This window comes from Oppia nitens, unplaced genomic scaffold (genome assembly GCF_028296485.1).
Source record: "Oppia nitens isolate AA-2021 unplaced genomic scaffold, nextdenovo-longstitch-racon4-pilon3 scaffold1_pilon_pilon_pilon, whole genome shotgun sequence".
Lineage (NCBI taxonomy): Eukaryota > Metazoa > Arthropoda > Arachnida > Sarcoptiformes > Oppiidae > Oppia > Oppia nitens.
Window position 1 is genome coordinate 10,854,778 of NW_026533199.1, and position 288,358 is coordinate 11,143,135.

Genomic DNA, 288,358 nt, shown 5'->3' on the forward strand with positions numbered 1-288,358 from the left:
ATCTCTGTCGGCTATCATCACGAGTTCAAGTACTCGGAAATTGAGACACAATTGTTGAAATCACATGAAATGTGTCGCCGTTATGGAGAATCCGATAGGTATTCAAACATACAGTATTTACAGTAATATTATAATAAAAATAAAATATTTTTTAAAATTAATTTTTATTAAACAGTTGAATAAATATTTTTTAAAAATATGCAATATATCCAATATTAATCATAATAAACAGTAATTTCTTAATAAATAAAATATTTAACTATTTATATATATATATATATATTTGAAGCAAACTTAGTTTATTTAGTGTTTATGAGCATATTATTTGATTAATTGTATTTTTTAGTAAAAAAAAAGTGTACACAATGTGCCATTTTTATAATTATTATTTAATTTTTCATTATTAATATTATATTATATTTATTATCCCTATTATTTTTTAAACATTTTATCTTATTAATAATCTAGCTTAAAATATAAGATTATTAATTAAATAGATACTTAAATATTTGTTTTATACTTTCTAATTATTATTAAAATATAATAGTAACCAGGCTAAATGATATTTAATTAACTATTAATAAAATGATTTTTTTCTAATTTAATTTTTTGAAAAAAAAAATATTTTATTTAATATTATAATTATTTATGTTTTTTATTTAGTAAATACATGACTCGTAACGACTGTGTAATCGACTGTATATTCCAACGATTGCAACAATTATGCGGCAAATTATGCTTCAAATTTCCGTTCGAGTCGTCACTGTTTTCGCGTTTCTTTCGACGTCAACACTTGACACACGCGGCCATCACTGACGGCCAGTGCGGCGATTATCGGCCAGACTATAGCACGTGCATCACTGAAAATCAGACACGTGCTATAGTAGCCAACTGTCAACATGTTTACTGTGAAAAACATTGCAAAGATATTATCTATGTATTTAATTTGGAGAAAAAACAACAAATACCAACAAACGACATACGCATACATATCCGACACGGCATACAACCGGATGAGCTCATCGAACATATACCGAAAATGTCGTTCATGTCGTTAGTATCGAGTATTGGTGGCCTAATTGGTATGTGGTTAGGGGTGTCATTGTTGATGGTATTGGATCATATTGGCACGTGCGTACGTGCTGCCTATTTGAAACCGCGTGCAGCCATTAGTCGTATTGTTTAGTTTTTTTTATTAAAAAAAATAAAATTTAAATTAGTATTATATAATTTACTACTTTGTTACTTGTACTTATAGCTAATATTTTTTAACTGTTTAGGTTATCCAAACTTTTTTTTGAGTTATTTAATTAATTTTCAAACAAAATAATTTATACATTATAATAGTCAACTTAAAAGAAAGATTTAACACATATCTGCTGTTATTTAATTTGTAATAAAATGGAAAAAATAATTATTATATTATTAAAAAATTATAATTACAGTTTTTTACTACAATTATCATATATATTATATATGCATTAATTAATTAAAGAAAAATGTAAATTGTATCATGGTTAGTTGGACATTAGGGTTCGGACAAATTTACTTATTATTATTGTTTGTATAGGTATAGAGTTGAATTAACATTTCCAGGGAGGGAAGTTTCCTAAAAAATCCCTCATATTTTTGAGGAAATTATTTTATTTCTCTCCCTTCATCATTTAAAAAGTGAAAATATATTTTATATTATTACTATAAATTGTACCAAAATTTAAATATTTTGCAATTACTTATTAGGCATTTTATAAAACATATTATTTTAATTATTTTAATTTATACTAAGTTCATATAAAAAACTTAAAATACATGTAAATGTAAAATATTTCATATAATTTGTTTTATTAAAATATTTTTTGAATAATATATCAAAATGTACTTAAACTTGTTTTTATCAAAGTTATTATTTAAAAATATGCTTATTTATATTTATTATCATTTCATTATTTTATCACTAATTTAAAATACTTTTTTTTAAACAAATATTTTCATATTTTGATACTTAAAAATATTATATCATCTTTAGTACACTATAGCTATTTCAATTAAGTCTTTAATTATAAAATAGTATAATTGTTTAAAGATTTTTTTTAATTATGATAATATTGTATTATCATTGATAATTAATTTAATGTTATTATCAATATATTAATAGTTTTATCCATCAATACTATAAATAAATAAATAGTTTATTTTGATTATTGGGTAACATTTGGTTTTCTTTATGAACACTTTGCACTATTAATATAAACAATATTATTTAAAAGCTAATAATAACAGTTGATTTGCAATAAAAAATAATTTACTGTTAATTTACTTTAAAACTATTTACCAAATAAACATTCAGTACAATTAAAATAAAATCATCAAGGTCATAGACTGTATAAGTCCAATTATTTTTACTATATATACTAGTAACTGCTATAAATTAATTTTTTGTTATGTATACATAAAATTGTAACTGACAGTTTTATTTATTGTTGTTAAATCTAAATTGTAGTTGGTTATTTTGTTATTGTTATAATTTAAACAAAAATATTTTGAAAATAAATCAAATATGATTTTAGAAATAATTGATAACTTATGTCAGTTAACTGCTAATTGTTTGTTAATATTTTTGGTGATCTATATATCATTAAAATTATTTTATTATTTCAAACCAAAACAATTAATTAGCTCATATGGAAAAGCAGTCCTTATTACAGGTATTGAATTATATTACAATTATTTTATATTAATTTGTTATTATTATTATAGAATAATTTAATAAACTTAAATTAAAACAAAAATATTTAATTAAAATTTACATATATGTTAATTTTTAAAGAGTAAATTTTATCAAAATATACTAATAAAAAAAGTTTACTTATAATTTGTAATTTAAACATTTGTTTAGTTAAATATAAGTTTTTATGTATTAATTCAATAAATAGGTTGCGATTCGGGTTTCGGTAACCTATTGGCCTACAGTCTAAACGAACGAGGATTTCGTGTTTACGCCACATGTCTTGATCCGGACGGCGATGGCGGACAAGGATTGACCAAAAATAGTAGATTTACCGATCAAATGGTTGTCCTGAAAATGAATGTTACCGACGATGACAATGTACGCCAAGTGTACAATCAGGTTACCGATGATCTGATTGCAAACAAATGCCAGTTATGGTCAGTGGTCAACAATGCCGGTTATATGATTACCAGTCCTGTCGAGTGGGGACTACTTGCCGACTACGAGCGGCTGTTTGGTGTCAACGTGTTTGGTGTGGTTCGGGTCACTCGTATATTCCTGCCGTTACTTCGGGTATCAAAAGGTAAACAACAAAAGTTATAAAAAAATATATAAGAAATATTTGTTAACACAAAAAATAATGTTTAGGTCGTATAGTAAACATGTCGTCAACATTGGGTAAACTAACATTAGGCACATATAGTGCCTACTGTATGACCAAAGCATCGGTACTTAGGTTTTCCGATGCCCTCAGAGACGAAATGACAAGATTTGGTGTAAAGGTGTCCACTATAATGCCGGGAGGTTTTAAAAATACTGGACTGTTTGCTGGTATACTATCGGCGATGGATAACATTTGGCTAAATACCGACGAGTCTATCAAATCGGCGTACGGACACAAACACATTGAACAGTGGAAACAGGAGACCAGTAAAGGGCTGGACTCGGACTCACTTCAAGGAACTGATCCCTATATTGTGGTCAACGATATGATTGATGCCGTCATGAATACCGTTCCCCGTAATGATTACGAACCTATCGGTAGTTTTGGATTTCAAGTTTTTTACCGATTACACAATATTTTAGGCAAAAACTTATTGACTAAATTGTTATTGAGATAGAAAACAAAACATTGATTTTAATGATTGTTACTTAATTTTTGTCAACAATTTATAAATAATATAATTTTATTTTACAATTTAGATAAATAGTTACATTATAACAATAATTATAGTATAGATTTAGTTATTAAATATTTTGATAAGTTTTGTAATGAAATTTTTTTATATAAAAAATAATAGTTAATAGCATTATTAAATGCTATTAACTATTAATAACTAAACTATACATATCTAATGTTTTTCTCAATTAAAATGTAATGTATCTAAACCTATATTATTTTAAATACAGTAATAAACTAAAAAGATTTAAATAATATTAATATAATTTACTATTATAAAACATTTAAAAATTTACAGTATATACTGTAATGAAAATATATTAAAATATTTACATTATTATTTTAATAAATTAAATTTATAATTTATTAATAAAGTTACATTTATACAAACATAACTTGTTTGAGTCTCAACATTAACTTTTTAATAAATATAAAAAATTTTGTCATAATCTCTCTCTCTCTCTCTCTCTCTCTCTCTCTCTCTCTCTCTTTCTCTCAAAGTCATAGTTTTGTTTATTTAAACATAAAAATCAGGAACTTTTAATTTTAACCTTTTTACCTTTTTAACAAAATTTTTGTTATTGATAATTATCATAATATATATGAGATTCCTAGAAAATATACATGTAATATGTAACATGTATTATTAGTAGTAGTATTTAGAAAACTTGAAAAGTTAGTATACAGATTAAAAATTTTTTTAAAAATTATCAAAAATATATAGTAGTAAACATACCTTAAATAATATATATCTTAAGTATTTATTTATATGTATATATATATATTATAAAAATATAACCTAACTGTTCATTTTGATACAATACTTTGAACTGTATTGTCAGTTAAAAATACAATTTAATATTTGTTTGTTTTAAAAACTAACTAATAATATCTATAAATATGAATAATTTAATAAAAATTCTAGTATTTTTCATATATTTATTCAATACATTTGTATCGTCTCGGATAACAAGTGTAGGCCATGTCCTACAACGGGGCGATTGTCCACTTGTAGAGCCGATGGCCGACTTTGAGATCGACCAGTTTGTCGGCCAATGGTATGTCATACAAAAGTTTCAATCATACAGTGATTGTGTGCGCGAAAATTTTACCATGATACAACAAAATCAATATATTGTTACCCGACAGTTCAATGTACTGGGATCGCCTATTTTGACAACAGTAACTGGTATACACTAATTTATTTTTTTTAATGTTATTAATTAAGTTTATGTTTTATATGTATTAATATCATTAAAAAAAATTATAACATATTTTTCAATGTCAATATTTATAACAAAAAAATATGAAAATTAGATATTAATTGAATAATCATAAAATATTTTAGTTAATCAAAAAACTTATTAATTAAATAAAATAACTAAAATAACTAAAATAACTAAATATTCATTATTTATTATATATGCAATTTTATTATTATTAATTATTATTACTCTTAAATATTTAGGTAAAATAATTTTCCCAAAAAATGAGTCAAAATCGGAAATGTCTATCGACTATCCGCTATCGGCTTCGGGAGTGGTCAACATCAGACAGTATACAGTATTGGCCACCGATTACGACAACTATGCACTCGTATGGAACTGTAAGCCTCTGGTCATTCGGCACCGACAGTCGGCACAGATTATGTCTCGTCGGCCTAAACTCGATCCGAAAATTGTCGACGAGCTCAGGGAGTTGTTGCGCGAGTTCAACATCAACGACCACTATCTGACTAATGTTTCGCAATCGCACTGTCCATCATCGGTGGACACCAGCGACCAGTCTATGACAACAAATGATAACACTGTTAACAACAACAACATCGACGACAACAACAACAGCGACATAAGCACTGATAGTATTGTTAGTTTGAGTGACAAACCGGTTGTTTCAACTGATATTCATAGCAATAGCGAGAAAAATAAAGTTGGCGTCAAATGCTCCGATAAAATGAATAATAATAATAATAAATTATGTAATAATAATAATAATAATAATAACAAAAAATTATTCAATAATAACAGTCCTCCCGGTATAACACTTAAATTAGGACCGTTTCATTTTAGTGCACTTTTTCCATTTAGTAGATTATAAATCAACAATTATTAATAATTAAGCAAGCTAATTTATCTTAATTAATTAAACAAATAATAAAATAAAATTATTAATAATATTTTTTTTTTAATAATTATAAATTTGTTTTTTAGATTTGCTTAGATTGCTAACTTGTAATATTAATTTAAAAATTTACTATTACTTACAATATTTATTTGAGCCTAAATCATAAATATAATAAATAATTAATTATTATATTAAAACTATAGTAACTTAATTATATAATAAAAATTTTAAAGTAAATTAAGAATCAATGTTTATTATTATTATTATTAAATTCATAATAAATACAAATTTTTATCAAACTTACTAACAAAATAATAGACAATAATAGTTGTAATAATAATAATAATTTTATTATTGTTTGACAATAACAAAAATAACCCAAATGTGGTTTTTGTTGTTTTTGCAGTTTAATTGAAATAAAACTTTATAAATTATTTTTTTTAATGTTATTATAAATATCTAAATAAATAAAGTTATATATGTTAGTTATAAATGCATACTTTTCTAAAATATAAATTACATAAATTTAAATAATTGAAAATAATTATATTATTTACTTTATATATTAAAATGTATTAAATGAGTTACAAAAAAATATATATAACACACTGTATAAATAATATAAAAGTTTAAATTAAAATTATAATATAACATGTAATATCTTCAACAACAAAAAATACATTTTTATTACAAAATATTTAAAAAGCTGTTAATTTGTAAATATCATTATTATATTATAAACATTTTAGTTTAGCATAATATTATTGATTCAAAATATATTACTAATTTTATAATATAAATTAATAGAAATAAAAGTCAAAAAATAAACTGATTTAAAAAATGATTTGGATAACATTTATTATTTTAGCAAGCTTGATTAGTACTTTAGTCAATGCAAAAAGTCAGTAATTGATATAACTTTATATATATATATATATATTTAATTGTTATTAAAATAAAGTTATAATTATAAAATTATGTTTCATTTAAAAAAAAAATATTTATTTAATTCTAATAAATTTAATATTTAAATATTTTTTTTAAAACTTTTAGCTACTAATGATTGCAATGCTAATGAAGTGTATATGAAATGTGGCAGTAATTGTGAGAAGTCGTGTCAAAATCGTAACCAACAAACAATGTGTGTCCAGAGCTGCAAATCGGACTGTTTTTGCGATAGAGATCATATCAGAGACGAACAATCGGGGAAATGTATACTAGAAAAGGATTGTCACAAATAATGTTATAAAAGTTTTGTGTTAATAAAAAATAAATTTATTGATACAGTATTTTATTGTATCATATTATCCTAAATTATAGATCATTTAAGTATATTATAAGTACAGTATTATAATATACTGTATTATATTATAAATAAAATGATATAAAATAATTTTAAAAAATATTTATTTCAACAATTTTTTTATATATGTTATTCAACTATAGTAATTAAAGCAATAATATTTATAAAATTCTAGTTTATATTAATAAACATTTTAGAATAAAAAAAATGAAAATAAATTATTAATTATAAATTTTATAAATAAATATTATTTATTAATAATAATATAATGTTTTTTCTTTGATAAGTGTTAATCGTATTTTACCCTTTCATGTACTAACAATAATAATACAATACTATTATATATTAGTTTACATTAAGTAATTTATATATTTATTTTCTTAAATAAATATTGCTTGCTAAGTTTCCCATGAATTATTTGTTTTTAATTATTTAATAAGATATATTTTTGTTTATTAAACTGTTTGCGGAAATTATTTATTAATATAAAATAGCAAAATTATTTTTTAGGCTACAGTTTAAGTCATTAAAAAATCTTTCAAAAGTGTTAATTTTTTTAAAAAAAATTTATGAAAAAAATAAATAATGATATTTAATTTTAAAATAACTCACTTTATTATTACATTAATAATGTTGTATAATGCAGTAGTAATTAACGGTAAAATAATTATAATAAAAATATTTATTTTAGTGAAATAATTTTTATTATTATTATTATGTCTTTATTTCTAATAATGTTTTTTTTTAATTATAATTTATTTATATATAATGTTTTTCAATTTGTGCCAGGTCGATTTATAAACAGCACCTGTACAGAACTTCACGAACAATTTGACAACTGCGGACCCAACTGTCCCATAACATGTCGCAACCATCAGCGCCCACCTAATCCGTGTATGAATACAATGTGTAGTTCCGGTTGTTTTTGTGTCAATCCATATATACGATCGGAAACCACTGGCAAATGTGTGCTAATCAGCGATTGTCGCAAATAATTACTATTTATTTATTCAGAGAAATTAAATTAAATTGACTGAAAAATAAATTATTATTAAATTAAGATCATATTAAAATATAATTAAAATATAAAATTAATATTTTACCATGATAGAATTATTTTAACTCTTGTTAATAAATATAATAAAATAATAATAATATCAATGTTAATTTGATTTAAATATATCTAAATAATAATTTAAATAGAAATATTTATATAATTTTTAAAACTAATTCATAATTTATTTATTTAATTAAGTTGATTATAAATAGTAATTAATTTTCAAAAACATATGTAGTAAAAAAATATTTTCTCCATTAAATTACAATCAAAATTTATTGTAATATTTTTAATGATAATAACAGCCATAATGTATAAAAAAATTTTATCATTGCAATTATGTTTGTTTGTTTTATCAACATTGATAAGTGTCAATGGTATAGTATATTACTTATAAATAAATAATAATAATAAAAAATAAATACTAAAAAAACTCTAATTAAATAATCAAATAATTAATTTTAATTAATTAATTTTTTTACACTAAAAAAATTAATATCATTTTAGTCGTGAGAGTATCGGGTGGTAAATGTAAAGACCCGAACCAAGTGTACAGTGAATTGGCCACAACTTGTCCGATAAAATGCTCTAATCATAAATCAAATGGATCCATAAGCTGTATGGACACACCGGCTCCGGGATGTCAATGCAAACCGAGTTATGTTGTTAATGATAAAACTAATCGATGTGTTAAAGTCAAAGATTGTCCCAAAAAATAATTCATAAAAAATGCTATTATTCTTAATCGATAGCTATAAGTAATATTAAAACTTAAACATATTTAAAACATATTTATTTTAAATTATTTAATTTGTTATGTTTTTATTAAAAGTGTTTATAAAATAATTGACCTTTAAAAAAGAATATTTTAAATTTTAAATTATTATTAATGAAAATAAATTAATATTAATGTTAAAAATATTAATACAAAATAAAAATAATTCAATTTAATATTATTATTATTTTTAACTTTTTTATGTTGATTTTTTTATTTTAATATTTTAAGTTTGAAATTTCTATAAAATATAAGATATATTTATACTATTTTATCATAATAGTTAATATGCAATATATTAATGATATTGTTTTTTAAAAAATATTTTATAAATAATTTTTAGATTTATAATATTAGTTGTAAATAACAATATAAATCGAAAAATGTTTTGCAAAAGTTGTTTTTTAAAATTGTTAGATTAAACAGTATTTAATTATTGTTGAATTAAGAATTAGAAATTTTAACTTGATAAATAAAGTTATAATTTATAAATATAATTAATACATATTTTTCTTATTAATTTTGATATTATTATAATATTGTTATTTGACTTATCATGATTACAAAATTTACATATATTTCACATTTCAAAACAATAAGCAAGAGTATATATATATATATATATATATATATAATGGTATTATAAAGTATTCAAAAAAAAACTAGAGTAACCAAACTATATAATATTTAGAGTATAACAAAAATTACATATAAAATATGTAGAATTAGGACCAATTTTGAAAAAAATAAGTTATTAAAATATAAATTTATTATAACAATATGTAATATTAATATTCAGTTATTATTTATTATTTTTATATTATATGAAAATATACGGAAAAAATTATAACACTTTTATTTCCTTAATTTTTTAAATTTTTTTGTTGGCTACTATAAAATTTGTATTTCAATGTTATTGAGCAACCAGTGATAGACCCATATATGTAATACATTGTGTACTAATTGACTCCCCTTTTTCCCCTTTTTCCCCTTTTATCATATCCTCTATTGGATGAGTACCCAAATATATATACCCAAACTTGCAATACTGTTTCAACACAATTAGTAAACAAATATTAATTGTTATTAATTACAGTTGTATGATATTTATTTTTTTATAAATTATAAAAAATATATCGATAAACAAATTTATAGTTTATACAAAAAAGTATATAAATACTGTATATATATATTCTATTCAAAAGTTATAAAATTAATAACATTACTTTTTTTATATAGTTAACTCATAAAACAAGTAAGTTAATTATTTAATTAGTTATATAATTAATTAGTTATCGTAATTATTTTTAATATTAATACATAATACATAATACATTATTAATTTTGAAAGCTCTAACAAACACCGTGTTTGTTATTTTTTTTAAACTACTTTAATATTTTACAAAATCTAATTGTTATAATAATTTACTCTTTATATTAAATGTCATTTAGAAAAAGTATAAATATAATTTTTAACAATATATTTATAATTATCAGTATAATAATAATAATAATCATATAGATATTATTATTATTATTATTATTATTAAACTATTACATCTATACTACAAATTTTTGCTTTTGTTATTAATAATCAGTTTTAGTTAGATCTTTAACATAGGGTATGGATAATCATACAAATATTCATTGTAAAGTTATTACTAATTTTTTTTAAAGTAAATAAATAGCTAATTAAATATTACTTTTATTTTTTTGTTGTTGAAAAAATTGTGTTAAACATTGTTATTAAACCGACAGTAGTTTACTTAAAGTAAATGTAAGGCAAATGCTTTCAACAACAAAAACTTTTCGCTACTTATTTAAACCTACTTTACATTATAGACGTTACGACTAATTGTTTCGCAAAATAAATAAATAGAAAGTATTTTATGTTTACTTTTGTCAGACATTGATACTCTTGAAAGACAATTGTTTTACAGAAAAAATTGCAAAAAAAATATAGAAAAATAATTCAAACAGTTTAACAAAATTATTGTTCAACTATTGAGAAAATTTAGACAATAATACTGTAATAGTTTATAATTAATTTAAATAACATTTATTAAATAGCGATTAGTCTAATAGTAATTATTAAAAAATAAAACTTATTATTTTTGTGTGTGTAATACTTATCTTATAATATAATAGTACTTATATTATAAAATTGGATAAGAAATTTGTACTAGTTTAAAATTATAATTAGCAGTAAATCCTGCTTGAAACATTAATGACAATAAAAATAAAACACTTAAAAAATAATCTAGATAAGATAATAATTTTTAATAGAATATGATAAGATACTCTAGGTTCATTTTCAATATAATTTTTGTATATAAATACAGTAAAAAAATAGTAACAAGTGTTACAAACAATAAAATAAAACACAAATATGAAGTGGTTTTCACTAGTATTAGTCAGTGTGCTGTCGGCAGCACCGGCACTGGCCTACAATTATAGTAGCCGTGCGTTGGACCAGTGCACTAGCGTACCGGTCAAACAGCGACGCGATTGCGGAGATAAGACCACAACACCGGACAGTTGCCGATCAAAGGGTTGTTGTTGGGAAGTAGAGCCCGACCCGACTGAACCCAATTGCTATCATCCGGGAGATGTGGACCCGACCTGTTCGGCCATACCGGTTACGTCGCGTACTGACTGCGGCGATTCGCACACCACTCCGGACAGTTGTGTAGCTAAAGGATGTTGTTGGGAAGTGGAAACAGATCCGACTCGTCCTAATTGTTATAATAAAAAATCTGGACCACCCGGACCTACAACAGGACCGACTAGTGGTCCCACTCCGACGGGTAAGAAAGTCTATATACATATGATGCCGTGGTTTGAAACCAAATCGACATCTGGTACCGGCAGTTGGGGCATACACTGGTCAATGGCCAACTTCAATCCGGATCAGATGATTGGTGACAAACGGTCAATAGCGTCGCGATACTATCCGCTAATTGAACCGTACGCTTCGGGTGATCCGAAAGTAGTCGACTGGCAGTTGGGTCTAATGAAACTGTCCGGCATATCGGGTGTGTTAATTGATTGGCCCGGAACATCGGGACTGTTAGACTACGCAAAGAACTTACAGAACGCCGAAGCTATCATTGCGGGCACACAACGGGCTGGACTTGAGTTTGCCATTGTTTACGAAGACCACAATCTGGAATTGGCTAAAATACCCGATCACGTGGGACAGGCAAAAAAAGACATGCAATACATGCAGAGCAACTACTTTACAAAACCTAATTATATTAAGCTGAATGGACAGCCATTGGTACTGGACTTTGGACCTCAAACACTGACAGGCAATGAATGGGTTCAAGCGTTTAGTGTACTAAATCCAAAACCAGTATTTCTGTCGCTCTGGGATCATATGACACAGACAGGCGGTACAGCACAGGGCGAGTATGCCTGGGTGTTTAGCAACTACTTGGACGGCCTACGTAATTGGTACGGTCGACCTAGTGGTACAAAAATGGGTGTCGCCTATCCAGGTTTTGATGCCGTCTACAAAGAGGGCGGTTGGGGTGACATACCATGGAAGATACCGGTCAGTCTGAACACATTCCAGGCCACACTTGATCTGGCACTGGCCAACACAAACTGGGTACAAGTGGCCACTTGGAATGACTACGGCGAAGGTACCATCATTGAGCCGACCCGTGAGTTCCAGTACGGCTATCTGACAACATTGCAACGAAAAATGGGTGCCCCCTATACTGAGGAAGATCTTAAAAAAGTGACCGAAAACTATCATAAACGGGTCGCTCAGTCGGGCAATCAAACAATGGAAAAAATATTAGAGAGACAACACTTTGAACACATTTTTAGAGTTTAATAATAATAAAAAAATATATTTTATTTTATTTTGATTTTATTACACTTACATTAATTATTATAATTATAATACAGTATATTAGTAAATAAAAAATTATTTTTTTCATAAATAGTAACTTATAAATTTGTTACAGTCAGTTTTTTAAATTATTAAATAAAAAAGTTATAAATTTATATTATAAATAAATTTCATTTAATATTTATTTTATGTTTATCTACAGTTTGTAAATTATATTACTGGTTTTTAATAGTTGTTAATAATTATAGTAATAAATTTAGTATATTTTATAATTTTTTGAAAACATGCAATTATGATTACTTAATTGTTAATATTGTAAACATATATATATAAATATTTAATAAATTAATTAGAGTTAATTATTACTCTAAATATTTATACAAAAAAATAGTTATTTATTGACTAGATCAAAAACAGTATTAATTAAGTTAACAATATTATGACTTTTAATATTTTGAGTAAAATATTAATTTTACTAAAAACATTAATTTATTTAAATAAAAATTTTTATAAATATTTTATGTAAACATTAATTTTTAATTAATTAATTTTTTAAAAAAAGAAGTTATTGTTGTTATTATTATTATTACTGTATTATACATTTAATTTCTAAAAATGTGTTCAAAGTGTTGTCTCTCTAATATGTTTTCCATTGTTTGATTGCCCGACTGAGCGACCCGTTTATGATAGTTGTCGGTAACCTTTTTGAGATCGGTTTCCGTATACGGGACACCCATTTTACGTTGCAATGTTGTCAGAAAGCCGTACTGGAACTCACGGGTCGGCTCAATGATGGTACCTTCGCCGTAGTCATTCCAAGTGGCCACTTGTACCAAATCGGTCTTTTCCAGTGCCAGATCCAGTGTGGCCTGGAATGTATTGAGACTGACCGGTATCTTCCATGGTATGTCACCCCAACCGCCCTCTTTGTAGACGGCATCAAAACCTGGATAGGCGACACCCATTTTTGTACCACTAGGTCGACCGTACCAATTACGCAGACCGTCCAAGTAGTTACTAAACACCCAACCAAACTCTCCCTGTGCTGTACCGCCTGTCTGTGTCATATGATCCCAGAGCGACAGAAATACTGGTTTTGGATTTAGTACACTAAACGCTCGAACCCATTCATTGCCTGTCAGTGTTTGAGGTCCAAAGTCCAGTACCAATGGCTGTCCATTCAGCTTAATATAATTAGGTTTTGTAAAGTAGTTGCTCTGTGCGTATTGCATGTCTTTTTTTGCCTGTCCCACGTGATCGGGTATTTTAGCCAATTCCAGATTGTGGTCTTCGTAAACAATGGCAAACTCAAGACCAGCCCGTTGTGTGCCCGCAATAATAGCTTCGGCGTTCTGTAAGTTCTTGGCGTAGTCTAACAGTCCCGATGTTCCGGGCCAATCAATTAACACACCCGATATGCCGGACAGTTTCATTAGACCCAACTGCCAGTCGACGACTTTCGGATCACCCGAAGCGTACGGTTCGATAAGCGGATAATAACGCGACGCTATTGACCGTTTGTCACCAATCATCTGATCCGGGTTGAAGTTGGCCATTGACCAGTGTATGCCCCAACTGCCGGTACCAGATGTTGATTTGGTCTCAAACCACGGCATCATATGTGCGTACACTCGTTTGGTACCCGGTTTTATTGTCGGCGTCGGACCAGTTGTCGGCTGTGGTCCTGTCTTATGATAACAATATGGCGCTCCGGTTTCCACTACCCAACAGCACCCGTTGGCTACACACTGGGTCGGCGTAGTGGTTGCATTGCCGCAGTCCAAGCGTTGTTTAATCGGTACCTTCAGACACACCGGATCAATGGTATGGTTGCCATCGTTTTTGAAGTAACAGTTTGGCTCATTGGGAACGGTAGTAGTATTCCAACAACAACCACTGGCTACACAACTTTCGGGTGTTGTGGTAGCGTTACCGCAGTCTTGACGGGCGTGTACATCAAAATAACATTTTGGATCGTCGGGTCCGGGCGACGATGTTGGTCCAGTAGGTCCTGGTATAGTAGGATCAACAGTGGGTCCACCGATTTTCTGGTAACAGTACGGAGAGCCTGTTTCTACTTCCCAACAACAACCTTTGGCTACACATTGGGTGGGTGTAGTCGTAGCGTTACCACAGTCTTGACGTGTGGTAATTGGTATCTTAAGGCAGACCGGATCGATGGTATGGTTGCCGTCGTTTTTGAAGTAACAGTTCGGTTCATTTGGTTCAGTGGTTATGTTCCAACAACAACCACTGGCCACACAACTCTCGGGTGTTGTCGTAGCATTACCGCAGTCTTGACGGGCGTGTATCTCAAAATAACATTTCGGATCGTCGGGTCCGGGCGATGAAGTCGGTCCAGTTGGGTCGGGAGTGGGCTGATCAGTAGGCTTGACAGTCGGCTGTATAGTTGGCAGTACAGTGGGACTGACTGTTTTAAAATAGCAATTGGGAAGACCAGGTAATGGCTCTACTTCCCAACAACAACCATTGGCCAGACATTGGGTGGGTGTAGTGGTCGGGTCTCCACAATCTTTACGTGTAGTTACCGGTATTGTCAGACAAACCGGATCTATGGTATGGTTGCCATCGTTTTTAAAGTAACAGTTCGGCTCATTGGGAACAGTAGTTACGGCCCAACAACAACCTTTGGCTACACAACTATCAGGTGTAGTGGTCGGATCACCGCAATCTTGACGGGCGTGTACGTCAAACGTACACTTGTCGTCGACGGCCTGTCCATATAATACCTGTGCTGTGAACAGGTGTAGTAATAATGTTATTGATAAATACAATAACAGTTTCATTGTTTTTTTATATAAATAATATTATGTTTAATATATTAATGACTTGAATTTTGTTTGTCATTTATGGCACACTTATATAGTGATTGATAAAAAAACAAATTAATTTATTTGTTACCTCCCGGAGCGCTACTATCTATTAAATAGTTTATAGTAATTATATAGTGTTATGTGATTTAATATATTTATTATATTCAATACATTAGATATAATCCAATTATAATCCAAAATTTATATATCTATTGAGAAAATTTTTTGATATATTTGAGTATTATTTTTATAAAAAAAATATTTAACAATACATATTAATATATTTGATAGATATTTTTATCAAATTCAAGTTATCATAATATTAATATTAAATATAACTGTTTTAATTTCTCAATTATATAAACAACTTTTTTTAGTATATTAATAAATGTGCTAGTACATCTAACCTTAAATTGATAATTAAGTTTAAATTGTTTTTTATAATAATAATAAGTGTTTTTGTACTAATAGAAAGATTAATTTTTTAATCTAATAACTAATGATAAGTACTATTATTGTTTAATTGAAATTAATAAAAATTGATAATTTTGGTTAATTTGAACAAAATCCAATTTTAGTTCAATTGATTATTATTATTATTATTTTTCTATAATTTTAATTTTCTATAAGGCGTGGTTCACATATTACATTCGCACTTGAGGGGAGGGGGGGGGGTTGGCCAAAGCGAACTTTTACGAACGAGGGGGAGGGGAGTGATATAGTCTTTAAGAACGTTCGCATTTAGATAATATTTTATTTCTTGTGGTGGGGGGGGGGTAGCGTAGCGGTTAGGGACATGCAAACGTAATTTTTTAAATGACTACATGCGAACATAGGGGAGGGAGGGGTCTAGATTTCTTAAAAAGTGCGAACGTAATATGTGAACCACGCCTAATTAATATTTTTGAAAAGTGTCAAAAATATAGTAAACATATAAATAATATTTTATTTTGTATTAAACGAATAGACAAACAAATAGGTAGGTTTGTAAAAAATTTTTACTAAAAGTTTAATTTCGTGCAAATGTATAATAAAGCAAATTTAGTTAATTTTAATATATTTTATAAATACTTTATTATAAAAACTGTTAATTATATCATTTGAATTATAATGTTAATAAGTAAATGTGTAAACTAAAATAATTAATAACCTATCTAAAAGTGTCTAGTGCATTGCAAATCAATTTATATATTCAATAGTACATATATATATATACGAAGTTTATATCTAGTGTAAATGTACCTAGATTAATTTGCACCTTTATTTATTACAGATATTTGAATTACTAAAATTTATAATTAATAATTATATTTGTTTGTTGTTAAAATATAATCTATAAAACGTATTTTTTAAAAAAAATTATAATTTAAATATTTTATACTTAACTATTCATAATTTATATACAATTTTATTTACATTTAACAGATTTGTTTATAAAATAATTTTTTTCATATGTACTGATGATATATTATATTTACTATTTATAATAATATGTATTTAAAATATAAATAATTCTAAAATTTTATTTATTAAGAAAATAACTTTTATAGTAAATGAGCTTTATTTGTAAAAGTAGTAATTTATACAATATATCCATAAAATTAAAGTATAATTTCAATATTAATCAATTAGACAGCAGATTATCAATTTACACTTATATGATAATAAAAAATTTTATTACTATAATTATAAATTAAAATAATAAATTATATATTGTCAATATATTGTTTTTTTTAATTAAACTAAAATTTCCTAATATTGAGAACTACGTCAATCTATACTAATATATAATTTTGGAATTTTTTGTAATTTTTATATATGTTTGTAACGCAAACATTACTATTAATGTGTCGCAAGTAGTGTTGGCAAAAAAAGAGAAATTTATAATATAATAGAGAAATTTCTAGAAAGTTTCTAAAAGAAATTTCTATCTATGGGATCCCCATGTTAATTTTGTTATCTCGATATTTGCTATTATATAACAATACATTACAGTAAATATTATTATTAGTATTTTAATTATTAATTAAAATAAAAAATTAATTAAACTACAGTATGATATATATAAAATTATATATAATAAAATGATGAATACAATTTTACAATATAATATTATATCTATAATATTACAATAACTATAGATATGGGGATCCCATAGTATAACAATAAAGTTAAATATCTATAGAAATTTATCCATGAGAAATTTTCTAGAAACTACACATTTTTTAATTAATTTGTTTATTTAAAAAATTGATTTATTTATATATAACATGAATTAAATTTATCTAAATATTTATTGATTTTAATTTTGTGTTTTCGTTTGTCTTTCTTTTGTGTTTTTTTTGTGTGAATTTTTTTTCATTCTCTACTAGTTTTCATGTGTCCAAACAATTAATGTTTTAAAATAAAATTTTTCAAAATAAATAAATACTGTATTAAGTCATTTAGATTTGGGCAATGCTTACGTCAATAAAATAAATGCTTTAAATAGTTTTTTATTTTAAAAATCATTAATAATAAAGTTTTAATAATAAAGTAATAAAAAATCAATTTAGTCATTTAAAGACGCTTTTTATAATTACAAATAAAATACAACAATATATAAATATATCACTTATTATTGTCGTACTTATTGCAAAATTGTTAATAATAATAATTATTATTATTATTTTGATTAATTATAGCACAGTTTAATTACATTATTATACAAACTTAAATTAATATTTACTTAAAACATTATATTCAAGGTGTTTATTTGTCTATTTCATTGAATTATAATAAAATTTTATAAATGATTTTTAACCTTAAACTTTTAAACTTAATTACTTTTTTTTGTGTAAAAATATAAAAATTAATATTAATTGATTATATTATTAATAATGTAGCTATTATTTCATAAATTTTATTTAATACTATCTTAAATCAATACAAAAATCACTAAACTATCAAAATATAATATATTATATACAGTATTATTATTAATACACTATATTATCAAATGTATAAATGTTTTATATATAAATAATTTTTTATTTATCTGATAATTATTTTTAATTAGTCTAATATACTGTACATAATTTGCTTAATCATATAAAAAATTGATAATACTAAATTACATTAATAGATTCATAAATGTTTAATTAATAATACTGTATATATAGTTTTCTGACTAATCATAGTATTAAACTGTAATTTATACATTTATTAAAAATTATATATATATACGACGGACACAACTGGACACAACTGGACACAACTGGACACAACTGGACACAACTGGACACAACTGGATACAACTGGACACAACTGGACACAACTGGACACAACTGGACACAACTGGACACAACTGGACACAACTGGACACAACTGGACACAACTGGACACAACTGGACACAACTGGACACAACGGGACATAACGGGACACAACTGGACATAACGGGACACAACTGGACACAACTGGACACAACGGGATACAACGGGACATAACGGGACACAACATCAGCCCAACTTACACCTCTAATGTTATATATATATATATATATATTGGCTTCAATGGGGTTCATAATAATGCTAATTAGTCAATAAAATTATTATCATTTGTAATTAAATGCACAAAATATTAATCATAGATTTGATATAAATTTTACATAATATTAATAAAAAGTTAATTTGATAATTACAATAATTACCAAAACTCTAACGTATGTGAAATGTATTGTGAAATGTATTGAAAAAATAAAACAAAAATTGCACCAATTATATTAAACATATAATTTGTTGACATTGAAAATGTCATTATTTTTAATGTTTAAACTTGTATTTAAAGAATATTTATATTTAAAACAATACTTTTATTACTACTAACAACACATATAAAAATCAATTGTAAAATTTCTTTATTACTAAAATTCATGATTTTAGTTGAATTTAATTTTATATTTTGAAAAATTTATATTATCAAAAAAATTAATTAAATGCTAATTTTATTATCTACTGCTATCATATTTCTTATTATATTGTTATATATATTTGTTAGGTTAGATATATTATTATTATTATTAATTAATTAATTAATTAATTATCTTGAAATAATATTTAAAATAATGTTTTTTTTAAATAAAATATTTATGAAGATATAAAACATGTGAATTTAATTATTGGTCAAATCGTGGTATCTCTGGACCCAAACCGTGGCCTATATTTGGAAATTTGTTTCAATTATATTTTCTAAAGCCTTTACTAATCACTGAAATAGAATGGCTGAACAATTTTGGCAAAATTTATGGGCAAATATTTTACTTTAATAACTTTAATAAAATTTATAAAAAAAATTATAACTAAGTTTTTATTTTAAATAAAGTAATTTTGTTTTTTGTTGTTATTTTTAATTGTTATAACAGATATTATTTAATGGGTTGGCCTATACTAACCGTTGCCGAACCCAAACTCATCAAACAGATACTTATAAAAGATTTTCATATATTACCCAATCGTATGAACGCCGAGTTTTCCCATCCAATCATCAGTCAAAGTCTTATCTTAATTGATGGCAATCGCTGGAAACGGATCCGATCGATAACAACACCGATCTTTACTTCGGGTAAAATGAAACGCATGTATCCACTGATGAAACAATGTTTGGACGACTTAACCAATTATTTGAGTCCATTGGCCGACCAAAAGTCAATTATAGACGTTAAACATATATACAGTCGGTTATCATTGGATATAGTGTTTACCTGTTCATTTGCTAACAAATTGAATCCATATAATAATGATAATCAATTAATACGAATGATTATAGAATCGGTTCAATTTTTGATAATATCATTTGTTGCCCAAACACTTACACCCAAAATGTTTAGTAAATTACTATACAATTTGGGTTTCTTTAACACTATGTCTATTGAATTTGTAATCAAATATTTACGCCAATTGCTCGATAGTAGGCGTAAAAGTGATCAACAATTTAACGATTTAATTCAATTGTTTATTGAAGCCGAACACAGAGATACCGATAACAATGATTGTAAGTAAACTAATTGTATTTAAATTACTAATCTTCGGACAATTTACCCCTTCCATCGTTTTATTTTATCAAAAGTTCCCTATTTTCCATAATCCCTGGAAATTCCCAAGGAATCTATTTTCATGTGCTATTACATATTGAACACTTTTGTAAAATTGATTTGTTACTATTTATTGTAAAAGTATAAGATATATATATATATATATTCCGGAAACTTCGAGGGATTTTATTAGGGAGCTTCCCTTCCTATGAATGTCAACCAAACTCTAAACATCACACACACACACACACACACACACACACATATATATATATATATATATATATATATATAATTTATATATATATAATATAATATATATATCTATATAAGCTGTTTTATATTTAATTTATATACACCTAAATAAATAATATCAATTTATAAAAAATATTATATAAGCAAAATATTCAAAAATGCCACTAATATAATATTTTTAATCTTTGCAAAAATTGACTCATGGATTTTGATTAAACATTTTTTTTTAAAAATATAGACAAACATATTGTGTAATTTTATTCCCTCCTCAAATGTTCCTCAAAAATAATAAAACAAAAATAAATTTATCCCTTTCTTTAAAAAAATGTTAGCCCAGAAAATATTGAGAGACGCCGAACACTAATTAGTTAAATAATATTAAAAATTGTAAAATCAGTAGAACTTTAAATTAAAAGTCTAAAACCTTTATATATATATATATAATGTAAATATATATATATATATCAGGGTTGCGAAAGAGGCGATAAATTTAAACCATTTTATTTTAGCCGTCGAAGGATATTCTTATCTATGATTTTTTTATATAGATTTTATTTATAATTTATAATTATGAAGGGATAAAAACCTAAAATCAATGGTTAAAAAATATTTATTTAAAAAACTATTGGACAAGCGATCACATTATCATAGAAAACACAACAATGAATATATTTTAAAACAAAGTATAAGTGTAATAATTATTTTAGATATTTCTAGAAATTTAATTAATCTAAAAATACATATTATATTATATAAAATGATTAACAATGAATTACAGGAAATGATTAACGATTAATATTAGATATCTATATACAATAACATAAATATATTAAAAATCTTATTAAATATATTTTTATAAATATCTAAATAATTATTAATATTTAGAAAAATGTTTCTACAATTATATTAACTGATTTTTTCATAACAAGTATATGTATTAAGATTATTATTACTATTATTAATATATATATATTACATACGATAGCTAAAGAGGATATGGATCAAAACAAGAGAGCTATGGATATAAAATTAGATAACAATAATAATAAACTAAATGAAGACGAAATAATAGCCCAATTTATAACCATATTATTTGCCGCTTACGAGACAACTACCACAACATTTTCATTCCTGACCTATGAATTGGCCATCAATGAGGACTGTCAGCAGCGACTATACGACGAAGTTATGGCCGCCGTCGATGTCGACGATAATGGAGAAACAACTATAGATTACGATGTATTGTCGGGACTGACATATTTGGACGCCTGTATTAAGGAAGCGCTTCGACTGCATTCACCCGTTACTAGAATTGTACGCAAAGCCGCCGATGACTATAAACTGGGCGACACTGGTATTACAATACAAAAAGGCCAGAGAGTAGACATTCCTATATCTGCTATACACTATTCGGAAGAGTACTATCCAAATGCCAATAAGTTTATACCGGACCGGTTTTTACCAGAAAATATTAAAAATATTAAACCATTTACTTATCTACCGTTTGGTTGCGGTCCACGTGTTTGTATTGGACAACGGTTTGCATTATTGGAGATGAAGTTATGTTTGGCTCATATCATACAAAAATACCGATTCTTTCCGAGTAATAAAAAGTATTCTTCGCTAAAGTTTTCGGCAATAATTTGTACTAAAAATATTTATGTCGGTATTGAACAAAGAAATTAGAAAAAGTAAAGTAAAAATTTTCAAAAATTATTATTAATTTTATAATTAAAATTTGCTTTATTATAATATCAAATTTATTTATATTTAATAATTTATTAAATATTTTTTTAAGACAATAATAAATACAGTACAGTATTTTTTTTTTAATATAAAAACATTATAATTAACTAAATAAAAAGCAAATACAAGTAATTACATGATTTTTTTTAAATTTTTTATATATATATATAATTTGATACAAAACTTCATTTTTTAAAAATTTTTAAACTAAAATTTATTAGGAATTTACTCAAATTTGGCAACAATTGTTGTTTAAAAATACAATAAAAATTGTTCACCCCACCCTATACCCCCTCTAAAGCTTTTTCTAGATTTTTGTCAATTTACCCCCTATACCCACCCTCTGAAATTGAAAACCTTACTCAACCCCCTGTTTTTTATCTACTGTATCCAGTGATGGAAGTACAGCAAGTAGTGAATCCACAACTCCGGTAACCGATAGTCCGTTATGTCCGGGTGGCGGTTGGACAGCCTATGGCAATGAAAAATGTATCAAGCTAATCCAGTGTGCGATAGTCAACAATCAAAACACTTGATGGACAGTTAGCATTGGCCACTGATAATTTTTTTAATTTGTAGATATTTATGTAAATTATAATATTTTGATAACAAATTTTAAATATTTATTATTATTTTTTATAAATATAACTTATTTATTGAAAATTATTAATACATGTTTTAATTTATAACACTATCTATTAGTAATATTTCAAACAAATATGATAATAAAAACATTCAACTATTTATTATTACTATAATATGGAATAATTTTATTAATTATCAAAACACAAAAATAATAACTAATTAATAAATTAAATACTATCGTATAGTTAAATATGTACTTACATTGCTTATAATTAGACAAACTTATGTTTGAAAATTATTATTATTATTATTATTATTAATCAATTGATTAGACAAATATTTATGAAATTAGATTAAACTTTATTTAGTGTATATTTTATACAGTCATATACTTTATCTTACTGTATATAAATACTACCAAATTAATTATATTGCCTTAGTTTTGATTGTAATACTATAAAATGTAACCAAATTCCAGTTATTGATTATATTATAGATATATCAGATTTGAATAGGACTAGTAATCCGGTCAACTTGTTGCCCCCCCCCCATATGGCAAACTAGGTAAAGGGTGGCGGATTTAGTGGTATTAGAAACCAGGTGGCGGTTTGAGTGTTAAAATTATTTTTTAATGAGTTTTTATGATTGTCTAATATCCGTCACTTTTTTCTTTTTAAGGACCTTTTAAGGACTCCATTAATAATGACATTTATAATCAATTCTTACAGTTTTATTGAAATATAAATTACAGTTTAAATGATTATTCTAGTAATTATACTATAATTTAAGTAATTATATACTGTGTAGTATAACATTATATATATATATCAGGGTTGCTAAAGAGAGGGGTAAGACGTCTTACCCCCGCCCTGAGATCGAGAAATTTTGGCTTTTACCCCCCCTGGCCTGAATCCAAAAAGTTAGGGGGCCCCTACCAATTTTCGGCGCCGAAGGCGGCGAAAAATTTTTTAAACTATGTTATCTTAAATTTTATATTAAACAAAAAAATAAATATTAAATTAGTTTTAATATAAATTAATAGCTTATTTATAGAAAATAAATAGATAAAAATATTTAATTGCATCAATTTAACATCGTTTACATTAGTTGGGGTACTCCACAAGGGAAAAAAGTTCCCTAATAAATTCACACCAATTTTCAAGAAAAATTATTTTATTTTTTAGCTCTTTATAAAAGATAGTATATATTTTATTTCATATTAAAAGTCGAAAACTAAAATTTTTAGCAAAATATTTTAAAATAATTATATAATTAAAAAGTTTATATATTTATGCAGTTCTTTATTTTTTATATTTTTGTAAAAAATGAATATTTTAGAAAACATTTTGAGTATTGAGAAATTAAGTTGGGAATATTTTTATTTGTTAATTTATATATAATAATGGGAATTAGTGGGAATTAGTGGGAATTTAGTGGGAATTTAGAATCTTTATATTAAATTGTGTTAGTTATGGTACAATATAAAATATTATAAAAAGATATATTCTTAAACTAAATTAAATTATTTATTTAGAGCTAATTAATAATTATCTCTGACAATTTTATTATTATTATTAAAACATTATAATAAATACAGTACTATATCTTTAATTTTTTAATTAATAACTATTTTTTAAAAACTAAATAATTTTATTTTCATTTAATAATTATAATTATAATAGTTTCTTAATTAATTAATTCTTAATATTTAGAAAACATTTTGAGTATTGAGATATTAAGTTGATAATATTTTTATTAGTTAATTTATTGGGAATTTATTAAGAATTTAGTGGAAATTTAGTGGGAATTTAATGCGAATTTAGTGGGAATTTATTCAAATTTGGCAAAAATTGTCATTAAAAATGCAATAAAAATCGTTCACCCCCTATACCCCCTAGCTTTTTCGAAAATTTTGTCATTTTACCCCCCTATACCCTCCCTGAAATCGAAAACCTTTAGCAACCCTGATATATATATATATATATATATAGTATTGATATTAGACATTTCCCTATTACATGCATTTATATAATATCAATAATACTGTTATATAACAAATGATTACATTAGTAGCCAGTCTGTCATTTTAGGGGTGGCGACTATACTGGTCAGATACGGTACTTTAAATAACTTATAACATTAATGGAAAATAAAAACAAGTAATTAATAAATATACAGCATATTAATCATAGATTTGATATAAACATTACATAATATTAATAATTAGTTAATGTATATAAAAAAATAATTACAATAATTACCAAAACTCTGACGCAAGTAAAATCTATTTTTAAATGTATTTAATATTTATTTTTAAACAAAAATTATTAATAAATTTTATATTAATCATTACTAGGGTTTGAATAAATTTCATTCTTGTTTTATATTTTTAATATACCGTATATAAAACTAGAGGTTTTATTGTAATTATTATTATTAATAATAATCTTTTTTAGATTTTAAGTTGAGTGACCAGCACAGTAGATAAAATTAATTTACATTATTTTTTAGAAAAATAAAATTTATTAATAAATTTATTACCTAATTTTCATAACAACTCTAGTAGTTTTATAATTTTTATCTCGCATTCAATTATTAGAAATTTGAGATAAATTGGATATATTATGTTTATTGTATAATAAATATTATATATAAGTATAATATTATAACAATTGACTGTATATTATGTTAGGAAAACCTACAAGAATTAGCACAACTTTCAAGAGTTTTGCAGATCTTGCAAAAAGGGAAACAACGGGACATAACGGGAAAAAACGGGACATAACGGGACACGACGAGATTTTCAGATCAACTTACACCTCTAATATTATATATATATATATATAATTTTTCACTCATGAAATAATAGCGATTAGTCAATCAAATTATTATTATAAGATATCATATATTAAATAGTATTACTTGTAATAAATTATAAACATAAATAAAAATAAAAACAAATAATAATTAATAAATACTATTATAAGACCAACATATTAATCATAAATTTGATATAAATTTTTACATAATATTAATAAAAAGTTAATGAATATAATTTGATAATTACAATAATTACCAAAACTCTGACGCATTTAAAATGTATTATATTATAAAATATATTGTCAAATATTACGTCCATTATATAAACCATAGAATTATTTTGATATTGAAAAAGTCATTTAATAATAATTTATAAATTATTAAATATGTTTTTTTAATCCAAACAATATTATCAATTAATTCAGTACTTTTACTAACAATAAACAGAACATATAAAAAGAGTTTCTTTATTAATAAAATTATAGATTAATAGTTGAATTTAATTTTATATTTTGAAAAATTTATATTATCAAAAAAAATTATTAATAAAATGCTAATTTTATTTTTTACTGCTATTATACTGCTTATTATATTGTTATATATATTTATTAGGTTAGATATATTATTATTATTATTATTAATATTATTATTATTATTAATATTATTATTATTATTATTATTATTATTATTATTATTATTATTATTATTATTATTATTATTATTATTATTATTATTATTATTATTATTATTATTATTATTATTATTATTATTATTATTATTATTATTATTATTATTATTATTATTATTATTATTATTATTATTATTATTATTATTATTATTATTATTATTATTATTATTATTATTATTATTATTATTATTATTATTATTATTATTATTTTTATTTAATTAATTAATTAATTAATTAATTAATTATCTTGAAATAATATTTAAAATAATGTTTTTTTTTAAATAAAATATTTATGAAGATATAAAACATGTGAATTTAATTATTGGTCAAATCGTGGTATCTCTGGACCCAAACCGTGGCCTATATTTGGAAATTTGTTTCAATTATATTTTCTAAAGCCTTTACTAATCACTGAAATAGAATGGCTGAACAAATTTGGCAAAATTTATGGGCAAATACTTTAATAACTTTAATAAAATTTATAAAAAAAATTATAACTAAGTTTTTATTTTAAATAAATAATTTTTGTTTTATAATTGTTATAACAGATATCATTTAATGGGTTGGCCTATACTAACCGTTGCCGAACCGGAACTCATCAAACAGATACTGATAAAAGATTTTCATATATTACCCAATCGTATGAACGCCGAGTTCCCCCATCCAATCATCAGTCAAAGTCTTATCTTAATTGATGGCAATCGCTGGAAACGGATCCGATCGATAACAACACCGATCTTTACTTCGGGTAAAATGAAACGCATGTATCCACTGATGAAACAATGTTTGGACGACTTAACCAACTATTTGAGTCCATTGGCCGACCAAAAGTCAATTATAGAAGTTAAACATATATATAGTCGGTTATCATTGGATATAGTGTTTACCTGTTCATTTGCTAACAAATTGAATCCATATAATAATGATAATAATAATGATAATCAATTAATACGAATGATTATAGAATCGGTTCAATTTTTGATAATATCATTTGTTGCCCAAACACTTACACCCAAAATGTTTAGTAAATTACTATACAATTTGGGTTTGTTTAACACTATGTCCACTAAATATGTAATCAAATATTTACGCCATTTGCTCGATAGTAGGCGTAAAAGTGATAAACAATTTAACGATTTAATTCAATTGTTTATTGAAGCCGAACACAGAGATACCGATAACAATGATTGTAAGTAAACTAATTGTATTTAAATTACTAATCTTCGGACAATTTACCCCTTCCATCGTTTTATTGTCCAAAAAATTTCCTATTTTCCAAACTCTCTGGAAATTCCCAGTGAATCTAATTCCCTATGCTATCAAAATATTTTCCCAGAAAATTCTAGGGATTTAATTAGGAAAACTTCCCTCCCTATGATAGTTGACAAAACATCACACACACACACAAACACTGAATTCAAATATATTTTTAAATATTTCAATGAAATTTTATGCAAAAAAATAATTTGGCATTTTACTTTCTAACGATGAAAAATGTGACAAAAAAAATTTTCCCGAAACTTTATTTCCCCGGTATTTTATAAGGGAACTTTTCTCCCTATGAAAGTTGCCAAACATCACATAAATAATCTATCTAAACAGTTTTATTTTAAATTTTGTATATCATACTACTAAAAAATTATATAAAAATTTTTTTTATCCAAAAATGATAATAATACAGTATATAAATATTTTTTAATTTTTGCAAAATTTGTCTAATAGATTTTGATAATACATTTTTTTGAAAAATATAGACTAACATATTGTGTCATTTTACCCATTGAGTGATGACGACTGATTAAATAAGTTAAATAATCTTAAAAATTGTAAAATCAGTAAAACTTTAAATTAAAAGTCTAAAACCTTGATATACAATATATATATATATATCAGGGTTGTGAAGGCAGATAAATTTTTTTAAAGCCAAAAAGTTAGGGGACAACCAAACTATTTTCAGCGCCTAATGATAGTCTTATCTATGATTTTTAATTTTATTATCTGTTTTTTATAACAAGTATATAAATTAAGATTAATATTATGATTACTACTACTAATACTATGTTTGGTTATATATATTATACGATAGCTAAAGAGGAAATGGATCAAAACACGATGAATATAAAATTAGATAAAAATAATAATAAACTAAATGAAGACGAAATAATAGCCCAATTTATGACTACATTATTTGCCGCCTACGAGACAACTGCCTCGACATTGTCTTTCCTGACCTATGAATTGGCCATCAATGAGGACTGTCAGCAGCGGCTATACGATGAAGTTATGGCTGCCGTCGACGTCGATGACAATGGAGAGACTACTATAGATTACGATGTATTGTCGGGACTGACATATTTGGACGCCTGTGTTAAGGAAGCGCTTCGATTGCATTCACCTTTTACTAGACTTATACGCAAAGCCGCCGATGACTATAAACTGGGCGACACTGGGATTACAATACAAAAAGGCCAGAGAGTAGACATTCCCATCTATGCTATACACTATTCGGAAGAGTACTATCCAAATGCCAATAAGTTTATACCGGACCGGTTTTTACCCGAAAATATCAAAAATATTAAGCCATTTACTTATCTACCGTTTGGTTCCGGTCCGCGTATTTGTATTGGACAACGGTTTGCATTATTGGAGATGAAGTTATGTTTGGCTCATATCATACAAAAATACCGATTCTTTCCGCCAAACAAAACTAAATTTTCACTAAAGTATGTAAAGTCGGCAAAACTGGCCGCTAAACATGTTTTTGTCGGTATTGAACATAGAAATTAAAAGTAAAATAAAAAATTTCAAAATTTATTAATTATCAATTTTTAGAATTAAAGCTAGTATTATTATAATATTAATTTATTTATATGTAATTAATCAATAAATTTTTTACAATATATTGAGCGCGCTTAAATGTTTTTTCGGTTTCATTATACATTTTTAAAATTTATTTTATTAAAAAGCTATTCTATTTTAATAAATTATATAATCGTCGTTTGATTCTCTATCATATCTTCATTAGTCTAAAAAATTTTGAATACTGTGGTCTAACAACTTCATCTAGTTTTGAAGAGATAAACTCATTGACTCCGATTTTGACCACTTCCCGAATTTTAATTTTTTTGCCATCAAAGAAGTGTTTTATAAATAAAAACTAATAGTAATTCTACAAAGCAATATCTGTTTAATAAAATGATTAAACGACTATTTTAATTCATGGTATAAATCCATTGAAATTTTACATTAAAATAATTGTTGTCATATTTTCACGTGATTTTCCTATAGGTAATGAGTGAAATTATATAGAACCTAAATAAATGTCACAAAACTTTAGCCTATTACGACCGAATATTTTTTTAAACGTTAATAAAGCAAACTTTAATATATTTCCCTTTAATTTTCTTTAAAATCTTGAATTTAGCAAAATTATTTCTTTAATTTTTTAAATTTTAAGTTTTGATGGTTTTCCAGGTTTTCTTTGTCATTTGCAACTACATCTTTTACTTTTAATTTTTTTAATTATGCTTGATAAGAGATTACATTTAGGGCTTTAGAATTGGCATTATTAAAATTTTTGCCCGCCACCGTACCGTTTATTAACGATGATATTAATAATTTATGTCATATCTGATACAGATGTCATGTGATGTCAGGCCTTGTAACGGATACATTTAAACATATATAACAAATATTTAATAATACAATTTAAGACTAGATATCAAAGTTTATAATAGTCAAAAAATTATTTTTTAAATATAGCAAAAAGTCACAGAAAAACTTAGTAACTTTTAAGAATACCAAAAAACGAAAATAAATTTGCCCACTATCAATATATATATATTTTTAATTTTCTTATTATTAAAATGATATGTAATTCTTATTTATCTGAACTTTATATAAAATTATTAGTTAAATAATATATATATTTATTTATTTTTATAGTAAGCATATATTAATTTTTGTAAATTAAAAATTATTCAATAATATTTGTATGATGTGTTATAATAATAAATATACTATTAATTATAATATTTGACAAAATAAATTAATTAAATACATGTTTAATTTGAAAAAACATTGCAATATATATTTTCTAAATAAAAAGATTGTTATTAACTAATTAATAAAGATTTCTAGTAAAGTTATAAATTAAAAAATAACATTAAATTAAATATATGATATGTATTACTTATTTTGTAGAAATTTTCAAATAAAAAGTATTATTTTATGTCTTAATTATATTTGTTTAAACGATTAATATAATTTATAATTAGTAAAACTAATAATTTATCATATATATAATTACATGATTTATTAATATCAATTGCTAAACAATTAAATAAAACATTAGATTTATCAAGTTCAGTTATCAATTTCATTGAAGTAATAAACTAATAAAATTTAAACTATGCAATTTTATGATCTAGTTTTACCAAAAAATGAAAATTATTATTATTATACTATACATGAAATGTATTATAGTTTCTCAAATAAAAACTAAATGCCGCTGAAAAACAAATTAAATATTTATTACATTTACTGTAATTGTATTTAAAGTATAAATATAGATATATTATTATATAAAAGAAAGTAAAACCTATTAACTTAGATATTACGGCATTTATTTTTATTATTAAAAAACTTGTTTTTTAATAATATATATTTTTTTAAAAATGCATTTGAAAACTCTAATTGTTGCATTTTTACTAATTAATGGTAAAAATTAATTAATTATAAATATTAGTTTTTATTAAGTTATTTATTTTTATAAATAATTATTTTTTGTTTATTTGTTTGTTAGCTAGCACAAATTTAGCATGTAAACCATATGCTGATACTGATCCTCCAACTCCATCTACAGCTACTAGTGAACCCAAAACAACTCCGGTAACCGATAATCCGTTGTGTCCGGGTGACGGTTGGACAGCCTATGGCGATGAAAAATGCATTAAGCTAATCACCGAGTTTAAATCATACTCAGAGGCCGAATCAGTGTGCAATAGTCAACAATCAAAACTGTTAACAATCAAAACACTTGATGAACAGTTAGCTCTGGGCAAATGGTTGCCAAATGAACTGGAGGTTAACATTTGGATTGGTTTGAAAAGGTCAGAGTCAGACCCCAATCAATTTCTATGGAACGACAATACACTGTTAGATAATAGTTCGTATACTAATTGGGCACCGGGCAGGCCTAGAGATAATCCTAAAACCGCTTGTGTTGAACTGCAATCCGATTTGGCCAGATTTGCCAGATCAGCTGACAGTCTATGGAGTGATGTATCATGCAATTTGATGAACTGGCTAATTTGTGAGAAACCACCAAGCTGGGACGATGACTATATTAAACGATTGGTAATCAATTTAAGACGCAACCAGCAGCAAGCTAAATCTAGTTTGGACGATGCCCTGGTACAATTAGGCAATGTTAAAGATCAATTGGACAATGTATCTGGTTCAGCAAGTATGTTTTTAATATATATTAACTAGTTAATTTTATTAAATAATATTTTTAATTTGATATTTTTATTATTGTTAAAAATATTTATTTTTTAAAAAATATATAACTAGTTTATAATATTACATTTTTTAGATAATTAATTAATTTTTAATATACTGTATATGTATAATTGTAGTACCGCTGGGCTATATCTATGTCCAATTGCCCGATCAACCGGAACCGTCGGTTTTGTGGCCAAAAATCCTGTTCGAAGATATCAGTGCCAACTATTCGGGTCTGTTTTTCCGTGTTGTCGGCGGACAAGCGGCCGATTTTGGTCAGACACAATTGGCCAGCACTCGCGTACTGACTGTCAATAGTAAATCGCTTGAAGCGGCCAGCAAAAATACTACCGTAACTGTATTGCCGGCCACATCTGACCAGATATTTTTATTTACCGGCGACCGCTATAATAATAATGCCGAACACCGTCACATTGAATTTACTTTAACCGATGATGAGGTACGTCCTGAAAATAAGGCCATCAAAATTTGGAAACGAGTTTGAATTGATTTTTGAAATTAATTATTAATATATTAAAATAAAATTATAAATTATTTACAAAATATTTTCTTTTAAAAATTATAATTTAATAAGTTTTATTTGTACATAATTTAGAAATAATTTTTTTGTTGTTGAAAACTCAGAGTCATATTGTGATCAAAAATTAGTTTATAGTAAATTAAATTTATGATAAACTTATGTTTTATTATTATGAAAACATCATAAAATATTTTTTTTAATATAATAAAATTATATTATTATATATTTATAACTTGTAATTTATAATTTATAATTATTTACTGATACTGTAGTACTGTATATAAATTATAATAATTTATATATAATTTATACTCTATGATTATTACCAATAAAATAACATTATAATCTATAACTGTAATAAAATAATAATAAACAAATTTAATTGAATATTAATTTTTAAATTAAATCTTTCGATGATATTCATGATAATTTCTTATTAATAATTTATTTTTAATATTATAAGAAACTAAATTATTAACAGAGATATTTAAATAATAATCACTTATTATATATCTACAGTAACTTATATAGCAATATAACAATAATAAAAGTAGGAATTGTTTTTAAAAAAGTGTTCCTGTATAAAAAACCATATTTAGCATTATTATTTAGCAAAATAATATAAATTAATATTTAATTATATTAAATATTTATAAAATAAATATCATTAAATTGTCTAGAATCAAAAAGTAATTTATTATACTAAATATTCTAAATATAAAAATTACATTTTTTTTTTAATTTATGATATTTTTTGAATAAATATTGTTATGCTATTTATTAATAATATATAATTATATTTCATCCATAATACCGTAAACAAAAATTTACCAATAATAATAATAATAATAAACATAAAAGATAATATATACTTTAAAGTAATATCTATAAATTAATTCAAATATATATCAAATTACCGTAATATAAGAATAATAATACATATATCATAACATAACACAATATAATAATAATAATAATTGGCAGTAAATAGTAATACACATTAAAATTTTAAATCATATTTAATATGATAGTTAAATCTAATCTAAAAAGATACTATTATTATAGTATAGAGTAACCAAATGTTCCGAAAAAAAGAAAATTCATTAAACCTTAATATATATATATATATGTATAAATATATAAGATATATATATTGTTGTTATATATCAATTCAAAAGTCGATCGATGGATCAAACGGATGGTTAGGCAAATCGCGTGTTATCTCAAACAAATTGGACCTATAGTTTCGGTCCAACGATTCCAACTCCTGGAGCTCTTCATCCGTTAGTTTGAAGTCAAATATCTGGATATTTGATTTGATGCGATCCGGGTTCACACTTTTGGGCACAACTATAATGTTTCGGTCAGTCTATAAACAAAAATAAAAACAATTATAATTATAGGGTATGTATTCAGTGCATAGTATACATTGAAACAGCTTAGTTAGACACTACCGGTAAAAAGCTTACCTGAAACTTAAGCAATATCTGGCCGGCATTTTTGCCATACTTTTGGGCTAAACGTAAGATTACCGGATCTTTTAGTAGGCAACCCCTATCGGGTGGATTGCTATCGACAGAGCCAGGATTGCCCAGTGGCGAATAGGCGGTCAAAGTTATGCCCCGTTCCTCGCAAAACTTTCGCAACTTATTCTGATTCAAATAGGGATGAGCCTCGACCTACCGGTGCGCGTATCGTATAGTAAAAAAAATAACATTTTACAATTATTTTGTTGTTGTTGTTGATGATGATCGTACCTGATTAGTAACCGGAACAATGGTAACGGCTTTAACCAATCTATCTACCTGTGCCGACGTAAAGTTAGAAATACCAATACTACGTACGAGACCGGCTTTTACACAGTCTTCCAGTCCCTGATACGCCTCGATATAGTCAACATCGCCGCCAATAATCTTGCCATCGGCATCGGTAGGAAACAGTGTATCGTCTACCTGTGCAAAACACATTGGCCAATGAATAAGTGCCAGATCCAGGTATGGTGTCTGAAATTTTTCCAGTATTTTCTTCACACAATCCATCACACGATCCCGTTTCAGGTAAGTTATCCAAACTTTCGATACGATAAACAGTTCCTCGCGGGTAACCTAAAATAATCGGTGCATTAATTTAAATATATGTTAACTATTGATTTGTTTATGTATATATATAGCAGCAGCAGCACTGGTATATTAAAATCTAATGACAAACTAACCAAACCATCTTTGATGGCATCGTTGATTGCACGTCCAGTTTCCTCTTCATTACGATAGACCAGTGCACAGTCAAAGTGCCGATAGCCGCACTCGATAGCCGTACGCACCGATCGGTACAGTGAACCGTCGCGCGGTGCCTGCCAGGTGCCCAAACCGATAACCGGTACTTCTACACCATTATTAAACTTGACAGTCGGCACTTGTTTAGGATCAACCATATTGTTAATTGATTCGGTAGTATTTGTTAGACCTTTAGATTGTTGTCGTAAATGTCGTGTTGTTTGAACTAAAAAATTATTTTTTAAAAATTATATGAAAAATATGAATAAAATATTTATTTATTAATTTATTATTATTATTTTTTTAATAACATTGATTGGATTTAACTTAAAATAATTATTTTATTTTGGAATTTTTGGTATATTTAAGTTGATTATAATATTTTGATAATAAATTTTTAATATTTATATTATTTTTATAAAAAATATAACTTATTTACTGATAAATTACTAATAGATGTTTATTATAACACTATCTGTTAGTAATATTTCATACAAATATGATAGTAAAAAACATTTAATAATTTATTATTAAGCTGAAATAATTTTATTAATTATCAACACAAAAAAATAATAACTAATTAATAAATTAAATACTTTTCGTATAGTTAAATATGTACTTACATTGCTTATAGTTTATAGCAAACGTTTGTTTGAAAATATTAAAGTTAATATTATTATTAATAATCAATTGATGAGACAAATATTTATGAAATAAGATTAAACTTGATTTCCGACAAACAAATGTCATCTAATATATAGTATATAAATATACAGATATGTCAAACAAAATAACAAATAAATCATATTCAAGTCATATATACGGAAATATTAAATTTGAATACTAATGTATTTTGAAAAAAATAAAATTATAATATGATATGCTATGTGACTACAGTTTAGATTTCAAGTATTATACGCCCATTGAATATTTATTTATTTTTTAAAAAAATAAAAATACAAAATAAATAAAATTTAAAATAACTTATAAGTTCCTTGAAAATATCAAAATACATTAGAAATCTAATTGACTTGTTTTTAAACAAAAATAAAATTTTTTGATTATCAATAAAAATATTACAATTCAAATAAAATTAAAGCTGTATAAAAACAGTAGTCAACTAAATCTTTAATCTAAAACAAATTTAATTATTTAGACAAACAAAACAAAATTAATTATTTATTTTTTTAATTTCCTGAATCCTAATTACATGTCTAATATGATAGCATCTGCTTATTATGACTAATACATTGAAATATTTTTTAATTATAATATTTTACTATACAATGTACTGTACATATATAGTCATTGTTGTTATTTTTAAGATTTAAAAAAATCATATATTAAATATCAATTGTTTAAATTGTTTTTGTAAAAAATATCATTGTTTTAAATATCCATAATAATCATTATATTAGATAATGTTATGAATGCTTTACTGTATGATAATATTGTTTAACTTTTATACAATTATATCATATAATATTATAGTAACAGTGTTTTACTGTATATTTTTATTAAATATTATTATTATTTTTAATCTATAAGTAAATTATATATTTTATAAATAATATAATTTTCCTATTTGTACAGTTATTCAAGGATAGTCTAACTTAAAAATAACATAATAATAATATATTTATATAAATAAATGTGGGACATAATAAATAAAACAAATGTTACAATACATATACATTAAAATCATTAATATAATATTAGATAGTAAACTAACTTTTATATAAAATAATAATAATAAAAAATAAATAAATAATTAATTAATTATTTAATTATGGTATTTATTTTTTAAAGTAACTAATTATATATTTATTAATATTAAAAAAATTTTAAAACTATATAATTATTTAAATTTTATTTAGTGTTTATTTAGTCAGTTATATACTGTATCCTATTTACTATAATTAATTAAAACTACATATAGTAGTATTTAAATAACCTTGAACAGTTGAATATAAACTAATTTAAATATATTAATTTTTATAATCTATATTTACTATAAATTAACTTTATTGAATTTAATAATCATAGCAATATATATACTATGACAAATTGTCATTGACAATCTAATATATAAAAAAATAATACAGTATTATTATCATGTATAACTAATTTAGATATTATTAATATTTAATTAAAAGTTAATTATAATTAATCAACATTTTACATACTAAATACTATCGATAATTTAGATACAATAGTAACAAAAATTTTAAAAAACACATTTAAATAAAACACATTTTTAATTCAAACAAATTATAACTAACTAGTAATTAATCTATGATATATATAGTATATATTATATACAGTTAACATACTTACACCTAGATTATTTTGTCCACACAAAAATGTTATCTAGCTTGTTTTTTACCAATAAGACAAATAAGACAAACACACACTTCAATAATAAACTACTGTACAGTATATGTCTGAATAATGTCTATAATAATATTATCTACCGGTATATACTGTAATATGCAATGTTATATAAGACTAACAATATTTATCTACACTTTATGTATGTATAGTTAAAAATACCAGTTATAATCAGGGTTTTAAATGTGGCAGGCATAAACAATAGATGCCAATTTTGCCAAATGCCTGCCCTGCCTCTGCCATGCCCTGGGCATCTATTTTCAGGTGGTGACACCTATTACTATGATTTTATATTATTTATTTATTTACAAAACATTGTTTTATCTATATATTTGTTTTGTATACCGTTAATTAAAAGGTAATATCATTTGAAATACGTATATTAATTGTAAATTTAATTAACACGTTAAAAAATTTTTATAAATACAATTGCTTTTTATCAATTTAATGTGGCAGGCAAATAAAATAGATGCCCAAAATGCAGAGGCATTTATGGCATCTATTTGGGCATTGCCAGTGCAGGCATTTATTAACTTAAAACCCTGGTTATAATACCCCATACTGTTTATGTCTGTGCGCGCAATCATCACTGTCTGGTTACTATAGAGACAGACTTTTTAAAGGACTAGTATTTTTTCATACCGTTCCTCTCTCTCTCTCTCTCTCTCTCTCTCTTTCTGTGTGTTTGTGTAATAAAATACTGTATATACTGAATATGCGTCAAAAAAATTTTCCACAAAATTCAATTTATTATACAATATTATAAATTTTACCAACAAATCTATACCATAATTAATAAAAATTTGTTTTAACGCAAGTGTTTGAATCTATTGTTAATTTATCAAACATTAGTAATGTATGGTCTATTGCTATTGATAACCTATACACTAGTTTAGTAGTAATAATAAGTATACATAATATATTATATAAAATATACCCAGGTTATACCTATTTGTTAATAAATTACTGTTTTATGTATTAAAAAAAAGTAGGCGTAACTACTAAGTAAAGGATTGGTATGCTATAAGTTGGCCTTCAATTGTCATTTCAAAGATTTTCATAAGATATATATTTTTTCAATAGTTTTCAAATTGTTAATAATTTTTTATACCTTTTTATAAAAGTTTTATACCATCTTTCAGTGTTTTATTATTTAAAAAAAAAAAACATTAACATTATCTGCAAAATAAAAAAACAAAAAATAAAAAACAAAAATAATTAATTAAAAAAAATAATTAACAATTTTAATACCCTTATGTTTTATATCAATAAATTATCGAAAAAAAAACTTTATCAATATAATCTTATTACCGAATTTTTATATAAAATAAATAATTATTAAAAAAAACATAGGAAACTGTAATACGATTTAGTATATAAAAAATAAATAATATTTTGAATATTTATTATTTAACTTTTAGAAAATCTATATCAGTTGTCTATTTATTTTAATTGTTATAAAACAGTATATTATTTATTATTACTATTTAAATAATTTATAATTAAGTTTTCAAATTATAAACTAAAGTGATAATTATAGATATATTGACTAATAATATACTATAGAAATTTGTATTTGAATATATTAGATTAATTAAATAATTTAAATTTATCAATTTATACACATTAGTAATCATAATAATCATAGTTAATGTTATATTTTTAAAAAATAATAAATTATTATAAGTTTTCAATTGTTTTCAAATGATTGCGATAATCGTTAACATATCGGACATGATTTCTAGTAATATCCCCGACAGTGGGTGTGCCGGCAATTGTCATATAATTGTCTAATTCATTGTTCAAAATGTCCAATACTTGTTTGACACCATTAGAGCCCTAAATATATATGATTACAATAATAATATTATTATTACAAAAAAAGAATAATTATTTTTTTTATATAAAAAACTTATACAAACATTGCATACGAGTCCCCAACACACGGGTCGGCCGACAAACACAACTTTGGCGCCAATGGCTAATGCTTTGAACACATCGGCACCGGTACGGACACCGCCGTCCATATAGACGTCAACTTCACGGCCAACTGCTTCGACAATCTCGGGAAGTGCTTCCAACTATATATATATACCAAACAAAATATTTAGCAAAAAACAGTTAACTTATAATTAATATTATTGTTATTTATTATAACATTACAGTAGCCGGCGATCCATCCAACTGTCGGCCGCCGTGATTGGACACTAGTATAGCATCGGCACCGTTATCAACGGCCAGCCGGGCGTCTTCAGCGGTAACTATGCCTTTAATAACAACCGGCAGTCCAGTTGTCTCCTTTAACCATCGGATGTCCTGCCAATTGGTATCTTTGGCCACATCTTTGGAAATGTTATACGATTCATAATTTGCCATTTTATGCGCTGTTTTGTAACCGCTCTTTATATTGTGATACCTGAGTCCCCTAGCGTTGTAGTCAACAGTTAGTACCAGTGCCCGAAAACCCGACTGTTTTGCTCTCAGCGCCAAATCAATAGTCATATTACGATCACGATATATAAACATCTGTAACCACTTGATTAGGTCGGGTTCGGCGGCGGCCAACTCTTCGATAGCTACCGTCGATGCAATGCTGACAATCATAACTGTGCCCTTTTGACGAACAGCTATTGATAATAATATACAGTATTATTGTTGATATAAAGAAATAAATTCGGCTAACCTTTGCCGGTCGCGAACTCGCCGTCCGGATGAAAACGTTTGTGAAGACCAGACGGCGACACTGCTATTGGCATCGGTATGGTATCGCCGCCGATCACACTGACACTTAGGTTACGCTTCGACACATCAACCATATACCGGGGCCGTATGCGCAACCATTTAAATGCATCGACATTAGCTCTCAATGTCTCACCACTGAGTACACCATAATTCAGGTAACTCCTGATCGACGGTTCCATAAGCCGATTGGCTTCGGCTTCGATATCGGCAATACTAACCAATTTTGGTGATGGGTTTGATTGTGTCATTGAACTGGTAGTTGTAGTGGTACGTGGTAAATCAATTATATTGCATAATGCTTAATGAAAATATAAATTTTATAATTTTAATCAAAAATTAGAAATTTATAAATAAAATTTTAATAAAATAATAATTTTTAAAACTTCAATTTATACCTTGTTGATTACTAATTGTAAAACCAATTAATAAAAAACAAACAAAATTTGATAAAATTAACATAATTTTTTTATATTTAAATTTTTTTTCAAAAGTTTACAAATATAAAATTTTATTTTATATGTATAATAATATTAGTAATTTAAAATTTATGAATGTATTTAATATTTATAACTTTTATAATCACATTTACTTATGATGCCTTTAGTTTATGTTATATTATTTTATCTTATCATCTAAATTAAAAAATATTTTTCTAAAAAATTTATTTATAATACTTAATATATTAGTATAAATATTGAAATAATATTAAAAATCACACGAACCAGAAGCACTTAAAAAATTTACTAATAAATAATAATCAATAATATTATTAATAAAGTAAATAAAAATGTATAATGTATACAATAAAAGTTATATTGTATCAGTTATATAAACAATATTTATCATCATTTATTATAAATAATATGTTATTTTTTCAAAAATTTAAAATTACGTTTGTAATCTAATTTTTATTAAAAATTTTTATATAACATATTAATTATCAAGGTTATATTTATGACTTTAACTTGAAACTTAAATTAACTGTAACTTAAACTAAAAATTATTATAACTAATAATCAAATTATATTTAATAAATTTAAAGTTTTATTAATTTTTAAAAATATGCAAAACTATCTTGATTCAAAATAGTAAAATTATTTGAATTTCAAATATTTCTTAAAATAAAATCAATAAATAACTGATTAATATATAATGAAATAAAAAAAATATCATTTTAAATATTTTAGTTTTTTTATAAAACCAGTTGAGAATCCTAGAAAGCTATGACAACTGTAAGTTCTTTTAAGTCTCTTTTAACTATATTAAACATATTATTATAATGTATTTTAAAAATTTTAAAGTATTTTTTTATTTCAATTTATTAATGATAACAATAATAACAATAACAATTAAATCTAAAATAAATTTTACAAAACAACTAAAATAAAGGCAATCTATTATATTAATTAAATTATAATTGTTGTTAACTGAATATATTCAGAACTATTATTTATCGATAATATAAAAATAATAGTCTATTTTTTAAAAAATACTATTTGATACCTAAAATGTTAATTTAAAATTTTAATATATTATAAAATTGATTTTAAATGATTGCGATAATCGTTAACATATCGGACGTGATTTCTAGTAATATTCCTGACATTAGGTGTGCCGGCAATTGACATATAATTTTCTAATTCATTGTTCAAAATGTCCAACACTTGTTTGACACCATCGGAACCCTTAAGAAAAATATAAAAAAATTAAATTTTTTAGTTTAAAAAATATTTAATACAATAAAATGTACAAACATTGCATACGAGTGCCCAACACACGGCTCGTCCGACAAATACAACTTTGGCGCCAATGGCTAACGCTTTGAACACATCAGCGCCGGTACGGACACCCCCGTCCATATAGACGTCAACTTCATGACCGACCTCTTCCACTATCTCCGGAAGCGCTTCCAACTATATATACCAAACAAAATATTTAGTAAAAAACAGTTAACTTATAATTAATACTATTGTTATTTATTATAGCATTACAGTAGCCGGCGATCCGTCCAACTGTCGGCCGCCGTGATTGGACACTAGTATGGCATCGGCACCGTTATCAACGGCCAGTCTCGCATCCTCAGCGGTCAGTATGCCTTTGATAACAATCGGCAAACCCGTTGCCTTTTTTAACCACTGGATATTTTGCCAAATACCGTCTTTCGCCACATAACTGTTCAGTTCGTGATCGTTAGTCGGCTTATAGTTGACTATCGGATAGGGATAATAATATCCATTTCTGACATCATTATATCGTAGACCTCTTTTATTGTAGTCAACAGTGACTACCAGTGCCCGAAAACCCGATCGTTTTGCTCGCATAGCTAAATCAATATTCATTTGACGGTTACGACAAATATACATTTGAAACCATTTGATTAGTTCGGGTTCAGCGGCTGCCAAATCCTCGATAGTAACTGTAGAATAGCTGCTAACAATCATAACTGTCCTCTTTTGATGAATACCTTGAATTATAATCAACAAAATATTAATATATTTTTTAAAAAAAAACTATTGACTCAAAAAAAATTTTGAAACCTTTTGCAGTTGCGAACTCGCCGTCCGGATGAAACCGTTTGTGTTCAGCCGATGGCGACACTGCTATAGGCATCGGTATGATATCGCCGCCGACCACTCTAACTGTTAGGTTAAGCTTTGACACATCAACCATAAACCGTGGCCGTACCCGAAGCTGTTTGAATGCATCGATATTGGCCTCAAGTGTCACATTGTTGAGTACACCGCTATTTACATTATCCCTGAGTATAGGATCCATAAGTCGACTGGCCTCAGCTTCAAAATCTTCAATGTTTAGCAATTTTTGTCCAGTACTGGTATTTGTAGCATTGACACATGGTAAATCTTTAGTAAATATATTATTTATTATTTTTTTTTAAATAATAGTTTATATTTAATTGTAAATATACTGTACCTTGCTTAATTAAAATTGTATAAAAAATTAAAATTATAGAAATAAACTTTGAAAAATACTCAAACATTATGTATAATAAACTTATTTAATACTTTAATTAAAAAAAGAATAAATACAATAAATATTCAATAATTTTTATTAGAAATTAAAATAATATATAGAATAATAACTTTTAAAAATCATCAAGTTTGTTTTAAGATCGTATATAATAATAATAATGTGTTCAAAATAAAACATTTATATAGATTAATTTATTAAGGGTTAAGCAATGTTTTGAATTTTAGGAGGGGTTTAGGATAAAATTGAATAATAAAAACCTCAAAAAATTATTATGTAATATAAATTAGATTTTTAAACAGATTTTTTTTAATTGTAAAATCTAAAAAAAAATGTCTAGATTTTTTTTAATTTGCAAAATTCGTAAAATTACCATGTAGATATAAGGAAATTTATTTGAAAATACAAAAATATTATCAATAAATTCCATAATTTTTGTGGATATTTTTTTGACTTTTTAATTAACTAATCTTAACTAAAATTTAAAAAAATGAACAATAATTTTGCAATTAAAATGTAAAATTTATAAATAATTTATAATTGCTTTATAAAAATTACTATTAAAAAATTGTCTCTATTTTATAATTGAAAATTGTGTATTTTCCATTATGGCAATAATGTTTAATTAATAAAATTTTATTTTAAGTGAGGGTAGGCTGGGGTGGGGGGTAAATGGCCAAAATCTCCTCTGATTTCTTGCTAAACCTTTGATTAAATTATATATATTAATATATTTAAAATTATGAAATGTATTATTCAAATCAAATGAACTTTTAATTAATGTAAGTTCAATGGTATTAATAAAATTTTTATATTGCTATATAATAATATAATTTCTTAATAATAAAGTAAAATAAAAATGCTAATTCATTTCTGGTAATACTTAAGCGCATAATTTGTGATTCAAAAAACTTGAGTTTAAAAAAATAATTTACATTAATGAACTTGTTAACTTTATTATTTTTCTAATAATTTTGTAATATCATATTTGTAATAACTTTTTTACCATATAATATTATTATTTGATAATATAGTTTGAATAGTTTGTAAACAAGTAATTATTTATGTATTTTAAAATTAAATAAAAAAGCACATTATAATAAATAAATTAAATTAAAAATTATCATAATTAAATTGAGTTTTAAAAAATTATAAAGTCATAAAATGATTAGATATTTAAAATTTTAATAAATTTTCACATATATAGTTTATTATTATTTTTTAAACAATACTAAAAATCAGATAAATTTGATACTTAAAAGCTAATTTTTAATTATTATTATTATAAAATTGATTTTAAATGATTTCGATAATCATTAACATATCGGACATGATTTCTAGTAATATCCCCGACAGTAGGTGTGCCGGCAATTGTCATATAATTGTCTAATTCATTGTGCAAAATGTCCAACACTTGTTTGACACCATCGGAACCCTTAAAAAAATCATTAAATCAATAAATATTTTTTAATCAATAGAATCAGTAAATAACAAATCAATAAAATAGAAAATTATACAAACATTGCATACGAGTCCCCAACACACGGGTCGGCCAACAAATACAACTTTAGCTCCAATGGCTAACGCTTTGAACACATCGGCACCGGTACGGACACCGCCGTCCATATAGACATCAATTTCACGGCCAACCTCTTTCACTATCTCCGGAAGAGCCTCTAACTACACGTATAAACATAGAAATAGTTATCTTATATATCAATTAGTTTTTTTTGGAAAACATTATTACAGTAGCCGGCGATCCGTCCAATTGTCGTCCGCCGTGATTAGACACCAGTATAGCATCGGCACCGTTATCTACAGCCAGTCTTGCATCCTCAGCGGTCAGTATGCCTTTGATGACAATCGGTAGGCCTGTTGTCTCCTTTAACCACTGGATATCTTTCCAAATACAGTCTTTTGCAACAAAATTGTTGAGTTCGCTAACATTATAAGGATTATAGTTGACTATAGGATATACATAATTATATTGACTTTTGATATCATGATATTTAAGTGATGCTGTGGGATAGTCTACAGTTAGTACCAGTGCCCGAAAACCCGATCGTTTAGCTCTCAAAGCCAAATCAATAGTCATATTACGATCGCGACATAAAAACATTTGAAACCACATGATTAGGTCGGGTTCGGCGACCGCCAACTCCTCGATAGTAATTGACGAAAAACTACTGACAATCATAATTGTATTTTTTTGGCGAATACCTGTAAAATTAATTAAAAAAATACATTAATAAATATACAACAAATAAAACTAACAATTATCATTAAAAAAATGTTAAACCTTTGCCGGTCGCGAACTCGCCGTCCGGATGAAAACGTTTGTGTAAAGCTGATGGCGACACTGCTATCGGCATCGGTATGGTATCGCCGCCGACCACTTTGACACTTAGGTTACGGTCGGACACGTCTACCATAAACCGGGGTCGTATCCGCAGCTGTCTAAACGCATAGAGATTGGCCTCCAGTGTTACATTGTTAAGCACACCATTATTTACGTTACTCTTGACTCCCGGCTCCATAAGCCGATTGGCTTCGGCTTCAATATCCTCAATGTTAACCAATTTTTTAGATACTTGTGCTGATGTCATGATTTTTTTTATTGAATCATAGATACTAATAATAAATTTTTTCAATAATTTTTATTTTATTAATATCGCTATATATATATATATAAATTTATATATATTTTTATCTAAATATTTATTTTTATAAACAATTTGTCAATCATTTTATTCTAACATTTTAATTAAAGTTAGTAATAAAAATATAAATTTTTTATTTTTAAAAAATACATAAATATTTAAAATATAAATTTTTGCTGTAATTAATTAAACTGATTTTAATTTAGATTTATAATACTTTTATAGTTTAATTAAGAAATATGAGAGATAATGTTGAAACTTGTAATAACCTATTAACTGTATTTAATATATAAAATCATTTTTTAATAAAATTTATTATACTTTTTTTTAAGTTTAATTATAGTTAAATTTTATGTAAGATAATAAAATGTTTTAATTTATAATTAAAAACAAATTATTCTATTTTATTATATTATTATCTAATTTTAATGAATTAATTATATTAAATATTTTTAGTAAATAATTTGTTTACTTTATATTTAAAACTTATAACTGTAAGTGATTTATAATAAATAATTTATTTAATCATAAAATTAAATTTTACTTTTTTAATAATTGATTTTGTTTAGTTAAAGTTAGATTAGTATTATTAATATTTTGTCATAATTATGTCTTAATTATTGTCGTAATGATTATTAATTGATATAAGTATTTATTCAATTATATATATTTTTATATATTAAATTATTTTTTGTTAGATTATTAATTTATTTAATAAAAATAAGTAATTTCTAACTATTAATTTTACAAAATATTTATTACTATAAATATAAATTATTATCATTTTGTTAGTATTTTCAAATTATTGCGATAATCGTTAACATATCGGATATGATTTCTAGTAATATCCCCGACAGTGGGTGTGCCGGCAATTGTCATATAATTGTCTAATTCATTGTACAAAATGTCTAACACTTGTCTGACACCATCGGAACCCTAAATTAAAAATAACAAAAATTATTATAAAACAAAAAGTTTAAAAATTATTTATTATTCTAAATATTAAAATTAATAAATTAAAATTAAATTATACTAACGTTGCATATGAGTCCCCAACATACGGGTCGACCGACAAACACAACTTTAGCGCCAATGGCTAATGCTTTGAAAACATCGGCACCGGTACGGACACCGCCGTCCATATAGACGTCAACTTCACGGCCAACTGCTTCGACTATCTCGGGAAGCGCTTCCAACTACAAGTATTACATTAAAAATATGATTTAGTTTTTATAATAATATTATTACAGTAGCCGGTGATCCGTCCAATTGTCGTCCTCCGTGATTGGACACTAATATAGCATCGGCACCGTTATCTACAGCCAGTCTCGCATCTTCAGCAGTCAGTATGCCTTTGATGACAATCGGCAGTCCTGTCGTCTCCTTTAACCACCGGATATCTCGCCAAACGTTGTCTTTTGCTACAACTTTGCTTAGTTGGGAAACATTATACCTATTATAGTTGACTTTTGGGTAAATGTTTTTGAATTGATTTTTAATGTCATGATATCTGCGACCTCGTGTGGTATAGTCAACAGTTAGTACCAGTGCCCGATAACCCGATTGTTTTGCTCGCTGAGCCAAATCTATAGTCATATTACGATCACAATATATATACATTTGAAACCATTTGATTAGATCGGGTTCGGCAGCGGCCAACTCCTCGATAGTAATCGACGAATAACTGCTCAAAATCATAACTGTGCTCTTTTGACGAATACCTTTACAGATAATTTAATAAACAAAAAAATATATATTTGAAAACTAAAATGTTTTCACAAAAAAAAAATTTGGCTAACCTTTGCCGGTTGCGAACTCGCCGTCCGGATGAAAACGTTTGTGCAAAGCTGATGGCGAACCTGCTATCGGCATCGGTATAGTATCGCCGCCGACCACTTTGACACTTAGGTCACGCTGTGACACGTCCACCATATATCGGGGACGTATACGCAGCTGTTTGAAAGCATCGACGTTAGCCTCCAGTGTCTCATTGTTAAGCACCCCATCATTTACATTGCTTCTGAGTCCGGGCTCCATAAGTCGACTGGCCTCGGCCTCAATATCGGTAATGTTTAATAAATGTTTAGATAATTGTATTGGTGTCATTTTTTTAAAAATAGATATTGTTTATGTTTTTAAGTTAAATCATACATAATCTATATAATGTATGTACCGGTACATTGTATATCAAAAATATTAAATAAACAATTTGATTTATCATTTTATTGATTAATTGTTTAAATTAGAGTAAAAAGTCAATTAATATACTAAATATTTATTTTTTCAATTTACTTTTTAGTTTATTATTATTAAGTTTATTATATAAATTTTCAAAGTAAATAATTTATTATTTTTTCAATCACTTAATTAATTAAAATTTTTATAAAACCTTAATTAAATATTTTTAAATTGTCTTTTTAAACTAAAAAGTTTTATAATTAAATATAATAAAAATTTTTATACTAAAATTATTTATTTAACATGTAGTTACAATTATAGTTTGAACTTTAAAACTTTAACTAAATATTTTTTAATTAAATAAAATATTATATTTATTTTTTATTTTATTGTACTAATAAAGTTAAAATACTCAATATTATAATACATTATAATACAGTAGTTAATGTTTCAATTGGTTATATTTTGTAATATGTTTTAATCAAATAAACTTTAATAATAATTTTTATTAAACTAAACTTATAGTTTATTTGAGTTTAATAACATATTTGCAATTTCTAACTTATAAGTTATTAAATCATAAAACAAATATTTTTTTGTTACTCTTATACGTATATATGTATTATTTTGTTAATATCTTTAAATTATTGCGATAATGATTAACATATCGGACATGATTTCTAGTAATATCCCCGACAGTGGGTGTGCCGGCAATTGTCATATAATTGTCTAATTCATTGTGCAAAATGTCCAACACTTGTTTGACACCATCGGAGCCCTAAACACAATAAACACAAATAAATATTTTTTAATCAATAAAATCAGTAATTATATAAAATAAAAAATTATACAAACATTGCATACGAGTCCCCAACACACGGGTCGACCAACAAACACAACTTTGGCGCCAATGGCTAACGCTTTGAACACATCGGCACCGGTACGGACACCGCCGTCCATATAGACGTCTACCTCACGGCCAACCTCTTCCACAATCTCCGGAAGCGCTTCCAACTGCATGTATGACATTGAAAGCAAAGACACACAGACTGTTAACTTATAATAATAATATATTATAGCAATTCATTACAGTAGCCGGCGATCCGTCTAATTGTCGTCCGCCGTGATTTGACACTAGTATAGCATCGGCACCGTTATTGACGGCCAGCCGGGCGTCTTCAGCCGTAACTATGCCTTTGATAACAATGGGTAGTCCGATCTCGTTCTTTATCCATTGGATGTCCTTCCAAGTCGTATCTTTGGCCACATCTTTGGTCAGTCCGGGAACATTATACGGCTTATAGTTGGCTCTGCCGTAAGCGTCACTGTACTTATTCTTCTCATTGTGATACCTGAGCCCCATTTTGTTATGATCTACAGTCAGTACCAGTGCCCGAAAACCTGCTTGTTTTGCTCGCTGAGCCAAATCAATTGTCATATTACGGTCACGATATATAAACATCTGAAACCATTTGATTAGATCGGGTTCGGCAGTGGCCAACTCTTCAATTGATATTGTAGACCCACTGCTAACAATCATAACTGTGCCCTTTTGACGAATACCTATTGATAATATAAAGTATTATTTAAAAAAAATAATATATTTATATACAGTATATTCTGGTCAAAATATATTTGACTAAACAAAACAAAAATAGGCTAACCTTTGCCGGTTGCGAACTCGCCGTCCGGATGAAAACGTTTGTTCAGACCAAATGGCGACACTGCTATCGGCATCGGTATGGTATCGCCGCCGACCACTTTGACACTTAGGTTACGCTGTGATACGTCCACCATATACCGGGGCCGTATGCGCAACCATTTGAACGCATCAATGTTGGCCTCCAGTGTCTCATTGTTGAGCACACCTTCGTTGAGATAACTTCTGATCCCGGGCTCCATAAGCCGATTGGCTTCGGCTTCAATATCGGCAATGTTTAACAATGTTGTTGTTTTTGTTGTCGTTGTCGTCATATTTACTTTAGTGATAAAACAAATGCTAATTATAAAGATTTTTATAAATAACATCATATTTTTCAATATTATATTTAAAATAAATTAAACCTTGATGAATTTTTTAATTGCAAACTAATATTTGTAATCAATTTAAAAATAAAACTAAATTAAATAACTATTTGTTTTATTATATTATTGTCTACTATTTAATAAATATTTAAGTTACATACCGTTGTAGTAATAATTATTTTGTTTATATTTAACTAAATGATTTTTTATAAACTTAAAAAACATTAATACACACAAATAAATATAAAAAATTATATACACAACTTTTTTATTATTTTATTCATTTACAAAAAATATATATTATTACATCAGAAAAAATTATCACTAAATTTATTTGATTTTTATTTATAGAAATCAGTATTAGTAATCGATGATTTGATATATTGATGTTTAATTAAATAATCAAGGACAAATACAATATATTAAGTAACTGTAATTTAATAAAATCAATAATAAAATAATAAAAGCATATATGAACTTATAATGTACAGTAAATGTAAACTATAATTTAATTTAGTTTATACAATATGTTAATAAATCAATTAAAGTTTTGATTAAAACATATGAATTTTTATTAGCTAAAAATAAATTGTTTAACTAATAATTTAAAAGTTATAACAAAATTTAATCAGTAATTTTTATTTAAAAATGTTATTATTATTTTTATTATTAAGAAAAAATAATATAATTAAATACTTAAAATAATGATACAAACAAATCTATGCATATATTTAATAGATTATTGTTACTAATTTAAAATTATTTAATACTTTTATTAGAGTAAAAATATTATTTTAAAGCATAAACAATGACTCTGAAAATAATAAATATTAAAAAAAATAAATATTTTAGTTTTATTTTACTCAATTAAAAAACTGTAATTTTAATCATTAAAATATTGTTTATTTAATATAGATTATAACTGATTATATTTTAAGTATGTATATGTATGTGTAATCAAAATTTTAATTTATTGAAAATTAACAAAAATAAAGAAAATATATTGTCATATAATTGTTTAATTCATTGTAAAAAATGTCAAACAAAGTATATAACATATAAACAACAAAAAACACATTTAGTTTTTATTATTATAACTTATTACTGCTAATTATATAAAAGTTATTAGTTATTATAATTACAATAAATATAATTATAATTGTTATTATTTATTTCTTATTATATAAATTAAAATTTTTAATATCATTTTAATATTATAACTTAAATAAATTCTAATAATAAAATCATATTTAATTAAGTTTTTAATATATAGATTATATTTATTATATTTAGGAAGAGTCTAAAAAATGTAATTGATTAGTTTTTTTAATTAATGTAAAACTAGCCAGATAATTTGCGCCTCTGACTAATATTTTTTAATGTAATTTAAACAGTCGGATGTAATTAACTTTTTAACAGTTTTATATTAGCCTAACTTAACCCAAAACTAATTGGGTTTTCAAACTATTGCTTAGATTTATAATTTTTGGCATTGCCTTAACTGCGGTGAGACATGGGAAGCTTGCGGTCAGTAATTATCTCGAGAACCAGTGGTCAGATCTTGCGGTCAAACATATAAAAGTTGTTGAGAATAAAAAGTTAGGAACTTAGGTCCACTTCAAAAAAATTTAGGTCCACCAGGGGGCGCACAAAATAAATAAAACATGAAAATTTTGCATTAAAAAAGTTGCGGTCAGGTATTAACTCGAGAACCAGTGGTCAGATCTTGCGGTCAAACATATAAAAGTTGTTGAGAATAAAAAGTTAGGAAATATGGTCCACTTGAAAAAATTTTAGGACTACCAGGGGTCCCACAAAAAAAATAAATCCTAAATTTTATTAAAAAATAGTGGCGGTCAGGGTGTATCTCGAGAACCGTTGGTCAGATCTTACGGTCAAACATATAAATGTTTTTGAGAATAAAAAATTAGGAAATATTAGACCTAAATTTTTTTGAAGTGGACCTAAGTTCCTAACTTTTTATTCTCAACAACTTTTATATGTTTGACCGCAAGATCTGACCACTGGTTCTCGAGATAATTACTGACCGCAAGCTTCCCATGTCTCACCGCAGTTAAGGCAATGCCATAATTTTTATTTTTAAAAATAAACTGTAATAAAATATTTCTAAAGTAATTAAATTATAAAGTTTTATAATTTAATAAACTTAAAGCTTGTCTTTGAAGATTTCTTGATTTTGAATTTTATATTTAGAAATAAAAAAATTTTTAAATTATCAAATCTATAATTTATAAATCTTACTTAATTTTAATATTAATTATTATAATTTTCTATTATTGTTAACTTTCCATAGTTTTACAATCAAATTACTGTTTTAACAAAAAAACATTGTTTACAAATAAACTATTATTAATAATATATTAAACATAATTTTGGTATAAACTAGCTTAAATAATTAGCAACTAATACAATAATTTAATTTAATATACTGTGCAAATTAGATAAAATATTATATTTGTTAATTTTGTTATTTTTTGTTTTAATCAAATATTATGCAATTATATGTATTGATAGTTATAATTTCTTTTTATAATTATTTAGTATGTATTATATAATTATTTTTTATACAACAATATCCAGTGCCCACAAACCCCACCAAACTCTATATAGATGTAAATATTTCGTCCCATAATTGATCACTGAGCTGACACACTGTCACAATATGATAAAATACAGGGTATAACCAAAAAAAAAGACATAAACTGTGCACTAGTATACAGTGTATACTGTGTATACTATACACATTATAATAAAAATATATATGATATATAAATGATATTAAATATTATATTTATATTATATTAAAAATGTACAGTATTATACCGATAGACAATTGTATTATAAATTATAATGCGTGTTATAAATAATTTTTTACTATAAATAAAAACTGTAATAAAATAATTATAAATTTTTAAAACTCTATTTATATATTAATAAAATATTAATAATATGTATAGTGTATACAGTGGATTGTTATGATATTTCATTAAATATCATTTATAAATCGTTTATTGGTTTATAATTAGCTAAAATTAAATCAATTTACTATCATTATTATTTATGTGATTTATTTGTGATTGTGTTATATTATATAATAATATTGTAATTAAATAGATAGAAGACTTCAAAATGTAGATTAAAAACACTGTATACACTATTTTTGCATTTTTTTGTATACCGATATATACATTCAGCAATCCTCAGTCGGCTCAGGTATGCAAACGGTTTGCCTGGACGCCGGAGACAGTAGATAATGGCCGCACCGGTCAATGCAATGATAGTTGGGACGTCTATGTCGATGTTTTTGATATCAACTTATAATCTTATATTTATAATTATATTAAGTATAAAAAATAATAATTTAATAATTAATTATTATATCTAACAAGTTTGTAAATTGATAGAAAAATAATATTACTTAACTTTTTTTTGTAATAAATCTATAAACACAGTATATAATGTTATAGTAGTTAATATAATTATAAATTTTACAGTTATCTAAACTATTATTTTTTATAAACTTTCTTGTTAAATACTGATTTATTATAAAATGGTAAATAATATAATTAGAAATTATTATATTTTAAAGCAGTTATTAATATTAAATAACAAATAATTTTTTAAAATATGATAATACATGATAAAATACACGGTATAACCAAATTATACATATACTGTGCACTAGTATTAGACTGACCACCCATACAGGTGCCGCCTGTATTATACAGGAATCTAGGGTCTAATACAGGTGACAGGAAAGGGGCTAACCTGTATAATATAATATACAGTTTTAAAATATGTGAAACTAATTATTAAATAAAAGTATAAAATAACTATTTAGGTAAAATTTGTTAATAAAAATTGCTTGTATTTTTGATATAAAGTTTAAATATATAAAATAAATTTAAAAAAATTAAAATTTTATAAAAATAAAGTTCTACATGTTCAAAATAGAAAACTAAATTTCATCTTTTTATGTAATTATAATATTTAAATTTAATTTTTCCTAATTTATATAGTTATTTAAATACAAGTTAATATACAGGAATATAATATTTAATATAAAGGAAAATACAGGTGAAATTCATATATTTTATTATATTATACAGGTTTACTAATAAATTGGGTGGTCAGTCTAACTAGTATACCAATTATTATTAAATATATCTGAATTATATATTTTTTTAAAAATAAATAAAACTATATCTATAACATAAAATCTAGTTTTATACAAAAATACATAATATTTCCAAAAAAAACTGTAATTAATTAATTGAATATATTTAATAAACAATTTATACATTGATAAACTATTGTTAATACATATATAGTGTATATAGTAAGTTGTTATGATATTTTCGTTATGAATATCATTATAAATTATTTATTGTTTTATAATTAGCTAATAATACAGTAAATATCAATTTTGGAATTAGTTGACAATCTGTGTCAAAACGGCTTAAACTCGGATTAAAACACTGTATACACTATTTTTTATTTATTTATTTTTAATGTTAAATGATATAACAAAATTATTATACAAACTTATAAACTGATATAACAAAGTTATAAAAACAAATTAATAATTAATTATTATATTTAAAAAGTTTGTAAATTGATAGAAAAATAATATTACTTAACTTTTTTTTGTAAGAAATCTATGAATACAGTATATAATGTTATAGTAGTTAATATATTTATAAATTTTTACAGTTATCTAAACTATTATTTTTTATAAACTTTTTTAAAAAAATACTGATTTATTATAAAATGGTAAATGATATAATTAGAAATTATTATATATTTAAAACTGTTATTAATATTAAATAACAAATAAATAGCAAATAATTTTTTTAAAATATGATAATATATGATAAAATACACGGTATAACCAAATTATACATATACTGTGCACTAGTATACCCATTATTATTTAATATATCTGAATTATATATTTTTTAAAAATAAATAAAACTATATCAACAACAAAAATCTAGTTTAATACAAAAATACAAATTCAATTCAAAAACTGTAATCGATTAATTGAATATATTTAATACACAATTTATACATTGATAAACTATTGTTAATACATATATAGTGTATACAGTAAGTTGTTATGATATTTTCGTTATGAATATCATTATAAATTGTTTATTGGTTTATAATTGGCTTATAATATAATAAAATAATGTGTAAAAATATCATCAACTGGTCTACATTTAAAACAATGTTTATACGATTAGATTAAAAGAAAATTGCGATCATATAATCGGTTTCAAAACGGCTTAAACTCGGATTAAAACACTGTATACACTATTATTTTATTATTATTTTTTTTTGTTAAATGATATTATAATAAAATTTCTATATTTAATATTAGACAAATAGATAAACTAGTTGTTAAAAAAATATATTACAGTAAACAAAAATCTAACAAAACATATATACAATCAAATCAAAAAATTGGTGAATAAGATCTTTAGATTGAATATGAATTGACCAAAAAATATTTTATTCACAACTATTTGTCTAATTGAGCTCAGGTATGTAAGGACAGGGATGACGGTCCATATAAAAAACTATAGTAATTATTATATGTAAACGGTTTGTCTGGACGCCGGAGACAGTAGACAATGGGCGCACCGGTCAATGCAAACGACGAATCATGTGATGGTCTTTACCGATGTTTTCGATGTCCACTTCAGATAATAACGACAACACATGACTGATGATGTCTTTACTACCGGTGCTTATGTTAGACCTGGTATTGAGAAATACTTGACTGGCGTTTCTTTTAGAGTCCAAATCAATTGTTTATTATGAGTGAAATTATTATCATATCATGACATTAACATAAAAATAAAGTTAAATTTACTTTTATTAAAAATTTTAATAAATTAAAATACAATATATAAAAATTATTATATTTTATTTGAATGAATGTCATTTCATGAAATATCATTTATATGTGTGTTATTTAAAATGAATTATATGTATAACTGAAATATTTAATTATTAAAAAAACCTAATTTATATATCAATATTATTGGCTAAAATATGTGTAACATTTCTAATGTGTAGGTTATCCTCTTTGGCGACAAACATCAGTTCATTGAATAGTATGGCAATAGTGTAGAGAAAAACAACTGCCTGTGCCATAAAATCACGGTTCAGATTGACTAAACCAAACAGTGTTAGGTTAGCACTGTTTGATAGTAGACCCGATGCTATTAATTGCATCTAAAAAATATACAATCAATAAAAATAAAAATAATTATATAAATTTATATAATAATAATACCTCATTAGTATATAATTGACTTCTATCTGACGGATCGGTAGCCAAGACATACTCGAACAGGTATTTCCCGGTATTCATGGATTGATCGGTAACATCGGATGTCTGTTTGATTGTATAAAACATTGAAAACAACATCAATGTTATGACAATCAAAGTGGATATCACTTGACTTTTGTCAGTATTATTGGCATTATTATTAAACAATGCCAACAGATCCCCGATTTCAACAATTATACCGAAAAATAGAAATACAAAATATGCAAATATAAAACCATTAAATATTTGATCGATTTTGTCGACGTTATCAAGATTTTCTTTATACCTGTTTTTATGAAGATTTAATATTTGAATTATTTTTATAATATTATATAAAAGTAATTTTAATAAATGGTTTTATCAAAATCCTCCTAATATAAAAATTATTTAATTTTAATATATTTATTATAATCTATTTCCTAATAAAATTTACAATTTTATTATATTAATAGATTGCTTAACTTAATTAGTTATTAGTTATATCATGAAATAAACTTTACAGTTATCTAAAAAAATAACATAAAAAATTAACTTTTAATATTGACTAATTAATATCATATTTAAAAAAACGATAAATGCCATAATTAAAAAAAATATATATATTTATAAATCGTTAAAAATAATCTAAATAATTATAAATTAACAAATAAAACACATATTTAGGTTAATTATGTGCTAATCATTCATAACTAATAGTAAGATATTTTTTTTTAAAAATATCGCTTAAAAAATTTGCTTAAAAGATACAGTATTATTTAATAAAATAAATTTATTGCTAAAAAAACGTATTGATTGACTTACCATTGTTTGACAATCTCCAGGTGCTTGAGTTCAGGTTTAACCTGACGTTTGGTTAGTGTCTGTACATAAAAGTTCAAGTGTTCGAAACGGAACTTCATTATCCAACACAAGGCTATATAGAGGACCATAACAAACAATACTACATATAGTGAATACAGTGTTACAAATGTAAACATGGGATCGGTTAGTATAGGACGGGGTTTATGACGGGTATTGATTGCCATAAAAATTAGTACAACAATATAGACGACACACAATATGAGTAGTGATATAACAAAAAATGTCAAAAACGTCAGTTTCAACTGATATTTCCAATGAAAGTATTTGTAATGCATTAGTACTGTTTGGTCTAAATGTGGCGTCCGATCCAATCCACGGATCAATTGACGCAATTGTTTCCTATAGATCCAACCCATGTCCAGTGCCCACACACCCACCAGACTGTAGATAAATGTAAATATTTCGTCCCATAATTGATCACTGAGCTGACCCACTGCCACAATATGATAGAAAACACGGTATAACCAAAATAGACATATACTGTGCACTAGTATACCCATTATTATTGAATATATCTAAAAGATATTTACAAAAAATAAATAAATAAAAGTATATCAAATATATATATATATATATAGTATAATAAAATAATTATTGTATTTTTTAAATTTAAAAACTGGAATAAATTAATTGGATATATTTTATATTCATTATATACATTGATAAATAAATGTTTTAATATTATAGTGTATACAGTAATTTGTTATGATATACTCGTTATGTATATCATTATAAATCGTAAATCGATTTTAGCTATAATAAATCATATATTTATTTACTAATTCTGTGATCTATTTGATGGACATATATCTAACCTAACCTAACCTATTCCTAAACTTTGGTGGATTAAAATACTGTATACACTATAAATAATTTTGTTGTTGTTAAATATGTATAGTTTTATAATTTTTAAATAAAACATATATTTTTTTTGTTTGTTTTACATAAACAATATATACTAAACAACTAATAGAGTTTTTAGATAAATTTGCTAAAATAAATAATAGATTAAATCTAATAACACATATACGGTAAATATATTGTATAACTGTACATACATTTAGCAATCCGTGTCGACTGAGGTATGTAAACGGTTTGTCTGGACGCCGGAGACAGTAGACAATGGGCGCACCGGTCAATGCAAACGGATATAGTATGCGACGAATCATATGATAGTATGGACCGTCTTTACCGATGTTTTCGATGTCCACTTCAGACAATACCGACGCCACGTCATCGTCGTCCTCACCGATGGTGTCTTTACTACCGATGCTCGAGTTTGATCCGGTTTTCAGACACACTTTACTGGCGTTTCTGTGTATTGGCATAGAGTCCAACTCTTTCATGTCTATTATTATTGACATTATTATTGTTGTTATTATTATTTGTTTGTCTAACTATTAGTTGATATTATAAGTTTTATCGATCATTATTAACATTATAAATAAATATTAATTTATTTACAAAAATTATTTATTTTCTAAAATAAAATTGCGATAAATAATTTAAATAATATTATTTTTATTTATTATATAAAAAACATGTCTGCTTATTATTGTATTAAAATTCAATTTATAATTAATTATTGCTTAACACAATGTGAAAAAATTTATCTAATTTTATTGTTTGTTTGTATTTACTACTAGAAAACAATGATTAGATATTATTGTTATTTATACTAACGTTTACTGTACTCCAATTATATAAAAAATGATACTATATTATTATTTACTATACTATACTTAACAATACTATATTATTAAAATTTTTGATTAAACGTCTATATTTTTTCTGTACATAAATTAAATTATTCACTAATTTTTTTAAGTTTACTAAAATATATATATTGTTATATTTATAAATTTAATAAATAGTTAATAATTTATAAAAATTATTAACTACTTATACAATATTAAATCAAAGTGTAATTAAACAATTAAAATAACTTATTTATTTATGATTTAAATCTATTAATATAATTTACTAGTAATAATTTAGTTATTAATAAAAATCTAAAAATAACTTATAAATTATGTTTTAATGATTTATTAAGAAATATATATATATCCATTATGTTAAAAAAACTGTAATTAATTAAATGCTTATTTTTTATACTAAATATTTATGTAAATTAGCTTTTTATTTAATTGTATACTGTGTTCAAATTGATATTAATTTGGAAATATCATTATAAATCTTTAAGAGATTTATAAAAGCAATTAAAAAACTAAAATATCTGAACAAACACTTCAATTGCAAATATGATTAAACACAGTATATTTTTATTAAAATAATAATAAATTAAATAGTCATCAATAAAACTTGTTATAATAAATTACTTGATATATTTATTGTTAGTTTTTGGTGATTAATATTAATATGATTTACTAGTAATAATTTAGTTATTAATAATAATAAAAACATAAATAATATGACTTAATATAACTATAATTTTTAATAACAATAATATTAGTATTTTAAAATTAATTTAATTATTAGTTTGCATAATAAAAGCATAACTAAAAAAAATAATATATTTTATAAAAAATTAACAAAAATCCAAAATAAATTATAAAATTATGTTTAATAATTCATATAGAAATATATGCATAGTTTAAAAACTGTAATAAATTTAATGTATATTATTTATACTAAATTTATAAGTTAATTAATATTTTCATATTGTGTATACTGTGTTCAAATTAATGAATTATTAATTTGGAAATATAATTATAAAAATTAATTCTTATTAATTAATTATTTCCCACTAATTATATTATTTACAGATTTTAGATTTATAATAATATAAATAGGATTAAACACAGTATACTTTTTTTTTAAAATTAATATATATATAAAAAATTTAATAAAACTTGTTATAATAAATTACTTAATATATTTATTGTTAGTTTTCGTTGTTGGTGTTATTGTTGTAAATAAAAAATTAATTTTATATTTATCATATTATGTATATAAATATCAATATATATTAAAAATTATTTTTCAATAACCAATGGTCGATTAATACCAAGTGAATCAGCTATTTGAAACTATTATAGATTATTATTAAAGAAAAATTAATTAATAATCAATAAAATAATTAATAATAAAATATTATTTTAAGCTTAAAATTATTACCGCAAACTCTACTTGTTTAATATGATAGGGTATACCACCCAATGAGTCGCACAGTTGAATGTGTTGGCGCTCAGGATCTCCGGCAACCATTACGTCCAGCTGTCCGTCTACTGGTTCCTGATTGCGACACATGTCTAGCAAATTTTCTAGCCGTCCCTCAAATCCCGGTGCAAAATATGCTGGATTTATAGCTATAAAACAATGACTCTGAAAAAATTATAAAAGACATATAAATAACAAATTTTTTAATAATTATTTTTTTTCAATAGAAAAAATATTTTCTAATCTTAAAAAACTCTAATTTTATTAATTAAATTATTAATAATTATATTTTTTATTTAGTTAATTTTTATCATTAAACTTAGTGGGTGATATCGATTTATTTTTTTGAAAATTAAATTTTGAAAAAATTACCAAGTTCATCGGCTCCATACTAGTTGAATGTTCACGTATTGTCGGTCCGTACAGACCACCCGATAGTACTCCACACATGAGTTCAACCATCATTGACAGTCCATACCCTTTATAGCCACCTATACTCTCGTTAAAAAAAATAACAAATAATAACATTTATAATAATAGTATCCTATATTAACTTATTAGCATAAGTTTACAATAAAAATATTATTTTATTTTTAAAAAATATATATTACTTGACTTTTCGCTGCCGCCCAGCGGTAAGAGTGCATAAAAATTGTCCATTTTGTCCAATGGTTGCCCATTTCGGTCAATAGCCCAGCCCTCTGGTATGGGCTCTCCCTTACGGTCTTGTATTTCCAGTTTACCCTTGGCCACTGCCGTAGTGGCCATGTCCAGTACATAACTATCACCGTTAAGTGCCGGTGCGGCCACCGATATCGGATTTGTACCGATTGACGGATGTTTAGCACGAGTGGGTACTACTATTGGTGTTGCATTAGTAAATGACATACCCTATTGATAATTATTGATAATAATAATTAATTTATAACTTATGAGTTTATATTTATTTTAGAAATTAAGTTTTACCTAGATAAAATAATAATTGAAAATAATAAATAAAAATTACATACAAGTAAATCATGTTTCAATGCCATCATACTATAGTATCCAGCTATTCCAAAATGATTACTACCTATTTAGTAAAAAATTAAGTATTTTTTTATAGTATAAAATTTTAAGTTTATTACACTATAAATTTCACTAAACAACTAATATTTAGTTTATATGTATAGTATTATATATATACTTAATTTTGTTAATTATTAATGAATACAATAACTGTAATGTAGTTTTTTTTTTAAATATTTATATTGAAGTTTGTGCAAGATATTCAAATTCAAATTAAAACTAAACTAAATTCTAGTTTAATAATTTAAATTATAAATAAATAAATAGTAACTATCTATTTTTTGTGTATTAGGTTATAAAAAATTTACAAATGTAAATAAATGCACACATTTTTTATGTAATGTTAATCTACTATACCTTTAACTGATACCATACCGATGCCGCACTGTTTTGCTTTATTTATGGCCAAATCCATGCAAAACATACCGACTACTGGACCTAACAGGTTGTTCCCATCGACCCATGCCGTGGCTGTACTTTCTTTTAATATAATTGGATTGCCATGAGATCTGGCTATCTTTGACTTGATTTCATAAATATATAAATCTATAATATAAATACACAGTATAATATATAATATATAAAAAATAATTGTATATTATATAATTACCTAGTCTATTTAGTCCATGACTAAAATGACCACGATAATCAGCTGTAACCAGTAGTTCAGCTAACTGTGCCGCGTGTTGGGGGTCACTGCCTACTGATACCAGTGCTCGGGTCATAAATGATTTCATTTCATCAAGACTAATTATGTTTTTAGTATTATTCATGATTAATTTATTAAAAAATATACAAATAAAATTTGTTTAATAAATATAAAATTAAATATGTAATATAAATAATAAATAAATGTTAAAAATTTGTTAGAAACGCTTAATATTAAGTTTTATTTTAAATTTATTAATGAAATGTAATTTTTATTTTGTGTATAATCTATCAATAAATTATCAATAATTTTATTTTCTGTGGATAAATGATAACTATATTCTGATTAGTAAATTATATTAAATAATTATGATTTTATTTTTAATTAATATTAATAAATTAGCATGACAAATAAAATTTAATATTTAATAATTGTTTGTTTTAATTATTATGTTAATATGAGTTTTATTATTTAATTAAAATTTTATACTTTAGCCATTTATATAATAAAGCTTATTCATATTAAAAAATAATCAACAAATAAATGTTTATATTATAAGCATAACATATTTTTTGTTGTTGTAGTTTTTAGTAAAATTATAGATAAAATAATTATATATATAATATATCAAGTTTATCAAAATATAACCTTATTCAAGGTTATAAAATACGTTTGTATCAAATGTATAGATAATAATGATTATAAGGTAATAATAATAATAATAGTAACAATAATGTAATGTATAAATTGATATTGTATCATTATAATGTTTTTTTAACCTGACAAACATTGTAATTATAATTGCGAAACAAAATAAAAATTTTGTTTATTAAAAATAAACTATTAATACATTATAATGTAATTTTATTTTTATTTTTTATAACTTATTATATAAATAGATTTTGTAAATAAAATTTTTAAAAAAATATTTATCTGCATATTATTTATTACTTTAAACTAACTAGTAACTATGTGTAATAATATTTCAAATTAAATATAAAACATAGAAAATAATTAAAGATAATTGATTAATATTAAAACTTTTAACAATAAAATCAACAATAATTAACCCAATAAATAAATGTAATAAATTTATTTTAAAATATATATTTGACTTTAATACAAATATAAAAAAATAGATGACCTTGTATAAATATATATATATATATTAAATTTAATGTATTTAATACTACACGTTTTTTAGCAAATTATGATTATGTCAAAATGTTTATATCAAAAAGTTTAACTACATTTTGTTGTCATTTCATTGTAACTTTTTTTTAATAATAATAATAATAATAGACTAAAAGTAATATACAATTATATATATGTATATTTTTTTGTAAATATATCAAAGTTTCTTTTTCACACAATTATATATATATATATATTAGATTATATAGCACTAACTCAATAGCTTATAGTAAAAAGTTATTTTTATATTAAACTATTTAAATGGAAATTCCCTCTCAATATTTAATAAATGATAATTTTTTCTATGGAAATATGGCAATAAAAATACCATTTATAATACAATTTGTGTTTGCAATAAATATATGACAATAATATATACTGTAAATAGAAAATAGTGATGGATTTATTGTCTATAGTTTTTATGTTGAAAAATCTTGAAAATTATTGCTAAAACAAAAAATAATTAATTTTTATATTATAGTTAATAATAGTTTATTATTTACAGTAGCATAATATTAATATTTACACTAATTGTTAAATACTTATAAAAAGAAAAGTTATGTTTATATAATAATTATATTTAACTAATACTAAAATTTTATATAATTATAAAATTGTAAAAATGCATATATAAATGAATTTATTTTAATATCTATTCCAATTATATTTAAATATTTAATTACTTTAATAATCAAAAATATCACATGACCCTGGACAAACATATAAACTATTATCTTAAATTTAGTATAGCAATCTAAAAGTACATATACAGTACATAAATAACTAATTAATTAATATAATTAAACAAATATATTTTCAACTATCACACTAATAAAAAAATATTTTATTTTATGTATATTAGATTGATGATGGTACAATCTAAAGTATTTTTAAATATTAGTTTTTATTTAATTTTAATGTATTTTCCAAAATTTTTAATTAAATATTATAATTACTTATTTCGAAATTTCTTTTTTCTACTATTTATTTATACTTAATTTATGTGTTTATAATAGATATTTATGATAATAAAATTTTTGTATTAGCAATTAAATTTGTTTTTTAAAAAAATAATGATAATTAAATTGACTTTATTATGATTATTATTGTTGCTTCAAATAGTATTCGCAAACTTTACAATATTATTATACAAATATTATTGCATTGACTGAAATATATAAACTCAAAATTTTCAATGACAATCACAAAATTATTTGAAAAAATATAAGCAATAATAATATAATGTGAGAACAACTGTTGAACAAACTCCCCATAAAAAAATATTATTATTATTATTATTATTATTAGTTTTAGTATTTATAGTAGTAGTAGTAGTAGTTATAGTACAGTACTTTTATGTATAAATATTATTGAAACTTCAAATATTAGCTATATTTTTGTGGGGAATTTCAAGCTTTCTATCTATCTATTTATCTATCTCTCTCCCTCTCTCTCTCTTCCTCTCTCTCTCTCTCTCTTTCTCTATCTCTCTCTTATCTAAAAAAAATACAAAAACAGTATCTATTAAGACAACTATAAATAGAGACAGTCAGGTAAACTGGACACACCATAAGCAAGTGTATGATTCTAGTGTGTAGTACCACTTGAAAAATATTTGATAAATTATTTACTGAAATATATCCATTGAAAAAAACAACAACAAAAATGAACAAGCTAATATTTTCGGCTATTTTGATATGTTTTATTATTGGCATGTTTGCCGTATATAATGTTGATGCCCAATATGGTAAGTTTAACTAAAATAATAATAATAATAAATATTACTTTCCTATTATTATTTAAATTTACTTAATTATCAAAATTTGTTAATAATTTTTAAATTTGTTAATAATTTTTAAATTTGTTAATAATTTTTAAATTTGTTAATAATTTTTAAATTTGTTAATAATTTTTAAATTTGTTAATAATTTTTAAATTTGATAATAATTTTTAAATTTGTTAATAATAGGCTACGGTGGCCGCGGAGGCTATGGTTATGGCCGTAGAGGTTATGGCGGTTATGGAGGAGGATATGGCGGCGGTTACGGCGGTCGTAGATATGGCGGCTATGGATACGGTAGAAGAGGAGGTTATGGCAGATATTATGGCTAATGTTTTACTCACAAAAAAATGAACTAATAAGTTGATCATAATATTTAATAGATTGAGCTTGATTATAGTTATTTTTTTAAAAAAATATATGAACATGCTACTTTAATTATTGATTTTTTTTTAAAAAATTGTTTTGTTACAAAATATAACATTTTGTTTGTATAATATTTGTTAGTTTTTAATTATCAAAAAATTAGACAAACATTTATTTAATAATTCATATAATTCATAATTTTAATTTTCTCAAATTTAAATGTTGCAGATCAAATAAATTTTGTATACTTAAAAATTGTTTACTTAATTTTAATAATAAAAACAAAATTACTACTTATATTTTTGATTTTTTATTAAATTAATTTTACTAAAATAATCAATTAAAAAACACTAATATATTTTTATAACTAATTAAGTTAATATTTGAAATTTAAGTCATACTACAGTATAATAAGTTATTGCAATAAAAACATAAAATTTAATTTTAGTTTTAGTTTTATTAGTTTTTAATATTATAATTAATTCAGTAAAATAATAATATTTATTAAAAATTAATAATAACATGTATAAATACTTTTACTGTACAAAAAACACGATAAAAAGTAAAAATATTTAAATCAAAACAACTAAAACTTAAATATTGACTAATAATTATTATATTTTTAGATAGTAATTTATCATGTTAAAGTAAAACATTATTTTTATAAATATATAATACATTTTCTATTATATTAATTTATTATTTAAATATTCATCATTAGCAAAACATTTATTTTAATAAATTATATAACAATAATTTTGGATTAAATTTGGATTTTACTTAACAATGTTTTATTATTATTATTATTATTACTTGTTATTACATTTTGAAAGCATAAATTTGGCAAACAATACTAAAAGTTACAATAATTATGATTGATAATAAAAGATAAATTTAATGGCAAAATTAATAAATTAAAAACAATATTACCTTTTAAAACATTTACTATTGAAATAGTATTTTAAATTTTTTTTTTTTAAAATAAAATTTTAATAAATCGATTAGCAATCATGCATAAAGAAAAAATCATATAAAAATTTTTAAAGCATAATATTTATTAACATTGAACAATTTTATTTTTATATTATAATAATAGTATTTACTATTTATAATAATAATAATAAATGTAATAATCTTACATAGTAGTTGGGTAATAATAATAATAATAATAATAATAATAATAAACTGGTTATACATGTATAATCACCTAGTATAAATAGCCCAAACTTGAAACTAAACCAGTTTATTGATATTGTTATTACATTATATACAACTATTTGATCAGGAATTTATTTTATCAAGATAGTTTTTTTGTATTATTCATATATATATATATATTTGTTAAACAACAACAATAAACAACAACAAAATGAGCAAGATAATTTTTGCGGTCATTTTAATCTGTTTTATCATTGGTATGTTTGCCGTAATCAATGTTGATTGTCAATATGGTAAGTAATATATTAAGTATTTATTTTTTGTTTTGTTTATAAAAAAAATTAATTATTTAAAATAAATTATTTAATAGTTTTTTAATTAATAAAATATATTATTTATTTATTTTTTGTATAACTTTCAGGTCGTGGAGGTAATAGAGGTTACGGCGGTGGCAATCGTGGATATGGCGGCGGTGGAGGTGGAGGTGGACGTAGATATGGAGGAGGAGGCGGCGGCCGTTACGGCAATGGTGGTGGTGGTGGGGGTCGTTATGGAAATAGGGGTTAAATCAATAGAGGGAATGGTTATTGGAAAAAAAATTTTGGGCAATAAATTAACTTTGCTTTAAAAATTAATATATTATTAAAAATATATAATGTTTTAGACATTATATTAATAGTATATATTTTCTACTTAATAGTTCAAATATGTAAATCTCATTTACTTGAAACATGTTGTTGAGGATATCTATTATATTACTTTTAGCTATAATTTTGAATATCTATTTTTATATACCTTTTAATTGATACCTATTTTATAGTGCATTCCATATTATACTTAAGTACTTTTATTGCCGACAACTATCCATTTACACCTATTCCTGGTATGATCGGTCATTTAGGTCATCCTATTGGCACCATTAGACCGATCTAACCGTCCAACTGTCTTTTATTTGAACTAACCAATAGCTACCCATTTAATACCATTACATACCTGTACCTCACACACACTATAAAAACCCAATGTACTGCTACACTACTAGAGAGAGAGTGTATACCTAACCGCCAAACTGTACTGACATTTTATACAGTAATTCATACCATTACACTCAACTACATGTGCTTATAATACCTACAGTTAACAACCATTGTATTCATACATTTTTATCTTATTATTAAATAAAGTGAATTAATATTAATTGTGAGTAAAGTCATTGAAACGTCACATCACTAGTTCACCTACTGTTCCTCTGGTCAACTGAACTCTGAAGTCTAGAAGTCATTCAAGTATATTAGGATCTCCTCCCTGGCCTAACTCGGGTCACCACTACTGCAGATCTGTCTATTGTTTGAGTGACACACACCGTGGCATTCAAGCAATCCTATCATCAACTGTTAAGTCAATTACTGGCCGACCAGTTGATACTACAATCAGTTGTTGGTCTCAATCGGACCCACGCGAGACAACTGTTACTTTGATTAGTTGGAGTGTCGAGTACTGGTCTCATACCGACCCACGCAGTGTACTGACAATTACTGTCCTATTGACCGATCTAACTAATCATAACAAAACTATCTGTGGTTGGGAAGTCCCTTAAAGACAACACAACCGCAACAAATTGGCGCAGTCGGCACAGATCACAATATTGATCCCTATCTACGCTGAATGACTACTCTTAACGCTACAGGATTCACAAGACACGGAACACGCTATACCATCGAACCGAATCAAGAAATTATCAATACAGACAACATGGTTGACGATAATACGAGCAACGCAGCAGCGCCTGCAACTCAAAGCACATCTACTTCTACCGACAATACAATGGCGACGGCTATGCAAAACCTATCCGTCGATCCGACCGTCCAACACATGGCCACTAAAATTACTCTCAAAGTTCCTAAATTCAGTGGTGCTCAGGACTCAACTCTTAAAGTAGAAGCATTCCTCCAAATGTTTGAAAGGGCTTACCGTACATATACTGATGACCGTAAAGTTGACCACATTATGGAATTTCTCATCGACGACGCCGCGAACTATTTCGGGTCAGACATACTGATCGATCCCTGCATTAAGTGGGATAAAGTCAAGCAACTATTGACCGATCGGTACTCGCATTGCGATATACCTCCAGAAGTAGGAGCCACCCGCCGACGGCAACAGCGTAATGAACCGATGAAGACATATTACGACGAAAAAATGAAACTTCTTCGTCGTGTCACTGGATATACAGACTCTCAAAGAGCTAATCTGCTCACAGAAGGCCTACAACACGAATACAAAGAATACTTTTACGGCCGAAGATTTCAAAGTACTAATGCTTGGTTAGAGATGGCTCAGGACATCGAAGCCGATAAAACAAAACAATCGTACCATCAAAACAAACCTCGCTCTCACTTTTCACAGGACAAGTCCAACGATCGGTCAAAAAGGCCTAACCCTAACCATCGAAATGACCGATCAAATAAAAATCGACCGCCTTATTCATGTAGGATCTGCCGAGACCGTGGTCTAACATCATGGCATTTCCATAAGGATTGCCCTTATAAACCAACAGCACCTCAAAATGATAATGGATCAGCCATCGCTCCACAACCATCTCAAGCATCATCTAATCATTTTATCCGTCATCAAACTATGGCATCAGCATCTGATTCACGAGAAATTATCTTAATTCCTGGTCGAATAGGACGATTCGAACTCTCCGCATTTGCCGACCCTGGATCTACTGTAAATATTATGCCATTACATGTAGCGAATCATCTTAAACTTCACATCAATCGTAAACATTGGACATCGATCGATCTGGCGAGAGGATCGGTCCGCACCATCGGTGAAGTTTCATTCAGACTTACCATCAATCGAATGACAAAAACAATCCGATCGCAAGTACTCGATGGATTTGCTTATACATTACTTCTATCACTTGAATCTCTCGGACATTTTGGTATTATCATCGACACCCATGACAAGACAGTGTCATACAAATGGTCTAAAGATAGACATTACTTCACACAACGGACTTCAAACGGACATCACTGTCATCTTATAACAAACGCTATAACTGATCGATCAAATGACCGATCAGTTCGAACAATACCAACAAAAGCTGAACAACTCGTTAATGAGTATAAACATATTTTTGCCGCCGATTCTACTGATTTAGGCCTCATTAACATCGAACAGCATCGAATCATTTTGACAGACCAACAGCCAATCGCACAGCGACCATACCGTCAATCCCATCAAATGGCAGCTGAGACTGCACGTCAAGTAAAAGATCTCCTAGAAAAAGGTCTAATTCGGGAAAGCGTTAGCCCATACGCAGCACCGATTACTTTGGCGCCCAAAAAAGACGGCACCTTTCGTTTGTGTATTGACTACCGTCGACTCAATTCGGTAACCGTTGCTGATAAGACACCTCTACCAGTCATCGCAGACGTGATCGATCGACTACAAGGATCGGTCATCTTTTCTAAGCTTGACTTTGCTTCGGGTTACTGGCAGGTAGCCGTTGCTCCCGAAGATATTACCAAAACAGCATTCGTAACCCGCGACGGCCACTACGAGTGGACCGTTCTACCGTTTGGACTGAAGAACAGCCCTGCAACGTTCCACCGAGTCGTCCGTAAGATTTTAGGCGACTTACACAACAATGGCGTAATCTCATACCTCGACGACATAATAATCTACGCTAAAACTCAGGAGCATCACGACAACATATTGGCTGAAGTATTCAAACGCCTGGCTCTCAATAACGCTCGCCTCAAACAAGAAAAATGTGAGTTTGATAAACATAACATCGAATTTTTAGGACATCATATCGATGGTCAATCCGTTCGACCACCCGATTCTAAAATCAAAGCCATAATGGACTTCCCGACGCCGACCGATCAAAAGGGAGTTCAACGCTTTCATGGACTGGCCAACTATTTAAGAGAATATATTCCTGATTTTGCAACTATAACTGCTCCACTGACTCAACTAATGAAAAAATCTAAATCAAAGGACTTCCTGTGGACCGATCAACACCAACAATCGTTCGACAAACTCAAGGAATTGATGGCATCGGAACCGGTTCGGGCTATATATGATCCCAACCAACCTATCGAATTACATACCGATGCATCAACAATAGGAATCGCCGGAATACTTATCCAAAATGACCGACCGATCGGTTATTACTCACGTAAACTCGCTGACGCCGAATCACGCTACACAGTTACCGAACTGGAATGTCTAGCAGTGTTTGACTCTATACGATACTTCCGTATATACTTGGAAGGAGTCAACTTCAAACTATACACAGACCACAAGGCCCTCAAATGGCTTATTAATTTTCAATCTACTAAAAAACGACTCTTCAGATGGTCTGAAGAGCTTAGTCTGTATACCTTTGAGGTTATACATAAACCCGGATCTCAGATGGCTCACGTCGACGCCTTGTCCCGCGCACCTATCAATTATTTTATACGTGATCAAGTCATATTGCAACATCAAATACAGGACACCGAAGCTAACGCGGTATATGAAGAACCAGTTCGAGTGGTAACATCGACCGATCAAACACTACCGAAATCAACATCTGATAATCGATCGGTCTTCCATTCAACTAATTTGGATGAACTGTATACCATCCCCAAGTATGGCCGATCTCTATCCATCATACCTCCGAGTCTAGTACATCCATTATTAGAACAAGCGCACGACAGTAGTGGTCATCCAGGAATCCGTATCACCACTAAGCAAATCAAAAAACATTATTACTGGCCATCAATGATATACGATATTAAACAGTATGTCAAGTCATGTCATATCTGTCAACTGGCAAAACCAGCGAATCATACACCATATGGTGAACTACAGCCATTACCGACACCAGACCTTCCGCTCAAACTCATCGCTATGGATACCATAGTTATGGGCAGTGAAGCGGCCAACTCAAGACATAAATACATACAAGTCGTGATCGATCACCACTCGCGATATATTTGGACTAAAGCCACACCAACTAATTCGGCTCAAGCATGCATATCAGTGTTGACCGATCTAATTAAGACAACTGGCCGCGAACCTGACGCTATATTAACCGACAACTTTAAGACATTCAAGTCAAAAGAACTCAAGAGATTCCTGACTAATAGCAATATCCGACATCTATTTACGTCTACATATCATCCGCAGACAAATGGTACAAATGAGAGGGTCAACGGATCGGTCAAAAAGGGATTATCTATCGCTTTATTGGCTAACCCTCGCCGAAAATGGACAACATTATTGAAAGGAGTGACCGATAACTATAACAACACTATTCATACAGTCACTGAATTCACACCTTCGTACCTGATGTTTGGAACGGACACATTGAATACCCAAACCGACATACATGAAGCCCGAAGACTGGCCAAACATCGTACGGATCTCATCAAAGCAAGAACTAAAGCAGCGTATGACAAAAGTCACCACCCGATCGATCTAAAGGTTGGACAACTGGTTAAACGGCGCATACCATACAATCGTCCGGATTTCAAAAAGCTATCACCGAAATATGAAGGACCGTTCACCGTGACATCAATCCCTGGACCCGTCAACGCGCATATTAAACGATACAACGACTCATCCGAACCCTTCCTGATCCACGTCGGACAACTGGAACCATACTTCCTCCGGGATCAGTCTTAAAACGCGGGGGAGTGTTGAGGATATCTATTATATTACTTTTAGCTATAATTTTGAATATCTATTTTTATATACCTTTTAATTGATACCTATTTTATAGTGCATTCCATATTATACTTAAGTACTTTTATTGCCGACAACTATCCATTTACACCTATTCCTGGTATGATCGGTCATTTAGGTCATCCTATTGGCACCATTAGACCGATCTAACCGTCCAACTGTCTTTTATTTGAACTAACCAATAGCTACCCATTTAATACCATTACATACCTGTACCTCACACACACTATAAAAACCCAATGTACTGCTACACTACTAGAGAGAGAGTGTATACCTAACCGCCAAACTGTACTGACATTTTATACAGTAATTCATACCATTACACTCAACTACATGTGCTTATAATACCTACAGTTAACAACCATTGTATTCATACATTTTTATCTTATTATTAAATAAAGTGAATTAATATTAATTGTGAGTAAAGTCATTGAAACGTCACATCACTAGTTCACCTACTGTTCCTCTGGTCAACTGAACTCTGAAGTCTAGAAGTCATTCAAGTATATTAGGATCTCCTCCCTGGCCTAACTCGGGTCACCACTACTGCAGATCTGTCTATTGTTTGAGTGACACACACCGTGGCATTCAAGCAATCCTATCATCAACTGTTAAGTCAATTACTGGCCGACCAGTTGATACTACAATCAGTTGTTGGTCTCAATCGGACCCACGCGAGACAACTGTTACTTTGATTAGTTGGAGTGTCGAGTACTGGTCTCATACCGACCCACGCAGTGTACTGACAATTACTGTCCTATTGACCGATCTAACTAATCATAACAAAACTATCTGTGGTTGGGAAGTCCCTTAAAGACAACACAACCGCAACAATGTATTTTTAAAAATCCAATAAAAAACAATTTTTTGTTTATATAAATGTTTTTACAATATTTATTAATCTTTATATTAAACTTTTAAATCCTTTTTTAAATAATAATTGAGATAAACAATTAATACTTGAATTATAATTATTCTATACTTAATACAGTATGTATTTTGTATTAATTTAATTAAAATTATAATCTATATTATATTATATATATTAATATACCATATAAATACATGTTTTGTTAAGTAAATATTTTAAATAAAAAATTTACTTTAAAAATACAATGCCATTCAATTTTTATATATTTATTCTTTAAAGTTATTCAAATAGTTGAAACAATAAATAAATAGATCATAATTTTATAGAAAAAATAAAAATATTACAATTTAAAAAAAAAGATTTATTTAGCTATAAAATTATATTTTTTAGGTTTAATCAATAATATTACACTCACAGTAATATGACATTGATTACACCCGGAATACACATGCAATATGCAAATAAAATTAAATATTTATATGGATATTAAAAAATTAGTACATAATATAACATAAATAGTATACTAATTAATTATTTAAATTTAGAAATATTTCATATATTTTTTATTTAAATAATTTTTGTATTTAAACAGCCAATACATAATTATAAATTTAACATTGAAATTATTATCCAAAAAAATCTATATTCTATTATTGTAATAAAAATTTATATGTTTATCATCAAATTAGACAGATAAACAAAACAAAATTAAAAATAGATTATATGTAAAACTACTGTATTTGTATATATACTGAATTTTGATAATATAAAGTAAATATTTTTTAGCAATTTAGCTATTAAAAAATATGTAATAAAATTTTATTTTTAGTAATATTAATATTATTATTAAATTGCAACACTCGTATGTAAATAGGATTTAAGTTATTGTTTTAAATAGATTTTTCTCTATATATATCAGTAAATTTCTAAACATTTATCTAATAATTTAAATATTCAAAGTGATTACTTGTTTAATAAGTTTATAATAGTATACATTGAAAATATATAATATATATATATATATAACTACAATGAATAAATCATTATTACTATTGGCTATACTAGCATCATTAATGCTAGTTAATGTATATGCTCAATATGGTAAGTGTATTTATATGTATTAAAAAATGTTATCATGATGCTTTTTTATAAATAAAAAATAATAAAATATTTTATCATGCGATAAACCTAATTATTATATATCTTTTTTTAAAAAAATTATTGCCGATAAAAGTCATTGACGTTAACTTTCTCACTGAAATAAATAAAGTTTAATATTATTTATTTTTTTAGCTTTTTGTCGGCAATAAATATTTTTATATATTTATAAAAGCGCTTACTATATACTGTATTAATATTGCATATCTATATAATTTTTATGTATTTATTAACTTATATTTTATAAATTAATATTTTTAATTATTATTATTTACAGGCAATAACTATGGTTATCCATGGAGAAGGTATGGCTACCCCCGTGGTGGTGGTGGTCGGTATGGTTATCGGCCATATGGTATGTATGGCCGATGGTCTCCCTATTATCGATATAACAGAAACTATGGTAATGATGGAAACTATGGCTATGGAGTAAATAATGACTATCGTAATGGTGGTGACAATTGAAACAAACTAAACAACATTAAAAAAACAATATAAACTCATTTATATATTATATTATTAATATTATATATATATATATATATATATAATTATTACTTTAACATCTCAAACATATATGTAATCATATAATTTATTTCATGTTATATTTAATTTACAGAAATATTTATTTATTTTAATTCATTAGAAATTTTAAACAACCATTATATTTATTATTGAATATAAAACTGTCATTTAAACATTATATATTTCAAAGTTATTTAATAAAAAAATATTTGTATTAAAATTTTTAAAATGAAACTAGAAATTAATTTTTTAAAAACATGAAATTATTAAAAAAAATTCTTCAATTGCTATTATGTGGAAAATTATATGTTTATATATGACCCCAACCGCCTCCCCAACGGCGCCAACTACGCCACGGTTTATAATATCCGCCGCCATAACCACCACCGCCCCAACCGCCGCCATATCCTCTATAGCCATATCCGCCGCCACTAACATACCAAGCATTTACTATTAATTAATTAATTAATATTAGAGTATAAATAATTTTTAAAAAAATAATATACATATATATTTGTAAAAATAACTTTAATATCAAAAATAAATACCTGTTATTATTGTAGCAAACAATAGACAAACCATAAATACAAATAAAATTTTGTTTGACATTATTATTATTAGTAGTTTAACAAATTTATTACTTTTAATAAAATTTTCTATAATAATATTTTTATTTTGACTAGATCAATTGCAAATTGTTACTTATATATACTCGATAAAAAATACTAGTATACAAGTTCTAATAATTAAAAAAATTGTGTTATTTTTTGTACTTTATTTACTAATTTTTAAGATACTATTAATAATATTATAGTAGTATATTATAGCAATATTATATTGTATTGTATATGTATTATAAGTATTAATTTTTTAAAAAAGTTTTACATTTGTACTTTTAGTTCTAATATTTATTAGTATTATTATTATTATTTATAATTATTGTAAAAAAAATTAATTTATAATGTATAGTTTAATAACTTATTAAGTTATCATAATAAGTTAAGTAAATTTATTTTATAATATAATAAAAAAAAATATTTATTAGTTTATATTAGTTTATTATATTATAGACTATATGTACTTTCAAGGTTAAGGCTATTATTTAAAAGTTAAAGTTTTATTATATATCGCTAATAAATCATAAAATACTTAATCAATTTGAATGTCATTTATATAATTAAATAGATTCACAAAATATTTATTTCTTTGTTTAGTTAAAATTTTTATCAAAAATTAACATACATTGTAATTATATTCATAACAATAACAATTTTATTTGAGTTATTAATTAATTAATTAATTAATTGATTATAAGTATTATTTATGATTATTACATAATTAAAGTATTTTTAGCCCCACTTTTTAAACTTGCGATGATGTCCGCCACCATAACCTCCATATCCGCCTCTATGATGTCCACCAAATTTTTTATAACCTCCATAATGCCCGCCACCACCACCGTAGCAACATTTGCCATGACCTCCACCATACCCTCCACCGTAACCTCCATAACCTTAATATAAAATTTAAAAAAAATAATAATACTTTTTACTATACATATAATATTGTAATTAAATAATAATTTTATTTTTTTTAAAAAACTATATAATTGGTATTACTGTACCTCTCTTTCTAAATGCATCGTTAATATCCAGTACATTTAGTATCACAAATACTACTATGAAAATTACAATAACTGATTTCATTGTTAGTATTTATTTTGTTAAAATACAGTAATTTAGATTTTGTTAAACTAAATTTATTTTTAAATACAATTTTCAATACCAGCAATAAATGTCTAATGTTTTAATACAAAATCTTAAATACAATATCTAACGATATTTATCTTTTAAATTATAATTTATTAAATATTAACATTTGTTTTATGTAATTATGTTTTATATACTGTATAGTATATACACGGTTTATAGTGTATTGTTAAAATAATAATATTAATAATAATCATAAATAATATTTATCTAATGTAGGATTTTCCAATAATATGCTAATTTAGTAAATACAATATAATTGTTTCTATTTAAGTTGTCTAATCAATTATATTTACCGCTTTTTTAATTTATATTGATTTATGCAATTGTCTATATTTATTTGTTTTTATCTATTAATTTATTTTTATATTTGAGGGTATTTTTCTTATTTAACATTATATTTTACAGTAATATCATACAACTTAAAAATTTTAATATCCATTAATATTATCTAAATTTAAAAAAAAATCTTTAATAGTGAAATAATTAATGTACCATCATATTCATTGTATATTTCAATTAAATTAAAATTAATTAAGATAAATTAAATTATTTATTAACGTTAATAAACGTTGTCTATTAAATTATACAATATAAATATTTAAAATAAATTTATTATATAAGTATTTGTAATTATTATAAAAATCAAAATATTATAAATATTTTTTTATAAATATTTATATATTAAAATAATTATAATTTATAATAATTATGCATTCAATAACCGGATAAACTTATATATTGACAACTGTTTAAATAAATTAAAAAACTTTATTTTTGTTCAAGTATTGCAAAATTATCAGAAAATATGTACAAAAGATTTGATTTTATTAATAATTGTTAAATTTATTGCATATATAAGACCAATATTTCGCAAAACTTTAATAATGTATATTTGTACAAATGTTTGTTAAAAAATTTAACAATTATTAAAATATTAAACTAATTAATTTATTTAACTTAACTGAAAACATTAGTCTACTAATTTTTTTTTAAAAAAATCTTTATTTTTAAATATAAATATATATTAATAAAATTATTATAGTTTGTATTTTTTAGTTGAATTTTTTAATGTTATAATGCTAAATATATCAATTGTTATTATTTAGATTATTAATAAATAAAAAATAATAGTGTATACAGTTTTACATACAATTTTGTGTGGAAACAACATTACTGTATAAGACAATTGCAGTCAATATTTTATTATTGCTTATAATAAAGACTTATATATCAATGATATTTAATAATATCAATATAATTACTGTATACACTATGTAAATAATTAAAAGTTTATCAAAATATATATTGAGTATATATAATAAACAATTAATTTTACAGTTTTTAAATTGTATTTTATTTATCTACAAATTTTATTAATATCATAGTTCTTAAAATTAAATTATTAGTAATTTTTTAAAAAAATAATATAAAAGTTTTATATACATTTAGATTTTATGTATTCGTGTTATTATTTATTTATAAAACAATAGCAATTGTTTGTCAGTTGACTTATATACAGATAATTCATACAGTCATACAGTCAATAGATAGCAATGTATACTGTATATTGAGATATTTTGTGAATAATAAATAATTTTCAAAAATAAAATTTAACAATAATTCAAATATTTTAAAATTTTGTAAACTAATTAATTAATTAAATTTAAATTATCAATGTCTAGATTTATTAGTTTATTCAAATGAGTAATTAAAATGTTTATTATTATTTATAATATCAAAATTATACTAATTGTTGGCCATTTTTCATAGCCGCCCATTGATTTTGATAGGGATAATACATGCATTTTTTTTATAAATAATGTCCCAACAATTTTGCTACCAATTTATTGATATAGATTAAAATACAGTATTTTTTTGTATGCCATGCGGCATAAGTTATACAACAGTAACCGTACACTTTGTGGTCCCAGAGTTTTTATCGGCAATATCTATGACATAATTATATCGACTTTTGATTACATGACACCTACCCTCGACCGGCAAAAAATAATATTTAAATTTTTATTTTATTTAATAATAAAAATAATTACTTTAACTTTTTTTGTATGTATATTTAATAACATAGTCAATGCTTAAAGTTATAAAAGAAAAATTATACATTAATTTTATTTTTTTGAAAAATATTAATAAATTAAATTTTTCAGTTTATGTATAATGTTTTATAAAATACACTTTAGTATTAAAGTTTTTAATTTTTGTTTTAAATAGAATAATAATAATTATTATAATTATAATTACTTTATTATTATTATTATTATTATTGAAAATTTTAACAATAGATAGAAATATTATTAACTTTATTGATTTATTTTAAAAATTTGTTCAAACACTAGGGGTTTGTTTTAGGGGACACCCGGATTTGAACCGGGGACCTGTCGATCTGCAGTCGAATGCTCTACCACTGAGCTATATCCCCATATATATTATTATTTAATAATAATATAATTGAAAATAAAATTGTTGATGTTAATTTTTACAATATTATAATTATTATGAAATATGATATCAGCAAAAAAATACAATTATTATTTATTATATTACTGTAATTATAATTACAATAATACACATACATTTAAAACAATAATTTATTACAAAAGTTATTATTTTATTAATATATGATTATTAGTAGTAAACTTTAAATGTAGATTTTGTTTCTAAAAATATTTAATTTATATATATATATATATATATATAAATTTTATAATTGCAAATAATGCTTTTATAATAAAGTATAATTTATTAATATTTTCTCAAAAAATATATACATATAATATACAAGTGTAACACATAAAATATAGTAATCATATAATTATTACTGATACTAATTATAGTTAATATAAGTTAATAATAAATCATAATTGTAATTATTATCCATAATATGATCCATAGCCATAATAGTTTGGATAATAATAATTGTAATAATATGGATAATAATAGTTACCATAAGTGCCATAATAATAATTATATGGATAATAGTTGCTATAATATCGATTGCCATATCCTGTAAATAAAACTGTATTAATTACTTATTTAGTTTCAATTAAAAACAATATTTAAAAATTATAAACATTTAATTTTATTTTTTAAAAAATAATTATAATTACCCAAATATTGACTGTTAATTTCATAGACACTCAACATTAACATTAGCAACAAAATGTTTGATGACATTATTTTTGAATTTATAGTAAACATTGTTTATAATTTTTTATTTTAAGATTTTTTTTGTTTAATAAAAAATTAAAATATGAAAATGCTTTACTTAAAAATACATATTTTATTTTACACACACTTATATATATAAATTATTAATAATGTAGTCGTAGATATTACAATAATAATAATAATAATGTAAATGTCAATGATGTTTATTTAAATTTTAAAAAACCGGACACAATACCTTAGTACACCTGAATAAACAGTTTTTAGTTTATTTAGCTAAAATTAATTTTCATTATCAATTTTTAATAAGTTATATTATTAGAAAAAAATTATGCTTATTATTATGACTAATAATAATATAATGTGGAATTATTTTAATAAATAATATTTTTTTAAAAATGTTTACATAAGTAATACAATGTTTATGTTACTAAATAAAAAGTTTTACAAAAAAATATTATTTTATTTTTTTTGTATAAAATTAAATACATTTTTTTCCGTAACAATTGTTGAAATAAAGTTGTAAACATTGGCAACAAAGTTGTGTACCGTATTTCAAAAAAAATATTTCAAATTTACTTTAATTATATTTTAATGGGTAAATAACATTTATTAATAGATTTATTGAAAATATTTGAATAATATTGTTAAAAATAGATTAATATTTTTGACAAATTCAGACAATAATAGTTTTTTTTTTAAATACAAATATTGATACGATATATAATATATTTAGATAATATAATAATTATACAGTGCTTATACAATAATTATGTTTGTTTTAGTTATTATTATTATAAATAATAATGGCTGCTAAAAATATTTAAAAGTTAGTTAAATATTTTTGTTGTTATCTTTACATTAAGTATTTTTAATAATAATAATAATTTTAAAAAATTAAATATAAAAAGATTCTTAGGGGGCACCCGGGTTTGAACCGGGGACCTCTCGATCTGCAGTCGAATGCTCTACCACTGAGCTATATCCCCTTGGATTATTAATAATGCAATTGCATTTTATTGTACATCTATTATTGTATATAATAAAAATGATATCAACAAAATAAAATATATTTATTTATATATATATAATGTATTTATTTAAATAATTGGTTTAATATAAATATATATACAGTACATATGTTTTCATATTATCATAAACTGTACAATCTTTTTATGATTATAACTTATTTCTATATTATTATTATTATTTAACTTAACTGAAAACATTAAATCCTTATTTTTAAATATAAATATATATTAATAAAACTATTATAGTGTGTATTTTTTAGTTGAGTTTTTTTTAATAAATGTTATAATGCTAAATAAATCAATTGTTATTATTTAGATTATTAATAAATGAAAAAAATAATAGTGTATACAGTTTTACATTCAATTTTCAATAAACAACATAAGATTCTATTAGTTTATTTTTATTATTGCTTATAATAAAGATTTGTATATCAAATGATTTTTAATAATATCAATATAATTACTGTATACACTATATTAATACTTAAAAGTTTATAAAAACATATATTGATTATATATAATAAACAATTAATTTAATACAGTTTTTAAATATATATATATAGTAAAATAATTATAATTTATGAAATATATATATATATATATATATTCAATAACCGGATAAACTTATATTGACAGCTGTTTAAGTAAATTAAAAAAAACTTTATTATTTTTTTTTGTTCAAGTATTTCAAAATTTGTAAAATTATCAGATATTTACAAAAGAGTTGATTGTATTAATAATTGTTAAATTTATTGCATATATAATATATAAGACCAATATTTCGCAAAACTTTAATAATTTATATTTTTGTACAATTGTTTGTCAATAAAAAAATTAAATTAAACAATTATTAAAATATTTTAAAATTTTTCAAACTAATTAATTTATTAAAATAAAATTATCAAAATGTCTAGATTAATTAGCTAAATCTGAAATATTAGTAATTAAAATGTTTATTATTATTATTATTATTGTTTATAATAATATCAAAACCATACTAATTGTCGGCTATTTTTCCTACCCGTTCATTGACTAGTGATTTCGATTGGGATAATACCTAAAGTTTTTTTTATAGATACTGTCTCAACAATTTTGCTACCAATTTGTTGATATTTGTTATTATTATTAACATATTATTAAATATAAACTAAAATACAGCATAAGTTATTGTAACCGTAAAAATATATAGTGTTTTTATATTATCATATACTGTACAATCTTTTTATATTATAACTTATTTCTATAATATTATTATTTAACTTAACTGAAAACATTAGTCTACTATTTTTTTTAAAAAAATCCTTACTTTAAAATATAAATATATATTAATAAAATTATTATAGTGTGTATTTTTTAGTTGAGTTTTTTATAAATGTTATAATGCTAAATAAATCAATTGTTATTATTTAGACTATTAATAAATAAAAAAAATAGTGTATACAGTTTTACAATCAATTTTTTGTGTGGAAACCACATTATATATGAATATCTATGAACAATTTATTATTGCTTATAATAAAGATTTGTATATCAATGATATTTAATAATATCATTATAATTACTGTATACACTATATTAATACTTAAATGTTTATTAAAACATATATTGATTATATATAATAAACAATTAATTTAATACAGTTTTTAAATTGTATTTTATTTATCTACAAATTTTATTAATATTGTAGTTTTTAAAATTAAATTATTAGTAATTTTTCTAAATAAAATAATATAAAAGTTTTATATACATTTAGATTCTATGTATTCGTGTTATTATTTATTTATAATATTAAAAAACAATAGCAATTGTTTGTTAGTTGTCTTATATACAGATAATTGGATGATTTCAATGGATAGCAATGTATATATTGAGATATTTTATGAATAATAAATAATTTTTATTTCTATTAGTAAGTGAAAACCATTGACCATTACTTAGCAATGTTTACAGCTATCCTAATGACAAGTGATTTCGGTTTTAAAAAAATAATTAATTTTATAATAAATAAATTTACTTTTTTGATGATATACTGTTTCCAACAACACTACCAGTCAGTTGTCTAATATTCAAATTATTTCTATTTTAATGTTTCAATAAATTTATATTAAATATATTGTATTTAATAATATTAGTATATAATTAAATATTTTTTTGATATAATATTGATTTCCATATCCATAGCTAACTGTTTGGGGTTTTCAAATTGGATACATAAGCTTAATATGAATAAAATATATAAAGGGTTGTTCACATATTACTTTCGGACTTTTCAATAATTATAGACCCCCTTCCTCCCCTATGTTTGCATGTAGTCATTTTAAAAAATACGTTCTCATGTCCCTAACTGTTACCCCCCCCCACTACAAGAAATATATATTATCTAAATGCGAACGTTCTTAAAGTCTCTATCACTCCCCTTCCCATCGTTCGCATAAGTTCGTTTTGACTAACCCCCCACTCCCCTCAAGTGTGAACGTAATATGTGAACCACGCCTAATAACTAATTTATTAGTTTATTTATATATTTATAATCCAAAAATAGCATAAGTTTTTTCATTTGTCTACTAAATTTTATAAAACTATTACTTTAAAAAATATTAACAACACTTTTATAGTTTGCATAAAACTAATTAATTATTTAATTTTTATAACATTATTAAATAAATATAATTAAATATTATTTGGTTTATAAATTACAAAAAATTAGTGTATAAAATATTAAATAAGATTTTTTTGTGGTCAATCAATAGTTTAATTAATGTGCTTATAATAAACATTTGTTATTTATGATATTAACTAATATCAATGTATAATTACTGTATACACTATATGATATGTAAAATTGTTTATCAAAATATATATTAATTATAAATAATAAAAAATTATTTTGTTACAGTTTTAAAATTTTTAAAATTATTCATTTATATTTTATATTATTAATAAGTATTAGATTAAAATATAATTATGTAATTTTTTTTATTAAAAATATTATTATTATTTTAATATTAAAAACAATACCGATTATCAATCAGTGGTCTTCAATATACAAATTATTTCTAATTTAATGTTTTAATAAAATTATATTAAATATAGTAATTAGTAATTAATTAAATATTTTTGAATAATTAATAAATTTAATTTTTTGTTGACTTTTTATAAATGTGAAAACCATTGGCAGTCACTTAACATACGGTCGATACAAGTCATACAATACCAACCAAACGTATAGTTGTGTCCAACAGTTTTCATCATCACATGACCCGTGAGATCGACACACAAATAAATAAAACTACATTTTCTATTAATATAACTATTTATTTTTAAAAAATTTGATTTAATTGATTACAAATAATAGTAAATAATTATTTCTATTAGTATTTAATTTAACTGAAAAAAACTTGTATACTAAATTTTGCTCTTGAAAAATACAATTAAAACTATTATAGTGTGTAATGTTATGTTATGTTATGTTATGTTATTTTATTAAATTAAATTAATTAATTAAACAATTTATTTTAGTAGAAATTTGTTTATAATATTTTTATAATAAGAATATATTTTTATTTAAAAAAAATAATAATATTACTATAAAAAAAATTATTATTTATTTTATAATTTACAAAAATTAATAGTGTATTACAGTATTAAACAATCTTTAGATTTAAATTCTACGATAAGAATCTTTGTATTGATTATAATTTTTGCTTATAATAAATATTTATTATTATTTTATTATATAATATAACTATTTATTATATAATTAATAATTACTGTATACACTATTTTTATTATTAAAATATATCAATTTATTTATTGATTATAATTTGTAAACAATTAATTTATTACAGTTTTTAAAATTGTATTTTATAAAAATCTATTTTATTAATTATTCAAAATTAAATAGTTAATATTTTATAATTATTATTTAAAAATTATTATATACAATAGATTCAACAATTTATCAAGTAGACTTTTATTATAATTTATAATAGTTATTATTATTTGAATTATATAAGTATAACTAATTAATTTGAACAATTAAAACTATTACAGTATAGTGTGTAATTTTATTAGTAGAGATTTGTTTATAATATTTTTATAATATGAATATAATTTTACTTTTAAAAAAATTAATATTAATATAAAAAAATTATTGTTTATTTTTAAGTTACAAAAATTAATAATGTATAACAGTATTAAATAGTCTTTAGATATAAAATCTTTAATATGAGTCTAATTTTTGCTTATAATAAATATTTATTTTTATTATATTAGATAATATCATTAATAATTACTGTATACATTATATTAATTATTAAAATATATCAATTTATTTATTGATTATAATTTGTAAACAATTAATTTATTACAGTTTCTAAAATTATATTTTATTTATTTATTTTATTAATTATTCAATATTAAATAGTTAATATTTTATAATTACAGTTTTATTTGAAATTATTATATACAATAGATTCAACAATTTATCAAATAGATTTTTATTGTTTTGATAAATTTATAATTGTTATTGTTATTTAAATTATATAATTCTAACTAATTAATTTGAACTAGTATATTTATATACCGTATATGTATTATCCAAAAACAGCATAACCTCTGGGTCTATAATAACCGGCTCCATAAACATTGCGAGATTGGCCAAAGTTTCTATTAAGTTATGCATAAGTAAATAATAAAATTATTATTTAAATTAATATTAATTTTTTTTAAAGTATACATTAATATTTGAAAACATGTAAACATATATATATATATATATATATATATATAGTAGTGAAATATTTATATATTTAATTAATTTTTGTAAGTTACCTGCGATATCTAACTAGATATGGATTATAATAAATGGGATAATTATTGCCATAATTATAATATTGATTTCCATATCTATAGCCAATTCCTTGGTTTCTCAAATAAGGTCCATAACCTCTATTTATGTAACCATTAGTTAAATATAATGGCGAAACTTATAAATAATTAAAATAATTAATTATTATAATACTATTATATTTTTAAAATAATTTTTAAACTAATTTATTAAATATAATTATTTAAATAGATTTATCTTTAGTAAATAAAACTTACAAAATATTGCGTTTGAATAAATTATTAAACAAAATATTAATAGTGTAAAAGTGAAAATAAAATTAATTATATAACACATTGTTTTTTTAATAATTATGACACATAATAATTAAATTAATTAAAAATTATAATCTAGCAAAATTTTAAACATTATTTTTAATTTAAAATGTTTACTAACTAATGCACACACAAAAATCAATATATAAATGTAAATACAGCTGTTTATTAATAAAATAATTATTTTTTTAAATACTGTATGATATGTATATATATATATATATAAATAGTTTTTAAATAGATAAAAATTCAATGTTAATTAAAAAAAATTCATAGGTATTTATAGTATAAATATTTAATAAGCTGTAAATTACACAAAATATAATTATTTACTATTTTAATTAGAAATTACTCAATTATCTTGTAACTATTAATATTTAAAAATGTTAAAATTTACATATTTTTTTAATTATAATTTCCATTTATAATATTACTATTGTATCATATAAAAATAACATTATAAATATATAAATGTAGCATGATAAATTTATGGACCCCTAAAACCGGCACCTCTACAATACCGACCGCCAAAACATATGTAATTTTGTTGACAACATCCGGTTTGATTGTTAACATCTAATTAAAAACAATAAATTGATATTTAATTAAATCTAATTATTATTATTTAGGTATTATTATTGTATCAAAAAATATTAACTTACTTTCTTTAGCATTAAGACATTGTATACAATCAGTCCAAATTAGATTAACTAAAAAATAATATATAAATTACAATTACTATAATTATTAAATAATTTTTTTCAAAAAATAAATAACTAAATTATTTACCATAAATGCATATGGTTATTATAAAAGATAAAATTATAAAACGTAGCATTATGGTTAAATTTATTTTATAAATGTATTAATTAAAAAATAAACAACAAAATTATTTTTTTAATAATTTAAATGCATACGTGTAATTCAACATAACATGAAATGTATATAATATATATAATGATAATATTTATGATATTAGAGTATTTTGTTTTCATTATGCTTTAGCTAAAATATGCTTGCTCATTTTTAATACAATTTATAAAATAAATAATTTAATTTTCAGTAATTGTAAATAAAAAAATATAGAAAATTTCATGTGATATGTATTTTCTATTAAATAATAATAGAAATAATTAAATAAAAATTAAATATATTTTGATATAAATAAATTATTTATTATATAAGATTAAATAAGATATTATCAGATTATATAAAATTAAATTACTAGTCAAACAAATAATACAAATTATTGTAAAGTTTAATTAATTAGCATTTATTGTTTATATTTATAAATAAAACTAATTGATATACAGTATATAAAGGAAATAATTATTTAATTAAAAAATATAATTTTAAATAATAGTATCTCATTAATTAATGTCAAGAATTTTACTTAATATTTAATTTAACAAAATTATATTAAGTAACTGTTATTAGTAATCAGCTATTAGTAATAATTAAATACAAACAAAACTATTTTTAATTAAATAAATACATTATATTAATATGTATATTAATTAATAAGTTTTTAAAAAACAAAAATCCTGTATTTAACATATAAATTATTTTATAAATAAAGTTATAGATGACGTAAGTTTGAACTTAAGTTAAATTTTTGTATTTTTTCTTAAATTTTATCAACACTTTGAAACACTTAAATTTTGTAAAATATTTTACATTTTAGTAATAAATTATTCAAAAAATAACTGAATATTACTTTATTAATATTAATTTAAGTACATTTATATTCATAGATAATATATTAAAATTTTTGTATAAATTATATACACTTTTATTAATAATTATATCAAAACATTTTTTTAAAAGATTTAAATTTCCATTTAATTAATAATGTTTATATTAAGAGAAAATTTTAATGTAATAAATTTAAATAATTTCTTATACATTATGTATAATTATTAAAATAACATTAATATAAACTAATTGACATAGGTTATTTTAACAATTCAAATTATTTTTTTTATCTAATATACAGTATTAATAATAACTTAAGTATTATAATGCTATAAAAAATGATTAATTTTTAAGCAAAAATTATTGAAAAATTAAACAAACAATCATTTTTTAAATGATTTTTTACATTAAAAATCTAACATTTTTATAATAATAATACACAATAATGTATAGTTTAATATTAAGACATTCAACAATAGACGATAAAATTGTCGGTAAACCAAAAATTTTTCATCCAATCGACGTATGGCTCAAATCGATGGTCAATAATAATCATGTCCTGACCGGTGGCCGCCTTGAAGGCCACAATTGAAAATACCGGCCAAAGAGAGACCAGTATACCGACTATCCAATCGACTAAACCTAACACTAGTCGTGTGCAAACATGTCGCCGACGGATTGGACCGAAATACTCGGGTATACCTTTACGGTCGACAACTTTGGCCACCAGTTCACTGGTCGGCCGTTTCAAATCGTAGGCCATACCCAACCATTGCATTGATTTGATGAAAAAAGTTGACGGATTGTAAAATTCCCAACAGTTTTGTTCGGATGAACTATAATCCCAGGGAAACGTATGATGATAGTTATGATTGCCTTCACCCAGGGACAGGTAGATAACCAAACGATTTTCAGTGGGCAATATATGTCTATCATAGGGACGCCAACCGACATAGTGGGCAATAGAGTTAACAGTAAACAAGTGATTCAGTATAACACATGTACGCAAAACACCGCACAACAGGAATGCCGTCAACGGGTTTTCCGACCATATGAGCCACGGTATGAGTGTTGGGATTATAAAACCGAAAACTATGGCCAACGGTGTATAGTATCGGTGCTGTAGGACCAACATTGGATCGGCGTACAGGTCGTCATAGTTTAGTTTACGGCCCCATTGTTTGACAATCGGCTGTTTTTTCAACAGCCACCAGCCATAGTGCGAGTAGAATAGACCGCGACTCGGATTTTTCGGGTCCTGTTCCCGATCGGTCCACTTGTGATGTGTCCGATGATCGCGTGCATAGGACAGTGCCGACCCATTCAGTGTTGTAGTCTGTAGGATAAGCAACAGTACTTTCAATGGCAATCTGGCTTTAAACGAACGGTGCGCCCATAGCCGGTGACCACCTAATTATAAATTTAATATAAAACTCATAATTAATTTTAATATACAGATATATCATATATTGTTGACTAATATACTATAGTTTTAGAGTTAAGTTTTTATTGTTTTAAATAATTTATCAATTAGTACATTAAAATTTATTTTAATACAAAAAACTGTAAATAATTGCTTAATTTTACAATACTATTTATACAATATATTTGATTAATTTAAAAAAAAAATAAAATTACTGTAATTATTTAGTTAGTTAAATACTAATTATCTATTGGTAAAAATTATTATTTATGACAAAAAAATTATTTACTAAATTAAATTTTATAAAATGCAAACTTAATTAATAAGATTAATGGTCTTTTGAATATTTTCAGATAACACACAGTGTGTTATGACATAAATATTTTTTTATTTCAGAAAATTTTTTTTTTTAATAATTAACATATAAAGAAAAAATAAGTTTTTAATTGTTTTAAACTGTAAATTATTTTGTATTAATATAACTTTTTGAATTTTTATTAATATATAATTACTAGAAATGTTTTATAAAAAAAATATTTTGCTAATTTTTATAAATATTATATATTTATTATATTAATATAATATATTTAAATTAATAAAATAATACTTTACCCACTGACATCCCTAAGCCAGAAAATATAGACAATACACTGACAAATATGACGGTAAAAAAACGAACCGGGTTAATCAAGGCATGTATATATCCATATAAAGCACCCAGATGCAAACAACTTAAAAATATAACATTGCTCCATTTGATTTCGCTAAATTGATAACCAAAAATTATTTTAAAGCAACTAGTTGATTTATTTTGACTTATTGTATCATTACTATTATTATTTAAATCTTTGTTGATTTTAGTGTTATTATTATTATTTGTATTACTATTATCACAGTCAATTGAAATTTTTACATCACTTATAAGTTTATTTAATAATTTATTATCTGAATTATAAATATTATTATTATTTAATTTACACTGATCATTTTTAATTATCAAATCACTAATCAATTCATTAGTATTACTATTAATATTATCAATATCTATTTTTTCATTATTTTCTAACATTTTTTAAATAATAATAATAAAGAATCACAACATTTATTAATAACTTATTGTATTTTATTTAAATAATTTTTAAAGATTATAATATTGTTTTCATCTCTCAAATAGAAATTTATTTTCACAATAAGATATAGTATATATATATTTATTTTTTTTTGGAAAAATGCTTTGATATTTAAAAAAAATTATTGAAAATTAATTTTTTGAGAGCTCCGGGCGATTGCGCTCATGATTTTATATGAGTCAATAAGTGTGTAAACGAGTTTGTTGTGTGTGTGTGTGTGTGTGTGTGTGTGTGTGTGTGTGTGTGTGTGTGTGTATGTATGTATGTATGGTTGTGTTTGTATACTATGTTATGTAAGATCTTTACAAACTTAAAAAATAAATATATATATATATATTGTGTAAAATATCGACAAAAATATGTAATTAGCTATCAATTAAAAAAAATAAAAGTATACCGTTTTTTAAGTTAATTATAAATTATGTCTTTAAAATGGAAAACTTTATTAATTAAATTGATAATAAAAATAATAGGGATTTTTCACATTTATAAAAATTGTATTCAAAATAAATATTATAACTGTCAGAAATAATTGATTTTTTATGTCAATTATATTTTTTTATTTTATCTAATTAATTACGACAATTACATATTTTTTTGTATAAATAATTATAAATTGTATTATAGATAATATTTATACTTATTTTACTTAAATTATTATTTGGTTTTAACAAAAAACTAAATAATAACTTTATTTTTTAATTTATATTAATTAAGTTTTTTTAAATAAATAAATCATTGTTTATAATAATTTAAATAAATTTTGAAACTAAGTTTTAGCATAATAATAAATATTAAAAAAAATAAAATGTAAGAAATATTAAATTACTTTATTTATTTGCTAATTAAATATTATAATTATTATTAATTGTATTGTATTTCAATAATAACATTTAATATAAACGATAAGCATATATAATAAAGGCTTACAATAATTATTAACTTTAAATTGTGTCACTACAACAAAAATGACACAAAAAAGATTGTATTTAAATTGAAAATATTGTTATTTTAATTAATAATTATTGATATATTATTTGATAACTTAAGTAATATTTCTCACATATAGTTATAATTTAAATTTACTTTTACTCTACTTTTAATGTTTGAAAAAGAAAAAAACAAATTAATCTTTTGAATAAAATTAATTGCTTTTAAACGTTTTAATTGCTTAATACACTTAAAAAGTAGATTCAGATATTATAGTTATAGTATAACTGTTATACAATATGATACATAAATTATTTATGAGTAAACATATAAAGTTATATTTTTTAAAGTTTATACGTTACAAATGTTTATATACTTATATCTATACAGTATATACTGTATATTGAAAAATAAGGGTTTCTAATAAAATAATATCATATACTGTATTACAACCAATGTTGAATAATAATGAAATTTTCTGTATAAATATTCACATTACACGTTACAAATAAACTAATAAATTAAATGTATTTAATTAATCAAACACATAAAGTAAGTGAATTATTGAGAGAGAGAGAGAGAGAGAGAGAGAGAGAGAGAGAGAATATTATACATATTCAGAAAATTAAAACATTTTTGAAAACTTATTTGATAAATCATTTACAAAATATATATTTTTTTGCATGAATTTAGGTGTTTAAGGTGGACCTAAATTGTGGGTCAAATTTATCTCTTGTTAATCGACATAAATATTATATATTGTATATACAGTTTATACTAAATTTTAATATTTATATAATAAAATACAACATTTTTTCTAAACAATAGATAAACAACTAATACAGTGAATAAAAGGTTAATATTTACCAGATGTTATCATTAAAATTAATAAATTTTTTTCCAATAAATATATTTTAAACATGATATTGGTTTTAAAATCAGTAGTAATGAGTGAGAGGTTAATTGACATAAAATTTATTATTTATGATCCAAATAAAATAATAATATAAAATGAAATTATTTTTGTTAGGTTTCAATTAATAATGACATATCAAAGTTTTTTTTTCAAATTTACATTATTTCAACAATAATTGCAGTTTACTATTGCACCGGTATGTACTGTATAAGATCATAGATGTTTAAAAAAAATTATTTATTTAAAAAAATATATTTCAATGACTAGAAAATTAAATTATACAATTAAGTAGTCAGAAAAATATTGAATGCCAGTAATTTCATCATAAATTAATTATATCAATGTTTCAAAATTTTAATATGTTTCAATCAAATAGAGTTTATTTATTTATTTAATAATTTTTTTTTGCTATCAATTTATTTTATTATTATCAAGGTCATCGATTATCATCAGTTAATATAATAGAAAACTATAGTACAATAAAAATTTCTATTCATAAAAAACTATAATGACTTCTAAAAATAAGTAATTAATTTATTTTTTACAGACAAATAATTTAATCTTTTTTTTAAACTGATTGTTATTTATAAATATAATTTGGAATATTTTTTATGTTTTAAATATCAATATGTGTTTAAAGGGGAAAATAATTATAGTATATATATATATATATATATATATATATATATATATATATATATATATATATATATATATATTATTTTTGTCGTAAACATATTTATATATGTACCAGTACAATTATGGTACTGAAAATTTGTACTGATTTTTTTGAGGAAAGTTTTTTTTAATTTCTTATTTTGAATGAATTTCATTGAAGTATAAAAATATTATTATAAATTTATTTTATTTTTTAAAAAAATTGACATATGTTATCAAATAATAATTTCTTATTATAATAGTAAATATAAACTTTTTAGGCATAAAAAATATATATATAATTTTATTATAATTATAAGATTCAAATTTTATTTTATAAATAATGGTGACCATGATAAGGGCATTAAATATACAGTACTATAATATTAGCTACTGTATTGTCAATAATTATATACAATATTATTAGTATATGTATTTTTTAAATGTAAATAAATAATATTTTTTCATAAATATAAAAATGAATTATGTAATATTTAATTAATAATTTATATTTTAAATATAATATATTTATACAGGTGAGGAGAATAAAGTTGAAGACGTTTTTGATGAACGATTTGCTTGATATGGCAAATATTGGATAAAAGATTTTTACTAAAAAATAATCTGCAAATATGTAAAATTGTTGTTATATAAAATATTTTAAAATCTAATTAAAAATTTGGCTACAATTTACTTTTAAAGTTGAGATATACCTTTAGACATTTTTAACCAAAATTATTTTAGTTATTTTTGTTTGTTTAAACGAGTATTTTAAATATTAAAAAACTGATATTTTTTGGGGACATAGTAAAACTTAAAGGCATCATTTGCTAAAAAATTAAATTAATTTTTAATAAAAGCAATAGTCGTTTTGACCATTTAAAATCTCTATGGACAATAAAGTTATTATTTTAGTTAAAATCTGTATTAATAGTAAAAAAATAACTAAATATGCTCTAAATAAATATAATATTATTAATTTAAAGATATCTTTAAAAAAATATTAAATACTATAAATTAATGATGAATATTTTTGTCTAAAACTTTACAGTCTTAAACAATGATGAGATAGAGTATATCTTCAAGATTTTCTATATTTGTTTTTTAGATATTTATTAAAATTTTGTTTTATAATTTAATTTTGATGCATTAAACATGACTGTATAAAATGCGAAAAATATAATTTATTTCTCAACTTTAACTAGAGTAAATTAATGTAATTATTTATTGCTGATAATTTTTTATATTAATGTGATTTTGCTTTATTAATTTAAGCAATTTTATAAAATTTTGCTGCGGATTTTTAAGTTTTAGAACTAATTAATTGTTTTTAATTTTAATTTTTTAATTATATGTATTATTATTACAATTATTAATTTAAATTCAGTTATTTGAGTTATGTTTAACTTATTTGATTTGTCTTTTGACTTGGAATTTTAGAACTTTTATGCAATTTTTTAAACTAATGTTTACATTTATTATTAGGAATTATGATTTTTATAACTTTTTTTGTTTTAAAATATATTATTATTAAATACTAATATTAATTATTGTTTAAAAATCACTAAAAGTGTATTTCAACTTTGAAAGTAAATTGTAACCAAATTTTAAATCGTATATTAATATAATTTTTATCACACAATTTTACATATTTGGAGATTATTTTTCAGTAAAAAAATAATATCTAATATTTGCTATATTTTGTAAATCATTCATCAAAAACGTCTTCAACTTTATTCTCCCTATCTGTATATATTAAGTAAGTTTTATATATTATATATATATACATAAAATTAAAATAGAAAAATTATGAATAATATTTATTAGAATATTAAATGTAGTTTTATTAATAGCAATATTATAATTTTAATAATAATTATTTATTCACAAATTATTATATTATAATCAACAACTCATAACATGTTTACAAAATTATTAGTTTTGTTATTATTTTAACAAATCGTTTACATGAAAATTTGTTACATGACTTTTAATGATTTTGTTTGATTTTTTCTTTTAAAAAAATTAATTTTATAAAATGATTTATTACAATAGTCTTGATTACATTATATTTCACTAAACAATAAAATCATAAATTAATGTAAATATATAGTGTCTTTTATAGCAACAAATAATCTAAATTATAAAATTTACATATATTTAAAACTAATGTTATAATATTTAATAAAATATAATAATTATAAATACCTGTATATAAATATATTTATCACATAATTTCTTTATATACTAATTATGTTTGATTAAAAAAAATATTATATAAATTTCTATTAAACTAATATAAACATTTGTTTTTTTATTATGAATTTATTATGTAATAAAATAAGATTTGAATATAAGATTTGTTAATAAATGTTTTGAAAAATACTTATTTATAATTTTTTAAAAATATTCTAGTCATAAGCCATATTAAATTATTCAAAGTTTATAAAATAAACAAAAATAAAATAGAAAAATATTAGATACAATTTAAAAAAAACAGTTGAGAATGCTAGAAATCTCGCAAGAAGCAAACTTTAATGGCTTAAAATAATAAAATAAATTTTTAAAAATAATAAAATACCCCACATATGCATTACTAAAATTAAATAGTTTGTATAAATTATTATATTTATAATATTTGTTATATTACCAAAAATATTCATTACTGATAACCCTTAGTTCATATGATTCGTATTAAAACTAAAAATACTTATTGCTGATAACCATTAGTTTATTTGTTATATTATAACCAAAATATTCATTGTTGATAACCCTTAGTTAGTCTATATGAGTCATATTTATAGCTGAAATCAATTAATTCATTTCATGGTCATAAGCATTTGAAAAATTAACTAGGTCATATTTAGAAATATTAGTAAAAAATAGATATATACTATTACAGAAAATCATATTGTACATTTTTATGTTCTATATAAATCCATAAATAAAAATTAAAAAATTCAATATTTTGAAAATTTGCAAATCAAAATACGACATACAAACAGACATACACACACATACATTCCAGAAAACAAACTTCATTCAAAGTTTGTTTAATATATCAATAATATATTTTTTTGAATAATTAAGTTACTAAATGAATACTGAGTGGTTAATTAGTAATAAAAATATTTTTATATAAAAAAACTAAAAATACTGTGAAATAAATTATCCTTATATTGCAATATATTTTTACTAACTTAAAACCTAAAATACGATTAACCTATTTATTTATTTTATTTTTACCATAAATCTTCTAATTTAATTATATAGTATTTAATAAAAATATGACAACAAATAAACAAATAATACTTATAGTAATAATAAATAATTAATAATTTTTATAACATAGAAATAATTTAAATTAAACACTAATTGTAATATTTTTCAATGATAGTTTTATTTTTTTAATATTAAATTATCATATTCTATATAAAATTATCTAATCTAAATCAGCAAACAATTGAAATTATTACTAGAATATATAAATTTATTTGATTATTATATTTAAACGAGAATAATTAACAATATAATTTAAAAATTATTAAAAAAAAATATTTTCTATTGACAATGAAAATAATAATCATATTTATTATCAACATTAAAATTTTAATATCTTTTAGTTATTAAATGAAATTTACAACATATATAATTATTAACAATTTTTCATATTATTTTTTTAAATTACAACAATTAGAACTATAAAAATAATAATAATGTTTATTAATTTATAAAAATTATTATTAATTTATTTATATAGCATTTTTATGAATTTTTATTTATCTAAAATAATTGTATTTTAATTATTGTAATGTTTATTTATGAATTATAAAATATTTTTTGTTTTATTTCAAAATCACTTATTTTAATATGTAGTAATAATAAGTATTTTTATAATAAAATATGTTTTAATTTTAAAACAATATTAATATAAATCTTTATTTAAAAAAAATAATTTAACATAATTAACAATTAAATTAACATAATCGTTTACATAATTTGAACACATAAATAATAATTTAATAAATAAGATTAAATTTTAAAATAAAAAAAAATAAATTAAATAACTTAATATTTCAAAATCTTTTATTAGTATTTATATTAAATTTAGAAAGAAAATTAACATTAATCAAAATATTATAAAAATAAAATTTAAACATTTAATTAAAAAAAATAGTTGATTACTATTTTTTAATATTAGTTAATATATTAACATTTCTATTTAATAATAATAATATAAATTATTTATTCAATTATACGGGATATGATTTTATCAATTATAATTTATAATACAGTACATAATATATTATAATCTTTTAAATCATTATTTTGCTGGTAATCCTACAAAACATGTCGATCTGTGTACACATTGGCCTCCTATGTACTGAAGCACATACGGTTCCTTACAGTCACAACCGGACATACAATTATTGGCACAGGGGACCATATAGTCTTTACGTACTCTTTCACAAGTCATAGGACAGGTATCGGCACATTCATTGTACACCTGTTTGATTGGATCACATTGATTACTAATTGAGACTAAAATATAAAAAATAAATATTATTATTATTATTTATATAATCAATGTGTATATTATTTAATATACATGTATCTATTTTGTGAAGTAATACAATAAAAATATTATCTTTAATTTCTACTAATTAATTAGTATAACTAATATTATATATATATATATACATAATATACATTATATACCTGATTCAATATAGACAACATTAATAATGAAAATAAAAGTTGCAATCAATACTATTTTATCCATCATTATTATCAATAGAAATAACAAATGTTTTATTGTTGAAACAAAATTTAACCTAGGTTAAAATTGAATATTAATTTGCTTTTTTGAATATAATTATTTACAATTTGTTTAATGACAATTATTTAAAATAGCTTTTCAAACTTATTAAAATTAATTTTTAAATATTATTAAATATCTAATTATATTTCATAAAAAATTAAATATGGCTGCCAGATAATGATAACATATGGGCATTTACTGACTAAATTAAATACTTATATTTTTAATAAATAATATTTTTTCTATGTATATCTATGTTGTTTGCAAATACTGTAATAAACATATGTGTAGTAAAAAATGCTAATCATATATATACCCGCTTTGCTTACTGTTACCTAAAGATTACTTTACAGATTAAATTTTACAATAAAAATATATTAATAAAATAACTTAATTTTTAAAAATCTTTTTTATTAGTATTTATAATATTTTTTTAAAATTAACAATAAACAAAATATTTTAACAATAAATTTTTTAACACATAATTTGCAAAAAAATAGTTAAAAATACAAATTTTGAATAGCAGTTAATATATTAATATCTCTATTTAATAATATTATATAAATTCTTTAGTCAATTATTCCGGATATGATTTTATCAATTATAATATTATATAATGTTTTTAGATTATTATTTTGGTTGTGATCCAACTAAACATGTTGACCTGTGTACAAACAAACTTGTTGTAGAACAAATTTGAGCTAGGTTAAAATTAAATATTAATTTACTTATTAAATATAATAATTTACAATTTGTTTAATGACTACTATTAGCAAAAGTTATTATGCAAATGGCTTTTCAAACTTATTAAATTAATTTTTAAATATTAATAAATATCTAATTATGTTTCATTTAAAAAAATTAAATATGGCTGCCAGCTAATGATAACATATGGGCATTTAAAATAAAATACTCAAATTATTATTAAATAATATTTATAAATAAAATAATTAACAATTTTTTAGTTTATAAGCTACAAAAAAAATAATTAATACAAATGTCTTATAAAATAATAAATATATTAGATATTAATTTCTAAAAAAATATTTCTTAAAATAAATATTAAGTTAAAAATATAGTTATTTGCAAATAATAAACATATGTGTATTAAAAACAATGCTAACCATATATACCCGCTTTGCTTACTGTTAACTAAAGTTTACTTTACAGATTAAATTTTACAATAAAAAAATATTAACAAAATAACTTAATTTTTAAAAATCTTTTTTTTTATTAATATTTATATTAAATTTTATTTTTGTAAATATTAATATTAATTAAAATATTTTAATAATAAAATTTTTACACATAATTTGCACCAAAAAATAGTTAAGATTACTAATTTTGAATATCAGTTAATATAGTAATATTTTTATTTAATAATAATAATAATAATAATAATATATAAATTCTTTAGTCAATTATATACCGGATATGATTTTATCAATTATAATATTATATATAATATTATATAATAATGTTTTTTAAATCATTATTTTGGTAGTGAATCTATTAAACATGTCGACCTGTGTACACATTGGCCATCCTTTTTGTCGAGCACATACGGTTCCTTACAATAACACCCGGACATACAGGACATTATACATCCCTTTATGTAGTCTCCAGTGCTTACAACATCTTGACAGGTAGTCGGACACATAGTACCACATTGTCGGTACTCCTGTTTCACTGGATCACAGTTATGACGAATTGGCCCTAAAATATTTTAAATAATAATAATAATAACTATTATTAATTAATCATTAATGTGTATATTATTAATACATTTGTTGAACTATTTGTATTTTATAATAATAATTTATAAAGTAATAGAAACATTATCATCGGTTTTTTGCAACTATCATATAATCATAATATATATATAATGTATACCTGTGAAAAATGATTCAATATACGTAAAATTAATAATAATAACAGTTAAAATCAATACTATTTTATTCATCATTATTATCAATCGAAATAACAAATGTTTTGTTGTTGAAACAAAATTTGCGTTTTTAAATTTTAAAGATTTATAATTTGTTTAATGACTAACTATAAGCAAAAATTTATTTGCAAATGGCTTTTCAAACTTATTAAAATTAATTTTTTAAATATTATATCAATATATCTAATTATGTTTTATAAATAAATTAAATATGACTGCCTTCTAATGATAACATATGGGCATTTAAAATAAAATACTTAAATTTAATAAAATAATTTATAATTTTCTAGTATATGAGCAACAACAAAATAATTAATATATTAGATATTAGTTTTTTAAATATATTTCTTAAAATAAATATTAAGTTAAAAATATAGTTGTTTTCATATAATAAACATATGTCTAATTAAAAAAATTTTAACCATATATATCCGCTTTGCTTACTTCTATCTAAAGTTTAATTTACAGATTAAATTTACAATAAAAAAATATTAATAAAATAACTAAATTTTTAAAAATCATTTTTATTAGTATTTATATTAATTTTCTTTTGTAAAAATTAACATTAATTAAAATATTTTAACAATAAAATTTTAATACATAATTTGCACAAAAAAATAGTTAAGATTACTAATTTTGAATATCAGTTAATATAGTAATATTTTTATTTAATAATATTAATAATAATAATATATAAATTCTTTAGTCAATTATACCGGATATGATTTTATCAATTATAATATTATATATAATATTATATAATAATGTTGTTTTAAATCATTATTTTGGTAGTGAATCTATTAAACATGTTGACCTGTGTACACATTTGCCACCCTTGTGGTCAAGCACATACGGTTCCTTACAGAAACAGCCGGACCTACAGGCCATTGGACATGCCTTTATGTAGTCTCCAGTGCTTACAACATCTTGACAGGTAGTCGGACACATAGTACCACATGATTGGTATTCCTGTCTCTTTGGATCACAGTTCAGACGATATGATCCTAAAATATTAATAATACAAAATAATTTAAATAATAATTATAAAAATAATAATAATAATCAATATTATTAATTAATCATTAATGTGTATATTATTAGTACACTTGTTGAACTATTTTTGTTTTTTATAATAATAATTTTTAAAATAATAGAAATATTATCATCATTTTTTTGTAACAATTATAATCATAATATATATTTAATGTATACCTGTGAAAAATGATTCAATAGAGACAACATTAATAATGAAAGCAAAAGTTGCAATCAATACTAGTTTATTCATCATTATTATCGAAATAATAAATGTTTTGTAGTTTAAACAAAATTGAGCTAGGTTAAAATTAAAATATTAATTTGCTTTTTTAAATTTTAATAATTTATAATTTTTTTAATGACTACTATTAGCAAAAATTTATTTGCAAATGGCTTTTCAAACTTATTAAAATTAATTTTTAAATATTAATAAATATCTAATTATGTTTCATTTAACAAAATTAAATATGGCTGCCAGCTAATGATAACATATGGACATTTAAAATAAAATACTTAAATTATTAAAAAATAATATTTTTAAATAAAATAATTTTCTAGTTTATAAGCAACAAAAAAAATTAATACAAATATCTTATAAAATAATAAATATATTAGATATTAATTTTTTAAATATATTTTTTAAAATAAATATTAAGTTAAAATGTAGTTGTTTTCAAATAATAATAAACATATGTGTATTAAAAACAATGCTAAACATATATATATATATATATACCCGCTTTGCTTACTTCTATCTAAATTTTACTTTACAGATTAAATTTTACAATAAAAAATATTAAGAAAATAACTTAATTTTTAAAAATCTTTTTTATTACTATTTATATTAATTTTTTTTTTAAAATTAACATTAAATAAAATATTTGAACACATAATTTGAAAAATATGGTTAAGATTACTAATTTAGAATATCAGTTAATATAGTAATATCTCTATTTAATAATAACAATAATATATAAATTCTTTAGTCATTTATAGCTGATATGATTTTATCAATTATAATATTATATATAATATTATATAATTTTTTTGAATCATTATTTTTGTTGTGATTCAACAAAACATGTCGATCTGTTTACACATTGGCCTCCTTCATACTCAAGCACATACGGTTCCTTACAGTCACAACCGGACATACAATTCAATGGACATATAGCCGGGATATTTTTACGTAATCGTTCACAAGTCATAGGACAGGTAGATGCACATTGTCGGTACACCTGTTTGACCGGATCACATTGTGTACTAATTGAGACTAAAAAATAAAAAATAAATATTATTATTATTATTTATATCATTAATGTGTATATTATTTAGAATACATGTTTCTATTTTTATGAAATAATACAATAAAAATATTATCTTTTTTCTACCAATTAATTAGTATAACTAATATATATACAGTATATACAGTATATACCTGATTCAATAAAGACAACATTAATAATGAAAGCAAAAGTTGCAATCAATACTATTTTAATTATTATTATTATCAATCGAAATACAGTAACAAATGTTTTGTTGTTGTAACAAAATTTAAGCTAGGTTAAAATTAAATATTAATTTGCGTTTTAAATATAATAATTTATAATTTGTTTAATGATTAACTATTAGCAAAAATTTATTAGCAAATGTCTATTCAAACTTATTAAAATTAATAATATTTTTAAATAAAATAATTTCTAATTTTCTAGTTTATAAGCAACAAAAAATAATTAATACAAATGTCCTGTAAAATAATTAATATATTAGACATAAATATTTAGTTAAAATATAGTTGTTTGCAAATTATAAACATGAGTGTATTTTTTTTTAAAAGCTAACCATATATATACCCGTTTTGCTTACTTATATCTAAAGTTTGTTGTGATTCAACTAAACATGTTGACCTGTTTACACATTGGCCACCCTTTTTGTCGAGCACATACGGTTCCTTACAGAAACATCCGGATTCACAGATCAATGGACATGCCTTGAATCCAGGACTTAAAATATCTTCACATGTATCCGGACATCTTGTACCACATTCAAGGAACTCCTGTTTCATTGGATCACAGTCCTGACGAATTGGCCCTAAAATATCTTAAATAATAATAATAATTACTATTATTAATTAATCATTAATGTGTATATTATTCATACATTTGTTGAACTATTTTTGTTTTTTATAATAATAATTTTTAAAGTAATAAAAAGATTATCATCGTTTTTTTTTGCAACTATCATATAATCATAATATATATTTAATGTATACCCGGGAAAACTGATTCAATATAAACAATAATGAAAGCAAAAGTTGCAATCAATACTAGTTTATTCATCATTATTATCAATCGAAATATCAAATGTTTTGTTGTTGAAACAAAATTTAAGCTAGGTTAAAATTAAATATTAATTTGTGTTTTAAATATAATAATTTACAATTTGTTTAATGACTAACTATTAGCATAAATTTATTTAGAAATGGCTTTTCAAACTTATTAAAATTAATTTTTAAATATTATTAAATATCTAATTATGTTTCATAAAAAAATTAAATATGGCTGCCAAATAATGATAATATATGGGCATTTAAAATAAAATATTTAAATTATTAATAAATAATATTTTTAAATAAAATAATTTATAATTTTCTAGTTTATAACTTATAAACATCAAAAAATAATTAATACAAATGTCTTGTAAAATAATTAATATATTAGATATTAATTTTTAAAAATATATTTCTAAAAATAAATATTAAATTAAAATATGGTTGTTTACAAATAATAATAAATATATGTATTTTTTTTAATTGCTAACCATATATATACCCGTTTTGCTTACTTATATCTAAAGTTGGTTGTGATTCAACCAAACATGTTGACTTGTTTACACATTGGCCATCCTTTTTGTCGAGCACATACGGTTCCTTACAAAAACACCCGGACCTACAGGACAGTACACATGCCTTGATTCCAGAGCTTACAACATCTTGACAGGTATCCGGACACATAGTACCACATTGTTGGTACTCCTGTTTCACTGGATCACAGTTATGACGAATTGCCCCTAAAATATTTATAAAAAAAATAATAATAATAATCACAATAATATGTATATTATTAATACAGTTGTTGAACTATTTTTGTTTTTTATAATAATAATTTTTAAAGTAATAGAAACATTATCATCATTTTAATCATAATATAACTAATGTATACCTGGGATAAATGATTCAATATAGACAACATTAACAATGAAAATAAAAGTAGCAATCAATACTAGTTTATTCATCATTATTATCAATCGAAATAACAAATGTTTTGTTGTTGAAACAGCTAATTTGAGCTAGGTTAAAATTAAATATTAATTTGCGTTTTTAAATTTTAATAATTTACAATTTGTTTTAATGACTACTATTAGCAAAAATTAGTTTGCAAATGACTTTTCAAACAGTATTAATAAATTTAAACATATCTTTCATCTAATGATAACATATGGGTATTTGAAATTAAATACATTGATTATGATGTAAAAAGACCATAATTAAAAGTATTTACTTTTAATTATTATTATATTAAATACCAAAAATAAATAATATTTTCAAATAAAATAATTTACAATTTTTAAGATTATTAGCAACAAAAAAATAATTAATACAAATAGCTTGTAAAATAATGAATATATTACTAATTAATCTTTTGAATATATATTTTTTTAAATAAATATTAAATTAAAATATAGTTGTATGCAAATATTGATTTAGTTTTTTTTAAAAAAATATATTAGTTATATATTCTGTAAAATATTTTAAAATTATTTTTTAAAAATAGATATAACTGTACAGTAGTTACAAAATTTATTCATCAAATAGAAATCTCTATGCATTGCTTTGGTTACTACTATAGTCTATAGATTAATACAAAATATAATTTTGTAAATTTTTTTTGGTGTATATTTACTAGTGTGACCTAGAAATAACTTTATATATTTTTCTATAACTAAGTGATGTAAAATATTTTTGGATAATAGTGAGTGAGTGAGTGAGTGAGTGAGTGAGTGAGTGAATGAGAGAGAGAGAGAGAGAGAGAGAGAGAGAGAGAGAAAGAGAGAGAGATAGTTAAGATGAGTTGAGTTTGGATATGATAACTGTTGCACAGAAAAACAACTTTTTGATGTCTTTTATCCTAAACGACAGCAAAAATCAATAATAAAATATTTGACTCCTGTGTGCTTAGCATCCCTGTCCCTGTAATACATACAAAACTCTGTATACTAATAGTACTGTATATACATTATATGCATATCTCTCTCTCTCTCTCTCTCTCTCTCTCTCTCTCTCTCTCTCTCTCTCTCTCTCTCTCTCTCTCTCTCTCTCTCTCTCTCTCTCTCTCTCTATCTATCTCTACTCTAATAGTGAATGATATCTCTCTTTAAGTGAAGAGAGAGAGAGAGAGAGAGAGAGAGAGAGAGAAATTGATGAGTAAGTGGTATACAGAGTATAGTATTGTAAGATAGATATGTATAGTGAAAGTCCTGGTAATAGTGTTGTATCACTGATAGCGCAAACTGAGTAACATATTTATACAGTATATATATATTGAATATATAATATTATATATTGTATATACACTTACTGTATATGATGTGCTGAAATGAAGTTGATTATTATTATTGTATATATATATATATACAAAAAAAGGGTGTATTAAGTAGGACTACAATAGATATATTCAATAATAATAATGATTTTAATAATAATATAGATAATAAGTTTTTTTAAATACTTGTCAGTTTTGGTATATTATATATTTAGTACATAATAGTTGTTAATTTATTTGAATAAGTAAAATACAATATTTAATAGTTTACCCTGGATAATATTTGATCAATCGTCAGGAGCAACAAGCTAGATTTAGTAAATATTTTTTATATAGTTATATACTTAATCTCTCTCTCTCTCTCTCTCTCTCTCTCTCTCTACCGGGGAAAGGGTTATACTTGTTTATCGGGATCGTTACCCCATTGGATATCATCCTATTATTTTTATTATTATTAAAGCAATTCCTGACACACTAACTGTGCTCTATGGAGAGCAAGAGTTAGATAAAACTATATATACAGTATATATATATATATATAGTACAGTATATTATATGCCTATTAGGATAAGAAACTGTATTTATATATATATATATATATATATATATATACGGGGATTCATAGAGCAAGCACTAGTAGGGAAAAATAGGTGTCGATGCTATTGGAGGAGTAAGAAAATCTGGACTAATAGTAGTGAATATGATAGATATATACAATACTATACAGTACTGTTCAATACCAAACATCTAGTATTATATCATTGACAGTAGTTGTAAATGATCTCAAAATTTATATACAGTTATATATATATATAATAACAATATATACGTTATATAATATGTCAAATGATGTCTAAAGTTTTTTTATGAACTAAAAAAAAGTTAACCGAAAAAAATATAATAATAATAATAAAATAACATTTACTTTATTTTACGAAAAAAATTGTAAAAATATAATTTTAACAGTCCATTCTATGGTGTGCTGTTATACAGTGTATATATATATATATAACTTATCTATGCCCTAAATATATACAGTATATATTCAAGAATTTATTATTTATAATAATAATAATACAAACAAACCTATAAAAATTATAAAAGATTTTTATTTAATTATAAATGTTAAAAATTATATACTGTATATCTATTGTGTATTATTAACTAAATTAAAGTTATGTTTATAGTTAATATAATTGTGCCATCATTGTGTGTTAATGTATAATATTATTTGATACTATTTATGTTACTTACCTGTTGCATAATAGTAATAATTTAGCAAGTTTAATTTTTGCAAAATTTTTTTTATTGATGTTTATTACTTATTTTTAATAATAACTTGTAAACTTGTAACAATTTAAATAATTTTTTAGAAGTTTAATTAAAATTTATATAATAGTGATAAAATTGTTGAACAATTAATGTTTTGTTGTTGGTGTTATTGTTGCTAATAATTATAGTTAATAAAAATTTTATAATTATTTTAAATTTGTTATTAAAGTAATTAATCTTAATAAATTATTAAATAATGACATTATGTTATTGTTGTACAATTGTTATAATAATAAATTGATTTTAAAGTTTCAATTATTTAATATTGTAAAATATAGTGTTGTATTTATATATTATAAAAAGATATATTTATATATAGTATATGCTGTATATATATAATACTCTATATTGAGTTAAAATATTTTTTTTGCATAAATTATACGGATTTATAATTTTTCTGGAGAAACGACAAATATTTGTATAAAAAAAACTTTGATATATTAATTAAATTAACTTACATTAAATTTGCTTATATTGTTGACTATATCTATCTATATCTATATATATATATACTGTATATATATATATTGTCAAATTAATTTTTGATGTTTTAAATGATGATTTATTTTATATTAACTATACTATTATATTAATGTGTTTTTTATAGAAATAAATATATATAGATATATATAATAGCAGTTTAATGAGCTTTTAAATCGGATTTAACATATCATTGCACATATATAATAAATTTATATGTTTAAACGTTTTATACTATCAATATATATATAAATATATATTGATATAACAGTTGACATGAAATTACTGTAGAGTTATAATACAGTATAAAACTCTACAACAAAAATATCTACAAATAAAGTCTTTTAAAAATTATAACATAAATCCCATAATAGAGAGAGATATATATATATATAAACTGTATTTTGACGGTCTCTCTCTCTCTCTCTCTCTCTCTCTCTCTCTCTCTCTCTCTCTCTCTCTCTCTCTCTCTCTCTCTCTCTATCTATCTATCTATCTTTAGTATTAAATCTAAGAACCGGGAGAGAGAAATGGATAAAAAATATATGGCAAACATATCGTCTATTTTTAATAGTACTAATACTAATACCAATAATAATAATAATAATAATAGAGAAGCTTGTGCTGCAGTGACCGACACCGATACCATCATCACCACACCCTCCACCACCACCACATCCAACAACAACAACAACAACAACAATAGTGTCAATATTAAAACTACAACAACAAACAGTACTGATATACAGAAAATAAGTAGTAATTTTAAAGACTGTATCATCAAAAATGTTGATAAAATTACAAACAATAATAATAATAATAAAATCATTTCCGAAGAAATACAATACGTGGACACAAGTATTGCCGACATAGAAGAAGAAATTATACGCCAATCGTCGACAATGGCATCGCTGCAGTCGGTTCTGGCCATAAGCCCGACAAACACAAGTCAGGGATTACAAAATTCACGATCGGCCGGACAGTTGGCCGCCGATGCCAATGAGGCCACCGGTTTGGGCGGCGGCGGCGGCACCGGCAGCTTAAGTATTAACAAAAGCAATTCGTGTTCAATGGACTGGCGCTACATCACAGCCCGACCGGTACCCGAACGGGAAAATTGGGACAAAAAAATTGAATTTCTATTAGCAGTGATAGGGTTTGCCGTCGACTTGGGTAATGTCTACCGATTCCCGTTTATATGCTATCGTAATGGTGGGGGTATGTATGGTTGCAAATTATGGTGTTTTTTTGATATGTTTTTTTTTGTATTTATTAATTTAGATTATTAGTATTATTTCGGTTTATTTAATAATTTTTTTTTAAAAATATTTATAAGTTTTTTTTACTATAAAGTTATTTATTTAGTTAAAATTATTGATTTAATACTATTGTCTAAATTTATATAATAAATGTTTTTTTTATTCAATATTATTTGTTTTGACTATTATTTGTAAACTAATTAAGTATAAATTAACAGTATTTGATTTATTTATTATTGAAAAAAATATGCATAATGAAATTGTATTTATTTATTTTATTTTTCAAAAATATAAATTGATATTTAAAATTTATTTGTTTTATATAGTTTTGTGAAATATAAAAATAAAAAAATAAATAATTTTTTTTTATTTTATCAGCAATTAGATGAAGTTATGCATTTACTGTAAGATTATACGCTCTATTAATTACATAATGTTACACAAAAAAATATATTAATTAGTTTATATTTCATTAAATAACCCAGTTTATTTATATTTTATTAATATTGTCTATTAATGTTATCTAGGTGCATTTTTAATACCATATGTTGTAATGTTGATATTTGGTGGACTGCCATTATTTTATTTGGAGCTGGCATTGGGTCAGTACTATAAAAGCGGTTGTATTACTATTTGGAAAAGTTTATGTCCAATAATGAAAGGTATTATTTTTTTAAAAAAAACTATTATATATTTTTAGTATTAATATAATATGTATATTAATTTTATAAAATATAATAACTAATTTTAATTTTAAATACAATTGATATTAATAAACAAAATTAAAATTGTATTGATAAGAAAAAAATATTTTTTATTTATTAAATAATAATTGTATCTATTTCTAGTAATTATATTGTTAATTGCAATTATTTTTATGTATAAAATATAGTTTTTAATAAAATAAATATACATTATTTGTAATACAGTTATTATTTATAACTATTTGGTTAACTTTAGATTTAAATCACTTATAGTTTGTTATATTTATATTAATTTTTCAGTATAGTCTAAAAATAGTTTCATAATTTCATAAATTTATTTATATTAATACTTTTTTTATAGAATTATTAATTGTTTTTTATTAATTATATTAGATTTTTATCCAGTTTTTTTAAATAGCAATAAAAAGTTTTTAATTTCCTATTTTATCTTTTTTATGTAAAACAAATTAAACATTTTTTTATTGTTAATATCTTTAGTGCTTTAAAAAATAATTGTCATATTCTGTATAAAGATTTACTATATAAGGTTTATTATATACTGATAAAAATAATAAATAAAATTTGTAAAATTTAAAAAACAATACAATATTTACTGTCAATTAAAAACTAAAAAAAATATCTATTGCTAGATTTATACTTTATATTTATAAATTTAATTATTTATTTTTTATTAAAATTATTTTAATAACTATTATATTTACATATTAAATAAACTAAAACTTTAGATAGAAAATATATTTTTTAAATCATAAAAATTTTTCAATATTATAAAATATTATTAGAATATACAAACCAAACATGTTATAAGTTATATATTATATTTAAAAATCATATTTTTTTAAAACTTACCTAGACACTAAACAAAATGTTTATTATTATTTGTTGTTGCAAAAAAATCAGGTATTGGTTATGCCATATGTTTTATCGATCTGTACACTGGTATGTACTACAATACAATAATAGCCTGGGCATTCTACTACCTGTTTGCATCGTTGGCCTCCCTGAGCACATTTGAACTACCCTGGACCAAATGCAATAACACATGGAATACAGCCAAATGCAAAACAATGGAATTTAGACGTAGTATTAATGGTACGAATACTGATGATGTTAGTCCAGCCCAAGAATATTTTGAGTAAGCTAGATCAATTAATTAAGTAATTTAAATATTTATCTTTTTAAAAATTGTTTAAATTTTAATATATATAATTATTTACTATAAATACCTAATTTTAGTATGTATTAAATATATATATACACTATTATTTCAATTTGTTTCTAATTTATTTTCTAATATTTTATTTATTTGATTTTATTGGGAATTTTTATTTATTGACGATAATCTATTATATAATAGCAAAAATAAGCAATATTACAATTTTTTTATCATCAAATAGCTAGTATATTTAGTAATATTAAGCATATTTTAGCTAGTTTATTGCATACAGTATTTAAATTGAATTAAAATTGTTAATCGGCTTTTATTTTAATAATATAAAAATACTGTACAGTACTTATGTTTATAAATGTTTTATGTCTATAAAGTCTATAAATTTCAAAAATAAATAAAATAATCTAAGTAATTTTCTATAATTTAAGACATATAATTATTAGTTTTTTAATTAAATCCTATAATATAAAATTAAATAATATATTTATAGTTTATATTTATATCATATTTATTAAGAGTTAACTATCATTAGACAGTTGTCAACTATATATATATTGATTTAATGGTGAATTGATTGTTTAGTAACTTCTCATTGGACTTATCAGCAAAAAAAACTTTATCCCATAAATTAAATTATGCTATTATTGTACAGTATATATACAAAAACAAATATATAATAGATAGATATACTGTATATGTATATAAGTATAATATAATATGAAAATATTTTTTTTGTGCTTTTATGTATGTGTGTGTGTTATCAATGATTTCTTTCTCATTATTTATTTATAACACATTATATGACACTAAATATTATTATTATTATTTTTATTGTTGATAAAATACACTTTCAATATATGTGCAAAATATAATGTAAATATATATATTTTTTTAAATAACTTAATGAATAATAACTTTAAATAATATTTAATATGAAATTTTTAGATAAATATTTTGATACATTTATTATGTCTATCAAAAAATATTATTGATGCCTTAAAAAAAGTGCTATCATATAAATTTCATATCATTTATATTAGTAAATGTTTGAGTTAATTATCATTTTTGTTTTGTTTAACCGATTGTTAATATTTTTAATTAAAATAAAATATTTATATATATATATATTCATAAATATTTTTAATTAATTATTTAAACAATTTACTGATGCAAACTGCGTAAGTAATGTAAATAATACAACAAAATATTTAAAAATCAAATTTCATTTTTTTAGTCAAAAATATTTTTTTAAATTTAAATTAATTTTTAATTAATATTTTTTATTAAAAAATACATTACAATGTGCTTCAGGTATATAATAATATATATATAATTAACAATAGTTTGCTTTTTAATATACAGTATAGGTATGTATAGTGTGTATGTTTTTGTGTGTGTCTATCGTTTAATAAAATTTTCAAAACAATTATTATTTTTGAATCAATAATTGAATAAATAAATTGTATTTATTTGAATGTCAGGAATTGTGAAGATAAGAAAATATCAAAAAAAAGTAAAAAGCAATTCAAGAGAATATTCATTGAATACTATTTTATTATATTAACTGTTTATAAATATACTGAACTTATATGCTATTTATTTGATAATATATATACATTTGATTTTATGTGACATTTAATTAAATTTCTACACTCACTCACACACACACACACACAGAGAGAGAGAGAGAGAGAGAGAGAGAGATGATTTTACTTAAACATATTTAAATAAAAATTAATTAATAGTTCATTAATAAATGTGAAAACTACATTCAAATATAGCTAAAATATTTATTTCATAATAAATATTGTTGATGTTTACGATTGATAATAATAATAATACAGTAATAATACCAATTAATTAATTGACCAAAAATGGACAAATGTTGATTGAATGTAATAAAATAAATGTTTATATTTATTATTATTAAATTGATTAAAGTAATAATACTTACATACGATATAGTACTGTATATATATAGTATAAATTTATATCAATCTTTATATATTATAACGAATATACAGTAAATACAGTACAATATATACAGTATTAATACTCTATATTAATATAATACATGCATAAAAATTTAAGTCTTAAAATTATAATAAATTGATTTATTGAAACTGTAAATAAAATTATTTTTATACATAAACAATAAGATAAGTGATAATTATAGTTTATAAATTATATATTTATTTTAATATTAAGTTTATATATATAAGTTTTTTTTAAATGAAACCAGTTTAATATTTGACATTATAGTTTATAAATAAGTTTTTAAAAATTAATATTATCTCTATATTAAACCAGTTAAGAATGCTAGAAAGCATTTTCAGAAAAAAAACTTGAATATCATTGAAAACCATTAGTTTTTATAATTATAGCGGCTATATAGTATAATACATATAATATGACAATGTCAAAATATACTCAACTTTAGTCATGTAGAGTATCAAATGATTCAGCATGACAATATAAACTCAACTATATCCATGTGAGGTATCAAATAATTCAGTATGCCAAAATAAACTCAACTATATCCATGTGAGGTATCAAATAATTCAGTATGCCAAAATAAACTCAACTATAGTCATGTCTAGTATCAAATGATTTATATAACAAAATAAACAACTATAATGATACTTTTAAATAAATGAATTTTGATCTATTATACATTATTTTTGATGCTCTATACAATTCTAAACGTTAAAAATTTCCTAAATTTTTTTTTATACATTTGCCGCCATTTTTTGAAAAAAATAAAAAATAATGCTGATTTATTATATATTATTTTTGATGCTCTATATAAACGATAAACTAAACGTTAAAATTTTTACCTAAATTTTTTACTTTATCCGCCATTTCCTCTATGTTCCCGAAGAGATATCAAAATTTTAATGCATATTTCTTATGCTTATTTTTGATGCTTTATTCAAATCTATACTTAAAAAAAATTTTCTTAAAATTTTCTTTATTTTGGCAGCCATTTTCTCTATGTTCCCGAAGAGATATCGAAATTTTAATACAATTTTTCAATAGATTATTAGTAGTCCTTTAACCGAATCTGAAGTCAGAATTTCAAAATTCGCAAAATGAAATGCTACACACACACACACACACACACACACACACACACACACACACACACACACACACACACTAAAAAGGCTCATATAGATTTCAGAAAACAAAACTTTTCAAGTTTTTTTTTTGAAAATAATTATCTTGATTTAAAATGAATATATACTGTATATATATATATATATCAGGGTTAAGCAAGGTTTTGGATTTTAGGGGGGGGGGGGGGGTAGACCGGGGTAAAATTTACAAAATTCTCAAAAAATCTTGGGGGTATTGGGTGGGGTAAGATTTTTATTGCATTTTTAAACGGCAATTTTTTCAAAAATCCAAAATCAAGGGGGGGGTCTAGAGAAAATTCCCTAAAAATTCCTTAAGTTCCCGAATATTCCCATGTAAATTCAATAAAATTCCCACAAGTTCCCGTATAAATTCCCGGGAAAATAGGTAAAATTTCCAAAAATATAAAAAAAAACTTAAAAAACTTAAAAATTAACAAAAATTTTAATTTTAATAAAAAATAAATATTTTTAAAAAAATTTTTTTTAAATTAATAAAAACTTAAATTTTAACAAAAAAAATAAAATAATGTATTTAAGATTTAAAAATAGTTGATAAAAGCATTAATGATACACTATGAGTTATTTTTAGTATTTTAATAATTTTTAACTTTTAACATAATTAATTTTTTAAACAATACTTAATGTTTATAGTTTGTTATATATTTTTATTTTTATACAAATACTGACTGAATACTACTTATTTAACTCAAATTTCGTTAAAGTTTAATTATATTAAGTACAAAATTGAAAATATTTTTAAATTTTTTATTTAAAATTTAAAAATTATTAATAAAAACATAAGTATTTATTGTTTTATTAACTTCTTAAACTTATATTTAAATTGTAATATGATTACTCTTTTCAACAAATAGGTAATTTTTAATTTTTTAGTTTATTTTAATTAAAATAATGTTATTTTTTGAAGACTTTTAACGTTATTTTAACTATTTTTAATCAATAATTAGATTTTTATAAATATTAAAAACATAAAAACACTTACTAAAATAGTATCAACTAAAATTAAAATTTTTATAAATTTCAAAAAAATTTTCGGCGCCTTCGGCGCCGAAATTTTAGGGGGGGGGGGGGGGTCATTTCTCCTCGTTTTTAAGCGACAATTTTTTCAATTTGGTCAAAAAGTCTGGGGGGGGTAAAATCCCAATTTCTCGATCTTAGGGGGGTATTTTGGCCTTACCCCCCTACCCCCCTTACTTAACCCTGATATATATATATATATATCAGTCAAAGTTAAATAAAATTCATGCTTTTTATATTTAACTATTTTTTCATCAATAATATCTACTTTTATTTTGCTCATAATAATGATAGTATTTATTATTTTGGATATATATATATAAATTATATATAACTTAATATAAGATTAAATATTAACTAATTTGTTTTGAAATAGTTGTCATTGTTAATTTGCTTGAACACTTTCACCATGGCAATTGATAATTTAGCATTTTTTGCATATATTTGATATAATACAAGAAAAAACAACAATTTAGTTATTTTTTTTAATTTAGATATTTTTTTTAAATATTCAGTATATATAGTAATACAAAATAAATATACTGTTTTTTATTAATTTATTTTAAATTTAATGATATATTTAAAGTTAAGACAACTGATTATTTTAATGTTTTAAAAAAAATTTATTGATCATAATTTCTAAAAAAACACAATTAAAATTTACAAGTAATATATAGATTTAGTAAAAATTAATTTTACTATTTTTTTAATTTTAAAGTAACTATTTAATTAGAAATTGTTGTAGAAATAATAAACATATTAAGCATGTACAGTATATACAGTTATATACAATTATATTACTGTATACTATTTATAATATAATATAAAATAATTTTATTATTATTAGTATTATTTTTGCAACATTTTATTTATTTTTTTTAAACAGATATCAAGTGCTGGAAATGCATCGGTCGACTGGTATCGACTCAATTGGCCCAATCAAGCTATCCCTTGCATTTTGTCTGATGATGGTATTTATTTTGGTATATTTTTCATTGTGGAAAGGCGTCAAAAGTACAGGAAAGGTATGCAATTTCAAACAATCATTATATAAAGTCTATATTATTATGTGTGTGAGTGTGTGAGTGTGTGAGTGTGTGAGTGTGTGAGTGTGTGAGTGTGTGAGTGTGTGAGTGTGTGAGTGTGTGAGTGTGTGAGTGTGTGAGTGTGTGAGTGTGTGAGTGTGTGAGTGTGTGAGTGTGTGAGTGTGTGAGTGTGTGAGTGTGTGAGTGTGTGAGTGTGTGAGTGTGTGAGTGTGTGAGTGTGTGAGTGTGTGAGTGTGTGAGTGTGTGAGTGTGTGAGTGTGTGAGTGTGTGAGTGTGTGAGTGTACGAGTGTGTGAGTGTACGAGTGTGTGAGTGTGTTATTATTATTTTATAATACAAGATACTTATAGTTTACCGGTTGTAAAGTTAGTATAATAAATAAAATACTTTAGTTATTATTATTAAGTATACAGTAATATAATACATTAAATAATATACAGTAAACTATAATATTTTTAGTTATAAATAAACTTTTAAGCATTTTTTTGTTTAGATAAATCGATAAGTATTATAAATGTTATTTTGTTTTTTATGAAAAAAATATGTACCTAGATATTTAGTAAATATTTTTATTATTTTTATTATTTTTTTTAAAAGGTCGTATGGGTTACGGCACTGATGCCCTATTTTGTATTATTCATCCTGCTCATTAGAGGGGTTACATTGGATGGATCGATGGACGGCATAAAATACTATCTGTACCCGTCATGGGATCGCCTATACGATATAAATGTAGTTATTTTAAAAATAATAATTATAAATTCAATAAATAATTAATTATACATAAAATAGCATAATATTTTTTAAAAATTAGTTTATTAATCATTAGTATTTTATTTTTAATAATAAATTTATTATTATTATTAATAACTAAGGTATGGATTGACGCTGCGATGCAAATATTTTTTTCATTGGGTCCCGGTTTTGGTACACTAATGGCACTGTCGTCGTACAATAAATTTCATAATAATTGTTATAGGTTAGTTTTTCAAATTTAATTTTTTTATTTAGTTTTTTTTAAAAATAAAATATATAAAATATAATTTCTTTTAATTAAATTTTTTCCACTCGTATTTTAATAATATTTTTTTAAATTTAAATATTAATTTATCAAATTGTTTTAATGGGGTCTAGAGATGCCATATTAACGTCAACTATAAACTGTTTGACCAGTTTTATGGCCGGTTTTGTCATATTTTCAGTATTGGGATATATGGCCAAAAAAATGGCCAAAGATATTAGCGAAGTGGCCGCTGGAGGTAATTATATATTTTTCAATTATATATATATATAAATACATTTTATTTTAATGGCAATTTTAAAAATTAGAAAAAAATATATTTATGTAACATTAATTTTTTTCATTAAAAATAATAAATGATAATAATAATAAGGAAACTGATTAAATACTATATTATTATAAATATTTTCTTATTATATTTAATTATTTGTGGAAAGTAACTGTAAAAAACACAAAATATTATTAAATATAATATAATAAATTAGATTATTAATAGTTAACTATAATTTATATATTTATTATTTCAAAATCTATAGTGTATTATTGTTTAGCAAACTTTAACTATTATTTTTGTTTAGTAATATTTATTTACTACACTTTTGTTTTAACTAATGTTAATTAATCACTGATGGGGGTACAGTTTTAGTAAAATAATTATTTATTAAATATATTTTTTTTGTCTACAGGTCCGGGACTGGTGTTTATTGTCTATCCCGAAGCCATTGCCGAAATGCACGGTTCGGTATTTTGGTCGATACTGTTTTTTGTTATGCTCATCACACTGGGCCTTGACAGTACCGTATGTGTCTATATATATATATATTTATTTTTTGTTGTCAACCAATTAATTAATTAACAGCATTATTATTAATATTAATTTTATAAAAATACTAATAATAATTAAAGTCTATAAAGTTATAAATAAATTAAAACTAACAAATAATAACTAAAATGCATTTTTTATTATTATATTTAATTAATAAACAAATAAAAAGTTTGGCGGTTTGGAGGCAATGATTACCGGTTTGTGCGACGAATTTCCAGCTCTATTGCGGCGAAATCGTGAAATATTTGTAGCATTTATTGTCATATTTATCTATTTATGTGCCATTCCTACCACTACTTATGTAATTAAATTGTTTGTTTTTTTTTTGAATGATAACTAATTATTTAATTAAATTAAATTATTAATAATAACAATAATAAATATTTTTTTTTAAAAATAATAATATATCTGACCAGGGTGGAAAATATGTGCTCGAATTGCTTGAAAATTATGGCATTTCATTGCCCCTATTGTTTGTAGTGTTTATCGAAACTATTGCCGTTTGTTGGTGTTATGGTAAGACTACTACTACTACTATAAGTTAATATTAATTTTAGTTATAATTTATTATAATTAAGACATTTATTTTCTTTTTAAAATAAATCATTAAAATAGGGAGCGAAAAGTTTTCCTGTCAAATAGAGGAAATGTTGGGCACAAAACCGGGAATATTTTGGCGCATCTGCTGGAAATTTATTAGTCCATTATTTTTAGGCGTAATAAATAAATATATATTTTTATTATTATTATTATTAAATTAATATATATTATCTCAAATAGCTTTCAATTAGTTTTTGTTAAAAATCCATCATTTAATTAATTTCTATTATTTGTTATTTTTTTCTATAAAAAATAGTTTATATTTTTTGCCGCACTATTCGAGTACAAGGATCTGGTAATCGGCTCCTATGTCTACCCAAACTGGTCTATACTGTTAGGCTGGACTATAACACTGTCGTCGATGACATGCATACCCTTATACGCTATCTATAAGTATCTATCGCTAAGCGGCCGACCTATTGAACGCTTTGTCAAGTCGTTTAAGCCCGAGTTGGACGTCAGCACCGGCAGCTATGGCGGCCGTCCGGGAGGAGCGGCGACCAGTGGTGCCGATACAGCACACGGCGTTCAACAACAACAAAACGAAATCAACAAATCCATCAAATCTATTATAAGTCATGTTTAAAAAAAACTTATCATAAATTATGAATGTATACTATACTGTACTGTAATATTGTGATTGTGTTTTATTCAAATGGTTTGTTTGTAACTAACTTTTAACAAATAATTAATGTAATTATTAAATATTAATATATATATATATATATATATATGATATGATATGATCTGATAAATGTGTATCAATTAGTGTGATTCAAAAATTATTTTATATTATCTAATATGTTGAATATTTTCAATAACAACAACAAAAATCATTTAATTATTTTAGTTAGTAATTTATTCAAGGTATTAATAAATTTATTTATTTAAGCATTATTTTTATTGTAAAATGTATTGTATTATATTGTGTATTATATTTTAAAGTTTTATACTGTAGTAAATTAAATGTAATTTATTAGTTAATTTAGACATTATGTGTTGATTATGCATCTGTATATTATTGCACTATTGTTATCATATACTCAAAAAATAACTTAATGATTATATTTAGATATATAAATGTATATTTAAAATATTATTAATGTTTGAAATATATCAAATTTAATTCAATATTATCACTCAATGTTAGTGAAAACTATTATAAATTATACCAAATACCAAATAATTAGTATAAATAATAATAATAGTATAAATATTAATAATAAATATTGTAATAATTGTTGTAACAATAAAATGTAATATTTGAAACGTTGTTAAATAATAATAATAACTATAATAAAATTTATTGTTAACTTAAATAATTAGATATAGAAATTCATTATATAAACTATTTAAATATGTTTTATATGATTTAAAATAATTTTTATTAATTTTTATTAGATGTTACATGATAAATTGTAATTATTATCCATTAGTTTATATAAATGTAAAAAATAGTATTTAAAATTATAATAAAAATACAGTTATAATTGTTTTTATTTGTTGAAATAATAATTTTTAATTTTAAAAATAGATTTTACATTTAATTTAAAATCAAGTTAATGGGTTAAATAATTTTAACCTAAATGTAACAAATGTTTAAATGTTATTTTTTCATAAAAATTATACATATGTTATAATAATTTATATTTTGTAATTGAACTAGAAAATCAGGTAAACTATAATACATATTTTACATAAATTAAACTACGTTAAATAACTAATTTGTTATTTATATATGTATATAAATTACTTATAAATCATTTTTTATTTTAAATTTAATATCAAAACAATTTGATTTAGTTTTACAAGTTATCTAATATTTTTTTGACAATTACCAGCAAATCATAAATATGATTAAATTAATTACATTATGTGTATTATTAATTGCTATGATTATTATTGATGTATCAAGTAAGTATTATCATAATATTTTATTTTAATTATAAAATAATCACATCTAATAACTACTTGAAAAATAATTACTAAACCAATTTATCTAAATCAATTAAATTTAAATCTAAATTAAGTTAAAAAAAAATAAATGACACGTTATTTATAACACTAAAAATATTATTTATTTATTTTAATTGATAAAATTAATAAAATTATTTATATATAAAAAAATAAAAAATTATAATTTTAACCAAGGTACGCCAATATTGCGTGAGGAGCACGAAACCTATAACGATATGTTCAAAACTCACCATGGTCACTATGGACATCATCATAAAGAGTCTCTCATACCTAACAATGCTGCCAAAGCCATACACCAGTGGTGGGATGTGGAAAGTATAGGAGGTCTCGATGACGACAAGTCCACTGATAATCAACAGTCGTTGTCATCAAACAATGACCAGACATTGCGGGCAAAGAGACGCAGGAAATACCATTCAATTGGCGGCCGATCTGATAATTATTAGACAATTTAATGGAAAAAAAATTGTTGTAATATTTTTTTAATTTTATTTTTTTATGTCTATTGTATGATTTTTTCTTTATAAATATTACTATTAAAATAATATTTAATAAATATTTGTTTAATAAATATAATATATATTATTATATGTAGTCAATAGTGAAAAAAATATTATTTCATTTATTTCAATTTTATACAATTAAATATCCATTACTTCTACAACAATGATAACATTTGAAATATTGTCGATAACAAGGGGGGGGGAATCTATGGACAATAGGTAAAAATGTGGAAAAAAATTTTGACGGCAATATTGATCAGGCCATACGCCAGGTGCTGCCCGTTATCATATTATACGATGAAAAAAAGTAGTTTACAGTATCATCGATAGTAATGTCAAATGTAAACTGGGTTACGGTGTGTCTGCACTTGTAATCAACTAACGATTCCCAATGATAATGACATGATTTAGATTTTTTTTTTAAATTATAAATATAATTATTACTATTTTATTAACAATGATATTATTATTATTATTATTATTTTCTATTAAGGTTTGCCAACAAATTGGTCGTGAGATGAGTGGACACACAAATTAAAATTAATTAAATTAAAAAATGTTTGAAAAAATATAATTGTATTTTTTATTAGACTAATTTATAATAACTTATAATTATATTATAAATTTGTGTGTAATATATCAAACTTTATGAATAAAAAATAACTTTATATGAATTATAAAAAAAATATATTCAAAGTTATCAAAATGAAAACAGTTTAACAAAATTACCGTAACTTTTGAAAAGTAATATTTATTTTATTATATAATATAATATTACTAATATATCTACATATATTTAATACCCCAACTATATTTTTTTAATAATTAATTTATTTCTAATTTAAATCATATTAAGTAGATCTAAATATAAATCATTTTCAATCTTAATGTTTTTTATAATTAACAAAATTATAATTAAATTTTTATATTTTATAATAATAGATTTATTAATAATTGTTAAAAAAAACTTAATTAAAGAAAATATAAATTTTTAAATATTAAAAACTATGTTGAAAAATAAATTGAAATACTTTAATATCATTTTATTTCTTAATAATACAATATAACTACTGTACTTTGTTTTTATAATTTTTTATTGTAATATTGATTTAGTGAATTAAAATCAGTTTTTAAAAAATATGATATTATGTTTATTTAAATATTTATAAAATAATAAATATATAATAATAAAAGTTTTATTTGTTTTGTTTTATTAAATGTTTTTAGAATATCATAGCAATACAAATCATATTAATAGTGCTAAATAATTGAAAAACTGCAAATTAATTTTAAAAATATTATAATAATATTTTATTATATTAAAAGATTAAAAGTTTAAAAATTAAAATATCAGTATAAATATACAGTATATATATATAGATAAATCTAGTTAATAGATCAGTAAAAATTTATTATTATTAACAAACAAACAAAAATTTAATTATCTATTTATTATTTATTTAATAATTCAAATAATAACTATTATTTATAGTTGTTATTGTTATTTAATTATATTAAAATCTATGGGGAAAAAATTGAAAATCTTGTTTCTAACACTTGACGGTGTGGGCCATATAAATGCGGCCATAGGTATGGCACAGATATTGATCGATGCGGGACACGAATGTTGGTTCGGTATCAAAAACCAGTGGACAGACTATATGGCACAGTATGTCAACATTAAAACATATGTATGGCCATTGTCTATGACAGATAATAACGACAGTAGTAATAGTAGTAGTAGTAGTGGTGTTGTTATTGTTGATAAGGTCGCCCAATGGTTTATGGATCAGGGTATTATTGGCGATCAATTGACACCAATAGAAAAAATTATAGTATTTGGAAAATGGATCCATTCAGGACAGGCCACCGATGGAAATGTATTTGATGTTGAGATTGACAAAGCTATACGTCGGGTGAAACCAGATATTATACTATGCGATTTATATACTACAATGGCAGCGGTAGTTAAATCTCAGATACCATGGGTTAAGGTGTCCAGTAGTAATCCACTAACAGTGCTCAATGATGATAGGACACCACCGGCAAACTTTGGTAAATATTTTTTTTTCAAAACTAATTTAATTATTATTATTATTAAGGTTTGCCAACAAATGGGTCTTACAATGAGTGGACGCAAATAAAAATCAAAATTGTTAGAGAAATAATTGGAAAATTTAAATTGTTTTTTCTAAAATTTATGTTAAATGAAATTCAAATATATGATAAGGTTGTATATCAAATATCAAACTATCTTAATATTTATGACTTTCCATTGGAATTGGATTATCAAGATATAAGACCACTGCCAGACAATTGGTATCGTTTTGATAACTTTATGAGACAACACATCAGTAGTGAACCGTTTGAATTGCCGGTACAATTGAGGGACAAACCGGGAAAAGTTATATACTTTTCATTGGGATCTATGGGTGCGATAGATGTTACTAATATGAAACGATTGATTGCTATATTAGTAAAGTCTCAAAACGTATTCATAGTATCAAAGGGACCGTTAGGTGATGAGTACGATCTACTGGACAATATGTGGGGTCAGCCAAGTGTACCGCAAACACAAGTCCTGCCATTAGTTGATTTGATTATAACTCACGGTGGAAACAATACTATTACTGAATGCTTTTACTTTGGAAAGCCTATGATAGTTATGCCACTGTTTGGCGAACAGTACGATAACGCACAGAGAGTCCATGAAAAAGGGTTTGGTATACGACTCGATGCCTACAAGTGCTCTGAAAATGAGTTATTGTTTGCCATCGAAACACTTTTAGCAAACAAATCATTGGCAGAAAAATTGCAAAAAATATCTCAAAGAATTCAAACAGAAAACAGTTTAACAAAATTACCGCAACTTTTGGAAAGTTTGGTCGAAAATAATCGTTTCAAACAAAATACTAAAACTGACTCCAGTTGTCAAATACTTTAATATCATTTGATATAATATTTATTAATAAACTAAAAATAATGTAAAACACATATTATTTTATTTCTTAATAATACAATATAACAATTTAGTTAATGCATAAATAAATTATTTTATAATATAATAATTTATTATAATTTGTTTAAGTTACTAAATAATTATATGCAATTTAATTTAATAAAAATAACCAAATTTATTAATTTTTATTTAATATATTTTATTTTAGTATAGTTTAAGTGTATTAAAATTCTTTTAATTTATATATAATTTATTATGAAATAGTATAATAAAATATATAAATGTTGTTTTTTCTATTTTCAATGATTAAATTGATTTTTTTTATTTAATTAAATGTATTTATTAGAAACTATTATAGCAAATAAAATCATTTAAAAAATGCTGAATAATATTAAAGATAAATGCAATTCAAGTTTTAAATAAAACAAAAATCACTAAGTATTGCACATTATAATTTAAGTTATATTAAATTATAACTTAAAATATTGTTGATATTATACATTTAGGAAAATTAATTTTTTACTTTAAATTTCTAGAAATTAATTTATTAAGTTAATATTTTTTTTGAAAATTTAATTATAATTATTTTTAGCGATTATAAAAATGAAAATCTTGTTTGTGCCACTGGAATCTACTGGCCATATAAACTCGGCCATAGGTCAGGCACAGGTACTGATCGGTGCCGGACACGAGTGTTGGATTGTCGTCAGTAACCGATGGCACGGGTCGGGCGAACTCGAGTCTAGCTATGGCTTGAAAATATATCAGTGGTTAATACCGCAAATCATCGGTAATGGTATGACTACCAATGATAATGATGATGATGATGATGATGGCAATGTCAAAAGCGATGCCCAATTGTTTATGGAGTTGGGTGTTATTGGTGGCCAATTGACTGCCAAAGAGAAACTGATAGTTATGGCAAATGTAATGATTAGTAGAAATAGTACGATAGGAAAGATTTACGACAACAATGTTGGCCGTGCCATATGTCAGATCAAACCAGATGTCATACTATGCGATCAGGTTAGACCATTGGCGTCGGTAGTAAAATCACAGATACCATGGGTGATGGTGAGCACTTGTAATCCACTAACAGTGCTCAATGATGATAAGACACCGCCGCCACTATTAGGTAATCACTTTTTGGCATTACTTACCTTAAAGGGCTTCGTTTTTTATATTGTTTTTATATTGTAATATAAAAGCATTAAACTTATTTGAGTTAGTTTAGGGGGTGTGTAGTGTAGAGTGTGGGAGGTTAGGAAGTGGTGGTGGGGTGGGTGGGGTTAGATAGTATACACTACGTAGTGTGTTAGGTAGTGCTAGTGTTGGAGTCCTATTATGATATATATTTTTAGGTTTATATATTTACCTAACACACTACTATCTAACCCCACCCGCCCCACCACTACTTCCTAACTTCCCACACCCTACACTACCCACTCCCTAAGCTAACCCAAGTTTAATGCTTTTAAATTACACTTTAAAAACAATATAAAAAACGAAGCCCTCTTAGGTAAGCGTTGCCCACTTTTTTACAATAGAAATACAATAATAATAATTATTATTTGATATTTATATAATCTATAGGTTTACCAACAAATGGTTCATTAGATGAGTGGAAACAAATTAAAATTGATATAATCAGAGAAATATTGGGAAATTTTAAATTGTTTTTTCTAAAATTTATGTTCAATGAAATACAAATATTTGATAAGTTTTTATATAATATATCAAACTATCTTAATATTTATGACTTTCCATTGGAATTGGATTATCAAGATATAAGACCACTGCCAGACAATTGGTATCGTTTTGATAACTTTATGAGACAACACATCAGTAGTGAACCGTTTGAATTGCCGATACAATTGAGGGACAAACCGGGAAAAGTTATATACTTTTCATTGGGATCTATGGGTGCGATAGATGTTAATAATATGAAACGATTGATTGCTATATTAGAAAAGTCTCCAAACGTATTCATAGTATCAAAGGGACCGTTAGGTGATGAGTACGATCTGCCGGACAATATGTGGGGTCAGCCAAGTGTACCGCAAACACAAGTCCTGCCATTAGTTGATTTGGTTATAACTCACGGCGGAAACAATACTATTACAGAATGCTTTTACTTTGGAAAGCCTATGATAGTTATGCCACTGTTTGTCGATCAGTACGATAACGCACAGAGAGTCGATGAAAAAGGATTTGGTATACGACTCGATGCCTACAAGTGCTCTGAAAATGAGTTATTGTTTGCCATCGAAACACTTTTAGCAAACAAATCATTGGCAGAAAAATTGCAAAAAATATCTCAAAGAATTCAAACAGAAAACAGTTTAACAAAATTACCGCAACTTTTGGAAAGTTTGGTCGAAAATAATCTTTTCAAACAAAATACTAAAACTGACTCCAGTTGTCAAATACTTTAATATAAAAAAAAACAATATTGTATTTTCAATCTTTTTTAATATAAATACAATAATAGTTTTATTAATATTATATTTTTAAAGTTATTTACACTTTATTTTTATTATTAATTATAATTCACAATTTTTTATTAGTATATATTTAATTTATTATTAATATACAGTATATTAATTTTAATAGATTTGTTTATTTTGTTAATTTTGCTGTTTTATAAACCAAACTTAATAAAAATAAAATGTATTTTTTTATATTTTTCGTTACTAATTTATTGTATATATTAGTTAATAGTTAAAAATTTTACTTTAATATTATTGATTTTATTTACAAAATTTGAATTTTAGATAACTTACATTAATATTTAATATTATTTTTGAAAAATATATATTAGTGAGAAACAAAATTGCTGATAACTTAATTATTCAATAATTAGATATTTATTATTAATTTAAAATTTAAATAACTTTAAATTAGCAAGGTCATTAATTAATTAGTTTATTTTTTTAGTTCAAAATTTTTAGTTTATTTATCTAATAGTATTAATAACATCTTATATTAATAAATGAATATTATATGAACTAATGTTTGACAATGTTTTCCTGGTTTCCAAATAAATTAATAAAAATATTTTTATTAGTAATATTTTTTTAGTCCTTCAAAATTAATTAATCTATTGTATAATAATAACATTAGTTTAATTTAATCTATTATGTTTATACTGTACATAGATATCAATTAAGTTTTTCAAAAAAAAAAACTTAACAAAACAACAACAAAAATAATAATAAGAAATATTATTATTAGCAAAAGTATTATTATTATTAAAACAATAATTTATTTTACAGACAATTATATTTCATATTATTTAAAAAGATAAATATTATATAACATTATAATTTAATTAACAAATATTTGATTAATTTATTTATATTGTTTTAATTAATTAATATAATAATAATAATAAAGATATTTGTTTAAAATTAATAAAAGCTACAAAAAATATTTTTGCTAATTTAAAAAAGTCAATGTCAATTTATTAAAATATTAAAAATTATACTATTATTAAAAATGTTCACAAAGTTTATCATGATAATTTTAATTTTATATTATTTTAATTATACGCCGCCATATGTTTATTGTCAGCCATGGATGAATCAAATAAGCACTGGTCGTAGCACTGGTAGCTTAGAAAATAATAATCATAATAATAATAATAATGTTCAAGTGATTACCAAAGACAAGATTATTGAAAACTATTGGACAGGTATTAAATCGGTAACGGGATCTACAAAATGCGGTTACAACATAAGTACACTAATAGATGATTGTACCAGAAATATGCTATACGATTGGTTAGGCGCCGGCAGTCAATTGGATGGAGAAACTGAATCAGTGATAGAGTATGACGACGAGCACCGGGATCTTTGCTGTGCCATATGGGACTCTATCGACTGTCTCGTCCGTGAGGTCCAGCACTGTTGTGTTACCGATCGGGACATTATGTTGCAAATAGTTAACGGCGTTCAACGTAATGTCGAACAGGGCTACTGTTGCTACTATAGACGCGGCACCGGGAGCTGCCGGTTCCCTGTTTGGGCCATTATTATCATTGTATTGAGTGGTCTAACATTGATAACTGCTTTAACATTTTTACTGTTTAATATTGTTTATCGTAAATATAAACCAAATAATGTTAATAATAATAAAAAGTAAATATATATATATATATATACAGTATAATAATTTTAGTTTTTTAATTAATCAAATAATTACAATAATGTATTATTGAATATAAAGTAATAATACAATAATGTAGTTAATAATAGATATCTACTTTTAATATTGACTTCAGTGTAATACACTTGTAAAACAATTTATTTTTATTTTAATCTTAAACTATTAGAATATTTAAATATTATTATGAAAATATTTACAATGTACATTTAATTAATTAGTTTTTTTATAGTTTTTTTTAATAATATTGTAGTAATTGTTTTAATTAAAATTTAAATATTACACATATGTATGTTCAGATTTTTTTTAATTAAATAAAGTTATTTTTATAAAATTTATTAATTATATTTAAACATTTAACAATTAGTATATATATATAGTATATTTAAAAGTATATATATATATATATAAATTGTTTAAAAATGATAACTTTTTATTACTTTTCAGTTTTTTTTATTGTTTTTGTTAAATCTATTTTTTAAAACTAATAATTGCTATCAAATAATGTTAGTACTATTAATATTAGTAAAGTTTCAAATTAAATACCTCATAGATTGTAATAATATATACTACACCTTGATCAAATATTAAATGGCTACAAATTTTGCATCAAATAAAAAAATCTTGAACAAAATACTTTATCTACCCAAGATACATTATAAAATTAACAAAAATTATTATAAATAAACTAGCATATTAAAACAAATAAAACGTTATTTTTGTTAAATTTTTATAAATGTTTCATTAATATTAATAGCAGAGAGAGAGAGAGAGAGAGAGAGAGAGAGAGAGAGAGAGAGAGAGAGAGAGAGAGAGAGAGAGAGAGAGAGAGAGAGAGAGAGAGAGAGAGAGAGAGAGAGAGAGAGAGAGAGAGAGAGAGAGAGAGAGAGAGAGAGAGAGAGAGAGAGAGAGAGAGAGAGAGAGAGAGAGAGAGAGAGAGAGAGAGAGAGAGAGAGAGAGAGAGAGAGAGAGAGAGAGAGAGAGAGAGAGAGAGAGAGAGAGAGAGAGAGAGAGAGAGAGAGAGAGAGAGAGAGAGAGAGAGAGAGAGAGAGAGAGAGAGAGAGAGAGAGAGAGAGAGAKAGAGAGAGATAGAGAGAGATAGAGAGAGATAGAGAGAGAGAGAGAGAGAGAGAGAGAGAGAGAGAGAGTAATGTTTTAATTTCTAGAGAAATGTGAAATAAGATTAATTAAATTATTACGATATTATTTAATATGATTTATTAATTAATTATTATTATTACTATTACTATTATCACACACACATATACATATATGTTATACATGTATATATGATATATACTGTATATAAATTATACATTATATTATGGTATTAACTTTTAATATTGACTATAAAATTTTAAAAAATATTGTAATAATTATTTCAACAAACATACAAACAAACAAAAAATAATTATTGACATCAAATATATTAAAATCACTTTTACTTTTTTTAAACAAAAATTTAATGACATTTTTTTTAATACTTTATGTATCATATTATTATTATTTATAATACAGTGTCTTTATATATATATATATTAAAATAAACTTATATCTAGGTACTAATAAAAAAATGTGTCCAGTGTCAAATTAGATTACATATTTTGAATATATTTTTAAAAAAAAATTATATAACTAACTAATAAATACAGTATGTAGAATATAATAAAAATATATAGCGGGTGTATACTGTATACTAACAAAATAAAAAGCTATACTGTACTGTGTGTATAGTGTATGTGGGAAATACTGGTGTAAACTATACAATACAATAGCAATGTCAATGTGTGTATTAAAAGTACAGTATATATAATACAAGTAAATATATACACAAAACACATAAATCAATGAACCATTGGATTTGTATAATAGAGAAATACAGTACATTATAATGATATAAACGTTTTTGATTTGACAATTAATATTAAAATTTAATTAATTATAATAATTAATTAATAAATAATTATTAGTTCAAAATATCCTATTAGTTAATAATGATAATTAATAACTAGTAAAAAATATATCAATCAATGAGTAATAATAATAATAATATTTATTTAATTTATTAAATAATATATAATTAATTAAATTATGATTTTTAATAGTTATTTACCGATAATTATGTTGAATACTAATCGTAATGATTGCCAATTGATTGTGAAAACACTGTAATTATTATTATTACTATTATTTAAGTAATAATAATAATAACAACAAAATGTGTGACAAATCAAGCGATGAAAGTGAAGACAATAACAATGACAACAACAAGAAATCATCGGATGATAGTCATCGACGACCAGCGATAGCGACCGCCGACGATGATAACAGACATACGGAGGAAGACGACGACGACGACGATGAAGAAGTGGTCACCGATGACGAGGAAACGTCCGATGATGAAGAAGAAGACGGCGACGACACGACAGATGTCGATATCGAGGACAATGGCGGCGACGCTGCCGACGAAGAGGCCGGCAGTGGTGCCAGTGATGATGACACTGATGATGACGAAGACTCTGATGACTACGAGACTGATATCGACGACAATGATAGGCAAGTGCTTCGCGAAGTATCGGTCAACTCTGCAGTCGTCGCCGACAACGACTACACTGCAAACGGTGACAACACTGACGACTATTCGCAGCCGACGTGCTATATATGTCTGAACGAATTTGTCGGCCAAGACATCGGTAGTCCCGATTCGTGTCCAGATTTGCATTACTTTTGTCTCGAGTGTATCGAAGAGTGGAGTAAAGTATGTAATATATTAATAATCATACCGTACATACCGGTGCCGCCTTAAAAAAAACATACCGATGTTTTTTATTAATGACTTTTATTTTTTTACAGCAAATCAACACCTGTCCAGTGGATCGCAAATTGTTTACCATAATATGGGTGCGCCGTGAGATTGCCGGAACCGTTATCATGAAGGTATTGCCTGCTGTCGTGTATTTCTATCCCAACTTTCTATGTGTTAACTTAATGGATGATATGGATGATGATGAGACAATTGCGCATAAAGAGTCCAATAATGGACTGTGACATCTTAATGGGATAAGTGATATCTCTCGGATCCCTTTCCTCCCTATCCTTTTACCCTTACACTCCTAAAAACCGAGAAACATTGCTTGTCCTATTAAATAGTTTTCAATCTGATCCACAAACCAAACTAATTGATTACTATTATTTTAATTACAAAAGATACTAATTTTGTTTTTTATTTTTAATTTATTTGATATAATAGTTGCCAATCGTCCAGAACGTTGTTCCTGACGCCGATGCCGTACCCGACGACGTAACCTATTGCGAGATCTGTGGCCGCTGTGATCGAGAAGATCGGCTATTGTTATGCGACGGCTGCGACTTTGGCTTTCATTGCGAATGTCTGACACCGCCGCTGGAGACCATACCCATTGAAGAATGGTTTTGTCCCGATTGTTTCGAACGATTGTTTGGTGCCGATAGTATCAATCCGTTGGCCAGTGCCAGGCATCATCATCGGCGAGCAATTGCACGTACCGGAGCTTCGGAGGTCGTCCGGCAGCGAATACTGGAGCGCCGACAGCCATCAACGGCTACTATTGGTGCCGCCACTACCACCACTGCGAGAGCTGCCGCACAGCGCCGAACGAGGACAGCAACCGCAACAACAGGTACTACTATTAAGCGGCGACGAAAGCGACGGACAACCAAACGAAAGCGTAAGACAACGACTAGACGGCGCCGTAAAACAACAACAACAGCCGGAAAAAAGTCGACGACTACTGGACGGCGTCGAAAACGGCGTACAACTAAACGTAAGACACGACGAAAGGGAACCAAAAAGCGTAGGACAAGAAAGTCTGCGTTCGCTTCGCGACGATTGCCAGCACCGATAGCCGACGCTCGGACACGTATAGCATCTAAATTAGGTATAATTTTTTTTTAGTTATTATTAGACTTGAAATGAATTTGTCTATTATTTATTAAGGTATCGGACCACCTCCTAAATCGCCATTTGGTTTGCCATCGATGAAGAATGTCGGCTACGGATCGAGCCGTCGGTTGACTGAATTGCGTTCAGCTGCCGGCATCACTCAACTATCGATGTTCGGCGGAGAATTGGACGTCTATGATCCTCGCGTGCAGATCAACAACGCCGACGACGACAATATTGATCTGCTAAATGGCGACGGAGTCGGTCTTATTGCTCGAAGTCGTATTAGTAGCCATCGACTACTGGCCAGTCCTGTCAAATGTAAAACTCAGCTCAACATTGACAACAATAATTTGGTCGCAAATACTGGAAGCCAATCGATAGACCTGTTGGCGTCCATAATGGACTCGCAGGCAATGTTGCACACGTCGTCACGCGATATTCGTATCTCACGCGACGGTTCACTGCATATCAATAGGCAAAACAACAATTTGTCTCCCGGTTCCTCTTCACCGCCAACTGTACGCTCCTGTGCAAACAGTAGTGGACAGTCGTCTCCAGCTCGTAATAGTCCGACTAGCAATGAGCCCAACAACAACTCAACATCATCACCGTCACACTCGCCCGCTGGAAGCTCACCGAACAGGATTGACTCGTCCAGCGCTGGTAGTAGTGGTGTTGGTGGCGTCGGTAGTGGTAATACATACAACTATTCATTTGGCGGCAGTGTCGGCAATGCCGCCTCATATCTTGATGGAGCCAATGGCGAAGAGTATGCCGATGAAGATATTAGCTCTATTAAGCCGATACCCGTCAAACGGTCACAGACTGAAGGAGGAGTAGTAGGAGGCGGCGCCGGCGGGACAGCAACCGATACAGATGGCGATGAAGACTCAAAGCTGGAGCTCTATAGTGATATTGAATCTATTGGTGGTGATAATAAAGATCAGATTAATCGCGATGATGTGATGATGATTGGTAACAGTGATGATGACAATGATGATGAAGAGCTTGTTATCGATGACGATAACAACAATGATCAACAAAAGTCTAATCAATTATCAACAACAACGGGCAATACGGGTGGTTCAGGTGATAATAGTGATGGTATGTATTATATTGACGAGACGATCCAATAAATATTGTTGTTATCAAAAATTACCGCTAATTATAAATTCTTTTTTTTTATAGCAAATACAGTTCAAAATAGCAGTACCGGTACTACTGATACTGGTAGTGGTGATGGTAACGGTAGTTCAACTTCTACTACTACTAAACTACCGATCGACTCATCGCCTTTCAAGTTACCGCAATCGATAACCACATCATCGACCAGTATATCGGGAACTACGACAACAGCAACAATAGGTGTTAATAAAACTTCTTTAGCAACAAAATTGAACAAAAAACTTGTCCTGAAATCTGGTGGCAAACGTCGGCCATCTATTAAGGATCTGTTTGGCGACTCGGATGATGATGACGATGAAGATGAAGCAGACATTCGTCGACTGTTGGCCGATGGCCACGGTAGCATTAATGTTCATTATCCCATCAAAATACCCATTGTCTTCAAAAACAGTGTTCCACGAACTACAACGGTGGCTGCCGCCGATGGCAATAGTAAATTAGTGGACAGAACTAATAGTAGTAGTAGTAGTAGTGTTGGTGATAGTGGTAATAGTGATAATAATAATAAAATAATTACTTCGGCGCCAGTGATGGTGTCTGAAACAGTGGACATTAGTGCAGCACCCGATCTGAACAAATGGGTTGTAGTGAATCCTGTCGACAGTACCGATGTTATCGGCGATTCTACCAAAAGTGTCAACAAATGGAAACCTATTGATGAAGTGATAACCAATTGTAAGCAGCCGTCATCTATCACTACTGCTGCTGCTGATGATGGACCACTTACCAGTGTTGACTCTCCTATTAGTGCTACAGATGACAACGATAAAGAGGATGACATACTTAATAATAATAATAATAGTAAAGCTAATGATGATAATGTTGATAAGTCTTCATCATTGGACATCGATGATGACGTCGGTGTTAGTGATGATAACAATAAGTGTTGTTTAACTGTTGTCGATGATAACAAATCTACTGAACCAATTGACGACAATCTGTCTATCGCTAGTCCTACTGGTGATACTCTGTTAACAACACAACAGCAGCTGCCGATCACAAGTGCCGTGGATGAAGAGGAAGGCGAGATCAAAGAAGAGAGTAATGCTGGTGATACTGACTGTCAAATCAAAGAGAAAGTCAAATACTGTAGACACGGACGACCCAAGAAAGAGAGACATCACAGTCATAGAAGCGGTGACAACAATAACAACAACCGTAGTAATAGTAAAGATAGACTGGATGATGGACATAGGCATAGGTCGCGTAGCACAAGTGAACCTAAGTCTAAACATCATCGGGACAGGGATGGTGTTGTCGTCACAGTCGTCAAAGATAATATTGACACTGATTTGGGTAATAATAATAATAATAATGATAATAATAATAGTGTAATTGATGTTAATGTTAATAATAATGATGTGGATGTGGATGATGTTGTGATTTTGAGTGCTAGTGATAGTAGTGCACTTGATTGTGGTAGCACCGGTAGGTTATTTTTTTTAATCATATATATCTACCTTTTATGCACAGTTTTAATACATGTATATTTACTCAGAAAAATATATTTGATAAGCAATTGTTTTTTTATAAACATTTAATTGTATTTTTTACTTTTTAATAGTTGAATTCAAAGAGAAAACATACGAACCGAAAGCCGCGGCCACTGACAACTTGGTTGAGGCTAACGGTGAGAATGCGGAACAATCGGCGGTCAGTTGGAAACGGTTATCGTCGACAACCAAAATGAGAAGCTATAGAGATGGCAAACCAAAGCCCAGGGATGTAGTCTATGGAGAACGGGAAGTGTCAAAAAAGTTGGTTAGAAAGTCAACGAAAAGCGAGTCTTCAAAGGGCGGCAATAATAGGTTGTCTTCGTCGGCCAAAGAGTCGTCATCGAATAGTCGACAGCTGGACGACAAGCATCGACTTAAAGACCAGAATCGTGAGCTTAATGTCGGTGATGGCAAAGTCCATCATCATTGCCATAAACATCGGCCACCGATACAACAACAAGGAGGAGGTGGTGATGACAGTCACGGCGGTGGCGGAGGAAGCAGCCGTAGTAAACGTAAAGCCGACGACCATCAGCTTAGCGGCGGCGGTGAGTTGTCCGGCAATTCGCGTAGTAAACGACAGAAAAGTTCGCGAAGTCCGCATCGACACGAAGACTATGACAAAGACAGCCGACACCACAAAAGTCATAAGCATCACAAGTCTAGCCGTCATAAGCACAGTGGCGGTCCTGACGGCCAAAAGGACAGTCTATCGTCATCAACAACACGACACTCTTTATCGTACAGATCGTCCGCCGCATCGAAGCATTCACATCATTCCGCCGCCGGCGGAAGCAAAAGTAAGCCAAGCGCCAGTACGACGTCGTCAACTGTGGCGCCAGATGTTGCCTCCGGCAGTGGTGACTACTATCAGCATACGATAGCCAACAGCAGCACCGGTAACAGCGCCGGCACCAGTAAATTGTTGCAGCGATCGGTCAATCATTTGCAATATACCGACGAAATTACACCGTTAGACTCGAAAGAGATTTACGCCGAAGGTATGACCACATCGAACAAAAAACTACTGGTGTTTAAGTCTACTTAAATGTGTTTTTTTCATGAGGAGGAATGTTATGTAATAATTGCTACATAAGCGCACACACCGTATATATTATAATGTTGTTTTTGTATAGTCAAAGAGTTTAGTTATATTAAAATGTATTATAAATTTTCAAATAGTAGTTCACATAATACGTTACACTTGTAGTCCCCCACCCATCGCTATTATATTACTTTTTTTTTATAAATATTTAAATAATTATGTAATTATCTTTAATAACAAAAAATAACTTGAGTAATATTTTTAAATGAGTAATTTATCAAGGATAATTTACATATTTTTCTCATTATATCACGTGTTTCTCTCTCTCAACACATAATTAATAATTAAATAATAATTATTTGTTTTATTAACTTTATTTAGGCGATCGTATAGTAATTAACGTTAACTTCAAACGAGACACTACCGCCGGATCGACCGCATCGGCTGCTAAACATAACGATAGTAGCGAACCATCGACGGTAACGGCGGCCACTAACAGTCGGCAACGTCGACCACCCGTATTGTCTTCATCGCCATCTCAGTCGCCCACAACTCATCATAATAAGTCATCGTCGGAAGCAATCGGAACCAAACGTAGTTCCTCTAAAAAAGACGACTCATTATTCTGGGCGTCGCCGCCGCCACCACTGACGTCTCAATCATCGTCGAGCATATCGTCGACACAAATAACCGCTAATACTGCTACAGCCATCACCACCACAACCGCCTCCGGCAGCGGCAGTAGCGGAGACCGAGTAGTTGATGCCGACCACAAATCGGACGGTAAACACAACAACGACGAGATTCGCTTTTTGCCCCGAACTTTGCACCAATCGGACACCGCTGCTAATGACGGACCATTGCGTCCTTCATCGTACGGACCGCATACACCACCCGAAAGCGACTACTGCGAAGATCAATTTATGCCGACGCCCACCCAGGACGAGTCACGTTCGCCAATGATATCGCCGAGTACGACCTCACGATCATCGCCCATCAGTGGCCAATCGTCGCCCCGTTTGTCGTTGTCCAGTCCAAATAGTAAAAATGACGACGATGTCTACGATCCGGAGGCACCACTCCAGAGTCCCGTAGATCCTGACTCTAAGACCAGTTCTGCGACTCGCAAACGAACCACTGGACGATCTGTACGATCGTATCCGAAAAGTCCGTCACCCGAACCGCAGCGATCTCGTGATCGGGAGATACGAAGGCCACCGACAACTCCACCGACTAACGACTCAGTCAAGTCGTCGTCTTCTAAGTATTCGCCACCAAAAGACAAGACAAAGTCATCGCCGGCCAACTCATCACTTCATTCGCCATTCAAATCGCCCTCAGTTTTGCCGCAACGACAGGTAAGACATTGTTTTATTTTTTTTTGAGAGGACTAACTCTGTTTTAAAAACTTATAGCCACCGAAACAGTCGCCACAAAAATCAGGAACCAATTCTTCCTCATCGCAACTGATGCCACCGCCTCCTCCAGTGTCCAGTTCACGATCGACTGGCGGTCAATTGGCATCGGCGGCCACTTTTGCCGCTGCTATACGCAGTATAACACCTCAAAATTTAGTTCAACTCTTACAAGTGGCCCAATCGTTGACAAAAAAGTCATTGCCATTGAACACCGGTAGCACCAACAGTGGTGGTGGTGGTGGTCAATCACATCGGCAATCATCATCATTATCGTCCAAACATCACGGGTCGTCGAGTTCCGGGACCAGTGGCAACAACAACAGCAGTAGTTCTCAATCAAATTCACATTCAAATCAAAACAACAACAGCTCCACCAGTCATAACCGCGATCACAATGAAGTGGTCGACATGGATGTGGACAGTCCATCGCCGCCGCAATCATCGACAACTACACTCCAAGGAGGTCAGCCATCGCAACAGCCACGCGTATCGTCGACAACTGGGACCACAACTACAGCCCAAGTGAAGACACTATGGGATCAGTTGATGAAATCGACAACAGTATCGTCGAAACAACAGCCGTCTACAGGAGGACAGTCGTCATTGCAGAAGCGTATAAACGATTTGACGTCCGGACATATTGGCGGCGGTAGTCAACAGAGATCAACGAGCGGTGGTGGGGGCGGCGGAGGACAAGCCATACAGCTATCTGGTGGTGGCAACAAACAACACGGCAATCATCATAGACATCAAGTGGTCAATGTAACAGCCAATGATGCCACCAAAAAACAGACGACCAGTGGATCCAAGTTGGATCAGTTGACTGTTTTGGATGACGTACCGTCCAGTGCTGTCGAGATGGCTGTCAAGGAAAAGGTATTTAAATGAAAAACAAAGAATTCAATTATTTTTTTAATGATTTACTAATTGTTTTTATTAATTTTTAAATTTTGTTGTTTATTTTAGTTTATCAAAAAACTGAATCGTCAGGAACGGGTCATCGAAGAGGTCAAACTGGTACTCAAACCGCATTACCAGAAACGGTCTATCGATAAGGATCAGTACAAAGAGATATTAAGGAAATCGGTACCGAAGGTGAGTGTCTGTCCCATTCATTGGACTACAGATAACCCAAATTGTGTTATATTTTTTGTTATGTATTATTATTTACATACCTGTTCTCTAATTTCTGTATCACTTAATTATTATTATTATCATAACAGATATGTCACAGTCGTTCGGGTGAAATAAATCCCATAAAAATCAAGTCACTGATCGAGGGTTATGTCAAACGATACAAATATTTAAGGAAAAAATCTACAAAATTGTCGACAACTAAGAAGTAATATTAATAATAGTAATAGTATTAGTTGTCTATTGTTTTTGTTTTTATTATTATTTTTATTTTTATTAATAATTATGGTCTATATTAATATAATTTTTATTATTATTAAGTTAGTAGTCTTTTTTTAGTAAATTATTTGAAACAATTTTTTTTGTGTATTTGTTTAATGATTATTATTATTATTATTTTTTAAAATAAATAATTATTACTACCATTTTTTAAAGACAACATTTAAATTAAAATCTTGTAAATTATTATAATTATTAAAATCATGTTATGTTTATCCATTAATCTATACTATACATTGTACTGTATCTATCTATATCTATCTATCATTTATGTATTTTATTAAATTAAACAATAATAATAAACTATTTGTATCATAATATTTAATAAAAGCGACAACAAATTATTAAAAAAATTTCTAATTTAAATAAAACTATTTAAACAGTTAAACAATTGAGTATATATTTTAATTTTTATATTTATACCATATAATATAAGTTTTATACAAATACAGTATTAACTGTTATATAGTATTTTGAATATATTGATAAAATATTTATAATTTTAAATATATATGATTGACACGTTTTACTAATTACATTGATTGATACTAAAATAAACTTATCCACAAAAAATAGACAATTATTGATATAAATATCATATTTTTCACAAATAATATTTATTTTTTTTAATTTATTAAATATATTAAATTATTATTAGTAAAAAATCTTCAATTTTCCAATAAAATGGTATTTCATTTGAAAAACTTTCGTATAATTATTAGTTTAAATATCATTATATTATTGTTAGTTATACTAAATATCTATGAAACCAATGGCCAGACAGCAACAACAGCAACAACAGCAACAACTATAGCCGTCACTAAATCAAACAAAACAATTTGTATACAACATAACGGTGCTGTAGGCGAGTGCCGGCACCCGAGAGATTGTATACGACAGCAGTCCAATTCGTCGATGTGGACACCGTGTCGTCATCGTCATCGGTGGCCGCCATCAGCTGAAGAACGATCACTAAACTCGATGATGTGCTGTTCGTCGGACACGGATTTTCAGGCCGAACTGTTGACAGAGATAGACACCGATAGACAAGTGTTAGTAACGGACAATAGTACCGCTGATAGTGTTGTTGTTGTCGTCGACAATAGGGATATCCATCATATATTTGACGACAATATGGACGACGTCGACAACCAGAACCCGCAATGCGGTGTTTCCCGATTTGTGGCCAAAATGTTGGCCATAAATATGACTGCCGCCGCCTCCAGACGACGATCCAATATCGAGCGCAGTGTTATGAATCTACTCTATCCGATGGCCTATCGTATAGTCATGGGCTATGACGTCCATCCGGGACAGTCACCCTGGATGACGACACTCTACTATTATGATTATTTTGTTTGCGGCGCCGCAATCATTGACCACTGGCACGTCGTGACGGCGGCCCATTGTTTTGACCGCAGTCGGTAATTATCTTTTAACTTAAAAATTTATAATATCCACAAATTTAATAAATTATAAATAAATTATAAATTATAGTTTAAATAAATTATAATTATTTTTTGATTTATTATTTTTGAACTTAAATAATCATGCAGACTTTTCTAATTTTATATAAATTATTTATTTAAAATATTATTAATTAGTTAGATTTTATTATTTTATAATAAATATCATAGTATTGGTTATTATTAAAAATAAAATCAAATATTTTTTTATTTACAATATTATTACAATTTAATTAATTAAAAATTTTAATGAAATCATATTATTTTTTTCAGTCGATCTTACAATTATTACATAAGAGTCGGTTCCGTAAAGATATTCAACGGTACTCTATATACTATCAGTGCTATCCATCGACACCATCGGTACAGCCGTTACCGTATATATCACGACATTGCTATCATACGATTGTCACAGCCTATTGTATTCACTAGCGAAGTGGGACCGATATGTTTGCCACTCATTGAGTGGCTCAATAGGACACAGTTGATCGGCGAGAGTGTCTATGTGGCCGGTTATGGCGACACGGCATACGAAGGCCAGCCATCATCACTGTTACAAGAGGTCGATCTACTGGTGCTCGACAACGAACATTGCGAATACAACTATATGACACTAAGGGAAAGTCGGGTTCGGTTTCCAGTGGGTATTAAACGGTCGCTTATGTGTGCCGGCTATGAACAGGGAGGCAAAGATGCCTGTCAGGTATGGTTTGAATGTTGTTATATTAATTTTTGTTATCAATATTAATATAATGTTATTTCTATTTGCAAAGCACAGGGCGATTCTGGCGGTCCGCTAACCTATCAATACAATTTCCAAAACTATTTATTAGGTATTGTATCATTTGGCTACCAGTGCGGTCTAGCCGACTATCCCGGTGTCTATACCTATGTTCCCTATTATTTAGATTGGATATACAGTATAATCACCAATTAATTTGAAATTAAATTAGATTATAATTTAATTTATAATTATATTATTTTCTTAAATAAGTAATTCTTAAATATATATATAATTATGTAATTTTTATAATTGATTAATTAAAATATGATAGTATTTAACAAATGAATTATTTTAATAATGCTTTTATTTATTTAATAATTTTTCAATAATAATTATTGTATTAATATATTTAAATTACAGTAAAAAAATGCTGATAACATTGTAAAACTAAAAACATTGATTTTATTCAAATTAGTTATATTTAATTATTTGATTATTGTATAAATATTATTATTAATATTACATTTTCATATATTAAAATCTTGTTTATCAATAACGACTACTATTTAGGTTTATTTAAAGGTTACATAAAATAAAAGGTTTCCCAAAAATTTTATACAATATTAAATGACTTACTTATTAGACTATTGGAAAAATACCTGTCTGTCCTTATCATTGAATTGTTGAATATATTTAATTTATTAATTTATTTTAAAAAATGTTTTAAAAATATTACTAAACTATATCACTATTTAGTAATCATGGTTTACATATAATTATTATATTAATATTTATGATTAAAATATATATAAATAAATTGTTTGAATTATTTAATTTGAATTTTTACTTTGAAGACTAATTAATGCACATTTCATTAGTGTTTTTTTGTAACATTAATAATTTGATTGATATAAAATTTGTATAAATTACAATTTTTGATGTATATTTTATGAAATATATTTTAACTTTTAAAAAGTTATACTCTATTATTAATAATTAATGTGTTAATGTGTATGTGTTTAAAATAAATTAAATATTTATAAATTTGAAAATTGTAAGTATTTGTTAATTGGATGAGTTTTTTTTAATAAAAAAAATGGTTTATGATTTATATTATTTATGGTTAATGAAAATTAAAATAAATTTAAAATACAAGTCCTTACGGGACAGCCTTTTTTAAAAACTTAAATAAATCTATTTATTTGCGAAATTAAAACTTTCTAATTATTTTATTTTTTGGTTTATATATAAATATGAAACCAATTTTTTAGTTAGTTATTATAGTATTTAGAGATATCAGTGAAATATCATAATAACATAATAAATATTACAAAAAAAAAGTTTTATTAGATTTTTTAATATAAAAAGTTAATAAAATAAAAAACTTACTTAAAATATGCCTACAAAACTAACAGTCCTGTTTGCACCGGCTTATGGATTGAGTCGACTAAATGCAAGTATTGCTTTGGCTGAGGAACTGATAGCCAGAGGACATCGGGCAGTATTTGCTATCGATCAGGCCTACAGAGGACAGGTAGTCAAACGTGGTATACAAGAGTTGCTACACTCTCTACCCGAGCAAGTGGACAGAGACGCCAAAGACGCCGACGATTGGCATCAATATGTGGCCAATAATGCCGGTGCACTCAAAGGCGACTCACTAGAGATTGCCGGCGGTTATTGTGTACAACAGTTTGATAGACAGTTGGCTGAATGTCGAGCACTTGATGAACACTACCGGAGCGTTGTTGATATCATACGACCCGATGTTATAGTTGTAAACAGTTATGTATGCGCGCCGGCATTGGTCGGCTCAGGTATTCCATGGGTTAACCTAATATCGTGTACACCGTTGTTGGCACTTAACGATCAAACACTTCCGCCACCTTTTTCAGGTATGTGTGAGAAAAAGAGAGACTACTGTTCCCTAAATAAAACAAAAAGTTTACTTTAATTGAAATAATAAGTAAACTTATATTTTGTTTGTATATAAAAATTCGTCAAAACTTTATTATATTTATCAATTGATAGTTTAAAATGTTATTTATTTTATAAATAATTTTTTTTAATTATTTCTCAACAACTAAAAATTAATTACTAATTATTTATATTTATATCGTATTTAATTTTTTTTTAAAACTAATTATATATTTTTAAATAACAAACATTTTATTTATTTCGTAAATTTAATTGTTTCAAAACTAAAAATAATCATTTATTATATAATTAATACTATATTTTGTGTGTATGTGTGTGTGTGACTAGGATTGCCATTTAAGGCTAGTATCGATGATTGGCATCGATATCGGCATCAATTTGACGACAAATTTGCTGGCATTCAACAAACTATCAACGAATGGTATTCAGCTGCCGGTGTTGGAGCACAGTTAGCCGATAGACAACTTGTACTACAATCGCCCCATTTGAACATCTATGTCTATCCCAAAGTGTTGGACTATTATTCAGGAAATACACTGTTGGCCAACAATTGGCTGCGTGTGGACAGTCTGGTTGCCAGTACTACAGGCTCGCAGCCGTTTGAATTACCAGAAAAATTTCGGGGAAAGGTGGGCAAACTTGTACTGATCAATATGGGACGGGTAGGCAGTGGCGATCTAGCTTTGATGAACAAACTGGTTGCACATCTAACCAATTCCGAGCATCGATTTATTGTGGTTACCGGTTCTCTCACTGATAAACTAGTACTACCAGATAACATGTGGGGACAGTCGTACGTATCGCATGTATCAGTACTACCTAAAGTTGATCTCCTGATCACTAACGGCAACAATCAATCGGTTTCGGAGGCCATCAGTTACAGCAAACCGGTTATAGTGTTGCCGCTGTTTGGCGAACATTTCGAGAGTGGCCAACGAGTAAAGGAACTGGCATTGGGACTGACACTATGTCCCTATACATGTAGTATGACTTCGTTGGTCGCATCAGTAGACGCGTTGGTCGACGACAAATATCTCCACAAACGGCTGTCACTAATTGGCAAATATATGGAAAATAGCGGCGAAAATCAAAAGGCTGTCAATCTATTGGAAAGTATTTGTAATAAATAAATAATTTTTAAATTTGTTTTTTTTTAAATTAATTATATGTTTTAGTTTTTCATTTTAATTTTTGTTACATTTATATTATATATTAATTAGACAATTATTATTATTATTATTAGAAAAAATATATTTTTTAATTCTATTATTATTTCCCTAAATAATTACTAATATTATTATAAGTATTCGTAATTTTAAAAAAAATATTTACAAAAAGTATAGTATGTTTTGTCATCTAAACTCTATTTGTATATATTATATATCTATATACTGAATGTTAATAATTAATTTAAATTATTATACAAATAATTAGAAGAAAAAAACAAATAAATAAGTAAATTAAAATCAATTAACTAAAATGTATTTTTTATGTTTTAAATCTAAATTATATAATAAAGATTTGATAATCGATATCTAAATTATAAGTTTTTTTTTAATGTAATGGCATCACATCTATTAATAACAATATTGGAGATTAATAGTTATTAAACTTAATAGACATTATTGTAATAAAAATTTGAATTTGCATTGAATTTTGTTTTAAATATTTTTTATTTTTTATACTAACTTATTTAGAATATATTCAACATTATATAATTAGTAAAAGTTAATTAAAAATTAATGTTAATTTTATTATCATATTATTTGTTACAGTTTAAAAAAATAATTTAAATAAAATTAAGCATCTTTTGTACTTTAATATATATTTTTTTAATAAAATATAAATAAATTGTAAAACTTTTTTTTGTTGGTAATATTTACAAATATTTAAATTTTATAATTTTAATTAGTGGCAAAAAATATATAAATTTTCTTCATCGTCATTCATCAATTAAGTTATTAATCTATTAATAGTTATTTTTATTAATATCTTATTATTTATTATATTATTATAAAATTTGTTACAGTTTTTTCTTACATTTTTTTTATTGATTTTAATTTTACTCTACTATATAATAGTATTTCTAAAAATTGGAAAAATAGTTATAACTAATATATTACAGTCATTTATATAAAAAAATTGTATTTAATTTATTTTGCTTATCTATTTAATTCGTTATATAGTTTCTTATTATTTAAAAAGTCATTTAAAAAATATATTGAGTTTTTATTACAATTATTTCTAATAATTATTTTTATTAAAAAACTAAATTAATTTTATTGTAATTTATAAATTTCTCCGATTTCCGTATCAATCACTACCCGATCGCCTGTTTTGAACAGCCGATGGGCGCCGTCTACGGCCACCAAACCTGGCAAACCGTATTCGCGGGCAATCACTGCACCGTGCGATATGAGTCCACCAATTTCGGTAACCAAACCGGACAACATCGGGAAATAGGGACTCCAGCCAATGTCCGTACTGTATGTTATTAAAATATCACCATGCTAAACAAAACACAAAAAATATTAAATTATAAAATACAATTTGCTTATTTTTTCAAATTTTAATTAAACTTAAATGTTAATTGTTTTTAAAAAAATAGTCGGTGATTTTGTCATTATCTAACTTATTTGAATATATTTAAAAATTATATAATTATTAAAGTTTTTTTTAAATATTACAGTTTTTTTAGTTTATATTTTTAGATTATTTTCACATATAATTATAGTTTTAAATTTTTTCCAGTCATACTTTATTGTACTGTTTGTAATATCATTTAACAATATTAAAGTTAATAAAATATAAAGATAAAATTAAAATATAAATATTATTAAATAATTAATAAACAAAATTATATTAATATTACCTCAATATTTCGGGCCTCATCCAAGCTCATGGCTACACAGCACCGACCTATTACTTTGCCAGCGCTTACTGGCGTACCTTTAGCTCGAACTGACTGCCCATCCATTGGTTCCGGTATATCCAGGCCATTGTTTGAGATATCCTATAAAAAAATAAAAAAATAAATATTAAACAATTGTTTTTAAAAATTACTATAAATATTAGTTATAATTTGTTTGTTGTTTTTTGTTGTTGAAAAACTATACATACATTTCGTGGCCTAATATACGGTCCGATAGTTGTTTCATCAAACTTAAGACTATCTAATTGTGGAAATAGTTTTCTACGCAATCGAGCCCTACCTACTATAGCAGAATCCCTGTGCAGCAGCAACTGATCAATTTCGTTGAGTGTCATATGAAACATCAGCACTGGCTCCGGTAGTCGGCCCTCCCGGACCATTTGACCGGCCAATCGCCACCAGGCTTTACGATAGACATCGACAGTGCGTACCACTTCGTGTTTGGTCCGTTCCCTGAGACTGACACCCCATTGGCATAACGGTATCGATACATACTTGAGCATTAGTCGCCTAAACCATGATAACGGTGTACTAAATGAATTCAATACTTCATCCAGCGATTCATCACTTTTAGGATTCAATACTTGATTTCCTTAATAACAAAAAAAAATATATTAATCTTTATGGAAACCATTTAAAAACACAATAATAAAAATACAAACCATTAATCATTGATTTGATAGACTGGACAACAGTAACGGGATTATCAGCCCATTGTTGTACAATAAAATCAAACTCCTTATAACCCCTGTGCCCATAATCTACCAAAAATTGTTTAAACAATCGACTGGCAGCTCCGGTATCGGAGTTTAGCAAATACTCCAACGCCCGTTCATCACTCAACTCGATAAACTGGCCCTTATTATCGATAGCATTGGCAATCTCCCTGATCTGTTTGGGTACCTGAGCGCTGATTACTTTACCATTGGCACACGAAACTAGTCGACCAAAATCGGCGTACGCGCTAACTATAAATGTGAACAATAATAATAATATTAACCCGTTATATAATATAATAAAAAAAACAATAGTATAGGTGATACGGTATATGTAAAACACTTACTTACCTCCGTTATTATTATCACTATTGCTAAACTTTTTGATACTATCCAATAGTAAAGCGGTAAAAATGGTCGAACACATGGTTGCCTTGCCGTGTGCGTAGCTAACTTTCCCCGAGTGATGACCACTTCGGATAATAGCATCAAACATATCACGTGATGTCAGCTGACACATACCATCAAACAGATCGGTATGTTTGCGGCCGTAATCGATAGCCTGTCGAAGTGTACGCTCGGGTGTCAAAAAGTACTTAACCGATCCGATGGCCAGTTGGACTTTCACCCACAACGGTATCGATCGTTTGGGTGCCCTATCGCTGGAGTCGACAAACAGATCGGGATACTGTTCCTCATCCAATTCGTGTCCAAATAAACCAATCTGTATCATACGGGCCATACGATTTTTGCCGTCGCCAACAATTGGAAAAGTGCCCTGGTAGTTAATTTTCAACAACAACAAATTAATTAATTAGAACCAATAAATTAGAAATTGACTATTACTGTACAGTAGAGGGGGTATACATACGGTTTTCAATAAGAAAAAGTAGGCATTGTTGACAATACCGCCCCCTTTATTATAGTGTACAGTGAACTCGTGTTTAGGAAAATGAAATATTTTACTCCAATCTCTCTAAAATAATTATATTAATAATAATAATAATAATAAGTGTTAACTAATAAAAATTTCAATTTAATTGCTTTACAAATCCGTTGGCATTCCAGGTAGTGGTCAGCCATGACAGGCACAGGTGCGATGTTGCGCCGGGAAACACTTCGCCAACATTGGCCCGACTATAGTATTCCCGTTCAGATTGATGGCCAGAATCCATTTCGTGTCTAATCTCCCAATCGGTCCATTTGTTCAGATTGGTTATGGGACGGGACTGTAACAAATAGACCGTATCACCGATGACACCCCATTCAATATCACGAGGATTGCCATAGTATTGGTGCACCTGTAAGGATATTGTGCCCAACTGTTTGCACATTGTGTCGCTCAGACAGCACTGGTCATTGTTAATATTATTATTATTATTGGTATCGATTTCACGAACACCGATACTATTGTCATCATCGGTGTTGAGGACAATAGATTTTAGTTTGGATCCAATGTCTATACTCTTAATATCTGGATATTTAATTAAAAAAAATCAAAAATATAATTATAATTACAAAATCAATCAATTACCAGCAATAGATCGACAGTTATCAATAGCATCGATGGCCACCCGTAGTCTAACAGTGTCTGGTTCGGCACTGGCCGACACTACACTTTCGCCAATACCGTAGTTGCCGGTAATAATTAGCTCACGTTCGTCGCCGGTCAGTGGATCGCACGTAAAGACAACGCCGGCCGATTCGCAGTTAACCATTTGCTGGACAACAACAGCCATCGGACAGTTGATTGGTTGGCCGTAACCGCGCTTATACTCGACGGCTACGTACTGAAACTGTGATGCCCAACATTTCATCACCGCTGAAGCTATACTGTCCAAACCGCGTACACCCAACAGTGTAGTCATCTGACCGGCAGTTGACATGTCCTCTGAGTCTTCGGTCAACGCCGACGATCGGACAGCAAATCGCAGCGATTGGTAGTTATCGCCAAAAAGTTTGGCCAGTTTTACACTGAGTTCTTCTCTAATATTCTCGGGTATTGCATACGAGGCTACTGTTTGGCTAACCTCTTGGCAAACAGTTTTCAGACTATCTCTAGAGTCGGACCTAATTTTTTTAATTAAAATATAAAGTTTTAAAAAATACATTTTTTAATTATAATATGTATAATAATATTATAGAAATTAATTATATAATATATATATATATTAAAATTACAATATGTAATTATATTGTATAGTAATTTAAAAAAAATTAAATGTTAGTATAAAGATATATAAATTTTGAAAATATTATAATGATGATTAATTAAATATATCATATTATACATTGTATAATATAATAATATATAATTATTACAAATTATAATACCAAATTAGCAAATTTATAAAATAATAACAAAAATAAAGATTCTCTTTCAATATTGATTGCTAAATTAATATTATAAACTTAAAATTATATATAACTTATTAAAAATACATATAAAATTATACAGTTTAGCATTTTATTATATGATAATATTATACATTTTTATTGTGTGTATATATATATATACAGTATATAAATATGTATGCATATATAATCCTGCATATACTATATTATACAAAGTCAAAATTAAAAACATTGTATTTTTCCAACCCTAGTATATACAGAATATTTACTAAAATTTTAAATCACTTAATTGATAAACTATTAACAAAATATTCTATAGTATAAGTTTAATAGTTTAATAAGTTATTGAAAGTAATAGAAAATAGTATAATATATGTTTAAATAATAAAATTCTAAATAAAAACTATTATTAAACAAACAAACAAACAAAACTAACCATGCTAATTTTTCCAATCGATCAATTTCCTGTTGCAACACATTTGAACTATCGATGAGCACATTGTAGGCATTGGTAGTCACAATCACACCATCGGGTACGACAAACCCGGGTCTACACGACGTGCGCGACAATTGTATCAATGAGGCCAATGACGCGCCTTTACCACCGCTAATGGACACGTGTTTTGCACTGTCATCGCCAATGTTTACCACTAAATCCCATACACGGCTGCCGCTATCATCGGCTAACAGTTCGGGTATTTTACTGCCAGTGCTATCGTTCTCTAGACAGCACTCACGGATGACTAGACAAACACCTTTATGTCCGTTTAAAGTCATGTCACACACCATAAACTGATCGCCATATTTGTCTCTAGACTTGTCTATATCAACCACTAGTTGACGATTTTGTTCGTCAACTTCAACAGTAAACCGCAAACTATTTGGTCCCAAACCGGCCGACTCTAACTCGTTAAATGTTGTGCCACTTATTGCCGATGTTGTATACAATAGTCCCGATCCCAGTGTAACGTAACCGGTTTGTAGGCTAAACCAATGATTTGTAATGATTGTCAATATAATTATATATTAGTTATTTGTATTAAACAAATTAAAATTTATTTAAAAAAAATAATTAAAAATATTTACCAATAATTATGATAACGACGAGCACTTATATGAAATCCAAATCCTTTACAATTTAGACCATAAATACGGGTCGCTTTGCCGACAACAGCAGCATCAGCACCGGTATCACCAGCACCTGTATCGTCTGTGACATAGTGTTTCAATTTGGTGCCCCACAGTGACAATTGTCTAGTATTGTCGGCTGAGGCTATGGTCTCATCAAATTGTACCGAACCTGTCATATGACCGCACTGTTCGTGTCTGAATTCATCAATGTTTGTATTGTCCATCGGTTGTCTAACACCTGAGCCGCTCAACTGTTTGGCCAAATAGCCGGTGTCGTAACAGCCGACAAAGTCGTACACATTGGTCAACGATGACCAAAACAGTGTCAACTTTGTGTATACTAGTGGTGACTGTTCATCAACTTCTTCTGTACTACATTTCCTCCGAAGATATCCTCTGTATTTGATCCGTAATTTCCTGAACGGTTCCAACACTTCAATTGTTAATCCGGCGATACGATAGACGGCTGCCGATGCGGTCTGGGATTTATAACCATCACTACCACCGACCACACTGGCCAACGATTGTTGTTCATTGAGCTCATAGTAGATATCATTATCATCTTTTATGATAAGCTGTATGTGAGCACTGGGACGGTTGTGATTGACGGTTGTCTGTGGTCGCCATTTGATGGCAATCAACACTAACTGTCCCCATGTATTGCTCCCATATATGACAATATTTTCAGATTTATTCTGTAATTAATTGTTATCATTATATTTATATTTGTTTTAATTAAAAATTATATAAATGTTTCTATTTTATAGTAATATTTATAGTAAAATATATGCTATTGTATTAAAATATATTAATAATTTATTTTATGTATAAAATAATTTTAACTTAATATAATAATGATTAAATTTTTATAATAAAAAAATTATATGTAACAAATATAATGTTATTTTAGGCATGTTATTTTATGTTATTTTATGTTATTTATTTTAATATTTTAGTATAACAAAATAAAAATATAATTAAAAATAAAAATATTCACATATCATACCCATTGTGGACACTCATATAGCCATTCCTGTTTAGGCGGCAAAACTCCCAGTGCATACGGGTTGTCATATTTGTTAACATCGTATAAATCAAATCTACAGTTAGATCTGTTAGACCAAAATTTGTACAATAATTGAAAATATTGAAACCAATTACCATTAATTGAATTATGAAAGTCTAATAATTTTTCATAAATTTTAGGCAATGATAGCAACGATATTAAAAGACCCATTTAATTGAATATAATTACTCTAATACACAGTTACTATAATTTATAATTATTTTATTTTAAAAAAATGTTATACATATACTGTATATAACTTATATTGTATTGTATTGTATTGTAATATTGTATATTCTGTATAAATATTTATTTATTTATTATAATGAATATAACTTATATAAATTTTATGACTCTAATGTACTTAAATAATATTTAGGTATTAAAATATATACTGTATTTAATATATATATATAAATTTTATGTTCAATGCCATTATGATAACACAATTATCACGAAAGACTTTTAATATTAATATTTAGTCTATTTATCAATCAATCTATCTATTTATACTACTATTTAATTAATTTTTATTAGATGTTTATCAATATTAATAATAATTTATATTTAATGTTTGTATCGTCATTGAGTATTTTTAACAACAAAAAAAGTATTAAATTATATTTTTAAAAATTATTTGTTAATGTTTATGATTATAATTACCATAATTATGTAATTATAATAATTATACCAGTAGATTTAATAATTTTTTTAGAGGTAATTAGTATATTATAAAACTAAATTTTTATATTTAACTACAATAGTTTTAAAAAGTCTCTGATATTTTTAATACAGTATATTTATATGATATAATATTCTAATAATTTTAAGTTTATTAATATATATTTTTAAAAATTATTTTAACGAAAATTTTATTAAAATATATAATAATATTTTTATTCTACTGTAAACTACAGTTATTAAAAAATGTGGAATTGTATTTTGATATTAATCATACCAATAATAAACTGTTTAAATATTTAACCAATATTGTTTTTAAAAAAAATTAACTTGTAATTTTTATAGTAATTTCTATAGTAATTTCTATATGATAAATAAATAACAAATTTAAAAAATTTCTATTGTTTGTAAAAAATCACTTTTACAACTTATAATTCATTATCAATTTAAAAATTATATTAAATAAATAGAAGTATAAGTTTTGAAAAAATATAAAGAATTGATTAAACAAATAATAATAATAAAAAATTAAATTTATATATTAATATATTTTATCTATAAATTAGGATTAAACAAGGTTTTCGGTTTAATGGGTAAGTAATAATATAATTGTAAAGTATAAATGATAAATTATTAATATAATTACCTGTATTTTTACTTACATTTATATCTATCAATTATTCATATATTATATTATAATAGTACATTATATATATACAGTATATAGTATAATATTATTATAGAAAAATATTGTAAAATTTAAATAATTTATATTTAAAAATTTTAAATAGTAAATAAATATATTCAACAACAACAAAATAATAATTTGTTGAAAATGTATTTTACTTAACTTATTTTATTTTATTCAATAGTATATTATTATTATTAATAATATACGGTATTATACAGTAGTAACAAAAATTTAATACATTAGATAATAGTAGTTTTAAAAACTATTTAGTAGTATAAATATTTATTCATTAATAAAAAACAACAACATTTAATGTAAATAAATAAACAATATATAAATATATTTTTTAAAAATAAATTACAAAATAATTATTATCATCAATATAATCCATAAATATATAAATTAAGTTAAAAAAAATAAAATAAAAATTAAAAATAATAATAATAATATTTTACACTAGCAAACATTTATCAAATAGCAGTAGTATAATATTATATATGGCCATATGTGTAAGTAAATTTATCATGATAAATTGCATTGGTATAATAGTATCTTGCTAATTTATAATAAAAAACCCAATTTGACTTTTACAATGATACAGTTAATAACAAAATTATCCTATTATCAAATATATTATCCAATAATTACCGGTAATAAATAAAGTATTATATATAATATCATATACTATGTATTATATACTGTATATCATATTATATACAGTATTAATTAATTAAATTAATTATAACATATATATATATACTGTATATAAACGGTATATAATACTAAATCACTTGTTATAAATGCCAGTCAAATCAAATCAAACAATTAAATGTATTGTTTGTTTGTGTGTTTGCGCTTCTCTATGCCCTAACTTTCCTTTCGGACAACAATCCGTTTAGAGATTTTTGGTGTCGTTTCTGGTGCTGACTGGACTGTAGATTAAGTTTATTATTAAGTATATTATGATTGTTAGTATTGGCAAACAATGTGTCCGACTGTGTGCCCGTATCCGAGTCGTCGTCGTCGTCATCACCGTCGCCGACACCACCGCCGGACAGATATGTGTTGTTCAGCTTATGATGACCGCCGACATTGTTGTTGGCCAACAGTTCAATACGATCGGTACCATTAACCGGATCGATGTCGTCTTCGAGTAGTGTATACCGGTTGCGGTTAGACTTACGATATCGGCGTCCCCTCAGCACCGGTCGTTTTATGCCTTTCATACGCGATATACAGCAAACACATGACCAGAATAGTGCCAATAGTGTGACAATAACTGTGAATGAGATGACAATCACGTAGAGTACACTCCAGTCTAGAAAATAATAATTGATTTTTTAAAAAAAATAAAACTAATAATAACTTTTAGTTACAAAAACTAATACATTAATTATTATATAAATAATACTGTATTAATATTTATTAATTTATAAAATAAGATAATTTAATTTTGTGCTATTTTCTACATTTTATTTTAATAATTGCTTATATATTTAATTTTTAAAAATCAATTTTTAAATATTAATTTAAATATATATTTGTGGTGAAAAAACTAACCGCAATTGCTTTCCCGGTCACCAAAATGATATCTAATGAGATCTTCCATCCAAAATGCCTCACATAAGCACCGTTTGCTGTACTGATCGCACGTTCCGTGATTTGAACAGTCGTTTTGACAAACTGTTAGATACACACAAATAATAAAATATTTATTAAGGATTAATATTTTCATAATTACCGGTAGAATAACTGAGTTTCGTTTAGTTAATATTTTTTAAGTAAAAAAATAAAATAAATATATAATAATAATAACTAAATATTTACCGACGGTTTCAATGGACAACACATCAGGTGTTATGAGAGTCGAATCGGTCTTTAATTTTTGTTTTAATTGTTTAGCAGTTTTAACTCCAGATAACCGTTTGCCGGTCAGTGTATTGATTACAGTAAATATCAGTACAACTCTATTAATAATAATAAAAAATAGTAATTATTATTATTAGATAACAAATAAATCAAATAATAATTTCTAAAAAAATAATGTTTAAAATAGTTTATACAAAAATCTAAACAAAAATATTAGACACAATACGGTATATTACTGTATTAGGAAACGTCAATAACCTATAATTTTATTTTTTTAACTACCTGTTCACTAAATATACCGGTGCTATCGACTACAGATTATCGCATTACATACCTATGGCTATGTGTAGTAGCCGTCAAGCCGACTAACTCTACACGAATAGGTTGTCCTTCAGCGGTCAACAACAATTCAAGACGTTTAACAAGTGTCGACTCCTGATCGGTGGTAAACGTTTTGATATCAGTGTTCAGTATTAACTCGATTTCGTCGGACATATCGACAGCTTGTTTAACAATCAGTGAAACCACTTGAGATGATTGTGAGCCCTGACTGTCGGTAACAGTCAGCCGAAATAAATAGCGGCCGGCAATCAAATTTGTTAGCCGAAGTAATGGCGTATGGCTTGAGTTGCCAATAATATCGCCGCCGGCCAACGATTCGGGTGTCCGCTCCCATAGATAGCCGACAATTTTGACGTCGTCGTAGCTAAGACTGCCGTTCAGTACCACTTCAGTGACCGGCAATGTTACTGTACGGTCGCCACCTGTGACGGCTACGGGCGGTGTGTTTTTTGCCTGAACTACCGACACCTTAACAGTTGTCGATGAGTTAGACTCTTTGGAGTCCCAAACTGTTAGCCGAAACTCGTAATCGCCGGGATATATCTTAGTGGACAACGAAGCTATCGATTCGTTGGCCGCTATTATTTCTATTGTGTTCGGACCTACAATAAAATAAGTGAGGAAGTATAGTTAAATATAACTGTCCTCTAATATTAGTATTAATAAAACAAACCGCTGATCTGTTCCCACAGCCACCGTGTAATAGCCGTATCATCGTTAGACTTACTGCCGTCTAATACAATATTGTTGACTACCGGTAACTCTACCCGAATGATGTCCGTACCGACTGCGGCTACGGGAGGTCTGTTGTTCTCAGGTTTGACAAACACATGCACTTCGGCATTGGACGTCTGATTGGACGTATCGGTCACTTTCAATATGAACTTATAGACCCCGACCTCCAGTTTGGACAGATGCAGAAACGGTGTCGAAGTGCCATCCATATCAACGGCTATCGGTTTACCATTTTTTGGCTCCTCCTGCGATCGGGTCCATTGCCACAGTGTTATGCCCTTATCATCAGTAGACTGGTTACCCATTAGCGTAATCTCGTTTTGCGGTAGAAATATTATCTGGTCGTGACCGGCATTAGCCGTCGGCGGATAGTCAATCTCTTTGAGTACCGTTATGTTGGCAATGGTTGAATTGGTGTCACCGTCTGTGTCGGTAACTGTCAGCTTTAGTTGATAAAAGCCTGCCATCAGATCTTTTAGCTGCAGTGTAGGACTGGATGGCAATTGATTATTCTTGTAGCCGATCGGTACTACAAGTGTTTCCCTATAATGAAAACAACATTTTTTTATGAACACAATCCCAATGACTAATTTAATTAGGGATTAGGTATAATCATACCATTCGTATTTAACAATCTTATTGTTGTTGTCGTCGGTAGAAAACGAACCGTCGAGTACTGTATCTTTGTTGGGCAACTGTACTGTCGAGTTGGCCGGTTGTATGACCGCAACAGGCGGTTTGTTAATACGTTTCGGTGGCAATACTGTCACATTGACAGTGGCACTGCCAGTCACAACAACATCGTTGTCGGTGACACTAACTCTGAACGTATAGTTACCAGCTTTCAAATGGGACAGTCGTATGGTGTCGGTGTTGGCGCCCTCCATATCGCCCATATTGTCTCCATTAGACGGTTTGCTAATCAGTTGCCACTCGTAGTGATAAGTATGGCCAGAATTAGCCGCCGGCAACACAAATGCCGATAAGGTTACCTCGTCTTTGGGCAATTGAATTGTCTGAATAAGTAATTATTAAATCAAATTAATAGTTAATAATTATATTATTATTATTATAGTAGTAGTTATATACTTGATTAGGACCGGCCGATACCACCATATGCGATGAAACGCTATCACCTCCACCACCGCTAACTGGACTACTTGTTGTATTAACACTATTGGCAGAGCTGCTATTTTTTGAGATCATTGTTTGGGCACCGGTATCACTACTACTACTACTACTACTACTACTAGAGCTGCTATCACCAACAGCTATTTGACTATCACTACTGCCGGCCGCTTCTGAACTACTAGACTGGCTATCCCTATACTGGAGAGCCAATCGTTCGTCCGCCGGAGCCGTGGACACAGTTGGAGGCGGTCGGCACTGGTGTCTATCGTTTCGTTGCCAACCCTTACGACAAACACAGACACCCTGTCGGCGCCGGTTATTAGATTTTCTGCACATTTCGTTTTGCTGGCATTCGTTCAATCCTATTGTGCAAATTGTGTCCAATTGAGTGCCTCCTCCTCCTCCATCTCCACCTACTTGTGTCCCCTTTCCGTCGTCGGTGTCCTCCTCAGTCATATCGTTCGGATAGTCGTCTCCGAAACCAACAACACTGTCTTCACGGCGTTGTTTGTCGTCATCATTATTGTTGGAGTATTCATCATCATTACTATTACACACATAAAAATAGTTTTATTAATTAATATTAATTATTATTAATATATAAATATCGTTATTTAAAATAATTATAATCACTAACAAATAATTAATATAAAAATTATTAAAAAAAAATTATAAGGTATTAATAAATAATACAATTAAAAAAAATTTACATAAATTATAAATAATTAATAACATAAATTTTAATAATAACTAATTTACATGTCTGTATAGTCGGCGTCAAACAGGTTGCCGGTTGGTTGGCGTTGCGGCTCCGGTATGTCGGCATTGCGTACCAAAACCATTGATGTTTTATAGTACTTATTGCCCGACCGTTTGACCGGTTCGCACAATTTCATCGACCGGCAGGTAATATGAAAACATGAGTCGTTATGAAAAAATACGACATTACAGGACTGTCGCTGACAACAGGATTCCGTACACGACAGTAGTGTCCGGTGTTGCGGCAGTTTTGTAAACGAACCCGAATTGATACCTGTGCCGCACAGGTAACAGGTGCACATAGGTGTGGGTGCAATGCAATGCAATAATAAATATATTAATTTTTGAAATATAATAATAAATAAAATTATTAAATATTTTGTTTTATATATATATATATATTACTAGAAAATTTACTATTGATTAATAAATAATTAAAAAAATACTGTATATGTATTTGAGAGTATATTAAATTTTTTATTTTAATAAAAATTACTGCAATAGTATTAAATAATTTTTAATAAAAAATAATAATTATATTTTATACAATATAATAAAAACTATATTTTTATAGTAAAGTGTAATTAGTTTTTTTTAAAAAAAATATAAATTAGTAATTCATTAAAATTAGTTTAAAATATATAAATAATTATAGAGAAAATCAATTACTAAATAAATATTTGATTTAATAAATTAATTATTTATATATTTATTAATTAATTAAAAAAATAAACATGATAGTTTTTTTTGTAATAAAATTAAAATTTTATTAATTAAAAAATATATATTTTCAGAATTGACAACTTACTCTTTGGCGTCACGTGACTAATTACTTTTAGCGGCTGATAATCACTGGCCGGACAATTCAATTTGGAAACTGTCGATGCTTGTATTAATATCGATGAAAAATGATCATGGTCAAAATCATTTAGAACATTGTACACAATTAGCAACAAGATCAATTTATTCGCTAGTAGTGAATAATTGCATAATAAATGACTACAAAATGATGATGATGATAATTTGACAACAAACATATGTAACATGATTAGTTGAGTTTTTTAATAATTATTTTAACATAATAAATAATTTAGATTAACAAGTAAATTTTTTTTGGAAATATTGACTGGAATGTACTAGAACAATTTAATTAATTAATTACTATATTAGTAAATATTGCACATTATTTTGTTAGTTACGTTTATGTTTACTATATTAATGCATATTTTTTAATTAATAAATTATTTGTTTAAAAAAAACTGTAGTCAATTAATGTTAACAATGTAAATTTATGATAATATAACAATAATAATGCTAATGTCATCATGATATTAATAATTTTATTTTTAAAAAATTAATCTACAAAAAAATGTTAAATATAGTATATTATTTTTCTATCACTAATAAAATTGCAACATGTTCATTTACGTTATGGTTCAGTTATAGATTTTACCAATTTCTACATGTACAATTTATATTTACTTTTTTATATAGCTATTGTAGTAATGTATTATTATTATTATTATTATTTATTTTTATTTATCAAACTGTAACTATTGGTGTTTTTTAAATATTATACATATAATACGTTTATTTTTATTATATTAAATAGCAGACACAAAAATATTAAAACATATTAATAATTAAATTTTTATTAAATTTTCATTAAATTTTATACAGTATAAATATTCTAAAAATTTTAATAAATATGACCATGCTTATAATAATAGTAATTTATTTTTAGTATTGTTTATATATAATATGTACATGTACAAATACACATTTATATATTGTAGTGCATTCTATGGACAATAAATATAATTATTTTTTTTTAAAAATAGTAAATTATTAGACAAAACATATGAAACTAGTTATATATATAAAATCAGTGATTATCTAAAGTTGCATATTTATATTTTAACATACAACTAGTACTGTACTACTACCGGTTAATGTAGAGTATAAACAACAAATAAAACGTTAAAATAGTTTATAACTTTGTACAATCTAATTTAAAAAAAAATACAATTAATTATAAAAAATTGATCAGTGTAAATTAAGTAATATAAAACAATTTTTAAATATTAAACAAAATTTCTCTCTCTCTATAACTGACAAACTTATACTCAAACTTTAGCGCATGTATTGTATAACTATAAGTAAAAAAAAATTGTATTTTATGGCAACTGTTGAAAAACTATGGCCACCATATTAACAACAACAACATATATAATACAGTGTGTAATACATGTACACACTATTACACACACAACTCAATTGTGATGAGAGGTTAGAGAGGGAGCACAGGGAGGGAAGGGAGAGAACATACCCTAACACACACATACATATACACACAGTTGTACAGACAGTTGTGTCAAACATCTATACACACACACAGAGAGTATGAGTGTGTGTTTATATACAGTACTAATAAACCATTTGAATGAAACACACAATTACTTTGACTAACTATAATGCCGTGTCTAACATAACACAACACTTTAGACACACACCTAATAATCAAAACCTAACCATCGCTTCAATCATATTATTTTTGACACATCGTTGACATCGACATCGACAACGACGACAACCGGCCACACAATAGCTGATCCGTCGTACAGACAACTACTTCGCAACTCTGCCGCCACTGACGACGTCCACGAAGAAGACCAAAGTCGTCATATCATCAGTGAGTGGACAGACAACTGACACATACAATGGCCGGCAGTAGTAGCGGTAGTGGCGGTGGCGGTAATCAGGAACGGTATGTCCTACAGGTATACGTCGGTTCACTGTCGCGACTGTACGAAGCCCTGAGTATTGAGGCCTCGAAGACAACGACTGCCGAAGAAATTGTCGACTGTATTGCCGAAAAACTGCTCATCAAAGACGGTCCGTGCTATGAATTGGCCGAAGTTATGGCCGACAGTGCCGGCGGCCAGGATTGTAAAGAGCGACGACTGGCCGCTGGCGAATACCCGGTGGCCTTGCAGTTGTTGTGGCCAAAGGCGTCGGCCGCTGACTATAAGTTTTGTTTGCGCCGTAAAATGCAGACAATGAACTGGTCGTTGTCGTGGACCGATACCAATGATAAGCTGATCCGCGACTATTTTCTACGATTTCTCTATCAGCCGAGGGATAGGGAGTATCCCGATCTGTGCCAACTGCCCGATCTCACCGAACAGACACTGCTCGACAATTTGAAGGTATGTTTTAATTAATGTCTTTCATTATGTGTCCGCGCGATACCCGATCCCGACACCCGCTATCTAACCACACAATAAGTTGATTGATATATAGATAGTATAGCATAGGATAGCATAGGATAGCATAGTATATGATAACATATCAAACATAGTGGTAATCTATGGGCCAATGTTTTTACAGTACATTTGATTGATTGATTGATCGATTGATTATAATTATTTAGTTAATTAATAATTAATTAATTATTAATTAATTATTTATTTATCTAAACAATAGTTATTTATTTAATTAGATAACTGTAATAATTTATATTATTTATATATATTAAATAACAATTATTTAGATAATTAATTTAGTTTTTTAATTTTAAATTAATTTAAGTTAATGAGATTATATTCATTATTTGTTTATTACTATTTATTTTATTTATATTTTGTTGTAATGTTTTGTAATATCTCCTTAAAAACTAATAATAATTATATTTAAGAGTTATTATTATTAATAATAATATTTAAAAACTTTATAACAACATTTAATATTATTAATAATTTTTGTTATGTAATAAGATTTTTGTTTTATTTTTAATTAATTAAATATTTTTATGTAATTTCAATGTGAGCTGAAAAAATATTTTTATTATTTTATTAATTAAGTGCCACCTTATAAAATTTATATTTATTTATTTATTTTACATTTTGACAATTATTACTTATACAAGTATTTAAAAATATACATATACTTAAAATTATTAATATATACAGTACTAATCTAATAAGTTGATCTTATTATGACATAAATGGTTATATTATATAATAATTTTATAATTATTTAATAAAAACAATTGAGGTTATCATTTAATCGTTATCATCTCTCAATAAAAATATATTTTGTACTTTAACAGTAAATATATATAAAGTCTAGTTAATCATGATGTAAGCTCAATTAATAATAATAAGCTAGATCAGTTAAGTTAATAAATAATTTATATATATATATATATAATTGTCTAACAAATGTTATTTTTAGTAAAATACACGATTTTTATCATGTAGTTATTAATTAATTTTATTAAATAAATAATTAATTAATTAAACAATTTTGTTTGATTACATTTCAAAAATGAATCATCACTAAATTTTTTTGATAATTGTTATTTTGTTTACTGGTATTGAATAATAATAATAATAATTACAAACAATTTTATTTGATAATAATAATACAGTATTATTATTATAATTATATTTAAAAGTTTTGGTTTTATTTTTATAATAATAATTATATACTCTGTTGTATTTTCACTGATAGTTATGTTATGTGTGTTTATAAAGTTTATATATACAGTATTATATATATATAAATAAAATTGTTGGCAAATGTTATAAAAATAAACTTGATTCAAATTCAAGTTAATATTATTATTGCAATATTATTATTATTATTATTATTTTTAATAAAAACAAAATATGCATAATTAATATTATCCATACCGTCTCTGTCAGCAATTCATATATAATAATGTTATTTACAGTAAATTTTTTTGTGTAGTGTATGTATGTGTGTGTGTGATGTATACTTAAGATTTATATTTATATATTTAATAATAATGTTAATAAAAATATTAGTGTTTAAATAGAAAATATGTCATTTACATACAGTTATACTATATTTATACATGAAATATATGTCAATTAAAATTATAGTTTATTTTATATATATATTAATAATTTGACTTATTATTATTGATTATACATACAAATACTTTTACTTATGAAAATCATTGATTGAATATAAGTTATAAATTTTATATAAATAAACCAGCTGGTATTTATTATTAGTATATTAATAAATATTATTATCGCACACATAGACACACACACACACACACACACACACTATGTATAAATAATATTTGTTTTTATTATTTTATTGCATTTTTGGACTATAACCAGAAAATTAATTAAATTAATTTCTATATGTCTCACTGTGTGTGTGTGTTAGTAATGTATGTGTGTATATATGTATGTATTTGTTATTTGCAACAAACCTAATAATTTTTATTATTTATAAAAAAAAGTATATAAGTATTTTTAATTATGTTATTAATAGAAATGCATCACACATTTTAAAATATTGTATATACTGTATATATCACCGAAAAAAAAATTAAAATTCAAAAATGTGTTTATATATTGTTTATAAGCTTTTAAAAAAAATTGAAAAATACATATGTGTGTCTGTGTATATGTAATTTTCAACCAACAACAAAAATATAATAATTTATCATGATCTTGAGTTAATGGATTTTTTTTATAAAAATTTTATTTATTTTTATTTATATCATTAGAATGTGTGTTATATATTTATAACATAATTATAAAATTTAAAAAAAATAAATAAATTTATAATTTTAGACATGTATATTTGTACAATTTTTGAATTTTAAAACAATGTGTTTGTCTATGCATTTGGTGTCTATGTGTGTGATAAAATTAGACTTGTTGATTTTTGCAAAATTTACAATAGTATTGTATTGTTATATCTTGTTAACAACAAAAATTAATTACAAATAATTAAAAAAGTTAAATTATTTTTTTTCTACAAAATAACTTTAAGTTATAATTTTGTTGTTGTTAATATCAAACTATTAAATTAAATTAGTTTTAACACACAAAAAAAATATTGTATAGTTATGATGATTATTTGATGATACTATTATTGTTAGACTAACTTGTTTATATATTTATTTCTCACATTTAACTTGCTTAAACATTTATATGTATAGATTTATATTGTACTTATTATTTAAATAGTATATAATTAAATATCGCAACATTAATATTGCATAAATATATCATAAATTTAAATATGATATCTTATGTGTGAAGGAAAAAAAGGTTAGATTAATAAAATTATTTAATACATTAGAAATTTAAATATATATTACATTCTTGTTTAGTATCATTTAAACTAATTTTTTTTTACAATTTAGATATTTTATTATCATTTAACTTGTTTTTCTATTTTGTTAATACAATTAGATATATACAGTATTTATAACAATTTGATTTTTTTCCTTAACTATTAAATTAATTTTATTCAATTCACAATTATATTATTGTAAATATTGTTCATAGAATTTAATTATATTTTGCTTATTATTTAAATGTCATTCAAAATAATAACAAACAAAAAAAACAATTGAAATATTTTATTAGAGATTTAAATCAAGAAAATATGTAATCGTGTGTATATTATAATAGATAAAAAACTGTATCACCTTGATGATAATTGATTTAAGAAACAATAACAATTTAACTATTGTCATCTATTTTTTGTTGTTTTTAATTTAATATATTTTCACTCTAAATAATAAAATTGATATTGACAATAATAAATAATATAGATACATCATACAATTTTATTACTTATTTAATCTATAGTAGATATTATTATTATTATTATTATTACATTTAAAGTAAATATTTGTTATCTAAGATCACACATTGGAGGTGTTATTTTGTGACACAATAAATATATTACTATTTTTTTTATTATATTACTCAATATATTTACAATAAATGTTGTAAATAGGATTTTATCTATTTTATTATAATTTTAATGTTATATAAATATACTGTATATATGTTTTTTATTTGCATTAGCAAAACTTTTATATAAAATTATTTATATAATCCCTTATGTGTGTATGTATGAGAGAGAGAGAGAGAGAGAGAGAGAGATTGTATTTAAAATAAATATAATGTAAAAACATTTTTATTAAATTGAAAAAATATTTTTAAAACTAATGTAAATTATAATAAAATTGTGTGAATAGGAAATTATATGTTTAATATAATTGAGAATATTTATTTATTTAATTGTTATTTTTGTTTTAATTTACTTTCTTATGTGTAAAAACAAATTTTAGACAAAACACATATGAAAATAATTTGTTGTTGTTTTTTCATGATGTTTGTTTTGTGTGTTTTGAATTTTTGAATAATATTTAAAGTTAATTATTATATTAATATAAAAATATCTACAGTAATTATAATTGTTGTTATCATTTATTATTTACATTATTAATAACGATTATAATTGCTCTCTCTCTCCCCAAAAAATACAACAACAACAATAGCACTAATAATAATACTGTAGATATTAGTATGCTTTTAATAAATTACAAAATTAATAATAATAATAATATTAATAATAATTTTAAGGTTTATTAGCTCTCTCTCTCTCTCTCTCTCTCTCTCTCTCTCTCTCTCTCTCTCTGCCAATAAACGGATATACATTTGTATAGTATATGTAAAACACATTTTTGTATTCAATCAGTTAGTTATTCACTACAAAAATGCCGGTTCAATATACAGTATACATTCATTTCAAACTCATATATATATATGTACTGTATTAAATGTCCTTGCTAAAATTGTGATATATATTATCATCTATATTATATTGTATTAATTTACCCTACACACACAAACTTGCACACAATAATATTATTGATGTTTTCAATTTTCACTTTATTGTATTGTATTGTATTGTTATTTTTACAATACAATACATAAAATTTATATACACTTATTGTATCCAAAAGCTATATAATATTAGATATTTTTCATCAAACTTTTTCACTAAAAACTCATAATAACATCAACAATAATAAAAATTTTTAAAAATGCTTTTATGTTGATTGAAATACAATTGTTTTTCAACACAAATGTTTTATTTTAAAAACATTTTGTTGTTGTTGATCTAACCATCATCATTTATTATTATTATTATTATTACAGTATATTACTGTATTATTTTGGTTGTTTCATGAGTTTGTATAGTATATTAATATTAAATTTTATTTATCCTATTTTTTATATATTGATTGAATTTATTGTTGTTTTGTGAAATTTATTATTATTATTATTTTGTAAAATGAAAATTTAATTGTCAAATACCATTTGTAGAATTAGATATTTATTATAATTTATTATTTGATAAATATTTTGAATATATACTGTATATATATAATGATTTCATAATTTTAAAGTTAAAATTTGATTTTTATTTTTTTAGATGTTTAATTAAATGTTTTTTGTTTCTAAATAGTAATTTTTATCTTATATATGATTTTTGTTTAAAAAAACATTTATTTTAATTAACATTAATCTTGACATTTGTTCAAAATATTTTTAATCTATTTTATTTAAATGTCAATTCTTATAATAAGCACTAAATTATTATTTTTTTTAAAAAAATAATGAAATATTTTTGTTTATAAGTACAATATAACTGTAATTATTTATTAACAGTTATGTTAACATTATGGTAAAGTTAGATACGGTATAATATATCAGTTATATTCATATTTATATTCATATATATATATATATATATATATATTATGTGTGTGTGTATATATATAGTAATTACAATTATCCATATATTTCACTTGAAATTTTTAAAAAATGCTTACACATATATAGACATATAATATACTATAGACACACACACACACACATAAAGGAAATACCATAACCATGAAAGTGTATATATTTATGTCGGGACAGACATAAAACTATTGAGGGAACGACTATTTTTCTAACTGTTTTTATGGTCGTTGAGATAGAGAAAAACAAAAATATTTTTAGCTTTTAAACTGTGTTTTTATTTTATTTTTTCATTTATTTTTGGACAAAATATCTAAATTGTGTTGTGATGTGTTGATAGACATATGGTTACAATTACCGTACATTTTTTGGGGGGTATAGTATATATATATACTACTGTAGTTAAATTATCATTTAAAAAATTTTCACAACACATCAATAAATTTTATAATTATAATTTTTTTTTCTACAAAAATAAAAATATTTATGATTTTACTGTACAAAGTTTTGTTGTACACACATATGAAAAATATTTAATGATATTAAGAGGATAAATGATATTTTAAAAATTCACATTCACATACATAAATAATAATAATAAAAAATACAATGAAAACAAAATTATAGCAAAATTATTATATAATGTGCTATGAGTTTTAACAACAACTATAGCAATAATAATTGTAAAAAAAAATAATGAATGAAAATTGTGTGCAATGTGTAACACATTCAAGTCATAAATACAATTATCATTAAACTATAATTTGTTACATTATGGTGAACACACACACATACACATACACATACATACATACATACATACATACACACACATACACACACACATACACACACACACATACACACACACATAAATACATACATATAATTATTTGATAATACAATAAGAAGCTATATATAAATTTATACATGTGAAAAAATTGCATTACTACTAAATTATCCATAAATTATTAAATTGAATAATAATGTTATTTTTCCTATTTCTACAACAAAAAATTATGTGTACGAAAAAAATACTGATGATTATTTTGGCCTAAAATGTTATAATAATTAATTTTGCATGCATCTATAACTATATAAAAAAATGTGTTAAGCATTATTGAGTTATGTTTTTTTATTTATATTTTTTTTAATATCATATTAATTGTTTATCAAATTTATTTTTTTATAATTAATTTTATATATTAATATATCTTAGTTATTTACGGTACTATAAATATGTTACAGTTATACGATATAAGCTAAATAATTAATTGTATTAAATTAATTTTCTAGGATTTTTAAATTTTATTTTTATTATCATTAGTTTTATTTTAAAAACAAAATAATAACTATTATAACATAGAAAATAACAATAATGTTAATAACAATAATTATTATAATATATTTTAATTATTTTAATGGTGTAACACATAACTTATTGGTAATAATCCGTAAACTAATGGTGTAATATTAATATTTTTTGTTGATATTTACATATTTTCTAGTTATAATTGATAATATTGTTCAGTATATACAGTATATATATTCATATATTTATCACAAAAATATATTTAGTGGTAGAATTTTATTATTTAAAAAATGATTAAATTGTAGTGATCTAAATAAAATACAGACATATATATCAATATATTATAATTATTTTCAATTATAATAAGGAATAGTAATAATTTAATAATAATAATCATGATAATAATAATAATAATATAGTTAAAAAAAATATTACATAACAAATGCAATGCTATTATAATTACTTTATTTTTTTCTGGTGATGGTGTTGGACTTATAAATTGCTAAACAGTGTAAATGCACTACTATTAAGATACCATTGTATTGCGGTATATAACTATCCACAACACTCTGTATAATATATAAATATATATACATTTTTATATTAGTATTTAATTTCAATTTTTTTCGTATACAAACTCTCTTTTTTCTAACCACTGGTTACTTCCTGTATTTTGTAAGAGCACAGGTAGTCCTTTACGGTAAACCAATTAGTCGACAGAGATTTTCATTAAACAATATATATTTATTTTATTTATACAGTTATGTATTTCTCTCTCTCTCTCTCTCTCTCTCTCTCTCTCTCTCTCTCTCTCTCTCTCGAAAAATGTTTTTTTTTGTTAAGTAACTTAATTAACTCTCACGTTATACACAATATCTCTCTCTCTCTCTCTCTCTCACTCACTCACTCACACACACACACACTCTTTCTCTGTTTCTCACCCACTCACTTACTAATATAATATTTTTTTATAAATATATATTATAAATTCATAAAGTATAATTTATCAAATAATATTTTTATTAATAAACGATATAACTTACATCAAGAAAAAAAAATATTTTGTATTTTTATTTTATTTATTACATTTTAATAAAGCTATCTCCAAACAAATTAGTACATCAATATTAATATATATGTTATTACAATGTAAATTTTTTATACTGTATATTAATAAAAAAAAGTAATATATTATAAACCGTGTGTGTGTTTGTTTGAATATATATATATATATATATATAAATTATATATACAGTACTGTATATTGTTTATATAGAAATAAATTATTTTGTCATTTGTTTATTTTTGTGATGAAAAAATTAACAACAAACATGCAATATATATAAATATAAATTTCATAGAGAGAGAGACTTATATAATAATATATAAATATGTTTGTATAAAATAATTGACTATGATTAATTGCAATTTATGCATCATTAATTATTATTAATATATACAGTCAATCACAAAATTGGTGAACGAGGTTTTTTAAGTATAACTAAATAATTAAAACAAATAAATAAAATATATTTTATACTATAGTGAGGTTTGATGGAACCGATATATTAATATAGGTTTTGGAAAAAGTTTGGAGCCTGGTGATTTTAGAATCAAAAATTATCATATCTCTAAAACTATAATAGATATTTGAAAAATTTAAATTGGATATGAAAAGTATTAAAAAATAATTGGACACGTGTTTCAGGATTTTTAAAAAAATTAATCAATTATTTAATAATAATTTTTTAAAAATTATAATATTGCAAATTTATAATTAATAAACGTAATGTATGAATGATGTAGTAACTGAATGATATAATTAATGAATGAATACAAACACAATTATTGTTGACTCAATCTTTGTTTACATTGTTTAACTGAAACTGTGATTGTTTTTCAATTTGTTTTACAAGTGATCACAAATCATGTCTTTATCACATGTTTCAGCCGAAACTGAGATCAAATTCAGAAAGTTTGTTAGATTTCGTGCAACCGGAGAAACAATGAATAGGATAATGCATCGGATTAGTAAGTTATTAATAATATAATTTTAATTAAATTAATTAATAATTTTTTTATTAAGACATCAGTCTTTCAACATTCAAAAGATGGAGAAAAATGGATGAGGACGACATCCCATTACTCAAACCCATATCATCTGGTCGTCCTCGTATCACAACAGTAGAAGACGACGAATTGATTGCTGAATCAGCCCTCGAGCATAGATTTGAACCATTAACAGAATGGCGACAACAAGAGGGGTTGTCATTGAATGAACGCATTTCAGTTGCTTCTAATATGACGTTATATCGAAGACTTAATGAAAAAGGTATATCATATAAAAAAATAAAAATTATTATTATTTGTTTTTATTTAATAGGCATTAATAGGTGTGTTGCGGTTGTTAAACAGCGACTAACGGAGTATCATCGCAACAAAAGATTGAATTACGCTAATGATTTCATCAATTGGACATTTGATGACTGGTCCCGAGTGATATTTATAGATGAGTTTGGCATTGATACCAGTGATAATGGGAAAATCTATGTTTATCGGCAACGAGGACAACGTTTCGCCAATGATAATATCACTGTAACCACTCGTAATACACGACAAACATTTGGATTTATCGCTTCGTATGAATAATTACTAACATTTATAAATATAATTTTAATTATTTTATAATACTAATTAAATATTATAATTATAATTTTTAATAGGTTTTCATTTTATGGTTTGGGTCCAATTAAACGCGTTGATAAGTTCAACAAAGAAGAGTATGTGGAATATTTGGAGGAATATTTGCTTCACTACATTAATGATCACTTTGAAGAGGGAAATTTTCTTTTACTTCACGATAATCACCCGGCACATAACAGCAATTATGTAAAACAATGGATCCAAGAAAGTGGTCTGGGTAATCCTGAAGACCTTGTGATGCCACACCCGCCATGTTCTCCAGGTAACTAAAAATTAATAAAAATTAAATATTTATAAAATATTTTTAGATCTCAATCCAGTTGAGCATGTTGGTGGAATGCTTAAGCATATGGCACGAGCAGAAAAGCCAATGATTTGCAATAAGGATGAGCTCTGGACGGTTTTGATGAATGCTCACCTAACATTATCAGAGAATCGCCAGTATTTTATTCGTCTCATCAATTCAATGCCAAATAGACTGAGACAAGTCATCGATAACGAAGGCGGACATACAAAATATTAATATATTCTATTTTCACTAAAATTTCCATTAAATAACATTAGTTTTATATAATAAATATAATAATTTTATAATCTTTAAAAACTTGTTTATTATTAAATATTATAAATAGAAAAAAATATTTTAAAAAATTATTGAAAAAAATGTTTTTAAATATCTCTTCTAACTATAAAATAAATAAAAATAGTTATAAATTTGCAATATTATAATTTTTAAAAAATTATTATTAAATAATTGATTAATTTTTTTAAAAATCCTGAAACACGTGTCCAATTATTTTTTAATACTTTTCATATCCAATTTAAATTTTTCAAATATCTATTATAGTTTTAGAGATATGATAATTTTTGATTCTAAAATCACCAGGCTCCAAACTTTTTCCAAAACCTATATTAATATATCGGTTCCATCAAACCTCACTATAGTATAAAATATATTTTATTTATTTGTTTTAATTATTTAGTTATACTTAAAAAACCTCGTTCACCAATTTTGTGATTGACTGTATATATAGTATATACTATAGTGTATTTACGGTATTTATAATTAATATGTTATAACTCAATGACTGACTAATATGAGTAGCGTTTTTTTAAATATTTTATTTATTCACTCCATTGATTACACTAGAAATATATATATATATTGTAGATATTATTGTATAAACAATGTATATATATATTTATAAATTGGTAATTAACGAGATCGACAATTAACAAATGAGTTCATTGTTGCTCAAAAATAACATAAATTTACATTTACTTATTTTAACAATTCAATATATATTTATATATTGTACATGTATGATATTAAATTCATACAATTTATTTTTATATAAAGCTTAATAGTTGTTAATAAATAGCTTAAAAGTGTATTTTCAATGGTATGAATGGGGTGCAAATTTGTTGATTACTATTTTAGCGATTTAAAAAATATATATATATGTGTGTGTGAATTACTACTTTTACATTTGTATATAATATATACTATATATATAAACTGTATATGATATTTTTTACATATATAAATTAGCCTAATAAATATATATAATATATATATGTATATAAAATTATATAAATGCTTTATTTGTGTGTAACTTAATATAATCCGGTTCGCGCCACTATTTTTAGATACCCTATTGAGGGGTATATTAATTGAGAGTACATACACACTGGTGTATATATAGTATATATTATTTACTGTATATATGTATATAACCAATAATGTCACACACAATCCACATAATTAATACGATCGTAACTATTGTATAACGTGTGTGTGTGTGTGTGTGTTAGTGATAGTGTGGATCTAATTAAAAACACATTTGTATACTAACTGACTCTGACTGAGAGGAGGATTAGGCGTCTATTGGACTGTAAATAACAGATTAGACGATAAAAAAGTATAGCGTTTGTTGAATGAATATATATATATATAAAATCACATGTGTTTTTCAAAATTTACAGATTTTTTTTATCTAACACAACAATAACTAACTTTTTTTGTCGAGAAAAAAATAACTATATATTTTGAAATAATGATTAGTTTAAAAAAAATATGTTTAGAAAATACTGATTATATTTATGATTTAATTGATAATTTTATAAAATAAATATTTAAATTATTAGTACTGTATTATTAATACATTGGCCAATCATTAAATCATTAATAATAATAATTACATTAATTGATAGTAAAATTTTATTTTAATTATGCAATTGAAACTAAAATTTTTTAATTTCAAAAAATTATATAATTATAAAAATGATAATAATAATAATAATTATAAATTTGTAATTAGCATAAAACATTAATTCAAAGGTTAATGTTATAATTTTTTTTATTTTTTGTAATTAATAATATATTCCAAATTATTATATTTTAATTTTAGTAACATATTAGTACAATAAATACAAAATTTGAGAGTAATTTTTATTTAGTAAACTTAATTTAAAAATAAAAATAATCAAAATATAAAGATAATTTAAGTTAAATTATATAAAAATATTTAAATAAATTATTTTTTTATAAAAAATAATTATAATTAAACTAAAATACATTTATTATATTACAATTATCAATTATCCCAATTTAATATTTAAAAAAAAATCTAATTACCAATTATTGATTATATATAATTTTTAAAAATTGTTTAAAAAAAACTAATAATTAATTATTTAAATTTGATCTAGGCACGTTTCGATAAGGGCCACATCTATACCTACGTGGGCTCCATATTGATAGCCGTTAATCCATTCAAATTTTATCCGATCTATAATCCAAAATATGTACAGTTATATCAAAACCGACGTTTGGGTGAACTGCCCCCTCATATCTTTGCCATCGCCGACGCCGCCTATCAGGTATGTGTGTGAGTGGTGTGTCTCTCTGTAATACAGACTCTCTCTCTCTCTCTCTCTCTCTCTCTATCTATGTCTGTGTGTCCATCAGATAATCATTTGATATACCACACCAACAAAAAAATAGTAATTTAATTGTAAATGACAGCAAAAATGCTAAAATTAGACTAATTTGAGACCATAAATACATATACATTAGTGATATAATAAAATCATAATTACCGGTAATTAAGACAATGATAAAGACAAAAAAAAATTATAATTGTTTTTAAAAATATAAATTTAGATTAATATTTATTATTAGTTAAACTATTTGTATATACAGTAGTATAGTATGACTTGTCATTAATTATTAAATTTAGTTACAGTATTATTATTATTATATATAATTAAAATATAAAACAATTTTCATTTAAAAAAAAAATATGCATTATACTAACTTTAATTGCAATATAATGTAAAACGATTCAGTTTAAATAATTTATTAATCTAAATATAAGTTCAATATTATTGGTAAATTTATATAATAAAAATTTTATTTTATTTATTTTACTTATATACTAATTGTTTTCTATTCTATAAAAATTCAATATAATTAATAATAATTTTTGGATTAATTTTTAATAATTTTTTTAAAAATGTGATTAACAGGCAATGCTTAAGAAACAGTCCAATCAGTGTATTGTCATCAGTGGTGAATCGGGATCGGGAAAGACCGAGTCGACCAACTTATTGCTCCATCATTTGACAGCATTGGCCCAAAAGGGTACTCACGGATCGGGTGTCGAACAGACCATACTGGGCGCCGGTCCAGTACTGGAAGCCTTTGGTAACGCCAAAACCAAACACAATAATAATTCATCAAGGTTTGGCAAGTTTATCCAGGTTAACTATAAGGAAAATGGCCAGGTTCACGGCGCTGTTGTACAAAAATATTTGTTGGAAAAATCACGTATTGTTAGCCAAGTAAAAAGCGAACGAAACTATCACGTGTTTTATTATTTATTGGCCGGAGCCACACAACAGGATAAAGAGGTTAGTGTGGGTGCGGGAGTGGGTGGGTGGGGAGGGGAGGGGGTTATCTAGTTAATTTATGTTTGTTTGTTTTTATTTGTATGTTACTTAACGCGCGTAATTTTTTCAAATTTTTTAATAAGAATTTAAATTTATTTTTTTTTGAGTGTTATATTGTTTTTTTGTTGTTGAAAACTAATATCATAAATTTATTACTAATACTAATGTAATAATAATAAGTTAATTTGATTAGATCTTATAATAGTATTTTAATAGTTAATAATAGATTAGATGTGATATATATACTGTTTTGTATTTATATGACTTATATTTGTATATATTTTATATTTATTAAATTAGTTATATACAAAATTAAAAAAAATATTTTTAAAAATTTATTTTGTAAATTCGATAACAAAAAATTATATTTTTACAAAAAAAATTGAATACTAATTTATTAAAAATAATTATATTCAACGTGATATTTACGTCACTATATTTATTATTTTTTCAAAAATCTAAATTTAATAATAATAATAATAAAATCATATAAATCACATAATCATTGATCGTCGATAAAGTAATAGTAATAATAATAACAAGAAAATGATTTTTCAAAATTTATAGTTTATTTAGTGTATCGAAAAAAGAGTAAAAACCAGTTGAGAATGCTAGAAAGCATTTCCATACGAACTCCTAATCCAAATTAAAAATTAAATTAAAATCGAATGATTAAGTATGACATGGATGTGGACTCCACATTGTGGAGTAACAAATCACTCAGTATCACAGAATAAACTCAACTTTAGTAATATGGGGTATCAAATGACTCAGTATGACAAAATAAACTCAACAATTCATATAGGTTATCTAATGACTGTATGCAAAAAATAAACAACCTTAGTTATGTGGAGTATCAAATGATTCAGTATAAAAAAATAAACTTTACTATAGCCATGTAGGGTATCAAATAACTCATTATGACAGAATAATCTAAACTTTAGTCATGTGGGGTATCATATGATTCAGTATAAAAAAATAAACAACAATTCATATAGAGTATCAAATGACTAAATATGCAAAAAATAAATTCAACCTTAGTAATGTGGGGTATCAAATGACAGTAGGACAAAATAAACTCAAACAATTCATAGAGAGTATCAAATAACTAAAATATATTATTATTTTTACTATAAATATAACTTAAATTTAAAGAGTATTAACTCAAGCTTTATTTTATCTATTTTATTTAAGATATAAAAATTTGTTTGCTAATTTCATATAACTTATTTTTAATGTTTAATTCCAATCTAAGTATTAAATATTAATTTTAAAATTTTTGTACTTTGGCCGCCATTTTATATACGTTCTTAAAGATATTCCTTTCAGGAGTTCGTGATTACATAACTTAACTTATTATATTTAACTAAATATTTAAAATTTTATTCTTATTAAAATAAAATCTTAGTTTTGCACTTTTAAAATTTTTTTTTATTACACAAAACAAATTAATATAATTTTTTTATTAATATTACATTATTGTAATTTCTGTTCACTAATGTTCACATTTCATTAAAATGAAATTAACTGAAATTTTCTTAAAATTACAACTCTATTTATACTATTTTTAAAATTTTATTAGCCAATAAGATTCATTTTAAAATTTTAATAATGACTGTTTTTTCTTAATTATGACCATCTTTTTTGTTCTTTTTCATAATTTCTGAATATTTATTGCTGTATGTATTACTCATATATTATTGTTCTTTTCTATAACCTCTGAATATTTAGTGCTGTATGTATTACTCATATATTTTTTTTCTTTTCTATAACCTCTGAATATTTAATGCTGTATGTATTACTCATATATTATTGTTCTTTTCTATAACCTCTGAATATTTAGTGCTGTATGTATTACTCATATATTATTGTTCTTTTCTATAACCTCTGAATATTTAATGCTGTATGTATTACTCATATATTATTGTTCTTTTCTATAACCTCTGAATATTTAGTGCTGTATGTATTACTCATATATTTTTTTTCTTTTCTATAACCTCTGAATATTTAATGCTGTATGTATTACTCATATATTTTTTTTCTTTTCTATAACCTCTGAATATTTAATGCTGTATGTATTACTCATATATTATTGTTCTTTTCTATAACCTCTGAATATTTAGTGCTGTATGTATTACTCATATATTATTGTTCTTTTCTATAACCTCTGAATATTTAATGCTGTATGCAGTCATGAGGAGCAATTGAACATAATCCAATCATAGAGTTGAATTTTTTATTTTAATAAATAAATATTGTTATGGTAATAAATAATTATATACTAAATGTTACTATTTGGAATAAATTTTTTTATTAAATCAATGTCACTGTCAAGTTATGTCTCAACAATATTTTTTTTTAAATAAAAATTCACAAATTCACCTTTACATATTTAGCACTAATATGATCTGTGGCGTGTCAATTGCTCCTCATGACTGGCTGTATGTATTACTTATATATTTTTGTTCTTTTCTATAATCTCTGAATATTTAGTACTGTTTGTATTACTCATATATTTTTTGACTTTTCTAAACTTTTTTTATAATCTCAATATATTTTTTTTGTTACTTATATTTTATGGATTTTCTAAAACCTCTGATTATATATCAAAATTTTAATACTGATATTCTTTACCTATTTTTATGCTCTATTCAAATTTTTACTTTCAAATTTAATTTCTTTTTTTTGTACTTTTGCGGCCATGTTCCCGAAGAGATATCAAAATTTTAAACCATATTTTTTATGCTTGTTTTTGATGCTTTATTCAAATCTATACTCAAAAATTTTTACCTAAATTTTTCACTTTGGCCGCCATTTTCTCTATGTTCCCAATGAGATATCAAAATTTTAATGCTGATCCCCTATACCTTATTTTTGATGCTTAATTCAAATCTGAAGTCAAAATTTAAAAATTCAATAAAAAGCGGACGGACGGAAGGACGGAAGGACATATAGAATTCAGATACGTACTCCTTTCAGGAGTTCGTGATAAAAAAACTAAAATATTTTTCATATATTTCCCATAAATATATATTAATATATTTATGTCAGTATCCAATATTAAAATTTATAGTTACCTAAATATAGATAGTTTCATATAGTTTATATATATCAATAAAATTTATTATATAAAACCGTTTTATAATATTTTTCTTTAAAAAAATCTAATTTATTTCTCATAAATAAAATTTATTGCACTATATTTTTTGTATAATATAAAAAAATATTCCTCAATACTTATATTTATAAAAATAAATACTATATACATAAATATTGCTTTATATTCATCTTATATTAAAGCAATTAATATATATATATATATAATTTGCTTCAATATCGCTATTATTAACAGTTATTTTGATTATTATTATTATCATTATAATAAAAATGTCATTAATCCCAATGAAAGCACCCACACATTGATTCTCAATATAACCCAATATTAAAAAAAAGTCTATAACTATACATTCAATGCTATTTTCAATAAAAATTATTATTTAGCAAGTTTTTAGGTAAATAATTATTTTATGAATAAATTACATTGATAAAAATAACTATTAATATTTTTAAATCATAAAGCTATTGTATTGTTTTGTTGAGTTAGATTTACCCATGAATTATATATTGAAATAATAAATCCCAAAATCTTATTATTATTTTATTATTATATTAGCATATTAATTTAAAATTTTATTTTAGGATAAAAATTTTAAAATATAACTAGTTAATTATATTTATTATGAATAATTTCAAAAAAAAGTTAATATATAACAGTATATTTATTATTTATTAAATATTATTGACGTTATTACATGTGAAATCATATTTTTTCAAAACAAAAATTATCATCAATTTACTAAATAATTGTTATCATCTAATTATATACACTATTAGTTACGTATAATTTACATCACATTTATGTACGGTTTATTATTATAATATATCGTATCATATAAACAACAACTAAAAATGTTTCAAATATTTCACATATGTTTCAATCACACAAAAACAATAAATAAAACACAATTGATTGGGCGATTAGATTAGGGGTTAATTAGTCTGATAACCGTTTAACGACCCCATGATTTCATAATTTTTACATTTTTATTATCATTATTACAGTGTTATTATTATTAGTTTTATTTTTTGAATATATTGGTTTGTAATAGTTATAAAACTTAATAATAAAAACTTTTTTAACTAGGCAACTAATGATATTTTTATAATTTTTTTTATTAGATATTAAATTATTAGAAATTTATTTATTATTATTTTTTTTGTAATTTCAATTAATAGTAATATATATAAATCAAAAAATAATATTATTTTCATGACATCTATTAGTTGAAAAATAAAATTTTTTTATTAGAACATTATAAAAGCGATTATATAATTTATATACACTATAATACTAAATTTATTATTATTATTATTAAGAGTATTATTATAAATATATTATATAATAAGTAATAAATTTCAATTAATATAATTATTAGGAACAACATAGAAAAAAATAATAATTTTTATTTCAAAATTGTTATTAAAATATCGTTATAAATTAATTTAGCTAGCGTGTGTTTTAGTTATATATATAATATATGTAGACTAAAAAAATAAAAGTACAAAAAATATATATAAGTTTTTTTGAACCCATAAATAACTTTTCACTCAATAAATAGATATATATATTATATTATATTTTATTTTTTTGTTATTTTTCTCTTTAAATGATTTTTGTTTTGTTGCTATTATTTATATATATGTCTCACACCACTCGTTGCACTCGTTTTTCTCATTGAGCCAAACAATAACCATATATTATATAAACATTAATGCCATGTCTGGTAAAAAACACATATCAAATGGTGAAAATATAATAATAATAATAATAAATAAATGAAAAAATAATTAAAAAAACAATATTTGGGTCGACACTCACACATACACACACACACACGCATATATACATACACATAGTCATACATACTTAGACATCCCCCATATGTTTGCCCATAACTGTGCGCGCAATGCTAATGCATACATACATACTTACACACAAACACAGTCACACACATTGACTGTGCTTTTGTGATACAGTTATAATCCTAATAAACAACAACACATATATATATATATTAGATAATTATATGACAATAAGTTACATAATAATAGTAATAATTTAATGAATTTATATAATTATTTTTTTCTACCCCCAAATATTTTTTATGTTGAATTGATTAATTAATATCGTATTATTTATTAATTTTTTTGTTTATATACTCTCTCTCTCCCTTTCCCTATCTCTCTCTCTCTCTCTCTCTCACTTTTATCATCAATCAGTCACTATATTTGGGAAAGCCATGTGACTATAACTACCTGAACCAATCCAAATGCTATACACTGGACGGTGTGGACGAAAGCTACGAGTTCGCCCGTTTGCAGCAATCAATGGAAATGGTTGGCTTCTCCCAGGAAAAACAGAACCGGTGTTTTCGTGTACTATCAGCCGTACTATATTTGGGTAATGTACAGTTTTCCAAAAAGTCGACCTACCATTCCGATGAAACCGTACTGATCAGCAATCCAGGAGTAGTGGAGATTATATCCAAACTATTACTGGTCAAAGAGGAAACCCTATCGACAGCGTTGACCTGTAAGCGTACGAAAGCGGCCAAAGGCGAGACATTGGTTATCAATTATAAGATGGCCGATGCCATTGCCGCCCGCGACGCTATGGCCAAGTGTCTATACGGTGCATTGTTTGATTGGATAGTCATGCAAGTAAATCATGCACTGTTAGCCAAAAAGGATTTCCGCGACCATAAAGGTATGGATCAGAAAACTTTGTTATCTCCGATAGTTTAATAATAATAATAAAAGTTTATCATAGCATTAGTTTATTTAGTCTATTAATATAATCAATGATTATATTATTATTGATCGACTTGGGACTTATATATAATTTTATAATATATATAAAAGAAAATCAATCAATTTTAATTTAATATATATATATTTAAAAATTATAGCAATTGTTACAGTATGATACAATTAATTATTATTATTTTTTTAATTTGTGATAATTGCTACAATTTTATTAATTGGTTTTTCAAAGTTGTATAAATAATCAAACTTACAATTATTTACAGTTTATATTAAATAAACAACATATTTTATTACAATTAAATTTTGAAAGATTAAGTTTTTTAAGTCAATTATTGGTAACTATTTATATTTTTTTTTATAAATTTGTAGAATTTTTAAAAATTAAAAGTTAGAAAATTACTCTAAAATTATTTTAAAATAATTAATATAAAAATTAGTTTTATTAGATTTGAATGAAAGATATACTAATTTTAATTTGTAACATTTTTTTAGTTTATTTTTTGAGATTATTGAAAATACATGAGAAAATTAAAATTAAGTAAATAGGAAGTGCATGAATATTTATTAATAATTATAAAAAAATAAATATTTATTTATGAAAATTTTTATAACTTATATAATTTATCTGTGAATAGATTTGTTGTTGTTATAACCTTTAAGCCAATATTTTTTTTTAATATAAATATTAAATAACAGAAAATTATTTATATATTAAATATATGCTATTTTGTTATTTAATATATATATATATATAATTTATTGATGGCATTTCGTGTGACCAAAAACATTATATACACACATATTTTTTTTATCACAAAAACAAATTGATTGATAATAGGTTATTATACAATGTTTTAAAAATAGCAATGTTTTTGTTGTTGATAATATTAAAAAAATAGATTACTAAAAAAACATTGTATAAACATATGGCTAATTTTTTTATATACTGTATTATATAAATATTGTCTATTATATAAAATATGTGCTTGATTACTTAATATCTATGTATACAGTACATTACTTACTTACATTTCTATGATATATAATATATTATTTAAATAGTTATAAATAATAATAAAAATAAATAAATAAATATAATAAAACTGTGTTTATTATCGAGTGTTAACTTCCTATTTACACACATTTTCAACAGTGTATTCAACTTTTTCAATGAGAGGGTCTCTCTCTCTCTCTCTCTCTCTCTTTCTTTCTTTCTTTAAGTGATGATTAGTTATGTTAGTTAGTAGTGTGTTGTCTGACTGTCTATTACACACACACACTTAAAATATATCAATATCTCAGTACATATATATTTATAAATATTAGTAAATATGTATATAATTTTGGGTACGACATGTCATTATATTTTGTACGATTATTTCCGTAAATACTTTCCAACAAAAAAAAGTATTGATAGCATATAACCTATAAGAAAAATCTTATAAAAATATTAACAAAACTAATTAGATAATTATTAGCTAGAAAAAAATATTTATAAAAAAAATAATTTTCTTGTTTTTGTTGTTGAAATTAATTAATTTTTAACTGATATATACCGGTATATATATATTTTGATAAAATTTTATCTCTATTGTCTAATCGAGAAAATTAGTCTATAAATAGACAAATTTAAATAAAATTTTAAATTTTAAAATAATTATTACTATTGCATCAAACTGTAACATAACAAAATAACCTATAAATTATATATATATATATATAAATTGTATTTATTTAGTTAAATAGATCTCAAATTGTGATTTAGTTTAATCAAAAAAATTTATTTAGACACAATTTTTTATTAAAAATAGCTATATTTTATTTGTTTAGTAAATTTTTGTTTTTTATATATATAATTTATAGGCCACTATATCGGCGTTTTGGACATATTCGGGTTCGAGGATTTTGGCGACCAAAACAATTTTGAACAATTTTGTATTAACTATGCCAACGAGCACCTACAGTTTTATTTCAATCAACATGTATTCAAATACGAACAGGAAGAGTATATACGCGAATCGATTAACTGGCGTAACATCGACTTCATCGACAATATTGACTGTCTGAACCTAATCGAGGGCCGACCCCATGGCCTACTCTATCTGCTCGACGATCAGTGCAATTTTCCCGGTGCCAACAACGAGACTGTGCTCCAAAAGTTTGTCAATCATCATAAAAACAATGCCCTATTCGAAGTACCGCCGTGTAGGCCGGCCCCGGCATTCATGATCAAACACTATGCCGGTAAAGTCAAGTATCAGATTCGGGATTTTCGCGAAAAAAATATGGATCTAATGCGACCCGATATTGTGTCGGTACTCAAAGTTTCGCAGATGGCGTTTGTCCGCGAACTGGTCGGTGCCGACCCGTTGGCCATATTTAGGTGGCAAATATTGAAAGCGTTTTTTAGGGCCTATTTTATTTTCAGCAAACTTCGTGAAATGTCCAAAATGAAACGTGGTAAGTTTTGTTTTATTTTTTTTTAATAATATATATTTAAAAAATATTTAAAAAATTAAATTATTAGAAATTTTGATTATTGATTTTTTTTTAAAAATAATGTTAAAACATTACTTCTACTTTTATTTGCATCTATTATATGTTGTACTTTTTTTTTAGTTATAGTATTTATTTATTTTTATTGATTAAATCTTTTACAATAGTTTGTGTGTGGAAATTGTAAAATTTTAAATTTTATTTTAATTATTTATCAATTAAAATTTGTAAGTAGTTTTAGTAACCTAAAAGATATGAATTTTTTTTAGTTATAAAATTATATAAATAAATATATATATAATATATAACTATAAATATATAATTGTTTTGTAACAATATATTTATGTTATTGTAATTAAACAAAATTATGATTTTATTTAAATTTGGATATAAAGGGCTTAACGATAATTTCATAATAAGTGAGATCAATACTCGTAAGACTACTCGTACCTCATTTGATGCCAAAAAGCAACTTTTGTAAGTATTGATAGTATTTTATTTTATTTATTTATTTTAAAAAAAATAATTATTTATATTTAAAATGATATAATAATTATACTAATGTAATGTAATGTCAATGTTATCATTGTTATTGTTTTTGTTATTTATTACCTGTAATTATCAATTAGCGATATATATTATATGTATTTTTTGAAAACATTGAAAATTAAGCATGCTAAATGAGCCATGAATAATAATAATTGTAATACAAAATCACATGCAATAACAATTCAAGCATGGACAACTATTTATATTTATTATTTAATTTTTTTATTATTTAAAAATTTATTATTTTTTTAATTTGAATATTATTAATGATAATAATAATAATAATATAATATATCAACACAGTTGCGGCACCGACACAACAAACAATATGAATAATAATCATTCGTCGAGCACCGGTACCCCACAACAATATACACGTGAGGGTACCGGTGCTCCTCCCGTATCGCGCATATCATCGGCCATACTGAGCAAACAGGCCTTATTCGGTGCCAATAATAATAATAATAATACCGCTCCCCAATGTATACGCGGATCGCTTATTAAAACTGCCTCATCGTTATGTCCAATGCATGGAAACCAGAACTCCCTGTGCTCTAGCGATGCTAAAGTGCTTAATAAAGCCAATAAAATATTGATGTATGTATTTCCTTATATCCCATATATATATTATAATAATAATACCTAGATAAGTATTGGATATATAAGTAAATAAATGTGAATTTAGCAAGTGCATTTTTGATTCCTATTCCTAAATGTTTTTAATTGTTATAAAAATATATATTAATCTATTATACATTTATATAAAATAGTATACAATATTATTTTAGATTATAAAATATTTTTATTAGATACTATTTAGTTTAATTACAATTTATTTATTTAATTAATATTTATCTACTAATTTCTATCTTTAATAATTAATATTAGAAACTTTAAAAAAACAATTAAACTATATAATTAATAGACTAGATAATTTTTATAGAGTAATAAAAAAAATTCACAAATTTAATTTATTATTGAATTATTAATATTTATTTTTTAAACAAAAAAAACAATAAAACAAAAAACCATAGGAAACACAAAGCCATAGCCCAACAAAAACTGCAAAACAAGTCGAAAGGTATTGAAAAGTCTATCCGGAATCTGAAAACATTGAAACAACTGATGGCACCGCCAATCGGTAGTTCTTCGTCGGCCACGAGTGGCGGAGGCGGCGGTATCACCAGTGGTGGTCACATACCAGCATATCATACAAAATCACATTCGGATCGTACATTGCCGCGCACCGGCCGTAAACAGACGCCAACTGTTACCCATCAGTTTCATCACAGTCTTCAACAATTGATGGACGCCCTAAATCTGGCCAATCCGTTTTTTGTACGCTGTATTAAATCCAACGGTGACAAAATAGCCAACCATTTTGATGACGTACTAGTACTACTACAGCTCCGGTATACCGGTATGCTCGAGACGGTCCGTATCCGACAGTCCGGCTACAGTGTCCGATTGAGTTACGACGAGTTTATTCAACATTATCGTATACTACTGGCCAAAGGCTTACTGTCCAGTCAATCGGATGTCAAACATTTTCTGTCCTTAATGTCACTAAATCGGGACAACTATCAAATAGGAAAGTCCAAAATATTTATGAGAGAGAGCGAGAAACTCATATTAGATGAAAGACTTCATCAGGAAATACTCAGACGTATCATAACATTGCAGAGATGGGTGAGTAGTAGTAGAAGATCCTATGTTTTTAGATTTAGTTTTTTTTAATAAATAATTTATTTTAAATTAATTAATTTATAATATTATACATAAAAAATAGTAGATTATTTTACTGATCAATTGGTCAATTTAAAACAAATATTAAATTTTTGTCAATTATTTGATGTAAATTTTTTATTTTTGGCATTAATATTTAAAATTTTATTTTATTAGTTAAAATACTTTATAAATGTAATGATTACCTAGTACTTTTCACATTTTAAATAAATTATATTATGACAAGTATTAGTTATTTTATAAATAACAAAAAATGAATTTAACCTGTCTAAAATTTTTAAAAAAATTGTTAAACTGTAAAATGTTTATTTGTTTAATTTAAATTAACATATGTTTGATGATAATAATAATTTTTATTTAAAAATACATTACTGTCTACAATACTGTTTAATTAATTATAAAATTACTAAATAAATAATTGTTGTTTTTATTTTTCCAATCAACACATTCACCTACAGGTGCGCACATGGATATTGAGGCGACGGTTCAAAGAGATGCGCGACGCGGCCATTATCATACAGTGTCACACCAGACGCTGGATGGCACAGCAGCGGCTCAGTCGACTCAAACAGATTGCCGCCATCGAGAACTGGGCGGCCAATTGTATACAGAAAAATTGGCGATCTTTCCAACAGAAACAATGGTTTGAAAAGCTTCGGCGATCGACAATCCTATTCCAGTCCCACTGTCGAGGATTTCTATTGCGCGGCAAAGTGTTGTCCCAAAAGATGACACAATCCCAGCAATTATTGCAACAACAATCGCGACAACAGTCCCGGTCGAGCATTGGTACGCCATCGTCGGTGCCGTCTTCGCCCAGTGTCGGTGATAGCGGCAAAACAATGTTTAGTAGCGGCGGCGTTGGTGGCGGTTGTCACGAGTCGTCTCGTAAATCATCGCAGATACCCATCGACTCCCAGTCCTCACATTCGGACGAAGCCTTCCTATCGAAGGGTTCGTCACAGGAAGAGCTGCTCGATTCCATACCTATCCGTCCATCTGTTCATCTCTATCAGCAAATGTACCAAAAACTCGATCAACAGTCCCAACAACAACAACAACAGTTGACATCGTCGACCACAACGCCTGAACCCAACCTTAGTTCTACTGAACAGTTAGCCACCGGTATTGCCGGCCGTGGAATTACCACAAAAGAGGCGCTTGAAGACATCGAGTCCGGTATACACGACTCGGAGGACATTGACTCTGACACTGAACCACAACCGCCAACTTCGGCGGCTACAACACCCGCACCGGTATTGCCGCCGAAAAAACGACTGTCAACTGATCGACCGTTGAAAACGTACGACTTTGACGACGAATACTACGACGACGACGACAACGATATGTCGCCCGAATACGAGGATGATTTGGAGGACACGACACGACTGGACAGACGGCGCAATCGTGTTGTTCGTAAACTGTCGCTTCGCAAGTCTAAGTCAAACAAAGTGATTATGTCTGATATGGTCTCATCCTCCTCCAGTCTGGCGACGGGAGGACAACACGAGTTAGGTACTGGTGTAGGCAGTAGTAGTAGTATCAGCGGTGGGGGTACTAGTGGTGGTGGTGGTGGCAGCGGTTTGGGATCGCCAATGGGCGTCAAATTTGAATCGTCGTCCAACAACAGCGCCGCTGCTGTCACTTTCCGTGATCACAGACCAGTGGCCAAAATTGCCAGCGATTCGTCGGCACTAATATACCAACAAAAACAACGACAACAACAACAAAACCAATTTGTTGAACCTCTGGAGTCGTCCTCGTCGTTGACCAATGTAATCGTCAAAGAGGCCAAAGTGTCGAAGACTGGACTCGCATCACATCAACAACAATCACAGCAATCTCTTCTACAACAACAACAAAGTCATGGAAAGACCACATCTGTCAGCAGCGACAGCAGTGGCGGTGCTTTGCAAAAGGCAAAGAAGACATTGAAAACAATTATAGGCAAAAGTTCAGATAAGTCGTCGAAAGTTAGCTCAAAGCCGACGCCGGCAATGATGGCCGCAATGAAGCCTCTGTGTTACGACTCGGGACCCGAAGAGGTATCCCTGTTGTGCTCGTCTAGTCATAGGTCGGCCGTAATAAAGCGGCCGTCCAAGTCATATGAGTCTCAATCATCATCGGGAGGGCCACCATTGCCGGCTCCAGTTGGCTCTGGACGTGATTTTTCACTAATGAACGGCCATTCGGTTCGACCGCAACTACATTTCCGTTCAGGCGAACTGTGCGCCGTATGCGAGAACCCGATGCACACCAAAGGCCAACCGCACACCACCACAACCAACAACAATGTCGGCGTCAAGTGTGAAGAATGTAAACTACTGTTTCACAACAAGTGTGTCCACTCGTGCCATCAGATACCGTGCCGGTCGTCATCGTCGACACCGTCTAACTCATCCAACAGTACTTCATCGATACTGTTGGCGCCAATCAATGGTATGTTATGTTGACTATCACTAATTTACATTGTGTTTTGACTTATTATGGGTTATCGGGTTTTATTTTATTGTAGTTATTATTATTAGTTATTTTTTTGTTTTTTTAATTAGTGAATAATTAATTTGAATAAATGATATATAATATTATGTTTTAGAATACATTTTATTTATATATACAAAATATATTAATTAGTGAACTATTTATAAATATTAATTAATTAATTTAATTAATTTGTTTAAATTTTTAATTTTTTATGGTAAAAGAAACTTTAAACAATAGAAATTAATGATTTTAACAATAATTTTTTTATTATTAAATCTTTATTTTACAGTCAATACAAACCCGAATCCGTCGCGTCCGCCGCGATCTAAGCACCGAAAGGGCGGCAAAAATTGGAAAAACAGTTCGGCAAAAGAAAACACAAGTAGTGCTGCAAATACCGGTGTCGGTGGTGGTGGTGGCCAGCGATCGCAGTCGGCGCGCGACAGTCAGGCCAGCAGTTGGAGCTCAGGTTCGGGCGGCTGGTCAGTGACTCGTACGGCCGAATTTGTCGATCCGAAAGACATACTGATTACCGATTGCGACGAACTGTTGGCAATGGACAACTTTATACTGACCAAAGTCTACGAAATGGACGAATATATGCGCCGATCGCGGGTCAAGGAGTCCACAGTGGATGTGGTCTTCAAATTGGCACTCAAAGAGTTTCGATCGAACCTAATATCACACTATTCGGTGGCCGCTATGGACGGCCATCTGAGACTTACCTACAAGAACCTCATCGATCACTTTGAACAGGTATTTATTTAATTGGACACTAATCTGTTAGTTAGTTATATTTATGGTTTGATTTTTTGTTTGGTTGTCTTTTTTTAGGTAATACTCAACATCTGCCAAAAAGAGAACACCTGGAAGTCATTTCCAGTGATAATGGGTGTCAACGCATTTCGCGGATATTTGGATCAATTGCGACAAAAACAGAGCGAATGGCAACGGGAGAAGCATTCGATGGAAAAGTCAAAATCGGATACATTTGTCACACAACTGGTCAACAGTGGCAGTGGTGCCGGTGGTGGTGGCGATACCAAATTGATAGCTCACTCAGTACTTGAAGCGCCAGCCTCGACAAAAGTATCGAAATCGAAACGCAAACGTCATAAAAAATCTCGGAAAAGTGGTCACTCGCCCGAAACGGAAGTATTCGAGATGTGTGGCCATCATTTTATGCTATCGATGGCCAACATTCCTACTGTTTGCGAAGTTTGTTCATCGCTGATGTGGTTAATGGAAAAAATATGGGTTTGTTCACTGTGTAAGATGGCCTGTCATAAAAAGTGTGCCACCAAACTGTCAACTACTTGCCGTATACACGAAATGAGTCGCGCGGCCCGCGATGGCGGACGCGGCCAAAAAGGTGGTCGACCGCAAATTTTCGGTGCCCGCCTACAAGATCTGGTCACTGACGAGTGCCGTATACCGCCAATATTGGAACATTTGATTACCAATATTGAACTGAAAGGACTCTATACGGAAGGACTGTATCGTAAGTCGGGCACAACGTCGAAGATTAATGAACTCAAAAGGGAACTGGAGCTCAGGGGCTCAGAAGTCGATCTGGATTCGTATGCCATACACGTGTTGACGGCCGCTTTGAAATCGTTTTTCCGTGAAATGGCCGAACCGTTGATGACCTACGAACTGTACGATGATTTTCTATGGACTACAGCCATCACTGACCATCAGGAAAAAGTTCAATCCATATACTCTAGTATTGGCAAATTGCCCAGGGCCAATTATGATGTACTCGAACGGCTGGTATTTCATTTGGCACGTGTAGCCCAACAAGAGTCGGCCAACCGGATGACTGCCAACTCGTTGGCCATTGTTTTCGCTCCGTGTATACTGAGGACAGACAAAGTTATGCAAATGCAGGACAAGCTTATGGATATCAGCAAACAGACTGTGTATGTATTCATTTTATTTTTGTTTGTGTTTTGTTTGTTTAATAATTAGCTATTATTAGCTTATGTTATATTTATTATAATATACAGTATATATAACTTATGAAAAATTATTTATTTTTAAATATATTTCAATATTATAATTTTTTATAATCTTATTTGGCTTTAATTATTATGTTTTTATTTCAATTGAACAGTTGTATTGAATGCATAATAAGTACCCGAATGTTACAAATTGCCGACACGTTGGCCGACATCGATATATTGGACACCGCATGCCATACGGCATCGTCAAGACTGTCCTCACTTAGACTATCAAAGGTTTGTTACAACTGTTTGTTATTTAATTTATTTTTTTTAATAAAAATTTTGTATAATAGTTACATTTGAACCGTGATATGGGACAGCCGTCCAGCACTGGTATGTCAGTGCATCACAGACATGATGACGATGACGATGAAGAGGAGGAGGCGATACTCACACAACAGATACATCATCTGATTACTGAAAAGTAATTATTATTATTTTTAATTATTATTATTAGATATTTTAATTATGATAAAAAATAATAATATATTTTTTCTATGTTTTTCTATTATATTGATATAATTATAAATAATTCATATATAGTTTTAAAAATATAATTATCCGGTACAGTTTTTTGTGTTAGTTATTAATTATTATTTTTGTTTACATTAAATAATTACATACAAAAAAACAATTTTACTAATAATACTAATTATTATTATTATTATTATTAGGAATCATTTGACTGAAATCTTACCGTCGTTTCTAATGGCAAACAATGGTTCCGATGATGAGATGCTGTCGTCGGTTACCGATTTGGCCGGCGATCCGATGACCGCACACAACACAGCAGTCAACGCACAGTTTCAACAACAGCAGCACAACATTGGCGACGAAGTCAACAATTTTATATTACAATCGCATAACAATCGCAAATCTGCGCCTGAATTTACCGGTAATTACTTTATATATATATACTGTATATTAAATATTATGATAAAAATTTTGTTTTATTGATTACATTAGGTCTGCAATCGAGTTGCGGACTATTTATGAGGTCAGGCGACGAACCACTGAATCATTTAACAAAAAATCGTGTTTCAGCTCCGAATCGTCGAAAACCTTCCCGTTTTGAGGGGGCGTCGGCCACACAAAAAGCCGCCGATAACACATCGGATACCACTAACGGTTGCCAACAACAGAGGACAGGTGGAGGTGGAGGAGGCGGAGATCGTCGTCAGTCAGACGATGAATATCTCAAACAATACTTAGATAACGACAAACCAGTTATGGTTTGATTTATTAAATGACTTATTGATTGTTTTATCGATTTTATGTTTATATATTAAACATCCATTTTTAACTGATATATATTGATATTTACAATATATTTATATTATGGACATAAAATCATGATTGGATTAACTTATTTATATATATATATATATATATATATTTTATAATAATATTGAAAAAATGAATTACAATTTTTGAAAGTTTGTAATGACATATAGTTTTACTATGAAATTCATTTATATAAATATATATATATTTTTTAAAAAATGAACACACAATTTGATGTAAAAATTGTATAATTATTATTATGATAATTATAATTGATTGAATGGTAATATAATTTTAAGAAAACAAAAAAACATCTATTTTTAATTATCCATACATTTGTGAACTTAAATACAATATTTATTATTATTATTATTATTATTACTATTATTATATTGATATTTATGAGATGAAAAAAAAATATTTTGATAAAATAAAATATGTTTACATAATACTAATGCATATATCATTTCATATTATAATTAATTTTTTTTAAATGTTTGTGGATTAACGTTTAATAACATAGAGATTAAAAATGCAAAAATAATAAATGATCATGTGCATTTACTTTACTAATTCAATGTATTTAATCTCGTTTGCAAATCTATAGATTAAATAAAATATAATAGCAGACTAAACAAATAATGAACAATAAAGTTTAATGTAATATAATATAAATATTTAATCAAACTGTTAGTTAAAAAAAATATATATTTTAACTATTTTTTTGTATCAATATATTATATAGTGATTTCAACTAGTTCAGATTAATTATACAAAATGCGATGATTTTTTATTTATATTTTTAAAAAAAAATTTACGTAAAAAATCGTATCAAATGAAACATTATTTATTAATAATTTTTAAAAAATTATTTAATTATATTTAGTTAATTAAATTCTTAAAGTTTAGTTAGTAATTAAAATACAGTTAATTTGATATTTTTTGTTATCATATGAACGGTTTATAAAACTTAATAATACATAAAAATCAATTGATAATAATAATATATTTTATCAAATTTAGTGCCTAATTTTATCATAATTTAAACACTTTATCTAATAATTATATGTACTGTTATTATATTAAACAGATAATTTAAACAAAAAGAAAATATTAAATTTGATGATTGACTGCAAAATTTTTAAAAAAATAATTTTTATAACCTTGATAGAAACCTATTATTTAATGATAAAATAATTTTACAACAATTATATAAATAATTATAAAGTAATTTTTTAAAGTGTAATTACTACAATATAAAAAATAATGGTTTTTAATATTATTTGATATATTAAATACTGTGAGATAAGTGCATAATATTTAATTTATCGATTACTTGACTGATAAAAAAATAAAAATAAAATTATAAATTATCAAAAGTGAACTCAAAAATGATTATCAATCATAAAATAGTTATGAAAATATTACGATAAAAATTATTTAAATAAATTACTTTTTTTAGTCAATCCACTCATAATAGTATATAATTTTATATATAAAAATTTATATATAGTTATTAAAAAATTATTCTATTATTTTAAATAAATTATTTTAACTTAACAACAATAACAACAACTACTACAACAACAACGAAAAAATGGTCGCAAAAAAACTAACCGTTTTGTTTACACCATTGAACGGCTGGGGACACATAAACGCGTGTCACGGGTTGGCCTCTGAGCTCAAAAGGCGCGACCATCGAGTAGTGTTTGCCATCGACGAGGCCTTCAAAGGCAAACTCGAGCCGTTTGGTTTTGAAGAGGAAATACATGGCGACACACAGCCAACAGTTACCGGTGCTGATGGTGGTGGTAGTAGTGGTGGTACAGCCGAAATTCAAGAATACTGGCCTCGGTTTATGGCCGAAAACTGTCACTATCTGTTGGAAGATCCGATAGTTATTGCTGAAAAGTTTTTTTTGAGTGCGGCCAGAAAAATGTTTGCCGACAGTAAGGACAGGGAGGCCCAGTACGCGGATATTATTGAACGTGTTAAACCCGATGTCATAGTATCAGATAACTATGTAGACATACCGGCCATCACTAATTCGGGTATACCTTGGATTTGGCTGTTTTCGGCTGCACCTCATCTGGCATTTTTGGACAGTAGGATACCTCCATCGTGGTCAGGTAGGCTTGATATATATATAACATTTTTTTGTTATGTTGTTATCATTGATAAAAAATATTATAAATTATCTCAATATATAAATTGATATTAAATTTTTATTTTTTAATAAGTTTTACTTTTAATAATAATAATATAATTTTCTAACAATTAATTCAATCAAATAAATTATACAATAATATAAATTGTAATTTTTTTTATAAGTATAAACTTTATGAAACTATTATATAAAATAATAATAATAATAATAATAATTATTATTATTATTATTATTAGGTTTACCAACAAATGGTGATCGCAAACAATGGCAACAATTTACTGATAAATGGATTGAATTGTTTAAAGATTTTCAACAAGAAATCAGTGATTACTGTCAATCAAGAGGTGCACCAAAACTGGAAGACATGCGCTTACATCCGATCAGTCCGTATCTGAATCTATATCTCTATCCGAAGGAACTGGATTACGAGGAACTGTATCCGATGGCAAACAATTGGAAACGTGTGGAAAATTTTATGCGCATTACGAACGATACGTTTAGCCTACCGTCTCAGTTGGCCAGTCGTCCAGGAAAACTAGTATTCCTATCGATGGGATCGTTCGGTTGCGCTAATCTATCGCTAATGACACGACTGACCACTATTTTAGGTAAATCTCGGCATCGGTTTATCGTTTCGAAAGGACCACTGTTCGAGTCGCACGACTTACCCGACAACCAATGGGGCCAACGATTTCTACCCCAGACGGCTATCCTGCCGCTGGTCGATCTGGTCATCACTCACGGCGGCAACAATACAGTTACCGAAACCTTTTATTACGGCAAACCTATGCTAGTGTTGCCACTGTTTGGCGATCAGTTGGATAATGCCCAGAGAGTCGAGGAAACCGGTCACGGATTACGACTAAATCCGTTCAAATGTACCGACGATGAACTGTTGTCGGCAGTGGACAGACTGGTGGCCGACGATAAGCTGACAGCCCGTATGCAAGCTATTGGTGACCGAATCCGCAGTTCTCCGGACATATCGGATGTATCCAATTTTGTCGAAGATTTGTGTCAAACAAAATAATTATTATTTTATTTAAACAATATTATGGAAATATTTTATTTGATTTTTTCTTAAAATTTTTTTTATCAAATATCAATAATAATATTAATATTTTTATCTTAATTTCTAATAAAACAATTTTTTATCTACTAATGTTTAATTTAATTTCAATTCAATGATTTTAATAATAATATAAAACAGATCACTTAAAGAAACAAAAATTTTATTTTTATTTTATTATTGGATGCAATTTAAAATTTTTTATAACCTTGATAAACTTATTGCACAATAAATTTTTAATTTTGCAGTTATACATTTATAAGGTAGTTTAGTTTTTTTCAAGTGAAAGCAAATAATATTATTTAATTTAATTTTTAAAAAAATACTATTTATTCCTTTAAATAATTGATTAAATAAATTAATTGAATTAAATTCAAAAATTAATTATACATTATATTATATATAATGTTATTAATATTATATAAATATTAGAATAAATAATAATTAATAACTTTGTGTATTTTACAAAAACTGCAAGTATTTTAATTATTAATTAATAATTAAAATACTTTTTTTGTAAATTGCAGAAAATACACAAAATTATTATTTATTCTAATATTTTTTGATAGCTAAATTTTTATTATAAAATAAATAATTAAATAACTTAAAACTACAAATATTGTATATATATATATCAATTATATTTCATTTATTATAATGATTTATAATGATATATAAAAATTATGTTTATTTTTTATAAATAATTAATAAATAAAAAATATATTATGTTTATAAACATTGATTTATCTATTATTTACAATAAATTTTTTAACTAATAATTATGTATTTTAATTGACACAATTTTATTTGTACTATCAATTTGCTAATTTGAAATGTTTATGTCAAACAACTCATATTTATTATTTATTTGTATTTATATAATAAATATTTTTTTATAATTAATATTAATAAAATTGTATTTTATTCTTTTTAACAAATTATTAATAAATTGAATTATTTTTAATTTATATTTTTCTACTTTAAAAGTTTTAAGAAATGAAATTAAATAATAATAATAATATTGATAGCAATAATTATGGCAAATATCTTTACACAATTATATTGTGTTGTTGTAATATGGCACTGGTATGTGTGTGTCTTATTTTTTAAATATATATTTGTAACTACTGTCCCCCCTGTATAGGGTCTATCGGTTGCCATATTTGGGCCGGTTATGTTGGATTTAAGATATCTATTAAATGTTTCAATTGAGATGATATCGTTATGTATGACATTTACATTTATCGGTTATATGATGGGAACTTTATGTAAGTTAGTATATACACTATATATTACAGTATGCAGTATATACAGTATTTTTTGTATATTTTTAAAAATTAATTTTAAGTAAAAAATAATTAATTATTATATTCAACCTTTTCTATTTCTATAAGGTTAACTATTTAATTTATATTTTTTAAAACTAATTAATAACTGTAGAAATTATTTATATATTTTTTATGTTCAATATCTATATTTATTAATATAATATATTTATAAATATGATCTAGCTGGTTTACTCTACAATTATTTGAATCGTCAGCTAACAATTTCAATACTATTCATATTGACTGGTCTATCATCGGCTGCAATACCGGTATCGCCTAACCTATACATAGTTTATCTATGCTTCTGGATGTGTGGTGTTAGTGGCGGTGTTTGGAACAGTACTATAAATGTCTGGATCATCGAAATGTGGACCAACCGGAGTGCATCAGTATTGCAGTTCATACAGTTTGGCTACGGATTTGGTACTATTTTGTCGCCACTTATTTTGCGACCGTTTCTACGTGGAGGACAGGGAGGACATGGAGGTGGTGGTGGTGTTGGACTAGTAGTGAATGAGACTATGAATGTAACAAATTTTACAGTTTATAGTAATTTAACAGATATTACCGATAATAGCGATAATGATAGAGTTGGCAATCTATGGAAACCGTTTGTTATTATTGGTTGCATTCAACTAATTTGTAAGTTATATATCTTTATATTATATGTTAATAATAATAGTAATACAAAAATAAATACAAAATTATGAATTTTTAAAACAATTTAATTTTAATATGAAATTATTACTAATATTTTTATATTATATTCTACTATATAATAACTAAAAGTCTAAAAAATAATAAGCTATTTCACTAAAAATCTAATAGTCTTTAAAATAATACCTAATCTATGTATTTATTATGTATTATTTTTTAATATAAATAATGTTACAGTTTTCAAAATACTAAAAAATTAGCAAGTTTGTATTTTAATTTTTTTTTAAATTATATAAATGTTAATTATTATTGTATAATATTTAGTAATAATATTTTTTTTATAATACAAGTATAGTAAAATTTTTAAGAAAATTATTTATTAATATATATAAGTTTTAAATTGTTAGCACCGATAGCATTGCTGATCATGTTTTTGGTAAAACGTTACGAAAGTCCCCTAACAGTGGCCACAAAATCTCATAACAAGTCCGATCGGCCGATCGACAGCAGCACAGTTAGCTGTAATACTACCACTACTACTACTACTACTGATGTCAAACTGTTTGACTTAGAGGCCGCTCCGCGACGTTTGGCAATACTACTATTGTCGCTACTATTGGCCGCCTATACACTGATCGAGTTTACCCTGTTTGATTTTGGTGCAACCTATCTACAGTACACCCAGGCTGGTATTACGGCACCGGTAGCCGCCCAAATAATGTCCACTGTATCGCTGGCCTATACCATTGGACGAGCCGCCAGTGTACTGGTATCGTTAAAACTGATGCCCCAGTATATGATTGTCGGTCACATTAGCTTACTATACCTGTCACTCGGAGTCATACAAATGTACGGCCAGTACAGCCAACCAGTACTGTGGACAGCATTTGTCTGTCTCGGCTATGGACTATCGGCACTGTTTCCGGCAATGTTTGCCTATTTTGAACAATACATACAAATAACTAATCCAATGGGTACCAGTGCTGCACTGATGTGCGGTTTGGCTAATCTATTTAATCCTTATATATTAGGTCTACTTATTGAACGGCACTCGTATGTTGTTATACTATTTGAAGTGTTTTATGTGACTCTATGTACGATAATATTTGTGATAATTGTCTATATTGTCAATAAATACACAAAAATATTGATAAATAAAAAATAATATATATTTTGTAATAATTACAATTTTTACACATCTATTAACAAATTATAAGTAGAAATATTTTTTTAAATTTATTTTTTGTCAATAAATTAAATTAAAATTTATAAAAAATAAAATTTATATTAGTCATATATTTTTTTAATAATTATATTAAATATAAAAAATTATAAAATTATAATTTCTCTTACAATTGATATTGATAGTATTTTCAAAATTTTTTTTAATTATAATAATATTTTTTAATATATAAATATTTTCAATACATATTTGACATATTTATAAAGTATGGATGCATTTTAGTGATAACATAATGCATATTGTAATTAATAGTATAGATAATAGTAAATTAAATTGTAGATAAAACTACTAAACGCTAACATATAACCAATCACAATGAAAATAAATATATTTTTCCACGATTCATTTAGATTAATTACATTACCATGTTCAATAATTTTATCAATATCATTTTTGTAGATACAATTTTGTTGTTGTTGTTGAAATAATTGTAATTTTGTTACACAAGTTTCAAATAAAAATTTTCTATTGTAATGATATTCATTTAAACCGGTTTCCAATAATATTTTGTACCTAGATAAAATACAAATTTAAATTTTTTTTAAAAATGATAAAACAATTTACATATAAGTTAATAGACAAATATCTATATATACAGTATATATTTTACATACAATTTTGACATATTTCTAGTATATAAATGCATTTTATTGACTACATAGTAGACATGATCGTAATAATATTTATGACTACTCCATACAATTTTATCTAAATAATTGTTTAAAATTAGCATAATAGTTTTAATATCAAATGTATTGTATAGCATAATTAATTTGCCATTGATAATTTCAATAATTTTATCCTGATGAACTAGCGTATAGAAATTATCCAGGGTAATTTTGTTGACCAAAATTTTCCTATTAATCTGATTATATAGACTATGATATTCAGGGCTATTGTTTAGAAATGTTTGTAAAATATTTGGATTTGTATCGACCCGACAGTCCCGACAGTTGGCCACATCTGTGAGAGTTCGGACCACAGGTTGCGGTTGTAGTTTAAAATAACTATTTAGTAAAACAGCTTTGAATGCACTGGTAATTACCAGTGCACTGGCTAACCATATGACCATGGTCATTATATATATAGTATGTTTTAAGCTGTTATTTTTAATTAGTTTCAAACATTTATTAATATTATTTGTCCAATGAGTTAGTAATGTTAAACATAGACTACTAAATATTTCCATAAATTCTATTGATTTTTTAAATAATATTGATTTCAAAATTATTGTAAATAATATAATGCTTATTAATAAATTAGTCCAAATCTATAATTAAAATTTTTTTTTAAAAATAATATTTTAATTTTAATAATTAATATTGATCTTACTTTGATATCAAATAATTTAATAATATTAAAATAATAATTATTATCTCTCCAGACAACACCCGAAATTATTTCAATATTATATATTTGAATGCCTATTATTTTATCCAATTCATCATGGTTACTTATAAAATTTGAATAATACATATCTAATACTGTTAATGTGTTTGTCTAAATAAATAGAAAAATAATAATAATTGTATAAAAATTAATAATTTTAATTTTACTTAAAATGTTTATTATTAATTATACTTTACATTATTGATTTCTAGTTTCCAAATATTATCGTGTTTTATAAATTTTAATGCAATTTTTAATTTGCAAACAAAATAGTCGACCAAAGATAATAGTATACCATAGGTTAATGGTGTCTAAATTTTTAAAAATACAATAATTTAAATATAATTAATTAATTTAATTTTTTTAAAAACAAAACAAAAATACTGTACATTAATAATGATATCAAATATTAGTGTATTGTTTGATTCATACATATATTGATCACAATAATAGATAGCATTAGGCATAAGTATATCATAATTTTGATTACATAATCTCATTGGTATTAATGTATATAATTTATTATTATATTTTGCCAACATTATTACTGATTAAATTTATTAATAAAAAAATACAAAAACAAAAAACTTCATAAGTATATTTTTTTAATTTAATGTACTTGTATATTTATATAACATTATTATATAAAAATATATACCTTGAAAAATATATGATTTTAATGATCAAACTTAATACTTAAATGACAATAATAAAAATAATAATATGACAAACAATTTTTTATATCATTAATAATTTGTAACTTTATTATTTTGTATAATATACTAATAATTGCATTATTTTTTAGTATATTAGTAAAATTTAAGTATCCTAATATAAATATATTAGTAAACAAAAAATAACAATTTATTTCATTTTAAAACATAAATAAATAAATGTTAGTAAAAATAAATAAATATTATTTTAAATTTTATTATTATATTATTTTTAAACAATTTACTAGTATTTTCTATAAGTTATTAAATTATATGTAAATAAAATAATCTTTATTATTTACAAATAATTTTCAATATATTCTAAACAAGAACATTTACTATATTTTAACACAATTAAAACAATATAAATATAACAATACAGACTATATGAGACATTAAAAATGTTTGATTTTTTTAGACATTGTTATTATTATAATAAAAGTTTTTAAATAATAAACTGCTTATACTGTACTAATTATACTAAATATAATAAATTACTTATTAAATTGATTTTAGTTATAATTATATTAGTTTCTATGATATAAAGTATAATATTAATAAAAAAATTAGTGTTGCATATTTAATCACATAAAGTTTAGTACTAAATTATATAAAAATATATTTATAAAAACAACTAATAATATTAATAAACTTTATAATTATTTATTAATTGTACATTTTTCACATATAGTGTGAAATAAAACAATATATTATATAAGTTTAGTAAAATAAAATGATTAATTATTAATTCAATAAATTTTATTTTTCAAATTGCATATACAGTACAATTATTATACAATTTATATTGTACCTAGTTAATAAATAATAAAAATAGACAAATAAAATACCAAATTATAAATAATTATATATTGATTATTAAACACACTGCAAATTTAATTATTATTTTCTTAAATTTCGTAATTATTTTATTAATTTTTTTAAATAAATAATCATAATTGATAATATTACTTTTGTTAATATTTAAAATACTGCATGAGTTAGACAATTAGAATAAATTGATGAAATATACTATTTTTTAAATATAGAATTAATTAAAAATAATTTCATGTTGATATACAGGATAGTTTTAATTATATTAAAAATTGAAATTTTTATTTTTATTTTAATTAAGTAGGTAATTTATATGCTAAATTTACAATTTACTCAAAAACTATTCAATATGTTTAAAAATGGTAAAAAACGTTTCAAATTTTTTCAAATTAAGTATAATTTAAATTTAAACATTATTTGAATGTTTCATTTAGTTTTTTGAGATATCATACCTCCCTGATCTAACATACCAGTGCCAATATAAAAGCAAGCACTATAATTATTGTATTGGCAACAAAAACGCTAACTTGTAAATAAAATGTATTTTTGTTTTATTTCAATCCGTTTAAAAGTTATAACCAAAAAAACCATTGTCAACCTATTTTGAAAATGATTCTACATATATACAAATATGAATTATACAAATTATTAATGTATATACTGTATAAATGTATTATTAAAAATATTTAAATATTAAATAAAATAAATTTTTATATAAAACTGTAAAGCATAGTAAAACATTGTAATTGTAATATAAATTAATAAGAAATAATTGAATTATTTTGATTAAATATTGACATTTATTTATGTGATTTTACTAATTGTTCGACAATTTCCGGTAATTTTGCTAAACTATTGTCAGTAAGTATTCGTTTCGATATTTGTTGTAATCTATCGACTAATAACTTATCATTTAATAGACTATCAATGGCTGTCAGCAGTTCCTGTTCAGAGCACTTGTAGACATCTAGTCGTCTACCAAATCCTGTGTCTTCAACCCGCTGTGCGTTATCGTACTGATCGCCAAACAGTGGCATAACTATCATTGGTTTTCCATAGGAAAAGGTTTCGCTGATAGTATTGTTTCCGCCGTGAGTTATAACCAAATCAACTAATGGCAGGACTTGTATTTGCGATACAGACGACTGTCCCCACATATTATCGGCCAACTGTATCTTCTCCGGTAACGGTCCGAGCGATACAATAAACCTGTGCTGGGATTTGGCTAATATACCTGTCAAACGGTTCATATTATCAAAATCAATGGCACCCATAGTTCCCAATGAAAAGTATATCAATTTTCCCGGTTTGTCCAGCAATTGTTCCGGTAGTTTAAACGACAAGTGCCGGTCTGATCGCATAAAATTATCAAATCTAAACCATTTATCAGGCAATGGTCTCATATCTAAATAATCTAATTCCCGGGGATAGCCATAGATATTCAGATATTTGGAAAAATATAAACAATGATTTGGTTGGAAATCGGACACTCCTTTCGATAGCAAATATTTATTATAATCTTTGAAAACAATTTGTTTGACTTTTAGTGTCTCATCTCTGAATGCCGTCCACTCATCATACGATCCTTTTGATGACAAACCTATTATATATTAGTTATTTAGTATTTAAAATTTATTTTTAAATTGAAAAACAAATAATTTTGATAATTAGTAAATAATTAATTATTTATTTTTAATAATTAATTTTTTAATTATTGGAATAATATACTAATTTAAAGTATGAAAATAAATTAAAAATTTATCCAAATAGTGAGCTAACTAGATAATAAATTGATGTTTAATTTATCTAAGTTTAATTTTAAAAAAAATATATTTACAGTTTAACAGTTTAACAATTTAAAATATTTAAAAAAATCTAATAACCTAACAATAATATTTTGATATTTACATTAATTAACAATTAATTAAAACAATTAAATAATAATATTTGAATAACCAAATAATAATAATAATATATTTTGTAATTTTATTAAAACAATACCTGAATTAGCTGGCGGTGTCCGATCGTCATCAATATAGGCAATAGGATTACAAGTGCCGACATATATCCAGGGTATACCCGACTGGACAACCGATGGCAAACAAAACGCTTGTTCAACAAATATGACATCAGGTCTGTTAAGTTTATCGGCTAACAGTTTGCCGATCTCCCGGTCCAACACTTCGGTACGTTTGCCCACTTCGGGCAATGAATTCATAAAAATATTGCGAAATCCTTCCAACGGCGAAGTTTCCCGTTTGATGACACCCTGACGGACACACATTTCGGCAAATTCACGGGCCGCGTCCTTACCCGAGTTATCGGGTCGGTTTTCGTCAACCAATAGCAACTCCCGAACACCGTAGACACCGAGTTTGTCGCGCCATTGCTCGTTGACGGCAAACGATACCCGATGTCCGGCTCGGGTCAACACTTCGGCCAACGATAGACATGAGTTGATGTGTCCGACGGCGTCGATAGGTATGAACAGTATGTTTAGTTGATGAGTAGATTTTTCGGTCATATTTTGTGTTATTATTCTTTTTATTTTTTAGTCAACAGGTATTACTGTATATAGCAATATATTATTATTATTATTATTATTATTATTATTATTAATTACCTGTTATTATGTAATAATTTATGTGTTAATAATTGTTTTTTTTTGTAAAATAAATATTCATTGCTTTTATACTATTTATTAATCTGTACTTATAATACCTGTATATAAATCCTGTATTATATAGTTTGTTATCATAACGCTAGAAGTCTAATTATCAAGGTCAATTTAATGTATAAAATTTTATACATATACAGTATATCGTAATGTAAACGTTATGCTAGTATTATATAATATTTATATAAATAATAATAATTATTTTTATTACAACTTTTAATTACTATTAAGTTATTGAAACTCATTTTTTTACTTAAATTATTTCTATTTTAAAAATATTTTTTTTTCTTTTTAATTAATTATTAATTATATTTTACTAATAAATAAAATCTATTTATAAAACATAAAAAACAATAATTATTTAAAAATAATTATTCTTACTAATTAAAAGCGCAATTAATTTATAATTATAAAAATATTAAAGTTATAACAAAAATAAATCACATAGATTAAATTAGATTAAATAAGATTTAAACTAATTCATATTAAAAATAATATATTATTTATCGCAATTGTACTTATATTATAACGTTTATTTAACGATTTAATTATTTAATAATTATTTTATGCAATTAAAAAAATTTAATTTTAAATTAATTGAAGATCTAATATTAAGAAATTGAGGATTAGTTTATCTAATTTCAAAATTTCTAAAATATTTAAAGTTTAATAATTCAAATGATTTTACAAATAATAAAAATATAATTATAAATTAGTTGAATACCTTGGCTTAAAACAATATTATCGTAAAACCTACCACTAATAACTATAAAATAACATTTTAATTTTATTTTCAAAAATCTTAATTAAAAATTTATATATGTAATTTTTTAAAAATGTAAATTCTAAAACCAAATTAAATTCTAACAATTATGCTTAAAAAAACTAATAACTATTTTTAAAATAAATTTCTATATTAATAATTTGTTAACAATTTACTAAATCATATAACCAATGGACTCTCACTTTTAATTATTTATTATAACTAATGTACGGTAATTATAATTAGATATTCTTAAAATGAAAATAGTAATAAAAAATTTTAAAAATCAGTTATTTTTTTATATAAATTATATTTTGATGATTATTATTCAAATTTATTCAAAATAATAAAATTATATATTTTAAAAATTACCGGTAGATTAAATCAGCAAATAATCGTTTTTTTATTCATAATATTATTAACACGTAATGGTATTTACAGTACATAATAGTTAGTATACATGATATTTAACTAAATGAAAGAAAACAAAACCTACAGAAACAATACTAAATACTTAATAATAATAAAAATGATAAATAAATAATTAAATACTAAAAATATTGGCACAGATTGTTGTGTAACAAAAAAATTATTATTATTGTTAAACAACTAATTTACTATTGCTGTCAGTTTTGTTGCTATTGTTGCTGTTGTTAAGCACAATATCGTTGTTGAAACCATTGACATAATAGCCGAGACATTGGCGCCGATTTTTTGGATGTCCGACCGGGTATTTGATGCTAAATATGTTCAGATCGAGTGCCAACCGGAGATCCCACGAACAGTATGTAAAATAACGGGACAAATCCATTAACGAGTAGACAAAAGCGCACAACAGTGCAGTCTTCGGGTGTAACAGTGCCAGGAATCGGGTGTTTGTGGCCAACAGTAGCGGCGCTGTTAGCGAACTGTCCCAGTAATCCATGTCACCATTGCAACAGTTCATCATCTGTTTAAGTGACAATACATAATAGATATTAAATGATGTTTCAAAACTTTTATATTTTTTTGAATAGTAATTAATTAAAATAAATATTAATTTATAAGTAATAATATTAATTAAATAAGATAGTTTATTTAATTAATTGAGTATTTTTTGAATATAAATTTAGTTTATAACTTAAAATTATTTATAATTAATTTGTAATATTTACAGTATATTTATATCAAACTTACCACTAATTTGATGGTAACCTTAGCGTAGGCAAAACCAAATGTAAAAATAAATAATAATGGACTGACATGAAAGTAGCCAATTGAATAGGACATGACAGCAAATATTGTTAGTATGGCTATCGGTACTACCGGAGCCCATATATTATCGGTACGTCTGACCAATTGAACATTCATTTCATCTAACGGTGTCTTTTTGCCCAAAATCATTGATATGTTGCGTACGACTGTCACTGACATCGATATTATGGTAAGTATGGCTAATAGTTGGGATAATTGTGGGCCAGTATCCCAAAAAAGTGTTGTATGCCATATACGTTGACCCCAGTATGCGGTACACAAGTGCACTATTATCATAACCCACTGACCCTCACTCACATCAACTCTATTTGTAGATAATATGGAAATAAATATTTTTAAAAATTAAATTATTATATATAAATAGATGTTTAATTTTCTAATTAACAGTATATAAGTTTTATTTTAATTATAAGAAAATATTAATCTAAACTATATTATGCAATTCAAAAATTTCAAACAATAATTTTGTTGTTGTTATTATGTTTGTTAAATTAATTGATGATTAGATTATCTAATTTGTTTGTTATAAAATATTTGTTGGACATACCGGCCAAAAACCATTTGATGTGTTACGTGACACAACCAATGGGTGGAGAAAAAGGCAATCATTGTTGATAGGAATAGCAGGAACAGTAGCTCAGGTGTACGACCCAACTGGACGGCACAGGCCGCAGCCATCGTAACAAATATAGTGGACACGGCATCGCATCCATGATCGTAGACCTCCTCGATCTGAGTACACTGTACTTTATAGCACTGTTTACCGTCCAGTGCGTCCAATGTCTGGTAGAGAAATACGCCCACTGCACATATAAGGAAACACCAAGTGGGCACCTGGATGTAGGGGTGTATGATATGATTAGTAAATTAAAAAAAAATAAATTTTTTGATATCTAATATGATTATGATTGCTTAATATGCTAAATTTAGTTATTATTAATTTAGTTAATTAGTATATTGCAATCAATGTTTTATACTAAATGTTACAGTTATTTAAAAAATAATTATTTTATTTTCAATTTTCAGTATTAATATAAAATAGTTAATTATTATTATTATTTTTTTAAAAACTATATAATATTCAATTTATACCTCATTTCGGGCATCAGGTGCATAGCATAGTACAGCAATAGATGTTATAATATTTATTAGTAAACCGGTAGCAGTTATCACACACGGGCTCATCCATATCGGTATGTACTGAGCCAACCATATCCAGAATCTGTAGAATTTTTAAAATAAATAAATTAAAATAAATTAATTAATAATTCAAAAAAAATTGATGTAAAAATAATTAATCAAATATATTCAAGGTCAAGTTATATTATATTTAATTAATTAATAAAATTCATACTATGCATTAAAAATTATAATTGAACTGGATACAGCTTTTTATATATTTAAAAAAAATTATAATAACTATTTATTATATTCATATATATAATTATTAAATTTTTATAATAGCAGACACAAACACATAAATAATAATATTATTATAAATTTATATTATAATTAATAGTAATAATAATAATCAATAGTTTTTTTCATTGTAAATAATACTTGCGATTTTGATTAATCATTTATTATTATTAATAGCACTAGTAGTTCAACATTAGTAAACTTAATTGAATCTTTTTTTTTTGTTTAATAAAAAAAATCATAAATATTAATTATTTATCAATGTGTTTATACTTTTGCAAAAACAATAGCTCCAGATAGGAGCCGGCACTGGCATTATATTCATAGGGTTTTGTAGCCAAATGGTGCATATGTTTGGGTCCCAGTGCCCAACCGCCCAACACTTGTTTCAATCGTTTATTATCATCGCATCGATTGATCTCCATTTCCATGGCCTCTATCCGTACTTTTTCCTTGAAATCGTTTAAACTTTTCTTAAATCGTTTGGCCTTTACTTTCAAAACTTTCTCCATTTTGTCCAAATTGACAGACAATTGCCTATTCAATGATGTCTTATCTACCGATTTATGGCTACTATTATTAATATTATTATCATTACTGACAATAGATTTACTGCCGCTATCGGCACCGGTATTAGCATTGCTTTCAGTATACATGACTTTTGATTGATATTTTCAATTAACCCTTTGATTGACGGATTAATTGTCAATTTTGTTTGTTAATGATTTGTATATATATTTTAAATAATGATACAACAAAAACTTTTTGATAAATAAAAATATTTTACTAATTTTTTATAGTATTTAAATAAAATAATAATTTATTACATAAGATAATTGAAATAAATAAAATTATATAAATAAAATTAAGATATTTCACTTGATTATGTAGAGACAAAATAAAAATAATTGTTATTATCAATTATAACAATTAAAATAAAATCACATTAAATGGTTAAATATTTTTAATGTTATTATAGTCACAAATTTGTAGATATTGTTTTAATTTGATTATTAAATCACAACAAAAATTATAATTGTGATTAAAATACAATATTATTTACTGTATTGTATATATATTTTATACCAACTAATAAACACTTTTAAATTATTAATATTATTATTTTTTTGCAATTTATCACTGAATAATTAAATTTAGTATAATATAAACTAAAATATCACGTAACATCAATTAAAAAAAAAATATTTTTATTAATTATACTAAACAAATACACATAAATATAAATAAGACTATTTTATAACAAATTAATTAAATCACAATTTAGTAATAATTTTGTGATTGTTTGTTAGATGAAAATTAACTAAATTCAATACATTTAACATTTAGCATCTCATTGAATAAAACACACAATTTATTATTAATATTTTTTTTGAAAAAATTCAAATTTTTGCTAATGATTATAATATTAATAAAATTTAAATAAACTTATATATACTTTATATATATATATTTAAATATACAAGTTTTTAGCGGAAAATTATGTTGTCTCGTGAATTATATGACAAATTATATTTATACTTGAATCAGCCAATCAATATATAGTGGAAAAGCACCGGTAGTTTTTCAATTATTACTTGTATTAGGTATCACTATATAACTACTACGACTCTAATAATAATACTAAATACAAGTACAGTATGTTTTTATGGGAAAGAGAGAGARAGAGAGAGAGAGAGAGAGAGTGAGTGAGAGAGAGAGAGAGAGAGAGAGAGAGATACAGTAGATGTAAATGTTGTTTACTACTAATATTACAGAATAATAATATTATTGTAAAATAATACAACTTTAACTACAAATAAAATTATTTCTGATGAAATAACTACTAAAAAACTACTAATTGTTTTTGTAGATATTATTTGTTATAACTTTCACAGTTAATAAATGTGTTAAATATAATATTATAATATATTTAGCTGATAATGAATATACAATATATATACTGTATATATATAACAAAATATACAGAAATAGTTGGCTCTTATATACACAGTATATATACTGCAGTACTCTATATACTGGTAGAGCACTGTTATCTCAATATTTTTGTGATAAACAATATAAACGTCATATCACTTGTATTATTGCTTTTCATATATGAAACACACGACTACTGTATCTCTCTCTATATATCTGTAGTGTCGATGATTAATGTCGACCCCCCTCTGAACTCAATCATGGGTAGTAGTATTGATATAATTACATAATTAAAGTAAATAAATGATATTAAATGTTGGATTAATTTTTTAAAAATTACTACCAATAATACAATTTTAAAAACTTATTTAATATTCTGGTTAATTGTGTTTAATTTCTCATTAGTTTTTAGTTTTTAAATTTTAATAACATGTAGTTTTTTGTTGTAAAAATCTATTTATATAAATGGAGACTTAAATTTAAATGTAAAAAAATAAAATACAATTTTTTTTAATTAGTTTTGTTATTGTTGTTTCTAATACACTAATAGATTAACTACTAATAGATAATATATAAGTTTAAATAACAATTTTCCAGAATATTCTGTACCTTAATATATATATATTATTTAAGTACATATATATAATAGGTTAAAGTATTATCAATGAATGAGAGGGAGAGTTATTAAACACAGAGAGGGGGAGAGAGTGCACATGTTTGATATAATGAGAGGAATGTAGTATATGTAAAATTTTCCATATAGCTCAGGGATCTGAAATAAACTACCAGTGCCAATTTAATTAATTACATTAACTGACTCAATCAAATGATTTGTTTGTTATTAACAACAACAGCATTACAGTTACAACACATTTATACATTGAGTGCACTTTTACGCAATTTTATGATTTGCAAAAAAAACACAATAATTAGTTATGTGTATACTTTTATTGTAATTTAATGTGCAAATTAAACAATTATATAATTTATGAAATATAATTGTTATTTTTAAAATTAAAAACAAACAAACAAATAATAATCAATGCCAAATATAGTGTTGTTTATATTAAATTTATAAATATGCAAATTACATTAGTTATGTTATAAATAGAGAAAATTATAATTTTATTTAATTTTCCACTGAATAAACAAGTTTATTATTTTGTGTTTGAAAATTATTTATATATATATACAGTAGTTATAAATAGATTTTAAAAAATAAATTTTTATTATAAACTTGTAAATAAGTTTCAAAAAATAACTCTTATTATAATTATTAGTAGTATTTTTAGTAAAATGATTGCAAATTAGTTAGTATTATCATAGACTTTATTATTTTTTACATAACATTAAAATACTTGAGAGATATACTATTAAAATTATTATCTGTAAAATTAATTGCATATAAAATTTAATTAAATTTATGCTAATAAGTTATAATACGGTTTCAATAAATAGACAAAAATATATTTCTCTTATATGATACTGTGATTTGAATACTAGTTTTTACTTAAATTTGATTTACAATTATAATTAAAATATTAATATTATAAAAGTTACTGTTTATTGTTACCGTAACTTATTTTTTCAACAAAGATATGTTTAATATAATTAATATAATCTAAATATGTCATAAATTAAATTATATACCTATATATATTGTTATAATAAATTATATTAAGCAATCAATGACATGAGAAAAAAAAAATCTTGTGATTCAATTTTGTTTACTAAACAGTTTTGATAACAAAAAAACATATGAAATAACATATGAAATCATATGATATAATAGTTAACAACAATAATTAAAGTTTCATTTATAACAACAACAACAAATTTATTTATTTTCAATTAGGATATCAAATATATTAATTTCATTTAATTAAATTAAGTTTAAAGTACACTTTTTTTAAAAAAAAGTTTCGAGTGCATAACTGATAAATTAACAATAGATTGATTTATGATATTATAATAATATTAACGATAATTGTTACCGGTAATAATAATAATAATAAAATTTTAATATATTAGTTATATTACTAAAATTTCAATAAATTAGTTATATATTAATTAAGTTAATTTTCGAAATTAATAATTAAATAAAAAACATTGAACTATAATTTACTTATATCACATAATAAGTTATATGTATAATTATAATTATAAAAAAATGAATAAATAAAAGCATATATTAATAGTTTAGTCATAAAATGTCAATTTTAAAAAATATATAATAATATTTTTTTAAAAATAAATATAAAAATATATTAATTAATTAATTGTAAGAAAGACATACTATAAGAGAGTACAGTAGTATTATCTTAATTTAGACAATTTCAATGGTGTGGTTGACTGTACTTCCAGGAAAAACGGTCCCAATTGATTGGGTTTATAGGTGGACGGTATGATATTGTAGGTACCGGCGGGTACGGCACGCAACTGTAGTACTGTAAAGCCCGATCTGAAAGCACCTGACGATTGTCGTTGAAAATAGTTGACTGAACTCGGATTCAGGACAGTGACGGCCACCAAATCGATACCAATGGCGTAATCCCTGAGTAAAACACGCAAATAATTATTGGACATAAAATTTAACGATAATTATTTCAAAAAATAACTATTAATTAATAATTTAAAATAATAATAATATCAATTATGATTATAAAAGTGTCAAATACTTTGGTCCTTTTAAATCAATTAGTAACTGATTGTCTGTATCGTTAGCACTGGTAATCGTCAACTGATAGACCGGATTCTTGTGATAACTGTCCCTATTGTTAGCGCATCCACCGGCAGTCTCGGCCGTCCACTTACCGTTCCTTTCCTATAATAATTAATAAATAAATAATAATCATTATATCAATTTGTCGACAACAACTACACTATTAAACAATTTATTACTAACAATCTCTTTATATTTGTATGGATTGACCAGTTTTTTAAGCTGAAAGGCACCGGTAGAATAGGCACGTATCGTATAGTGTATTGTCGCTGATTTTTCATACTGCGATATAACTAGTGTATAGCGACTACTTGGTGAACCAGTTGGCATGATTTTGCACAGGTAGTGCGGACTATTGATTCGGACACCATCAATGTGTGGGGGCGGATCAACTATATATATATATATATATATATATATATATATATGGATGTTCAAACAAAAATACCGGTAATCAAAAATTAGTTTATAATAATTTTTTTATATATAAAAAAATACTGTTTTGAACATAAAATAAAATAAATTTTTTTCAATAATTATATGAAATCATCATAAATATGATCATCATATTTACTATTTTATAGTTTAAGAAATGTTATTTTTTAAAAAAAAATAATATTTAACATACATGGTAAATAAACTTTTTCACCGGTATTTTTATAGACCAATAAAGCGATATACTCTTTATTATTGGCAAAATCGTTCTAGGGTAATTAACAAAAAAAAATTTTTAAAAAGATAAATAATAATAATAATACTAATTGTATGCCAGCAATACCTTATCAGTTATATGACGGGTTAATAGCACCCAAACAGTACTGTCCGGGCTTTTCAATGTTAGACTGTATTGTGGATTATCGCCAATATTGTAGATATCTTTAACAGGACCGACACCTGCACTCCATGAGCTAATGAGATATGAAACAAAAAAGGACAGACAGATAATTAGATACTTTTTTTTTAATTTATACTGATTTGATTTAATTGTTTTGTTTTATCTATTCAATAAAAACAATATCATACTCGTGTGTACAATAGGTATATTTAAATAGACTTGGATTCCAGTTCAAATAGGCCACATCGTAGAACCGGTATAGAGAGTCCATGTCTATCCAGAATACACCTACAGGTAGAGGATAGGAAAAAATTTGTGTAAAAAACGACAACAAAAACTGTAAATTAATGAAAATAATAAATATATATCAATGAATCTATCGATAATTATTTTAATATTAGTAGTGATCTGTGGGTTGGATTTAATAATTATTTTCATTTTTTTTTGTTGACAAACCGTTATCAAAATTTCTGGCACTTTGCGGATCATAGTGTAGAGCATCCTTTAACTGTTTGGTCCAATTGTTGACATCCCGTTCCGAGTAATTGCCTTTCCATCTCAGATGACTCCATGGATTCTTCAATAGGAACAGTCGTTTATTCTGTTTTTTAAACAAACAAAAAAATATAACATTTTATTACTCCTCTCTCTCTCTCTCTCTCTCTCTCTCTCTGTCTCTCGCATACCATAACAGCCCTGATATCGAGCATAGCGTAGGCGTGTGTGGCCACCAAACCGGTTCGCTCGCACTCGGCATCGGACAGCTCTCCCGTTGCTATTGTAATTAATACATCGCCCTTTGCGTGCCTTTCGCACAGCATTTTGAATGTTTTCTCTCTTTCCGACTCTGGACCCGAACCCGATAGGGACAGTCGCTCGGGTATCCAACCGGTCAGTGCGTGTAAGTCTATGTTCTAAATATCATATAATTTACAGTATTATCAATGAAGAAAACAATTGAGTTATATTTAAGTTAATTTTTTTTGTTTTTTTTAGTATTTACCGAATTACTGCCGGGAAAGTCATAGCCACCCATTACTTTCATGTATGCCTTTTCCAGTAACGATACCCAAAACTCTTGTTTATTACTACTATAGGAGCACAGCAACTGGCCATACTTGTCCACTGGAAGTCGATCATCAATGAGCACCTGTACAGTAGCGAAAAAATATATATACAAAAATTTAATTAATAAATTTATATACAGTTATAATCACTGATCACACACACAGACATACATACTTTACGGGCCACACCATTGATGTTAAACTTAACCATATATTTGCCGCACGGATTGTAAACGGGTCGACCGTCCCGGCGCTGAGGATAGACAATATTAGTGATCAATCGACGGCCAGCGAAACGTTTTTCATAGAGTGCCGATACGGCCAGTGAGGCCACAAATGAACAGTCGCTGACAATAGTTTGTTTGATAGCAAAACAGTCGATTTGGTCGCTGATCACTGCCGGCGATGGGCTGAGCTCATCCAAACGGGCCCATCGTTGCCACGAATGACGTTGTTTTGGTGCCAACACCAGTAGACCGTCTTTATCTGAATAAGGCATCGGATAGGAGAAGCGCTCTTTCAGGTCGACCGACAAAAACGGTACGTATTCTCGACCGTTGATTATAGATGTCTGGCGTAGAACTTGGATCTCTTCACGTGTATAGTCAGTCTGTCCGCTGATAACATGTTTTTGATGTGTCGGTGACGATGATGACGACGATGTGGTGGTAGCTATTGATGACTGAGTAGTAGTGGTGGGACTGGTATTACTGGGACTGAGCTTCAGTTTGGTAACACCTTTACTGATATCACTTCCCGGTGTAGATGTTGTCGTTGTGTTCAGTTGTTTAAGTGCTTCGGCTCTATCCAGAGCACTGGTAGCCAATGTCGTCAACTTTTTCTTCAAAGACTCATCTTTTGTGATATTTTTCTAAAATAAAATTAAAGTTAAGATTAAATACTAAATATAATGTTTTATTTATTATAATAAAATTATATAATTTGAAAAAATATGTTAAAATAAAAATTTTTAATAATTTAATTTACGCTAATTTATTTAAAATTAGAATTAAATTAAAAAATAATAATAATAAAAATAAAATATAATTTTAATATATTATTTAAAACTACCCCACACTCCACGCCCACCCTCCCGAATTAAATTTTACTAATTGCTACTAATTATCCCATCATATTATGGTTACAGTTATTTGAGTGTCAATTTTATATGATATATTTATTAAATAACCAGTATAAGCAAGCTAAAAAAATTTTTCTTCAAATAGGAGGTGCACCCCCTCTAGAACACCCACCGCCGCCCAGAAGGTGGAATCGAACCACTCCGACGCTAATCGGCTACAGGTTTGAAGCCTGCACTCTGGACCACCGCGAGTTCATCTGGGCACTAGTAGCTACTAATACCATTTAATATATATGCCTCAAACTAGCACCAGTACTAGCGTTACAGTTTATATCGGTGTAACTTTGTGAAAATTTCAATAAATTATCATGATAATCTAGAATTTTTCCAACTTATTTCATCAAGGTACATTTTACTCATTAATAATTTGTATAAATAATTTTTGTTTGTTAACTCTAGTTTTATAAATAATTTTTTTTAAAGAGCTATAATAAAATAATTGTACTTTTTTATAGTTAACTAATTTAAGTTAATACAATAGTATAGTATTGTATAAAAAATATATGTGTTTTCAATGTAAAAAATAAACTGTATTTTTAAAATTATTAAGTAATGTATAGAAATAAAATATTAATCAGTTTTTTATAAACAATTATTTCTAAATATTATCATTTGTATGGTTTAAATAATATTTTTTTAAAACTTACAGCTTGTATACACAGTTCAATAGATTGTGTGTACAACTCGATAGCCTCATCGACATTATGATCCCCGTCCTCGTCGAGCGCCTCCCGCATCAAACACTCAGCCCTTAACAACATTGCCGACTCCTCACTGGCCGCCAATGTCCCGCCACTGCCGCCGCCGCCTACGGTATCCGATCCCGATTTCGAGTCGATAGCTATTTTTCCATTAAAATAATAAACCCGTTAATTAACAATAGTTTTATATATATAAAAAATTTTTTTTACTATAAATCCGATCCATTAGTGTCTGAGCTCGGGTCAGATATTGTCCGCGTTTGGCGTCCATATCGGCCGGCGATACCGTAGTTGTTGTTGTCATCAAATGTAAGCATTTTTTCAGTACATCTGCCGTTTCCTATCACCAAAAAAATATATATATCTTATTGTACTATCATTTTAATAAAATATATCATAATTATAATTACCCGATAATAATAGACAGCTGCTTCCAAATCGTTGTTGGCGTCAAAATTGACGGCCAATTCAGCCAATTGTCGGGCCTCGGCCTGCAATTTGCTAAGCAGATCATCATTATTGTTGTCGACAGCACCGGGAGCTGCTGCTGATAGTGGCGATCCTGAAACTACCGGTTCTCCTCCTTCTACTCCGTCGCCCGATTCACTTTGACCACCAGTATTACTGTCATAATTATCGGACATTTAGTTTATTTATTTTAAAAAAATCGGGATTTAGTTCGTGAATATTTTCGGTGATTTAAACTATTATTATAAAAAAATTAATTTAATTACAATTTTAACTGTAGTTTAACACACTATAGTAAAACTATTATTAATACTTTAGAAAATTATAAAATTTATTTTCTATATAAATGACTAAATAATATAAACAATATTTTTTGACAGTTTTCAAAAATAATAAAAATAAATATTTCAAATAACATATGTAATCATATTTTATTGAAAAACAAGTTATTATTATGACTTAAATAATGTTTGTTTCATTAAATTTCAATACAAGTAATGGAAAATGTATTATAAAAATGTATTAACAATTTATATACAGTTTTCTAGTTTTGTAGTAAATAATTTTGGTACTTTTTATAACATGTCCATTTGTATTAAATTTCCATTGTTTATATAAATATTATAAAGTACTATAAGTTAATTTTCATGAATTACGTTATATTGATGTATTTACAATGTTTATTAAAAAATAATTATGATAGATAAATGGGGGCAATTTTAAAAATATAACTAGTTTCTATTATTATAGTAAATATTATAATTAAATTTATTAAATAAATTATTTATACAAAATTTGTAATTAGATTAGATTTTTAAAAAATAATTTTAAAAAATTACATATTTAGTATTATACTATTTTAGAAATAAACAATAATTTTCACCAAAAAAAAAACTAATCACTTAAACTAACTTTTTTAGCCATTGTAAAATATCATTTAAACCATGATCATTTACTACACTAGCTTGAACAAATTTCAATTGAATTACACGTTTAGCTAATAAATCATCAATAGCCAATTCATTGTACAATTGTGCCATGGTTAAACAACGATTCAAATCACATTTGTTGGCCACTACAAGCACTTTAATAACCCTGGTATTTGTATTATAATTATTAATTGTTGTTATATTATCCAGTACATCCCATAGCATTTGTCTGGCCTGGGCTATCCGTGCCAGTGCTCCATCACTACTGTCCACCACTAGTACCAGTGCTCGGATATTGACAAAATGTTCGTCCCATATTGATCTCATTTTATACATATACCCACCGCCGTAGTCCCATACAGTTATTATGTATCGTTTCAATTCAATTGATTCAATATTGAATCCAATAGTAGGAACAGGAGGTAGTGATCGGTAATCGGTGCCTACACTCTGTAAACGTTGAACGAGCGATGTTTTACCCGATCCCGACGGACCAATCACTGTAACCGAACAGCATTTCCGACCAAAACAATTGCCCATATTTTTCGGGGGGAATATTAATTTGGGATTAAAACTAAAATTTTTTTTAAAAATTTCTATTTTATAAAAAAGTTATTATTCGTTTATATGATGGACAAAATTTTAAATAAAATAATATTACAATTATTAAAATTATATTATTATTTATTTTATATTTATTTGGACAGTTAGAAAATATACTAATATTATTTTTAAAATATATTTATTATACTATTTGTCTTTTAAATGTTACTGTATCTGTAGTTTTAGTGAGTTTGATAACACATTTATCTATCAATAATATAATGAAATCAACCGTTACATTGCATTTTAATTTTAGCTTATTGTGTGTGTGTGTATGTGTGTGTATGTGTGTGTATGTGTGTGTATGTGTGTGTATGTGTGTGTGTGTGTGTGTGTGTGTATGTGTGTGTATGTGTGTGTGTGTATGTGTGTGTGTGTGTGTGTGTGTGTGTGTGTGTGTGTGTGTGTGTGTGTGTGTGTGTGTGTGTGTGTGTGTGTGTGCGCGCTTATATGCATTTGTGTAAACATGATAATACAATGATAGATTGTATATGTAATATTTAGTAAATACATATACATGTATTATAAATATTTAAAGTTTTATTTGCAATTTATCATTATAAAGTAAAAATGTACACAGTATATATATTATATATATTATGAATTTAAACAGGTGTTTTATGTATAATATTTAAGTTTATTGGATATATTATTTATATTAACTTAAATTTTATTTTAAAATATATAAAATAATTTATTTAATATAATCTTGATTTTTATTTATATTATCATAGAAAGCATATTTACGAATGCATTTAATCTTGTATTATAAATGTAAAAGATTTTAGAAATTAACATAATTTATAAAAACAATTTTTGTTTTTTCAAAATTTAAAATATTACAAATTCATATTATTTTATATAATACTTTTTTAGTAATATTTGAATCAAACATTTTTAACTTAATTTTTGCTAATTAGTTTCATTAGTTTTTATAAAGTTTTTTTTGTGATATTTTTTTTTTGCATTTACTGTAATGTAATTTATAATATAAATTTAGTTTATTTAGTTTACTGTACTGTCTATGAATAAATGAAGTAATATATAAATAAATAAAAATTTTTATTTAAATAAAATAATTTTTATTATCTGCACATAAATATTATAACTACTAAAACAAAAATTAGTTATTTTAAATATATATATTATATATTTAAAAAATAAATAAAATTTATATAATATTTTGATCAGATTTTAACAGATCCGGGTTTAGATCATCACAACTATCATCGTCGCCGCCGCCAATACTTCGGCCAAGTTTGCTAACACCTGGCCATCGATGAACATCATCGGGTCGTCGACCAAAACCATGACGATTGATGTCCTGATGTATTACTTGAAATCCGGGATCAACTGCTTTATCATTGCCATTCAGGCTAGTCATCCATAGTTTACTATTACTACTACTGGCACTACGGTGTCGTTGTCGATGATTACCTATATGTGCCCCATAGTTAACAGGTCCAACAATTTTGGCAATCATATCACTACTATCTCCTGTATTTTTTATTAATGTTATTGGTGTTGTTGTCTCTAAATTATGATGATTATGAGCACCGTTATATAATTTCAAGTAATGTTGTTTAGGTCGACCATATTTATGATTAGGTTTATAATTATTATTATTGTTATAATAGTAATCATTATCATTAGCATAATAATCTTTATAGTGTAAACATTTAGTTATATTAACTGTACTGATGATAATGATGATGATAAGCATCATAATTGATAATAACCATGTTGTTAATTTTTTAAACAATAAATTGTACATATTTTTAAATATTTTAAAAAAATATTTTATTACAATTAATTATCTAAAAAATTTACTTATAAAAACTATATTATGTAAATATATTTTGCATTTGTTTATAAATTATAATTATACTAATACTAACAAGTTTTAAGTAATTTAGTTAAAATAATTTACACAAATATAAACTAATAAATTAATACTATTTTTTGTTGACTATTCATGATTAATAAAACTGCTAAATTGTAATATAAAATTATTATAAAATATGTAATGCAATTTAAAATTATTAATAATATAACATATAATTAGTATTAATAATTTTTTAAAACATATGTTTTTAATAATATGTTTTCATAATTATATAATAATTTAATTACAATAAATAAATTTATTAATTTTTTCTAATTTTAAAAATAAATAATTATAAATTTAGAAAAAATAACTATAAATAGTTGTATTACTTTATTTTAATTAATTAAATCAATATACCCAGTTAAATTTCTAAATTATGTGCTAAACTATTTGAACCTAATTGTACTTATTATATTTTATAATATTTGTTATTTTGAAAAAACAATATTATTTATTTATTGCAAGTTTATTATGTTTACATTTGCATAGTGTTTGCATGATAAAAAATAATATAATGATAATTATAAAACATAATATACAATATACTACCTGTATATATTATACCTGTACATGACAAACATTTCATAATAAAAAAATAAATTAAAAACACAATATTACCACAAAAAGATATCAATTAGTATAATACCATTTGTTATTAAAATAAACATATATATATTTATATAATATAATTTATACTAGTACATTTATTTGTTTCTATTAAATATGCAAACATAAGATACAATAATAAAACCTAATTGAAAAAATATAATGTAATATTAATGTAATAAAAAAAGTTTCCTATTTTTCCTCAAAACTGTATTTCAAAAAAATTCTTATAAAAATTAAAATAATATTAATTTAAAATAGTTTGTTCACAACTGTAGTTAAATATTTATTTTTATTATAAATTATTTATTTATTTATTTTGGTCAAAAATGTCAAAACTATCTAATCAATTGTCGTCACCAATACTGATAGTGATTATAACAATTGCAATAATAATTTATGGAAACAACTGTGACAACAAACAAGTGGCCAAAACATGGGATATCAATAACGGCGACGGCATTGCTATGTTATATTGCGGTAACAAATTGTTGTAACTAATATTATATAAATAAAATCAATAATTATTTGTTACATTTTTAAATTAAAAAAAATAATTATAGGTGACTGTACTGATAAGGAAAGTCGTAAATATATTGTAAACTTTATGAACTGCACCCGTGACTGTCCACAAGCAATAAAGATGACTGAAATGTCCAATAAATATAAGTCAAATCTCGATGACTGTCTTCTTAGACTACATGAGCTGATGAAAGAGTTTCGCAAAAATGCCAAACCTGATGATTACAAACGTAACGATACGTGCAGTATTGAACTGGACGAGCACAGGGATCAGATACTCAAATGTGCTAGCTAAAATTAATTAATTATAAACATATATAAATTATATATATATATTAAACTATTATTTGTATAAATTTTAAATATAAGTTATTTAATATGAAAACTATTATCAAAACTTTCTAGAAATTATTTAAAAAATACTTTCTACCCAACTCTGGTAGGTTAATAATAATATTAACAGCAAATAATAATTAATAATATTAACAATATTTAGTTGTAATAATTAAATAATTTTCTATATTAATATATGTAATTATAATATTCATAAAATATTAATTAATAAATTGTGTATTTTAAATTAAATTTAACTAACCTTAATATAAAATATAATAAAAATCGATTAGTATTTTATTAGAGCTTTAGATAAAAATATTTAATATGTTTTTTTAATTATAATTAAAAATTATTTATTGAAAAATAATTAAAACTTAAAATGTTCAACAAATAACTGGAAACTTTTTTTAGATAAACATTTATAAGCAATAATCGTAATTGTTAAAAATTAAAATACTAGCAAATTTAAATAGATAAATTATTTTCTATTACTTAATATTTTTTACAAATACATTTTAATTATTAATAATATCTAATACAACAAAATAAATATTACTTTCATAATTTATAGTGTTTTATAAATTAGTTAAATAATTTTCTATTTATTTGCTTAGAGTAATATTTTATTTATATTTATAATAAATTAAATAATTCAAAACAGTTATTCTGTAACTGTATTCATTAAATTTGAAAATATCATTATAAAAAACTATTTTAATTTTTTGTAATTTAATATAATACAATAACTAATAATTAATTAAAACGTTTACTTTCGTTTAAATGTCTATTTATCTATTTTTATTTAAACTTTTATATTATAAGAAAAATAATAAATTGATAATTTAAAAATCTAACAAAAATAATTGATAAATTTAAATTATTATATAATAATGACATACATCTAAATTACCAATTTTCATTAACTTTAATTTTTCGATAATATTTTTCAATGTGAACTAAATTAATGTTTAGTAAAAGTTAGAAATATAAAAACAACTTTCTTAACATTAATTATGTAATAATTTATTTGCTTATAATTACAAAGTGTTAATTAAAGTACATATTTAATAAGTTGCAATTAACTATTTTTTATATACAATATATAACTTTTATAAAGTTTTAATAAACAATTATATATAAATTATTTAAATAATAATACACCAATAAAATTATTTTACAAAACGTTTAACAAATTAATAAAATTATTATTATTATTATTAACAATATTTTTTTAATATTTTATTTATTTATATAATGAATATTTGCTAATTATGTATATTTTTCTTAAATAGCTTATTAATTGTTATGTTACTCAAATATTAAAAATTTTCTATCATTAATATTTACTAATTAATGTCTTAATTGTTAATTCAAACTTAAACTAAATGTTAAAAATATAAGAAAAAATATATACAATTAAATTACTAAAACTAGTAAGTGACTGATGAATATACTGTATTAGTATATATTTTTTAATTGCAATAAATTTTGTTTTGTTTTTTTTAAAAAGTAATTATTAAATCATGAATAAAATATTGCCGATTGAGTACAATAACAACAAAATGAAAAATACAAAATTATCAAATGATTTATATGTAAAATCTGCGGCAACTTTACTCTATAGTATTGGTCTGTGTTTGACACGACCTCCTGTTAACTGTAAACGTCGGTTCATAACATCGCGACCAGTGATCAAATCGGTAATCATTTGGTCGTACATTGTATTGACAGTAATATTATTGGTAAACAACGGTTGCAATCAGTTATTGGTATTACTTTTTGGCGATTTCTCACAAATCATTGGTTTTGGCACTGAATACAAAATATTGTTACTATTATTACTATTGGGCTTTAATTTGCCACAACTAACCTATTATTACAATTACTATAATCACATTGAACCTACATTTATGCGTGTGTTCTACATGTTGGCCGGTTTGATGCCACCCAGTTGTCTGGGACTTTATGATACTGATCCAGAGTTATGTAAACTATTTAAGCAAGCTAAATTAACATTGGTTATAATTAAAATACTTCATTATTTTTATGGTTGTTTTGGTTGTATATGTTTTCTAACTTTTATAGTTTATCTATCACTATATGAAGCAATCATTTATGGCATATATAATTCAATATTATTTTCAATAGCATTATATGAATCATCCGGTTTAATGTTTTATTTGATTTATTATTTTTATTTTCTAACCTATTATTTAGTAATTAAGATTAAGTCCATGAATAAAATTGTTGTTGAATTTATTCATAAAAAACCAATAATAATTGTAAATAAAAATATTTATAAATATTTTAACAATTTTAACAATATTTGCAATGAGATTAATGAATATAATACTACCTATTGGTGTCAATATTTGGCTAATTATTGGGCAGTGTTTGGAGTTTTTAACATTTATTTGATTTATTTTACATATTTTACAGACAATTTTTTAATATTAAAATTAATGTGTATTTACGGCAATCTAGTATTTGGTTCAATATTTATGACAATTATATTTAAAGCATCGGCTGTTACTTATGAGGCAAACATGTCATACAAACTAATGAATTCATTGTTTGTCAGACGATTTGTTTGATATAATATTATAATCAATTTATTTTTTATTTTTAGTGTTATTATAATTATATTTTTAATTAATAAAAGTACATTTGGGTTAAGGTATACTAAATATTTAAACAATCTTATCCAATTAAATCTAATAGTATAACACTATCTAAATTGATGTAAATATTTGGTTAGTTTTTGAATTTTTCAATAATTATTTAATTATTTAAACATTAATTGTGAATAAAAATTAATACTGTATTTAATTTGTGTATGTATTATAATCTAGTGTTTGGTATAATATTTATGACAATTTTAATTAAAGCATTGGCTGTTAATTATGAGGCAATCAAATTTTATATAAAGTTATTTACTTATTGTTTGTCAAACGTTTTGTTTAGTAATTTAGTGTTTTTCTAATACTGTGTATTATTAATATAAATGATATGATAGTTAATATAAATGTAATAACAAAATATTTCTTTTTAATTAACATTTTCTAACTTATTAATCCTAACGTAATTTATAAGTTATAGAGTATATAAATTATTAATTAACATGTTTATCAAATTAATTAAAACCATTATATATACATGAAGATACATGGTACATTTAGATAATTAACATTTAACAATTTGTATCATTAAGCTTACATTTTATTTAAAGTTAAATTTAGTTGACTGTATGACTGATATTAATGAAAAATAAATGTACACTATTTCAATAATATATATTAATTGTCAGTATTTTATATGTAATTTTGTCTTTTTATAATGTTTTTAACATTTATTTGATTTATTTTACAATATTTAGAGATTATTTTTTAATATTAAAATTGATGTTTATTTACGATATCATAATATATATTACTGGTTAAGATAAATTGATAATGTTACTTTTTTTGTTTAAGTAAATGTATTTTTATATGTAAAAGTTATAAATTTGTCAAATAAAAATTTTATATACATTACTTTTAATCGATATAAATTATATTAATAATAATAATTTATAAATTATAATACATTATAAATATAAATATAACGTAATAAATAATTTTAAGCAGCTATAATATAAATACAAAACATATTATTGTAAAATATTTATAATATTATAATAACTTTAGTTTTATTTAGTTTTTAATACAAAAAAATAACTAAAATGTCACAAATATATAGTATAAGTTAGTAATTATTTTTCTATTTTGTAAAATATAATTGTAATAAAATATAGTTTTTAGTAAACATTAGTAAAGATAAGGAATAATATATAATATATTATATATAATTAATAAACACATTAATGTTTAAATAATGCATTAATTTTAATAATAACTTTTTTATTTATAATTAATTTTACTTTTAATATAGTTTTAATATAATATTTTAATAATTTATAGAATAATATTATTATTATTGAATTTTTCCAATATTTTATATAATAAAAAATTATTATAAAAAATATAATTAAAATTATTAATGTATAATTTTTAATAATTATCCAACTATTGATTATTATTAATATTATATTTTACTTATAATATGTTTTAATTAAAGAATTATGATATGATATTAAAGACATATATATATACTGTAAATAACATAAAAACAGTAAATATTATCAATTGTATTAATAATTGTATGATATTGTCAATTGATAAGTTGAATCAATTGTTAATGAAACAATCCAATTGAATCTAGTTTTTGAAATAGTATTCATTATTATTATTAATATTATTAAATCAGACAATACTCTTAATTATTTATTTAGTATAAAATATTTAGTTTCAGTAATTTATTATCAAAAAAACATATATTTGATAATTAAGTTAATTTAATAATAGCTGCTACTGTATTATATATATATTTTTTATAAAATTGCATATACTGTATATATATATAATTTTAATAATAGATATTTTAATAATTAGTTATTTGTTATTTATTATACTTATAAAATGTTCTAATTTTTAATACAATAACATAATTATCAATTAAAATATATAAAATATATAATTTATAATAAAATAATTATTTAAGTACTTAATATATTTTTATTGATTAGCATATATAACATTATACAATCAATAAATGTTTAACGTATTGCTAATAATAGAAATTATTAGATAAATTAATATAATATTTTAAGTACTAATATAACTAATTTAAATAATTTTATTTCAACAATTACAAACATATGCAAATAATTTAATAATCTAAATAGATTAATAAAGGTTAATAATATATTTTAATATAATTTTAATTATAATTGTTTTATTAATTAGTTTAATGCAAAAAGTAAAGTTAACTTTTAAAAAATATAAATTTTATTGATTATTATTAGTTATTTGTTTATTTATTTTTAATTTACAAATGTGTTTTAACCTAGAAAAAGTTTATACCGCACAAAAATTATAATTAGTAGTTATAATACACTATTAGTTATTTAAAAAAATCTAAAAACTATTAAATTTACAATTACAAACTAAATTACATTAACAAAACGTTTAACAAACAATGTATTCATAAGATTGTATGACATATTTGCCTCATAATTAACAGCCGATGCCTTTAGTAATATTATTATAAATATAGCACCAAATACTATGATATCGTAAATAAACATCAATTTTAATATTAAAAAATAGTCTCTAAATATTGTTAGAAAAACCAAATAAATGTTAAAAAATCCAAACATCGCCCAAATACATGCCATATATTGACACCAATACGTAGAGTTATAATCACGGATCTCATTGCAAACAATGTTTAATTGTTTTAATACATACAAAATATTACGATTGACATTAATTTTGGATTTAATGTTAACCCTATCATCAATAGTCAGCATTAATTTAAATATTGACTTAATTTTAATTAATAAATAATAGCAAAGAAAATAAAAATAATAAATCAAATAAAACATTAGTCCGGATGACTCGTATATAGCTAACGAAAATGCTATTGAATTAATTATACCGTAGATTATTGCTTCATAAAGGGTACGGTAGTATAACAATGTTAAAAAACATAGACTACCAAAGCTTGTTAATATATAATGTACTAACTTATGTATTGGTAGCATAAACTTAGCTAGTTTGAAAAATCTAGTTAACTCTGATGACTTGTCATCCAATCCCAGACAACTGGGTGGCATCAAACCGGCCAACATATAGAACACCCGCATAAATGTAGGTTCAATGTGATTATAATAATTGTAATAATAGGTTAGTTGTGGTAAATTGTTGCCCAACCAGAAACATAGTAATAATATTTTGTATTCACTACCAAAACCAATAATCTGAGACCAATCGCCATAGACTAATACCATTGATTGATTGCGACCATTGTTTACCAGTAATATAAGTGTTAATATAGTGTACGACCAGATAATTACCGATTTGGTCAGCGGTCGCGATGTTATGAACCGACGTTTACAGTTAACAGGAGGTCGTGTCAAACATAGACCAATACTATAGAGTAAAGTTGCCGCAGATTTTACGTATAAAACGTTTGATAAGTTTGTGTTAATCCAATTGAATCTAGTTTTTGAAATAGTATTCATTATTATTATTAATATTATTAAATCAGACAATACTCTTAATTATTTATTTAGTATAAAATATTTAGTTTCAGTAATTTATTATCAAAAAAACATATATTTTATAATTAAGTTAATTTAATAATAGCTGCTACTGTATTATATAGATATTTTTTTATAAAATTGCATATACATTATATATATATATATATACAGTATATACTGTATATATATATAATTTTAATAATTAGTCATTTGTTATTTATTATACTTATAAAATGTTCTAATTTTTAATACAATAACATAATTATCAATTAAAATATATAAAATATATAATTTATAATAAAATAATTATTTAAGTACTTAATATATTTTTATTGATTAGCATATATAACATTATACAATCAATAAATGTTTAACGTATTGCTAATAATAGAAATTATTAGATAAATTAATATAATATTTTAAGTACTAATATAACTAATTTAAATAATTTTATTTCAACAATTACAAACATATGCAAATAATTTAATAATCTAAATAGATTAATAAAGGTTAATAATATATTTTAATATAATTTTAATTATAATTGTTTTATTAATTAGTTTAATGCAAATAGTAAAGTTAACTTTTAAAAAATATAAATTTTATTGATTATTATTAGTTATTTGTTTATTTAATTTTAATTTACAAATGTGTTTTAACTTAGAAAAAGTTTATACCGCACAAAAATTATAATTAGTAGTTATAATACACTATTAGTTATTTAAAAAAATCTAAAAACTATTAAATTTACAATTACAAACTAAATTACATTAACAAAACGTTTGACAAACAATGTATTCATGAGATTGTATGACATATTTGCCTCATAATTAACAGCCGATGCCTTTAGTAATATTATTATAAATATAGCACCAAATACTATGATATCGTAAATAAACATCAATTTTAATATTAAAAAATAGTCTCTAAATATTGTTAGAAAAACCAAATAAATGTTAAAAAATCCAAACATCGCCCAAATACATGCCATATATTGACACCAATAAGTAGTATTATACTCAGAGATCTCATTGTAAACAATGTTTAATTGTTTTAATACATTCAGAATATTACGATTAACAATAACTTTAGATTTTCTATTAGTATTATAAATAGTTAGCATTAATTGATATATTGATTTAATCTTAATTGTTAAGTAATAACAGAGAAAATAAAAATAATAAATCAAATAAAACATAATTCCGGACGACTCGTATATAGTTAACGAAAATGCTATTGAATTAATTATACCGTAGATTATTGCTTCATAAAGGGTACGATAGTATAACAATGTTAAAAAACATAGACTACCAAATGTTGTCACTATATAATGGACCAGTTTATGTATGGGTAACATAAATTTAGCTATTTTGAAAAATTTATCTAACTCTGGTGTATTGTAATCCAGTCCCAGACAACTGGGTGGCATCAAACCGGCCAACATGTAGAACACCCGCATAAATGTGGGTTCAATGTGATTATAGTATTTGTAATAATAGATTAGTTGTGGTATATTGTTGCCCAAACAAAAACATAGTAATAATATTTTGTATTCACTGCCAAAACCAATGATTTGTGAGAAATCGCCAAAATATAATACTAATGATTGATTGCGACCATTGTTTACCAGTAATATAAGTGTTAATACAGTGTACGACCAGATAATCACCGATTTGGTCACCGGTCGCGATGTTATGAATCGGCGCTTACAGTAAACAGGAGGTCGTGTCAAACACAGACCAATACTATAGAGTAAAGTTGCCGCAGATTTTACATATAAATCATTTGATAAGTTTTTGTTAATCCAATTGAATTTAGTTTTTGAAATAGTATTCATTATTATTATTATTATTATTATTATTAAATCAGACAATATTCTAATTATTTATTTAATAAGATATTTAATATCAATAATTTATTATCAAAAAACATATATTTGATAATTAAGTTAATTTAATATTAGCTGCTACTGTATTTAAATAATTTTTGTTATGATAAGTATAGATATGTATATATAATATACTGTATATATATATTGTATAGAGTATATTAATATAATCTTATAATAGTTAGTTTTTAATTAGTCACTTGTTATTTATATACTTATGAATTGTATCTAATTTTTAATACAAAAAAAAACTATTTATTTATCAATATATACTTATATCTAATTTATAAAATAATAATTATTTAGCTACTGTAATATATTATAATAAAAGATATAGATTATACAATCAATAAATGTTTCACAAACATATAGAAGAAATTTTTAAAAAATAAATAAATTAAGCATTTAAATAATTTTATTTTAACAATTACAAACATATTTAAATTGTATGCAAATAAATTAACAATCTAAATAGTTTTTTTAAAAAAATATGTTAATAACATAATAATTTGCAAATATAATAATTTTGTTGAACAAAAAAAATGATTATTTTATTAATCTATAATAATAAAATAAAACAATTATTTTGTTTAATCAAGCATTATTTAATTATTTACACAACCTAAATTAATGCTAATAAAATATATTTTGTTAATGTTATTGTGCAATATTTAAAAAAAATAAGTATTACATAAATTTATGGTTAATTTTTTTAGATAAATATATTTAAACCTAATACCTGAATAATCAAATATGTTATTTCAAAAAAACTGTTTTATTGTTTGTAAAGTATTTTTGTACTTTTAGTACTTTTTTGTACTTATATATATAATATCAAACAATAGTGTACTATATAAGAGGTATAAATAAAATATTTAGTCCATTAAATAGTATAATTTTTTTAATCTAAATTATTGAATTATATTATAATATATATAAAATATATATCAAAAACTAAACTAAAATATATATTATAAAATATATTTTTTAATTAATTAATTGTTGAAATAAAATAAATCATGAATAAATTGATTATTATAAGTATTTTAGCTTGTTTATTATTAATTAGTTTTATACAAGCTAATAGTGTTTGGGATACAAATCAGCAACAATCAATTATGACAATATTTTGCGGTAATAATAATTACTAATTAATTAATTAATTATTATTTTTTTTAAATAAAAATATAAAAAAATAATTATTAAATATTTTTCTTAGATGAATGCAAAAATGCTCAAGGTGCTAAAGTAATTGGCGACTTTAAAAAATGTATAGCCGACTGTCCGGTAGCTCAGGCAGTGATGAAAGTGGCCGCCGATAACAAATCTGGCGGTTCGGATAAATGCCAGTCGGCTGTGGAACGGGAGCTCAAAGAGCCGAGAGATCAGCAAAAAAGTGATTCAACTAAAAAAGATTTATACAAAAAGTGTATGCAATTGCTAAAAGATAACCATGATACTATTAATAAATGTAGTACTTCTGGCTAATATACAATCTAAATCATGTATAGTATACATGTATACTATATAATAATAATTATTATTAATTAAATAATATAATCTATTGCGATTATCAATTATTAATTAATTAAGCTAATAAATATAATTAATTGATTAAAATTATTATATGTTTATTAATTAAAATACACACACACACACACACACACACACACACACACACACAAACAAAATATATTTTTATTAATAAAAATAAAATTATTTACACAATATTATTAGTTTTTATATAATAATTATATATATACAGTATATATTTATTAGTAATTAATCTAAAAGTAAAAACAAAATTTATTTAAAATTTTATAACTATTAATTTGCTTTGCATATTTTATAAATAGTCTATTAAAAATATTGATTAATTGAATAAAAACATTTTATATAATTTATTTTATTATTAAATAACAAAATATTATATAATATTTAGTATATAGTATAGTAAAACTTTTAAAAGTAAAGTTATTATATAAAAATAAAATCAATGTTTTTATAAAATAAATTTATTGTATGAAATAAAAATAAATAAAAATCATAAATTTCATTAATATGTCTAGACTTTGTAATAAGTTTTAGTGCAATACAGATCAATAACTTTTAATACATTTTATAATTCAATCTATCAATTGTTATGATTTTATCATTTTATATCAATATATTGTAGTATTATTAATATTTTTGTTTTTAATATTTTTTAAATATTTATTAATGAATTATAATAAATAATATTAATCTCTAATAAAATGTATTAATCATTAACAATAAATAATACACAGATAAAATACATAATACAAAAAATATATATATTATAATTTAATTAAATATGTGTAGAAAAATTTATTAACTCAATCAAAATACAGTAACTACTATACCTTATCAGTAGATAACAATGCTATAGTTATAAATTGTATCATAAAATTAATAATATATTTTTAGTTTATTTATTACAATAACTAATCATTTTCATAAGTTTTTTATTCATTGATTATTTATATTAAGACATAACTGGTAAATAAATATATATTTATTACATGTCTACATAGTAATGCTAATTATAAATTTGCAAATAAAGTATAGACAGTATCAATACTTTTAAATATATCAATAATTTTTATATATTTAATACTATACTATTTTTGTGAATCATAACTACTAATGTTAAAAATATTTTACAGACTAGTTATCTATTAATCTTATAATTTATATAAATATTTGTTGATGTAATTATTATAAAATGATGCAAACTTACTGTATATAAACTGATGAATAAATTATTATTTTAACAAATAGTGTCTGTTTTTTTTGAAGAAAAAACATTTTAACTGTATTTTCATTTTATGTTAAACAGTATACATTAGAATTTCTAACTAAATCAGTAAGTTTTAATTTGTAAAATTTAATAAAATTTTTAATATCTATTATATATATATATTATTTGTTTTTTTTGACTAATATATTTAATTAAAATTATAATTTATTTGAATTTCTATTTTTTTTATAAAAATAAAATCATTATTTAGTGACACGAACTATCAATCAAAATGGTTTACAATTAATCAAACAATTGGAAGGATTTCGTGGAAATTATTATAATGATCAAATTGTAACCTAGATCAATTATTTTTTTATTATTAACTATATTATTAAAGAAATAGTTATATTTTTTTTGATGTAAAATTAGGGTCAAAAAACCATAGGCTATGGACACTGTATCCAATATAGAGGTCCAATTGAGCCCCGATATCGGGTGCCGTTAAGTGAATCGGACGCCAGCCGTCTGTTGCGTGAAGATCTGCATTTGGATGAAGAGTTTGTCCAACGGGTGACCAACGGTCGGCTTAATGACAATCAATTTGCAGCCGTAAGTATAGCCCGTAAAAAACATGTTATTATATTTTCAATAATTATTTTTGTATTATTTATTTCATTATTGTTTTTTTTTTAAAATAAATATTTATAACTTTTTGTTGTTTAACTACCAGTGCGTTAGCTTTTCATTCAATATGGGAACGGAAGCATTTCGTGGCACACAAATATTGACAAACATATTGGCCGGCAATTATGCGGCCGCCGGTCAAGCGTTTGGTCGATACAATTCAATGCAGGGACAGGTATTAGATGACCTAACGGAGCGCCGGCGACAGGAAAGACAATTGTTTGAAAGTCGTTATTAGTTTTTAGTAATGTTTTTGATTATTTTGATTATTTTGATTATTTTGTTGATAAATTATTTTTTAAAAATTATCAAAATATGAAATAGTTTTTTTAATACATTTTTTGTTGACGAAATTATTTTGTTTTAGACTGATTAATGAAATTTATTTTAAAAATTAAATATCTATTATCTTATCAAAAAATTTTGTCACTCTAAATAATAATAATAATTTAGTAAACATTATTAAATTAATTAAATAATATGATCGCCACAACAAATCAGTACTAATTATAAATTGTTAGATAAAGTACTGTATATATCAATAGTGTTTAATATATCAATAATTTATATAAAGTTAATAATATTTTTTGTGAATCATAACTACTAATGTTAATAATATTTTACAGACTAGTTATCTATTAATCTTATAATTTATATTAATATTGATTGATGTAATAAATTATTAAAAAATGATGCAAATTTACTGTATATAAAATGATGAATAAATTATTATTTTAACAAATAGTGTTTGTTTTTTGAAGAAAAAACATTTTAACTGTATTTTCATTTTATGTTAAACAGTATACATTAGAAATACTAACTAAATCAGTAAGTTTTAATTTGTAAAATTATATTTATATATTATTTTTTAGTTTTTTGACTAATGTAAATAATTATAATTTATTTGAATTTTTATTTAAAAATAAAATAAAATCATTATTTAATGACACGAAGTATCAATAAAAAAGGTTTACAATTAATTAAACAATTGGAAGGATTTCGTGAAAATTATTATATTGATCAAATTGTAACCTAGATCAATTATTTTTTATATTTAATTCAATGCAGGGACAGGTATTAAATTACTTGACGGAGCGCCGGCTACAGGAAAGATAATTGTTTGAAAGTCGTTAATAGATTTAATAATGTTTTTGCAATTAAAAATTGATTTTTATTTGATAATTTTTTTTTTTTTAAATTATCAAAATATGAAATAATAATTTAACAATCAAATGTTATGTTTTTGTAATTTATACTAATTTTGAAAATTAAAAAAAAATATAAAACAATAAAACAATTAACTAATAAACTATAATATATTAATAATTTTTGTTGACGAATATTGTTTTAGGCTGATTAATAAAATTTATTTACAAAAATAAATAACTATTATTTAACATATTATAACTTAATTATTATTTTGCGATTATTGTGAATCATAACTACTAATGCTAAAAATATTTTACATACTATTTAATATTTATTAATTTTATAATTTATATAAATATTTGTTAATGTAATAAATTATTATTTAATGATGTAAAGTAATAAATGATAAAACTAGTATATAAAGTGTTGAATAAATTATTATTTTTAACAAATAGTGTTTGTTTTTTAAAGACATTTTAACTTAATTTTATTTTATACTAAACAATATACAATTGATATACAACTAAATTGCAAGTTTTAATTAGTAAAATATAAGTAATTGTTAAGTATATATATATAATTTGTTTGTTGCCTAATATATTTATAAATAATTGTGGGGATTATTATAATGATTAAATTATAACCTAGATCATTTATTTTTTAATAATATAATATAATTAGATCAATTTTAATATAATTTTAATCAAATATTTAATATTTAATAATTTAATTGATAATTAAAATAAATTTATTACTTATATATTTTTAATCTAAGATCACGTGTGTAAAATTTGACCACTTTTGACCACTGGTCAGTTATGGTGAAAATTATTCAAAAAAAATTATAAAGTATTTATATTATATAATACTTAGATTTTATCATTTAATTTAGTTATATTGACCAATAGTGACCAATAGTCAAATTTAGTCAATACTATAAAAAACTTAGTTATTTATCATGATATTATTATTATTAAATATTATAAATAATTTATGGACTACTTATCATAAATATTGACCACTGGTCACAATTGGTCAAAAGTGGTCAAAAGCGGTCAAAAATGGTCAATAGGGGTAAATATAAACAGAAATGGTAATTAAATAATAAATAAAAATTATATATATAAATATAAATAAACAGTTTATATTGTATTTATAAAATATTAATAAAATATAATTTTCTTTATATTTTGTAATTATTTTTAACATTTAAAATGCTTTAGCAATTAAAAATCATTTATATTTATTATTGCAAAATAGTGATTGAAATTTATAAATATATATTAAATTTAATTAACAAATTATTTAATAAATATTATCTAATTATTTTTGTTTGTGCAAAATATTGGTATATTTATTTGTTCAGTTTATTTGATAAAGTATTGCAATTTCAATATAATAAAATGAAAAATTAAATAATAATTTACTATAAATTGTGTAATTTAACTTTAATTTCATAATAATAATAATAAAAATATAATGTACAGGTATTATTAAATTATATAAAAATAAACAAATAATGTTTGATTAGATTTTCTAATATATTTAAAAAATTATATTTAGTTAGCTGTTTAATATTTCACAATAATTTTAACAATAAAATAGTTAACATTCAAGTATATAAACTAATTTATTAACACTTATATTTTTAGACTTTTAAACAGTTAAATATTAACAACAATTTTTTTATAAATTGTCGATTTAAAAATAAAATTTAGTACACTGCTAAAAATGTTATCGTTATTATTTTTATTAATCACAATTATAGTTACCCTGGTTAATTGTGATCCTACAACATCACAACCACCAATTGAATCCTATTTATCATGGGATCTAAGTAAACCGCAATCGTTTAGTACATCACTATGTGGTAAATAAACAAGCATAATTTAATTATTTTTTAAAAATAAACAAATTATTTTTAATTATAAAATGTTATATTGATATTATTATTATTAAAAATTTTAATTAACTAATATTCAAAATATAGCTAAATGCAAAAACGATGCCGGTGCTAAACTGATTGCCACATTCAAACAGTGTATGCAAAATGATCCGGAATGCAAAAAGTTGATTGATGTGGGTATACCTAAATCGGACAGTAGTGCCGATATTGATCAATGTCTACGCAATGTTAACAAATATGTTGATGAACATTTCAATGAAAAAGTTATGTCTGCTAAACATTTAGATTTTGGTAGTAAATGTTTTCAGGATATGATAAAGTCAAAAGATGATATTATTAAATGTGATAAATAATGAGGGTTCAAATAAATTATATATAATTTTTTAATATTTACTAAAAATTTTATATTACTGAATAAGTAATCTTTTATTTAAAAAAAATAATTATGTAATTTTAAATATATAAATATATTATTTGTAGAAACATATTTTTTAATATTGGTAAAATTAATGTAATTGACTAAATTATATCTACTATTTATCTGACTTATTAAAAATTATATATATATAATAATTAATTTATAATTTGCTAAAAATATAAACTAAAATTAACTGACAAAAATATATAAATTAGTTATAAACACTGTTGATATTTTATAATAATTAATTAATGTTAATAAATTAGCATTAAGTAATCATAAATATTATTGTGAGTTTGGATATTATTTGGTTAATAAAATGCATCCGTTTGCTTTAAATATGTCTATATTGTATGAAAATTTATAAAAAAATATATATTGCATTTTTAAAATTATTTTTAAAAAATCAATTTAATACCATTTTTTTGAAATACAGGTACAAATCTATATTGGAAACCGGTCTCAATGACTATCATTTAACTATAAAATTTTATTTATATAAATTTATTTATTATTTCTAAAATTTATTTTTATTTACACTTATTGACTGAATTTAAATTATGATTTTTTAAACATTATTATTTTAAAAAATATAATTAAAATAAATTTGTTCTTAAATTTATCAATTTATATAAACATATATATATTTACAGTATATATATTGTATTTAGAAAATTTTAATAAATTATAATTTTCTTTATATTTTGTTATTATTTTTAACATTTAAAATTAACATTAGTTTAACTAAATTAATTAACAAAAACATTAACACTTAAACATTAATTATTTTTATTATTGCAAAATATTTATATAGAGATTATATCTTAAAAAACAATGATTATAAATTATAAATAAATATATTAAATTTAATTAACAAATTATTTAATAAATTTTTATCTAATTATTTTTATTTGTGCAAAATATTGTAAGATTTATATATTTATTTGTTCAGTTTATTTGATAAAGTATTGCAATTGCAATAAAATGAAAAATTCAATAATAATTAACTATAAATTGTGTAATTTAACTTTAATTTCATAATAATAATAAAAATATAATGTACAGGTATTATTAAATTATATAAAAAGAAACAAATAATGTTTGATTAGATTTTTCTAATATACATTAAAAAAAAATTACATTTTGTTAGCTGTTTGATATTTTAATAATTTTAACAATAAAATAGTCATAATTCAAGTATATAAACTAATTTATTAACACTTATATTGTTTAGACTTTTCTAAACAGTTTAACTATTAACAGCAAATTTTTAAAAAATAAATAAATTGATGATTTAAAAATAAAAGTAAAATTAGTACAATACTAAAAATGTTATGGTTATTATTGTTATTGATTACAATTACAGTTACCCTGGTTAATTGTGAGCCTACAACATCACAGCCGCCAATTGAATCCTATATATCATGGGATCTAAATAAACCGCAATTGCTTAGTACATTACTATGTGGTAAATAAACAAGCACATAATTTAATTATTTAAAAAAAACAAATTATTTATAATTATAAAATGTTATATTGATATTATTATTATTATTATTAAAAATAGTTAAATGCAAAAACGATGCTGGTGCTAAAGCGATTGCCACATTCAAACAGTGTATGCAAAATGATCCGGAATGCAAAAAGTTGATTGATGTGGGTATACCTAAATCGGACAGTAGTGCCGATATTGATCAATGTCTACGTAATGTTGACAAATATGATGATGAAAATTTCAATGAAAAAATTATGCCTGCTAAACATTTAGAGTTTGGTAGGAAATGTTTTAAGGAAATTATAAAATCGAAAGATGATATTATAAAATGTGTTAAATAATTGTTATAATTTTTAATTATATATAATTTTTAATATTTACTAAAAATTTTATATTAATTAATAAGTAATTCTTTATATAAAAAATAATTATGTAATTTTAAATATATAAACATATTATTTGTAGAAACATAGTTTTTTAAAATATTGGTAAAATTAATATAATTAGATTATCATTTGACTAAATTATATCTAATATTTTTCTTGATTATTCAAAATTATTTATTTAAAATTTGCTAAAAAATAACTAAAATTAGCTATAATCTTTTGCGATATTTTAAAACAAATAAAGTGTATATAAGTAAAACTATACTCTTAATGATATTATTTTTTAATATAATTTTTTTAAATATAAATCATAATTTCTAAAAAATATTTACATTATTTATTAGTCAATTATACTTTAGAAATTTTTTAGAAATATTTTGTTTATTTATCATGTTAATATATATATATAATTTTTAAAAAATAAATATAGATATATAAAGATTAACTATTAAATGGCTGTTATTATAATTATACTAATTGTAATAGATTTTAAAAGTGTTTTTTGAAAATTGTTAATTATTATAAACAAAAAAACTAATTATCTAACTTTATGATGTCGAAATTATTAATACTAAAAAATTTATCTTAATTTATTTGTAATTTATTTTATTACAATAAAATGCATTCATATGGATTATAATATATTAAAATTGTATGTTACAAAAATGTATATTATTAATATGGTAATAATAAAAATGTAACCACAATTACAAAATTTTACATTTAATTATAACAGTTAGATATGTATATTATTTATACAGTTTATTTATTTAATAATAATAAAATAAAATACAGGTATTTCATTTAAGTAAGTATAAATTGCATAATTTTATAGTAAATAATTAAAAACTTTACTTATAACTTGAAAGTAATGTATTATACTATTGAATAATGAACAATACATTTATATATCATTTAATAAAAACAATTTTAGTTTAAAGTCAAACATATTATGTTAATGAACGGAATGTTAACTGAATTTTTGGTGAAATAATGTTATGATGAAATGTACAAGGTCATAAATGATATTTTGAAATGTAAACAATAAATTTAAAATCGAAAAAAATTTTAATAAAATTGTTTTTAATTGAAACTCTTTATTTTAATTAGTAGATTTTCAATATTAAAAATAAAATAAAGTTTTCTATTTCTATAAAAGTAAATAAAAAATGGCAATTAAAATTAAATTAAACAAATTAATTAATTAATTAATTATTATATATTAAAATATATAATAATTAAAATTCAATAATAAATATTTTGCATAGTTAAAATTAAAACTAAAAAAATAAATAAAATAATAATGTTTTCTAAAAAAATATTTTGTTTATTCAGTTTTATTAATTATAAAATATAATTATCTGTTAGTAAACATTTTTACAATTGTTTTTAAATTACTATTAAATTAGTTAATTGTTTAGTTAGCTTTTAAAACACTATATTATTTTCTATATATAAGATATAACTTTTATCTTTGAACTACTATATATATATATATATATATATATATATATATATATATATATATATAATTTTTATCAATTAATCAAATTTTTGTTTATAAATTATTATTAACCATAAAACTATGACAATAATCAAATTATTATTGTTATTATTAATAACAATATTAACTAATAGGTTAGTCTATTCAATGACAACTGGACAACCATCACTTGACGCTCACATATCATGGGATTTGGATAATAACCAATCAATAGAAACTATATTATGTGGTAATTATACATATTTTTTTTAAAAAAATCAAAATTTATATATAATTATTTAATTTACTTTGTTGTTGTTGTTTACTACTAATTTTTTACCTTTTTTATTTTTATTTTTTGATTTTACCAATTTAACACCTCGAAAAACACCATACCTGTAACTATTGTTGATAGGTGTGTGCAAAAATACTGTCGGTGCCAAAAGTATTGGCGAATTTAAACAATGTATGGAAAAGGATATGGTTTTCAAAAAAATAATTGATTTAAGTAAATCAAAAATGAGCCAGGGCATTGAAAAATGTATAATTGAACTAGTTAAATTTGCTAAGGATGAGTCTTATGTTAAATCTATTAAAAAAGAAAACAGCGATTTTGGAGAAAAATGTTTTAATGAAATGTACAAGGTCAAAGATGATATTTCGAAATGTGATAAATAATTTTCAAAAATTTTTGTATAATTGTTTTTTTATTTAATATATATATATATATATTATGTAATTATTTAATAAATTAATATTTTTTTATAAAGAAAACACTGTTAAGACTGTTGACACTATTATACTGAATTACTGAATGATAAATATTTTAGTTTTTTTTTAATTTTTTTGAAATCTTATGTTAATAGTTTATTAAAAATTTAAGATAATATTTTTTTATAATATTGAAATTATTTTGTTATTATACCAATAAATAAAACAATCAATTAATTAAATTAGTAGCTAACAATTATTTTTTAATAATAGTACATTTGTACAAATATATGTTAAGTATTTTAAATATGTAAATACTGTAATTAACTTTATAAAACATTTTAAACAATATTGTTGTATTTAATTAGTTATTTATAAAACTTATAAATAATTTTTTATAAGTTTATATTTAAAAATCAAATAATGCATTAATTTTAAGCTAAAAATTTATCAACTATAAATTGCATTATTAATATTTAATTGTTTGTACATATATTATACATTTTATAAAAAATAATGTTTGAACATGTTTAATTTGTGTAAACTAGATTATAGTTGTTTTTATTTTATGTCAAATATAACAATATTTAGTCTGATGTTAATTAAATTGTTTAACAATTACGTATAAATACTTATGTTGTCAAATATTTTAGACTGTCTTTAATAATATTATCAAAAAACAATTTTTTCAAGTTGTCAAATATTTTTATAATAAAAAATATTGCAATGCAAAAATTATTATTATTATTATCATTATTTTTATTGATCTCAATTTTAGTTACATTTACTAATTGTTTGCCAACAACAACATCACAACCAATAATTGAATCATTTATATCATGGGATCTAAATAAAGCGCAATCATTTAGTACAGTACTATGTGGTAAATAAAATTAACAAGCTTAATATTTATATTTATACAAATAGTTTATATTTTTTAAAAAATAAATAAAATTTATCAAAATTTAATAAAAAAATATGTTTTAGGTAATCTATATATATATATAATTATTCATCTTGACAATTTTACTTACTTTAATATGTTGACTATTTTATTAGGTATTTGGAGTAAATTACAGTTAAAATTTGTTTCTGGCAATGCTCTTTCTAAAACAATTTCAATTGGGGTTTTTATTGTAATTATTTTTTTTTTAAATAAAATTTTCCATTAAAATAGGTAAATGCAAAAATGATGCCGGTGCTAAACTGATTGCCACATTCAAACAGTGTATGCAAAATGACCCGGAGTGTAAAAAAATGCTAGATATTGGTACACCTAAATCGGATAACAGTGCCGATGTTGACCAATGTCTACGTAATGTTAACAAATATATTAACAATAATTTTAATGTCGATCATATGCCTACTAAACATCTTAATTATATATCTGATTGTATGAAACAAATTGATAAGTCCATCGATGAGATTAACAAATGTGATAAATAAATGATAATATAATTATTTTAGTATTAGTTAACTAAATTATTATTTACTATTTTTTTAATATTATAGTGTTATTAAATTCTGTTTATAATAACAAAGTTATTCAAATAATGAACAGACAGTTTTGATTTGATAGACATTTGTTATATTTATATAATATTATAAAATATAATATTGTTATACAGTATTACTTTATTTCTATTAATAAATACATTTATAAATCTAAATTATTAAATAACATAAATTAAAATTTTGTTTGAACAATCTATAAAATAAAATTATGTAATAATATTTTTTTTTTAAAGATAATTAAAGATAAAATAAATTTTATAATAAATACATTGTTAGTAAAAAAGCATTAAAGATAGAAACTTTTGATAAATGATAATTCAATTTTTTTATAAAAATTATAATTAATACATTTTATATTAAGTATTTACAATAAGTTTGTAATTTTTAAAAATTACATATGAGTAAACAAAATAAAATTTTTAAATTAATATTCATACTTTATTTGATAGCCATATTTAATAAAATAAACAAAAATTAATTATGTAACTAACATTACCTTTATTTAAAAAAAAATAATTATATAAGTAATTTAATATTTTTAAAAAAATTTCATATAAATATTGAATTTCATATTTAACATTTATAAATAATGTAAAATAAAATTATATTTGTGTATTAATTAAATAATAAAAATGATAAAACTAAAATTAATATACCAATATATGTTATTATTAGGATTGTTATCTAGCTCAATTAAATGTGATAATAAAATTAATATTGGTGAAGCTAGAGCTCTACTATATTGTAGTAAGTGTGACTATCAAACAAATTAAAAATATAATATTATTATTAATTTAGAAAAATTGTACATAATATTAATTGTATTTTATCTAACATTAAAAATATTGCTGGTTATAAATAGTTACTTTAAAAAAAATGTATATAATATTAATTTATAAGTTTTTTAATTCTAAAATATTGCTGTTATTAATAAAAAAAATTAATATATTAAAACTACTAAAAAAATATATTTAATAATTATTTTTTATTTAATTACAAGATAAATGTCAGGATAAAGATGGTGCTAAATATATGGATGCATATAAATTATGTTTGACTAAAATGGACACTGCTAACAAATTGCTACAATTAGGACAAAAATATATGAACAATAGTGAGGAATGTAAGAAACAAATTATGTCGACAGTTACTCAACTACCTGAGCCAACTAAAGATGAATTGAAAACTGTTGAAGTTTGCATACAGGAGCTAAACAAACACATCGAGTTAATTAAAAAAATGTAAATTAAATTTTGGTATTTAATATAATTTAATGTATTATAATGTTTAATTAGAATAAATCTATTAGTGTTTAAATAATAGTTTTAAAATATTTTTTTTATATATATAATAATAATGTAATTTAATCAGCAGTATTATTGTAATTAATAGAAATAAAATAATCAGTTTAAAATTTAATACTTTTAAAATAATTATATTTGAAAATTTTAATGATAAAAAACAAAAAAAATATAAAAATTACTATTTATATGCAGCTTATCAAACAGTTTGTAAAATTATGCAATTTGTTATTTTACGTACATTAATAAACTAATTATCTACTGTAATAAATATTAACTAATTAATAGAAAAATTTTTATATAAAAAAATAAATATTAAATTTATTTATTTTAAAAAACAATTGATTAAATAATAAAAAAATTTAATAAAATTATTTAATGACTCAATGTACTAAATAAAATAATTATAGTTAAATTGTATAGTACATTTAATTATTTAATATAAATTTTAAAATTAAATATAATTTTTTTCAATTATTTATTATCAATCTTTGACTTGAGTCTATTTTCACTAAAAATAAAAATAATAATAACTATAATGTTAAAAATAATGACTAAATTATTATTGTTTGTGGCAATAATTGCTACAATATTAACATTTAATGTAATTCAATGCGAAAGCGATGCTAAAACAGTTGCCGAAGCTATGGCCATATTGTTTTGCAGTAAGTATTCAATATATATAAATCTTATATAACTTTTAAATGTTTTATAAATTATATAAATTACTAAATTGGATAAATAAATAGCTGTTTATTGTTTCTTATATATAGTTTTTTTAATAGTCATTAATATATTAGATTAGTTGAATTAAATTTTTTGGTTAAATAAATTTTATTATATATATATATTTTTTTTTAAATGTTTGTTATTTTTGAAATAAGGTAAGTGTCACGATACTGATGCTGCCAAACATGTCGATACATTTAAGACATGTATGGGCAAAGTTAACACTAAAATACATAAATTGAATGAAGTATCCGATAAACATAAAGACAATGAACAAGAGTGTAGTAAACAAATTATGACAATCGTTGCAAACCTACCGGAGCCGACCACCGATGAGAATAAACAATTGGAGGCCTGTATGGCTGAACTGAAAAAACATAGAAATGTGTTTGAAAAATGCAAATTTACATAAAATAATTTGTTATAAATCAATCAATATATATGAATAATAGTATATTAATAATAGAAAATAAAAATAATAATAATTATTATTTATTGTTTAAACTAAAATTATATAAATTATAATGAATATATATATATACTGTTTATTTTTATAAATAAATTCAATAAACCTCTAAATTAATTATCTAAATAAAAATGCCAGAGTCATCAATAACTAAAATACTAATTAATCTCTAATTATTTACTATAAAATAAATTTATTAATTAATAAATTTTTTTATAGCTATTACATAAAATTACTAATTTTTAGTGAAATCTACTGTTTTACTAGACTAAAATTGTAGACAAATTGACAATATTGTAGATTCAAGGTTATTAATATTTATATATAATACAGTATATACTGTATATATTATAATTTACATTACTAACTATTAGTGCAACGCGGTATTTACTAGGGTTGGAAAAATATAGCATAATATAATGTATTCCTTGAATTATACATATTTAAAAACTAATATACAGTATACTATGTTAAAAAATTATTAAAATTATTAAATGTCAATATAATTGTTAGAAAACTAGTTATTCTAATATTAATACTTGTTTTATAGGAATAAAATTAAAAAATTAAAATCATATTTAAATTTATTATAAAACATGATAATTTTTGCTTATTATTTGTTAATATCAGTAATAGCAGTGATTTTGATATTAGGTGGCACTTACTTGTGTTTTGTATGTCAATATTGGTCATGTATTTTACATTATGTTATTATTATTATTATTGTATAATACACTTTGTATTAATAACAATAATAATAATATAATGTAAAATACATGACCAATATTGACATACAAAACACAAGTAAGTGCCACCTAATATCAAAATCACTGCTATTACTGATATTAACAAATAATAAGCAAAAATTATCATGTTTTATAATAAATTTAAATATGATTTTAATTTTACGAGTTAATTTTAATTAACATTTTGTTTCTGCCAACACTAGTTTTACACTTTATCAAAAAAAAACTTGAAAAGTTTTGTTTACTGAAATCTATAATGGCTTTTTGAGTCTGTCTGTCTGTCTGTCTGTCTGTAGCATTTCATTTTGCGAATTTTGAAATTCTGACTTCAGATTCGCTTAGAGGACTAATAATAATGTATTGAAAAGTTGCATCAAAATTTTGATATCTCTTCGGTAACATAGAAAAAATGGCGGCCAAAGTAAAGAAAATTTTAAGAAAATTTTTGTTAAGTATAGATTTGAATAAAGCATCAAATACAAGTATAAAAAATATGCATTAAAATTTTGATCTCTTCGGGAACATAAAGAAAATGACGACCAAAGTAAAAAAATTAGGTAAAAATTTTAACGTCTAGAATTGTAAAGAGCATCAAAAATATGATATAATATATCAACATTTTTTTAAAAATGGGAAAAGTATAAGAAAATTTTAGAAATTTTTTTAATTATAGATTTGAATAAAGCATCAAAAACAAGAATAAAAAATATGCATTAAAATTTTGATATTAATGGAACAAAGAATAAGTATAAGCGGCAAAAGTATAATTATAGATGATTATTTTGTTATACTAAATCATTTAATAACAAACATGAGTAGTTGTTTATTTTGTCATACCGAGTAATTTGATACCCCACATGACTATAGTTAAGTTTATTTTGTGATACCGAGTCAATTGATACTCTACATGACTAAAGTTGTGTTTATTTTATCATATTGAGTCATTTGATAACTTGCATGACTAAAATTGAGAATATTTTGTCATACTGAATCATTTGATACCATACATGACAATATTTATATTATGTATATTTGACCAATTTTTAAATTTTTATGTTACTATATAGCCGCTATAATTATACAAACTAATGGTTTTCAATGCTATTCAAGTTTTTTTTCTGAAAATGCTTTCTAGCATTCTTAACTGGTTTTCTATGTATTTTAGTTTAAATAATTTATATACAATATTATACATATAGTATATATGTGTGTGTAATGTATAGATAGTTTGCTAATTCACTTTCAAACTTATTTACAATAAATTTAGTGCATTAAGTGCACCGTTTGAAGTATACTATTAAACTCTGGTAATTATTGTTATAAAAATTGATAATATACTCTATTAATACATATTTCAAATCATAAAAGGATATAAAAATACAGTACAGTATATAATAAAATGAAAAAAAACAAAATTTAAACCACATTAAAAAAACTTTGTAATTATTTAATTCAAATGAATTTTTAATGTAAAAAAAATTAATGAAACAAAAAATGCGAGTATTGTTTGTGCCGATTGCCGGCACCGGTCACGTAAACGCCGCTATAGGTATGGCACAGGTATTGCTATCATCGGGACACGAGTGCTGGTTTGATATCGGCGCCGATTGGCGGGACAAACTCAGACCGTACGGTATACGTATGGTTGGATCGGATACCACTGAAACTGAGGACAGGGATGATAAAACTGATGATAAGGATAAGCAAAATACTGAAAAACAATACCTCAAATCGCATGCCCTGTCTATGAAGGAAAAGGGTATTTTGGGATCCGAGTCAACACCGCTAGAGAAAGCGCTTCTACAGCTGGAAGACTGCGATAAGATGTTTGCATTTCAACAGCAACAGGATCTGCACGTTAACCAAGTAATACGTGACCTCCGACCCGATGTTATAGTGTGCGACCAGTTTTTGTCGCTACCGTCGGTAACCAAATCGGGTATACCGTGGGTACTGGTGTGTAGTGCCAATCCATTAACAAGTATACATCATGAGTGTACACCCCCATGGTTTTCAGGTTAGACAACATTTTTAGGTTATTTTTTATTTTATTTTTAGATTTTAAAGTATTAATTTTATACTAACTATTAAAATTTAACTAAATATTAAAAAAAAATATTTGCTATATAATTTTTTTCATATAATTTATGTTAATAATTATTATTATAATTATACTTTTTATATGCTCATAAAAAATATTTAATATTAAAAAAAAACTTATATTGTTATATTTTAATATTAAGTTTGAATAGTTTAGAAAGTTTTTAAAAAATAACTTACCTATACATAGAAACTAAAAAAAATTAAATTCTAATAATTATTAGTAATTTGTAAAAAATAAATAAATATTTTTATTTAAAAAAATATTTATCGGTCAGGTTTGCCAACTAACGGGCCTAAAGAGGACTGGCAGTCGTATCGTAAGGCACTTATGACTGGATCGCGGAAATTGAAAAAATTGTTTGACGACAACGAGTTGGCCAATGGTTTACCGCCGTTACCAGAGATGGCATTTATTAACGATTCAAAATATCTGAATATATACGGCTATCCATTGGAATTGGATTATCTCGACCTAAGACCACTTCCGGACAATTGGTATCGTTTTGATAATCTTATGCGATATGATAGCAAACCGTCGACTAAACTATTTGAAATACCGGATCAATTACGTGACAAACCGGGAAAACTAATATATTTTTCATTGGGCTCTATGGGCGGCGCAGATGTCGATAATATGAAACGATTGATAGCTATATTAGCAAAATCTGGGCACAGATTTATTGTATCAAAAGGACTGTTAGGCGATGATTATGATCTGCCAGTTGATAATATGTGGGGACAGCCAAGTGTACCGCAACTGGAAATCTTGCCATTAGTTGATTTGGTTATAACTCACGGCGGAAACAATACCATATCGGAAACGATATACTTTGGTAAACCTATGATAGTTATGCCACTGTTTGCCGATCAGTACGATAACGCACAGAGAGTTCATGAAAAAGGGTTTGGTATACGACTCGATGCCTACAAGTGCTCTGAAGAGGAACTATTGTCATCCATTGAGTGTTTATTGAACAACAATTTGTTGACAGAAAAGTTGTCCAAAATTTCTCAACGAATTCAATCGGAAAAAAGTATTGAAAAATTGCCGCAACTTTTGCTAGAATTGGTTCACAAATGTTAAAACTAATGTTTAATTTAGTTTTAGGTTTAACTTAAGAATTAAATTTTAAATAAATTATAAAAATAATTATCAATTATAAATTCAATTCAATTTATTTTTAAGAGTTAATATCTCCATTTAAATGTTTTTTCATACATTAACTCTATTATCAGTTAATTATTTTTAATTAAAGTGTATAAACATTAATATAATGTAATATTAACATACAGTGGCTGTATATAATACAATACAAGATTAAACTCATTCAAAATTTACAGTTTACTGTTAATTAAATTAAAGTTTAATATACTGTATATAAATTATACAGTAAATCCAGGAAACCTAGGATATCCATAAATAGGAGACATTTTATAAGTTAGTCTAAATATTTATAAGCAGTTTCTGACTTAAAAAGCAGCCAATTATCAAATAATTATAAATATTTTCATAATAATATATTGCATTATTATTATAATTATTACTATTATAAATTAAAATTTTTAATTTTTCACTTAAGATTCTGTTAAAACATAAAAAATAATGTATTGATGATAAGCATTAAAATAACCTATTTATTCAAGGATTTGGTGAAAATGACAGTCAAAATATTTAAAAAATTTCATTTTTAAAATTTCAAATGCATTACACTAGTCATGACTATTTAACACATATTAAAAATTATACAATAATAGTTTATGCTATTATTAAAAAAAACTATAATATTTTTTATTAAACAATTTGTATTTAACTTATTTTATTTTAAAGTCACTGATTTATTAATCTATGTACAACAAATAATTCAAATTATTATTTAAAATTTGTTTTGAAAACTATATTTAAAAAAATATTATTATTAATTATATTAATATATATATAATGCTAAATTTTAATGTTTTAATCCTATTATTCTATATTAATTTTCAATTAAATTATATACAATGCAATGATAACATAATTTTTAAAAACAACATAATTTTAAACAAACTTTTCGATTATTATTGTGATAATTCAATTGTTGTGGGACACAATGGTGATGGACAGTTGGATTATTTTGATAACTGTCCCCGTAAGCCATTACTAATAAGTAATAATTGTGATGCTAGTGTCCTGGATAATTTTATTAAGTTAAGTAAGCTAAATTTGTATAGACAGTATTAAAAAAAATAAAATATAAATTTTTAAATATATATTTATTTATTTTGTATAGCATAATAACGTATAAAATATTTACTAATTATTTTATAGATTACTAATAATTTTTATAATGTTATAAAGTTTGTTATAATTTATTTTTTTCAATTAATTAATTTTTAAAAAAAAAGTTTACACTAATAGCAGTCATCTAATAGCTAACTATGGTCTACATTATTATGACAATAACCCAGTTGAATGGTATCATAAATTTATTATGTATGTAAACTTAGAAATATTATATACAATAAAAATTAATGCAATGGCCAATATTATTTTTTCCCCAAAAAATAAATTTATCTAGAGCAATATTTCTAATAATATTAATTTTGTCAATTGTTGGTACAATAATAAGTTTAAGACAAATATTTATTAAGAAAACAGGTATAATAAATATTATAAATAAATAATATTTATAATTTTGTTTTTAATTATTAATTATTATTATTATTGGATGTCAGTTACAACTATTACTAGATATCCAAAATTATGGCAATCGTTGAAAGCATTTTCATTGTACACAAATACTAGACAATTGTTGAGCACCGGTAGCCAAAGTGCTGGCGATTCCCAGGCTTTTGCTAGTTTGCATGGTATACGTTTAATAACATTAGTGCTAACTATCTACTGTCACACGTGTTATCTCTATAGTCTAATAGCTGGTTAGTAATAATCTTTAGTAATTATTTGTTTTTTTTAAATAATTTATTTTTTTAAATTTATATTATAAAGTATTTATTGATTGTCTATTTAATAATTTTTTTGTGAGTAATAAATCAAATTTATTAAGTTTTAAAGATTATTTAAATAAAAAAAATTTAGCTTAGATTTAGATAAAATAAACATACAGTTAACTAAATTATATACAATATATATATATATATTTTATAAATATTAATTATTATTTTTTATTGATTATTTTATAATATTATTATTATTATTATATTTATAGCTAATGTATATAACGTACAGGTATTGGACAAAACATTTTGGCAACACTTTACTACTAACGCAACTCAATGGATCGATACATTATTCCTGGTATCGGGATTCCTGCACGCCTACAATGTTCTACAAACTAGTTGGTCAACATCTAGTATGAGAAAAACGGACAATTGGTTTGGCAACTGGTGGTGCTATCAATATTTGCTGATTGTTTTCAAACGATATGTTAGACTAACACCATCGGTGTTGGCATATATTGCTGGTCTAGTATTGTTAGAACACTATTGGTTCAATCAGTTAACACATACAGGTGCAGATTCATCACATCCATCTCCTCTATGGCATCTATACGTTGATATTAATAGACAAACGTGTCATCAGTATTGGTGGACAAATATGTTTTATATTAATAATCAAAAATTATATACCGATGTATGCATTATATCAATCTTTTTATTAGTTTTAAAAATTTAATTATTATTTAGTTAGTTAGTAAAAAATTATCTATATATGTATCATGAGGTTGCGCAAGAGTAGGGTAGGGTATGGGCGGGTAAGACAAAACATACTCAAATAAGACTAAGATTTTGGATTTTTACCCCATTATATACCCTCTAAAATCCAATACATTACTTAACCCTAATTTAAAGGTTATACAGTATGTCTATTATATCTATACTGTAATATTTTTTAGCATATATTTATAATATATTACTAGTTTGTCCCGAGCAACATGTATAGCCGTGCAATTCTTTTACTAATTTAAAAATATTTACTATAAGTAATTTGAATGAGACTTAATTTGTTTATACAACTACTACATAACCTAATGTAACAAAACTACTGAACCAATACACATTAATTCGACTAAACTTTTGAGAAATTTTAGTTTTTATATATATTTAAATAATTTTAATAAAAATTGAAAATTTAATTTTTGCGAAAAAAAATTTGCATTTGAAAAAAAATTACTGAAATTTAACACATGTAGCTAACATGTGCCATAAACTCACACAATATAGCAAAGTGTAATTACACGACACACCAGCCTACCTGTCCCTAAAACCTACCTGAGCTCAACAAAAATTTAAAATTTCCCATAGAAATAACATTGCTTTAAATTAAAATTGAAAATTTTAACACAAATTGAAAATTTTTGCATTTGAGAAAATTTTGCAAAAATTTAGCACAGGTAGCTTACCTCCCGGTGCCCTGTAACTCATATAATATAGCAAAGTGTAATTAGACGACACCAGCCTACCTGTCCCTAAAACCTACCTGAGCTCAATAATCATTTAAAATTTCCCATAGAAATAACATTGCTTTAAATTAAAATTGAAAATTTTAATAAAAATTGAAAATTTTTGCATTTGAAAAAATTTTATAAAAATTTAGCACAGGTAGCTTACCTCCCGGTGCCCTGTAACTCATATAATATAGTAAAGTGTAATTACACGACACCAGCCTACCTGTCCCTAAAACCTACCTGAGCTCAATAAACATTTAAAATTTCTCATAGAAATTACATTGCTTTCAATAAAAATTGAAAATTTTAACACAAATTGAAAATTTTTGCATTTGAGAAAATTTTGCAAAAATTTAGCACAGGTAGCTTACCTCCCGGTGCCCTGTAACTCATATAATATAGCAAAGTGTAATTACACGACACCAGCCTACCTGTCCCTAAAACCTACCTGAGCTCAATAATCATTTAAAATTTCCCATAGAAATAATATTGCTTTAAATTAAAATTGAAAATATAACAATATATTTTTAGCTTTGAATTAAAAAATGGTTGTTGAGGAAGTGTGCACACATACAAACAAACAAACAAACAAACAAACAGACAAAACAAATGTCTTAAAGTTATTAGGATATAAATTTTGTTTTTTATAAAAATAATTTGAATATTACACTAAAATTTTTATTTAATTAATACATATGTAAAGCTATTGATATATACTGTTATATAGTGTGCCCATCAAACATGGCATTTAGCAGTGGACATGCAATTGTTAATATTATCGCCATTACTAACTGTATTATTAGCTAGCAAAGATACAAGGTATATTTATTGTTTACAAAAAAACAATTATTATAATTATTTTTTTAATACTATTTAAATTTTAATTTATAGAAAACAATATATGGGAATTGTCATAAATATTATTTGTATATTAGCAAGCTGGTTTATTGCTGGCTATATAATCAATTATTATCATTTAGTGCCCAGTTTAATTAGAGCAATTAGGTAAGTGTATTTCAATTATTATTAATAATTAATTTTTTAGAAAATCTATTTATTTATTTTTATTTTAAGCGATCAAAATTATTTAGATATGATTTATTCAAAAATTGTTGGTCATATCGGTCCCTATTGTGTCGGTATAATTACCGCTTATTTGTATGAAAAATATAAGCATAGTTTCAAAATAAGCAAGGTTAATTATATACTTTATATGTTTATTAAATATAAGTTTTTTATTATTTTGTTTTTCATTATTTAAATTTATAGAAATTGAATATAATTTTATGGACAGTCTGTGTGACTGTAAATATTGCCATAATATCTGTTGGCTATCTATGGATTTTAGGCTATAGTTATCGAAACTGGTTGAGTGTTGCATACGGTGCCATCAACCGTACCCTATGGTCCGTGTGCTGGGCCTACATGTTGTTCGCTTGTATGACCGGTTACGGCCATATAGTCCAACGGGTTCTCGCTTGGCCACCATTGGTGCCGTTAAGTAGACTAACATTTCAGGCCAATCTCTATCATGCACTTGTATTGTTTAGATATATCTTTGACACAAAACAATTGATTTATTATTCAATTGACAATTTAGTAATTATATTATTAATATACTTATTTATAGTTAATTTTTTAAAAATAAATTTTTGTTTTATTTTTGTTTTTTATAGATAATGTCAACAATTTGGATAATGTTTGTCACTTATTTGATCAGTTATTTGATATATGTTATGATTGAACAACCGGTCATTATATTAAATAATATATTTTCTCGTAAATAATAATTAGGTTGAGATAAAAATTACTAAAAATTAATTACATATTATTATTAAATTAAAGTTATATTAAAATATATTAATTTTTTCAAATACACGTTAAATTTGAAACTTTTTAAATGTTCGTCAATCAAGTGCTCATAAGTATAGATTTATTATATATACTGTATATAACTATTATATATATTAATATATATATATATATATATATATCTTCCTATTAATAAACAAAAATCTAGTCATAAATTAAATTTGTAAATTAAAAATATTTGTATAATGTTAATTATATTTATATATTATATTTAGAAACTGATTTTGAATTACTAAATATTAATAGTATAGACTACCCTAACTATAAATACTGTATAAAGTAGTGTCAAAATGTAAAAATTATCAAGGTTATTTAGTTGTTATTTTAATCTAACAATCAATATAATTAAATAACTAAATAATAATGATTATTCACTTATAAAATTTTAATGGCATTAGAATATGAATTAAATTAAAATATTTTATTATTTATTTATTTTATTTTAGTATATTTTATTATTAGTAATACAGTATACTGTACTATCTAAGTTATTAAATGTTTTAGTAGTTATCAATCAATTATTTGATAATTAACTAAAAGTTTTAAATGTAATCTTAACATACAATTACTTTTTATTAGTTCCTAAAAAACTTGACAATTTGCTTTAATACATATATCTAATCAACTTCTAGTAAATAATATTGATATAATATAAACATTTAATTATAGTAAAAATTCATGGACATATTAATTATTTATTTTATGTTGTATATCGATAGATAAAATTAATGAACATAAAACATATTGATTAATCAGTAAATTTGTTTAGTTCATACAGTCTAACTAACAAATATAGTAAAATACTTTAATATTATTAATAGTTTATATTAGATATATTTTCAAAATAGTTTTTTTTAAATATTTTGTGTATATTTTTAAAAAAAATAATGACAAAATTAAAAGTACTATTCATACCAATTGACGGTACGGGACATGTAAACGCGGCAATAGCTATGTCACAGGTGCTGATCAAAGCTGGACACGAGTGTACGTTTGGCATATGTGACCAATGGAGGGGTAAACTGGAGCCGTACGGTATCCGAGAAATATTGTGGTCAATGAAAGATCGACAAAATGCTGACGAATCAGCCGCCAAATACTGGGGACTGTATCTCAAAGAGAAAGGTATTTTAGGTCCGGTTAGTCCACTGGAAAAGGCAGTTATTATGTTAAAAGAGCAAAAAGATATAAACAAAATGCAACAGGAAATCGATGACAAAGTTAAACAAACCATAAGTCAGGTCCGACCAGATATCATAATATTAGATCAAATGACATCATTAATATCGGTTATGAAATCGGGAATCCCGTGGGTATTGGTATGCAGTTGTAATCCATTAACATATATACGGGACGATAGAACACCACCGGCTTTTTCCGGTTAATTAATTATTTATTTTTTGTAATTATAAGTTGCAATACAAAAAAATAATAAGATTAAAATTTTATTTTTATTATTAATACATAGGTTTACCGACAACCGGCCCAATCAGTGAATGGCAAACATTTAATACAGCCTATAAAGAGGGCATTCAAGAAACATGGCAAATGTTGAATGACATAGAAGTGTCCAATGGTTTCCCGCCATTAAAAGAAAGATCATTATTTAATGAATCAAAATATCTGAATATATACGGCTATCCATTGGAATTGGATTATCTGGAAATAAGACCATTGCCTGAAAATTGGTATCGTTTTGATAACTTTATGAGAAGTGAACTCCATTTGCCGTTTGAAGTACCGCAACAATTGCTGGACAAACCGGGAAAACTGATATATTTTTCATTGGGCTCAATGGGCGGTACTGATGTCGATAACATGAAACGCTTAGTCGGTATACTTGCAAAATCTAAGCACAGATTTGTTGTATCAAAAGGACCGTTAGGTAATGAGTATGATTTACCGGACAATATGTGGGGTGAGATTAGTGTACCACAAATCAATGTCTTGCCATTAGTTGATTTGGTTATAACTCACGGCGGAAACAATACTATTACCGAAACGTTTTCATTTGGAAAGCCTATGATAGTTATGCCACTGTTTGGCGATCAGTTCGATAACGCACAGAGAGTTCAAGAGAAAGGATTTGGTATACGACTCGATGCCTACAAGTGCTCTGAAGAAGAACTATTGACAGCTATTGAAAATCTTAGTGAAAACACTATTTTAGCTGAAAAGTTGCAAAAAATATCACAAAAAATTTGTGATGAAAACAGTTTAACAAAATTACCGCAAATTTTAGAAAGTTTGGTCCAAACATATGCTAATAATAATAATACTATTAATAAGAATATAAATTAAATAATATGACAATAGATAATGTTATTAATAAAGATTTACTATTGAAAAATATTTTATTTTTTTAGTGTTAAAGTTTACTAAAATTTTTTTATAAAAGTAGTATTTTATTAGTTTTAGAATAAATAAGAAATTATGTAATTTAATTGATATTAATGTTTAAATAAAATTATTATTTTCGGTAATAGATGTACTATTACTATAAGTTTGTATTATATTAAACTATTTTAGACATATTTTTTAGTCAAAATAATTTAACAATTCAATGTAAAACATGTTAAGTAAATGTAAAACAAGTAAACTCTCTCTCTCTCTCTCTCTCTCTCTGTCTCTCTCTCTCTCTCTCTCTGTCTCTCTCTCTCTCTCTCTCTCTCTCTCTCTCTTATAATTAAGTAATTAATTAGTAATAAATTCTTATATTAGTTATAATCGGTGATAACTAAATTGTTATTATTTACACATTTTTTTATTAACTGAATTAAAATGTAAAAATTTGTTACATTAAAGACACATTTATTTTAGTTCACTAAAATTTTTTAATCATAATAAACTTATTACGTAAATGCTAAAATTAAATAAATATATCGTATATTAATGAAAACAATGTAAGCCATTCATATGTAAAGTATAAACTAAATTTCATTGACATAAAGTAAAAATATATTTTATTTAAGATAATCATTAGTCTTGAAATGTTATTCAATAAAATGAAATCAAATATAATGATTTATAATAATTAGAAAAAATAATAATAAAATATATCTAAAAATTAAATAAGATTTAGTGTTTTAAGTGTAATTTGATTGTTATTTTTTAAAATAATGAAAAAATTAAAAGTACTATTCATGCCGATTGACGGTACGGGTCATGTAAATGCTTCTATAGCTTTGGCACAGGTATTGATCAAAGCTGGACACGAGTGTACGTTTGGCATATGTGACCAATGGAGGGGTAAACTGGAGCCGTACCGTATCCGAGAGATATTGTGGTCAATGAATGATCGACAAAATGCTGACGAATCGGCCGCCAAATACTGGGGACTATATCTCAAAGAGAAAGGTATTTTAGGTCCGGTTAGTCCACTGGAAAAAGCAGTTATTATATTAAAAGAGCAAAAAAGTGTAAACAAAACGCAACAAGAAATTGATGACAAAGTTGAACAAACCATAAGTCAAGTCCGACCCGATATCATAATATTAGATCAAATGTCATCATTAATTGTTAAGAAATCGGGAATCCCGTGGGTATTGGTATGCAGTTGTAATCCATTAACATCTATACGGGACGACAGAACACCGCCGGCTTTTTCCGGTTAGTTTATTATAACAATAATATTTTTTTTGCAATACAAAAAATAATAATAATGAAATTAAAATTTTATTTATATTAATAATCAATAGGTTTACCGACAACCGGTCCCATCAGTGAATGGCAAACATTTAATAGAGTCTATAATGAGAACATTCAGGAGACGTGGCAAGTGTTTAATGACATAGAAGTGGCCAATGGTTTCCCGAAATTAAAAGAAAATTCATTAATTAGTGAATCAAAATATCTGAATATATACGGCTATCCATTGGAATTGGATTATCTGGACATAAGACCACTGCCCGACAATTGGTATCGTTTTGATAACTTTATGAGAAGTGAACAACATTTGCCATTTGAAATACCTGAACAATTACTGGACAAACCGGGAAAACTGATATATTTTTCATTGGGCTCTATGGGCGGTACTGATGTCGATAACATGAAACGCTTAGTCGGTATACTTGCAAAATCTAAGCACAGATTTATTGTATCAAAAGGACCGTTAGATGATGAGTATGATTTACCAGACAATATGTGGGGTGAGATTAGTGTACCACAAATCAATGTCTTGCCATTAGTTGATTTGGTTATAACTCACGGCGGAAACAATACTATTACTGAAACATTTTCATGTGGAAAGCCTATGATAGTTATGCCACTGTTTGGCGATCAGTACGATAATGCACAGAGAGTTCATGAAAAAGGGTTTGGTATACGACTCGATGCCTACAAGTGCTCTGAAGAGGAACTATTGACAACTATTGAAAGTCTAGTTAATGACAATATATTATCTGAAAAATTGAAAAAAATATCACAAAGAATTCGTACGGAAAATAGTTTAACAAAATTACCTGAAATTTTCGAAAATTTAGTCCAAACATATGGTAATAATATTATTACTTAAAAAAATATAAATTATAAATTAATATAAATAAATATAACATGACTTAATATGACTGAATGTTGTTATTAAATATTATCTAAGTTTACTCTTGAAAATGTTTTAATTTAATTTAAAAATTTAGTAAATTTTTTTTATATAAGAATTATTTTAAATTAACTGAGAAATTATATGATTTAATGGTTTAATATTATATTATACATTTTTAATCTAATAATACAAATATTAAAATTAATTAATATATTAAATAAATATTAATTTTTAAATCTACTATTAATTCATTTAAAATATAATATTTGAGTATTTTGATGGCGAAGTGTATTTAATATTTTTTTTATTTAATAAAAAGTGTTTTTACTTTTAATAGTAAACTATTATGTTAGTGATAATTATCATAATATTTGCATTTAAAGATAATTGTTTTTTAAATATTATGTATAATATACCGCTCATATAGACATCACATCCCTTTCCACCCTTTAGTAACGTTTTGTCCCTCAACCCAATCACTACATGTAATCGTTATCTATTATCAAACCATCCTTTTATCTAATTGTCGGCCTCTTGGCTGACAATATAGCGTTATTTTGTCTATTAATATAACATATAATATATTTAAAAATAATGTTTTCATAAATGAAAATTTGTATATTCATGATAACTATATAATAATAGAAAATAAGTTTGATAAAGCTTATAATATTACTAATAATTTTTGTTATTGTTATAAATATTATTATAAATATTTTATTTTAAAATGATACTAAATAATAATTATCATATCAATGCATTTGAACTGGGTCACGTTAATATAGATAAATTTTTTTAATTAATAATATTCACTAACTAATTCACTTACTTACTAACTAACACAAAACAATTTTGAAATATTAGTAAAGTTATGTGATTTTAAATTTAAATAAAATTACTTATCAATATAAAACATGTTAACTAAATACTGTTTTATAATTAAATAATTTCTATATTAGGTGATAAGTAATATTTTTATAAATTAACTAAATTAATTTTAGTATTGTATTGTGTCTGTTCAATTGAATTATAAATATTTATTTTTAAATGATTTATAAATTGAATTAAAATTGTAATTATTGAGTACATTAGAGACACATTTACTTTAGTGTACTAATGCTAAAATTAAATAAATATATCGTATATTAATGATTATAATACAATGTAATCAATTCATATGTAATGTAAAGTATAGACTAAATTTCATGGACAGTAAGTTACTGTAAGTAAGTATTTATTTATTTTATTTAAGATTACAAATCAGTTAATGAAATTTTAGTACAATGTTAGTAACAAATATAATACTTTTTAATAATTAGAAATAAAATAAAATTATATAAGGTTTAGTGTTTTATTAATCATTTTTTTGAAATAATGAAAAAATTAAAAATACTATTTTTACCGATTGACGGTACGGGTCATGTAAACGCTTCCATAGCCATAGCACAGGTGTTGATCAAAGCGGGACACGAGTGTACGTTTGGCATATGTGACCAATGGAGAGGTAAACTGGAGCCGTACGGTATCCGAGAGATATTGTGGTCAATGAATGATCGTGAAAATGCTGACCAATCGACCGCCAAATACTGGGGACTGTATCTGAAAGAAAAAGGTATACTCGGACCGGAAGGTCCACTGGAAAAGGCAGTGATTATGTTAAAAGATCAGAAAAATATTGTCGAAATGCATCGCAAAATCAATCAAAAAGTTGAACAAACTATATGTCAACTGAAACCCGATATCATATTAGTCGATCAAATGGCTTCGTTAGTATCGGTTATGAAATCGGGAGTAGTTGGTACCTAAGGGTTCACATGAGGGAAAGCACAGTGCTTTCCCCCATATAGCTGTGTCACGGAGAGGGGGTTCACGTGATCACGTGACTCCACCTAACCTAACCTAAGTGAAGTACACCAATGACGTCACTACTACCTCTACCCAATCTGACCACCTACCCGAACTGACCACCTACCCGATCTGACCACCTACCCGAACCGACAACCTAACCGAACTGACCATCTTACCCGAACTGACCATCTTACCCGAACTGACCAACTACCCATAGTAACCACCTACCCGAACTGACCACCTACCCGAACTGACCACATACCCAAACTGACCACATACGCGAACTGAGCAACTACCCGAACTGACCAACTACCCGAACTGACCAACTACCCGAACTGACCAACTACCCGAACTGACCAACTACCCGAACTGACCAACTACCCGAACTGACCAACTAACCGAACTGACCAACTACCCGAACCTAACCCAACCTAACCTAACAGACCACCTACCTAAACTGACCAACTTACCGAACTGGTCAACCTTCCGATGTATTAGCGGAGAGGGGATAGCGGAAATCATGTGACCTAACATGAGTGTAGATGTAAACAAAATAAATATAAATACATTTATTTTTAAAATAATATTTATAATTTATTTACATTTTATTTATTTACAAAAGCGTTCATTAAATATTTTCTCTCTAAAATTTTTATCTAATACATATGATATATTTTCTTCAATTAGTTTACACTAATATTCATGAATACGTCTGTTAAAAACTATCCAATGCCAGTTAGATATACGAGCCTGTCTTGAAGCATATGACCAAACATACATAGTCTTTATCTGTATTTTGTCATCAAATCTAACTTTCTTCATATTTATTTGTTTATTAAGTAATCAAAGTATTTAAACATAAACTCTTCATATAATTCATTCAATGCTTTTCTAGTATAAACACCAGTCAATATCATTTTCCCTTTTCTAGTGAGAGTTATATGTCTTTTATTACCACAATTGATCCTCAAATGTGGAAATATTTCCAACTCATAATTACTGCTCCAATTAAATTGATTCATCAGTTTCTCTACATTCAAGTCGTTTTTCAGGTTATGTGACGCAGCAATGTTAGTCACACGTAAGTTATGTAATTTGATATCATATCCGAGTTTTTGTATTATGCGAGCAGTCTTTCGTAATGCTATTCGACCATCATTTTTTGATTTTGCACCCACACATACTAGTTTACCAGAGTCGTATATCATAACCGTGGCATTAGGGTTACGATACCGTTTAATTACTCTCACAAATGGGTAATTGTGATATACACAATTACAACAGTTGTTACACAATTTTCTTAAATCAATAAAACCAATCATATCAAAGAGATCAGCAGTCATCGAAACATTAGTTATCACAGGCATATTGATAATGCAAATTGTATTACTATAATAAATGTTGATGTAGTTATAAACTCATAAACTATTGCATCAACTATTACAAAAACAGTTGAAACAAGTTGTTTAACAACTATTGCTTCAATTATTGCAACATCTGTTGCAATAAGTAGTTTAACTACTATTGCAACAACAAATAGTGTATTACACTATCGTAAATCCTGTTTACTCTATAAAATATTAACTTATAAAAGCAAAGTGTATACACTATTATTGTATTAGTGTTTATTAGTTTTGTTATAACTGATTATTATTGTAAATTAAATTTTTCATCATCAAAATGGTTGGCAAAACATTGTTTCAAAAATCCATTTTCACCAAATCTGATGGTGAAAACAAATTTGACAAATTTGTTCGTGTATTGGAACACGAAAACGGTGAAAAATTTGTGGACATCCGACTGACTGTTTGCAATGATGGAGAAGATGTCTTCTACACCAAACATGGCGTTTATTTATATGGTAATGAATTCAAAGAGTTGTTGAAAAAGCTAGAAAACCAAGACTTTGGTTCGTTTGGAGATCATCGAGTTATCTCATTCATGCGTTTGAAAAAACAATTGTATTGTTTTAGTATCATTAGTAATGGTAACATTAAAAAATTAAATGTCATATTCCCTGAAATTGACAATTTATTGTCAATGAAAGATGAAATCATTAAATATCTTAATTAATGTAATTATTGTATATTATTAAACTAATATTGTAATAAATAAACAAAACAAATTAATTGAATAAAATAATTTTACTGATAAATAAATAAAAATTGTATAATTATTTACATTTTAATATGAAAACAAATAGTAATTTTTAAGCCATTTCCACAATAGCTCACATTTGTGTTGAGCGCATCTCATATCTGATTTATCGGGTATGATACGTTCATGAAAATGACATGAACGGCCTCCATACATTCTCTTTAATGTCTTAAGACTAGGACATCTATACTGATCCAATTCAACGTAAGGTATAGCGCACATGTCCAATATATCCGCCAATTGAGAGCACTTAATTCCAATGTATGGCTTTTCTTTGCTTTTGATTTTCTCATACATCTGAATAATAATTTGTTTGGCATCCATTGTTGAGTTTTTTGTTATCTCAGTGTTTACTGTACGTAACGATAATCCCAATAAGTTGTTGGCCAAATAAAGGTTAGTAATCCGATCTTTCAATTCCATATCTCTATAAGTTAAGTTTGTCTCACACAACTCAGACATTTTACAAGTGTGAGATATTATTGCAATCTCACGGGGGACAAAGATATTGTTATAAACAAAACCTTGTGCGTCCATTACACCACAGATTTGATTAATTTTACTCATTTTACAGATTAAGTTTGTTTACTATAAAAAGTAAATCGTGTTCGTTGTTGAGGGGAAACCCTTCTTCTATAAAATAGCGCTCAATGCGATGTCTATATGTTGACGCAATATTTGCTAACGTACCATTAATTACGTTTACATTAGTCATAACAATAAGAAACTTTTCATTATAAATATCTTTTATTTTAATGTATATTCTATAATAATCACTAAAATTTTTATACACATCTGATAAATGACATTTACCAGTTACATAATAATTTAGCAACACAATCATTAATGTGAGGATTAAAACCAAACACAGTTTGGATTTGTTCAAATGATCCGCCATTAAAATAATTAGTTAAAAAATAAATACAATATAATCCACAAGTATTAGAGTATACACTTTGAAAATTAATACAGTTGTAATACCAACCGTTTACAGTATTGTCTTTTATAAAATTTAAGATATCATTATGTAGTGGTTGTAATCCAAATGAATCAAAATATATAATGCTATCATTATTTGTTTTGTATACACTAACCCAGTGTTCACCAGCATCACTAGCTTTATCTGTATTAATAATAACACCACTATCTTTTGGTATAATATTTGGTAACATATCTCTCGGATATGTACCATAATATTTATTACAATTTTTAAAATAGTTATTTATTTGTAATGTATTCATATTTATTGAAAATTTTTAATAGCAAATCTTGAGCTCTCTATTTCTACACAACTATCATATTCGCAGAATATGATTGCAGTTACAGTCTCTTGTATAGGGTAGGCAAACTTTAGTTCAACTCGTAAGTTACCTCTAACCACAGTTGATACATAACCACTTTTTGCTACTCCATCAGATAAATCCGGTGTAAAATTGAATCCAAATAGTGTATAACCTTCAGCATACTCTTCCCGTGTTATGTCAATATCTGTTGAGTGTTTGATTTGATTTGCTGTTTCAAATAATCCAAAATATTCACGCATATATTTTTTATTTGCAAAGTCTGGTGTGTATGGTCTGTGTGGATATTGAGTCCCATCAACATAGCATGCAATGTGTCGGATATTGTAATTTTTAAAATAAAATGGGTTCATATTATATGAACCATTATATGCTTCGTTACTAACAAAACCAATATATATTTTTCTAGGAATCACTCCATTGATGACATTATTTAAATAACAATCTAATGTGTCTTTAGCTATAATTGATGTCTTTACTTCCTTTCGTGTAATAAAATAGCGGGCATTAGCACTTTCAAGTGCTCTATTGTGTGCCACAACTACTTGTGGGTTAACAATAGATTTATGCATAAACAATCTTACGTCCATTATTTCAACTGTTGGTATCAATGTTTTATCATAAATTAAATAAAACTTGGGATCTTGTGGGTAAATTTTAATATTCAGTGTGACCCCTCCAAGTAAAGACTTTACTTGCGATGCTAAATCAATGTGCAAATTGCCATACATTTCGACTTCACACCCGTCAGATAATGAGTTACCTGACGGTCGTATACGACTACTTCTTATCTCATTTACCGAATCCATAGGTGTCTCATCTTTATGCCAAAATGCAGTCTCTAAATGTGTATTTCTAGCATCACTATTACTGTTAAGAAGAGTGTCAATATATGACACATATGAATAATTCACTGATGATGTTGTAACAGTTGTTTGACCAATATTTACATCAATTTGTTTAATAAATGAATGCATTAAATAATTGATTGGAGATATTAGTTTCCAGTCTTCTGCTTTAACTTCAGGTGTTGTTGATACAGTAGACTTTTGTAATTTAAATTTTAAACATAAATAAAGTTCACTTTTGCTTAAGTTAATATATTCATTTAAGCCTGTATGTATTTCAAATTCAATAGTATTTGTTGAATTAGATAATGTACTTATTGGACGGTGTTCAGTTTGAACATCACGTTCAATCATTAGTTGTGTTGGTGGTACTCCAAACACATCCATTTCTGGAAGTGTCATTAGAGATGATAATTCGTGTATTGTAGACATTTTTAGTATTTTCTTTGTTTTTTCTTAACTGTTTTACGTCTTTTATAAGATTTTAGTTTAGTTTTAACTTTACGTTTACGTCCTAAACCTTTTTGTTGTCTAACATTAGAAACTTTATTTTTAACATCTGTTAAAATAGTATCAGCTGATCTTATCAACTGATTTGTGCCGGCTTCTTTGAATGATTTACCAGATAGTATATCATTACCAATACCGTTAAATGCATCCCATCCTTTATTTGCTACATATTTTAATGCAGGTTTAATGTGTTTAAATATTTTACCAAATATACCATTACCGGACTGGTATCTATGCCCAGCATAAGATACAATACCGTTACCGGCTTGGATTTTATAGTAATCAATATATGGATTATTCATACTTTAATAAAATGCAATGTTATAGTTACTCTACCAAATTTAAATGGTATAGATAAACCACTATCATCTTTTATAGATATTTCAAGTGTTTCAAATTCATTGAGTCTTACAGGTCTATATTGAGGTCTTTCATAATTTAAATGTACTGTATCTCCAAATTTATATTTACGCGGTATTTCAACTACTCTCAGTAGAGGTGCAAATGTATCACCAACTAGTGATGGGTATACAATATCACTATATAAATATAGTGAATGAAAACCACCACTAATCTCTACGGGATGAAAGCCTTTAATAGTATTTTTATTTTCAATTCCATTGAATACTATATTAACTAAGCTATTGCTACCATAATAATAATTATGTGTAGCTTTTCTATCTTTTAATCCTAAAATGTTTTCAATTTCGTCACCCAAGTCAGGAAATATTTTAACTACACTTTCAACTATACCAACATTAATTGTAATAAAATTATTAATCTCATTATAAACTAATTTTGGTGGTTTAATATCAGTAAATAAAGTCAAAATATTGTTAATTTCATTAACTAATTTCTGTGGTGTTTCATAATAACCAGCTTTAAGTGTAAACTTATCATCATATTGATTAGACTTATCACCATATATACGGCCCATTTCATCAAATAATGTAATTTTATGATCATTTAATATATTATACCATGATTTGGTATAAGTTATTTCAGATATACCAACACACCAACTATCATCAAGTTTAACTGTTTTGCCTAATTTTGTTCTAAAATCAGACATTGTATTGTCAAATGTTTTGACATTATTAACTAAAGTAATATATTTACTCATTATTCACAAAGTTTTATTTGTGTATTGTTATCAAAATAACAATTCCAAATAATTTTTTCTTTATCTCTTAAAAATAATAATACAACAACAAATATAATAAATAAAATAAAACACAATATGTTAATTAGTAAACAATTCATTTTTATTTTTAAAATACAGTATCAGAGCCTTTTATAACATTTTTACATAGTTTAAGTTTAGGGTTAGGCATTATATAACCAATACAACTAGTTAAAATAATTGCCCATAAATTTTTGTTGCCAATTTCAAAAGTTAAGTTAATTAAGCTTACAAATATTACAATTGTCATTAATGACATTTGAATAGTAAACAAAATTAATTCAGTTTTACACAATTTATTTAGTATAGACATCTTGAATGCTATCAATCCAACTGTTGTATTCTTCCGGATAGTTCAACCACTTAACAAAATACTGTCTACGACCACGTCTAACACGACTTCTAATAACTCTTTCAATACGGTATAGATTTTCTTTGATCTTTTGGATCTCTTGTGGATAAAATCGCTGTTCAATAATATTTCCTTGTCCATCACTTAGTCTAAACACATATTGATTATCACCTTTTATAGTCTTTACTACAGTAAAGACTTGATCAGTCCAGTTAGGGTAATAACCTTTATCAAATTTAGACATTTCGTACACTTTACGTACTTTATCTCCTGTAGCGACATCTGGTGTTTTAAACTTTTTAGATTTAACATATAAGTTATTGTATACTTGTTTTGTATTTTCTGTAGTCACCTCAATAGGTGACATACCTATAGATCTGTGATATGATGTATTGTATGCTTTAACAAGTTTTTGTAGTACATCTACATATCTTCGCGAACCATTAGCAGTAAAGTATTTAAACATACGTGACTTTAATGTACGATTAAAGCGTTCAACTATAGCACATTTTATTTTATAATCATTTGAGTGAAAGTAGTTGACTCTATTTAATTTTAGATATTTTTGAAATATTTCATTTAAAAACTCTTTACCTTTATCTGTACGTAAAGATAATGGTTTTCTGTTTTTAAATAATGTTTTAAAAGCATTTGTAATGCTTTTACCAGTTTTTACTTTCAATGGAACAGTAAATGCAAATTTAGAAAAGCAGTCAATTACTGTTAAAATATAATTATATTTATCATTTTTATTAGCAAATTCTCTCATATCAGCTAAATCTGCTTCCCATTGTTCATCAATATATGTCACAACAATTGGATTTCGTATAAATTTTCTGTGTACTTGTTTATGTAGAGTATAAGTTAACTCTCCTTTTAACCAATCTTTTACTAATTTTAATGTTATATTTGGATTTAATTGTTTAGCAGTTTTATACAAATTATTTACACCACTAAATGATCCACTATTTTGTGGATCATAATATATTATATTCAACAACTCATTTATATTTTGATCCATTGTATAGATTTTTTAGATTTAGATTTTTTAACAGTCTTTTTATTTACTATTTTTTTAACAACTTTTTTGCTAGGTTTATGAACTTTTGTAGTAACTTTGCTTTGTTTTTTAGTTGTACTGATTAAATTATTTTTAATTAATACTTTAAAAACCATATCTTCTATTATACTTAGAAATGAATTATTAATATTCGGCAAATTATTTTTAATATTGTTATCATTTGTAACATTGTCAACAATGTTTTTAGTTACTAATGTATTTTGTTTAATTTTTTCAAATGGTTTACTATCCACACTCATTGAAGATATATCCATATCGATGTCATCATCACTATCATTAGTAACCAATTCAACTTTTCTGAATGACATTATTTTGTTATTAATTCGTATACAGTTGTTAGTAACGGTATTAACCACATCCAAGCGTTTCCTTTTTGTACAACACTTTTACAAGTTTTTAAACTTTGTTTCCTTTCAAACTTTTTAAGTAAAAGTTTTTTACTTTTATTCAATTTTTTAGTTTTTATATTTCCTTTTATAACATTTAATCCAATTTCTTTTATAGCTAAATATACTTTTGGGTCTTTAGCTAAATAATTCAATAATGTTTTTTGTGTTTTCTTACATTTTATTTTAGAAACAAACTGCAAGTCTCTAAAATATTTTTTCAAATTATCAGACATTACTTAGGTATATAGCAAATAATTTTCAATTTATTATTAATTGGTATAATATTTGTTTGTACTCTATATTTTTCAGGTGTATCCTGTTTTAGGTCTACTTTAATATAACCATATTGAACAGATGTGGCGTCAGTATACACTTCTATAAAGTATTTTGAGTTTTCCGGATATATCTGTGAGGCTAAGCTAATTATCTGTCTTTTATCTCTTGGGTTTTTAAGCAATATCAAATAGTGACAATTTAAACTAATTGTCCTCATTTGGGACCCTTGATGAAATATATTTTGTGATATAAATATCACACTTATATTCATATGATGACTACCTTTAGTAAATAAATTTGCTAATTTAACATTATTTCCCAACTCAGTCATCAAATCATCAATAACTATGAGATGAGGTTTAATCTCTTTTACTTCTTCTTCATTGGGTAGGCCTTCAATATATTGTATATCACAGTCAGCAATAGATTTAGTGTACAATTCTTGCCATTGTCCGTATGCCCACACAATTTTTAACTTATTTGGTATATCAGTAAAATATAAAGTTTGTTTATAATTCTCCAATATATTTCTAAGTAGTACAGTTTTACCACTACTTGTAGGTCCAGCGACCATACAAGTGAATGGGTGTTTAAATGAAATGTGTTTTCGATCCACTTTAATGCAATTCATTTTAAATAAAACATAGGTTTAATAATAAAAAAAATTTATTCATCTTTTATAAAATTTTATACATTTGATTTTGTATCAAATTTCCATTCACAGGTAGCCAATTCAGACAAGTATTTTACTAATTTGTTAGTATCTTCTGTTATACCATTTTTATGTCCAATTGCAGTCAGTCTATCGACGATGATTTTCATTCCCGGCTCTGACAACATATAAAATTTCATGTTTTTTAGCCGAATCAATTCAGTTTGAATGCACTGGTCTTGTTTTGGTCTCTTTAACGGTGGCTCTGAAATAATATAAAAATTTTAATATATAATTAATAAAATATATTAATATAAAATACAATACCTTCCAATAGTTTTCTTAAATAACTGTCTTTAAAGTGTCGTTTAGCCATACTTGTTAATGAATATAAAATAATTTTATTAAAAACATTACTTTATATAGTCAATTATGACCTCAATATGTATTCTTAGTTTTATATTTAGATATTTATTTATAGTTGATGTAAATAAATTAAACATAAAAATAGTTTTTAATCACATTTTATTTCAAATAATTAGTACAATAATATAAATATAAATAGTATTAAATAGTTTTAACATATTATTCATAAAATCCATAGGGGACAGTTTGATAAATAGGGTGTCCCCTAACAATTCTACGTTTTTCAGATACTGCCTGATATATCTTATTTACTTTATTTGTTGTCACGTTGTGCAGTTTATCTGAACGGAAACATAATTGTGGAGCCAGTGTTGTGATTGGTGTATTGTTAAAGTAGTGTTGAGCAGTCTCTTTAACTCTTTCAAAGTTTATTTTATGCTTTACTTCCTCAGTGATTGAAATGCCTTTTACTTTTACTTTTTGAATCACACGGCCATCACCAGTAACGACCTGATAACCATAGTTTTTGGGTCCACATGAAGTAAACGAATTGATATACGACCCTTCTTTGTAATCTTTTTCTATTTCATCGGTCATATCACCCAAGAAATCACCGATCGGAGGGTCGTACCACCCTTTGGTAGGGTCGTGTCGATAGATTACAGAGTCTGTATCGAAATACAAGACCCGTCCCTTTGCTGAGCTTTCAATATTGTGTAATTCACGATATAAATGAATACGAGCATTACCGGTGACCATCGAGGCCAATGCTATGTTTGTATTGCCAGCAGATGAATAGTTGTCGTCAATGTATTGGTAATTGACTAAAATAGTCTCATCATTGGGCATAATTTCTCCTAAAGTATAGTATAATAAATAAATATTTTATATTAATTTATTATGTTTTTATAATGTATTTTAACAAACCTTTTATTTGTATTTTAGCATCAGATATAATACTACGGTATGCGTCATATGTTTTGCAAAGTTTAGTTTGTTTTTGATTGGGTCTTTGGGCTAGTTTTCCCCACAAACTATTCAACATTAACTTTGCAATGAAGCGGAGACCAGGATTTGGTGACATCTTATTAAACTCTAAATCCACACCTTCACGACTCTGATACTCACTGATGTAGTTTCGCTTTAACTCATCAGTAGTACAATTGTCAGGCCATCCGCTTGCCTCGGTCTTAAGTTTAAGCCATTGTTGTATGTATGGCTTAAATATTTCATTTGTTTTGCGTTCGTAATGCAACACTTCATATATTTTGAGAATTTTATATCCCATTTCTATTGCTAATTTAAGCTCTTCAGAGTACCAAGTACTGCTGATAGCTCTCTCTTTATCGCTATGACTACATTTGTTAGGGCTCATATCTTTTGCACATTGATTGCATAATGCAAACACTAACTTTTTGGTCTCTGATTTTAATGGTAATACAGGAATGTATAGATCTTTAGGTGGTAATACTTTACATTTAATGAATCCAAAGTAATTATAAATTGAGGTGTCGATAAATTTACTGATTATAGATGGATGACCAATAGGGTATTCGCATTTTGAAAGTACAGTCGGATACAGACTGCACACATCTTTATATTTAATCAACTCTGTACCGGTACTGTCGGCGTTGAAGTACAAATTGTTTGTACGACCACCATAAAACGACTCACGTATGTTTGCGTGACCTATTTTGTCAATTGTTTTATAGTATGCCATACGTTTTTTGTGGAATGCTTTGAACTCAACATCAGTTGTCAACAGTTTATCGAAGTCGTGCTCCCAAATAGATGTCACTTTGAAACCTCTAGACTTGTAATATGTTTCCTAAAAATATATAAATGTAAGTAAAATTGTATAAATACAATTATTTATATAAATACCTTTTCAATTGTTCGTTGATAATCTTTAATAGGATCTACTTGCTCATTGCCATCATAGGTGTTTCTAAGGCTAAACAGATGGGTACATTTTTGACATCCATGCCAATAGCAACCATTGAACTCAAATATCTCTCCGAGTACACCATCTCGAATACACCCATCAGCATAGTTCTGACCAATTCTCATCTCTCTGCAGATTTTTACACCTCTCTTCTCCTCCATCCAATCAAGCCATACATTACCTTTGTTTGACTTATGTCGTCCATCGATATAACCGTTGATAGGTGTGACACCAATCATATTGTCTTTTAGAATTTTAGCTCTAAAATACTCCAGTCCAACACCGGCTAATGTGAATCTACGAGTTATGGGGTCCAAACCAGTGAAGTTTTTGAACAGTTTGCGGAACTCCATCACCGCAATTGTGAGTACTATTACATCATTTAAGCAATACTTTTTGATTTGTTGTTCAAAGTTCCATATGTAATTGTTTGCTTTGAAGTCATTATACCACTCCACACACTCTTTTGAAGACCTCATTTCATCAATGCCAAAGTGTTTGATATCTGGTATTTCACCAGAGTAGTCGTAATTCTCTTTTCTGTTGAAGTGATGGGGAAAAATCCTTTGCTGACAATGTTTTGAAAGCCAAACGATTTTGGCAGTGAAGCCAGTGGTTGTTGGAAATAACTCAACGAGTCTATGAATGATGTGTTGTTGTTTGTAATTTTAAGTATTTTCATACCATTCATAATTATATCACTCGGATCACCAAACTGTCTTCCAAACATTTCCTGAAATATGAAGTGACCATCATATCCTCGGAAATTGTGTGCAATTACGTATAGCTGTGCTTTAATTTTTGAAGCTCTTACAGCGACATCTTTGAATAAATAGTCTGAAAACTGTTCGACTACATTTTCTTTATAGAATGTACGGATACCATATCCGCACACTTTACATCCGTCATTTGGTTCATCAATTGAGACATCGCATCTTTTCGCCATTTGTTGGTAATCCCAACACTTGTCGCAAACACATACTGTGTAAAATATTTGTAATTAGTTGTAATTTCTTAAAATGATTATATAATAACTTACATGAAATGAGTAGATTAGGTTTGTGATCATAAAAACCATTATTTTGAGCTATCTGTTCACTTTCAATATCAAAACAAACTATTAGTTTGTTTTCTTTGTCTTCTTTTTCCAGTTTTTCTATATCCAAAGGTTTTATATAACAAAAATGCGGTGTTTCTTTGTAATACACACTACATTTTGTACATTTTAGTTGATAGCAAACATGTTTTGCTCTTCTATGAGTTGAGTATTCAACATTACAAGTACTACATATTTTTGATTTTACTTTGCAGATATTGTGAGCTTTGTGATTATGATAACATTTATCATTTGCGTAACTACGATTGCATAAATCGCAGTCTACTTTATCACTGTTAACGTCACACTTTGGATATGTTGAGCAGTAGTTGCACACATATTTACATGAATGATTTATTTTCTGATGTTTTGTTAAGCAATACTTACACAGATCAGATATTTGTGTGTAAGCATTGATGTCTTTAATAAAATTATAATGTCCAGTGTTTTTACCGTAGTCGATGTGCTCCATAAATAATTTGTTGGGAAAATCTATAGAGCCTTGAAATAGATAATTGTCGACATTTGATGAGTCGACAATTATCAACTGTAATCCACTTGAACCATCAGTTAATTTAATAGTGCTGAGATACTCCTGCATTTGATTCCAATGTTTTTCTCCAAAAGGTTTGTTGAAATCAAGACCGGCCAAATTACACAGCTTTTCCGATTCTTCTTTTTGATATTTGTCGGAATTATTGTTAGCAGTAATTTTTCTCCACCTACTGTTTCCTCGAAGTGTTTGATTAGTAAAACTTTCGACAAACCACATAACACCAACCCAAACAGCTCTATAACCGCAACCGACATCTGAAATTATATGAATAAATATATTTGTAAATATTATAAAAATAAATATATAATCTTTTAAATACCATTTTTGTTATCAATCCTAACAATGCATTTTATACGTTTACTCCTTTCATCTGAAGTTTCTGGTGGTAAATGTCTTTTGTTTTTCATATTAGGTCCTGATCCCTGTGGTGCTTCAGTTACATAGATTTTCATTTTAAATACAGAAAGTAAAAACTCTGTATTAGATTGTATTAGTCCAAAGATTTTGTTGGCAAACTCATGTTTATCAAATTGTGAGATTGCTTTTCCACCCATATATAATGGTTTATTCAAGCCCTGTGCTTCAATTATCACACTATAATAATCGCCAACATTGTGGTTACGGAATGCCGGTCGCACCAATGACTCATACATCTCATCAATTTGATCATTTAATTGAAGTAAATTATCAATTGAACCCAAATTGTGTTGAAAGCGGATGTCTTTACGGTGTTCTTGCCGTTTAAATTTAATGTATGAATGAGATGACTCATTCAATACATGAAACTTGACCAATTGTTTAACTAAACAAAAATTTTAATTATAATAATTGCATAATAAGTTATTTAATTTTTAATACATACCTGTATTGTCATTGTTGTCATTGTTGTCATTGTTGTCATTGTTGTCATTGTTGTCATTGTCGTCATTGTCGTCATTGTCATTGTTGTCATTGTCGTTGTTGTCGTTGTTGTCGTTGTTGTCGTTGTTGTCGTTGTTGTCGTTGTTGTCGTTGTTGTCGTTGTTGTCGTTGTTGTCGTTGTTGTCGTTGTTGTCGTTGTTGTCGTTGTTGTCGTTGTTGTCGTTGTTGTCGTTGTTGTCGTTGTTGTCGTTGTTGTCGTTGTTGTAGTTGTTGTCATTGTTGTCATTGTCATTGTCGTTGTTGTCATTGACAGGTATGTAGTCGGGAGGTGTGTCCATAAGTGAGTCCTGACTTTCCATATACGACTCATCAGCACCAGCACCATCTTGTACTGGTAAACCATAATTATTGTTTACCAATAAATCGAGATTTACGTAGAAATCATCGCTAAACTCATCGGTAAACATGTCATTCATTGGCTCGTTGAAGTTAGGTATTTCGTCATTCATTGGCTCTCTAGGGTCTGGAATTGCGTCATCCATAGATACCACCATTGACTCGACCATAGGGACCGCCAATGACTCGACTATAGGAACCTCCGACTCGACCATAGATACCGGCATTGTCTCGACCATAGGGACTTCCGTCTCGACCATTGGCTCCGGGATAGCTTTGTTGTTGTCCATTGCGTTGAATTGATCGATAAAAATAATAGTTGAAATACTGAAAAGTATACTTTTATAAAATTTGTTAAAATATTAGATTTTATAAAATAATATATTATTTTATAATTAATTAATAAAAATAATTTTTTATTTTTATTAATTAATTATTATTTATTAAATTTTCTGAATATTTTTCTATTTATTTTTTCTATTTATTTATTTTAAAAGAAAAATATTTTTCTAAATATTTTTTGAAGTTTTTTTTTGAAGTTTTTTTTTGAAAAGTTTTTTTTAAACAGTTTTTTTTTGAAAATTTTTTTTGAAAAGTTTTTTGAAAAGTTTTTTTATTGAAAAATTTTTTTTGAAAATTTTTTTTTTTGAAGTTTTTTTTTTGAAAAAGTTTTTTTTTTTGAAGTTTTTTTTGAAAAGTTTTTTTTTTGTAGTTTTTTTTGAAAAGTTTTTTTTTTGTAGTTTTTTTTTTAAAAGTTTTTTTTTGAAAATATTTTTTTTTTGAAAAGTTTTTTTTTTTTAGAAAAGTTTTTTTTAAAAGTTTTTTTGAAAATATTTTTTTTGAAAATATTTTTTTTGAAAATATTTTTTTTGTAAAGTTTTTTTTTTGAAGTTTTTTTTTGAAAAGTTTTTAAAAAAAAAAATTTTTTTGTGCTTACTTTATTTTTTTATATAAATAATCACAAATTATAAATTCAAGACTCAGTTATACACTGATATCTTCCACTGGCGAGTTAATTTGATGTATGTTTGAATACAATGCTAGCCTCAATCCAATGTATTCCGTACTACAGTCTATAAGACACTAATTTGTTAATTTGACCGCTTATTTGTTAATTTTTCATAATTATTTTTTTTATTAGCTTAAACTACACATTTTTAAGCATCTTTTAAGAATAAAAAATTTTAATTTTAATTACAATTAAAAAAGTTATTAACAATTTAAGTTAATTAATATATACAGTATATGTATTACTATTGCTATACAGTGTGTACATACTATTTCAATACAGTGATGTCATTATATTACATGTATTGTATGCAATAGTTAATGTTAGTTCGGGTAGTTGGTCAGTTCGGGTAGTTGATCAGTTCGGTTAGTTGGTTAGTTCGGTAAGTTGGTCAGTTCGGTAAGTTAACCAGTTCGGGTAGGTGGCCAGTTCAGGTATGTGGTCACTTCGGGTGGTTGGTCAGTTTGGGTATTTGGTCAGTACGGGTGGTTGGTCAGTTCGGGTATTTGGTCAGTTCGGGTAGTTGGTCATCAGTACGGGTAGTTGGTCAGGTTAGGTTCGGGTAAGGTTCAGGTAGAGGTAGTGGTGACGTCATTGGTGTAGTACACTTAGGTTAGGTTAGGTGGAGTCACGTGATCTCCGTCACCTATTCTCCGTCATACTGTTATATGGGGGAAAGCACTGTGCTTTCCCCTTCCGTCACCCTTATGTCGTAACTACTATCGGGAATCCCGTGGGTAATAGTATGCAGTTGTAATCCGTTAACGTTTATACGGGACAATAGAACACCACCAGCTTTTTCGGGTAATATATATATATATAATTGTATTATTTATTTGTTTTTCTTTACATAAATTAAATTATAAAATTTTTATTTTGTTTTTAAAAAAATACCCAATCAATAGGTTATCCGACAACTGGTCCGATCAATGAGTGGCAAACATTTACTAATGTATATAAAGAAGGAATGCAAGAGTCGTGGGAAATGATGAATGACGATGAAGTGGCCAATGGTTTACCGCCTTTAAAGGAAATGTCATATATTAATAATTCAAAATATCTGAATATATACGGCTATCCATTGGAATTAGATTATCAAGATATTAGACCATTGCCTGAAAATTGGTATCGTTTTGATAATTTTATGAGAAGCGATCAGCATTTGCCGTTTGAATTACCGGAACAATTGAGGGACAAACCGGGAAAACTCATATATTTTTCATTGGGTTCTATGGGCGGCACAGATGTCGATAACATGAAACGCTTAGTCGGTATACTTGCAAAATCTAAGCACAGATTTATTGTATCGAAAGGACCGTTAGGTGATGAGTACGATCTACCGGACAATATGTGGGGTCAGCCAAGTGTAGCACAAGTCAATGTCTTGCCATTAGTTGATTTGGTTATAACTCACGGCGGAAACAATACTATTACCGAAACGTTTTCATTTGGAAAGCCTATGATAGTTATGCCACTGTTTGGCGATCAGTTCGATAACGCACAGAGAGTTCAAGAGAAAGGATTTGGTATACGACTCGATGCCTACAAGTGCTCTGAAGAGGAACTATTGACAGCTATTGAAAGTCTAATTGAAGACAATATTTTAGCTGAAAAGATGCAAAAAATATCACAACAAATTTTTGCGGAAAATAGTTTAATAAAATTACCTCAAATTTTGGAAAATTTAGTCAAAACATATGTTAACTAAACACTCTTTTATAATTAAGTATTTACTGTATATTATTAAGTAAAAACTATATTATTATTAATTATATAATTTTTATTAATTAAGTTTATTTAATTATTGTGTATGTATATTGAATTTTATTGAATTTTAATTTTTAAATGCTTGATTAATTGAAATAAAATGTAATAATCGTATACATTAAAAATACATTTATTTTAGTGCATTAAACTGTTTTTTTAATTCAAAATAAACTTAGATATATAAGTAAAATAAATATATTAACCATTATATATGATAAATGTAAACTTATCAATTTATCAATAATAATATACCGGTATATAATCATTATAAAAAAAATATTTACAGTAATACATTTCGTATACATGTTTAATTGCATACTAATTAATTATCAATAAATTACTTCATTGTTAGTTAATACTGTATTACTTAATATAGATTTATTTTTATATTTAAAAAGTATATGACATACAAAATTTTATATTAATCGATATACAATTAACTACAAAGTTATTTTATTATAAAACTATATTAATTTTGTCTTTAATATGTTAAACTAACTAAATCAAAATGTTATAGTTTGGTACATTGAAGACAAATTTATTTTAGTGACGTTAAATTAAACTAATGTTTTAATTATTGTATACTGTATTATCATATTGAAGATAACAATAATGATTATACTTTATAATATAAAATAAATGTAAACTTCAAATATAAAGTAATAACATCAAGATATCAATAAAAATCAGTAAATATTAGTACATTAGGTTTAATACTATAATATAGGTATATAATAATTAGCAAATAAAATACAATTTAAATTATAGATATACTATACAGTATATAAAGAAAAATATAAATTCTTAAAACAGTGGCTTATTATATTTTAAATTAATAATTTTTTTAAGTGTATAATAATTAATTAATTATTTTTGAAAAATAATGACAAAATTAAAAGTACTATTTATGCCAGTTGACGGTACGGGACATGTAAATGCGGCCATAGCTATGGCACAGGTGCTGATCAAAGCAGGACACGAGTGTACATTTGGCATATGTGATCAATGGAGGGGTAAACTGGAGCCGTACGGTATCCGAGAGATATTGTGGTCAATGAAAGATCGTGAAAATGCTGACGAATCGGCCGCCAAATACTGGGGACTGTTTCTGAAAGAAAAAGGTATACTTGGACCGGAAGGTCCACTGGAAAAGTCGTTAATTATGTTAAAAGATCAGAAAGCAGTGATCGAAATGCAACAGGAAATCAACAAAAATGCTGAACAAACTATACGTGAGGTTCGACCCGATATCATACTAGTCGATCAAATGGTTTCGCTATTATCTGTTATGAAATCAGGAATCCCGTGGGTATTAGTATGTAGTTGTAATCCATTAGCGTTTATACGGGACGACAGAACACCGCCAGCTTTTTCTGGTAAAAAAATAAAATAAGTCTATTTAATTAAATTTTTTATAATATTTATACTAATAAATATTAGTTAATAATTGTTAAATTTTTAAATAATAATTAATAGGTTTACCCATAACTGGATCCATCAGTGAGTGGCAGACATTTAAAAATGTATATAAAGAAGGAATGCAAGAGTCGTGGAAAATATTGAATGACATTGAAGTGGCCAATGGTTTGCCGGCTTTAAAGGAAATGTCATATATTAATGATTCAAAATATCTTAATATATATGATTATCCGTTGGAATTGGATTATCTGGACATAAGACCACTGCCCGACAATTGGTATCGTTTTGATAATTTTATGAGAAGTGAACAACATTTGCCGTTTGAAATACCGCAACAATTGTGGTACAAACCGGGAAAACTGATATATTTTTCATTGGGCTCTATGGGCGGCACAGATGTTGATAATATGAAACGCTTAGTCGGTATACTTGCAAAATCTAAGCACAGATTTATTGTATCGAAAGGACCGTTAGGTGATGAGTACGATCTACCAGACAATATGTGGGGTCAGCCAAGTGTACCGCAAACACAAGTCCTGCCATTAGTTGATTTGGTTATAACTCACGGCGGAAACAATACTATTACCGAAACGTTTTCATTTGGCAAACCTATGATAGTTATGCCTCTGTTTGCCGATCAGTTCGATAACGCACAGAGAGTCCATGAAAAAGGATATGGTATACGACTCGATGCCTACAAGTGCTCTGAAGAGCAACTATTGACAACTATTGAAAGTCTAGTTAATGACAATATATTATCTGAAAAATTGAAAAAAATATCACAAAGAATTCGTACGAAAAATAGTTTAACAAAATTACCGAAAATTATTGAGAATTTGATTGAAAATTTTAATACAAATAATTTGTAATTAATTTTATAATACATTTTTTTCATAACTTTTTAATTATTTCTTGATTTTTACTGAATATTGTTTATAAAGTTATATCTAAGTTGTTTAGTACAGTGAGGGGACCCTAAATTGTAACGACTTTTTAGCAATTTTTGAAAAAGTTATAGAAATAATGTTGAAAATTATTTTATAAAACAGTAAAGCAATGCTTTAAGTTTATTATGATATATAATTTATTGGTGTAAAAATGTTTTTGAAAATATTATAGCCATCAGACGTTGATGACTACATCCTATACCTTTCCAGTCGATATTTTCATATTTGATGATAAATAAAGAATTGTAAAATATTTAACTAAATAAAAGTATGCAAAAGTGAAGCATATATATGTAGTATATTGATATTTAAAACAAAAAATAATAAAAAAATTTACTAAAATCTATGTTTTACCCATTAAACCGCGCGTTTGTCATGTAAAAAATCAACAAAATTTCAGATTTTATGGTCGTTTTCAATTATGGTATTAGAATTAATTAAAGTTAAGCTTAAATTTAAAATCAATTCATTTTAATATTTAACTGTTTGTTTGTCATAAATATATAAAAATATTTACTTATTTACCCGAAAAATTATCATAAAATGGTTTACATATATAGGCTTTTTAAGTAATATCAGGGCTCTGGAAAGTTATAAAAAATGAGTTGAAGAGTTTACGCTAATAAGTCATTCAAAACAATTATTTTCATTGAAAAAACAGTACAGACTTGTTGTCAAGTATATGGGTTATCATATTAAAAACATTTGATTTATAAAATATTTTCATAAATTACTTAAATTATTAATTAAAATCGTTACAATTTAGGGTCCCCTCACTGTAGTTAAAAATTTTGTTTATGTATTCACTACTTTTGAATATTTTATATTTTAATTTTATTATATTAAAAATTTTAAAATATTGTTTATGTTTATTCATATAATATAAGTATAACTATAATATTTAGATTTAATTTCTAAAAATGGTTTTATTTTTTATAAGAAAAAAATTAGAAAATAATATGTAATAATTTAAAAACTATACTATGAATACAAAATATAAACTTTTAATTGTATTTATTATTTGATATTAGTCTTATATGTTTAATTAAAATACTATTAATTTATACATTTGTTTAGTTATAATTATTTGTAATTTTTGAATTGCATTATATTTATCTATCAATTAACTACTTATTTTGATATTATATAGATTATATTATCAGCAAAACATAGTAATTGATAATAAAGTGCATTTTATTACAAAATTTTAGTACAATTTATAGCACATTTTATGTTACTTACTTTTTTATAAAGATAAATTTTGATTAGCCAATCTAATAATGATAATAATAACATTAATAATTGATTTACTATATAAATAGCAGCTTAAATATTAATAATTATAAATTTCAAACATTAAAAAACAATTTTTAGTGTTGTTTCAAAAATATAAACTAAATAATGTCTAAAACAAACAATAAATTAAAAGTACTGTTTATACCGATCGACGGCGTGGGTCACGTAAATGCGGCCATAGCTATGGCACAGGTATTGATCAAATCTGGACACGAGTGTACGTTTGCAATATGTGATCAATGGAGAGGTAAACTGGAGCCGTACGGTATCCGAGAGATACTGTGGTCGATAAAAAATCGTGAAAATGCTGACGAATCGGCCGCCAAATACTGGGGACTGTTTCTGAAAGAAAAAGGTTTTCTCGGACCGGGAGATGCTCTGGAAAAAGCAGTAACAGAGGTCCGGGAGGCTAAAGATTTCTACGAAAATCAACACCTAATTGATGATAAAGCCAGACAAGCAATACTAGATGTTCAACCAGATGTTATACTATGCGATCAATTTTCATCACTATTTTCGGTACTGAAATCAGGTATTCCGTGGGTATTGGTATGCAGTTGTAATCCGTTAGCCCTATTGCATGACAATAGGACACCACCGGCTTATTCAGGTTAGTATGAATTCATAAATAATACATATTTTTTTAAAAATAAACTTTTACTACATTTTTCTAAGTTTTATAACTAAATATAGGATTACCGATAACGGGTCCCATTAGTGAGTGGCAAACGTTTAGAAATGTTTTTAAAGATGCTATGAAAGAGTTATGGGATAAACTAAATGCCATTGAAGTGGTCAATGGATTCCCGCCATTAAAAGAAAATTCATTAATTAATGATTCAAAATATCTCAATATATACGGCTTTCCACAGGAATTGGATTATCTAGACGTCCGTCCACTGCCAGACAATTGGTATAGTTTTGATAATTTTCTAAGAAGTGAACAACATTTGCCATTTGAAATACCGGAACAATTGCGGGACAAACCGGGAAAACTCATATATTTTTCATTGGGATCTATGGGCGGCACAGATGTTGATAATATGAAACGCTTGGTCGGTATACTTGCAAAATCTCAGCACAGGTTTATTGTATCAAAAGGACCGTTAGGTGATGAGTACGATCTACCGGACAATATGTGGGGTCAGCCAAGTGTAGCGCAAACACAAGTCTTGCCATTAGTTGATTTGGTTATAACTCACGGCGGAAACAATACTATTACCGAAACATTTTCATTTGGAAAGCCTATGATAGTTATGCCTCTGTTTGGCGATCAGTACGATAACGCACAGAGAATCCATGAAAAAGGTTATGGTATACGACTCGATGCCTACAAGTGCTCTGAAGAGGAATTGTTAACAGCTATTGAAAATCTATTGAACAATAAACTGTTGTCTGAAAAATTGGCTAAAATATCGAAACGAATTCTTACTGAAAACAGTTTAACAAAATTACCTCAACTTTTAGAAAATTTAGTTAAAAATAATAGTTTGAGTATTAATTTTTATAATAAAATTGACGAACAAATTATTAGTTAGATATTAATAAATATAGATATTCATGAAAACATGTCATTAATTAAATTAATATTATTTATAATTTTTTTTATTTAACAAAAATTATCGATTTTTATATGTTATTTGTTTATATCATAATTTTAGTGATTATTATAATAATATTATTTGCATTTAAAGATAAATGTTTTTTAAAAATATTATTTTTAATGTGGCGTTATTTTGTCTTTTAATAAATTTAAGACATTGTAAGATAAATATAAAATTTGTAATGTATTTAATAATTTTTTTTAATTTACTAAAATGTATAATAGAAAGTATTTTATTTTGCTATTTCCTAATTATAATTATATTCGCATAAAGATAATGTTTTTTTATATTTATTATGTAACGATATTTTTATCTATTATTAGTATGATTTGCCGGATAATATGTGGGGTGAGATTAGTTGTATCTCAAGTCAATGTCTATCCATTAGTTGATTTGGTTATAACTAACGGCGGAAACAATACTATTACCGAAACGTTTTCATATTGCAAACCTATGATAGTTTTGCCACTGTTTGGCGATCAGTTCGATAACGCACAGAGAGTTCAAGAGAAAGGATTTGGTATACGACTCGATGCCTACAAGTGCTCTGAAGACGAACTATTGACTTCTATTGAAAATCTATTAAATAATAAAACTTTTAATTGAAAATTTGCGAAAAATATCGCAAAGAATTCATGCGGAAAACAGTTTTAAAAAATTTAGTTGAAAAATATGTTTCAACTAATAATAATAATGATTATAATTTTAAAGATAAAAATATTAAAAAAAAATTAAATTTTATTAGTAATTAATTTAATATTATGCCTAATTGGATAAACCATTGTTAGCATATATCTTCTATAATTTAATATAATAGTTTTGTCTGTTTGTTTGTTTGTTTGTTTGTTTGTTTGTTTGTTTGTTTGTTTGTTTGTTTTTTTGTTTGTTTGTATGTGTGCACACTTCCTCAACAACCATTTTTTAATTCAAAGCTAAAAATATATTGTTATATTTTCAATTTTAATTTAAAGCAATGTTATTTCTATGGGAAATTTTAAATGATTATTGAGCTCAGGTAGGTTTTAGGGACAGGTAGGCAGGTGCTGTGTAATAACATATTGTTATATTGTATGAGTCTCAGGGCACCGGGAGCTAAGCTACCTGTGCTAAATTTTTGTAAAATTTTTTCAAATGCAAAAATTTTCAATTTTTATTAAAATTTTCAATTTTTATTGAAAGCAATGTAATTTCTATGAGAAATTTTAAATGTTTATTGAGCTCAGGTAGGTTTTAGGGACAGGTAGGCTGGTGTCGTGTAATTACACTTTACTATATTATATGAGTTACAGGGCACCGGGAGGTAAGCTACCTGTGCTAAATTTTTATAAAATTTTCTCAAATGCAAAAATTTTCTATTTGTGTTAAAATTTTTAATTTGAATTTAAAGCAATGTTATTTCTATGGAAAATTTTAAATGATTATTGAGCTCAGTTAGGCTTTATGGACAGGTAGGCAGGTGCTGTGTTATTACATTTTGCTATATTGTATGAATCACAGGGCACCGGGAGGTTAGTTAAAAGCGAAAAATTTTGTAATTTTTTTCAAATGCAAATTTTTTTCATAAAAATTATTAAACTTTTAAATTTTTATAAAATTATTTAAATATACATAAAAATCTAAAATTCTCAAGAGTTTAGACGTATTATTGTGTATTGATTATAAAGTTTTGTTACATTAGGTTAAGTAGTTTGTTATATAAAACAAATTAGGCAATCATTCGAATTACTTATAAGTATTTTAAAATTAGCAAAAGAATTGCACGACTATACATGTTGTGCGGGCAAAACTAGTATATATATATAATTTTTATAATTCATAAACATTTTTTTTGTATTATAAAACAAAAATTGTTTAAAAAATTTTAATAGTATAATATTAATAATATATAAATTTGAAAATAAAGTGCATTAGGAAACAGGAGTTTATAAGTGCAATCTATAACACATTATAAAGTTTATATTATAATTTGATAATAATAAAAAAAATTATCAGCTAAACACACTTACTGTACTTATAATTTAGGGTAAGTTATAAATTATATATAAATTTATATAACTTATAATATAATAATTTAAATAACCTTGTATAAGTATTACTACTACAGTATTATTATTGATTCACTTAAAATAAAATAAAATAAAAAAAATTATTTTCAATTTCAATGATGTACATTTTGATTTGATAATTAATTATATAATGCATGTACTGTATCAATAATTATTGCTGATTATACAGTATATAAATAGTTATTTAAAAAATATAAATTACTATATTATTGAATTTTATAAAAAAACAACAACACAAGTGTTTGTAAAGCTTTTTTAAAAGTGTTATAATTATAATAATTTATATTATTGTTTATTATTATTATTAAATATACATATATAATATAGTTAATTAATAAAAAAAATAAAAATCTACTATTTGATTTATTTACATAATAATAATGTCAAATAAAAAATTAAAAATATTATTTATACCGTTTGACGGGGCCGGACATGTAAACTCGGTCATAGCTATGTCACAGGTGCTGATGAAATCGGGACACAAATGTACAGTCGGTATCAATAATCTATGGAAGGGTAAAATGGAAACGTATGGCATCAGAGAGATACTGTGGTCGCAGGAAAATAGAAAAAATGCCGAATCGGGTGTCAAATACTGGGGACTGGGACTGATAGAGTCGGGTATTATTGGACCGGCCGATGCCTGGGAAAAGTTAGACATACATTTGAAATGGGCGGAAGCTTTCTATGAAAGTCAACATTTTATTGACGGCTTTGTTGAACAAGCAATACGTGATGTCGAACCCGACGTCATACTAGTCGATCAGTTTGGGACACTTATGTCGGTTATGAAATCGGGTATACCCTGGGTATTGGTATGCACTTGTAATCCGCTTTGTTATTTAGACGATGATAGGACACCACCGTTTTTTTCTGGTAAGTAGTAGTAGTTTTTATATTATTTTATTATTTTATTTTTAAAAAAATACATAATAGGATTACCAATAGCGGGTCCCATCAGTGAATGGCAAAGATTTAGAAATATATATAAAAAGGGAATTCAAGAATCATGGGATCGGATGAATGCATTGGAAATAGCAAACGGTTTTCCGCCCTTAAAGTTCCCAAAATATATCAACGATTCTAAATATCTTAATATATATGACTATCCATTGGAATTGGATTATCAAGACGTACGGCCACTACCAGACAATTGGTATCGTTTTGATAATTTTATGAGAAATGATCAACACTTGCCGTTTGAATTACCGAAACAATTGCGGGATAAACCGGGAAATCTCATATATTTTTCGTTGGGTTCAATGGGAGGCGCAGATGTTGATAACATGAAACGCTTAGTCGGTATACTTGCAAAATCTCAGCACAGGTTTATTGTATCGAAAGGACCGTTAGGTGATGAGTATGATTTACCTGATAATATGTGGGGTCAGCCAAGTGTACTACAAATCAATGTCTTGCCATTAGTTGATTTGGTTATAACTCACGGCGGAAACAATACTATTACTGAAACGTTTTCATTTGGCAAACCTATGATAGTTATGCCACTGTTTAGCGATCAGTACGATAACGCACAGAGAGTCGATGAAAAAGGTTATGGTATACGACTCGATGCCTACAAGTGCTCTGAAGAGGAACTATTGAGAGCTATTGAAAAACTATTAAATGATAATATTTTAACTGAAAAAATGCAAAAAATATCACAAAGAATTTGTTGGGAAAACAGTTTAACAAAATTACCTAAACTTTTGGAAAATTTAGTTGAAAAGTATGGTTCAAATAATAATTAATGTTATAATAATAATATTATTAAGAAAATAAATATTTAAAATTATAACACATTAGATAATAGATATGTTTTTTTCGATTAATTATTTAACTTTAATATTTATAAAACAATTTATATAAACATGAAATGTTAAAACATTTCAATCATTTAATCGTTTAATTATTTATTCAATTTATTATAATATTGACTTTCGATTATAAGTTTAAAACTATTTTGTATTTTAATATTCAATATTGAAATTATATGTTAACCTTAATATGTTATGTTTTTTGTAATGTTTTAGTTTTTAGTTTTTGTATTACTTTTTTTAGTCCAGTGTTACACTCGAGAGAGGAAAGTTGTGTTTTAAAACGGCCTTCAATTAACACATGTTTTGGTGTAACTTTTAAGTCCCACTCTTAGGGCATTTAATTTGTGTTTTGTTAAATTTAATTTAGTAATTTAATTATCGGTTTTGATAATTAAATAATTTAATAATGATCTCAATTATAATACATTTATAAGTTTAATTAATAAACATTTAATAAAAGTTTGTATTTAAAGTTACATAAGTTTTGGTTTATTTGTTGACAAAATACTGTATGTGTTTTCTATGCCGAGTATTGGCTTAGAGTCAATGTTTTTGTGGTTTTGATATTCTGGCGGTAATAGTGGTTCGATTCTGTTCGACGATAGATTCAGTTATTACCGTTCGAACTGTAACTTCCGGTTCCGTTCGTATAGCGAATACGAACACGTATTTGTTAATTGTATTGTTAACCCCCATGTATTTGTAACCCCTGTTGTATTTGTTTATCACCCCCGTGTTATCGTGTCCAGCATATATTTGTGAGCTACACCTAGCCATAGTAACGGAGCGCTTACCCATTGGTCTATTGGTTGATCTACGGGTGCAATCAATTTCCCCCTCCGTTACAAACATTTATAATATTTATTAAAAATTAATATTCATATTATATTAACTTAAATAGATTTATTTATTATTATGAATATTTATTAATGATTATTTTTTAAATAAAATATTTTTACTTAAGTATATTTACTTCTAATGTTTTTTTTAATTTTATTATTAAATATGAAATATTGACTACATTAATGAAATTAACTATTTTAAGTGTAATTAAACTTTATATTCAATTTATGAGATAATTGCACTGCTAAAATATTTTTACAAATTTTTATAACTAAATTAATAAAAAAATAAAATATTTATTGTATAAAATTATTAAATAATTTAAATAGTTCTACTATTTTTTTAAATAGTTAATGAAACATAAAATCATAGAATTAAAAAATATAATTATAATAAATTAATTTTTTAATTTTATGATTTTATGTTTCATTAACTATTTAAAAAATAGTAGAACTATTTAAATTATTTAATAATTTTATACAATAAATATTTTATTTTTATGATATACGAAAAATTTTATTAATTTAAATATCTTAATATAAATTAAAAACATCGTATATTTTTAATTTTTGTACAATGAATAAAATAATTGAATCAAAACCAGATATAACTAGAGTTAATATAGACTAAATGTAAACAAAAAAATATAATATTTATTCAATTAATTAATTATTATTTTCATTTTATTAATTACTATTATTATTATATTAAAAATAAAATAAAAATCTATTATAATAATAATGTATTTATTTTTTTTTAATATTTACTTGAAAAAAAATAAAATTCTATACTTTAAAAAATTATTTGATTTTTAAATTATTAATCATATATTAATTACTTTTATTTAAATAAATTAATACAAATTATATTTATATTTACAATCGATGACTACTAATAATTTAAATATTTCTGTAAATGTACAAAACTTAAATATTAAACTTAATTGAAAAAATTACATATTAAATTCTTAAAAAAAATTTAGTAAATACTAAATAAAAATAGATTTATTTGTAATTTTTCATAAAATAATTTATTACTTAATATAAATCATATAAAATAGCACTCAATTTATTGAATAATGCATATGTAGTTTATTTTACTTTGAATATTTTATTGACAATTGAAATTAAATAGATTTAATTTATTAACAATTCAATAAACTAATAATTTTATATTATTATTAGGTTAAGTATCTCAATAAATAATTTATATTAAAGATTTTTTTACATATATCATAAAAATCAAATATTTATATTAATTGTTTTATAAAATTAATAAAAATTAGATTTTTATTTGTAATTTTAGTAATTAGTGATTTACTATAGTTTTAAAATATTTAATTATAACATAAAATCATAAAAATTAAAAGTAATGATTTAGTATAAACTATTTATTTTTTTACTAATATAGTTATAATAATTTACTAAAATATTTTAGTAGTGCAATAATCCTATCAATTATATTTAAAGTTTAATTACACTTACAAAAGTTAATGTATTTTAGATAATAAATAATTTTAAAAAAATGTTTGGTAATAGTAAAAATATTATTAAATAATTATAATAAATTATATTTTTTTTGTTAAATACAGATTTTTTTGGGTTGGTATAAATATCGCTAATATTTTACACAATTATTAGTAAAAAAAATAATAAATAGTATAAAATTTATTAATAGTATATAAATTACATTTTATAATTATTATTAATATTATACAAACTTCATTTTGAATTTTAAGTTTGTAATATTTAATTCAAAAACATAAAAAAAACTATATATAATAATACTTTAATAAAAAATAAAATATAAATATAATTTAATAATCATTATGATCAAGTTGATTTTATTATTATTAACAACAATATTGTTAATTAATTCAATGATATTGTGTGAAGATAAAGATTTTCTAGAAATAGGAATGCCCCGGTCAAAGTTAAGACTATTGCGACATGATATTTTATATAGAGGACTTTGCGGTAAATATTAATTATTTATTTAAACAATAATAATTTTTTATATTTAAACAAATAAATAAATAATATAAACAATTAATTCGTGTTATTTAATAAATAATTTTTTTTTAAAAAATAACACTAGTATTTTTTCAAAAAAAAAATTATGATAATTAAAAAGTATATAGATAAACTTTTGATAATTATTTTTTTATCTCTATAAATTATAAATTTAGAAATTAGTTTTTTTACTGTTATACTATTGTTTTACCTACACTTTAACTGTTAATTTATTATTTTTGTATTATTTGTTAAATGTTAGTTAATTATTATTATTATTATTATTATTATTAAAAACAAATAATTTTATTTAATTAACATTTTAAAAAAAATATATTTTTTAAATTAATAACCGATTTTTTAATATATATATATATGTTTTTAAGGTACATGCGATAGAGAGTTAGTACCCCTAAAACCGTTTATAACATGCGTAACACATATAAACAATTGGACGGAATCACTATCAGATCATTTAGAGTTTGCCATTGAATACAAACAAACGACTGCTAACTGTGAACGGGCTATAAAACAGTTTATATTTCAAAAAATGCGTAAAACAATGAAAAATGATTATTACATATTTCATAACTCTTTTGCTGATTGTGTGAAAAATAAATTGAAAACACCGTATATTTCTAATTTTTGTACAATGAATACACGTATTGAATCAAAACCAGATATAACTAGAGTTAATAAAGACTAAATGTAAACATAAAAAAAGATAATATTTAATTAATTAATTAATTAGTATTTTCATTTAATTAATTTTTTTTAATTATTATTATATTTAAAATAAAATCTAATTCGAAAATAAACATTATAATAATAATGTATTTATCTTGTCTAATTTTTATTTAAAATAATAAATAAAATTTTATACTTCAAAAAATTAATTAATTGATTTTTAAATTATTAATCATATATTAATTACTTATTTATATTTACAATCGATGACTACTAATAATTCAAATATATTTATTTAAATGTACAAAATATTTAGCTTAATTGACAAATTTAAATTTTTAATAAAAATTCTAGTAAAAACTAAATAAAAAAAAGTTTTATTTATATTTTTCAGAAAATAATTTAATTAATTTATTGAATTAGAGAGAGAGACTGTAGTGATTAAAAAATAAATAATTTATTGGTTTTTAAGTGATGAATACAATCTACCGGATAATATATGGGGTCAGCCAAGTGTACCACAAACACAAATCCTGCCATTAGTTGATTTTGTTTTTACTTTGGAAAGCCTATGATAGTTACCTATACCTAGTCTGACACCACTCATACAGTAATACTAAAATATGATATACTATTTATATTTTTTTGTTTATAAAATAAATTTATTATTTAATATAAATCTTATTAAATAATAATAATAAATCATTATTTTTTCGTTTAGATATAGATTTTTTTCTTGGTATAAATATCGCTAATATTCCAGACAATTATTACTAAAAAAATAAATAGTATAAAATTTATTATTCAAAATAATATAATCAGTCTATAAATAATAAGTACGAAAAAATAATATTTTTGTATTTAGTTTTATAAATTAATAATAACGACAACAACAAAATGATTAGTTTAAAAGTGTTTATTTTAATCATATGTATTAGTTATCATCAATACTGTATGTTTTGTCTATCAAATGTCAATCAAACTGATGCTAATATTGATGGTGATAGTGATGACCAAAATAATAATAATAAAACTGATTATAATAAACCAGTTGTTGCCGAAAATGATGGATTAAGTAATTTAGGAACACTTGTACAAAGTTTAATTAGTGGATTAGGATTAAATGGGTTGAATGGTTTTATAAATTAACTCATTGGTTGATAATCATACTATTGGAGTATTTAATGTACAACAACTAATTAATGAATATAATATTATTTTTTAAAAATCAAAATTACC

At 24.9% G+C, this 288,358-nt stretch overlaps 48 protein-coding genes, 1 long non-coding RNA gene and 3 other non-coding genes across 55 annotated transcripts; 27 read left to right on the forward strand and 25 right to left on the reverse strand.

Moving 5' to 3' along the window:
• Positions 1 to 2,445: 2,445 nt before the first annotated feature.
• Positions 2,446 to 3,849, forward strand: LOC128951950 (short-chain dehydrogenase/reductase family 9C member 7-like). Its single transcript, XM_054297258.1, has 3 exons — positions 2,446 to 2,705; positions 2,934 to 3,311; positions 3,377 to 3,849. The coding sequence occupies exons 1-3, from the start codon at positions 2,558 to 2,560 to the stop codon at positions 3,847 to 3,849; spliced, it is 999 nt and encodes a 332-aa protein (XP_054153233.1). The 5' UTR covers positions 2,446 to 2,557.
• Positions 3,850 to 4,083: 234 nt separating this feature from the next.
• Positions 4,084 to 6,443, forward strand: LOC128951415 (apolipoprotein D-like). Its single transcript, XM_054296663.1, has 4 exons — positions 4,084 to 4,103; positions 4,883 to 5,097; positions 5,377 to 5,769; positions 6,439 to 6,443. The coding sequence occupies exons 1-4, from the start codon at positions 4,084 to 4,086 to the stop codon at positions 6,441 to 6,443; spliced, it is 633 nt and encodes a 210-aa protein (XP_054152638.1).
• Positions 6,444 to 20,273: 13,830 nt separating this feature from the next.
• Positions 20,274 to 23,469, forward strand: LOC128951417 (cytochrome P450 9e2-like). The gene is made up of 3 exons (XM_054296664.1): positions 20,274 to 20,892; positions 22,173 to 22,800; positions 23,328 to 23,469. The coding sequence occupies exons 1-3, from the start codon at positions 20,274 to 20,276 to the stop codon at positions 23,467 to 23,469; spliced, it is 1,389 nt and encodes a 462-aa protein (XP_054152639.1).
• Positions 23,470 to 27,346: 3,877 nt separating this feature from the next.
• Positions 27,347 to 29,813, forward strand: LOC128951418 (cytochrome P450 3A14-like; the record flags this gene model as incomplete). The annotated part of the gene is made up of 3 exons (XM_054296665.1): positions 27,347 to 27,477; positions 27,575 to 28,215; positions 29,113 to 29,813. Coding segments are annotated over 3 exons (1,473 nt in total), but the record flags the coding sequence as incomplete, so codon positions are not given.
• Positions 29,814 to 31,620: 1,807 nt separating this feature from the next.
• On the forward strand, positions 31,621 to 33,077 carry LOC128952493 (uncharacterized). The gene is made up of 3 exons (XM_054297899.1): positions 31,621 to 31,745; positions 31,831 to 32,493; positions 32,666 to 33,077. Exons 1-3 carry the CDS (start codon positions 31,703 to 31,705, stop codon positions 33,034 to 33,036), a joined length of 1,077 nt encoding a protein of 358 aa, XP_054153874.1. The 5' UTR covers positions 31,621 to 31,702; the 3' UTR covers positions 33,037 to 33,077.
• A 916-nt stretch (positions 33,078 to 33,993) lies between these two features.
• Positions 33,994 to 37,864, reverse strand: LOC128952492 (1,5-anhydro-D-fructose reductase-like). 3 transcript variants are annotated; one of them, XM_054297897.1, is made up of 5 exons: positions 37,683 to 37,864; positions 35,285 to 35,571; positions 34,830 to 35,177; positions 34,542 to 34,751; positions 33,994 to 34,441 (listed from the first exon to the last, which is right to left on the reverse strand). In XM_054297897.1, exons 2-5 carry the CDS (start codon positions 35,501 to 35,503, stop codon positions 34,244 to 34,246), a joined length of 975 nt encoding a protein of 324 aa, XP_054153872.1. In that variant the 5' UTR covers positions 35,504 to 35,571; positions 37,683 to 37,864; the 3' UTR covers positions 33,994 to 34,243. The 3 variants fall into 3 exon arrangements, with proteins under 3 accessions (XP_054153872.1, XP_054153873.1, XP_054153871.1); XM_054297898.1 differs by having other exon boundaries at positions 37,679 to 37,864; XM_054297896.1 differs by lacking the exon at positions 37,683 to 37,864 and adding an exon at positions 35,969 to 36,046.
• A 1,303-nt stretch (positions 37,865 to 39,167) lies between these two features.
• LOC128951419 (uncharacterized) lies at positions 39,168 to 40,927 on the reverse strand. The gene is made up of 6 exons (XM_054296666.1): positions 40,874 to 40,927; positions 40,420 to 40,776; positions 39,900 to 40,363; positions 39,659 to 39,817; positions 39,449 to 39,575; positions 39,168 to 39,175 (listed from the first exon to the last, which is right to left on the reverse strand). Exons 2-6 carry the CDS (start codon positions 40,724 to 40,726, stop codon positions 39,168 to 39,170), a joined length of 1,065 nt encoding a protein of 354 aa, XP_054152641.1. The 5' UTR covers positions 40,727 to 40,776; positions 40,874 to 40,927.
• Positions 40,928 to 42,010: 1,083 nt separating this feature from the next.
• LOC128951420 (uncharacterized) lies at positions 42,011 to 43,088 on the reverse strand. Its single transcript, XM_054296668.1, has 4 exons — positions 43,016 to 43,088; positions 42,470 to 42,942; positions 42,233 to 42,391; positions 42,011 to 42,163 (listed from the first exon to the last, which is right to left on the reverse strand). The coding sequence occupies exons 1-4, from the start codon at positions 43,086 to 43,088 to the stop codon at positions 42,011 to 42,013; spliced, it is 858 nt and encodes a 285-aa protein (XP_054152643.1).
• Positions 43,089 to 44,748: 1,660 nt separating this feature from the next.
• On the reverse strand, positions 44,749 to 45,597 carry LOC128951421 (uncharacterized). The gene is made up of 3 exons (XM_054296669.1): positions 45,214 to 45,597; positions 44,988 to 45,146; positions 44,749 to 44,901 (listed from the first exon to the last, which is right to left on the reverse strand). The coding sequence occupies exons 1-3, from the start codon at positions 45,595 to 45,597 to the stop codon at positions 44,749 to 44,751; spliced, it is 696 nt and encodes a 231-aa protein (XP_054152644.1).
• A 1,135-nt stretch (positions 45,598 to 46,732) lies between these two features.
• LOC128951422 (uncharacterized) lies at positions 46,733 to 48,248 on the reverse strand. The gene is made up of 5 exons (XM_054296670.1): positions 47,926 to 48,248; positions 47,375 to 47,847; positions 47,164 to 47,322; positions 46,949 to 47,062; positions 46,733 to 46,738 (listed from the first exon to the last, which is right to left on the reverse strand). Exons 1-5 carry the CDS (start codon positions 48,230 to 48,232, stop codon positions 46,733 to 46,735), a joined length of 1,059 nt encoding a protein of 352 aa, XP_054152645.1. The 5' UTR covers positions 48,233 to 48,248.
• Positions 48,249 to 48,926: 678 nt separating this feature from the next.
• Positions 48,927 to 50,542, reverse strand: LOC128951423 (uncharacterized). The gene is made up of 5 exons (XM_054296671.1): positions 50,491 to 50,542; positions 49,969 to 50,283; positions 49,395 to 49,867; positions 49,160 to 49,318; positions 48,927 to 49,082 (listed from the first exon to the last, which is right to left on the reverse strand). The coding sequence occupies exons 2-5, from the start codon at positions 50,276 to 50,278 to the stop codon at positions 48,927 to 48,929; spliced, it is 1,098 nt and encodes a 365-aa protein (XP_054152646.1). The 5' UTR covers positions 50,279 to 50,283; positions 50,491 to 50,542.
• Positions 50,543 to 56,383: 5,841 nt separating this feature from the next.
• Positions 56,384 to 58,897, reverse strand: LOC128951424 (uncharacterized). Its single transcript, XM_054296672.1, has 4 exons — positions 58,610 to 58,897; positions 57,492 to 58,066; positions 56,655 to 56,976; positions 56,384 to 56,593 (listed from the first exon to the last, which is right to left on the reverse strand). The coding sequence occupies exons 1-4, from the start codon at positions 58,895 to 58,897 to the stop codon at positions 56,384 to 56,386; spliced, it is 1,395 nt and encodes a 464-aa protein (XP_054152647.1).
• A 1,650-nt stretch (positions 58,898 to 60,547) lies between these two features.
• Positions 60,548 to 62,575, reverse strand: LOC128951425 (uncharacterized oxidoreductase YjmC-like; the record flags this gene model as incomplete). Its single annotated transcript, XM_054296673.1, has 7 exons — positions 60,548 to 60,601; positions 60,690 to 60,896; positions 61,104 to 61,222; positions 61,343 to 61,622; positions 61,742 to 61,803; positions 62,157 to 62,345; positions 62,410 to 62,575. Coding segments are annotated over 7 exons (1,077 nt in total), but the record flags the coding sequence as incomplete, so codon positions are not given.
• Positions 62,576 to 65,184: 2,609 nt separating this feature from the next.
• On the forward strand, positions 65,185 to 66,021 carry LOC128952309 (neuropeptide-like protein 31). Its single transcript, XM_054297680.1, has 2 exons — positions 65,185 to 65,389; positions 65,612 to 66,021. The coding sequence occupies exons 1-2, from the start codon at positions 65,308 to 65,310 to the stop codon at positions 65,752 to 65,754; spliced, it is 225 nt and encodes a 74-aa protein (XP_054153655.1). The 5' UTR covers positions 65,185 to 65,307; the 3' UTR covers positions 65,755 to 66,021.
• Positions 66,022 to 67,039: 1,018 nt separating this feature from the next.
• LOC128952497 (uncharacterized) lies at positions 67,040 to 67,614 on the forward strand. Its single transcript, XM_054297902.1, has 2 exons — positions 67,040 to 67,239; positions 67,368 to 67,614. The coding sequence occupies exons 1-2, from the start codon at positions 67,158 to 67,160 to the stop codon at positions 67,511 to 67,513; spliced, it is 228 nt and encodes a 75-aa protein (XP_054153877.1). The 5' UTR covers positions 67,040 to 67,157; the 3' UTR covers positions 67,514 to 67,614.
• An 11,765-nt stretch (positions 67,615 to 79,379) lies between these two features.
• On the reverse strand, positions 79,380 to 79,451 carry Trnac-gca (transfer RNA cysteine (anticodon GCA)). Its single transcript has one exon. It is a non-coding gene; the product is annotated as a tRNA-Cys (tRNA).
• A 1,663-nt stretch (positions 79,452 to 81,114) lies between these two features.
• On the reverse strand, positions 81,115 to 81,186 carry Trnac-gca (transfer RNA cysteine (anticodon GCA)). Its single transcript has one exon. It is a non-coding gene; the product is annotated as a tRNA-Cys (tRNA).
• Positions 81,187 to 86,871: 5,685 nt separating this feature from the next.
• Positions 86,872 to 87,233, reverse strand: LOC128952738 (uncharacterized). Its single transcript, XR_008484449.1, has 3 exons — positions 87,181 to 87,233; positions 87,054 to 87,101; positions 86,872 to 86,967 (listed from the first exon to the last, which is right to left on the reverse strand). It is a non-coding gene; the product is annotated as an uncharacterized LOC128952738 (long non-coding RNA).
• A 1,322-nt stretch (positions 87,234 to 88,555) lies between these two features.
• On the reverse strand, positions 88,556 to 90,131 carry LOC128951428 (acyl-CoA desaturase 3-like). The gene is made up of 2 exons (XM_054296674.1): positions 90,122 to 90,131; positions 88,556 to 89,496 (listed from the first exon to the last, which is right to left on the reverse strand). Exons 1-2 carry the CDS (start codon positions 90,129 to 90,131, stop codon positions 88,556 to 88,558), a joined length of 951 nt encoding a protein of 316 aa, XP_054152649.1.
• Positions 90,132 to 100,645: 10,514 nt separating this feature from the next.
• On the reverse strand, positions 100,646 to 101,346 carry LOC128952438 (cysteine-rich venom protein 1-like). The gene is made up of 2 exons (XM_054297838.1): positions 101,125 to 101,346; positions 100,646 to 100,916 (listed from the first exon to the last, which is right to left on the reverse strand). Exons 1-2 carry the CDS (start codon positions 101,198 to 101,200, stop codon positions 100,693 to 100,695), a joined length of 300 nt encoding a protein of 99 aa, XP_054153813.1. The 5' UTR covers positions 101,201 to 101,346; the 3' UTR covers positions 100,646 to 100,692.
• A 600-nt stretch (positions 101,347 to 101,946) lies between these two features.
• Positions 101,947 to 104,404, reverse strand: LOC128952260 (SCO-spondin-like). Its single transcript, XM_054297617.1, has 4 exons — positions 104,169 to 104,404; positions 103,792 to 104,016; positions 102,814 to 103,047; positions 101,947 to 102,220 (listed from the first exon to the last, which is right to left on the reverse strand). Exons 1-4 carry the CDS (start codon positions 104,242 to 104,244, stop codon positions 102,003 to 102,005), a joined length of 753 nt encoding a protein of 250 aa, XP_054153592.1. The 5' UTR covers positions 104,245 to 104,404; the 3' UTR covers positions 101,947 to 102,002.
• A 3,904-nt stretch (positions 104,405 to 108,308) lies between these two features.
• Positions 108,309 to 118,768, forward strand: LOC128951429 (sodium-dependent serotonin transporter-like). Its single transcript, XM_054296675.1, has 12 exons — positions 108,309 to 108,578; positions 109,147 to 109,281; positions 110,245 to 110,479; positions 115,577 to 115,715; positions 116,333 to 116,467; positions 116,611 to 116,714; positions 116,870 to 116,994; positions 117,443 to 117,555; positions 117,752 to 117,883; positions 117,999 to 118,098; positions 118,198 to 118,298; positions 118,439 to 118,768. Exons 1-12 carry the CDS (start codon positions 108,431 to 108,433, stop codon positions 118,766 to 118,768), a joined length of 1,797 nt encoding a protein of 598 aa, XP_054152650.1. The 5' UTR covers positions 108,309 to 108,430.
• Positions 118,769 to 122,185: 3,417 nt separating this feature from the next.
• Positions 122,186 to 126,056, forward strand: LOC128951430 (uncharacterized). Its single transcript, XM_054296676.1, has 6 exons — positions 122,186 to 122,717; positions 122,765 to 122,846; positions 122,964 to 123,541; positions 124,214 to 124,756; positions 125,215 to 125,296; positions 125,363 to 126,056. Exons 1-6 carry the CDS (start codon positions 122,186 to 122,188, stop codon positions 126,054 to 126,056), a joined length of 2,511 nt encoding a protein of 836 aa, XP_054152651.1.
• Positions 126,057 to 129,984: 3,928 nt separating this feature from the next.
• Positions 129,985 to 138,200, forward strand: LOC128951431 (serine-rich adhesin for platelets-like). The gene is made up of 10 exons (XM_054296678.1): positions 129,985 to 130,543; positions 130,639 to 130,722; positions 131,036 to 131,702; positions 131,762 to 132,814; positions 132,899 to 134,323; positions 134,460 to 135,392; positions 135,818 to 136,794; positions 136,852 to 137,730; positions 137,821 to 137,949; positions 138,078 to 138,200. The coding sequence occupies exons 1-10, from the start codon at positions 130,004 to 130,006 to the stop codon at positions 138,198 to 138,200; spliced, it is 6,810 nt and encodes a 2,269-aa protein (XP_054152653.1). The 5' UTR covers positions 129,985 to 130,003.
• A 982-nt stretch (positions 138,201 to 139,182) lies between these two features.
• LOC128951432 (venom protease-like) lies at positions 139,183 to 140,670 on the forward strand. The gene is made up of 3 exons (XM_054296679.1): positions 139,183 to 139,691; positions 140,007 to 140,436; positions 140,512 to 140,670. Exons 1-3 carry the CDS (start codon positions 139,183 to 139,185, stop codon positions 140,668 to 140,670), a joined length of 1,098 nt encoding a protein of 365 aa, XP_054152654.1.
• A 1,183-nt stretch (positions 140,671 to 141,853) lies between these two features.
• Positions 141,854 to 143,525, forward strand: LOC128951433 (4'-demethylrebeccamycin synthase-like). Its single transcript, XM_054296680.1, has 2 exons — positions 141,854 to 142,352; positions 142,723 to 143,525. The coding sequence occupies exons 1-2, from the start codon at positions 141,854 to 141,856 to the stop codon at positions 143,523 to 143,525; spliced, it is 1,302 nt and encodes a 433-aa protein (XP_054152655.1).
• Positions 143,526 to 144,674: 1,149 nt separating this feature from the next.
• LOC128951434 (prodigiosin synthesizing transferase PigC-like) lies at positions 144,675 to 150,766 on the reverse strand. Its single transcript, XM_054296681.1, has 11 exons — positions 150,536 to 150,766; positions 149,485 to 150,224; positions 148,835 to 149,383; positions 147,578 to 148,113; positions 147,093 to 147,517; positions 146,915 to 147,019; positions 146,395 to 146,821; positions 145,990 to 146,295; positions 145,516 to 145,919; positions 145,268 to 145,408; positions 144,675 to 144,905 (listed from the first exon to the last, which is right to left on the reverse strand). The coding sequence occupies exons 1-11, from the start codon at positions 150,764 to 150,766 to the stop codon at positions 144,675 to 144,677; spliced, it is 4,095 nt and encodes a 1,364-aa protein (XP_054152656.1).
• A 2,009-nt stretch (positions 150,767 to 152,775) lies between these two features.
• Positions 152,776 to 157,844, reverse strand: LOC128951440 (dyslexia-associated protein KIAA0319-like protein). The gene is made up of 9 exons (XM_054296686.1): positions 157,612 to 157,844; positions 156,804 to 157,077; positions 156,003 to 156,591; positions 155,532 to 155,929; positions 154,852 to 155,456; positions 154,171 to 154,780; positions 153,795 to 153,934; positions 153,528 to 153,650; positions 152,776 to 153,285 (listed from the first exon to the last, which is right to left on the reverse strand). Exons 1-9 carry the CDS (start codon positions 157,838 to 157,840, stop codon positions 152,828 to 152,830), a joined length of 3,426 nt encoding a protein of 1,141 aa, XP_054152661.1. The 5' UTR covers positions 157,841 to 157,844; the 3' UTR covers positions 152,776 to 152,827.
• A 1,277-nt stretch (positions 157,845 to 159,121) lies between these two features.
• On the forward strand, positions 159,122 to 189,882 carry LOC128952670 (unconventional myosin-IXb-like). The gene is made up of 14 exons (XM_054298100.1): positions 159,122 to 160,012; positions 172,134 to 172,304; positions 172,953 to 173,336; positions 178,716 to 179,202; positions 181,125 to 181,721; positions 182,153 to 182,234; positions 183,341 to 183,995; positions 184,511 to 186,491; positions 186,826 to 187,292; positions 187,371 to 188,458; positions 188,653 to 188,776; positions 188,836 to 188,966; positions 189,217 to 189,437; positions 189,509 to 189,882. Exons 1-14 carry the CDS (start codon positions 159,524 to 159,526, stop codon positions 189,778 to 189,780), a joined length of 7,149 nt encoding a protein of 2,382 aa, XP_054154075.1. The 5' UTR covers positions 159,122 to 159,523; the 3' UTR covers positions 189,781 to 189,882.
• A 1,452-nt stretch (positions 189,883 to 191,334) lies between these two features.
• LOC128952671 (uncharacterized UDP-glucosyltransferase YdhE-like) lies at positions 191,335 to 193,038 on the forward strand. Its single transcript, XM_054298101.1, has 2 exons — positions 191,335 to 191,955; positions 192,230 to 193,038. Exons 1-2 carry the CDS (start codon positions 191,424 to 191,426, stop codon positions 193,021 to 193,023), a joined length of 1,326 nt encoding a protein of 441 aa, XP_054154076.1. The 5' UTR covers positions 191,335 to 191,423; the 3' UTR covers positions 193,024 to 193,038.
• A 1,056-nt stretch (positions 193,039 to 194,094) lies between these two features.
• Positions 194,095 to 197,259, forward strand: LOC128951435 (sodium-dependent glucose transporter 1A-like). The gene is made up of 5 exons (XM_054296682.1): positions 194,095 to 194,148; positions 194,207 to 194,330; positions 194,574 to 195,032; positions 195,455 to 196,141; positions 197,168 to 197,259. Exons 1-5 carry the CDS (start codon positions 194,140 to 194,142, stop codon positions 197,257 to 197,259), a joined length of 1,371 nt encoding a protein of 456 aa, XP_054152657.1. The 5' UTR covers positions 194,095 to 194,139.
• Positions 197,260 to 200,023: 2,764 nt separating this feature from the next.
• LOC128951436 (NDP-glycosyltransferase YjiC-like) lies at positions 200,024 to 201,870 on the reverse strand. Its single transcript, XM_054296683.1, has 3 exons — positions 201,847 to 201,870; positions 201,225 to 201,791; positions 200,024 to 200,823 (listed from the first exon to the last, which is right to left on the reverse strand). The coding sequence occupies exons 2-3, from the start codon at positions 201,745 to 201,747 to the stop codon at positions 200,024 to 200,026; spliced, it is 1,323 nt and encodes a 440-aa protein (XP_054152658.1). The 5' UTR covers positions 201,748 to 201,791; positions 201,847 to 201,870.
• A 1,243-nt stretch (positions 201,871 to 203,113) lies between these two features.
• Positions 203,114 to 206,097, reverse strand: LOC128951948 (choline/ethanolaminephosphotransferase 1-like). Its single transcript, XM_054297255.1, has 5 exons — positions 205,610 to 206,097; positions 205,010 to 205,139; positions 204,465 to 204,751; positions 203,840 to 204,221; positions 203,114 to 203,612 (listed from the first exon to the last, which is right to left on the reverse strand). Exons 1-5 carry the CDS (start codon positions 205,990 to 205,992, stop codon positions 203,265 to 203,267), a joined length of 1,530 nt encoding a protein of 509 aa, XP_054153230.1. The 5' UTR covers positions 205,993 to 206,097; the 3' UTR covers positions 203,114 to 203,264.
• A 3,490-nt stretch (positions 206,098 to 209,587) lies between these two features.
• Positions 209,588 to 214,442, reverse strand: LOC128966234 (calpain-7-like). Of its 2 annotated transcripts, none has more exons than XM_054313075.1 (13): positions 214,148 to 214,442; positions 213,948 to 214,077; positions 213,684 to 213,877; positions 212,071 to 212,766; positions 211,832 to 211,978; positions 211,515 to 211,742; positions 211,285 to 211,429; positions 211,017 to 211,116; positions 210,772 to 210,901; positions 210,622 to 210,697; positions 210,177 to 210,385; positions 209,950 to 210,095; positions 209,588 to 209,825 (listed from the first exon to the last, which is right to left on the reverse strand). In XM_054313075.1, exons 1-13 carry the CDS (start codon positions 214,379 to 214,381, stop codon positions 209,588 to 209,590), a joined length of 2,673 nt encoding a protein of 890 aa, XP_054169050.1. In that variant the 5' UTR covers positions 214,382 to 214,442. The 2 variants fall into 2 exon arrangements, with proteins under 2 accessions (XP_054169050.1, XP_054169049.1); XM_054313074.1 differs by having other exon boundaries at positions 212,059 to 212,766.
• On the reverse strand, positions 213,152 to 213,239 carry Trnastop-uca (transfer RNA opal suppressor (anticodon UCA)). Its single transcript has one exon. It is a non-coding gene; the product is annotated as a tRNA-Sec (tRNA).
• A 665-nt stretch (positions 214,443 to 215,107) lies between the features above and the next one.
• Positions 215,108 to 215,674, reverse strand: LOC128951437 (ADP-ribosylation factor 2-like). Its single transcript, XM_054296684.1, has one exon. It carries the CDS (start codon positions 215,672 to 215,674, stop codon positions 215,108 to 215,110), a length of 567 nt encoding a protein of 188 aa, XP_054152659.1.
• Positions 215,675 to 218,560: 2,886 nt separating this feature from the next.
• LOC128951439 (uncharacterized) lies at positions 218,561 to 219,048 on the forward strand. The gene is made up of 2 exons (XM_054296685.1): positions 218,561 to 218,711; positions 218,795 to 219,048. The coding sequence occupies exons 1-2, from the start codon at positions 218,561 to 218,563 to the stop codon at positions 219,046 to 219,048; spliced, it is 405 nt and encodes a 134-aa protein (XP_054152660.1).
• Positions 219,049 to 229,921: 10,873 nt separating this feature from the next.
• LOC128952333 (uncharacterized) lies at positions 229,922 to 231,053 on the forward strand. The gene is made up of 4 exons (XM_054297713.1): positions 229,922 to 230,009; positions 230,155 to 230,237; positions 230,316 to 230,495; positions 230,617 to 231,053. Coding segments are annotated over exons 1-4 (456 nt in total). The 5' UTR covers positions 229,922 to 230,008; the 3' UTR covers positions 230,809 to 231,053.
• Positions 231,054 to 233,375: 2,322 nt separating this feature from the next.
• LOC128952461 (uncharacterized) lies at positions 233,376 to 233,987 on the forward strand. Its single transcript, XM_054297863.1, has 2 exons — positions 233,376 to 233,589; positions 233,710 to 233,987. The coding sequence occupies exons 1-2, from the start codon at positions 233,451 to 233,453 to the stop codon at positions 233,976 to 233,978; spliced, it is 408 nt and encodes a 135-aa protein (XP_054153838.1). The 5' UTR covers positions 233,376 to 233,450; the 3' UTR covers positions 233,979 to 233,987.
• Positions 233,988 to 241,483: 7,496 nt separating this feature from the next.
• LOC128951441 (uncharacterized) lies at positions 241,484 to 242,075 on the forward strand. The gene is made up of 2 exons (XM_054296687.1): positions 241,484 to 241,599; positions 241,819 to 242,075. The coding sequence occupies exons 1-2, from the start codon at positions 241,485 to 241,487 to the stop codon at positions 242,073 to 242,075; spliced, it is 372 nt and encodes a 123-aa protein (XP_054152662.1). The 5' UTR covers position 241,484.
• Positions 242,076 to 244,369: 2,294 nt separating this feature from the next.
• LOC128951442 (O-mycaminosyltylonolide 6-deoxyallosyltransferase-like) lies at positions 244,370 to 246,062 on the forward strand. The gene is made up of 2 exons (XM_054296689.1): positions 244,370 to 244,892; positions 245,254 to 246,062. Exons 1-2 carry the CDS (start codon positions 244,370 to 244,372, stop codon positions 246,060 to 246,062), a joined length of 1,332 nt encoding a protein of 443 aa, XP_054152664.1.
• Positions 246,063 to 247,686: 1,624 nt separating this feature from the next.
• LOC128951443 (uncharacterized) lies at positions 247,687 to 251,531 on the forward strand. The gene is made up of 5 exons (XM_054296690.1): positions 247,687 to 247,894; positions 248,185 to 248,487; positions 250,515 to 250,618; positions 250,693 to 250,962; positions 251,511 to 251,531. Exons 1-5 carry the CDS (start codon positions 247,687 to 247,689, stop codon positions 251,529 to 251,531), a joined length of 906 nt encoding a protein of 301 aa, XP_054152665.1.
• A 607-nt stretch (positions 251,532 to 252,138) lies between these two features.
• Positions 252,139 to 254,115, forward strand: LOC128951444 (NDP-glycosyltransferase YjiC-like). The gene is made up of 3 exons (XM_054296691.1): positions 252,139 to 252,675; positions 252,764 to 253,545; positions 254,101 to 254,115. The coding sequence occupies exons 1-3, from the start codon at positions 252,183 to 252,185 to the stop codon at positions 254,113 to 254,115; spliced, it is 1,290 nt and encodes a 429-aa protein (XP_054152666.1). The 5' UTR covers positions 252,139 to 252,182.
• Positions 254,116 to 254,414: 299 nt separating this feature from the next.
• On the forward strand, positions 254,415 to 257,641 carry LOC128951445 (NDP-glycosyltransferase YjiC-like). Its single transcript, XM_054296692.1, has 3 exons — positions 254,415 to 254,904; positions 254,994 to 255,788; positions 257,274 to 257,641. Exons 1-3 carry the CDS (start codon positions 254,415 to 254,417, stop codon positions 257,639 to 257,641), a joined length of 1,653 nt encoding a protein of 550 aa, XP_054152667.1.
• Positions 257,642 to 258,507: 866 nt separating this feature from the next.
• On the reverse strand, positions 258,508 to 259,050 carry LOC128951446 (TATA box-binding protein-like 2). The gene has a single exon (XM_054296693.1). The coding sequence runs from the start codon at positions 259,048 to 259,050 to the stop codon at positions 258,508 to 258,510; it is 543 nt and encodes a 180-aa protein (XP_054152668.1).
• Positions 259,051 to 261,083: 2,033 nt separating this feature from the next.
• On the reverse strand, positions 261,084 to 262,421 carry LOC128951447 (uncharacterized protein F54H12.2-like). The gene has a single exon (XM_054296694.1). It carries the CDS (start codon positions 262,419 to 262,421, stop codon positions 261,084 to 261,086), a length of 1,338 nt encoding a protein of 445 aa, XP_054152669.1.
• Positions 262,422 to 263,978: 1,557 nt separating this feature from the next.
• LOC128951448 (uncharacterized) lies at positions 263,979 to 265,423 on the reverse strand. The gene is made up of 4 exons (XM_054296695.1): positions 265,342 to 265,423; positions 264,629 to 264,925; positions 264,404 to 264,532; positions 263,979 to 264,316 (listed from the first exon to the last, which is right to left on the reverse strand). The coding sequence occupies exons 1-4, from the start codon at positions 265,421 to 265,423 to the stop codon at positions 263,979 to 263,981; spliced, it is 846 nt and encodes a 281-aa protein (XP_054152670.1).
• Positions 265,424 to 267,017: 1,594 nt separating this feature from the next.
• LOC128951450 (uncharacterized) lies at positions 267,018 to 269,222 on the reverse strand. The gene is made up of 3 exons (XM_054296696.1): positions 268,683 to 269,222; positions 267,726 to 268,626; positions 267,018 to 267,655 (listed from the first exon to the last, which is right to left on the reverse strand). The coding sequence occupies exons 1-3, from the start codon at positions 269,220 to 269,222 to the stop codon at positions 267,018 to 267,020; spliced, it is 2,079 nt and encodes a 692-aa protein (XP_054152671.1).
• Positions 269,223 to 272,932: 3,710 nt separating this feature from the next.
• LOC128951451 (uncharacterized UDP-glucosyltransferase YdhE-like) lies at positions 272,933 to 274,369 on the forward strand. The gene is made up of 2 exons (XM_054296697.1): positions 272,933 to 273,465; positions 273,567 to 274,369. Exon 2 carries the CDS (start codon positions 273,629 to 273,631, stop codon positions 274,367 to 274,369), a length of 741 nt encoding a protein of 246 aa, XP_054152672.1. The 5' UTR covers positions 272,933 to 273,465; positions 273,567 to 273,628.
• Positions 274,370 to 275,311: 942 nt separating this feature from the next.
• LOC128951452 (uncharacterized) lies at positions 275,312 to 276,980 on the forward strand. Its single transcript, XM_054296698.1, has 3 exons — positions 275,312 to 275,804; positions 275,905 to 276,639; positions 276,967 to 276,980. Exons 1-3 carry the CDS (start codon positions 275,312 to 275,314, stop codon positions 276,978 to 276,980), a joined length of 1,242 nt encoding a protein of 413 aa, XP_054152673.1.
• Positions 276,981 to 278,144: 1,164 nt separating this feature from the next.
• LOC128951453 (uncharacterized) lies at positions 278,145 to 279,703 on the forward strand. The gene is made up of 3 exons (XM_054296700.1): positions 278,145 to 278,700; positions 278,784 to 279,604; positions 279,647 to 279,703. Exons 1-3 carry the CDS (start codon positions 278,196 to 278,198, stop codon positions 279,701 to 279,703), a joined length of 1,383 nt encoding a protein of 460 aa, XP_054152675.1. The 5' UTR covers positions 278,145 to 278,195.
• A 2,130-nt stretch (positions 279,704 to 281,833) lies between these two features.
• On the forward strand, positions 281,834 to 283,508 carry LOC128951454 (NDP-glycosyltransferase YjiC-like; the record flags this gene model as incomplete). Its single annotated transcript, XM_054296701.1, has 3 exons — positions 281,834 to 281,896; positions 282,159 to 282,636; positions 282,697 to 283,508. Coding segments are annotated over 3 exons (1,353 nt in total), but the record flags the coding sequence as incomplete, so codon positions are not given.
• Positions 283,509 to 288,358: the final 4,850 nt, after the last annotated feature.

Bases quoted from the DNA above. Each gene is read 5' to 3' on its own strand.
- LOC128951950 (XM_054297258.1), top strand. From the start codon at position 2,558: ATGATTTTAGAAATAATTGATAACTTATGTCAGTTAACTGCTAATTGT. The intron at 2,706-2,933 runs GTATTGAATTAT...TTCAATAAATAG, and splicing joins AAAAGCAGTCCTTATTACAG to GTTGCGATTCGGGTTTCGGT. The intron at 3,312-3,376 runs GTAAACAACAAA...AATAATGTTTAG, and splicing joins GTTACTTCGGGTATCAAAAG to GTCGTATAGTAAACATGTCG.
- LOC128951415 (XM_054296663.1), top strand. From the start codon at position 4,084: ATGTTTTTCTCAATTAAAAT. The intron at 4,104-4,882 runs GTAATGTATCTA...TCGGATAACAAG, and splicing joins ATGTTTTTCTCAATTAAAAT to TGTAGGCCATGTCCTACAAC. The intron at 5,098-5,376 runs GTATACACTAAT...TTAAATATTTAG, and splicing joins TATTTTGACAACAGTAACTG to GTAAAATAATTTTCCCAAAA.
- LOC128951417 (XM_054296664.1), top strand. From the start codon at position 20,274: ATGGGTTGGCCTATACTAACCGTTGCCGAACCCAAACTCATCAAACAG. The intron at 20,893-22,172 runs GTAAGTAAACTA...TACATACGATAG, and splicing joins AGATACCGATAACAATGATT to CTAAAGAGGATATGGATCAA. The intron at 22,801-23,327 runs GTATTCTTCGCT...TACTGTATCCAG, and splicing joins TTCTTTCCGAGTAATAAAAA to TGATGGAAGTACAGCAAGTA.
- LOC128952493 (XM_054297899.1), top strand. From the start codon at position 31,703: ATGCATTTGAAAACTCTAATTGTTGCATTTTTACTAATTAATG. The intron at 31,746-31,830 runs GTAAAAATTAAT...TTTGTTTGTTAG, and splicing joins TGCATTTTTACTAATTAATG to CTAGCACAAATTTAGCATGT. The intron at 32,494-32,665 runs GTATGTTTTTAA...GTATAATTGTAG, and splicing joins CAATGTATCTGGTTCAGCAA to TACCGCTGGGCTATATCTAT.
- LOC128952492 (XM_054297897.1), bottom strand. From the start codon at position 35,503: ATGGTTGATCCTAAACAAGTGCCGACTGTCAAGTTTAATAATGGTGTA. The intron at 35,178-35,284 runs GTTAGTTTGTCA...CGATTATTTTAG, and splicing joins ATGCCATCAAAGATGGTTTG to GTTACCCGCGAGGAACTGTT. The intron at 34,752-34,829 runs GTACGATCATCA...GCGCACCGGTAG, and splicing joins TTGTTCCGGTTACTAATCAG to GTCGAGGCTCATCCCTATTT.
- LOC128951419 (XM_054296666.1), bottom strand. From the start codon at position 40,726: ATGACACAATCAAACCCATCACCAAAATTGGTTAGTATTGCCGATATC. The intron at 40,364-40,419 runs GTTAGCCGAATT...TATTATCAATAG, and splicing joins CGAGTTCGCGACCGGCAAAG to CTGTTCGTCAAAAGGGCACA. The intron at 39,576-39,658 runs GTTTGTATAAGT...ATATATATTTAG, and splicing joins GTTGGGGACTCGTATGCAAT to GGCTCTAATGGTGTCAAACA.
- LOC128951420 (XM_054296668.1), bottom strand. From the start codon at position 43,088: ATGCCTATAGCAGTGTCGCCATCGGCTGAACACAAACGGTTTCATCCG. The intron at 42,943-43,015 runs GTTTCAAAATTT...TTATAATTCAAG, and splicing joins CGAGTTCGCAACTGCAAAAG to GTATTCATCAAAAGAGGACA. The intron at 42,164-42,232 runs GTTTGTACATTT...ATTTTTCTTAAG, and splicing joins GTTGGGCACTCGTATGCAAT to GGTTCCGATGGTGTCAAACA.
- LOC128951421 (XM_054296669.1), bottom strand. From the start codon at position 45,597: ATGTGGTTTCAAATGTTTTTATGTCGCGATCGTAATATGACTATTGAT. The intron at 45,147-45,213 runs GTAATAATGTTT...TTATACGTGTAG, and splicing joins TGGACGGATCGCCGGCTACT to TTAGAGGCTCTTCCGGAGAT. The intron at 44,902-44,987 runs GTTTGTATAATT...GATTTTTTTAAG, and splicing joins GTTGGGGACTCGTATGCAAT to GGTTCCGATGGTGTCAAACA.
- LOC128951422 (XM_054296670.1), bottom strand. From the start codon at position 48,232: ATGACACCAATACAATTATCTAAACATTTATTAAACATTACCGATATT. The intron at 47,848-47,925 runs GTTAGCCAAATT...TTATCTGTAAAG, and splicing joins CGAGTTCGCAACCGGCAAAG to GTATTCGTCAAAAGAGCACA. The intron at 47,323-47,374 runs GTAATAATATTA...TAATACTTGTAG, and splicing joins TGGACGGATCACCGGCTACT to TTGGAAGCGCTTCCCGAGAT.
- LOC128951423 (XM_054296671.1), bottom strand. From the start codon at position 50,278: ATGACGACAACGACAACAAAAACAACAACATTGTTAAACATTGCCGAT. The intron at 49,319-49,394 runs GTAATGAATTGC...TCATACATGCAG, and splicing joins TAGACGGATCGCCGGCTACT to TTGGAAGCGCTTCCGGAGAT. The intron at 49,083-49,159 runs GTTTGTATAATT...TATTGTGTTTAG, and splicing joins GTTGGGGACTCGTATGCAAT to GGCTCCGATGGTGTCAAACA.
- LOC128951424 (XM_054296672.1), bottom strand. From the start codon at position 58,897: ATGAAAGAGTTGGACTCTATGCCAATACACAGAAACGCCAGTAAAGTG. The intron at 58,067-58,609 runs GTATGTACAGTT...AATATCTTTTAG, and splicing joins GTCGACACGGATTGCTAAAT to ATATATTCAATAATAATGGG. The intron at 56,594-56,654 runs GTATTATTATTA...TATATTTTTTAG, and splicing joins GTCAATTATATACTAATGAG to ATGCAATTAATAGCATCGGG.
- LOC128952309 (XM_054297680.1), top strand. From the start codon at position 65,308: ATGAACAAGCTAATATTTTCGGCTATTTTGATATGTTTTATTATTGGC. The intron at 65,390-65,611 runs GTAAGTTTAACT...TGTTAATAATAG, and splicing joins TAATGTTGATGCCCAATATG to GCTACGGTGGCCGCGGAGGC.
- LOC128952497 (XM_054297902.1), top strand. From the start codon at position 67,158: ATGAGCAAGATAATTTTTGCGGTCATTTTAATCTGTTTTATCATTGGT. The intron at 67,240-67,367 runs GTAAGTAATATA...TATAACTTTCAG, and splicing joins CAATGTTGATTGTCAATATG to GTCGTGGAGGTAATAGAGGT.
- LOC128952438 (XM_054297838.1), bottom strand. From the start codon at position 101,200: ATGATGAATAAACTAGTATTGATTGCAACTTTTGCTTTCATTATTAAT. The intron at 100,917-101,124 runs GTATACATTAAA...TTAATATTTTAG, and splicing joins TATTGAATCATTTTTCACAG to GATCATATCGTCTGAACTGT.
- LOC128952260 (XM_054297617.1), bottom strand. From the start codon at position 104,244: ATGATGAATAAACTAGTATTGATTGCTACTTTTATTTTCATTGTTAAT. The intron at 104,017-104,168 runs GTATACATTAGT...TAAATATTTTAG, and splicing joins TATTGAATCATTTATCCCAG to GGGCAATTCGTCATAACTGT. The intron at 102,221-102,813 runs GTAAGCAAAACG...TTTATTTTTTAG, and splicing joins ACAACAAACTTTAGATATAA to TCTCAATTAGTACACAATGT.
- LOC128951429 (XM_054296675.1), top strand. From the start codon at position 108,431: ATGGACTGGCGCTACATCACAGCCCGACCGGTACCCGAACGGGAAAAT. The intron at 109,282-110,244 runs GTATTATTTTTT...CAAAAAAATCAG, and splicing joins TTTATGTCCAATAATGAAAG to GTATTGGTTATGCCATATGT. The intron at 116,995-117,442 runs GTAATTATATAT...TTTTGTCTACAG, and splicing joins TAGCGAAGTGGCCGCTGGAG to GTCCGGGACTGGTGTTTATT.
- LOC128951430 (XM_054296676.1), top strand. From the start codon at position 122,186: ATGGGGAAAAAATTGAAAATCTTGTTTCTAACACTTGACGGTGTGGGC. The intron at 124,757-125,214 runs GTAATCACTTTT...TATAATCTATAG, and splicing joins GACACCGCCGCCACTATTAG to GTTTACCAACAAATGGTTCA. The intron at 125,297-125,362 runs GTTTTTTCTAAA...TAATATATCAAA, and splicing joins ATATTGGGAAATTTTAAATT to CTATCTTAATATTTATGACT.
- LOC128951431 (XM_054296678.1), top strand. From the start codon at position 130,004: ATGTGTGACAAATCAAGCGATGAAAGTGAAGACAATAACAATGACAAC. The intron at 134,324-134,459 runs GTAGGTTATTTT...ACTTTTTAATAG, and splicing joins ACTTGATTGTGGTAGCACCG to TTGAATTCAAAGAGAAAACA. The intron at 136,795-136,851 runs GTAAGACATTGT...AAAAACTTATAG, and splicing joins CAGTTTTGCCGCAACGACAG to CCACCGAAACAGTCGCCACA.
- LOC128951432 (XM_054296679.1), top strand. From the start codon at position 139,183: ATGTGGACACCGTGTCGTCATCGTCATCGGTGGCCGCCATCAGCTGAA. The intron at 139,692-140,006 runs GTAATTATCTTT...TATTTTTTTCAG, and splicing joins CATTGTTTTGACCGCAGTCG to TCGATCTTACAATTATTACA. The intron at 140,437-140,511 runs GTATGGTTTGAA...TGCAAAGCACAG, and splicing joins GAGGCAAAGATGCCTGTCAG to GGCGATTCTGGCGGTCCGCT.
- LOC128951433 (XM_054296680.1), top strand. From the start codon at position 141,854: ATGCCTACAAAACTAACAGTCCTGTTTGCACCGGCTTATGGATTGAGT. The intron at 142,353-142,722 runs GTATGTGTGAGA...GTGTGTGACTAG, and splicing joins ACTTCCGCCACCTTTTTCAG to GATTGCCATTTAAGGCTAGT.
- LOC128951434 (XM_054296681.1), bottom strand. From the start codon at position 150,766: ATGGGTCTTTTAATATCGTTGCTATCATTGCCTAAAATTTATGAAAAA. The intron at 145,920-145,989 runs GTTTGTATTTTT...TTTGTTATTAAG, and splicing joins TATCAAATCAATGATTAATG to GAAATCAAGTATTGAATCCT. The intron at 145,409-145,515 runs GTATGTATAGTT...ATTTTTTTATAG, and splicing joins CGTATATTAGGCCACGAAAT to GATATCTCAAACAATGGCCT.
- LOC128951440 (XM_054296686.1), bottom strand. From the start codon at position 157,840: ATGTTTGTTGTCAAATTATCATCATCATCATTTTGTAGTCATTTATTA. The intron at 155,930-156,002 runs GTATATAACTAC...TTACTTATTCAG, and splicing joins TATCGGCCGGTCCTAATCAA to ACAATTCAATTGCCCAAAGA. The intron at 153,651-153,794 runs GTAAATATTTAG...TGTATCTAACAG, and splicing joins GTTGTCCATTGAAACCGTCG to TTTGTCAAAACGACTGTTCA.
- LOC128952670 (XM_054298100.1), top strand. From the start codon at position 159,524: ATGGCCGGCAGTAGTAGCGGTAGTGGCGGTGGCGGTAATCAGGAACGG. The intron at 160,013-172,133 runs GTATGTTTTAAT...AATTTGATCTAG, and splicing joins CACTGCTCGACAATTTGAAG to GCACGTTTCGATAAGGGCCA. The intron at 172,305-172,952 runs GTATGTGTGTGA...TGTGATTAACAG, and splicing joins TCGCCGACGCCGCCTATCAG to GCAATGCTTAAGAAACAGTC.
- LOC128952671 (XM_054298101.1), top strand. From the start codon at position 191,424: ATGGTCGCAAAAAAACTAACCGTTTTGTTTACACCATTGAACGGCTGG. The intron at 191,956-192,229 runs GTAGGCTTGATA...TATTATTATTAG, and splicing joins GATACCTCCATCGTGGTCAG to GTTTACCAACAAATGGTGAT.
- LOC128951435 (XM_054296682.1), top strand. The intron at 194,331-194,573 runs GTAAGTTAGTAT...AATATGATCTAG, and splicing joins TTATATGATGGGAACTTTAT to CTGGTTTACTCTACAATTAT. The intron at 195,033-195,454 runs GTAAGTTATATA...TTAAATTGTTAG, and splicing joins TGGTTGCATTCAACTAATTT to CACCGATAGCATTGCTGATC.
- LOC128951436 (XM_054296683.1), bottom strand. From the start codon at position 201,747: ATGACCGAAAAATCTACTCATCAACTAAACATACTGTTCATACCTATC. The intron at 200,824-201,224 runs GTATTGTTTTAA...AATATATAATAG, and splicing joins GACACCGCCAGCTAATTCAG to GTTTGTCATCAAAAGGATCG.
- LOC128951948 (XM_054297255.1), bottom strand. From the start codon at position 205,992: ATGTATACTGAAAGCAATGCTAATACCGGTGCCGATAGCGGCAGTAAA. The intron at 205,140-205,609 runs GTATAAACACAT...AAAATTCTACAG, and splicing joins GAGCTATTGTTTTTGCAAAA to ATTCTGGATATGGTTGGCTC. The intron at 204,222-204,464 runs GTATGTCCAACA...ATCTACAAATAG, and splicing joins CATCAAATGGTTTTTGGCCG to AGTTGATGTGAGTGAGGGTC.
- LOC128966234 (XM_054313074.1), bottom strand. From the start codon at position 214,381: ATGTCCGATAATTATGACAGTAATACTGGTGGTCAAAGTGAATCGGGC. The intron at 211,979-212,058 runs GTGTGTGTGATC...GCTACTGTACAG, and splicing joins CCCGTAAAGTATGTATGTCT to GTGCTCATTGATGATCGACT. The intron at 210,698-210,771 runs GTATTGCTGGCA...TAATTACCCTAG, and splicing joins CCCGTCATATAACTGATAAG to AACGATTTTGCCAATAATAA.
- LOC128951437 (XM_054296684.1), bottom strand. From the start codon at position 215,674: ATGGGCAATTGTTTTGGTCGGAAATGCTGTTCGGTTACAGTGATTGGT.
- LOC128951439 (XM_054296685.1), top strand. From the start codon at position 218,561: ATGTCAAAACTATCTAATCAATTGTCGTCACCAATACTGATAGTGATT. The intron at 218,712-218,794 runs GTAACAAATTGT...AAATAATTATAG, and splicing joins CATTGCTATGTTATATTGCG to GTGACTGTACTGATAAGGAA.
- LOC128952333 (XM_054297713.1), top strand. The intron at 230,238-230,315 runs GTAACCTAGATC...ATGTAAAATTAG, and splicing joins ATTATTATAATGATCAAATT to GGTCAAAAAACCATAGGCTA. The intron at 230,496-230,616 runs GTAAGTATAGCC...TTTAACTACCAG, and splicing joins ATGACAATCAATTTGCAGCC to TGCGTTAGCTTTTCATTCAA.
- LOC128952461 (XM_054297863.1), top strand. From the start codon at position 233,451: ATGTTATCGTTATTATTTTTATTAATCACAATTATAGTTACCCTGGTT. The intron at 233,590-233,709 runs GTAAATAAACAA...TTCAAAATATAG, and splicing joins GTTTAGTACATCACTATGTG to CTAAATGCAAAAACGATGCC.
- LOC128951441 (XM_054296687.1), top strand. From the start codon at position 241,485: ATGACTAAATTATTATTGTTTGTGGCAATAATTGCTACAATATTAACA. The intron at 241,600-241,818 runs GTAAGTATTCAA...TTTTGAAATAAG, and splicing joins TATGGCCATATTGTTTTGCA to GTAAGTGTCACGATACTGAT.
- LOC128951442 (XM_054296689.1), top strand. From the start codon at position 244,370: ATGCGAGTATTGTTTGTGCCGATTGCCGGCACCGGTCACGTAAACGCC. The intron at 244,893-245,253 runs GTTAGACAACAT...TTTATCGGTCAG, and splicing joins TACACCCCCATGGTTTTCAG to GTTTGCCAACTAACGGGCCT.
- LOC128951443 (XM_054296690.1), top strand. From the start codon at position 247,687: ATGTCAGTTACAACTATTACTAGATATCCAAAATTATGGCAATCGTTG. The intron at 250,619-250,692 runs GTTAATTATATA...TTAAATTTATAG, and splicing joins ATAGTTTCAAAATAAGCAAG to AAATTGAATATAATTTTATG. The intron at 250,963-251,510 runs GTATTGTTTAGA...TATTATATTTAG, and splicing joins CCAATCTCTATCATGCACTT to AAACTGATTTTGAATTACTA.
- LOC128951444 (XM_054296691.1), top strand. From the start codon at position 252,183: ATGACAAAATTAAAAGTACTATTCATACCAATTGACGGTACGGGACAT. The intron at 252,676-252,763 runs GTTAATTAATTA...ATTAATACATAG, and splicing joins AACACCACCGGCTTTTTCCG to GTTTACCGACAACCGGCCCA.
- LOC128951445 (XM_054296692.1), top strand. From the start codon at position 254,415: ATGAAAAAATTAAAAGTACTATTCATGCCGATTGACGGTACGGGTCAT. The intron at 254,905-254,993 runs GTTAGTTTATTA...AATAATCAATAG, and splicing joins AACACCGCCGGCTTTTTCCG to GTTTACCGACAACCGGTCCC. The intron at 255,789-257,273 runs GTAATAATATTA...ACGCTTCCATAG, and splicing joins AAATTTAGTCCAAACATATG to CCATAGCACAGGTGTTGATC.
- LOC128951446 (XM_054296693.1), bottom strand. From the start codon at position 259,050: ATGCCTGTGATAACTAATGTTTCGATGACTGCTGATCTCTTTGATATG.
- LOC128951447 (XM_054296694.1), bottom strand. From the start codon at position 262,421: ATGTCTACAATACACGAATTATCATCTCTAATGACACTTCCAGAAATG.
- LOC128951448 (XM_054296695.1), bottom strand. From the start codon at position 265,423: ATGTCATTCAGAAAAGTTGAATTGGTTACTAATGATAGTGATGATGAC. The intron at 264,533-264,628 runs GTAAAGAGTTTT...AATGTGCTATAG, and splicing joins ATCTTTACGTACAGATAAAG to TTGAACGCTTTAATCGTACA. The intron at 264,317-264,403 runs GTATGTCACCTA...TTAAAACACCAG, and splicing joins ATCATATCACAGATCTATAG to ATGTCGCTACAGGAGATAAA.
- LOC128951450 (XM_054296696.1), bottom strand. From the start codon at position 269,222: ATGAGGTCTTCAAAAGAGTGTGTGGAGTGGTATAATGACTTCAAAGCA. The intron at 268,627-268,682 runs GTATTTATATAA...ATATATTTTTAG, and splicing joins ATCAACGAACAATTGAAAAG to GAAACATATTACAAGTCTAG. The intron at 267,656-267,725 runs GTTTGTTAAAAT...ACTATACTTTAG, and splicing joins TGCTAAAATACAAATAAAAG to GAGAAATTATGCCCAATGAT.
- LOC128951451 (XM_054296697.1), top strand. From the start codon at position 273,629: ATGCAAGAGTCGTGGGAAATGATGAATGACGATGAAGTGGCCAATGGT.
- LOC128951452 (XM_054296698.1), top strand. From the start codon at position 275,312: ATGACAAAATTAAAAGTACTATTTATGCCAGTTGACGGTACGGGACAT. The intron at 275,805-275,904 runs GTAAAAAAATAA...AATAATTAATAG, and splicing joins AACACCGCCAGCTTTTTCTG to GTTTACCCATAACTGGATCC.
- LOC128951453 (XM_054296700.1), top strand. From the start codon at position 278,196: ATGTCTAAAACAAACAATAAATTAAAAGTACTGTTTATACCGATCGAC. The intron at 278,701-278,783 runs GTTAGTATGAAT...AACTAAATATAG, and splicing joins GACACCACCGGCTTATTCAG to GATTACCGATAACGGGTCCC. The intron at 279,605-279,646 runs ATTGACGAACAA...ATAAATATAGAT, and splicing joins GTATTAATTTTTATAATAAA to ATTCATGAAAACATGTCATT.